The following is a 249,473-nucleotide window of genomic DNA, read 5'->3' on the forward strand; positions in this document are numbered from 1 at the left end:
TTAATTCAATCATAGAAAGTCCGTTCCCTTTAATTTTATACCGATAAAATCATAATACCAGGCATCATGTTCATTTTTAACTCACCCTCTGTTGAAACACTGCAACATGCAAGTTTTTGAAGCCCTAATAATTTGGGCTGTCAGTTGTATCATACAAGCTGCAATAACCATTGTGAATTATGCTCAAAATTTTGTGTTGTTTGTCTGTAACATACTGGAAAGTGATGAACCTTCAGTTCAGCTACAAAACACACATCACTGCTGTTTCAAAGGATACCCACAGCACACTGAGTGCATTCAAGTCTGTTCAGAAGTGATTCATTAATTGCTCGTGTCCCACCACAGACCCACACTGACCAATCACATTGTCCTGTTTCTCACTGTATTTTGGTTATTTATGATGATTGTCAAAACATTATAATAATATAAAAACATTTCAGAGTAAATACAGAAAAATGTTTTTCCATTTGATTTATTTTCATAATAAACCAATTAAAAATACAAAAGAAGGACCCAAGGTTCAATGGGCTCCATCATTTAAAAATTTGTCTTTAAATACAAAGTCACTCTGTAATATGAATACATATAACATTAGACCTCTAAACGTAACGATCTTATTGATCTTATTTGCATCTATCAAAAATTTGTATGGAAAAAAATTAGCTGAAAAAACTTCCCTGCAACATTGAATATACAGTATTTACAATCAAAAACAAGAACTCTTAGCAGTATTAATCTCCAAAAACCTGCATAAATTGTATATATTTAATTTCCCTCCCCCCTTACAAAATAATCTGAAGTAGAAAGCAAGATTGTTAAGCTTCATAGTTGCAAAATGGCATGAAACATTTGCACCTGTAGTGATGCCGTTAGCTTCTGTAATTAAATATATCTGATGTTTTCATATAAAATATAGACATGGCATTGTCCATTACTGGAATATATGTTTCGAGTACTCTCAATAGGAGTGTATATTCAATTTTGCACACACAAGAGCTTGTGCTGCAAAAAATGCAAGAGGATACCTGGTTATCAAAGTCTAAAACTGATGTCATTGGCTGGTATGAAACAGATACTCGATCATGAAAATTCAAACACATGGAATGAAACTGTCTTACTAGAACTAACTGCTGCTTGCAGAGTTGATACACATACAGATTAAACAGAAAAGGTTACAATAACATTACTGCAATGTAAATCAGCAACAGACTGACAACATAAGAAAGAAGTTTGAAACTTTGGCCAACAACCTCAGGAGAAAGTCTTCATAGCATAATAAGCATGTTCCTTCATGCCTGTATTTTGAAAAATGAGTAATATATAATTTTATTTATATGATAACATTTAGCAATTAACAGAAAATCAAAATCCATCCTAAAGCATGAATTCTAATAATTAACTGCGGAAATTAAGTAGCTTTGCAACATCATGCTTCAGAATCAAATCATATATACATAACTGAAAAGGTCCCATCACATTTATGAAAATAATCATCCACAGGGTCTTTTTTTTTCTTTTTTAATTATTTAATTATCAATACAAATTGGGTTCCAAGGGCTCATTTTCTTGCTTCACTTGCACGTTAGATGGGAAATTATCCGAACTAGACACTACCATCACAAATGGTTGCTGCTGGAATCTCTGCTCCGACTGCTCAGTGTCTTCTGCTTTGTCACTCTCTTCCTTTTCCGGTTCTTGAGGGTCAACCTGCTTCGTGTCTGGTGCTTTAATGACAGAAGTGATCACCGTGCCCGATGGGTGAGACATCACCTGTGAGCTGCTGGGTGAGAATGTCACCACGGGGGTAGTGGCACTGAAGGATGGAGACGAAGCCATGTTGACTGTTCCATTGCAAATTGTCTGCACGCTGCTGGTGAGCACCTGCTGAACTTGTGCTGGGCTCAGCACGATCGAAGAAGGAGGCGAGACTGGCTTCTGAGACTGTAGCATGACGTTTTCTTTAAGAACCGTCATGGGCTGGGAAGTAGGAATGGCTTGTAAAATGAACTTCTGTGCTGCTGAGGCTGGATCTGTGCTGGCTATCACTGTAGTAAGAGGCACTGTCTGGAGTGTTACAGTATGCAGCTGCTGATTTCCAGGAGAAACAACCACTGGAACTTGGGCTGGAGTCTGTAAAGTCCTGCTAAGATTAGAAAAGATTATAGGGTCAGAACACTTCTATGCTGAATTTTGAAAAAATAATTATACATTTACTATAGAAAAAACATTTGGCATCATAAACATTTAATTCACCCAACATTTCCAAAAGAAGTAGAATCTCTCCTAATAAAACAGGAACTGGACCTGACCCCTGAATTCAGCAAGATGGTTTCCAAAGTAAAGGAAGGTACCCCACACAAACCATAGTGCCATCACCAAGCTGCATAGCCTGCCTTTGAGACATTCAGTGGTTCATCAGAAAACCTGGGAATCATTCCTAAGACCTCCATCTCAAGCACTGACCAACATCACAAGCTTGACCCGTTAGACATCTGCCATCAGTTTCAAAAATTACCCCAAGTAATTAATAAATCAGGAGCCTAAATAATTCCTAAGTCAGGCCTCAATTGTCCTGACACCATTTAACTCTATTCCAAAGTATCCACTTATAGCAGTGTCTGGGCATGACCTTCTCATACTCCCAGGACACTGAGTTCTCTGTCTGCCAGCCTCACACACACCTTCTTGTAAAACAACTGATCAGAACCTGCTCCCAAAACATCACTTTAAATTAGGAGTGATTCCAACAGTTGCAGGCTCACAGACTTGGGTACTGTCAATAGATGTAGAACTGTGGGGGCAACACTAGAGGACTAAGAGCTGTGTTGCTGGAGTACACAGCTACTGCAGTACACAGTGGTGACTTTAATGTTGAAACATGCTCCAGTCATGCGAATTAAAACAAAACAAAACCCCCAGAAAACATAAATGGTTACCAGAGGAGGGAGAGAGGAAAGGAAGGGTAACTGCTTTGACACCCTCCCACAGCTTGTTCCAGCCCTCCCTGCCACACTGTTTCTGGAAATCTTTCTTTCCTTCTGTTTGTCATGCAGAGTTCTCTCCAACCTTCCTGCTTCTCATTAGTGTTTTCACCTACCTGCCCTGCTCCCCATTTTTAGTCTTAAGCTCTCTCTTGTGTTTTCTAAAAAATAAAAATTAAAACAAACAAACAAACAAACAAAAATCCCAAAAACAAACAAACAAACAAAAAAACCCTATCCCCACCTCCTAGCTTATTTCTACTCCTGCTGAATCACTTTAGATGGAAAGCAATTTACTGTCAACATTTGTACTTTCAAGTCCATGCACAGTACTGCCTGCTCTTTTTTCTGAAGACTGGACCTCAGATATGCTGTAAAGGTTGCCTTCTATACCATGCCTATTATTCCATCTACCATGGAATGTCCTCCATTCTATAGTCCTTCTGCCCATATAGGATCTATTTTTCACAGCTCTGTGAAATTCTGCTTGTCAGCATTTAGTCACTGACCAGTCAGATCCAATTCAGCATATTCAAAACTTCAATTTAAAACCATACTCTGGCTACCACAGTTGCAACAAAAAGCTTACCAAAGCAGGACTTACATGGTACTGAAGATATGGGACAATGTGGATGCAAATGCTGCTGCTGGCCATAGTCCAACCACACAGGAAGCTGCACTCCCCCTTTCTTAGTGCAGCAGCAGAGACAAGTGAAGGAATATATGTAGAAGATTTCTCATGTCTGACGCAGCTAAGTCCTCTGGGAAAGGCCTCTGGCCAAACTCCAAAGACTGCTCCAGCAAGAGCAGCCCCAGTAACCCTGCTGGTATCAGGCTCAGAGCACTTGGGTGCTTCCCTGAGCATCCTCCAGCTGCCAGTTCCTACTGCAGGCAATCTTTTCCCCAGCTCCCATATGGCTTGGTAATACAAGGAACAAAATTTCCATCTGTAGCTTTCTCTTCCTCCCATGAAAAAAGGCTGCAGTACCCAGCAATGCTGCTATAGCAAAACAAATCCAAATCCTTGCCAACAAGGATCCCACACAAGTCTCGTCACAGGGACCATCATAACCGTGACACAAAATTTGATGCAACTGACACCAGAGTCAATCCTGAGCTCCTTCTTCACACAGCTGAAGACATCCCAAGGAAGAAGCTCATGGAAATGAGGCTGGTTGAAGGTGAAGCACCAGCAAGAGTGATTGCTTCTTTCTTTCAAACTTCTGGAGAACTTGGTGCTGGCACAGCAAGTATCAACAACCAAGCCTAAAGTGCAAGGCTCAGAATGACAGTACCAAGGCTCAGACCTAGTATCCTAAGGATTATCAGGGTTAACAATTTTTTTTCCCCCAGCAATTTCCCTGGGACTTTGATAGGAAATTCACTAATGTCTGTGTCAGAAAGAGTAACAGGATGAGGGCATCCACTAGGTTCTTTAAAAATTAAAAAAAGTAAACTACCAACAGTTAAACAAACTTGTAGTTAGATCAAAATGTCAGATAGGTACAGCTCAACCCAGGACAGTCTACAAAGACCAGCAATGTAAATGGAACAGCTATGAAGGAACAGTAACTGACACTTGCCATTATAAAAGCATCAAAAGTATCAAAATAGATACCAAGCCAGTTGTTTAATCCATGAAGAAACTTACCTGAGTTTAAAAGATTAAGAATAACGCAATAACTGCGATTTTGAAAGCAGCAGCTGAAGCTGCTGGCCTGTGCTGGTATGCCTTCCAAGTATTACCTTGAAGCTACTTCTTTGTTCTGTAGTTGTTTTGTAAATATAAAAGCTTCTAGCTGCCAAGTGACTTTGCAGGATAACCTCAAAATGTGTGAACTGCATCTAATCAATGCCGAAGGTATTTGCAAAGCAGTAGGAGCAACAGCTCCAAGAGACAAAACCAGACCATTTGTCTCAGCACACTGTAATTAGTATCTGCATATTAATCTTCAGCCATTTTATTTCTCTTGAAAGTCAGTCCCATACTTGAGGTTTACTCCAGATGCTTTGTGTTCTCCATCAGCCAAGGTACAGATGTATGATACACACATACATAAACTTGTACATATATATATATATGCTTACACACACAATGTGAACTTGCTACAAGGGAAACATGCAGCAGCTGTCTGTACAAGCACACCATAAATATTTGTTTATGCTAATGGTGGCCAAGCAAGACATTTGCCTTAATTGTTAAACCTGTCTGCTAACTAAAAAAATCTATCTGCTGAAACTATTTGCCTTGAATATAATTGAAAAAAAATACAGCTTGGTTAGTAGTTTTGTCTGTTTTATAAAAAAAAGTACAGAATAATTAAGGTGATTTATTAACACTGGTCTACACAATTTTAGGTGCTTTTAAGTCTATATTTTGCTATGCTTCTGAAATGCACTGTCATTTTGCTAACACCCTTTCTTCTCTAAGGTACAAATCTTTTGGGTGATTATTTTAAAAGTTGCTGCTGAGGTTTCAAAAAGAACAAGAACATTGAGCAACAGTGATGGAAAGGAAACGCTGCCATAAATCAATCTGATTACAACTGAGAAAAGAATGACAAAAATTCTGAAGTCATTTTAGCTTGACAGAAAATGATCTTCTGTTTCTGGGGCCACTTTTTACTGTTAATGGCCTAGAATTGTGCAATATCTTATTAGCTCATCAAGAAGTAACTAGTGACAGGCAAGAAAAACAAGTTTATTCATGGTAATTTATGTAAAATTTATGATACGTAGAAGATACCAAAAATATTGAAGCTACAAGCCAAGGTAAACAAAGTATTTCACAGCACAGTAATAAAATGAAACAAACCAATATTAATAAATACATAGAGAGAGGTAAGAGAGGACAGAAGCAGACAACTCAACTCTCAAGGTGTCCTTTTTACTGAACCACAAAGTCTAACAGTCTTCTTTCCAGAATTTTTGAAAACTGCACAGCCACCTGAATTAAAATTCAGGAACTTTGTTACTACAGAGACCTGCAGAACCTCCACCTCTTTCAACAATGCCAAAGACATGGAAAGAGAGCTCCTGTGTATAGCTTCTTATTGTGCAGAAACAAAACTAATCTGACTAGATGATACTGCAGTCCTTTCTGTCAATAAGCAGCCACCCTCTTGCATACCACAGATATCAAATCAGAAGTGGGCTTAAGAAAAAGTCTTCTTCAGCTGCAGGAAAATAAAAATGTTTGGTTGTAACCAAAGTCTTTGCTGTAATAAAAGTTGTTCATATTGTAAATGCATTCTGAGAAACGCACCTTTTTGTAAGCTAAGTGACAGTTTCTTGTAGAAGCCCACTGAGATGACATCAGCCTATTTCTGACCGGCACCTCCCTCAGGAAGGACATTTTTCTCACCAACCTGAAACCTGGATTGCAGTCAAGCCTTCACTTTCAAGAGATTACAGAGATGAGCTCTTTGCAACCGTCCTGTTTCCCTTCCTTTGGGGAAGGCTATGGCAACAGTGAGCCAGATCCAACAATATTTACTAGTCTGAGTGCTGGAGAGCTTCTGAAACTGCAGGTTTGCCTTTGGAGCACTGACAGAAGATAACTGTGTAACTACAAACAGAAGCAAAGCATGTGCACTAATGGTGGCCAATCAAAGGAAGACCTTCAGAAGTTGCTTCTAATTATCTGGAAGTCCTCAGCTGGCATCATCCTCTTTTGCCCATGTTTCCCCATCAAGTCCCAGGGAGACCTAGCAAGCTCCTTACCAAGACTTACCCCTGTGATGACTTTTATTCAGGAGACCTATAGAAATGGCAGAGGACTGATGAGCTACAACATTAGCTGAGATCATGCAGATGTAACTCTTGCTCTTAGTCAAGAAAAAGGGACTGGAAGCAGATGGTCAATACAAAGTCTCAGCAGGACAGTGCCAGGCTGGTTCCCTGTGTCTGTGGGGTTATGTGAGCTCGAGCAAAGCCAATACAGATAGGGTGTGAAGGATGATTACAGAAAATAATGGTGACATTCACCGTGCAACTTACACAAGCCAATGTCTATATAAGGCAAGAGATGAAGACACTTCATTTGAAATAGCAGCTGTAATCACATTTTCAGAGCTGATAAACTCCTGATAGACAAATCTATCTTTTTTTCAACATCAGCATTGCTGGAGTCAGGCCACCAAAGCATCACAGCCTGGACACAGAAACAGATTATGGAAAAGAAAGCATGTGTTTTCTTGGGGTAGATATGACTTTCAAAGGAAAATGCCTCTGCTTATTGGGACCAATACACATTGTCAGCAAATTCTTGGCTTCATCACTGCTCTTACACAGAATTCTCATGCCCTGAAAAAACATGATTCATGTTCAGCTACATCCTCCTCCTCTTGAATCAGGATCCTGCCTCTGCAATCCATGCTTGTGTCACCTTCAGAAATAATTTTCTTCCTTGAAAGTTACAAAAAGTTCAAGATGAAAACTGTGGCTGATTCATCCTGTCAAGGTTCTCCCATTCAGAAGTGAACACAGAAAGCATATCCCATCGGTCTCTCAGTGGTCTGTATTAGCTTTCCCCCAACTACAGAACTGAGTCAGGATTCTGGTCTTCTAACATGCTCTGTCCAAGCTATCACAATGACAACTTGCAAGTACAAAAAAGAAACAGTAAACTGAATTTTGACAAAAGCAGCTAAAAATCTGAAATGTGATAAAGCATTGCACAGGATCTGTCAGCAGTCAGCTAATTGCAAGTTTCTTGGTATACAGAGCTGCCAGCTAGAAGATTCAGCCATGTGCCATACAGTCTTTATCAGAGACAGACATATAACTTAAAATCACTTCCTATATGATATTCTCTGAACTGTAGGTAACACAAGAATCTCTTTTCACTCAATCTTAAATCACTACTACTCTAGATTAAAGGTAAATGAAAATGTATCTCTCTTTATCTGCAGTCCTCATAATTTAAAGGGAGAAATTTTATTATCCAAATAAATGCACCTTCCAGCCCTGTAGGATGCCCTAGACCAGGTTAGCCTTACAGGAGAGGTGCACTTTCTGGAGCAACAGAAAGGATGCCCTTTAATGTTCAGAATGACCCAATGAACATAAAGCTGAATCCCAGGCCAGTGCCTCCTAATTCCAAGGTGAAGCAAAATTACTCCAATAATCCATGTATTCTGGTTAACCTGTGTCAGTTATTCTGGTTTAAGCAGAATAATTTTACAAGTGCTAAATTCAAAGAAACTTCTTCTTCCTTATAAAAGCTGACTCATTGGAAAAAATAAGCAATAAAATGCTCATTCAGAGAGGCATTTTTGGTTTTGTCTTATCAGTGGAAACATGTGGTGCCAAACTCAGCTCCCAGTTACACGACTGGAGACTGTAGCAACAGTGGCTGCATCCACCAAGCCACAACAGTTAGATCTGCAGAACAGCAGTGCATTTACAATTCCAAATATTCCCACTGGAGATACTAGATGTTTTCCTCAGTCAGCAAAACCCACTTTGCTTGACCTGACCCTGCTCCTGCCCTGTTTCCCAAGCTTCAGTTAACACATCACAGCCTTTCTGTTTAAGCACTGGGGCTGAAGAAGTGGCATTTATCTTTTGTAACACTTCTCCTTGTCTCCCTTTCATAGAGCAACACCAGAATTTGTCCAAAAAGCACATCAAAAGCCATCCAAAAGCCAAGACCTTTCCACTTCAGAGTAAGATACAAGCTTTGTGCAGCTATAAATGAAGTCACTGCCTGTCTCATATCAAGAGCCAACACAGATTTACACTGGCATGCCCATTCCTTTGAGAAATGCCAAGAGGCCTTGGGGAACTTGGGCCTTGGGCTGCAACAGTCCCAGTGATGCTCTGGGAGTGGTCTGTAGCATGCAGTGCTGTCTAGGGCAGGTCAGGGATGGTGACACAAGCACTTCACAACAATATTCAAATATGATTCTTTTACCAAATCCCTTAGCAGAGAAGATGCACGTTCAGACACTCTCTGAAGGCTGTGGCTAAGTGTAATAAACTAATTGTTTTGACCTCAAAAACGTACAATATTTTCTCTATTTTTTTTTCTTCTCACAACACAACAGAAGAAAATTGCTGCAGAGGGAAAAACATTTATTTCCATGAAGAAGAAGAGGAGTGAACATTTACATGAATAAAACTTTAGAAGCTAAATTGCATAAGACAAATTATATGGGTTCAAGATGCTCATGCTTCAAGGCAGAGCCCAACCACGAACCAGTATGCATCAGAAAACCTTTTGAGAATTATTACCAGACCCTGGTTGCTGTTTTGTCCAAATGACCCTGGCTATTTACATGCCCCAAAGACTGAACACAATTGGCAACCAAAGTTGCTATTTGTCCTCATGCTTCCCATACTATAAAGTGACTCCAACCACTATACCACAGAGTGTATGCATACATCACAAGGTTTGTCAACTCTTAGCCTACAATGGCAGTCATACATTCTGTACATTTTAAAATCATGCAGACCATTCATTTCCACCCTTACAGAAGCGCTACTCTAGCAGTTCAGAATGTGTACACAAACACATTCATCTGCTAAAGATTTACAGCTGTCTGAACAAACAAACTTTTGTTTCAGCCTTATTATAAAACAAGACCTAAAACATGTGCTCCAAAAAATGTTCAGTGTGTCATTCTATCTCAACCAACTATTTGAAGCTTACCCTTTGAAGCTGAACAGAAATTTATCTGTCATAAATTGTATTTTGAGAGCTTGAAATGGGTAGTGACTATTGCACAGCACTCATCAGCACCTATTTTGCAGCTTCTATCGTGGTTAAAAGCAAACCAAAGACGTCTGGATTATGGGTTTTACTTTTACTTAACTGCTCAGACCCCTTAGTATAAACTTTCTTAATCAGCAGTACTTCTATACCATTCTGAAAAGATTTGATGCTTCCTTTTTTTCTCCTTCATTTAAGACACTTTGTCATCTTGGTGAACTGCAATTAGAGACTTCGTGGAATAATGCTCTAGTTAAAAACAATGGATGTGAACCAATGTAATAAAGAGCTCTAAGGATTTAAGGCTTCTATTTCATTTGAACTTCACACATTTCTAATCTCTACATTTTCCCCCTTAGCTTATTACCCAAGGTCTGACTGTGAAATAGTGTAATGCAGTAACTGGATGCCGTCATGTCACTGAAGAGTTTTCCAAATGTTAAGCTGGACTTGTTGCCTGCCTTAAGTCTTTTGGATACTTCTGTTTATTGTTTCCATTCTTTATACCACCTACACTACTGCTACTGTTTGTGATACATAATCTAGTATAGGTCTAGCGCAGAGCTATTTAACTCTGCAAATTGCTGAACTTTCCCTCTATTCGTGTTTAGTAGTGTTATTCTCCTGACTTACAGCCTCAACTATGTCTGTACTGCCTTCTTTTCACTATACTGCCCTTGTCCATTTTTAGAAGCAAATCCTGCTACTAAGGGGTAGGTACAAAAGAGTCATGGTGCTTAACTGCTGTGTAGTGTTAGTCAGCTGACTCAAAAATTAAGCATGGAAGCGTGACTATCTCCCCAAAAAGTCTGCAAATACACAGCTCCCAAAGGATTATTCTGTTAATTGTTTCCTAAAATCAAAAGAACTTGTTCTTGTAACAGCAGCAAAATGCTAGAGCAGGTAATATGGAGCATTCCCTGGTAATTGGGGAAAATACAAAGGATTAAAAAGATGACAAAAAAATTCTTCCAAAGAAAAATTAAGAAGCAAGAAGGAAAATAATTCTGAAGGTATCATGCAAACTCACTATGTATAATTCAAAAGCAAAGACTCCAAATGGTGTAAAAGCAGACATGAAAACACAGCTTCTGCTGTGGGACAGAACTGACAATGCCAATTTTAAAGAGAAGTTGTGTATTTTTCTGTTGTAAAGGGTATGCATGAGGCCTAACACCATGGAAAAGATGAGCTTTCCTCCACCATAGGCAGCGCAGTTCTCTGTGTACATCACATTATGCTGTAGTAACTCTAAATTCCTAGGATGAGCTACAAAGACATCATTTCACTTCAACCAAACTTTGAGACTAGCATTTGTTGGAAGCAAACCAAAGAATCTAGTCTATCTAGCCGTCACCCAGTGACTTTATTATTATTCAAATATGTATTTTCTGTACATTTTCTTACCTTATATTCTGAACTGAGGAATTTAACGATTCTTCTGGAACATTACTGGTTACAGCTGCATGTCCTTCTGTGAGGGGCTGCAATGGCTGCATTACGTGAACTGTCCGAAAAAGCTGAGCGGGTTGTACTGGCTGTGGAGATTGCATTGTCCTCAAAACTTCTGAAGTCAAGCCAGGTGTCTGCTGCTGTACAACTTCTACATGCTCCTTCAGCTTAGCAGGCTTTGAGTTTCCTGTTTTTACCACTGTGGTTGATCCTCCCTTTGTTCCTGCATTTGCAGATGCTCTAGTTCTGCCTGATTGGTTTCTATTGGCCACAGCAGGCGAGAGCAGAGTTGAATCTGATGATTCGGTGCTAGGGCTCGCATCTTCATCATCAATATAGATGAGATCTTTTGGCATCTCTTTAAATTGATAGACCAGGCGCTGACCTTCTACTTTAGCGAGGATTCCTCTTTGGTAATAGTATCTGTTCAAAGCACACACACATCAAGTTACACAGGTTTTTTGCAAAAAACAAAACAAAGCAACAAAACTCCAAGAAAATACAGCAGCAGCAAGTAAACAAATTTTTAAGTGTCTAGTTTCTTCATTATAAAAAAGTAGCCAATTTAATAGTGTACTTTTTTCATCAAACAACTTTTTTTTATTGGTATTTCATGCCACCTTTTAACTCCAACCTTAGATAACTCTGAGGAGAAAGAGAAGAACTCCATGACTTGGCAGCTCTGCTATCAACTCACACTTTGTAAAAAGTTGCATGAAACTTTCAATTCTCCTTTTGACTCATACAGCTCTTTCAGTTATCTGAATTCATGTATATTTCCAGTGAGCACAGGCAGACATTTTAGCTACTACAAAGCAAAGGGAACAGGACAGGAGGGCACTATCTCTGTTATATTTACAAATTATTATGACAACTTGAAATTACACACACACCAAGGTGAGGGGAAATGAAAATAAATGCATATTGCTCATACTGATAATTGGGCAACTATCAATCAACTGAGAGGACTGAAGTTTCATGGATGTCTACTTATTTTGCACAGATTTTTATGTATGAGAAAACTCCCGGCCTGATAGGCAGTGGCACACGATTCTATGTTTTAAAAGTGTCCATAAACACAAGTTCAAAGAATTGAAACCAGAACTGAATTCTAAAACTGTATTTTCCATTGGAGACAGAATCATGTGCAACATGTCAAAATAATTTAACGAATACACAGGAAGGTAATTTTTTTTCTGAAAAGAGTTTCAAATTTTATTTAAAAGGTTTGCCCTGCTTGAAATCTTCAGTCTCTTCTTTGTCTGTGTCTGACTGTGAAGATGCAGCTTTTGCAGCAGCACTGAAAAATGTCTATTGAAACTGAAGGTGACAGACTTGGACTTGAGGTTAGCGAGGATTACTTCTAGTTAGCTTATTTATTTTGCTGAAATAATTTTTTCATTTCCCAAACTAATAGAACACTGAATTTTTCTGTTGTTATACGAATTAGATGAGGCCTTTAATGCATACAAACAATAAGGCAATAAAAACAGTGTTTGATTAAAAAGGCACATACCTGAGAGCTCTGCCCATTGTTTCATAATTCATGTCAGGTTTGTTTTTGTGTTTTCCCCACAACCTGGACACAGCCTTGGAATCTACCAGTTTGAAAATGCCCTTCTCTCTTTGAGTCCATTTGATATATTTAGGACATGTAGCTTTGTCCTGAAGCAGTGCTAGTAAGAACTCCCAGAGGTAAATTGTATTTCCTAGAATAAACGTATTTCAGACAAAAAAAAAAGTTAGCTGGCCATATTTTATTAATTATGCAAATAATCTTAAAATTAAGAAGGGCATTGGAAGAGATCCTTGTGAGTTACTATAATCTAGGTGTAAAACACCCCAGCCGCTCTGTAACTTACAGCCAGACACCAGTCAACCTACAGCCGTCCTGTTCCCACCACCAACATTAGACAGCATTAGTCACCTATCTGCCTAATCCAGTTACAGAAGCAGTCCCTATTGCTTTACCTTGAATAGGACATGTTCAGTTCTATCCCCTAAAAATGCTGGAAATTAAGCTGCTGCTTAAATGCTTTGCTGAATGGAGGTGAGTGTTATAATCCTTTAAAAGGCTAAACAAAATCCTTGCCTTTCACAATGAGATTTATGTGGGGCAATCAGTGATATGAGCTGAGGTAGGCAAACCTTCAACAACAAAGTACAGAAAAAGGTAATTTTTTTAATCCACTGAGTGCCTATGCTTGCTGGTAGACAACATTCAAATTTCATTTTACAAACAAGCGAGCACAAACACTTATATATGGAAATCCATCACATCTGTTCAGTGTTTACCACATATAAAGAAAGAATATTAAAATCACAGATTGTGAATACTTAAGACTAGTATAAAATTTGCATATTTTTTCCAAAACCACATTTAAGGAGTCTAAACTCATATAACTAATGAGACCCTTTTCCCTGCTTTTTTTTAAGGCTTTTGGTGTTTGATGTTCTTTTGGGAATCTGAAGCTGCACATAAGCTTCTTAGCTGTTAGTCTGAGAAAGCAAGAAAAAACTTCTTGTATCACCTCCCACAAGTAGCTGTGCAAAAACACAGCAAGGATAGCATGTGCTGAAGTTTCACAAAAAATTATGCCCAGCAGATCAGAAGGTGACATGATCCCTTTTCATAGCTTCAATTTAGTCCAGCAGATTTTTTTCAACCAAAATGACCACCAGTCTAAACTTTTTTCAATAAGGGATCTCTTAAAAATTGAAATTCCCATGATACAATATTATAAACTATATTTGACAAATATTCATCAAAGTCATCAGCATTGGCAATATGAAAATGTTAGCAGTTCCTTCAGCAGGTGGAAGCTTGAAAAATGAGCATTCGTAGAGAAAAAACACTGCCTTTGCAACAAATGTCTCTCAGCTTACATAAAACAGCCTCTTGGCCTTCAGATACCCCAAAGGCAAAGGCTAAGACTGCTTAGACAAGACACAATGTCAGACAGGAGTGAGAGCATTCCCAGCCATCTGCCACCTAATCCAGGGTGCTTTTGTTGCAGTCTAGACAAAAGATCATCAGATGCATCAAGGCAACCTGAAAATTTGTCACTGCTTTGACACTAAAAATCATTGTGGAGAGGACTGGCTGCAAAAAACATGTTTGCTTTACTTACAGGCAGGATATTTAACCTCCTCTGAGTCTCAGCAGAAGAAATATGTGGAAAACTCAGTTTTCTCTCTACATTGCATCATGCAATGTTGAGAGAGCTTTTTATTTTAGCATACAAGTTCCCCTTAGGGAACTGACAGGCAGTTCTCGTGATTTTCTAGCTGCTTCCCTGCCATGGCTGGTTGCATTTCTATGGTTTTCACTTCAACTCTATGTTCCTAAAAATGCCAAACAAATTGTTTTCATAACAAGCAGTGGTTTCAGGCAACACACTCCTTTTTATTCCAGTCAGAATTAGCAATTTTGTAACAATGGACAAATGTGAATTATGGAATATCCTTGCTATCATCAACAGAAACATTAGACTCTTCCATCTTTTAATTTTGTGGCTAGCTGCTTCCATATTTTCTATCATTTCATTTGAGCATCACTTGGACGTTTCTCTGATATTCCTTTCATTTTTACTTAAAAATCGGGTTTTGATTAAAAGAAGAAGTTAACAAGGCTTAAAACTGATGGCATTAACATGTTAAATATTTACTGCTTGCCAACAGGTTTTTCTTCCTGTTATTGCAGAAAATGCTTCTTCCAAAGAAAAAAGCCTGACATACTCATTTGTCTAAGCAGAGATTTTTCTGACATCAAGAGTGCAACATTCTTAAGCCACCAGTGCCCAGGATTCGCTGGGCTGCTGTCCTGGCAAGTACTGCACACATGCAAGCACATGTGTCCCCATGTGTACCAGCAGGCTCTTGTGACACAGGAGAGGCTCATTCCCAGCTCCCACTGAGCACTGCACAACTCGCTGGGGCCAGGGATCAGTCTTTCCTTCAAACACCAGCCTGGGCACAGCTGCAGGTGTTGGACCCCACAGCAAAGCAAACCAGCTGTTGACAAAACTTACAGGCACTACTGAACAATTCAGGCTGAGGAAAATGATTTATTGTATGAGTTATGTGGCATTTATTTTTATTTCTACCTTTGAAACAGAGGAGGAATGAAAGAAGTATCAACCCCCAAGTTTTCTGCCCAAGTCTTCAAGCTGTGCTATAACTTTTTTTCAAACTTCAGGGCTTGATACTTCCTGCTTCCAACTGGCAGCCTTGGTTAGCCTCATGTAGAATTACACATACACAGATGGAACACATTTTCAAGATCATCTGTCAAAATAACCACAGCCTAAGAAACATTAATACAATGCAAAGCACTCCCCAAGATTTCACTCAAAACATAGCAGACTCTACAAGGACATTGAAGAGTTTCCAAGAACACTTGCAACTAAAGTGACAAATACATTATTCTCCCAAGGAATGCAATATTTCACAAGGTAAACTCATGTGCTCATCTTTTCCTTGCCTTGAGATGTTAACCACCTCTAAATGTAAGACAGGTTTACATCACAAGTGAATTGGTGATGAACTGAATTTTTTCTTTTTATGGTTCACTCAGAAACAATGGCCTTCTGAAAACTTTGGGGACAACTCTTTGACTTACCCTTTCCATCTTTGTTTTTCTTTTTCACAGATATGTTTGGAGTTGTAGTAGGGGACTCAGAACGAGATGGTTTCGGTTTCTTCCCTGAAATAAACCACTAGTAAGTCAACTGCAGCTTAAAAAAAAAATTAAATTAAAAAGAAAATGACCTAAAAAGGGAAGAGATTTGTTTCTCCAATTCAAAAAAGATTAAATTTCTAGTAAGTCAGGAACTCAGTTCAATGCCAAACTTCTTTTTCTATGGCAGGATTGATGTCCTATGCTCTAAAAGACCACACTACACACTTTCCCAAAGTCCATGTACATTGGAAATTTCTGTGGCTATTTAGGTACTCTTAAGAGCACTTAAAACAGACAAGATGAGAAAAATAACCTATTAACTATGTGCAATGGTTTAAACAGAAAAAGCTAGATAAAATTCAGAGCACTATCAGGTTCACTCATTGCCAAAATGGAAGTTAGGGACAAAATAAACTTGTCTGCTTGTTTAATCAATTGCAAGTCTACAATGACAGCAGCAAACTAAGCTGTCATTTGAAACAAACATTTTTTAAATCCTATTGTCTTTTATATAATTTTTACAATGGCTGGAGGTAAAGGGAAGTCACTTGTTTATGAAGAGAAGAACAAGTAACAGGCTCTGAAAAAATACCAGTTTTAAAGTGGTAAGCATGGTGGCTCTCTCTGGTGTGGAAGACTGAAAGGAAGAAGTTACTTAAAACTGATTACAAAAATGAAGAGCATTCATTTGAAAATGTTGAGAAATCAACTACCAACACATAAGGGGATAAAAAAGTCATGCTGAAGTGTTTAGCAATATAAAACCAAGAACCTATTCTTTTATTAGTTCTCATTCCCTACAACAGCAGCTTTTACAGGTGATATAACTAATCTGAAACCTTCAGAACTTTCTTATGAAATAACAATTTATCCTACCAGGTTTTGCAGTGACCCCTTACTACACTGACATTACCTATATTATTACTTATGATTTTTTGAGAGGCAGAATAGACTAAGCAGACACAAGACTCAGGGAAACATATTTCCAGTTCAAATAGAATACGGTCATAGTTAAAAAGCTAAAGGAATTTATTTTTCTATTTATTTCATTTCAAAAGAGTTGATGTTCTAAAGAGGCAAGACCAAAAGGTCTGTGCAATACCATATAATCTAACTTTCCAGTTTTGGTTTTGTTTTGAGGGGCTGTTTTTCTAAGGAAACAGCTCTGCCGCAGAGTGAGAGAGGATTTTTCACAAGCTCTGGAAAAAAAAAGTGCCAGCCTGCACTATTCCCCTCATTCTAAACTTCCAGGTATCTACAGAGAAGTTATAAGAAACTTTGGCTTAAGCATTCAATTTTTGATATTAGCAGTCTTGTCCATCTTTGGACAAAATCCATCTTTGTACCTTTCTCTTTTTTTGACAGGGCATGGGGGAGGAGGGATGGCTCGTTGAGAGAGCTATAGTGAGTAAACTAATACCTGGAGCTCTCTAATTTTCTTGCTTGCATTTACACAGGATTCATGACTGAGGATGGGACACAAATGACACCCACTGTTTTGGCCAGTAATGTCTTCCTTCATTTGAAAGAAGTTGGGAGAACGAAATCCTACAACATTGTTTTTTTTCATCTGTCATGATATGAAAGGAAAAAGACAGAATTACTGGAGTACATTTTTAGCAGCTTTTCTCCACTCACCATTGTAGGATGCAGAAATGTCTGTTCTACCTAAAATGTCCTAGATGAAGTCACTCTTGCATGGATGAGCTTCTAATGCACATGAAGTCCCTCAGGATAACTTTGGCTAAGTGCTCTCCCCTGTTTGAGCTGTGGGAAGACTCTGTTGTCTTGTTTCCCCTCTTGCACAGGTGTAAATGTAGCCATTAAGGAGTAGGGAGTGTTATTTTGATGTCACTAAATTAGACATTACGTCTAAATGAGTTCAGTTCTTAAAAGAAAATAAAATGGATGAGAGCTCAATTACGCCATGACTGAACTATTCCTGGTCAGCTTCAGGAAACTTAAGTACTGATCCCATATAATTTATGCACTTCTGATTAGAGATAACCTAGGCTACTAAATGTGAATACTACTGCAAGAGCAATTCTAGGCTCTCTTTCTTCAGCCTAGACTACTTCAGGACTCTACCAGAAGCCCATCCAAAATTAGAAACCAGTGAAGAATGTGGAACTTGTTTACAGAAATGTATTGCTGTTAGTGCTGCAATATCTGGGCTAGAGATGCTTAAGAGGATAATTTTAGACTACACTGTGAGCTATAATCTCCATGTGCTGATTGATACCATCAAAAAAACAGTTAACAGAGACGCACCAGATATGTTTCCTTTGTTTAAAAGAAAGTATTTTTAAAAGCACATTTAGCACTAGCACACTTCCTCCTTTGCTTCAACAGAGCATGAATTTGTTATTTTTCAGATTACACCATTAAATTCCTTTTTAGTAGAGAATTTTACAAAGAGGAAGGATAAAAAATGTGCAAGAGCTAAGCATTAGGTGGTGCTACCATAATTTTGGATAGCTAATTGAATTTATAATTGGTATTTTCACTTTCCAATTTCCATGGCTGTAAAACACTTCAGGTTAGAAACGCACGCAACAAATTGAGGTGATATTAGGCAGTGAGATGTTCATCCTGACTAAATATTTTTTACACCACATCAGAAAACATAAAATCTATTTTCCTGCACTATTTTCAGTGAGCTTTGTTAAAAAAATAATACATGTACAAACAAAATAAATGGTATATATATAAAATTTAACATATATAACTTATGTGACCACCTGCTGCCAGATACCTTCCATAGCAAACACAAACTGAAGGTATTAATATAGCAAATTTCCAAGTCTCTTTTTCTGACATCCCTTTGTTTTTCCTGTCTTTCTGATCCATAGCTGGGCAGCTAATGCTCAGACATTCATGAATAAAAACATCATGCTGAGCACGGGTTTGGAGCTGAGCAGATGGGTGCATACAGCTCTCCTGATGCAGCAATAAGGCCAAAAGGAAAGGAAGTGAAATCACCACATTGCTTCTGGTGAACATTCTCCTGAAGGAGCTCTACTTGGCAGTGCCATTCTGGCCCAGGGACTGGCAGTGCTCTGCACTATGCACCCTCAAAGTTTAGCTAATAGTTTATATATGTTAGAGGTCTATAAAAGAAGTCTATAAAAATTATTAAAACCCTATAAAATCATGCGTGATATGGATGGGGCAAAATGATCACCACCCTTTGCCATGCCTCAAAACTGACCTAAGGAAGGGAAACAGACTGTACTTAAAAAAAACCTAAAACCCTAGAAACAAACAAAACCTCAAAAGACTCCCACCCACACACTGCACATTATCCTAAAGAGCACTGCAAATTCAATAACATTTTGCAGCAATTCTTGTACACAATACATTACAAATCCCCAGACATTTTGAAATAACACTTGTACACCACTCAGACTATATCATCCACCTCACAAAGTCTCAAGTTCACGGAAAATTAGTGCTTAATGAAACACTAAGCTGATGCATCTTTTCTAGTATATTTTTTTTCTAAAACAAAAACACACATTTTCTGTGAAGCAACTGGTTTTCTAACCTACAGCTAGCGAGGAGGAAGGAGTGGGAGTAAGCAGAAGCACAACACGAAAGACTATGAAAGCATCAAACCAAAGAGGTTAAATGTCTGGCAGACAGCAGCTCCTTGTTTTGACCCACACAGCAGTCAACATTGAGAAAGAAGAAGGAAAGAAAAGAACAAACAAAAAACCCCAGTTTAAAATCCTCTTGCAGTTGGCTATCTCACAGTAGTGTGCACAGCACAGCAGCTTCCCCAGCAGCACTTTCGGGGCAGCTGCTGGTAAAGCTCTCCCCCGCAGCAGTTTCAGTTCAGCTTTCTTAGGCGAATCAGAGACTTCCTGACCTACACCCCGTCCTTATGAGACCTTGTGACACACACGGGGCTCAGGAGGCTTCCCCAAGATCTTCACAGGCCCGTAAGTTCTCTCTCACACATAACAATTCCCAACATTTGGAATTAGCACAAAAGTAGCAGCAAAAATGCACTCCTGTTCCGCAGGGGTATGGCTGGGTAGCAGAAGCCCTGTTGTAAAACGTTATTACACAGTGGAACGTGTTAAAGTCCTCATGCTCTAGGATGAGCCCTAGGATTAGCTCCAGAAACATAATTAGTTTATTAGTTTATTTTTCTTTTTATATTAATTTGTTGCAAGAACACCTAATATCTGTGTATAGCATGATTCTCTTTTCCAGCAGACACCAGCTTCAGAGCCTCTAAAGGGGTCCACACTGAAGCAGGATGGGAAAATAGGAGCAGAATGTCTGGCTAACACCACTTCATTACTCTCTGGCACAGCACCGACTGCAATGGAATATCACTACACTATGGAAATGTAATCTATTACAAATGGGACTAACACTTACTATAGCATGTAGCTATTATTAATTAAAAAAAACCAACAACTAGTAATATTTAAGAAAAGCTAACAACCCTCCCCATTCTCATCCCATATTCTGAACCAATCAAGTATCTGATCAAATTGAAGCTACATAAGAGCTAATGAAAGTATTTCACAATTCACAGCAGCAAAAGTTCTATGGCTTGTATTGCAATTATGCTCTGAAGAAGAAACTATAAATAGGAACAAGCAGAGAATCCTGTGTCCTGTAGGATAAGTTATCATTGCTACCTCTTAGACTAAACATCATTAGTCTAAGCGCCAGTACACGTGCTCACACTACTCAGGAAGAAAATGCTTTCCTCACATTTCTGGCTGAGCCCACTCAGTTATTTTGGCCTGACACCCAGAATGTTTCCAGACACCCACAGGGAAGCAACCGTGCTACCCACTACTCTCCTGCTCCACGCTGCTGTTCCCCAGCAACATCTTACCTTTTTTCTTCTTTGGTTGTTCAAATTCTGGAGTCTCTGGTGATTCAGCATAAGGGTCTGGGGCTTGGTGAACTTCCACCACCTCAGGGATCCCATCGAGCGTGACTGACACGTGTGTGATAGGAGGCACCATTTCTTCCTCTTCGGTTGCACCAAACATAGCTGCTTACGGGAAAGGGACAAAAGGAGTATTTTCACACAGCCATGAGGACTTCAAAAAGCTGGGTTTAGAGCAAAAATTCAAACACAGAATAAAACAAAACTATGACACTTAAGTCCTTCAAGTGAGAGAAGACTAGTTCATAATTCAATATAAGTGCTGACAACATCTAACACAAGCAGAAGCACTACTAAAATAGAACAATTTAAGGACAGAAACCACCCTACAAAAAGCACAATTATCTGGTGATCACACATTCATATTCAAGGAAATCTTCAAATGCAAGTGTATATTCTTTTATCCTGACAACATAAACATCTACCAAACAAAACACTGCAATCTAAACCATCAAACTTCATTCACACCTTCCCTCTGTAATTTTTGACCCTTTCCTGTTCAACTCCAGCACAACAATGAAATCCTTTATTGCATACAACACTGGATTTCTGATATCCAAACTATGCGCATAAAGACTATATCGAAGTCATACAAAATCTTACCAATTCCATGGACCTATGCTGCAGTGAATTCCTCCTCCTTTCACAAATAAACATGGCAAATATAGATTGGATTTTCTTTCATAAAAAACTTACTCATTCTTTTTTCATCCAACATAGGATCAGGGGAGTCCATATTGAGAAGTGCTTCAGCAGCCTCAATTGTTTCCATTGTTTCATCTCCATTATGACAAGATGCTTCAACTAAAAGCAAGGGAGAAAATAAAATTTAAGAAGCTACAAACTACACTTAAAGCTTAACATTATATTTATTCCTATTTCATTTCCAGGGGGAAAAAAAAAAGGAAAGGTGATAAACATGGTCTTCTACTAGATGAGTAGTAACAGATTAGCTGGGGAGAAAATGCACACTGCAATAATTTATTTAGTGCAGCACATTTTTCAGATTGGATGTATAAAAAACCCCAAAACAAACTCAACACAAACCCTTTGTTTCTGCCTCATCTTTCTAACCCCTCTCAGTAAGACACAACATCCATGAATCTAAGAAATATCACTACCACAAGCAATATTCCAGAGAATATTATTTAAAAATGCAATATTGCTAACTTCTTATGGTGGTCTGATGTGTTATCCACAGAAAAATATGTGAATATGACACATGAGGACATGATTTAATGGTGAACATGATGGCGATTCTGGGTTGACAGTAGCACTTGATGATCTGAAAGGTCTTTTCCAACCATAACAATTCTGTGGCTCTACGAACAAATGGGAATTCTCTAAAAAAGAGATGCTCACCAAAATTATCCACTCATTTAGTCTGGAGGAGAGACAAGAAAATATTCCACAAGTTCTGTTAGAGAACATGTGATGTAAAGGTATAACTGAATCCTAAACTACTCAAATTCATGCAAATTACAGAATTGCAATCTGAGAGTGCAGGCTCCAAGAACACACTGGAAAGCAAACATGAAAAGCAATATGGAAGGCTAGAAAACGTTTCCAAAAATTTGCCTTCTAGACAATTCCTCATCAATCTCATGAGGGCAGCCATTAGATAAACCTAAAGCTCCTGAGCACTAATTATAATGCTTAAGGTACACGTTAAGGTCATCCGAGTGTACACAACAAAAAAAATCCAATAAAATATCATTTTGCAAAATAACAGCTATTCCAAGAAGATAATACTGGTTTAACTGGAAGAGTACTTTACCAGATGATTTTTTTCAAAATAACTGTAGCATGAAAAATTACATAGATGGCAGTTCTTGGTACCATAACTATTTAAAACTGCTTAACACATTCTTTTAGAAATTACTGTTTGTTGAATGGAAACGCTTGGCCTGGGCTTCCTTATCCTTTGACATTAATTTGATGCAACTTTGGGGAATTCACTTGCATCTATCAAAGTGAAAAAAAGGGCAGCATTAGTATTCCCTTGCTTAGGATACTGAGAAACCTCAGTTACTTTCACAGGCTTCACACTCCCTCTCCCTGTTAAGCTTTCAGGAATTTTGGGTGAGGCAGTCAAATTAAAAAACAAAACAAAACAAAAAATCCAAACCAAAAAAAAACCCCCGAAACCCAGACTGACTGACAGAGCAAGGAAACGTGTTAAAACACAATGCAATGAGCTTGGAATATTTCTGTGCACAAAAGCAAGAAGTTTATGTCAGAATTTCTATACTTCAACCTTAAAAACATCACAGCAACAACAAAGCACCCAGTTCAATTAGCACTAAGCAATTACGTAATTAAAAACACACCAAACAAAAAAGCCTGGTTTCATCCCAAATATTTACAGCTTCAGCAACTGTATCTTTCCGAGAGGGCAAAGATGAATGCGGACATCCATGCATCAGTCCTACCTCCTCCACCCAGCAGTGATTTACAGAAGCTTCCCCACGTTCAGGATTTTTTCCTGACCTTAGCCCCACAATGCCACAAACGTAAGAAGCTCAGGCTAAGACTGAATAAAGTAGTCCTATTTTCTACAGGACCACCTCCACCCTATATAATGCAAAGACATTCAGACAGTTAAGCATCTGCACTTTCTGGCTGATGTCTCCAAACAGTCTTAAGAAATGAGAAACACAGTGGAGGACAGTGTGATAAGGAAGTGAATATGGACTAAGGTCCTGACCTCAGAAGCCTTGGAGCAAGACAGCAGAGAAGTCACTGACAATTTTGTCAGGCAGATGAGAGGCTCAAGAGCCCAGACCCAGAGCATCTCAGCCCCAAGAGCCACACAGCATCCCTAGGGAATGCCTGGCCATCTCAGCAGGAGACAGAACATGCACAGCCCATTCAGTCTGTGGCCATGCTCACACTTGGACTGGTGCTGATGACTTGATCGCTTCTGGTTCTAAGTTTTATCTGGATGGGAACTTTCCCTATCATCTACCAGCGTTACCAAGACCTCAAGGAGTATGTCATATCATATAAATATATGCACACAGCACTGCCAAAGCAGCTGTTGTCAGTTCTGATATTGTTTGAATGGACAGGAAGGTTAGCCTGCCGCAACCCAGCTCAGCCAAAGTCATGCAGTGTTGCTGGCTTACATTGCCACAAACAATTTAAAAGCCAGCAGTGGTACTCCCAGGTTCTCAGTGCTGAAGGCAGGGACAAGAGAGCTGCTGCTGTCTGCTTTCTCCACAGAGAGCTGCAGGAGGACCAAATCCACTTGCTGGCGGATTCTTCACTCTGAATAATAGCAGGTGAGGCAGAGGCTGCCAGTTTTACATCTCTGCTACACCATGTGGCTAGAAGTTTACCATCACTATCCAAGACTAATGAAAAGAACTTACAATAGGCATATAAATAATGTAAACATAGAAATTAATGTAATTTGATGCTCACAAAATATATAAGCATGCTAAGGAAACTGCCCAGTCTGACCACTCATAAGACTCCCTGGCAATCACATCCCAAGGCCAGAGACTGTCACTGCTGGGACCAAAGCCCCTTTGCAGCAGGAGGCTCCAGTGACCAAAAGGTCCCCCTTGGCTCCCCACACACCCCACTCACACAGACCAGACTCCCTCACCAGCTCAACCCCAGGTTTCCCATTGCAGAGTCTCAGATGTCTCCTTCCATACAGCCATTTGTTCAAGGTGCAGTAACGCAGGAACAGCCCAAGCTGCTGCCCCCAAGGAGGGCCCCAACCAAGGAACCCCTGAACTTTAACAGCCTCATGATCCACGCACAGGCAAATCTCCTTCTTCCTCTTTGTGTCCATCCACCTTGATGCCACTGCTGTCACCTGTTCTGTTCTCCTTTCTTATCCAAAAGATCAGCAATTTCCAGCTCGTAATTTGTCTCTCACTGTTCATTGCCTGCCTGGCCCAGGTGCCACCCTCGTGCCTTTTATTATTCCAAAGGTTGGCAGCTCACAGCTCCCACCCAGAGCTCAATATGTATTTCTCTCCAGCTTGTGAGCAGAGCTACGTGGACCAAGTGTATTCCTCTACAAGTAGCAGCACTGTCTTTCTATCCACAGAATGGCAAAATTAAGTTTCTTGACCTCTCCAATGCTCTTGCTAACACCCTTCAAGCCTCTTTTGAGATGATGATTTCACAAAGTGGTTTAAGACAAGTTAATACTTCCCTGTTGCTGAAAAAACCAAGGGTTGTAGTTCTTCCTCCCACCTCTGTCCCTGGTTCGTGATCCAAACTTCTGTCACTTAACACATGCCAGGCTTCATGCTTTTTTTATCACACAGTGAGGCAACTGAGATCTATAAAATGTCTGAAAAGGTTTGGGAGTGTTGCTGGGTTAACAAGTCAAATTACAAGAACTCAAGAGCTAATACAAACAAGGTGTGGGGCACCTCACAGAAAAAGTGGAGGACCACTTCTTTGTCCTTCTAACAGCAAGATGCTCATTCGCATCCCTCAACATGAGACAGTGCTCAGAGATAACCAACTCAACCACCAAAGGCAAATTGGTGTCTCTAATTATAGCTTTTCTGTAATGTTGCAGAATGGTATTCCAATCCCTGGCTGATATGATAGAGTCCCAGATTTAGAAAGAACTGGAATTAAATGGCTTATTTGTTACATTTTGCCAAAGTCAGAGCTGAAAAAAATGAGGAAAGGAAAAAAAAGAAAGCAGGAAAAAAGAGGCAGGGAAGAAAAAATGGGTAAGAAAAAAGGAAAAGCGAAGAAGAAAAAGGGGAGAAAAAGAGAGGGATGGGGGAAAACCACACCTAAAAATATCTTCAGTTTTTTCCCAGGGTACTCTACAAGTTTTTGTTTATCTGAGCAAGCCACAAACCTAAGCCTCTGCATGCCAATTTCTGCCCAGTTACTGTGAATCCAGGTTCCCTATGAATCAGCGTTAGCACAAGGCTTGCCCAAACACAGCTTTCTGCTCTGAAATTATGCCTCACGTTGAAAGTTCCCCACCTCAGTTCAAAGTCCTGCTTTCCCTGCTCTTGTCTAATGTGCCTTTTCTGAAATTTTTACACCACTTTGGGCAATCCTGTCCCACTCCCATTGCTTCCTTTGTGGCTGGCAGCTCTGGAGAGTGGACAACATGAGTCCTTGTCCAGGCCAAGATAAAGGCTGTGCTAGTCACAGCTGTGTTTAAATTCACTGCTGGTTTTACTAGAGACAAAAACAGGGACTGCAGAGCCTCAAAATAATGTCAGAAGAAATCTAAAGTTTCTAAAAGAAGAAAGAGATCCATTAGACATGGATAGAGACCCCCCCTTTTGCAGAATAGCTGGCTGTTAAATTGAAATACTTGCTTTTTAGTATCCACTCTAAGCTGATTGTTATCTAACACTGGAAAACTGAGTTTAAAAACACAGGTATTTCAGGAGACCTGCAAATCACCATTTTCTTTTTCACATAAGGCTTTACAATTTGTAAAGAAAATTGTCTCATTGGGGAGGTATATAAAAAAACCCCTCTCTGGTTTTAGCCAGAGCTACAGGCAGCCGTGAATAATTTCTTTACAAAGTAACTGAAACCAAAACCAGTTTTTTTAAAACTGGCATCTCATCAACTCACAATCCTCACAGATCAACGCTGTGAAGTTCAGTTTCCACCCAACTGATCCTTTGCATTTCTTTGTAGCGCCAGAAGTGACCACCAGAGATGCTGAGTTTGTGCAGGACTGCTAGCACTCCACAAAATGTACTAGGCAAATGCTAAAAAACTTCAAAATGTTGCAAAATAACTTCTGAACTGGTTATAAAGTACTACCATTAATCTATGAAAATGCACACTTCCATGCTCCCTTATCCAGACTAGGGCACAGGGCATCTAAATGCAAATCTTCTGTCCCTGCTCTCTCATTCCCCCGAACTGTCTCAGTGCAGTCACTTCCCTGATGCCATGAAAACAATGCCAGAACAGGCGAACCACAAAATGGCAGACTTCGATTAACTGTTCTTCTTAATAAATTAAACTCACCAGAATGACAAAGTTAAGAAAAAATGTAACAAGGAAAAAAACCAACCAAACAAACAAAAAAAACCCAAAACATTTTCAGGAATTACATAATCCAATTAGTTCCTCCTTCCTGGGGACCTTATATCCATAACTAGCCACATTAATAAGATATACAAAGTGTAGCAAATTGTACCATCTGACAAGTTTGCCTAGAACTCTTCTGCATAAAACATTATCCCCCATATTTTTCAGAGAAAAAGTATTTCAAAATTCCCGTTAGAGATAAAACTTCATTCAAAGCCAAATGCTCCAATTAATTTTGTTAATCACCCTTTACTACATGATAGTTAATAATTTAAGATCCTGTAAGACTGGCAACAAACTGACCATAAAATTGCCATCACAGTTCTTCCAAGGAAAAGTGTTTTTAGAGAGGAGGGTGATAAGGTATGTCTGCCTATTCATTAAGAAAAAAATTACAGCATGAGCATTACCATAGCTAAAAAGCTGATTGCTGGCCATGTTTCAGCAGGGTTTCATGTGCAACAGATGTTGGTCTTACAGTTTTTTGCAGATTATAATTTATATGACAGGTAAGTATTTACCAATGTGCAATAGCTGTACTTTTGAAGGGCTGAAGCAACATTCACCAGATGAAAAAGTCTACCAGTGTCCACAATTCTGCAGATAGATCCCTAAAAACTAATTGCTTCAGTTTCATGAGGCCTATTGCTAATTTCTGTTAGTCTAGGAGAAAAGAGAAGCCCAGTGGACGACAGTCATAAAATAGTACTGAAAAACTAGTAACTTTAAAAAACCTAAATCCTTCATATTAAGCAGTCATCGCTCAGTAATGTTTACTCATAAATTATGGTGGCTGCAGTTTTGTTTTGTTGTGCACTTCAGTCTTATAAATATTTTAATGTGGAATTAGTACAGTCTTTATGATGTCTGATCCTCTCTCAAAGGCATAACGTGGAAGTGACTGAAAAGACTGGTACTAACTTCAAAGAGCAAAACAACACATTTCACTGTTGAGAGCAAACACACCCATGAATAAAATCAAGAAGGAAACTTCAAAGAACGGAGAAAAAAGAAGAAGGAGCTGGAAAATAGAGTAGGTGGGAAAATTCGGTTATGATTAGCCCCATTTCAGAGGCAGCCTACAGCAAGCTATGCTTGAGCTGGAGTCTCTCCCACACAGCAGTCGTGCAGTTCAAGTGGGCAGCTGTGACCACAGCCAATGCTTGTCCACAGTGGGCAGGGAGGCAACAGGGGCCTCCTTCCCCAATGTCCTCTCCTCACCTCCTGTGGGGTGCCTTCGCACCCCTGGGCCCCAAATTCTGCCCCATTAGAGTCAGGCTGGAGACTTCCTGCCAGAGACCAGGGGCTGAGCTACCAGTGCTGCCTGCCTTGTCCTGAGCAGGAGCTTTCTGGCCACATTGTTGGTCCCTGCTCAGCCTGCATTCATCCATTTTCCCTTCTAAGGAAATCGATAGCATGCACAGGATGGAGACTGCGACACAGATAATTAGTTAACATCTCCTTCACAACAATCATCTCTGCAAAGTGGCAGCTCTCAATTTCTAAGGACTTTGCCTTTAAAGAAAACCAGATTTCTTGAACTACAATGGATGATGGGAACAATACCGTACTTGTCTGCCTCCAAAGTATCCCACAAACCTTTGCACATCATCGGTTACAAGGATTAAATATTTTCAGTTTCTGGCAGCAATTTGCAAACCCTTCTCATGTGACCAACGACAAAAAAAAAAAAAGGTTAACAAGGGCATTCACAAAAGTGGAGTTTCACAATTACTCATGCAAGTAAAAATTCACACACAATATATTACAGTGAATATGGAGTCACAAAAATGATCTGCTATGAAATTCACACAGATGCATTGAGTGGTGCTTAAGTAACACACTGGGGAAATGCCAGTTGCAGTGTGAATAATTAATATGAACAGCAAGTTGGCAAGAGGTCTCAATTTGAAATACTGTTTGAGTATGTAAAACCTTCTTGAATAATAACCTAACTTATTTGTATGGTCACAGTCTGTTCACAGATAATTCACCACTATGAAAAAAAAAGGAGCCATTTTCATCAGATAAAACCATTCACTGAGAACAGCTCATGTCAATTTACTCTGTGAACTGTTCCTCAAGTCAAGTTATGTTGAGTTCTTGTTTTGCTTTTGGTAGTAAAAGATTGTATCAGAGCTGGTCTTTGGATATAATGTTAAAAGCATGAGTGAAACCAGCAAGCTGTCTCTGCCCCTGGAGACAATCCAGGTGTGGAGCCTAGTGCTGAAAGAAGACTTCTCTCTGTAAAGTACCTACCCCACCTTAGAGACTTTTCCTGCACAAGTGTTTCAAATACATGCATTCAGTGAGGGGTTGTTTTTAAAAAAGGTGACAGATCTTTGAGCTTTCCTCTTGAGAATTGTTCTTTCTTTGGGACTACCTTTTCTAACAGAATTTCCTTTTCTAACAGAATTATTGTAGGTGTTAATTATTATTAGAGATCCAAAATTAATACTATGCTGAATATACTTACACCAGTAAGTCACGCTAGCATGAACATTTTAATTTACAATTATAGACACTCAGGAAGTTAAAAGCAGTACATCTACTCAAACTGCATATTCCAGCTTTTTAGTATATATGTTTACTTAGGAATGTACCATCTATTAAGTAAAAGTAAACAAAACCTATGAAGAACAAAGAAAAATCTTGTTGGTACTCTGAGCAGGACTCTGCCTTAATCACTGTTGATGGATGAAACTCTTCACCATTATCAGCTGTGCCACTGGGATTGCAAGCCACCTGCTAACAATATTAATGTCAGTTTCCCTGTCTTGTACAGAATTAACAGCATTCAATACCACTATTCATTTTGCTCCCTGTTGTTTTTTGTCATTAAACTTTCTTCCACCATCAGTCAAAGCCATCTTGGTGCAAAGACATGGCATAGAAACGGTTTTATTGCCAACCTGTGAGGGTGATATCATCATCTTCTATGATTTGCTCTTCTGCAACATCCAGAGAGTTCTCAGTGATCATGTCACTAGGTTCATCCACACAGGTTAAGCCAGAGTAGTTATGTAGGAGTTCTGCACTAGGAACGTGCTCCACAATGACAGCAGGGAAAATAGATGGATCACCAAGCTAAGGGGTGGAGAAAAAAACAAACAACAAAACATTAGTAAGACTGCATCCAATCTAACCCCTTAATGACAAATACTTCAACAGATGTATACCACAGCACCTGGATATTACACTGACAGGAGAACAAGATGATCTTCAGCACATGAAAGCAAATAGCAGCAGTGTTCTACCAGGAGCCAGAGGCTGAATTTCACTGTAGTATCTACTGCACTGACTTTACTTCAGTACATAATACCAGACTTGCACGACACAATTTTGCAGCATTAAAGCTGACAACACAGAGGAGTGGCACAGCACAGTAAGTGCTAAACTTTGCTGGCAATAATACTGGGTGAGCCACTTGCTGCAGACACCTTGACCTTTTGCTCTTCCCATCAAGCTGAGGGTGGAGGAGTCCTGGGGCTGTGAGGACTGGACAAAGCTCCCACAGGCACCAAATTTCCCATGAGAGGCTATTTGAAGACCACTATTTTAGGGGACACTTGGTACAAAAGGAAGGGGTGTAATGGGCTGATGTAAGTGCTGTAATACGTTCCCTCTCTAATTCTTATGGCTTTAGTCATTTGACATTACTCACACCACACCCCCCTCACCACTTTCCTTCCTGAGTCTCCTCTTAGTCATCATCCTTCTGTCTTGATAGTCATTTTGCATCAGATACAGAAGAAAAGAGGCAGCTGGAAAACAGAAATCAAACTGACCAGCAATAACAATAAGATGCACACTCTCTGAAAAGGCAACCACTCAACAGGAAGAGGTTTTCAGAAAATACTATCTACTATAGACACTGTATTTTCCAAAGTGAGTCTTTTAAAATGTCATTTGCAGGAAGAAAGTCGTATTTCATGATAGCAGAACAGGTTCAAAGAAAGTCTAGTGTAACTCCAAGGTTTCCTCACTACAAATATAAAACGATATGAACATGTCAAGCTCACAAACAAGAAAACAAACTAAAAAGTTGCTAAAACATATTTCTGACAAAACCAGTATACGTACTTGGTCCCACCCTCCAGAGAAGAGCACAGATATGTACAGATCATAGAATCACAGAATGGCTTGGTTTGGAAGGAACCTTAAAGATCATCCAGTTCCAGCCCTCCTGCCATGGACAGGGACACCTTCCACTAGATTAGGTTGCTCAGAGTTCCATCCAGCCTGGCCTTAAACACTTCCAGGAATAGTGAATCCACAGCTTTTCTGGGCAGCCTGTTCCAGTACCCTTTGACCCGCACAGTAAAGAACTTTTTCCTAGTATCTGATCTAAACCTACTGTCTTTTAAGTTTGAAGTCATTCCCACATGTACTGTCACTACATGCTCTCGTAGCCTCAATCTTTCTTGTAGGCTTCCTCCAGGTACTGGAAGGAAGATCAAGTAGTTTTATTTAACCACACAAGTTAAAAACCCAAGGAAAAAAACAACTGTATGATCGTGCCCTTGTTCAGGAATAGCTCATGTCTCACTCTTGCCACTGCATACACCATCACCTATGGAAAATTATATCAGAGCTATCAGGTCAATGCAGACAACAGCTATGTGAGGAAGCCTCTCCTAGGGAAGAGTCTGGACTGTAAGTACTGAAAGTAGAAAGTGCAATTAGAAGTTTTAAAAGGCAGTAATTACCACTTTAAATTGCTCTGTGTTTTGTAAAACATGTCTCAGCAAAAACTGTGGTAAAGGGCAACAAGCAAATAAGGAAGTACTAGAAAACAAAAATAGTATTTTAACAGGCTTCTATCATGGATAGTCTCTTAAACAAAAAAAAAACCAAAAAAACAACACAACCAAAATTTAAAAAAAGACCGAAAAAATAATGACCTATTCTATCAAACATGTTTCAAAAGAGAGCAGAATGGTGGAAGATCAATAAAAATGAACAAAGGACAGACCAGTTAAAACCCTCTTGTGCAATTATATTGCCAGATGACAGGGGGATATCAAGTCAAGGAACGAGACAGCTGCTACCCTACACCTTTGTGGCCACCTCTAACCAATGCTGCATTGTGCTGGAGCTGAGAAACCAGAAACCATTGATGGCCAAGAGGTCCCTACCATTCCTCAGAAAAAGTGGGGTTCTCATTTTGCATCCTATTTGTTTACTGACCCTGACATCCTTGATCCTATTTGCTTCCAGAGAAGAATAAACAGATTTGATTGAATAAAAGCCACATCAATAAAAAAAACATAAAGCACTGTAAAGAGAGAAGAAAAATAAAAAAAATACATGGATTAAAATAAAGTTTTATTTTCAACAATACATTCCATAAGCTACAAGGATAGATAGTCCATTACAGCCTCCTTCCTGAGATACAATTATATTCTAAAAATAGTTTAAATACCTCAGTTTCAGTAATATGCCACAACACATAACCTCTGGAACTTAAGCTACAGACAGCTGTGGTTCAGGCACTTGGACATGAGCTAGGAACCCCAGGTTTCTTTCCCAACCAAGAGACAGAAATTGTATTTCCAGGGCACAATCTCCCTGCCCAGTTTTAGGCTCCTGTGCTACGATAGGATGCCATACCCTAAAAGCACCTATTTGTCTGTGTTGGCTATAAAAGGGTGGAGGTGCTGGAGTGCTCATTTCTGGTGCAGACATGTGTGTCCCCCACACTCATCAGCAAGTGGCCAGCTTCCTCCCTGCCATGTCTGTGCAGCAAGGCACTCTCCTCTCGCCTGGCTTCCGCCCTTGCACCAGCTCAATAGCTGCAGTGTCTGCAGCCACAGATCGAGTTGCCTGTGCTCAAGATAAGCCTTACATTAGCTGCTTCTGGAGAAGAAAATTACTCTGGCTCAGCACTGTCCTTCTCTAATGACTGATGCTCACACCAATGACTTGGCCTCTGAGAGGACAAGTTGTAGAAAAATGTTTCAGAATAATAAATGAAACACAGATAAAATTGATTGTCACGTTTTCAGATCAGTTTCTCAAAGCCCTATTTATATTACACCCTACTCACTTTGCTATGAAACCTAGCTACAAAAGCACAAACATCCATATGTTTCTAAAACACGCTTCATTACTGACCAAAATCTTTCTTGTGGTACTGAATTGTGCTGCTTCACACAGCTCAGCAGCATTTGGTTTGACCCATATGATCAGATCTGAACTGCTCTGCAAGACGAAGCTGTATTTTGACCATGTCTAGAAACAACCATCATACACATACTGTGTCTGTCTGCAGGCAGAGAAATCCCCATGGCAGGGCAGTATCTCTTCACCTCAACACAGTGCTGGACTATCCAAGAAACTGCTGACACACTATGCTTCCAAAAGACTGGACACAAACAGAAAAGCATTCACTCACGGTAAGACACTTTGAATGTGCTTTTCTTTAACTTAATCACAGTTTTCAACTGGAAGAATCAGAGCGAACATTGCTTCTTGTGGCCTTTCATTTTAAAACTATTGTTACACCTGCCTCCAACTCATACCCTACAGCAGTACAATGTATGGACTTTCCTTCCTGCCACGGTTATGAAAAGCAAAGGAAGAAACAAATTCTAATATGCTCCTATTCAGAAGAGCATTCACACAACTGCAAACAACTTTAATTTGAAATGCATTTTTGTGGAATTGGTCATTGCTTTTTTGTACAGTATTTGAAATTGGTTATGATTTCATTAACAAGTCTTTCATTCAGTTTTAAAAGCTAATACTAATGTACACAGACGTACATACGACTATTGAGAGGTAAAATCTCACCTTGGTATTTCTATAATGTTCTTGATTTCAGGGAAAGCACCTGAATCCCAGTTGAGAACCAAGCTAAACCTTCCTCTAGATTTGTTGTTTTGTAAGACACAAAAATAACTTTGTACACGCTTGGAACTGCAGAAGAGCCCTTTTTGACTATTGTTCCCTTTGAAGCTAGTATGTAATGAGAATTACACACAGGGAAAACATTAAATCAAGAACAACAAGGTAGTGATTCAATTAAGACAAATTAAATTACCTCTCTAATAGCAAGATCACAAAATAATTTATTTCTAATACAGACATGCTTCTATACACACTAGCAAAAAGGAAGACTGCAAACTATCACAAAGCTTTTAAAAAGTCCCAAATTAAAGCATCAGCAATGATTTTCAAGAAATCGATACAGAGATCCATAGAAGAACAATTTGTGTATTTTTATATTTCTTCTGCTGCTTCATTTTTCTCATACAAAATATAGGTAAAATATGACACCCTAGCTCCACCAAAGCTTTGACTTGGCTTCAATTTATCTCCCGTGTCTGCTGGACACATAAAGCAATTGAGCTACTGCTGAAACCTTCCCAAACCTCAGGCACTAAATCCCTCTATAAACCAGTCCTGTAGACCGACCTTTAACAATTCAGAGGAGTGCAAACTTCATACAGATGCTGAAGCCCATGGAAAGTTCCTTGAGCACATCTCTGAAAGCATTGGTTATATTCCATTATCCCCTGAAAACTGAACCCTGTGCTCCTTCGGGGACTAAAGGCAGCAATCTTCCTTCCTGCTCCCTAATTCTTCTCATGTGTTTGACATGCTGACAAGGTGTTTCTTTTTTTCTCTGAAAATTGTCTCATGAACCGTCACCAACTGACAGAAGATTAAAACACCATCCTGGCTGTGGAAATGGAAAATAAGGAAGGAGATTTCTTCTGCTTTGGAGGTACTGTCTTCTCATACTACAAATCTTTAGGAATGACAACTTGTCCCAGGAATACAGTGACTAGCTTCTAACTGGTGTGGAATAAATTTTGTGCAAGTGAGTGATGGGTGGGAAGAAATGCAAGCAAAAGATAGGAGAAGGGAAAAGCTACATGGGGAAAAAAAGAGGAGAGAGAAACCTCAGGGAAAAAACAACTGTCTTTTTAATCAAATAACAGAATTCAAACTCGCAGTACAGATAGCTATGTATTTAAAAAAAAGCAACAAACAAAACCCCCCAAAAAACCCAACAACAACAAAACCACAAAACAAAACAAACAAACAAGCAAAAAAACCCCCACCAAACAAAAAAACAGAAAACTAAACAAAACTAGGCAAAGTGACCTTAGTGACTAGAAAACAGCCTTTGGTTTTCCCTTGCTGAAGGTCCCTGTGCAGAGGCAGCCTCTTGACTTTAAAAGTGTTCCCATTGCCAGCATCTGAGAAGTGACCAAACTGCACAGAGGGATGCTGCAGGCAAACAAATGATGCTTGCTTTCCTGGGGAGACAATCTCATTACAGATTTCATATTTTCCTTAAAGACTTCATAAAATTGCAAGTGGATAATGGGGAAAAACCTTCTGCAGGATCTGGAAATAGCAAAAAAAATGCAGACCTTCATCTTCACCAGGTGGCTTAATCTTTCGGAAAGCCCATGGCAATATCAGGGAATGTGGAAGAGCAAATTTAGGCATGAGATGATGGTGCAGAAGTCATGGTTCAACCTAAGGGCTTGGACCCCTCTTCATCAGAAGAAGAGAACAGAGAAACATCCCCCAGACATACAGAAAGGTCTTCAGGCACAGGTTACTACATGCAGCAGAGCCATCTGAGAGAGCACCTCCTGGCACAGAGTAGTCATGCTGGGAACCATATTAGTAATTTAACGGTTGTAATGATTCAACTTGTCCCTGGCACCATTTAAAACTTCCTAGTAGGGATCTAGCCACTGTGGCTGCTTTTATTCACCTTTTTAAATTAGGAATGTCCTGATCAAATACCACATTAGCTGTAAGTCCACAAAGGACTAAATGAAAAGGCATTGAGAGAAGAAGCTGCAGACAGGAAGAGAAGCAGGTTTAGGCAGCAACATTGACTCAGCTGAAGCCTGTAGGAACTCCTGACCAGTTTCATGTGTGCAAGTCTCTCCCTGTCTCCCAACAACAAAAAGCCCAAACGAAACAAACAAAACAAAAACACAAAAAAGACTGGAAAAAAAAAAAAAGCACACCCTCTCTTTTAACCAGATCGCTGACATGTAGCAGAAGCCAGACAGGTTATCAGTACCCTTAGCCCAAGCCACTTGTTCCCTTCTGAAAATTACAAAGATATTTTCATTTCATTTCTTCCTCACCACAGATCTACTATGTGATAAATGAACCCTTCAAGAACAAAAAAAATTAAAAAATCATTATTTCCTAAACTGCTAAAGATAAAGCCAATAAGAGCAAGCCTTTCCCGTTCACGTGGGTCCATGTGATTGAGCCCCTCCCATTGGCATCTGCCACTGAATGTTGAATGCTTACATTTGCAAATGGACTGTTCATATTTTATGGTTGTTTAACCAAGACCTAAAAAAAAAAATTAAATAAAATAACCATGAATTATGACTTCCCTGAAATACTGAGCATAGCTGTCACTTAGACCCTGAACCTCTCCTAGCAGCTGTTCCGTGTCCAAACAGCCCTTGGCACAACAGAGCTCCAGGCAAAGTTTCGACAAGAAGAAAAGTACCAAAGATCTTACAATGCCAGCAAAAATAAAATAAATGACAGATAAGTTAAATGACACCTTTTGTACACGACAAAGATGGAAAAAAATGCTTTTGCGACACAGAGCACTTACAGAGCTAAAATTTCTGCAAAGTACAAAAATTGTGTTATCCATGTCTAAATACAGCTAATTTATCCAGAATTTTAAAACTTTAGGAGTAGCAATAGTTCCTATGTGGTAAGAAAAGATCAATCAAGTCTATGCAAGAAGCAGTTTTATTGGGCAAATGTACTATGAACCTTCAGTCAAACTAAGCCTTGCACCAGTTTGCCAGGTCTTCACCTGTGCAGGACTTCTCTTCTACAACTGAGTATTTAAGATCTACCTCCATGCAGCCTTAGCTGGCTACATGCATCTTTGTAGCATCTTTGATATCTGATCAAGTCAACCCAGTGAGTTAAAAGGAGCTTGCCATCTGACTGCAGCAATGGACTTCCTGCTATGCACCCTCCATCTTCGGCCTTTCACATCTTTGATTTCATCACCTTTAGGGTATGCTACAGGACATCTTTTCTTAAGACTTCATCTGGAGCAGAATTTAGTGGGGTTATAAGATAAACATAAAGGCTGAGATTGTTCTGAAGCTGGAGAAAGCTTTGTTTAGGACGGTTTTACTGTCCTGCTGAGCCCTCTTTAGTATTTTTAAAGTTTTTCAGGTGAGCATCTGAAAAAATGGCAAGAAGCAGAATGCATGGCTAAACTGAACAAAACCACATCTGCTCACACTACCCCTGCCAGGAACCACACTGAAGTAGCCCTCCCTGCCTCAATTCTCCCCACTCCTATTGGCTTGTAAAGTAAAGCCAGAAACGAGAGGTAATAAGTAAGGATCGTTTTCAACTTCACTTGTGCAATTCCCATATCTAAATCCCCAGGCTACCACAAGCTCTGGAAAAATACAGGGAAGGAAGTTACATTACTAATTCCACCCAAAACTGAGTTAGCACTTTAGACAGACAACACTCAATTCATTGAAATGATCGCATGACTCTGACAGCAGAAGAAGGCCAGTGACCCAGCCAGATATTAGGCCATACAGAAAAACCAGAGACAAGATAATAAAGGCAAAAGTGGGGTTTTTTTAAAGAGACGAGAATAAATGCTTTTCACATTAACAAAAAGAGGAACTGTTTGTCATGGCACTTAGCCTTTTAAGAACTGTTTCTGCACAGTACTCAGACACCTCATTTCTTGTTAAAAAATGCAAACTCTAATTTTAACCACCAGCTATAGAGAAGCCACATGATTTTTACAATAGGAAACCTACACAGAAGCTTCAGGACTCACAGGATGTGGTTTAAATAATCAACACCTAACTGAGAGACTGCTCCGGTAGAAACAGACATATTTTCCCTGCACTGTAAAAGAAACAAATTTAAATTACTCTCAAGCTTATTTCTGAATAACCAGCATGCAGTAACACAATTTAAAACCAATCTGTAAGTAACAGTGAGAAGGTACATACTGTCCCTTCCAGTCATCTGCAGGGTGACCATTACTTCTACTCAGAATTTTATTCTAGCACACCACAAAAGTTGAAACTATTATAAAGTACCAGAATTTTGGGAAGTCTATAACACACATGTGTGGATTCTACTGGCACAAATCAGCAAAACAGGAAAAACATTTTTGGAGGAGGAGGTCTCTGCAATACTGCAGAGGTTATAACATTTCAACCAATTTCTGTTCTGCCCACAAAAGTTACAGGAAGCAACAGGAAGCTTTTGAAACTGCACAAAGATCTGCTGCAACAGTAATGACCTCAATGTTTCCTTTTCGTGTTTTACACCACATTTTTTCCTTGTGTTTCACTGGTCTTAGCACCAACTTGTACAAATATGGTTTCTTACACCGTCCCATACCTGCTGCTCATCCTCCATGACGTTGCTGGCAAATTCAAACACAAGCTCATTCTGCTGTACAACTGCTGCCATAATAACGCATTCCCAGGTCTCAGCTCCACATACAAAGAAAAATGTTCTTGAATGTGAAAGAATGGAGAACTTCACTGAGGTCCAGCTGGGCAGAAAGGCAGGATCACAGAATGAATCGAGTATCAGTGTTCGTATTTCTTAGATCATCAGTGTTCCTGGGCTCTTCTCTTCTCAAAGGGAAACAAACCAAGGCAAATCTTTTCCTGAGTTGTTCTTCCCACCTTGATAGCCTTCACCACTGTGAAGGGAAAAACAAAAAAATTATCATTAAAAAATTATTACTTTAGCGATGTGAAATAGTAGTGGTGGCAATAAAGCTTTCCACGTATCATAACTGTTCTATCTACGTCCAAGGAAGTCAGACACTTTTGTGTCTCCAAAGGTATTACTTTTACTGATTAATGTATGTGAATTTTCATTCCCTGAAACAGAACTGTTTCAGGAAATAAGACATCAAAGAGTTTCATATTAAAAGCATGACACTAAAGAAAAGTTATGAAAGTTAGCAAAAAGAAAATCCATTTTTTTTTTTGATTCGGATACACAGTTTTCACATTCATTAGTACCTCTCCTCTCCACAGTTTGTTCAAAGTAAAAATACAAAACTCAGACTGACCTACTCAGCTGTAGGATATCCCAAGTATATCACATTTCTTCTTCACACACAGTTCAAATTTAGCAAAGTTGTTGTTTTGCAAGTAAAATGCTCTGGATCTTGAACCTCCGTGTCAAAATGGTAAAACCAATAAGTAAATTCTTTGTACGATCCAGAGAGTCCCCGCGTTCCTACATGAAGCAGATCCTCAGCTTCATGCTAAAAATGCGCTGTAAACGAACCCTTATCTCTACCAGCGGCTCACAAGCAGCCGGAAGGAAACAGCAATGACCACGTCATGGCAAATTAGAACCGGCAAAAAAACTGCACAGTACAAAGAAAAAAGAATTCCCTAAGTAGAGAATGTAAACAGCTTCAGTGAAGGGATGTGTGCCCACAGCTCCCATGTTGTTACTCATTGGTGCCAAAGGTAAACGTGCTTGAGGTGAGCTGACCAAGAGGCTGCTGCACCACCTCTGGGGAAAGAGACAAGCACAAAACGCACTCTTCATATCCAACTTAGGTGACCCATACTTTAATAAAAAATTCTACCATTTCAAAAGAATAACAGAAACAGGTGTCTAAAATTAAGAACCTAAGGAGTATGTTGGTGCCTAGGAATTGAAATCCATATATTTTAAAGGAAGCAAAATGTGTGGTTCCTAGCATTTTGAGCAAAATTCTTTAAACTGCCTTTGATTAAAAGCTGCTGTAACAAAAGAATAAGGGATAGAGATCTAACATGTACCCATCCAGACTGAGACCCCCAGGAAAACCTCTGGGCAACCTCAGTGCCATTGGGGAGGATGAGCATCTGCCTCTATACAGGAGGTTTAACTTTGCGTTGTTTTTGCAGTAGGCTGAAACTCGAAAAAATGAAGAGCATCTTCCTCTCCCCAGTGCCAAGCAATTTAATTAGAGAGGATCATGTCAGAGACTTGCACTCCTTCACTCTAGGAAATGTAACAGCTGTTTTTCCTATATAGATTGTGGTATTCCCAAATTCCTAAGTAGTGATGGCAGAGCATTTAGGCATTTAAGTCACTAGATCCTATCCTTCTAAGAAATCAGGAAACCCAAGATTATGCAAACAGGAGAACCTCCCCAACTTCCAAAGTGTGCTCTAATTAGCTGTCAAAAGATTTGTAAGAGTAGCCACAACCTTAACTACAGAGTATTTGCTTTAATGAGAGTTGCATGTATGAACAGAGAAGGAAGTGCTGTAGGAACCATGACAATTCAACCTCAGCACTTGCCATTTTACTGGTTGACTTGAATAGTTAACAAGGCTTTCTCCATACTTCAGCAGCATTATGGCAATGAAAGCATTACAGGCAACCACACAATGCTGGATGACCTCCTTAAATTTAATTATTTGATCTTGCCTTTTAGGAGGACACACACTGCCAGCACAGTGGGACTAAGCCCAACTTGGCCCACCCCAAACTCCTACCATCCTGTATACCAGACTGTAAATAAAATACATAACTATATAATACATAGTTTAGTATTTACTACAGACAGTGATTCAAGTGGGTCAATCTATGCCAACAGGGATATACCAGCTTTTTCAGAAGAGAAGACAGGTATGGAAATTTATTGAAATACAACTTCTATTCTGGTTACTGCTTAGGAATAAATTGTAACTGTCCAACAAGATTAAATAATATTTTATGTCACACCCTCTAAACAGTGAAGAGCAACTTCATTGTAAAGGATCACAAGGCAAACAGGGAAATACAAGAACCTCCTCAGTTGTCCAAATGGAGACTTATGTTTAAATTGGGGTTAAGCTAATTGTCCAGAGCCAGAATACTGCAAGGGCTTGTAATCATGGTCATTAAACTGACTGAGGCCATATGTATGAACAAAGACTACAAGTTCTTAAGACCCAGTAACTTTCTAAGGTCAGTAACAATTAATAGGGTCGATGTCAAATCGGGATGAATTACTACTGGAGACACAGGATACCCAGTAAGCCTATAAATATAAGGGGAACTGGAGGTGAAGCTACCGTAAAAATTTTTAGAAGTTCCCAATGTGCACTGGAAACTGACATTTTCTTCCATTAGTGCCAGGTTATTCATTATTCTGTAAAATACTAATATTTTACAGTGGATACTACAATACCAAGATGTACACTAAATGCACAAGATCCAGAAGCTGTGGCCACAAACTTACTAAAAGCCATAAAGAAATATTTCCTTTTATTTTAAAAAAGAAACAACAAAACCCTCAATGCAAAACTAATTATCATGATTTCTTAGCCTTTAAGAGACTAAAGCAGCATAATGCATTTGATCCCACAAACACTACTTAAACCAGTCACACTTTATGCTAACATGAAATTCTTAACCATCTGATACCACTGTAGAAATAGTCAGTCAAAAGCTGTCTTATGAATTCTGCACTGCAGTGATGCAGTGATGTGAGACTGTTCCTTCTCCCCTACTCCCCCTCCCCAAAACCACCGAGGGCTCCATAAATAAAGTCAAATGATACATTCTTCTTACAAAAGAAACATCTAACCACAACATTAGTACCAAAGCCAACAACAAGTGAGTGAATAGGCTTTAGCGAGCTTTTATATCGAACCTTACAAAGGAAAGGGACTCAGACTATTATTGTTTGCAGGGTATTTTTCATTACTTCTGTAGCAGTATATAGTAATAGCAAATGATCTATTGGGCAATAACAGCACAGCAAAATAATGCAAAAGTGGCTTCCTTTAACCCATATTATTTTCTCCGCCATGGAGAAAACAAGAGCAGCTTTTCACAGAAGCCAGCAGAATTCTAAACCAGCTATATTTTCCTCCACATCTATTTTTATAAACTGTGCTTTCATTATTCCAATTATCACAGGGTCCTGCTGTCTATAGGCTAACACAAACAACATAACTATTGTTTTTGCTATATAATGCCACTTAGCCCCTGCCTGATTTTACATACATCTGCAAGTAGAAAATAAGTTATTTGCAAACAGCATAAAATGTGTAAATTGTATTCACATGCACATTGTATTCACATGCACAGTAAGGTTGACTACAGACAAATAATCCTAGGAGAAAAGGAACCCAATATGTATTATCATAAAATTGGATGTAATTTTTCAGAACTAGAGAGGAAGTAAGGGTTTGCTTTCATTTTTACTAATTGTTGTATAAATATATGACAAAAAGCAGCATTAAAATACAGAAATATAAATAAACATCTTAATTTTGCTTAATCCTTGAAACTGAACCAAAAATAAATTATTTCAATCCCCCTGGAAACTCCCCTCATCCACTGATTTCAACATCTAGAAACAATCTCCACAATCAGTCTGTCAAAAAGTGCATTCAGACAATTCAAGCCTTAGTACATGCTACTCTAGTACCTCAGAAGATGCACTGTAGGATTTCGTCCTAGACATCAGCTAGACATAATAACTTTTTTCCCACCATTCTTCACCATTTATATCTATAGTTAGTCCTAGCCCTGTTGAGCCAGTTCAACAAACCTTGTCAGAAAGACCAAAGTTTTGGTCCCTATGGTGAAGCTGCAACACTGCAACTAGGCTCCATGTTGGAATCCACAAATTCTCCTTCAAATCCTGATAGTAAGAGCCAGTATTATAGGCCACACTGCCTCAGCATTCAATCACTGTAATGCAGAAGACCAAAATAAGATAATGGCACCACACTGGAGCAGGTGTAGCAGGCATGAAAGTACCAGGCAGAAACCCAAAAATTTGCTAAATGTCAGCTACGAGCTTAGAAGACTCAAGTCTTGGTAGAGAGGATCCCAGATGAGCTGAAAAATGCCTCCAGCAAGCTACTGGATCCAGTCCCATTTAGTTTTACTAAAGATGACTGTAATCATCCTGCACTGCCTTTCTCATGAAATTAATAAGATCATTCATACATTTAAAATAAGAACCAGCTTAGCTGCTCTAAGATTCAAGTACAGATCTGAATTCTGAGTTACTGATAAAACAGCTTCACTCATTCAACACAGGGACAAATAATTTAAGATTGCTATTCCCATTGTTTTCCTAAGACAGTCTATAGCATTAGCTCTAGCCTAGAAATCACAAAGACCTTCACAGAAATGCAAAGCTGAACCCCTTCTCAACAATATCTTGGATACAGGAAAAAGAGAGGAATGAATGAGAGGAAAGGGAAGATGAAAGACATCACCTGGAAATCTTGAACAGAAGGACTGAAAACCATCTCAGGTGAGGTCAGACAAACACATGGATGGTAACTACACCATTTCACTCAAAATTCTAACTCCATTCTACCAGTGGAGGTTAAGGACAGTTCTACCCAGAGTCAGTTCACCCTCTGCAGAGTCACATCCCTTTAAGATAACATACAAGTATCATTGTAGAGTCAGGTTTTCTTTAAAAAGAGGGCAAAGCTGAATGATATTGCAGTTCTCTTAATGCAGAAATTCTACACCCACAATTATCTTCATATATAGTCCACACTAAGCATAAATGTTAACAGTTTATTATTCTGTGTCATTTTCCATGGATTAATTTTTCCATTTCCCTATTTTCCTACTCCTACTTCCAAAATATTACAAATTTGCACAGGACAAGGGCTTTGTAGCATGTCCTTAGATCCAGGGCATCTGCAGCTGATGAAATGACAAAAAGAACAAATTAGTATATGTCACTTGGCACAAAAAGTTTCTGAAGGCTCAGTATTTCAACCACTCACACAAATTAAAGGAGATATAGAAAAAGAACATGGTAAGAGGGTAGCACTGAGGAAGGAAAGAAACAACATAAGGAACAGACTCAAATCTTCTGAGAGCATCCACGCTGCCCAGGGCAAACTGAGCAAACGGCAGCTGACATAATAAAAGCCAACAGAGTGACCTTTGCTGAGCTTTCATTAAGTACAAAGAAATCATCATTATCAATAAATCCCTGTTTTGCAGCCCGGCTGGAAACCAGCCTGTGTCACCACAGGCTCCCAGTGCATATACAGCAAGGAGGACAGAGTAAGAGGGTTCATCTGTTAAGTATGAACAAGCATAAAACTCCCAAATTGACACAGAATTCAGTCAATATAAAAGAAGTTAAATGAATCCACTAGACGTAGAAACAGATGCTTACTCCAAAGAGAGCAAAGAGCACAAACACAGGCAACAAGCTCTTTGCCATCACAAAAAAAATCCCTAAAATAAAATTTTCATCTTTCTTTTTGCAACTATCTCTTCTAGCCTGAATATTTAATTTGAGGCAAGATTCCTTTCCAGACTATTAGCAGTAATGGCTCCAGCACTGTTTACACACTCCCCCACCCCTGAAAACCCTTTTCTTCCAATCTCCCATGTTCCCTCATATTTTTAAGTCCCTTTTATTCAGCACATTTATGTAATGCAGCTGTTGTACACAAACCCAGCAACCTGGCAAAGCACTGCTGGGAAAGCTGAAAAAAATTACAGCATGGATGAGTCTTTTTTTCCTCTGTATCCTTTCCTGCCAGCATGCTCAATGTGTCAAGGTAGCCCCAAATCAGCATAGGTGTGTAGATGTACAACACTATAAGTAAGTGATTTATGTTGCAGCAACAAAAGACCAGCCTATCACCAACTGGCCAGACCTAAAAGATAGTGAGGCGAGACAGGCTCTCCCCAACTTTACTACTGAAGCTCCATGCAACAAGGGGATATGTGAAAGTCCTCCTTCTCTGCTTCCAGTTAGGTCATCTCCACCCATTGCTGCTCATCAGCACCCCAGTGCTGCTGGGAAAATATTGAGCTTGATCTTCCCCTCACCCACTGGAAGCCAAACAAACATGAACTGGTTCCCCCTTAAAAAGGACAGTGTCCCCCAGGCAGTGCATGGAGAGGTCACACAGTTTGCCGAGCCTGCAAGAATTCCACAGTCAGCCTAGCAGCCAGGGGAATGGAGCTGCACCAACATCTTAGCCTTGGAAAGCTAACATCTGTGCAAAGGCACTGACAAAAAGGAGAGAGGGGTGTGTGCAAGTCAGGCCTCCACCACCTGAAAAACGCTGGCCACAAGCACACACTGAGCTCCCTGGCAACCAACAGCATGACTGCTTGTCTTTCTAAGAACCTCTCTGTAGGGCTATCAAAAAGTCTCTTTGCCTAACAACCAACAGGTTTGGTCATGGGGAATGTTTCTGAAAGCATGGCCTTGTTTAGCAATGTAATATGGATCCAAGGACCAGCTGAAAACATAACAATCAGCAAAGACCTGCTTCTCCTCTTGCTACTGCATAATAGTACACATGCATATTAAATGTCCTGTAAATGCAGAGGCTGGGAAGTGTGGTTTGCTGGTCCAAAACACTTGGCAATCACTAATTTGGTCTGTCCTTCAATTCTGCCTTTTGTAGTTAATTCATCACTATTGGTAAAGACAGGAAAAAATCAGGTGATCATATTTCCCAGCTGATAAAATGAGAACAAGGAGACATTCAATTAAGTCAAGAAGCAACTAGTTTTGAAAGGATGAAAGGAAAGCAATTAAAAATGCATCAGCCTAGATGTATTTGCTCAAACTCCTTGCTACAGACATGACAGAAGTCAAAAGCTTCTGTAAAATTGTAAAATGTTTTAAAAACAGCTCAGTGTAATTAGACCAAATCAGCCACATTACATAAGGACTGCTTTTTAAACAATGGAAAAGAGCTGTCTTAACACACGACAAACCTCCAGTAATGCAGATTGCAATCACACGTCTCTTAATGTAGGATTTTGCTGTAATTTTTTTCCTGTTAAGCACTCGCTTCTGGATTCACGTATTCTCCCCCAGAAAAATAGTAATATATCAAACACTGCAAAACCAGAATAGATGGACTACAAGTTTGATATGACACTGCAAGTGTCCACTTAGTCTAGCTCATCAAGAGGTAAGTGACACCAATTACAGAGAGAAAGGAAAACAAAAGATCTCTCATTACTTCCTCTCCTACAACAATTAGCATTTGCTATTTTATCCAATAGTAAATTTGTAGAGACAGGACTGGCTTTATGTCTTGTAATAAGATAACCAAATTACCAGCATTAATAAATAACATTAGTATCAAATATATCTTACTATTTTTTACACTGCACAGAATCTCTAAAAGCTGTTTTTAAAAAAGATACGGAAAAAACAGTAAATTGATAAAATACCAAATATGGTTCAGAAGTTTCTGCAAACAAAATGAATTATCCCAGTGACACAAAATAAATGTTTTAGAAGGCACCTTTGAGTGGTTTCTGCATTTAATAGAACATTTTATGGAGCATTAAGACCACAAGCCTATAAGCATCTGTAACAACAGAGCTGCAGATAAGTCAAATCTCACTGATTTCCAAGTGAAAGATCTCAATACAGAAAGAGTTGAAGGGCTGAACTCCAGGACAGCTAAAACAGGATATGAGGGAACTCGTAAAAGAGGGGTGGAGTGGGGAAGAACTGTTTGACCCTGAAAGGTTTTTTCTCTTTTGATTAATACATACATACAGGAGAATGAAGTAGTGGCAGTGGGAGGAAGAAAGATCAGAGAAACTAAATATAATTGCTTTGGCAGGGTGTCAAACTTCACAAATTACCAGTTCCCGGTCTGTACCCAATACTGACATAAAACTGTCAATCGTTCTCTTAAAACTACCTTGCCCATAAATTAGTAAGACAGTCATCATTTTTAAATCACCTGCAGGTAAAAGTTAAGTTTGCCAAAGAAAAATGGACAGCCAAAAACAGTAACTTTTTTTTTAGCTGCACTGTAAATGAACACAAAATACATATATTAAAGGGGAAAACAAAAAAAGGACGCCAGCAGAGATCAAGTTCAAGGTAAAAGTTTTTTATTCCAGGCAACCTCTTCCAGCCAAGTGTCAGTAATTCTAGATCAGGGAGTTAAACTCCCACAGGACTTTTTCAGCATTCGGCAGAAGTTGCTACAGGACCCAGCCCTGTAAAAGCCCCATTACAACTTCTGCAACACAGATTTTTAGCATTCCGTGGATTTCCTTTTGCAATTAATTTTCTAAAAAACTTTTCTAACTGGACTGTCAAGCACAACAAACAAAATATTTAAACAAGTTCAAAATTACTCTCTGATGTAGCCATAGAAATGCTGTGTGTTTTGCATTTCTATGTATGAGTACTTGAGCAGTTTCAGAAATCTGAATTTAACTGATGTGCACCAGCTAGAAAGGGGCACCAACTAATCCACACAGAACCTGCTGAAGCCTCCCCTTTCCCAAATTCACAGACCTGGACTCCAAGCCCCAGTTTGGCACTTTGCTCTTGTCGGCGATGTGTATGTTTAAGGTTGCATTCGGCAACTGCAAGGTTGAGAAACGTAAAGCGTCTTACCTTCGCAGTGTCTTTAAAAAATCTGTATGAACACAGAGCAGATTAGGCCATGATTCTGTTTGCCTCTCATTTGCTGTCAGCTGTCAGCAAAATGAACAGTCAAAAGTCTCTGGAGCAGGCTGGTATTAGTCAGCTAGACTTGAATTTCCAGTTCTTTTACATTGCTGTCTATTTTCCTCCATTAGGTTAGCCTGTCCTACCCTGGTATCAGATTACACGGAGCCAACATTTATAGCACCTTGCAAAACAGTCGAACATATCACATACCTAAGTCTGCCTATACCTGTTGCCCTCAATGCTTAACCCTTTCTGCCAACAGGACAAACGTTTCTTCTAGAATGTATCACCTACAAAACATTTACAGCAGAGGAGTCGTTTTTCCTTCTCCCCTCACAGCTACAGGATGGCATGAGCTTTCATTTTAGGAACTGCAGAACACAGGCAGACTACACCAAGGATGGAGGCTCTGAGATGCCCACCAGACAAACCTGCACACGCTACCTCCAACGAGAACCCTGGTCTGGAAGCACTTGCCACTTATTTTGGCAGATCTGAGAAACCCCAATCCGCATTCTGGGTTCAAGATGATGTAATTACACTAATTCCTTGCCTCTCCTCAACCCCTGCTGCTACAGCAGGAGGCAGGCAGCCTCGTTCTCAGCACGTGACCGGCATGGCGCAAGGCGATGGCGTTTCCAGCCCGCGGCTCTCCCAGCCCCACTGGCTTTGTTCTGCCCAGCTGGCATGTGGTGCTGTCCTGCACTTGGCTCTTCCACCATCCCCTGATGGCTTTTAGCCCAACTTCCCTTTCTGGAAGACGTCCTGCTAACCCTATTTCCACAGACTAGGGCCTACAATTTAGACAGTGGCAAGTCAAACCCTGCAATGCTGAAGAAAAAGGAGCAGTGATTTCCCTCTTTGCACAAGATGCACAGCCATCCCACAGCCATCAGCTGTGACAGTGGTGCTTCAGAGGACTACACAAGGTATTTCACCTCCTCTTGTGTGACAGGTACCTTAGCTTTCTTACATGCTCATCATGCATCTTGGACTTAAATAGAGTTTTAACAAATAAATATGTATATTCTGACAATTCATCCAGGGTTGCTCAGGCATCCTTCTTGGGACCAGTGGTGCATTTTGCTAAAGCTGAGAATATAAGGTGATACATTACACTCTTACAAGCAAGATAACTCAGAAAGCAGAGATGAAACACACAAGAAGAACTTCATTTGCATGCTGCTTTGACCTAAATCTTGAGTAACTTTTAGTCCTTTAGACAAGAATCACAGACCAAATCAAACCAAAGCAAAAAATTAATGGATAAGAGGGCCTGTAATGAGAAACAGTACAGCCCATACCACAAAGCACTGCAGCTAAGACTTATCTATAAGCTGTTCTAACTTGGCACTAAACAAGCGTTTTGGTCTTTGAGAGATTCTAATTTATAAGAAGACTTTTATTTATATTTAAGTTAACACTGTGTTTAACAATGATACATGGGTGAAACATAGATATCAGATTTTCAGTCTTATTTATAAAGCTTATCAGTTAAAAAATGTTTTTGCAAACCATGCCTTAATCTATTTGCCACAAAGAGCCTCATTTGACTTTACCCATAAACATAAGAAATTAGGTACTCAGTCACACATTTCCAGTGGTTATACCACAGGAATTAATCAGTGAGAACTTTTGCACCAGGCAAGAAGTGACCTGTTTTCTCCAAACTGTAACCAGTCACAGCACCTATACAGTGCCCCAACAACACACCTTCCCTAAAAATCCCCAAAGGTCCCTTTTGTCACCCACTCAGTCACAACAATTGAGATTATTTCTTTTTAGAAGTTCTTTCTGAAATAGTTTGATGAGTGAACTAAAGCAAGTAGTACTGTGATTTTTTTGTTTTTAAGGGCTTGGAGAGTCCAACACTATTCCTAGCTCAGGCAGGGATTTAGTCATGAGGTTGGGACAGGAGAGACACATCTCCATCAGCAAATCTCTTGGAAAAATGAAGGCACATCTCCTATTGTCAAAATCACGAAGCTGATATTTGCACTAAGCTTTCACACAGATTAAAAAAAAACCAAAAAAAACCAAAAAAGCCCAACCCAAGAATGAGTGACAACACCTCCTAACATCTCATAAGCAGAATTACTTGATTCAAAAGTCTGTAGCAACAGGAATGAAAGGTAATTTAAGAAGAGGTGCAAAGTACCAAACCATACCTACAATCAGGAAGGCTGATAGGGAACAGTTGCATACAGGGAAGTCAGAGCTGTCACTCAGACTTCTGAATTCCCTCCCGCTAACCTCCAAGTCTGATGAGTCTGGAGTGGTTTTTTTCACTGTTTGTCTTTTCTAACATAACTGTCTGGAGTTTTTTAACACAAGAGCATTCAACTTAATTTTTGTCTTAAAAAGGATTTTCACAGTAGCTCAGACAGCCTTCATGTAGGCCAGGATAGACCTGGTCTCCGAAACAAGACACCAAAACAAGCTCCACATCTTTAAGACAGACTCCCAAGACAAGAGGTTTGTGACTCCTTTCTGAGGTGAAATCTTCTGTCTGATTTCCAGTGTATCATAATTTACAGATCACTGTATCTGCAACTCACATGCCATCTAAAGCCTAACCAAAGCCAAAAAGTTATTGAAAATTATAGGCTGAGGGACATAAGCTTTTAAACGTGCAGGCAGAAGGGCGAAGGCTAATTTGGGTTGGAAGGTTGTAAATATATATTTTCCCTCAGCACGAGTCATGGCTCTGAGCTGGTATGTGCTTTCTGCATGGGCAATTCGTACCAGCGTCACAGCTCACCAAAGAGAAAGGCAAGAAGGAACAAAATATTCCACATATTCTCAAGTAAAAACACTAAGTTAGGTCTCCTGCACCATGCAGGAAAGGGAGCAAAGTCACCTGCTGACCAGTTTTCTTTGAACTTAAGAAATACTTTCAAACCATTAGCTTAAAACTGAACTTGAGATTGGATACAACTTTAAGAAAGTACCAACACACACAGAGCACTGAGACATGGAGGGAGGGACATGGTCTTGGTTAGAAGATGTGAGTATTATATAGCCAGAGGGACTTCAAAAAGCAAAACAAAGAAAGAAAAAAAAATTAAAAACAAAAACCCCAAACCAACAAAACCCAGACCTCAGGCTCTCGCTGTAACTTGTTTGGTACACAAACCACCTTGTTACTAGACAGCCAACTGCTTATGGGTGTGGAGCACATAGCACAAAGAGTTCTATGTGCAGGTTATCCCACTAATCTCATCCAAAGTAGACACACTGAGTATCTCCCCATTGTACACAAGAAAAGGAACAGAATTCCCTTGTCTCCAAGCCTTCCAGTGATGGCTCCTTCATCCCTGCAGAAAAACTGCCGGTTTGAGCTTTCTATCTACAATCTTGGTCATCACCTTTCCTTCTTTCTCCCTTTTAGCATCTTCAGCATTACTCACTTGATATGGTTTAATAATAACATTTTGAGAGGCAAATGCTTCTACACTGTTCTTATTTCCCTCTTGCATATGTTTGTCTTATTTCAGCCAACTTTTCAAAAGGTAATCATTATTGTTCAAGTTCCTAGTCAGAAACTCACTGAACTGAGCTGTTTTCACAGAATCACAGAACAGTGGGGTCCCAGGAAAGCATAGCTGAGGGGCAGAATCATGTCCCTCACCCTGCTGGCCACGCTACTTTTGATGCAGCCCAGGATGCAATTGGCTTTTGGGGCTGCAAGCACACATTGCTGGGTCATGTCCAGCTTTACATCCACCAGTCCTTGGACTTGGAGTACAATGGTGTCTTTGCTTTTTAATCCCGCACAGCAAGAGTCCTGAACCAAATGCCATTTTTAAAACAACGCCCTCCACCTATTTGTTCAGTATTGCCCTTCCCCAAAAGCCACTGCTGGGTTAAATCAATGAGGTGCTGAAGGCTGCCTGAGTGGGAGAAGCAGCATTAACAGTATGAAGAGTACAGATATTTCTGCTGTATTGAACATCTATCCAGGACATAACGTGTTACAGACCAACACCATTTAAATGTCTGCAGAAAAAAAAATCATAGTTAAAGAACCAGAGAATATCTAAATTCATGCCTTTATAACATCTGCAAGGAGAGAGACTGCTCACATGGTATAGGTTGAGGAAGAACATTCACTCAAGACATAATTAAAAGTTGGTAACACTTTTCAAGCTCCCAATTTTAATGCACCCTGAAATGCAATGTATTCATTCAGGTTATTCTGCAAATGCATACGCTTCATGACGTTTAGCATAATTACAGTAATAAATTGCACATTAATTTGCAGCTATGCAGAATAAGACAGAAACTAATATTTCCATGCCATTTGTACATTTTTCTTTTTACAGATCAGTGTAGCTTAAATTCATGTTCTAAAGTATTTGCATGGGGTGGGATTAAGAAGGGAGACTATTAGTCTGGGGAATTTCAAATTATTGAATTTGGCTTTTAAGAGAATATAAATTATCTTCTGATTTGTTGCCAGGCTAACAATTCCCACCATGGGGTTTCAGTGACAAAGCACAACTTAAAGACCAACAAGACTAAAATAAAAAAGAAAAAAGATTTTTCTTTAGAGTGTTATGGAAAAGGAGCAGGGGCTGCAAAGATCCCTCCAGGGAAGGCAGTGTCTGGACAGGCCAGTATTTCTCATTTCGTAATGTCTGGGGAAGTGAACACTGAAGCCTAAGTCACTCATATGAGCACACACCTGCTCCTGGGAGACACGGGAATTCACTGCTAATGAAATGAACTTGACACAGAATTTATGAGTGTTGCATGAAAACACCTACAGAATCAGGGTGTTCTGGAAACTTTCAGAGCTTCCACAAATCAGGTGTAGAGAATTTCAAATGTCACCTCTTCCTCATTTCATCATTTAAGTTCCTGTGTCTTTTGCAGAACTAAATGAGGCATCAGAGGTGGCTGCTGCACATGTGCCTTTGCTATTCAGCTGTATCCCCTACCACAGGGCTCTGTGAGCCAGCCTGACTTCTGAGCTCTGCGGGGAAGCAAGGCAGCACACAGGGCTGGGGGGAAACCAAATCACCTGAGGAAGACATAAAATCGCCCCATCACCCTGTGCTGAGTTGTGTGCCCAACTTGGTCTCATTCTGCAAAAGGAAACTGCACAACCTCACCGCAGCCACTGGCTCACAAACCTGGAGATCTCTTTCTACCTCCTCTCGGCTCCGCAGAGAGAGTAATATAGAAGTTTCAGCATGAACTCAGCCCCTCTCTCAGGCACCTCCTGAATGGGGCTGTTGCACAAGTCCATTTATGCTTCCCAAAGCAGAAACCCTGACAGTGTCATACAGAGAGATGAGGAGACATCACCCACACTGCTTCTTTCACCAAGAAATAATTTTCGCCTACAGCTTTTCCCCGCTTTGACCCACAAGAGTAAGATCGTTCCGCTTTGACCCACAAAGAGTAAGATCGTTGCTACCTTTCTTTCATTCTAAGAACCTCAAACACTTCCATAAGAAAGGACTGAGATTGCTCTAAGTTTTCCGTATAATGAATGGGAGCAAAGGTAGGCTGCATTTCCTAAGGATGAAAGGTTCTTCCTTAGATCACTTACGTGACTTGGCTAAATTATCAGGTGTTGATGCAGGCCCCAATGCAGAGAATCAGAAAATGGTTTGGATTCGAAAGAACCTCTAAAGACCATCCAAGTCCAACCCCACTGCCATGAGCAGGGACATCTGTCACTAGATCACATTACTCACGGCAGCATCCAAGCTGAGCTTGAACACTTCCAGGGATAGTGCACCTCCAATTTCTCTGAGCAACCTACGACACTGCCTCTCCACCCTCACAGACAAAAATGTCTTCCTTACGTCCAGTCTAAATCTATGCTCTTTCAGTCAAAAAACAGTGCCCTTTTCCTGGCACTACAGGACTCAGTAAAACATCTCTATCCTTCCTAGCAGTTTCATCTATACACTGAAAGGCTGAAACAAGGTCTCTCTGGAGTCCTCTCTTTTCCAGCCTGAACAAGCCCGACTCTCTTACTACTTTCTTCACAGGCTAGGTGTTCCAGCCCTCTGACAATTTTCATTTACGTCTCTTGGAAAACAAACATTCCAGCTTTTCTTGCAGCACCACAGCCTCAGCACACAAGAAGCTCCTCAGCAGACATCACCTCTGTTATGAAAACGTGCAAATTATCATAGGAATCAGAGACAGAATGTTTTTTATCTATCACTTCTAACCTACCCTTTCCTCTCCCAGCACAACATTCAACCCACACAGAAACAAGAGGGGAAAAAAGAGAGAAAAAGAAAGAAAAAAAAGAAAAATAAAGAAAAAAAACCCCAACCACCCACTGTACACCACAAAACAAACAAAACCCAAACAAACAAAAAGGCAAAAGCAAAAAAACCCATAACCAAACAAATAAAAAACTCTAAAAAAACCCCACAATGAAGAACTAAAAATACAAACAAAGCAAAAAAACACCAAAAAAAGGCAAAATAAGAAAACACAAGGGAAAGCTGAGAGGTAGATGGAAGATCAACTAGTACAATAAACAAGGTAATGCAGACACACGCTGCTTTACATAGCTTCTAATCCATCCTTTATCCTCCACCCTCCTTTCATTTTTTAATTTCTGTTGTCTAACATTTCATCTGCTTCTGTGAAGTCTCAGTTGTTTACTGTGACCATAGATACAATGAATTAATATCAGAATTGTGTGGGGGTGAATCTATGCCTGTTTTTAAGATGCCATACACTTCAAGCAGTTTTGTGAAGCTTTTATTATGTGCTCCCATCAGGGGTTGTTTCTCTGGCTGTTTGTATCTCTCCTTCCTCAAACAAGACAGCAAAGAGAACAACAGTGCTCAAGACTGAAAGGGAAAAAGGCCAGCAAAACCACCCTGTCACCGTGAAAGGCTTCCAGCGCAGCTATGTTAGAAATGTGAGAGCTGGTGCCTTTCACAGAGGCAAAACGCTGAGTTTTGCCCTTGTGGTGCTGGCTACTGGCCCTGCAGAAACCCAAGGGACCAGGAGCTCAGAGCTGTGCCTGCCTGTGTCGAGAGCACCTCTTCTATGCATGCAAAACCTCTAACGCAGGCTGCAATGCACAGTGCCTCATTGCCCAACACACAGCAGGAGAAAAAAACCCAAACAAACAGCAACAAAAAAACCCTTACCCATCCCATCTCACTGTCCCAACAACCTTTCTGTTCTTCCCCATCCTGTGGGAATGTGCTACTCTGGCTGAGACCCTGTATTTTAAAGAGTATATAGTACAGAAACATTTTATCACATAGCAAAGACATCCCTACTCAATGCTGGCTAGTCAACAAATACACAGTTTAAGAAAAAAAACCAACATTCTAGAAGCTATGCTGCCACATGAGGAAGAAAAGATCACCAAATGAGACAAAGAGGCTGAAATGTAATGCACAGTTTCAGTTCTAAAATAATTTTGATGTGGAGAGTACTTGGTTCTCTAAAGTCTGATGCTGGGGGAGATACTACTGGAGTTCCAGTTTCAATAAATTAATTATGTTGCAATAACTTGCATATCTTCAGAAATCACGCAATGCACATTAAAAAATTGCACCTTTTACAACAGAAGGTTTTATATGCTTTTTGTGTGCACTCCTAAAAAGCTGTTTAACTGAAAGCCAGACTTGTCTCAAAACCATAAGTGTATTGAGATGAAAAAATTAAAAGGAAACACTTCAAAGATCACAGTTTTACAATAAAAACTGGCCAGGTAATGTGGCAATTACCTGTCCAGAAAGATATCTGTGAAATTGCATGACTTGCGGCCCAACCTGCCCATTTCTCACATGAATTTAAAAACTCCCACACTGCTAGCCGCGGAGAACAAAACGCTGGACCTCAGCTCTCACTGTGTTAGGATAACTCCCATGGTTACTCTTTTACAATGCACGCTTCAGGAGCTCAAGTCCTGCTTTCTGTTGAGCTAATCAAACCGTGATCTTTACTCCCAGGTGTCTAAAGAAGGGGCTCAGAGGGACAGCAAGGCCCCGAGCGCAGGAGCACAGAGTGCTGCTGAGAAGACAGTTGGTTACACAATGGCTGCCTGGGGTGGCAGCAGCATTGTCACCTCTGGGCGCATCTGCTCCCTGCTCGTGGTTTAACCGACAGGAAGCTCAGCCCGAGAGACCCAGTTGGGCTCAGCCGCCAGTGTTTCCTGCCCCTCGCAGCCAGCCCTGCCCCACGCACCATGGGCCCCTGCACGGGCCATGGCTGCCCATGGGGAGCAGAGACTCTGGGACACCCTCTAAAGAAACAAGAAAAAAATAAAGTGAATTAAGCCCATGCGCACAAAGCCAGCCAGATGGATGGATAAAGAACTAAACAGGTCAAGCGTATTGAAATGTGGCCCCAGAAGGCCACCAAAGCAGGGTACAAAATACTGGTGGCACGTTCTCATCTAACAGGGCCCAGGACAACAGGCAGGACAGCTCTGGAGGTTTTTGAGTCTGGTCTTCCTCAAACAGGCTTGTACATCAACAAGAAACCAAGTTACTTTACTTAACAGACAAAATCTTTTAAGATTTCTCTCTGAATTCTTCAGAAATTAACCGCAACCAGTGGTAAAAAAACCACTGTGAGATACAGTACCAGCTTTTTCTATGACCAGCCTGTCCTACAAATGGGAACAGATTAATGATCTACAGGGCTTTTCCAACACTTATACCTAGAGTAACACACCTATTAGTCTACTGCAAAATTGAAAAACTGAAGAAGCATTTGTAAGCATACCTACATGGTAAGCACAAAAAGCATACCTACATGGTAAGCACATGGTAAGCACAACTGCCAGACAAAGCAGAATTTCAGTGAAAAGCAGAAACTCCAGCACAGCTACAATTTCTATGATATCTATTAGTGAAGCAATATGCTGTACTCAGCCCTTCTGTAAGCTGTCTTCTGCTCAGTCTTAGATTTCCCCATAATATCATCTGTCAGAAAACATAATCTCTTTAGTGAGTCAAAAAACTATATTTTCAAGTAGGATGAGAAGTTATTAAGATGGCCTCATATCCTTCCTTCACCAATGGCCAACTATGGCGGTATATACCAAATGGTATAACACTGAGGAAAACCAGTTCTGAGCTGTTATCTGCAGGATTGCAAATTAAAGCAACAGAAGACATGTCAGTCATTTAATTAAGTTGGGAAATATATCAAACAGCAGATATTTAGTTGATTTGACACTATCATGTACTGCTGTAGCCTAGGAGGATTTTCTGTATATACTTGAAAGCAGTCCAAGTCTTCACTGGACTTCAAGGAGCTTCTGGCACATTTTACCCTTCATGGAACCAAGGTGCTCCATCCTACCACAGTCTCCATTCCCTCCCAAAATGGTTCAGAATAAAAATGCCTACATTTGGTGACTGGCACTGTAACTAGAACAGCCATCTCAAACTCAGAGGTTTGCAATTCCCTGAAAAAGAGCAGGCTCCAAATTCTGCTCATTTCTAACTTAGAAACACATTCTTCAGCTAGGTTCCTCTGATAGAGCATGTTTTGTCCCCGGCTTTCATGGGGTCCCATGTGAGTTCTGTGACCACCTGGGTTATTCCACAAAACCCCAGCTGTCCCCTGCCTCAAAAAACAAGACTACATCCCTCCATGTCACTGAATGCTTGACCCCTTCATGTCTTGGAAATCAGAATAAAAGCCCTAAACTAGGACCCATCAGACACTAAGAGAAAGTTTGCTTCAGCAGCTTTTCTGACATCCCCTTAAGGCACATGTCCCACCCTTGACAAGTACTCAAGTAATCCCAAGCAGCCAACAAATTTTTTAAAAAAGATACAAAAAGTAATCATTGCTATAAAGTCTTTCTGAACAAAAAGCCTTGCAGCATGAACTGAACCTTACTAAATTTTGCTGGATTGGCAAAAGGAGAACCAAAAAAGAAAAAAAAAGTATTTTCCATCTCAGATTCCAACAATACTATGTAGCCAACAGCATTTTGCAGATTTGCTTCTTAGTTCGTAAGTCACGTTGGTCATATCTTGCAACGTGTACTGGCAGGATTCAATGTTTTCCTAAGAAAACTGGGGTGGCAGATGCTGACACTGGTCCAGAAATGGTTTGTTCTCAAGCTGAATGTTCTTTTTAACCCTGAAAGTTCATCAGTGTCCTGCTACAGAATGACAGATTTTATTACAGCAAACATTTCAACATTCTCATACATATTTATTTTCATGGTGTATTACTTTGGTACTAGCACTAAGCATAACAAACACAAAAAGCAATATTTACATGCTTAGTCATATCTAGTATGCAAATTATAGATTATTAACTTAGAAATTTAATGTAACAAGCATAGGGCTAATATAAGGGATGGGGGCTGTTCTTTTATAAATTATTTTGAGGCACCTTAAAATCATCTAAGCTTCCAAGCTCTGTATAGTTTAAGCAAAAATGCCAAGGTAAATGTTGTGGCATGTATATTTATAAAAGCAAAACCAAAATCAGGATGACTTCAATTCTTAAAAAATTGAAAATTTATTCCTCAAGACTGCTGTTGCACGGCATCCGCAAGGCACCCATAGGCTCCAAACAGCATGTCCCTGCATTTGTTCTTCTGACTCAGTTATAGCTAACACTGGAGGAGTGGTCTCCACAGCACTGCTTTTCCAGCAGAACAGCTATGACTCAACTTGCCTCATGTCTCTGCAACTAACAGCCCAAGTGCCTCGCTCCAGTGTGCTTTTTGGGGAAGTAGGAGGGACCACACCTCACCAAAGCACCGTGAAAAGAGAGGAGCAAAAGTGAAACCGAGCTGACCAACAGCCTCTGACCAAGCTCCCCACACAGAAAGAAAGAAACTGCCTTCATGGATTTCTACTGCTGATTTTAACCAGCTGATTTTAACCAGCTTCAACAGAGGCGAACATGCTTTTTAATTCTACCATATCCCTTTAATAAACACCCCAAAGAAGACATTTTCCAGATAACTGAGGAATTTTTTACAGTGTTGACTTACCAAGCAGAGCACAATAACCAGCTATTCTGTTTGCACTACGAGGCAGTACAGTGCAATGAGTTAATAATTTATCACAGCATTGCTCTTGGCAACTGACCATAATCAACTTCTGAAATTCTTCCTCATTCTTACATTTTTCGTCTCAACAAGAATATGGCACCCTTAGAACCTCAGCCCTACCAGAACACTTCCCAGCTGAGGTAAGAGGTTTAACCTTCCCAAACACCTGCTTTCCTTCTGGATTGTTTCAGGCTCAGAGCAAAGGTCATAATTTCATTTCAATAACCTGATTTAGCAGACAGGAATAACTAGAATATTTTTAAACAAAGCAAGACGTTAACATTATTTCAAAACTGCAGCAGTGCAGTTCTCATCCCTATGTTTCCTTCCCCTTCTTCTCCCAGAAGGAAAAAGAACAAAAAAGCCCAAGCTTCTGCCCTTCACCGAAAGCTTTTATTTGCACATGATCCCAAACTAACAAGCAAACACATTTTCCTCCCATTTTACATCAATGAGACTTATGCCACTATATAACATGGGGCAATACTTAATTTATTAATTAACACACTCTTAATACTTAATTTATTAATTAACACACTCTTCTTCTCAATCAGCAGCATCTAGCTGTGGTGATCAGATAACTCACTAGAAAACAAGTTTCTAAGAGAGTTTTAATGTGACGTGTAGAAGAGAGTTAGTCAGCCATCCTAAGTATCGCTTTGCTGAAGCACTGGCCCTGAAAAATGGTCCTTTTCCAAGGACAACTGTGCTACTTTGTCCTTCCCCTTACTGCTCAACCCCAGCTCTTACAAACTCCACAGCTCCACCACTCTGAAATCAATCCCTAACCTGGTTCAGTCAACCAGCCCAGCAACTTCCGTGGCATGGACATCTGACTTGCCAACTTAGCTCATCTTGGCTGAACCAGATAAGGAAAGGGTTGCTCCTGCAAACAGCTTGGACTGCAGATAGGCGGGGAAGACAATAAAGCACTAGGAAGCAACCTATGCTGTCAGCAAGAAAAAAATGAGGATGGCAGTCCTCAAGCAGCTGGATGAGTGCTCCTGCCAAGGAAACATCCAGAAATGACCATGTCCACCTGACTGTTTCACTAAAGGCACATTTTAAACTAAATTAGTCTGGTGTAAGTTCCCATATTCTGTCTAGAGTTTAAACTGCACCTTTACCTCAATTAATACAGCTTTGCTGTTGAATCTTACCTAAGGACAAGCTAAGGGCCTGGGCAGATGCCAAATGAGCTGTTTAAAGATTTACAACCCATCATCTTCAGGATGGTTAAATATCAGAGCAAAACTTGCTTAGCCCAAACCTCCCTTCTGTGCTCCAGGGCACATCTACGTAAGCCACTGCTGCGTGAGTTTAATGGGATGTGCCACCAAGCCAGCAGGGAGGTAACACACACTGCCTTCACTTATGAGTAAAAAGTAGCTGGTGTGAGGCTGAAGCACCTTCAGTGGGAAACTAAGCTCTGTAAGCGTAGTGTGTGAAAATACCAGAGCCAGCATAAAGGCACCAGCATTATTCTCCCATCTAGTTAATAAATATCAGGCTTGTTTACGACAGACAGTAAGACGTTCTCCCAAGACAGTCTCTGTCAGAAAGAAACCGTTCTCTCCACACAGTAGAGGTTTCACTCCACCTACAGATCCTCATGTAAGGCAGCAAAAATGAGCCCACCAAACTTCCCACTGATTTTTTTATTATTTCCTTTTTTGACTGCCATGTTGCATCTGTGCAGCATGCATGCATGCATCAGTGGTTCTGGGTTTTCTCTCTCGGGGCAATGGGATTTTTACCCAGATAGCTATTTGCAAGTACTAACTGCTACCATCTCTCCCCTCAAATGCACAGATTTCATGTTATTGTATATCAATAAATGTCATCACAGCTTTTCTGTTTATGAACTGTGCAAGTACAAATTAACAAAATATTTCCTAAGTCCACCTGAACATGGGGCACCTGTAAGAGAAGCTTTAAACATTACAAACACCAGAATCTAGACACAAAATATACTTTTCTAGCTACTTGGCATCAAAGGTATTAAGCCTTTTCTGCAAATATCCCTGTTATTTAAAAAAAAACATTTGCAAGTCCAAACTCTTATCTTGTAGTTTGGCAAGAGTTTTCCAGCATCTCTTACTGTTGAGAATTATTTCTAGTCCAGTACCACTGAGACAACATGTAACACATGTCATTTGAATGACTATACTAAAAGACAATTAGCTTTTTAAAAGCAAATGGTAGAACATTGCATTACATCAAGCATTCATAATCAGATATATCTATTTCAGAAGCACATAAATAGGAAAACATTCTACCAAAAGTAACTTTCTTGCTCTTTTTTTTCTCCAGAAATCCCTTCACAGTCCATTTTTAAGTAGTCTAAATTAATGGTTTCTGTGTAAGAATCATAGAATAGTTTCTTTTGGAAGGGACCTTTAAAGGTCATCTAGTCCACCCTCCCTACAGTGAGCAGGGACAGCCTCAGCTAGATCAGGTTGCTCAGATTACAGCCCCTTCAGACCAATTAAAACTGTGTTTCACTTAGTTGCTTCAAAAGCAACTTATTTCATTGTTGCTTTTAACTGATACTTAAAGAAACACACTTTTTTCACGGAAGAGTACCAGCACTTTTGAAAATGCTGCAAGCCGTCCTCGGCAAACTTTAGACTGTTTTTCAACACAGAAAGTTTCATTTTCATTCATATGTCTAAACAACCTTTCTTTCGTAAAGAAAAAAAGTCCCCAAATAGACACTTCCTCTCTACAGTTCCTTATTTTCTCTTTTTGAAATAAACATAAGTTGGTCTCTTAAAAAAAAAAAACTCAAACGAACAAGATGGTCTCTCAACAGCTCCCACCAAGAGTACCTGGAGCACTTTACTGGGCTCACATAGCTCTCAACACGCCGGTTCGGAGGCACCACAAGACAGAAGTGAATTCTTGCAATGTGTGCAGTTTGCCATCTTTTGCCCTCCACAGCACATAAGCTTCATAATTATTTTCTTGATAGCCAATGCTCTCGTTTGCATGCCTAATTTACAGGCATTGGGACAAAGCTTGAATAGCTTCAGAGAGTAAATAGTTTACAGAGGCTCTGGAGACAGGGGAATGACAGCACAAAACAGAAAACACATCAAGAGGATGTGAGTGGATAATGTAACCACCACCTCCGAGGACAATGCCAGGCAAATTCTGTCATCAGCAGACAATGTGCAAGCCCTGGTGCCTTCAAGACACAGTTTTCATGAAAGCTCTTCCTAAGAGGGTCATCTTCTGGTTGGTAAGACAGCCTCCACTAAAAACAAACCATGTCATCACATCCTTGGGAAACTATTCATGTTAGCTCCAAAATTATGTAGGGCAGCACATGTAGCAGGCACAAAGAGGGGGAAACTGACATTGCCCTTGTGAACTTGCTTTTAACTTGAAATTGAGTCTGGTTGGAAGGGCAAGTTAAACATTAATTTTCTGACAGCGGTCACTGGGTATCACAAATTGTAACTGTAGTTTCACAATCATATTTTGCTGCTTCTTTCCCTATCTGCAACTTAAAACTAAATAAACACCGAAATAGCTGAAAACTGGAGAACAGCAGAAATTTCTTGATACAAAGCTCAGAAAAGTGAGGTATTTTTCTTCTAACCTGTCAGCTTTATTCACTCTGTCAAAGGATCTCATGAAAAACACAAGAAACTCTGGAGGAACATCCAGCATGACAAAACAGTATATGAAGCCACAATATATAAAAATGTTTCTTTCTCTCAAGAGCAGACAACAATTTGAATCACCTAAGTTCACCCCTTTCTTCCAACTCAGAAACGCAAGTGTTGTGTGGGATGACATTTATACTGAGCCCACCTCAGAAGTCAAACCACTACCATGCAAGAAGGTGAAGGAAATGCGGAAGGAGCTCACAAGTGAAGCGATGAGACCGTTAGTATACTAACGGCAACATTCAAGAAGTGCAGAACACTCTCCTCAAAACAAAAAATGTATTTGGTATATTCACATAGAAATGTTGACGATGAGTTAAATATAGGGTGTTCTAGGAATAGACTAAAATGTCTAATTATAGAAGAAGACAGTGACATTCAATCCATCCCAAAGCAACTCTTTCCCACAGTTTTCAACCTATGTACTCAGCATTCCTATTCCTAACAAATTATCCTAACCATAATATCTTTTCCTCCAATACAGAGAGAAATACTTTGAACATGCAAATTTAGGAATTGGAGGTTCTCTCCATGCTAACAAAACTACTCTCAGTTTCACATTGAAGCATGCTTGAACCTAGTACAAACTCACACATGACACAAGAGGAATGATCTCTTTAAGGACAAATAAATAACCTGAGCTCCAGCCCTCTGATTCAACACTGAAGGTGGCTGGCAGGTAAGGCCTAAAGCACATCAAGGTAAGAATGCATAAACTTTGGTCTCTATCCAATGGGATCCTCTCAGCACAAACACTGACACAGTGGGAAGCTTTGCCGCAGGACAGGCTCACATTGAAGAATGAATTGTTTTTACCTCTACACAGATTAGCCAGGTCAGGTCAGGAAAGTGAAAACGTCTAGAGCCTTTCACATGGCTGCTGCAGACTTTTGATAAGCAAAAGACTTAAAATTCCAGTATATATAGTCTCTGTCAACTACTTTATCTGTGAAGAAACCCTTAGGTAAGATTTAAGAAAGCAAATAATCTCTAAAACACATCAGTGACATTAAAATTATAAGCACCATAAATCACTGGCATATGTAGCAAAGTTTCAGGGCTTATGGTGCAGATCGTAACCAAGGCTGGAAAGGTGAACTCCACCTCCTGCCACTCCTGTGCTGAATCACCGTGGTGGGGGAAAGTCCTTGCTCCTTCTCACACACCCAACAAAACTCCAGCCTGTTACCAAAACTGTCAGTGAAAACAACAAAATCTGCAAGCAAAAGCTGAGAAATTTTTGCTAACACCTACAAGAAGAGAAAGCTGCTTTGGAGATCAAAGCTTCTCCTCTAACACAGAGGAAATCCTCCATTTTTCTTTCTTTTCTCTCAGCTCACTTAGCACAGTCCTGCCACGGTTCCCTCCCTTGAATACGGCTGTGCTGAAATACACCTGATCCATTCGGATTTTTTCATACATGAAGTGTCCAAAAAGTAACACACACAATTGAAGTATGAATTTGCAGCAATCCTGAAACATGAGGCTACACAAGGTCAACAACATTCTTCAAATCTGGATGTCTACCTCTTTTCTTCTTCTCATTTGAGGACCAAGATCATGGACTTGACAATTCTAATATTCAACAGATGAGAAAAGAGCACATTAGAAAACCGACACTTCTGTAAAAGCATGGATCTGGAAATAATGTTCAAGCTAACTGGCATCTAATGACACTACTCCTATGGCTCATCTCTCAACAACCACAAACTCAATCCAAACTAAAAGATCCCTGCCTTGTGGGGTGAGGAGGGGGACTTTTTTTTTTTTGAGATAAACATAGGCTTCAGCTATACAGATCAACAAAAACTAACACCATTTCTCTGTACCTTCTAATCCACTTCGTTGCCTTCTAGATCTGTCCAAGCTGTCATCTGTAAGTCTTGGGAGGACTTTCAAATCACTTTTTCCAAGCAACACTACTGTATCACAGATGCGTCCGCAGCCCTGGCAAAGTTCTTGTACAGCAGCAAGACAGACTGAACATGGCAGCTTTTGCCTTCAAAGAGGAACTGCTCCTCCGTGAAGCCCTGATCAAGAAAAAGCAGCAACCATTTACCCCTTAGTACACAAAAAGCCTTCTTCCCAACATAAGCAGCTGCAGCTTGGGAGATGACTTAAAAAGAAAAACTTAAAACCTGAGGTTTTTAAGGCTGGACGCCTCAAGAGAGTCTGGTGCAAAAGCAAGGAGGGGAGAAAAGAGACAAGGAAAGGGAGGGTCGTTTTCTGCCAGCCCCAAGCAGAGAGCCCTATGATCTGAAAATAAAAGTCATGATGATAAAAAGAAAGATGCAAATACATTTAAGAATTTTTCAGGAAAAAAATTTCTAATACTAACTGAAAACAATTTTTTCCGAGTGGTTCCTCTGTAATTTCATCATTTTCTCTGTTGTTTTTCAACATGTAACAATGCACCGAATAAAACTCCCAAACCCTTGCAAAACGTGTTGCTTTTAGAAAGAAAAAAAGGCAAAATTTAAATTGAAAAGATAGTGGAAACACATCATACTGTAAGATGGAGAAGGAAGGTCTGGGTGAACATTGGGAAGGCTGAAGACAAGAGAGAGCCTCACCCAAAACACGACCATTTACTTAATGGTTGCCTCCCTCTCTCCCTCCTCTGCAACTGAGCACATTACTAAGCAAGACTCCATTATACTTCTCAGATACAGGCTCCATCCAGTAAATGAACTTCGAAAGTATTCCCCTGTGCACAACAGCTCAAATACCCTGTCATTTAATTTTCAGTAAGAAGATATCAAATTTGATTTCTCAAGTGAAAGACTGAAATATAGGATCCAAAGTTATATATGCAGACAAAACTTCTAAAGACTATTTTTGTTCAAAAAAGGTGGAAACACTGAATCTTTTTCAAAATACTGTGCTAGAGTTCAGAAGTACATAATTAGGAGAATCAAGGTGGTTTTCATCCACTGAAAGTTTATGAAGCAATTTGATGCACCACAATTACCTCCAAGATTTTCTTCTCCCATTACAACTACCATTAAGCTCATTTCGTAATTGGTCTGCCGTGTACACCATCACCATAACTTCCATTTCTTAATCATTTTCAGGAAAAGGTGAGTACCAGCCCACATAACAACTTAACTCCTATTTTAAAACGACACCGTGGCGGCTACCGTCGAATGGCTCTGCTTCGGCAGAAAGGGAACTTCAATTTAAGGTCGCCGGCGCAGAAAATTATCTATCTTTGAAATTATATTTTAAATCTGCCATTTTAAAGTCGCCACGGACCACATCGGGCGAACAGCAGTGGAGCGAAGGTGCTCAAAGCCGCAGCGCTGATAGCCAACACTTTGCCCGAACCGCTCAGGACCGTGCTCTGCTCCATGCTAGCCGAGTCCAGGTACACGCACCTTCAGAATAAATAAATTTGGTGTATTTTACAGTCCACTGAGCGGCGGCTGGAGGGCTCAGACCGGCAGCCTCCCTGGCACCCCCGCACGCTGAAAAGGCGACCAAAGTATAAACCGCAGCAGAACTACAAGCCAGCTGTCACACTTGTGCAGCGCGCTGCTCAGAGGAGCACGGCCGGGGTGCCCTTTGCCCGCAGCAACAGGCTCAGCTTCGGGCACCTCAACGCGCTGCTGCCCCGAAACGTCCCTTTACTCACGGCCCAATTTATATTTTGGTTTTTCCCTGGCGCTGCGCTTTTCCAGAAGTTCCCTCCTCCCCGCAGTTTGTCCCGACGGATGCGGAGCGCTGCCCCGGGCGCGGCCGCACGTCGAGGCAGGGCCAGCCGCCGCCCGCAGCCCCGGGCGCCGCGTCCCCCCCGCTCGCCCGCCCGCCCGCCCGGCTCTCGCTGCCCGGGCAGCACGTACCGCCCGGCCGCGGGGCCCGCGGCGCCGCCCCGGCCTCCCCGCAGCGTCGTGCAGCTAAAATGGCTCCTGTCGAGAGGGGGAAGTGGTGCCCGGGCCCCGGACGGTGACTCACCGCGGGGCCGGGCGGCTCGGCTCGGAACGACACGACACGCCCCGGGGCGGCGGCCGGCGCTCGGCCGGGCCCGGCCCGCAGGTGGCGGCGGGGTGCGGGGGGTACAGGCCGGCGGCAGCCTCGCGACCCGCCCGGGCTCGGCTCGGCTCGGCTCGGCTCGTCTCCTCGTGTGCGGAGCGCGCCCCTGCCCGGCCCGCGCCGTCCCGCCCGGCGCCCGCTCCCGCACCCGCACCCGCCCGGCTCCCCGCCGCTGCCCGAGACGGCGCGCCCACGCCTCCCATCCTTACGAAACATCCCACCCCGCTCCCCTCCGTGAGTAATAATTCACAGAGTCAATTAGGTTGGAAAAGTCCTCTGAGATCATCGTGTCTGACCCATGACCAAACACCCCGTCAACTAGACCGTGGCACCAAGTGCCACGTCCAGGGACGGTGACTGCCGCCTCCCTAGGCAGCCCATTCCAGTGTGGAACCATCCCTTCTGTGATTAAATTCTTCCTAATGTCCAACCTAAACCTCCCCTGACACAGCTTAAGACTATGTTCTCTCATCCTAAATTAAATGAACAAACATGTTTCTGTGGAACATGTCATGTTTTCAAACAATATCATCTTGTTCACACCAAAGTGGTTAACCCCTGAAAAAAAGCAAAACTTTGGAGGGCCCAAAATGCTTGGGGAAATTTTGCAGCATCCAATGGAGCATGGACAGGCAGCCAGTGCCAGAACCAGGGTTCCCGGGATTACTGGTAAATTTCTGATATGCTGTTCATATTCTTTAAACAAACCCTTGTGCCTAATAACACGCTGGAAGCCGTCTAGCCCACAGCAGTGTTGGTGCTTGGGATGGGCTCTGTGATTGCATAGGGCACTCTGAAAGGCCTGACAGAAGTGCAGTCTTAAAAACGTGGCACAGAGGGTGAGGACAGAGTTACTTTCACCTTCTTTCAGTGGGACGGGTATGCATATGCTCTGTTTGCAGGCTGGCACGTGCACTGGTTTTCCACCAATTCCCAAAAAGGCAGAGTCCAAAGCAGCACAGCTGTCATTAATGCTCCCAGTAACAATTAAACAGTAGTCTCACAAGTTTGCGCTGAGCAAAACTCAGAGTTTTATGGACATTCGTATCTCCAACTATTGGTTATGTTTAATTACCAAGAAGAAAATTTTGGTATTACTTCCAAGTGTTTGAGTCCTTTATGACACCTGCATGGCACTTAAAAGCAAAACTGGGTCCCAGTTTATTGTTTAAAGGGCAGTTAATCATCCCAATGTATGATTTTATTAGATATACTTTTCATCCTATTTTTGCAGCCTGCTTTAGTGGAAGATCTGAAAAAAGAAGCAGCAGTACATTTTTTATGACTTACTGATTAAATGCATCAATTAAGTCACTACTAAAGTATTTTCACTACAGTTCTTTATCAAAATATGTCTTTATTTGTATTTCTCAGTTGAAAAAAGTCTGTGAGAAGAAAACACTGTGTTGTTATTTTAGTCACTATGTATTTTCCACCTCTCACAACAGATGTATGTATATTCCTTCTCTCCAACAATTTAAGTCTAATCCAACCTTACATCTAAAAGCATTTGTTTCTTGTGCTGCATAACCCTTTGCAAATCATGGGGCATGGAGGCAAGAAATCTGACCCAGGTGCACAGCAGTTACAAGGAACTGTAGCATTGGCACAGGGAGAGCACCATTTTAATAATTAAAGAAAATCTTACAGTTATGTTTTCGAGGGGAAAGAAACAACACAGTCTTATCCAGGCAATCAACTAAATTGAAAAATAATTTTGTAGTGATGCATTAGCACAAGCTATGCAAACATTTTGCTGTTTCTAAGCTAAATCTGGAAGCAGTATTTTTTTAAAAAGCATATGTAAAATGTAAACATATTTAGCAAGAGAGAATGCAGGTGGATGTTCATCCCTGAACAGTATCAAGTTTCTTGCTAATTATAATTTTGGCTTGAAGAAGTAGTGACCTTGCCCATTGCTGGGATGAATACTTCCATGAAACTTAGATCACCATTTGCCCAAAAGACATAGCTAGACACTGACCAACAGCATAGCTTAAGCCAATTTAAACAGCTTTACCCCTACACTGCATCCCAGCTTATATTCCTCACACGGAGCTACTCCCCCCACTGTTTCCCAGAGCAAATATTTGTGCAGCCGCACAGCGTGGCCGAGGGTGGAGCCCAACAGCAGAAAAGTTAAGGCTGCACAAATAAATAAATAAATAATGCATAATACAATTTTCACATTGCTGTTGGCCCCAGCTCGCAGAGAAACACATGCCAAAGCATGTGCTCCAAGGGTAGCAGTGCAGCTAAGCGGGCTTGGCATGGGAGAGACCTGGATGTGGCTCTCACTTCTGCTGGCCTCAAGCACGACTCCGTGCAAGCCCTTCTCTTTTCATACCCTGCTTTGGTAATTGCCACCGTCCTTCACAACTGGCTTGGAAAGCTACTGGTCTGCAAGGGCAGGATGGAATGGGCTGCCAGGAGGCACAGGAGCAGACCAAAGCAGCACTCCTGCACAAGGGACAGCATGAAACTGAAGCCATGCAAGGACAGACCAGAATGATGTGCTCTGGAGGTGTACTGCCCCACCTGAAAGGCATACCTTTTAGTCTCACAAATACAAGCCAAAAGGAAGGTTCGTGATTGTGTTCAGCTTTCATTTTTGGATGGAGGTTGGGGAGGAAAAAATAGTGTTTTCTTGAAGGAAAGGGAACAGCAACCTTAGACCTAAAAGCTCTTAGGTTTTTATTTTTCTGCTATATTATACACAAGTTCACCACATGAGAAGCCCTAGCAAGCCCTCATTTACATGATACCCTGTGGTACCATTCCTAAAGCAGCTCAAGTTGCTGTAACTCCTTTCCACTCTTGCAAGAGGAGATCCCATCACCCTGCTCATGCTCATACAATCACCTCATACAGACTCGGGGTTTCATCAAACTCTGCCTCAAGACTAAATAAAAATCTGATTTAAGAAACTTCTGGTTTGTATTTGTTTTTGTAGGAGCCCAGTACCTCAAGCTTTGCCAAATATTTCATCTCAGGTGTCCCTGGAAGGGGAATAAAAATTCTAACAATCCCATTCCCAATTATGGCCCGAAGGAACACTTGAGCAATGGATACGCAAGATCGCACTGTGTATGGAAGGACACCAGTTGAACCAGCTTTCACCCAACTCTTAACATCCAAACTCCTCCACCTTCTTTTCTCTTTGTGTACAACACCAGGAAACACTAGTAGTAAATATGATATACATCTATCACAGTGTTACTGTCCTGATACTTTGGGTTTGTGGACTGACACCTCCCACAGGGGTAGATGCCACATAAAACACAGACTGACACTGCTATGGGTTTCTAATGCTGCTAGATGCATAATGACCTAAATATTTATGCATGGAGAAATTGCATCAGGAGATTATAAAGTAACTTACTCCTATGCCCAGAGGAAGCCTCTGCTAGGATTTTAGGTATAGAAAAATTCTTACCATTGTTTTATTTAACAACTTAATCGCAAATTCAGACAATGCACTTGTAATATTTTAAAGACAACCGTTTGCCATCTACAAACTTGCATTTTCAGAGATTTCAATAAAAAAGCATCTCAGAGAAGAAATGTGGATGACACCTGGAGTGCAGCCCATGGAGCTATCTTAATTGCAATTTAAAGGTATGGTTCAGTGATATTTTAGTGCATCCTGGGAAAGTAGAGCACAATGAATTTAATAAAAAACAGTCTACTTTCACACTGTGCTGGTCTTCTGAACTTTAGCTGAATTGTAGAAAAGGAAAGGCGGTAGTAAACAAAGTGCATATAAAAAGGCCACCATACTTTTCAGAAGTTGAGAGGGAAGGTATCCTGGCCATCCTACCCTTAATCAGAATCTTTCAGATAGTAAATGTCACCTTTCAAAACACATGAGGGAGTGTTTCTCAAGTCTATGGTCACATAAGTGTCCAGAAATGATGCCTTGGTAGCAGAAGGACAAGAGAGGTGTCTGAAACTAAGTGGATTCAAAACCAAGCACCAGGCAGCTTTAACATCATCCATTTTATGCTTCCAGCTTTGCCTCCAGTGTTTCCTACTGAAGGCAGATTTGGTAAAGATGCTGCCTTTGCCAGCAGCACAGCAACATCCCACACAGCTACAAACCCCTGACCTTGTAAAGCCTTGCACAAATTCTTTTTGGATCACCTCTAGGGTATTCCTAGGTCACATCCCAGCAATGCCAAGCCTCTAGGAAAATCTACTTATATAGTCACTCCTTCTCACTTTTTCAAGTTCCTTCCTTCCTCCTTTTGTTATAGGTTTGCCTCTGCTAAGAAGTAATACATCTCAATATTTCTGAGAATGGTTTAAAATCTGGGTGTATTCTCCTTTCTACTGACAAGCAGGCTGTGGAGGAAAAGACTGCAAAAATCCAGGTAGCAGATACAGCTCTGACACAGGATAATCTCTGATTCACTCTCAGCCAGAAACTACAGGCTCCAGTTTCTCCCTGGCACTTCTTCACCAACCCAGACCACACTTTTCCCTTCCCATTCTCTCCTTGCACTGGTTCTGGTCCATGTGGTACCTGGTAAGCCTTCCACAATCCTATTAAATGCATTACTGTGGCAGAAAGCTGACTGAGGTGGACAGGGAACACTGGCTGCTCTTGAACCAGCTCAGACTGTGATGAGCACTGCCAATAAAGGACATCAGACCTCCCTCTGTGGATGGTAACTACACTGGGCCAGAACTCAGGTAAATTTTCACCCTAAGGCTCACATGATTGCACAACACTCACCAAAAAAAAAAAAAAAAAAAAAAAATCAATTTTCTGGGGAATGCTACAGGCAGAGCTGAGGGACTTTCTGACCTGAGCTAGCTCTTGGTCTGCCCTCCCTCTGTAGAGTTTGTTTCGGAAAGCACACTGGAAGTTATTTAACATTCTATAAATACCCCTGCCAGTAGGTGTGACAGAACTCACACTTGTAAACTCACAGCTCAAAGGCAAGTCACGCAAAGAAATGAAAATAAAGACAGGGCAAAGTTATACGCCGTACTTCTTCTCTCAGTGAGCTTTAGACTCCACAAAAACCATGAAACAAAAAGAGTTAAACCATGATCTGTAAGTATTTGCAAAATACATGTAATGTTACCAAGTTTTCCTAGGTGAAAAATAAGAAATCATTGTGCCTCACCTAATGTTATCACTCTTAGCATACTCAGACAGACAGTTAAAGCTCCTGCATCCTAAAATCCAACTCACTTATAATTTGGTAATTACCAGTTCTTCATTCAGAGTCACTAAACTGATCCAAAAAGGCCAACTTTCCTTACATCTTTGAATACCATCTCCAGACACTGTTCCAGCACACACCCTACAACAAATAAGGCAACTATTCAGAAGAAAATGGAGAGAGGAATGCATTTTATACCAACAAATAGGTAATTCTATCTGGATTTACTTTTTTTTTTAAATCTAGAAGAGCTTACTGTTTGAAAAGGCACAACCTGTTTCTGAAACAAGGCAGAAAATAGTATAGCTCTAATTAAGGCCCAAGCACAGCCTTGCATTGTAAAGGCAACACTATTTTATATCTGGAACACCTCACTACAACATACTTGTAACAAACAAAGCCAAAATGAACTCATTTTTGTACGGTAATAATTACTGGATATCCCAAGAGAACCAGCAAGGGCACAGCAATATAATGTTTTTATTCCAAATGCTCACACAGTATGTGCACCGGCCCAGAAAATTCCTTAAAATATACTTTAATAACATACAAATCTATACAATCCCGACTGCAGTAAGATTATGCTAGGTCCTTAACTTTACAAAGGAAATGATCACTTGTGTGTACAGCTGGTTTGAAAGACAAGTATGAGGTTGCCTATCTGTCTCTACAGATTTGCACTCAAAGCTTTTAAGCAAATACGGATTTCCCACTATTGTGCAAGAAAGATACAAAGGTGAGGGGGTACAAGGCATGAAGCAAAATTGATAAATACTGCTAAAATTCAAAAACATATGAATGAAAGAAAAGTTTAGATTATTCCAAGAACATGAGACAATTTTTCCAGAAAGAAAGTCAGTTTTGATTCTTGAAGTAGAACAGCACCCAACATCATCCCACAAGCTTCAGATCCCCTACTATTACACTCCATCAGAGAGCTATGCTGCATTAACAGGATGGTTGTATTTGCTTTGGAAGCTTTGCAAGGATATTTTTTCAAGACTACAAGTTCAATCTGAAACCACTAGAAATGTTACTACACCAGTAGTGGTAAACTAAGCCTTTGCTCTTTTCCTTTCTTACACACACAAACACAAAATACAGAACCATTTGTAAACATGTTGTTCTGTTGTTTTTCCTTTTCATGTCAGAATGTTGTAATGCCTTATACAAGAAAGAAAAAAAAAATCAGATATATGAATGAACAGAAATATATACCAAGTGAAACTATGTTGTAAATACATCCAGAAGGAACATAAAACTGAGGACTGGGTGAATTTTATATAGTCAAACAGTGGTTTCTTAACTGGGACACTTTGTAGTTGGCTGAGGAATCCTCATTAAGAAGCTATAACTGTATTTTTTTCCTCTTCTCATTCTGTGAGTCACTCGTAACATTTCTGGATGTTGCAACACATTCATGAATAATAAACACATACTGGGAAGAAGAAAAAACCCCAAAACAGTGTTTACAGAGGATTTTTTAATGTCTGTATTTATCAGTATAAAATCAAGAATGAAGCTGAGATTTTTAGAAGTTTCTATGCATGGCATGCTATTAATCACAGACGAAGTATTTGATACACGCAGAGCCCAGCGCACAGATACATGAGGAAGTTACAGCACGGCGGTGTCACTGTTGCTGTTATTGTTTGGCCTTTATACAGGGCGGGAGGAGAGGGGAAGGCATCATCATGTTCCCCATCAAACCCTCTCCTCAGGGAGAACAGCCAGGCACCGCCCTTAGCTAGACAGCTCTGGACCCAAAGCTGCACTTCTGCAGCTGCCTCTTTCTTTCTTTTTCCTTTTTTTAATTAGTTTTCTTTTAAAGACCAGAGAGTTAGGTTGCAGAAGCCATGAGGTTCCAGAAAGCCATCCATGCTACAGGAAATTACTGTTGATATCTCAAAGAAGTACCAGGGAATTATTTATCCATATTTGTGTTTTAGACAATAACACAAAGAGCATCCAACATATGCACATGTCAGGGTGGTTGCTGCAAGTTTTTCTATTGCTCCAATCAGATGAAAAATTGTTTACTTCTATTCCAATTTCTTTTACCCTTTCAATCCCACTGCCTTATGCAGGCCACATTGTCTACCTCACACACTTGTGCTGACTCCCTGCATGGATGCACACCAAATTCATGGAATTAAAGGAAATCCAGATCAACATCATTTTTAGAAAAATGTTGAGCTAAAGTTCCACGAATATTTTAGATGCTTACAAGAATGCAACAGGGTATTTCTGCACTGCTCAGGATGTGAACACAAAGGAAAGGAAAGTGTGTTTATTACTGTTCTTCCAGCTGCTCTAATTAATGGAGAAAGATAAAAGTGGTAACTTGGAGAGGCAGAAGATAGAAAATAAATTGTGAAAAAGAGTAAGCTCATATGAATGAATCAATTTTCCATCACGACTCGCTCAGTTAGAGACCTGCCTATTAAAGGACAGTTAGCTAGAAACGTAACCTGGTTACTTGCTTGTTCAGGAAATAATACTTTTAGTAGCAGGCTTACCTATCCAAATACATGCTACATTAACCAATTGGTGAACACATAAATCATGGAGAAGAGAAGAAAAAAAGTAAAGACTGTAGGTCATAAAAAGGAGGGGTGTCGAGGAGCTCAGCACTGCTGGGAAGGGGAATTGGCTGCTGGAAGACAAACATTTTTATCTGTCAGCTACATTTCAAGTCACACAAACAACAGATTCTATCTCTTTGCTCATCTTGAGCCAGGCAAGCAGTCTTATCAGCAAATCCTGTGGGATTGAGATCCTATGGAAGAAACCAAACCATCACCTCTGCTATTGTCACTTCCCCATAAAACAGGTACAGCAGCCATAAAAAAGGTACAACAGCTGGACATATCCTAAACAGGCATGCAGGTTTGGTTCCAAAAAGAATTGCTGCTATTATGATGTGTTTTCTAAAAGCCTCCCAGGAAACATCTTTCTTCATTCTTGGTCTAGGGAGCCCAAAAATCACAACTGGGAACCAAAAGCTTAGAGAACAAGAAGACATTATGGCAGGCACGGTTTCACACATGATTTTCATCCTGCTTTCTACTAACAGAGGTCATTCTGTTATTAATGGAAGCAGCTCAATATTCTCCCCAAACAACCGATCATAAAGACTTAGTATTCTCAATGCTACATTCAAAGTACTATATATGCACTTATGTTTATTATTTCAGTCTAATATTGTCTCTTTAGCATTTTAATATATATGTTTAACTTTATAATCCATTTTGTCCTGCATTTATTGAGGGCCCATCAGCTTTAAAGATATGTGTGCTCTGAAAAACACCCCATCAGAACTGAGTGATTTCAACTCCCTCCACCATCAAGAAACAGATACCTAAGTTGAGGGAGTCCTCACATTCTAGGATGGTAGCTTAAATTCAGAGTGTTTCATCCATTGCTTCTCTGTAACTAATTTTATTTCTTGAACTTTTCCTTTTAATGCTCCCCATTTTTAGCAAGACTCATTAGAAATGTTTTCCAGCTTTGCGTAACAGACAAAAATATACCACTTGTGACTGAGACCACAGAAATCTTCCTGTGTGAGTAATTGAAGAGTAACATCAAATTAATTCAATTTTAATATTCAGAGTAACAGCAATTAAAACAACCTTTTTTTAAGACAGTGGTCAATGATCTTTCTGAGGAAGGAGAAAGAGTAAGAAAATTACTTTTTTGTTTTTATTTTTTTTCATAAATTGCCCTCATCCTCAGGCCTGTTGTTTTTCTTATATGATCCCTTGCTGCTTTGCATAAGCTAGAAGCAGCTTACTCCCTGCTACTCTCTCTTATGAGAAAATGAACTCCCCTATCCTAAACAAGCATACTTTAATTCTTTTATTCTAATCCTTACTTGCATACAGCAGGCTGCTGCTTCCCCAGAAGATCCTAAATAATCTAGGTGCTGTGGCTCCAGGTGATTGTAACAGTGTTAGGTACATTGTTTCTACTCACTTTCTGAAAATATACTAATTTTCCTTAATATACTAAAATATACTAATTTTCCCCTTTCTAGGCAAGTATATGACATTATCCACTTAATGTTTTCAAAGCTACCCAAGTATATTATTTTTGCACCATTCTGGCAGAAGTCAGATCTAGAGGTACACGATTTATGGAACAAAATTATACAATACATGGAAAATTCACCACATAGCAAACAGGAAAAATGCTACCTGCATCATCAGAAAATTCAGATTTGCACTTTTGTGTTGAAATGCCAGCTGGATACCATATAGGGAGAAAATGGAGGAGAGAGCACCCTGCTTTGGGTACAAATCAACAGGTAAAATGCCCAGGGAACAATTTGTGTTTATAGGCAGAACGGAACAAGCTGAAGATCGGATCTGGGGATCTGCAGGTCAGAGTTAATGCAGCAAAAAGCTGTTAATCTACATAGACAAAACAAAACAGAGGAATGGAGAAAACAGCATATAATCATTTAGCAGTTGTGTTGGCCCATTTTCAGTTTAAAGCCATGGCCTCTTGTCACTATCTGACAGTATAAAAAGACTCTCTCCCTCCTTTCTCTAAGTCACTATAAGGTCTCCTTGGAGCCTTCTCTTTTCCAGGTTCTCTCAGCCTGACTTTGTAGGAGAGGAGCTCCAGCCATCTGATCATCTTCATGGCCCTCCTCTGCAGCTGCTCCTCATCGGTCATTGTCCTTTTTTTGCTGAGAACCCCAGAGCTGGATACAGTACTCCAGCTGGGATCTCCCAGAGGGGGAGAATCACCTCTCTCAACCTGCTGGCCATGCTGTTTTTGCTGCAGCCCAGGATGTGATCAGCCTTCTGGGCTGCAAGCACAAACTTGTTGGCTCATGTCCAGCTTTTCATCCACAAGAACCCCCAAGTCCTTCTCCACTGGACCACTGTCCTCTTGTTTTGTTAAAAAGCTCCTCTCTGACATGCCATCAACATCAGAGAATGATAGAATAGTTTGAGTTGGAAGGGACCTTCAAAGATCATCTAGTCCACCCTCTTCACCATGGATAGTGGTATCTTGCACTAGATCAGGTCACTCAAAGCCCCACCCAACCTCACCTTGAACACCTGTTCATCCACACCATCTCTCTGACTCTGAGCAGAGCAGAAATATGCTTCTGCTAGCTGTGCAAGAAAAGACCCAAAAAAATAGCTCCCTGTCATCCCTTTACTTTCACTTTTATTAAACACTGAAAGTAAAAAGAGTTGAAATCCTCTGGGAAAAAAAAGAACTAACGTCACTACTGAGATAAAACAGAGCTGGTAGCAGGCTGCTAATTCATATAACCTTTTTCTCCACATCTCTGATGGGGCCTTATTGCCTCATTTTCCCCATTACTTTCCACTTGGGTCTAATGACTGGCACCAAACCCAAGCTAACAAGCACTCCTGACTCTCCACAGATTTGCTCAGGGCTTTCTGTACCTTCCTCCTAATTTGTAAAGCACAGCAAAGTAAGTCCAGACTGTCTAAAAGGAACTGGAAGATCTTCAGATTGAACCCTTGGTCATATCCAGCTGGTGCTTCACTGATGGCTACCATTCACTTAGAAAATCTGATAATTAATTAGGTAAAAAAGCTGCTTGTCCACACTTTATGCTCTTAATCTCCTCAGAACTACATCACACTAACACAATGTTCGGGAGACAAGGGGAAAGAAATTTGTGATGTAATTACAAATGACTGGTCTTCAATGTTATTTGATAGCAATGTTCAGATTTGAGTCTGTTTTTCTTAAATTTAGCAAAAGGTAACATTTGTTCTTAAAAAGGACACAAAAATATCCTTCAGTAAACAAATTTACACACACTAAACTGGATGAGAGAGACATAAATTTCTCACTATGGGTAATGAATTAAACTCAACATTCTTCTGCAAGGGCTGATCTAGCTCCCACTTATTAAATAGGAGATTAAATAATTGCAATTTTACCAGTGGGACTACTCAATTTCTTCTGTGTCTCATTTTCCTGGCTCATATCCTTACAGTTAAAAGGACAAAGCTAGTTTGGATTGCCTTTTTCTACTCCCTTCCCATTCTAATTTGTTTTATCATTTTTTCTTTCATTCCCAGCTCTATCCTCTATTCTTCAGGCATATAAATGAACATTCAAGATACATTTTGTAATAAAGACAGGAAAATTTGATTGTGGTGGCTCTCCAGAGCAAAAGCATGGAGACATCTGGTTTTAAGCCACCCAGGCTCTGATCATGTTCCAGTCAGAATCCACATACAATTGTCATTTCCTCCCTGCTTATCTGGAGATGGCAAGTAATATTTTTCTGGCAGATGAAACAAGTAACCCCAAAAAAGGGATTCTTCTCCAGAATGGTGAAAAAAAAACAACAACAACAAAAAAACCAAAACAAAAACCATCAGTATTTTTATTTCTACTTGCCTCCAGTTCAGTAACAAACTGAAAGTCATGATTTAAAAATGTAACTGCGTAAGAAAGAGGGAGCACAAAAAAAAAAATGAAGTACCAGTGACAGAGTTCATAATGCCACCTTCTCATATCCATCCTCCAAATTTTTTAACACAGTATCCAAATTCAGTGGTTTCCCCAATACTTCCCACTTAGGATAGGTTTCTCTCCTAAAAAAGCAGTTTTCCTGCAAACATGATCACAGTGCTATGCAAAAGAACCACAGTTTTCTCCCTTAAACCACACCTGCACAAATACTCCTGCCTATTGAAACACCCATAGCAAGACTACTTCTCAGTCTGATAGTAACATATACAGAATGGAACCTTGTATCTGAACAAAGATGTTCCTACTCCAAAAAAAGGGAAGACTTGCTATGGTTGTCCACCACATAAGCCAAAAACTCCAACAAACTACACAGCATCTACCTACATTTAACATTACTACATCTTGATGTCAGTCTAAAGCAAGGAAAGTGCAAATGCATGAGACTTAGAGGATTAAAGAATTCAAAAAAATAAGTAACCTTCTTGACAGGCGCTGAGGCAAAGACATAAGACCTGAAACTTAGTTGGAGTCTTAAAGTACGTGAAGTACATCACATTTTGCAGTAATTCTCCATGGAAAAGGCAATTCTCTCTATATTTCTTTTTTTATTCCCTTTGGGGAAACATGAAATTAGTAGTTTTCTTTGACTAATGTGTATTGATTTGGGAAAAGAAGAAACAATCCCACCTACCTGGTAAACACAATGAGAGGGCTTGTACAGTAACAGCCTCATGTATCACTTGACCTTTCAGCTGCTAGTCACACAGCAACCATAAAACAGAGACTACAAATCCCCATCTCTGATGCAGCTTTTATTTCAGAGGGACAAAACACAACATCTACAAAGGTTACCATAATGGTTGTCTCACAGAAAACACATGTTTATGCCAACACCATCTTGAAACCATGCCGTCCTGAAAATCTGTTTTGTCTGACCTCTGCTTTAGACTGCCTCAAAATGTACATCTAGAGGCAAAGCAACATCAGACTTTAGGTAAGGCACATGCAATAATTCACCCCACATAAGATATGCAATGATGCAATCATCTCCCCTCCCCTCCCCTCCCAAAAGAGTACAATAATAATAAAAGTGTATCAGTAAACTTAAGGACATGAAAACAATTTAACATCAATAGAATTGTCCTGGAAAATTTTCACAAACGATCATTTGCAAAGAATATAAAAGTGTATTTCTGTCTCTCACCATCATAGTGAGAGTATATTCATGGTCACAAACTAGTTCATTCGTTCATTGAAATATTACACCTGTAATAGTTGCCAAGTTTTGCTACATGATAATATTAACATTTGAAAAGTGAATTTGAAAAATTCTTAGTAATATTTTTACAAATCCTAAAGACCAAATCTTTTAACTTACAAAATTAGGCCAACTAGGAAAACCTGGAAAAAAACCCTAAAGGTTTGTTTTGGATGGCTTAAGATGAAGGTTTCACTTGAAAAGGCATCTAGTGAAAGACAGCTGCACAGAGCACATGGAAATCCAAATACATAAGAAAAGAGCTCAGCTCTACCTCAGTGGAGGTAAGCAGGTGCTGGGGGATCTATTCTCTGCACAAAACTACATGTGGGTATAATTCCCCTCAACCACAGGGAAATTTAAATGCTGGCACAGGTCTGCCAGCACAAGGCTGGAGAAAGGTTTACAGTTTTAGATACTGCAGACACATCTCATTTCCAGTATCTCCACTAACACACCACTAATTTCCTTAACCCTTACCCCAGCAGTTTCTCAGCACAGTTACCAGATCCTGCCTCAGCTTTGCTACCTAAGCCCCCCAGTCCATTTTGAATGAAATAAATCTACTGTTTTAACCAGGTTAAGTTAAGCAAAATAATTTTGGCAGAAACAGCATTCCTGTGTTCAGCTGGCAGGTCAGAGGCAGTAAATGCAAGCAGAAGATGAGTGACTATCTGCTGGGGGGATGACTGGTGGAGAAGACAAGCAGACATCATAGCTATGGACTATGCTCTAGAGATTTATTGTTCATTAGACAACACATTATTATCACAACATACCTGGCTGTTGGATTCAACAATGAAGTTGGATCAGTCAGTGCTCCTATGGAAGTACCTGAACACTTAGTACTGTCACCATCTATTTTTCTGACTAGTCTTGCTGTCCCTCTTACCCACAGTACCACTTCCCTTGACATTTATCTTAAAAAAATGCCAAATCCCATGACACAGGATGGCACAACCTCTTCAGTAAACTGGTGACAAAGTCCACCCTCAGTTTCCCTTAAAACAAACACATCTGCTGTAATTCTCTTGATTAACAGTGGACCTTAAAAACAACAGACCTTGCAATTTCTCCTTGAACTTCACCTCTTAGCAGAATGGAAGAACAAATACCAGAATGCTGTTCAATACCCCCTTGCCTAGAAAAAGGTCTTTGGAGGTCTGCAGCAAGTTGCAGAATCCTACTGCTTTTCTACCAACAGTTCCAGTGCTCCACCACCAGCTCATGCCCCCTCCCTGAGGAGCCCAAACACACCCCAGAATTATCCAACACAGGCTAACGTGCAAGCTGCTGGAAATGGCACAGTGGCAGTGCCTCTCTGGGCAGCAGCAGATAACTGTGTAACCAACCTTCTGCCAGGACCTCAAGAGTGCTTGGCTTCCTACCTGAATATATGACACACAAATGAGTCACAGAAAAAGGTGAAGCAAGCTGAAACACTTCACTGAATTTTGTTGATGCCTGCATCACCAGGAACTCCAGACAATGTAACTGCTTAATGTCACTATTGTATTAATGGAGGAAAAAAGACCAGGATATCCACTGCCTAGAATACAAAAGTGGGTTTTAGTAGTAGACTTTAACAAGAAAAAAAGATTTCTGTACACCCATACAAATAAAAGAAGAAAGTTAAATTCTGGAGAGTGGGCAAAATTGTATCTTCACTGGCCACAGGTGTGCTGGATTAGAGACCAAATGGGAAGTTTGAATAGCAGGTACAGAGTAATGCATTCTATAGAAACACCTAACTCTTGACTATTCTGATTATAGTAACATTTGGCAGTGGTGAGGGCGAAGATCAAACCTGACAGAAAACAGAGTCCTACTACTATTTCTAGTATTTGTTAATTCCATTGTCTGGGTGCATAATTATCCTACACACATAAATTTGTCCTGTGAAGTGTACAGTCAGCTATATAGCGGAACTATTTAACAGTATCATCTTCAAATTTGATATGCCCCTGAGATGGACACTTCACAACTCTGACAATTTTAATCTCAGCCTCAAACATTGTTTCACCTTACAACCAGGAAGGGAATGAAACTCACTACATATTACAAACACAGTAAGATGTCACAAAGTGGCAAACTACAACCCATGAGTGCACTTTCAAAACAGACACAATGTGGCAATACTAATATCGCATATTAACCCAGGCTTTATGCAGGTTCTGGAACATCAAAATAAAATTCCAAATTTATCATTCCTTCTCTGATTCTGCCACTTTTTGAGATGAAATTTATTAAATAGGCTAACTAGAGCTCTTTTAAACTGAAAACATCCAATCTGATTTTTACTTCTGTTATTAAGTTTGATCTTGTATGTCCTAGAAACCAATAGTGCATTACTATTAACTCCAATGAACATAGCAACAGGCATATGGGCCAAACCCTAGAAGGCTGTACTGTCACTATTTTCTCAAACATGAACATCTCAATAGGGCAGATGAGGCAAGCATATTTAACAATCATGTTTGAGAGGAGTGCTCAAGTATTTCCAAGTCAGTGGAAACACTAATATATACATGCTTTCAACTCTAAAAATAGTGACTTACAAGAACTTGGTCTTCTCAAGTTTCAGTTGTTCTCAACAAGAAAACTTCCAGTAAACTCATCCTATACGGAAAATGTTTTATTATCTTAAAACATCCATAGTATATCTTAAAGTGTGAATGAAAAACCCAAACCAAAACCACTGTGTGAAAGATTGAACATCAGACTTGTGATACTATATACACTAGAGTACATGCAATAAAGTAAGTTTTCTACAGAGAGAAATAGTTCAACACTTTAGAGTATATTTGTTCTAGCCAGGCTGCCAGAGGAAAAAACTGTGTCTGTTATATAAAAAGAATGGACTATGGAATTATAAAGCATTGTCTCATAGCTATCTAGGCTCAAGTTCAATTCCCAGGCCAAATTAAACCTTCAGGTTTATTGTTAAGTTGCCTGAAAAGAAGCATTGCAGGTAATGCTTCAACTTGATTCAGGCAGTCAGTCATGTTCCAGGTTACAAATGATTTCACCAACATAACCTCTGCTGTTTTAGTGATTGCCGGGGGTGCTCTGCTGCCAGGCCATGTGCACATTCCCTGCCTCTGTCTGCTTGCAGCAGATGTGGCTGCAGGAGAGGAATGCCTGAAGGACAGAGGGATGGTTAACGGAAGAGCACTGAGCAGCTGGCTTCTGAACTGTGAGCAATGTCCTTGCCTATCTAAAGGCAGGAAATTTTTTTTCAGCCCTGAATATAAGTGACAGTATCCTGAACAAAGAAAGACAATACACCAACCTGGAAAAAGGAGAGGACTCTGTAAAATGAGGACCCAATATCCTGTCACCAGCTGCCGCCAGATGTTGATGCTCTAGAGGAAAGAACACAATAATTAATCACAATCACAGAAGTCAAACTAGGCACCAAGAAAAAATGGTCCTCCTGACCCAAGCAAAAACCAGCCAAGTTCTGCAGTACGGCATTTTATTGTAATGTTGTCAAGGTAGCAACATGTGCTACAATACATGGAAAGCACTGCAAGTAATCTTTTTTTCCCAGTCCAGGGAATAATGCAGGTGAATGGAGTACAGTCCTTCCCCCTTCTGCACACACTGGAAACATCCTCCACCAAAACAAGTGAAAGCATGACAGGCAATGGGCCATCAGAGACCCACCGTGTGACTCATGGACTTATCTCATCCCATTGTGGGATGCTCTGCCCAGGAGGGAGGAACCAGGTGTTCCAACCTGGATATAACCTGGCCTTGGAACTGCCTGAGCTAGCCCTGTCTACTGGGTTCCCAGAGGACGAGAGCTACACTGGATCTTCAGCTGGAGACTAGACCTTCACAGGATCACCACTTCAACTGGACTACTTCAGTTGGACTGCTACTACCACCCTAACAGGGTGTTAGGTTGTATCTGATTTTGTCAGTGCTTTTCCTTGTATTATTTCACTTATTTTTAATTTCAATCTTGACTTGTGATCTCCCATTGGTTTGTTTTCAAACCAAGACATATTTTGGCGCCCAACGTGGGGCTCGACCTGGGGAAACTCAGAAAATCATATCACCATGATGATCAGCCTGTCTATGTGGGTAATGTATCTTACCCTTTATATTTTCCCTCAAATGGGAAACTATCTACCCGTTGCATTGCTCCTGTTGCGACCAGGGAATGGCATGAGAATTGCTGTATTGGTTTATTATGCCTATTGCATGGTAACGTGTGAGGCGATGAATACCATTCGGAATATATACTCAACTTTGTCTGCCTGGCCTAACCTGAGCTGCTTCGTCTGGGACCTCCTCAGCAATCGCACCCACCCTCTGGGGCTAGGAGGAGAGAGTGGTTTCTTCCAGCATTTCAGGCCAGGCACAACCGTCTTTGACAACATTGAGTTCTCTCTGGATGCTAAGGATGGCATAATCTTCCTGTTAGTTCTGTTTTCTTTCTTCTCTGCGACCAGCACAGTGTACCTCATGCTGAGAAACAGAACAATACCTGGTGTTGTACAGCGTATTCTCAAAGAGGAGGAGAAAAGAAACAAGTCAGCAGGCAAGAGGAAAAGAACCAAAGGAGCAGTCAATGTCTCAACACAGACCATTGCCGAATCAGAACAGCCAAAGCCAGTAGCGGTTGCCCCCGTCCAGAAAAAGAAATCCAAGAGCAAATCAGTCCGCACAGCGACTGATGAGGATGCGGCAGGACCATCTCACCCAGCAGAAGACACAGAGCCGGAGATCATCACTCGCTCTCTATCCCTGGGGGAGCTGCGGGACCTACGGAGGGAATTCACCCGGCAGGCGAATGAGTCCATCTTGACCTGGCTGCTCCGTATCTGGGACGCCGCAGCTAATGACACTATTCTGGATGGAAGTGAGGCCAGACAACTGGGATCCCTGTCTCAGGATGTGGTCATTGACCAGGGGATTGGGAAAACCCAGGAAACTCTCAGCCTCTGGCGGCGATTGCTGCTGAGTGTACGGGACAGATACCTGTGCAAAGAAGACCTCCAGATGCACCAAAGGAAATGGAACACAATAGAACAAGGTATCCAATGCCTGAGGGAATTGGCCGTGCTAGAGATCATTTTCTCAGACAACGAGAGATTCCCCAAGAGCCCAGATAATGTCCGGTGCACTTCACAAAGGTGGCTAAGATTCGCACGGCTCGGACCAGAGATATACTCTCGTTACCTGGCAACACTGCAGTGGAGGGAAGGCGAAGACCAGGTGGGCGTGTTAACAAACAAACTGAGAATTTATGAGGACACTGTCACCGCTCCACTACGCACCCAGGTCTCATCGGTAGAAACAAACCTGGCCGAGCAAGTCCGGAGTTTGATTGAAGAGAGCCTCCAGAAACTAAGGAAAGAGTTCAAAGAAGGATTTTTCCATGTCACACCGAAACCAACCCGAGTCTCTGCCATCAGGAGCAGACGTACTCCAGTCAGGGAAAGAAAACAAACTCCACGACGTGACCTCTGGTTTTTCCTTCAAGAGCACGGGGAAGACATGAGGAAGTGGGATAGGAAACCCACCTCCACCTTAGCAGCCCGGGTACGTGAATTGAAAACAGAAACATCCACCTCAAGAAGCTCATCTAGGTACAACACTGCCCCAGTCTCTTGTGGACAGACCCCCCGACAGAATGGAAGTGATAATATGACTGATCCTCTTGAAGGGACCTCAGGAACACATTTACAGGAGAAGAACATCGTCCACCAAAAACAGGATTAGAGGAGCCCTGCCTCTAGCCAGGTAGAGGAAAGGGATAATCGGATCTATTGGACTGTGTGGATCCGATGGCCTGGCACGTCTGACCCACAAAGATACACGGCTTTGGTTGATACCGGCGCTCAGTGCACCCTGATGCCATCCAGGTATGTGGGGACTGAATCCATTTCTATTTCTGGGGTGACAGGAGGATCCCAGCAGCTGACTGTACTGGAAGCTGAAGTGAGTTTAACTGGGAATGAGTGGCAGAAACACCCCATCGTGACTGGTCCAGACGCCCCATGCATCCTCGGCATAGATTATCTCAGGAGTGGATATTTCAAAGACCCGAAGGGACATCGCTGGGCTTTTGGGATAGCAGCCGTAGAGACGGAAGACATAAGACAACTGAATAGCCTGCCTGGTCTCTCAGATAACCCGTCTGCTGTAGGACTACTGAGAATTGAAGAACAGCGGGTACCAATTGCTACAGCAACAGTGCACCGTCGGCAATACCGCACTGACAGAGACTCTGTGGCCCCCATCCATAAAATGATTCGGGATCTGGAGAGCCAAGGGGTGGTCAGCAAGGCTCACTCACCCTTTAACAGCCCTATATGGCCGGTGCGTAAGTCCAGTGAAGAATGGAGACTGACGGTGGATTACCGTGGCCTGAATGAAGTCACACCACCACTGAGTGCTGCTGTCCCGGACATGTTGGAACTTCAGTATGAGCTGGAATCCAAAGCAGCAAAGTGGTATGCGACCATTGATATTGCCAATGCCTTTTTCTCCATTCCTCTGGCAGCAGAGTGCAGGCCCCAGTTTGCTTTCAGCTGGAGAGGTGTGCAGTACACGTGGAACCGACTGCCCCAGGGGTGGAAGCACAGTCCCACCATCTGCCATGGACTGATCCAGGCTGCACTGGAAAAGGGTGAGGCTCCAGAACATCTGCAGTATATTGATGACATCATTGTGTGTGGGGACACAGCAACGGAAGTATTTGGGAAAGGAGAGAAAATCATCAGAATTCTCCTGGAAGCCGGTTTTGCCATCAAGAAGAGTAAAGTCAAGGGACCTGCCCGAGAGATCCAGTTCCTGGGAGTAAAGTGGCAAGATGGACGGCGTCAGATTCCTTCTGAGGTCATCAATAAGATCATCGCGATGTCTCCACCAACCAACAAGAAGGAGACGCAAGCCTTCCTAGGCGCCATAGGCTTTTGGAGAATGCACATCCCTGAGTATAGCCAGATCGTGAGTCCTCTCTACCTCATAACCCGCAAGAAGAACGATTTCCACTGGGGCCCTGAACAGCAGCAAGCCTTCACCCAGATCAAACAGGAGATCGCTCATGCGGTAGCCCTTGGCCCAGTCAGGACAGGACCAGAGGTAAAGAATGTGCTTTACTCTGCAGCCGGGAGCCATGGTCTGTCCTGGAGCCTTTGGCAGAAGGTGCCTGGCGAGACCCGAGGCCGACCACTGGGATTCTGGAGTCGAAGTTACAGAGGGTCTGAAGTCAACTACACTCCCACCGAGAAAGAAATCTTGGCAGCTTACGAAGGAGTCCAAGCTGCCTCAGAGGTGATCGGCACAGAAACACAACTTCTCCTTGCACCCCGACTGCCAGTACTGGGGTGGATGTTCAAGGGAAGGGTTCCCTCTACCCACCATGCCACTGATGCTACGTGGAGCAAATGGATTGCCCTCATCACACAGCGCGCCCGTATTGGAAACCCGAATCGCCCTGGGATTCTGGAAATTATAACAAACTGGCCTGAAGGTGAGACTTTTAAATTATCTTCAGAAGATGCAGAGGAGCAAGTAGCACGTGCCGAGGAAGCACCCCCATATAATGAGCTGCCGGAGAGTGAAAGACACTATGCCCTCTTCACCGATGGTTCCTGCCGAATTGTAGGCGCAGATCGGAAATGGAAAGCTGCAGTATGGAGCCCCACACGACAAGCTGTTCAGGCTACCGAGGGACAAGGTGGATCGAGTCAGGTCGCAGAGCTTAAAGCCATCCAACTGGCTTTGGATATTGCCGAACGAGAGAAATGGCCAAGGCTTTATCTCTACACCGACTCTTGGATGGTAGCCAATGCACTGTGGGGATGGTTAGATCGCTGGAGAAAGGCTAACTGGCAGCGCAGAGGAAAACCCATCTGGGCCGCTGAGATTTGGCAGGACATCGCCGCCCGGGCAGAAAAGCTGACCGTGAAAGTTCGACACGTGGATGCACATGTACCCAAGAGTCGGGCTAATGAAGAGCATCGTAACAACGAGCAGGTGGACCGAGCTGCCAAGGTGGAAGTGTCACAGGTGGATCTGGACTGGCAGCACAAAGGAGAATTATTTCTAGCTTGTTGGGCCCATGATGCCTCTGGTCATCAAGGGAGAGATGCGACATACAGGTGGGCTCGTGACCGAGGGGTGGACTTGACCATGGACAACATCTCACAGGTCATCCACAGCTGTGAGACTTGCGCTGCAATCAAACAGGCCAAGCGGGTGAAGCCTCTGTGGTATGGTGGACGATGGTCAAAGTACAGGTATGGGCAAGTATGGCAAGTTGACTACATCACACTTCCCCAAACCCGCCAAGGAAAGCGCTACGTGTTGACCATGGTGGAAGCAACCACAGGATGGTTAGAGACCGACCCTGTGCCTCATGCTACTGCCCGGAACACCATCTTGGGTCTGGAAAAGCAAGTCCTGTGGAGACATGGTACCCCTGAGAGAATCGAGTCTGACAATGGAACCCATTTCAAGAATGGCCTCATACGCACCTGGGCTAGAGAACACGGAATTGAATGGATATACCACATCCCCTATCATGCACCAGCTGCTGGGAAAGTTGAACGGTGCAACGGAATACTTAAGACAACTTTGAAGGCACTTGGCGGGGGAACCTTCAAAAATTGGGAACTGAACTTAGCAAAGGCCACCTGGATGGTTAACACAAGGGGTTCTATCAATCGAGCCGGTCCTGCCGAGTCCGAACCTTTGCACACAGTGGATGGAGATAAAGTCCCTGTGGTACATGTAAGAGGTTTTTTAGGAAAGACTGTTTGGATTAGTCCCACCTCAGGCAAAGGCAAACCCATCCGTGGAGTGGTTTTTGCCCAAGGACCTGGTTATACTTGGTGGGTGATGAAGGCAGATGGGGAAACCTGTTGTGTACCACAAGGAGACCTTATCTTGAGTGAGAACTGTGTAGATGGTAATAGAATAAGGGGTGGATAATGTCCTAGGTTGCAATATTGATGTAGTTAAGTATTCTATTACCACCAGCTGTGGGCCGTTAGCTGCTATCACCCACTCTGGATGACAGGCAATGAGCCATCCGTTAGCTATTATCACTTGCTAACGACCCACCCCGCATGACAGGCAATGGGCCATCAGGGACCCACCGTGTGACTCATGGACTTATCTCATCCCATTGTGGGATGCTCTGCCCAGGAGGGAGGAACCAGGTGTTCCCACGTGGATATAACCTGGCCTTGGAACTGCCTGAGCTGGCCCTGTCTACTGGGTTCCCAGAGGACGAGAGCTACTACTGGATCTTCAGCTGGAGACTAGACCTTCACAGGATCACCGCTCCAACTGGACTACTTCAGTTGGACTGCTACTACCACCCTAACAGGGTGTTAGGTTGTATCTGACTTTGTCAGTGCTTTTCCTTGTATTATTTCACTTATTTTTAATTTCAATCTTGACTTGTGATCTCCCATTGGTTTGTTTTCAAACCAAGACAGCACATCTTCAAGAAGAAAGTCCCATCTCACTTTAAACACTCCAGCAACTGTAAACCCACTGCAATGTTTTATTGCCCTCATCGCTACTTATTATTTCAAGGTACAATGTACCAAACTTCACCTCTCAGACACTGGATGGTCAACCAATATCAGGTATTTTCCTTACACATGTGTATGATATATACAGGCATCATTTCCTCTCTCAGATGTACAATTGTGACACCTGGTCTCCAAACCCTGGATCACTTTCGTCACTGTGCTCTAATTAATATTTCACATCCTTTCTCACGTGTGAGCAGCAAAACCAGACATGGAATTCCTGTGATCTTACTAATGCCACGTACTTTCCTACTTCTATGCAATATTTATATTGCTACACAGCCAAAGACCACACTTCAGTGGCAGTATTGCAATGAAAACTCCTGTTGAGATGATTCTCTGCACAAATTCTTAAGCCTTCTTTCAGTAAATTCAGTTTCAATAAATTACCAGTTTGAAGACAGTCTCCTATCCGGCTGGTGTAACCACAATCCTGGCTCCTTTGTATGTCACTACACGAAAAATGCCTTCTGATGGATGCTGATCATATTAAAAAAATTATTTGGAGTATGGTGTACGAGTAACTTGTTCCACACATGCACAAACCTGCATGTAATATACTGGTAACGATGCGATATCATCACAAAAGCTGTGAATATATTAACCAGCCTTACACCAAGATCCAGCCCCCGGGGAACCTCACAAGTAACAGCTGCACTCCCATAGAAGAAAGGCACGCCTAAGTTCCTCTCTAAACTAAGAAAGATTTATGAAGCAACTTTGCCAATGTTTGTGGTATTTATTCCACAGTGACTCCATGGCACAATTGTTTTAAACTCACACTTCACTGCAGACTTAATAGATATATCAGGGACACAATATAGGGTGAGTCTGCTACAATAGAGCAGTTGATGAATAGCTTAGGAATTTGGGAGATGTGGGTTTTTTACAATTCAAAACGCTGGGAAGCAATTTGCTTTAGTTCTACTGTAAACTGGTCTTTAACAATTCTTAAGTTATTTTGAAGGATTCAGAACAAGTAAGCCCTGGCTTGTCATTTATTTCAGAGGCTCCAATTTAAAGTTTTCAATTTTTCAGCCAGGAAAACAACAATGAATCATGTGAGTAAGGAAAATCATTCATAGCGTTAACCAAAGATGTTTAGGTTTCATTCTCTAGTTTAAAAAAAAAAAAAACAGAATCAATTGGCTGCCAGTTCATAGACCAGGTAACCAATCAAATAATAATAATGTAAATGTAATTGAGCAGCATATTTCCATGTACATAAACATATACACAGGATTGATGAAGCTTGTAGCATTGCCTATTAGGCAGCTGCTGAACACTTCCAATGCAATATGCTGCTTCCAGCTGCTTGTAACGTGGCCAGACTTTGACTGCTTGGGTTGAAATTTTCCAAGTTGAATGTCTGCCTCAGGCTAAATTTTGTTCCATATGCTTTAGAAGTTACCTCGGAGTGAGGGGTGCAGAAAGAGGCAGACTGTGATTAGAAGAACTCAGCCAAAATACTTTAGCAGTTTTCAGAACAAAACAGGGAAAATACTGTCTCCCAATGGCAACAGGTATCTGGCAAACTTGAAAGGCTACAATGCCCTTCCACCTCCCCATTGTGATAGACATGAAATCTGGCATGATGAGTGAAGCCCATATATTGGAGGTCTCCCTTTTGCTGTCCCCACAAAAAGTCCACCTGCATTTGGTCAAATGTTCAAAACCAAACTGCACTGTGTGCATTTTCAGTAGGTGTTTTGGTGTTTTCTAGGCCACATCTGTATTCTTCTCAACTCCTCATGGTGATCAAACAGAGGCCTCCCCGCAGCAATAAGTAACTTCTCCTCCAGGGCCAGTGCAGGATAGGGCAGCAGCAGCTCAAATGGCCAAATGTTCCAACCTAGGAAATGGCAGGAAGCTCCAGACTTTCTACATCAGGGCTGGCAGAGGCCACGACAGCAGCGGGTACTCAGAATACGAGCAAGAACAGCAGCACAGACCACAGCCATGACCTACCACCGCTGGTTACCCTCAACAGGGGGCTCTGACAGCAGAGTCCCAGGTGTTACATCAGGAATCCCGCTGATGAAAACTGGTGACACACATAAGCTACCCGAGGCTGCCTATCTGCTTTTTAGCACTTTTCCTCAGGGAAAGAAAACCTAGGAAATTACTCACAAAATGCAGTATTAAAAACATGATAAGCAGGGCAGAATTGAGGAATTATTAGAAATAAGTGGTCTACAGTAACTAAGAATGTCTCCTAGTGCTAATACGCATCAATCTCTAATTAGATCAATCTGTATTTGCAACTGACCTGGTCACATTTTTTTCCCACTGAAGCTTTGCTATAATTAACACACAAATTCCTCTTTTTGCCCTTGCTCTCTAGAGCATCACCACACTTTCAAATCACAGAAGAAATTATTTCTTTTCTCTTAGGTTCTTTTATGGTTCTCATCAGTGCAGTCATCTGTAAGAATAAAGGATACAGTTATCCACATTTTTTTTAGTACTGGAAACTAAGATAGATTAAAGCAAAAAGCTATGACCTCTGAGTGAGCAGTTCTGACACTCAAGGCTTGTATTTCTAACATGCTTAGACCTGCAAAACATATTCTGTACATGGAGGGCAAACAGACTCTCACTTATGTTCCAGATGGTTAAGTTCAGCATAACTGTGAGGCAGATTCCGGGGACTCAGGCCAGGCTCCCAGAAAACTCAACCGACTACGGGCGAAAAACCTTTATGTTTATGTGGAAATCAACAGCAAAGGCCAGGGCGGCAAAATCCAATTCTCCAGCAGTCTCAGCTATGAAGCTGCCTCTCCCTCTGCATACAATTGTTTGCTTCATTCATGTTACCTCTTCTCAGTGCTGCCCAGCCAGAGAGCTGCTACACCTTGGGGGATGCACCTCTGGTCCCGAGCTGGCTGGGAAGGACAGGGGCACATTCTGTCACAACCAACACCATCCTCGGGCACATCCTGCGGCAGACAGATGGGCCTGGCACCCTGAGCGCTTGGCTTTGCAAACTTACGGACGGGGCAGGGCTGGGCACAGGGGAGAGGCGGTGAACGCATAGAATATATAGAAATCAGCGACATCCACTGGGTGGCAGGCATGTTTCACGGGATCCAGATAAATGCATAAACAGAGGTATCCAAAACGAAACCTCCTAAATACTGGGCTTGTTCCCTTTCTCAGAAGCAGCAATTGAACGGACACGGTGAAAAAGGAAAAATAAATTAAATCCCACTGAGTGAAGCTAACGTCTTCTGCCTTAATTTTAACACCAGCTTCTTGTCCACAGTGCTGAGGCACCTGAACTGCCCTGGCACTCGGGGGTCAGAGCTGTGTGGACACACAGTGTCCCACATCCCTTCTGTAGGTTGGTGCCCTCATTCGAGGTAGCAGGGACCTTGTCAAAGCCTTCAGAGTCTCTGCTGCACTAATTAAAAACCAATGTCTTCAGAGGCCAAGCCTTTCAACTCTTCCCCAATTTAACAAACTCGGGGCGGGGGGGGGAAGAAATTTTTTTTTTATTAACAGCTGTAAATGTGTCCATGTGTGTAAGCAGCTAAACTTTTAAAGTTGAAAGAAACATAAAAAGCCAGCATTTTCCATGGATTTCCACTCAGCATCTAAGTAGGATCATTTCAAAATTTGCACAGACGGAGAAGAGGCCATCAACCAAATTTCAACCCGGGGCATATATTTATAGCCAAGTTGCAAACTACATAAAAAGTACACTTATAAAGGAACTGCTGACAAATGCAAAACTCCTGCAGCTAGCTATGACAGTCTGACCACAAGCCCTCCTTGTGAGAGGAAAAGGCAACCTCCCCACCTCCTGTCTCAGACAGCCGGACAGCAAGCTGGGGCGGGGGTGCCAAGAACAGGTACCACCGCCTTGCCCTTGTAGGACGGATCGCGGCAACTCCTACTCCCCGTATTTCCCACATGTTGAATGAGCCACCCCCCTGTTTTTGCCATAAACAACCGGAGGGCCTCTTACAGCCATGACTCACTCCGCAGGCTTCTCCTCCACCCCTGTGCGTGACTGTAGCAAACAGGCTGCCAGCTGCAGCCGGTGAATTAACACGACTTTTTTCGCAGAACCGTGGGGAGATCAGCCACACAGGGCTGGGCGGGGAGGGGTGAGGGTGAGCTGTGGAACACCAGCCCGGCGTGAGTTTTACTAGCGGGGGAAGCAGCGGAGAAGGCGATCCGGAGCCGCTGTGCCGGGGACGCCCGAGTGGGACCGTGTCGTCCCCGTCCCCCGCCGCCCCGGGACGGCGCCGGCCCTTGCCCCCCCTCTCCTCCCTCTCCCCGGCCCCTCTGCCGCCGCCGCTGCCCCACCACGGCGGGAGCGACAGGCGGCCCGGAGGGAGGCAGGCAGGGAGAGAGGGAGGGCAGGGCGGTGCCGGGGGCAGCGGGGAGAAGGAGGAGGTGAAGCCGGCACCAGCGGGAGCCCTCCCGACACACGCGCCGCCCGAACTCCCAGAAAGTTGGCAGCGGAGTCCGGCGGGACGGGGCTCTGCTGGCCGCCGCCCCAGGGCGCGCAGCGCCGCCCGGCCGGGGCCCGCCGCCTCCCCAGCCCCTTCGCACCCCGGCACCACCCTTCTCCCCACACCTTCCATCTCCCACGGGCGCGGCGGGGCAGGGACTGCCCGGCACGGGGCGCTGCCGGCGGCGGGGCTCGAACCCGGGGTCCCCGGTGGCTCTCCCCGCCGCAGGGGAGCGGGCTGAGCCTCCCGGTGCCCCCGAGCGCGGGACTCGGGCGGCGGGCGGCACTCACCGAGCGGCCGCGACTCCTTCTCCCTCTCCGGGCGGCTCCCGCTGAGCGCTCTCCTCCTCAGGGGCGAGGGAGGAGGAGCGGGCGACGGCTAGAGGTGGAGAAGGGCGGGGAGGAGAGCGCCGGTTGAGCCCTCCCGGCTCCCGTCGCCGCGCTCCCTCCCTCTCCCGGCACCGCCCCATCCCGCCCCGGCGGCGCGGCGAGCGGAGGGGAGCGCAGGGCAGCGGAGCGGAGCGGCGGCGCTGCTGCCGGGGGAGCGGCGATGTGAGTGCCGGGGGCCGGGAGGGAGCGGGCACAGCCCCCGCCCTGCGAGCCGGGCTCGGGCAGGGCTGGCGGCGTGCGGAGCGGAGCGGGGCCGGGCCGGGCCGTGGGGAGCTCGGGGCAGTGGGGCTGCGGCCGTGTCCCAGCTGCGGCCGGCGACCCCCGCCCCGCTCAGAGAGTGTTTCACTGTCGCTCCGGTCCCTCTGTTCCCGTGCGTCCTGCCCCTCTCTGCGGCTTGTTTGTTTCGGCTGCGCTTCCGTGCCCTTATCGCCCCAACACACGCCGGGCAGCTTCTCCTCCCGCCGGCAGGGCACTCGGCGTCCCTCGGCGGGGCGGGGAGGGGAGGGCTGCGGGGGATGGGGCCCGCGGCCCCTCGCCTTCAGCCCCTCTCTGTCCCCTGTCCCACTCTCCCTCCCCCCCCCTCTCTCCTGCGCTCCCCCGCACTCCCTCTGCCCGTCTCTCCGTCCACCTGTCCTCCCTCCCTCCCTCCCTCCTTCCCTCCCTCCTTCCCTCCTTCCCTCTCCCAGGTCCCCCTACCTTGCGGCCTCCTATGGCGCCTTTGGTTCTGGGCGAAGCGTGAAGGAAAGCGTCTGCGCCTTGGTTTTACCTGGCTATCACTATTTTCTTTAAGTCTTTAATTAGGAAATTTAAATTTGTGTTAGTATCTGACCACGTTTGGGAGAGGTGGGTGTGTGAAACTACAGGCTGGGGCCTTTATTAGGTGAGAGTGGCATATAGAATGGTATTTCTATTTGCTTGTTTCTGTTACTTTTCAAGATATCCTAACTTAGCTGCTGGGAAAAGAAAATCTTAACCTGGTCAAAAATTTCTTCAGAGGTCTGTGTGTGGGGCAGTACTTGATGGTTAGCTGTGTGAGCCTGTCTTGCAGGCTGGTGCTATGTACAGCAGCGTTCTTAATTTTAGTTATTGCTAAAATTATATCTGAACAGATTCCTGACCCAATTTATGTTGTTGGTTTTTTCCTCCCTTCTAATTCTTATCACATTCTTCCTGACGTAGCCCATATCCTCCTTCTGCATCTACAGCAGCAGACCTCTGCTCTCCAGAGATATCCCTGACTTCAGATATTTAACTTTTGAAGGCTGACTCAGGCAGTTTGCTTTAAGTTCCCTGTATAAAGATGAAACAAGCATCTAAGGAGTTCAAATGTGCTTCTCAAGTGTCTCCTTAGGATGCAAAGAGTGGTGTTTTGGAGATGACAGTTTCCATCTATTGACAGGGAGAACGGAGATGACTCTATCTCACTGTTTAGACAACTGAAGTTAGAGGAGATGACCTAGAGAATTGGAGCTCCATACATGCAGAAGGCTGCCTTCCCTGATATCTTTGTGCATTCTTATATATTAAAAGTGTTTGTGGCATTGGAACTGGTTGAGTCACCATCCCTGGAGGTATTTAAAAGACATGTAGATATGTCCCTTGGGGACATGGTTTAGTGGTGGATTTGGCAGTGCTGGGCTAAGGGTTGGACTCAATGATTTTAAAGGTCTTTGCCAGCCTAAATGATTCTGTGATTTACAATTTAGAAAAGAGGTCTGGCAAAGCAGGTTCATGCAAATGACCTTCAACAGTACGGGTCAGGCTGAGCAGCTTCTGCAAACTCTGTTCTCCATGGGATTTTGTAGTTTGTATGTAGTTCACAGGGGCCTAACATAATAATAACAAGAAATAGATACTTGGGTTCTAAATTAGAATTTACAGACGGATTGCAAAAAATATAATCAACTTGAAAGCCAGAAGAACAAGGCCCTTCAGAGAACTGCCATGTTTCATGTGGGTGAAACTCCCATCCAGTTCTACTCTGTAGGAGCCCACATATGGACATATATTTTGTGATCTATTAGAAAGCAAACAAGCTGGGATTAGGCAGAAGAACAGTCCCATGTACTTGCAGTGTCAGGGATGCTCTTTTCTGTAGGACTTACTTTTAAATACCATTTTAAAAAAATGTTAAGGGTATTTATTGAAGAAGAGTTTTTAGGGTACAGTTCGTGCACTATGAATGAACAGAGTTGCTGTGAATTATTTGGGAGTGTGAGTCATTAAGGGCCATGGCACTGGGACTGACTGCGCAGTAAAAGAAAACATTTTTGACCTTCTTTTCTGCCAATGTTAGCATTGCAGTTTTAGGTCTCACCAATACTGGGATATTTGAATTGGAATTAGCTGTTCTGGAACAGCTTCCCATGTGGAGGAGGTTCTGTTGTGAAATAAGTGGGATTTTTTTTTCTATTGTTTTTTTTCTACTTTCTGTTTCAGAAGTATTACTTTTGTTTTTACACAGTAATCCCAAATAGTGTTCAGAAATAGTATCAGAGTCTGTCCTTTTGAGTGGCTGCTGTGGAGCAGCCACAATATCTACTCTGAATTAATTTGCTTGTGTAGTCAAGAACTTGAATCCTACTTCACAAATGTGTATTCAAGGTGATGATGCACGTAGCAGCTCTTTAGTGCTCAAACTTGCAGAAAGCTAAAGTATGTTAAATTCTTGAAAAGTTTTTGGAGGTTGTAGATACTCAAACCAAAGACTGCTGTGCCTCTGTATGCAGTTTTTTTATCCCTGAGGGCTTATAATTTGGACAGATACATCTCTGATATAAACCCCCTGCATCACTGCCAGATTTCAAGTCAGATATTTTAGAACACAACTATTCAAAGCAAGTATTTCCAGATTTTTTTTGTACAGCCAAATTCTTTATTATGTTCAGAACCAGCTAAACCAATTGTTTGTCCTCCCCCCTTAATTTCAGTACATGGTAGGAACAAAATCCTCCAGCCCAACCTCCAAGTAAAGTTTGGCAAAGCTGTCTCAGCTCAAGATAGCTACTTTACGAGGGTTTTTAAGCTCCCTTATATGAGGAAAGCTGTTTGCACCACCTGTTGAAATATTAATAGTAAAGTAACTTGTGAGGAGAAGCATCTTGCAGGTTGAGGGTTCAGGGCCCTGGACTCCAGTACTTGAGTTACTCTGCAGGTTATTTCCTGAACATTTGACAGATCCTGTCCCCTTTACATGCTCCCAAACACGTGCTTTCTGTGCTGGGATGTGTCACTGCAATGTAGGCTGCATGATTCTCCTGGCTCAAGAAATGAGTTGTGCAGAGTATAAATACCTGAGTCTCAGCGCTTTCTCTCTGAGTTTCTTCATTTTCATATCTTTTGGAAGAGCAGATGGAGCAGGCACTCTTGCAGAGTTGTTGCTTGTCCTTTCTTGTCTTCTTGTTCAGGCTGATGTTTTAAATTAATTTGAGAAATCTAAAACATTGTTTTAACATTGATACAATTTGCACTCTGCTGTTTGCAGCACTTTATTTCATTAGTTTCAAAAGCACAGTTTGACGTTAATTTCCTCTTTTTCCCTCCTTTCCCCTTAGCCCCCTAAACTGTTGAACATTTTGCTTCTGAGTTATGTGACCAGTAAAAGTTGAAAGAAAACCACTGTTCTTGAGGAGACATAACTTTGTTGCAAGTTAGTGTGGGATTTCCAACTCTGGATGAGTCTACAGCAGTTTGTCCAGAAGTTGCCCACTACACATCTGTATCAGTGCTGCCCCATTCCCTGGTAGCAGGCTGCCAAGTTGACTTGCTCAGCCAGCTCTGGCAAGTTGGGCTCCAAAGAGACTTGGTCAGAGCCCTTCCCAGGAGTTAGAGCTTCACAGTAAAACTGGCACACAGCTATGGGTCCCATGTCACCAGTCCCCCTTTTGGGAGCCACACGTGGGGAAATGTGGCAGTGCTGCGAATCTGGGCAAGGGAGATGTGATCTACTCTAGACTGTCTCTTGGTTTTCGTGAAAGGAAGAAAGGTAGATGGACTGCACTGGCTAGCTGGCCAGCTTTCTGGTGCTCAGGAGGCTGGCCCAGCTGTAGAGCTGAAGACAAGAATCAGCCTTAACTTTACTTCTGGCAGAAGACAAGGAGTCTTAAAAGCTGTGTCATTTTGACTGCAATGACTTTGTAAAATAACTGTGCTTCCCGTGACTTGTGCAGTTATTCAAGTATTAAAAAACCTCTGTACCACTTTAAGAGCATCTACTCTCAAGCCTGTATTTGTCAGATTGATAAAACAATCATAGACTTAAAAAATTGTCATGGATCTGGATTGTGACTGGAGCCCATGAAGCACTTGTAGCATCTCAATAAAGTGGGGGCTCACTTCAGTTGCTGCTCCTTTCCACATATTCCACTTTGGTTTGCTCTCATTACAGCACCACTGGGGCTTTGCAGGATCTGCTGTTGTTACAATGCAGATGTTACTCGATGGATATTTCAGCTGACCTCACTTTTTTTTTTCCAGTGGTGTGAACTCAAGTAGAAAATCTTTAAGAGAATTATTTGGTGTATAAGATTCTTCATGCTCATAAGTCACAGAATTGAAATCATAAGTTGCACAATTAGTTTCATTAATCATGAAACACAGGACTTAAGATTCCTAGAATATCTGCACACAGTACCATTTACATTTATTTTATGTGTAACAATAGAGAACTAGCTCCAGTTTTTATCAAAACCAGTAGGAGATGAAGCTTAAAGACTTTATCAAGATGTGTGGATTTGTACTGAAGCCACAGGTGTGCCCTCAGGTTCTCCAGAGTGATTACTCTGTATAGCTACAGTGGTTTGCAAACACATGTGGTGTTCAGTAGCATTTAGGAAAGAAACTGGTGAAAAATAGAGCTGTGAAAATACAGCTTGTCAAATTATCAGGTCTTGACTTGTGGTGGGTGCAGCTGTACAGTCTTAATTTTAGCACTTTGATTCTGTTGAAGAGAAAGGAGCCTCCTGTGTAGGTTAAACTTGGAAGAAAACAGAGGTTCTTGTACATCCAAAACATGCAGTGAGGCTTTTTTCTAGTTTGTTTTGTCAAAATTGGTCCATTGCCTTAGGAAGGTTAACTCTGCATTTAGCTGGGAATTTATTGTAGATGATGTCAAAGGACTTAGAGGCAATTTATAGCTCAAGTAGGAAAAAGGATGTTGAGGTATTTCTGAGCTTCGAATTTCTCCCTCCCACTCAGCTGGTTTTCCAGCCAGAGCATTTGATTTCTCAGGCTTTGTCCCTAGTATGTTTTGTTATAAGTCTCAAAAAAACCCTTTTAATTAAAGGTTACTTGTGTGACTAAGTAATCATAGTTTTAAAGTACACCGTTTAGGGATGAGTGGATTTCTGTTTAAATCGGGGAAAGCCCAGCTGCTTCTTTCTAGATTTCCAGGAAATTGCTCGAAAAGCTGTGCATTGCTAACACACTGTTGCTTATAGGGTGATACATTTTTGCAGAATACATCCTTTATACTTGCACTTTTAAATAATCTTTTGGTAATTGTATTTTTATGTGAAGCTCTGGTAGGAGAGTATATTTTGATACCTGCTTAAATTTTAGGAGTTGAGTTGATCAGGTCTGTTTCTGTAATTAAAGATATGGTCACAGGTATCATAAGGATCGAGGGTGCTATTATTGTGAATGGAAGAAGTTTGGTTTTATTGAATAAGAATGTCAGGAAGTGTTTTCCTTGAACTTTGTACTTTGGTTTTCAGACAAAAGGCCAAGATTCAAGTTTTCTGATGTTCTCAGTGTAATCTTGAATATTTTTAAAAATTTTTTTTGTCCCTCATTCTTTCTCATTTTAACTTAAAAACATAGAAGTCTGTTGCTCAAATGTGTTCTGTTGAACCAAAGCATTGTGTCTGTTGCTGCAAGCCAATGAGAGATAGAATTGCTTCTATGCAAGTCTCACCTGGCATTAGAAAGTGGTTTTTGATGAAGAAGGATCCGTTGGAGAATGCTGGTGTTGTTTTTAAATACTGTAATATACTAACTTGTGAGCTCTGAAGAGTTTCCTCACTTATCTAATTACATGGTTCAGAAGTGCTTACATTTTTACTCTGAAACATCCAAACAATTTACTGCCATGTCTGTGACCCCACAGAATCTGGTCTAGGATTCATTCCCCACAGTAGCTCAGCATTGTCCAGAGCTGCACCTTTTGTGTTGCTGAGTTCACTGTGCACAATATCCAACACTTTAATGAAAAACAGTGCAAATTGCACTTTTCTGACCATTCTGTGTTTAGATGGGGTATCTAGAGCTGCTTGTTTATCTTTAGCTTGCTTTGTCTTGTATTTCTGGTTCTTACAGCACCACCTCAGTTGTAAAAATTTTGCAGCTTTTGGAGGTCAGATGGTCAAAATCCCAATACTGAACTGTGCTTTATGAGACACAGTTGTTAATACAGCTACTCTTACTGGCTCCTCAGACTTTCTTTAGAAAAAAAAAGAAAACCAAACTCTTAGTATTTAATCATCCAAAGGAGACTAAATTTAGTTTCTGAAGATACATATAAATATATATGAAAACCTGTGGCTTTGGTTATTGTTTCAGATTATATATCTTTGTTTTTCTTTCCCCAGGGCCGATTACTGGAAATCTCAGCCTAAAAAATTCTGCGATTACTGCAAGTGCTGGATAGCAGACAACAGACCTGTACGATGGTCTACCATACTATGTCCATTATTTGAAATACTAGGAATTTGAATTACAAGCTTTTAACATCACTTTTTGATACTAGTCTGTTGATGAATGAAATTTGTTTTATAAAAATGCCTTTGTAATGCCTGTGATGCTTAAAATATATTATATCAGAGCCAGATACCACATACAAGATGGGATGTGCTGTTCTACTTGGCAGTACAGATAAGGACTAAATATCTGACCCTACTTATTCTTCAAGTTCTGCATCTTAACATTTGGTCTGTCTTGAAACTTTGTCTGTGCCTCTCCCTTGCTTTCATGTGCAAGTAGAAAGCAAAACCTGGCATCTGCACTGTTTGTATGTGGTAGGCACAGTACAGCCAGGGCTCTGAGCTCTTAAAGCTGGTTTCTTTCATTTCACACAGCCCACAGAAACATGACTGGGTTACAGAAAGGTGTTTCTGACTTGCAGATGCCTTTTGCAGACTACTAGACACCTTGGTGTCTTCCTTAGAAACATGTTTTGCATTCCTGACTGGATGCCAGGGGTACTCCTACAGCTGAGCTTCCTCTGGCTTACAGTAAGATACCTAATTAGCTCACATGAACTGCAGGTATCTTCTTGGATTGGAGTATCTTATAAAGTCTGTCTCTAAATGAGATGAGTCATCCTGGGATGTGCATCCTCTGCACATCAGCTGGTGCTAGGAAATTCTAGGGATACCAGGTCAGGCTTAGGCATCTAACATCTGAACACCTAAATGAGCACAGATGGTTTTTTGTGAGAACCACATGAGGACTTCCACTGGTGTACCTGTTGGGAGTTTCTGAACTCTTTCCAGCTCCTACTGGCTTCAGTCTTACTGGCAGCTTTTTGGCTTGCAGACTGTTCTGTTATTCTTAGTTATCCAACTCTCCCACTTTGCCTTTTCCTCTTTCTCTCCCTCTTTTTCAGATTTTTGGACCCACAGACTAGGTTAAGCTCATGAGATATTTGTGAAATGTAGCATAATCTAATTAAAGGCAGTAGCTACTCTTTGGTGCACTAAATAACCCATATGGTTTTTAAAAGTTTGCATGTGAAGAGGAAGAAAAATCATGATGATACGTGGAAGGGATAGCATGAAGAGGGAACCCAGATTCCCTGTTACTTGTCTCTAACATGTGAACAGTATTATTTGAAAAAAGTTAAATCTTATAAATACTCTATGAGAATTTATGACACCACTTTGGAGTGTCACTGATTTTTCATAATTTCTCTGTTGCATGTTTCTCAGTGTTCCTGTATTCCTATAGCCATTTTATAGCTGTAGTGTTTGCTGTAAGTGTTCTCAGAACAGGTTACGTTTAGACTTGTTCAACTAGAATTAGTCTAACTAAATTTTAAGTGACTAAAATTAACTGGTTTTAATAATTCATATTATTTTTCTTGGTTTTTTTCTTACTTTGAAGAGCATTGAGTTTCATGAAAGAGGAAAGAATCATAAAGAAAATGTGGCAAAAAGAATTAGTGAGGTAACTCAAATATCTTAATTGCACAAATGCTTATTTTTACTCTTTTCTATTATCAGATTGGTTTAATTTATTCTCTTGGGGGTTTTTTGTTTTGTTTTAGATTAGAAAGAAAAGCTTGGAAAAGGCTAAAGAAGAAGAAAACATGTCAAAAGAATTTGCAGCAATGGAGGAGGCTGCAATGAAAGCGTATCAAGAGGATATGAAAAGGCTTGGAATTAAGCCAGGTAGTTCATATAGCTGCCAGAAGATTAAAGACAGAATCGAAAGAATATTGAATAGGATAGTTTTGTCTTAAATTAGGTTTAGGAATGAGAGATGAGGTCTCCAGGACTGCTGCTCATTAAAAAAAAAAAAAAAAGAGTCTGCAAATTCAAATTGCCAGTAGTAGAAGTTGCAGTACAGTGTATTTATAGCTATGGTGTCCTCTGATCCATGGAACAATCGAATTTGAGGTAAAAAAATTAAACAGTGCTTTAACAGAAAATAGGCTGTATTTGGTGCTTTGAATCAGCAGTGCAGCTTCCTTTGATGAGTTTTATGTTCCACTTTTGCCAATTGGAGGCAGAAGTTCGTATGAGTAGGAGAGGCTGGGTTCCCACTGGTGTCAAACAGTGGAGATGAGAATCTCCTAGTCAGCTTGCAGCTCAGCAAGTACCTTTGATCTGTACATTGAAGACATACCATCCTTTAAAAGCAAGTTTGTAGTTCAGACTCCTGTAGAAGCTGACTTTTTCGTAACTCTTTCAGTTTCTCTTTTGTTGTTTAGCTAGAGCTCATTGGTCCTTATGATTTTTCGCTTTGTTACTCATCGTGTAAATTTGGACTTTGTTACGATGCTATAGGAGCACTGCAATGCAATATTCTTTTCATACAGTCTTTTAAGTGCACCTGCTGTGAGTATAATACTGATGATTTTCACTCATTATTGAAAATACTTATAAGGACAACATTTCCTATATTCTGTTGTGTAAAGTGACTAATATTTCAGTTCAAAATAGGACTCATTTTTAAAGGGTATTATTTTCTTTAAGATGACGTAGGTTCCAGTTCGACCCTGAGTAAAACGCTGAGTAATACAGTGGAAACTAAAGAAAAGAAAGAAAAGAAAGAGAAGAAGGAAAAGAAAGAAAAGAAAAAAAAGATGCCTCAGGACGCCTCAATGCTACCAAAAATGGAAACGAAGGAGTGGGTGCAAGGATTATCTCCCGAAGGCTATACATACTACTACAACACAAAAACTGGAGGTAAAAGCTACTGAGGAGCAAGTGCAGATGTAATTATTGGATATAAATGAGAAAAGACTGTCTGCATTTCTTTACTCCTCTGCTCTTTCAGTAGAAAGCTGATTATTGTGAACAATTAGATGAAATTTTGGTATTTAACATTCTAGACTTGGGCATCCAGAATTTCAGACTGGTTTTGCTGTTGATTATTAATGGAAGAATGCAGTAATTCCAGAATTTCTGGAAATGTTTAGCCTGCCGGGGGTTAAGTATACAAAGATAGCTGTGTTCTTCCTGAAGTAGCTTTGTGATCAGGAATGTGAAATAAACTGATTATCTTTCCACATTTACAGGATTTATCTAACTCACTTTTCTTGAGGAGCTGTGTGTTGTGATCTACTCTAGAACATAAAAGCAACCCTCTTTCATGATTAATGAGAGCGTTACAAACTGTTCCTTATGAATGTAAGGAATTGACATTAGTATTTACTGCAGTCTTTTGTAATTTCTTTTTTTTTTTTTAACCAAAAATCCTGTATCTCTCTATCAGGTGTAGTGATAGAGTCTGGAGGGCTGTTAGCTCCAGTAAAGCCAGCTGCAATTATGATACTTTGGTTTATTGTTCATACCATGGTTTGTCCAAGAATTATTCATACCCCAGTGAGGTGTATTTATATGTATTATTTGTTTATATGTGTGCACACATCTATGTCATATCCTTTAGATCTGTTTTTAGTAAAGATTATTAAATATAAACCAGATTGAATGATGGTAAAATATGCTTTTGTTTTTTTTCAGAATCTCAGTGGGAGAAACCTAAAGGATTCCAAGGCAACTCTCAAAACTCGCAAACGGTAATCAAATTATTCATATTTTTCTTTGTCCTTGTAAACACTTGAAAGGAATAATCTAAGTGATTTGCAAATCTTCTGATTGCAGAGGATAATTTTTTTGCCCTTTGTAAACTTAGGAAAACGTAATTTGAATATGTTGAATCTTTATGATAAACTGCAGTTTTACTATAGAAATCCTATTTGGCTAATTTGTCTGTCAAGGGAACAGAAGTAATTAGTGGTGGTTGGGTTCCTGCAGAATATACTACTTTTATGCTTCAGCCCATAAAATTGAAAGCCTTTGGGAAATTAAAAATAAATTCTGTTAAGCCTTTTTTGAGTGAAGTGTAATTATGAAAACATTACTACACAATTGAAATAGTTGAGCCTCCTTTTATCTAAGGCAACATCGAGATTGCATTGTCAGGTAGTTGGAAAAAAGGAATGCCTATTTTTTGTGATTGCCTTACGATGCAATTACATAATAAATTGTGGTTTTCCTGGGTTTCTTATGATCATGGAACCTATTTGCAAGCAATTACTCAGCAAAATTAGTAATTTAGTATGTTACTTAATTTTTCTTGTTTGAGGTACAGAAAAGCTTGCAGAATAGTCCAAAGGCAGAAAGATTTATTATTAATGGGTTTTCCTATGATACCACTCCAGGATTTTTTGTGCTTTGCAGCATTAAAAACAGGATTTTTCCAACACTCCTGTGATGTTATATTTTCCTGTTTTCAAGATAGGTGTCATATGTACACTATAATTTGATGTCAATTTTGTTTGGTTTGCCAGTGTTGGATTTTACACTAGAGTTCAAAAAAACCTGGTGTTTTCAGAGTGTTTGACATTCTGTAGCTCTGTATCATCACATCACGTGCTACGCTGGCTTTCTGATTCCCTTGTCCTGTGGGTTTGCACAACTTGTTAATCAGCACTCCAACTTTATCTTTTCAGTCAAGGCGTAGCATTGCAATATTTAAAGCCAGCATTACTGTAGCCTTCCACTGAAAGAGGTGTTCCTGAAAATAATCTTGTACGGTCCTTGATACATATTTGCCCTGACAGTGAACTAGTTCAGGCAGTGAAGGCATCAGAGTTTAGGTTAGTGCTTTGGAGAGTTACCTCCTTGCTATCAGCGTTCTGAATAATCAGAAAAAAATGTCAATGTGGGGAGAGAAGATTGGGGGCGAGAAGGCACTCCCTTCTTGGCAACATTTTGAAGTTAGCTCATCTTAGCCTTATCAGAAGCACACACCTTCAGCCTCCAGTATCTCTAACACCACACAGCTGTACTTTGCCATTCCTCCCTCACCCTACTCAGTGACTTCACTCTGTCTGGAGTTATTCTCACTATAGCTAAAAACAAGCAGTTGATTGCTCCCTTATTTAGTCTGAGCTAAGGATATTGGGAGCATTCCAGATTTTTAACAAGGACCTACTGCCCAGAAATCAAAGGGCATGCTTGCAATATATTGTGAGATTGAGATTCAGGGGCTTTTCTGGTTTTACAGCACATTGGGTTGCTGCTCAGACTTTGTAAGAGGTGGGGAGGTCAGAGTAATGAAGGGGCATATTGGAGTACCTGTGACCAGTTAGACAGACAGTGTGCTTGTTAGTATTTATGACATGGGATACTCAGTGTGCCTAGTGTCAGATGTTTATTGAAAACCTCTGACCAACAGGTCTACAATGCTCAGGATCTAATTGTTTAAAAAACAAAAAGATAGGTTTTACTTAAGACTGGGGTTTTTTATCTTCTTTCTATTTAAAATAAACTTTGCTTTTGCTTCTTTTGTCAAAACTAGCACACTGAAACTTCTGAGGGCAAAACCTTGAGGAAACTTGATTCTGAAAGCTTTCTTGCCTTTGCCTGCTCTGAATCCACCAGTACATTTTTTTTTTTGTGTTTGCAGAGTGGGTGCAAAAACTTTAACTTTGGATTTTATTGTGTTTTTATTTTAAAAAAACCCCAAAGTTTTAATAAGAGTATTAAGCAAATGTATAGATATGCAAAAGCCTGTCTATATATCTCTGTATATATACACACATTCATTAATGCCAAAATAACATTTGGTGAAGTTGCCAACATGGAGCTGGCAGTACTGGTACATAAAAAACAGGGAAGTAGTAGTGTGTAAGTGGGATAAAACCCAATTTCCTAAGGAAGATGTTAGATCGTGGGTAATTACTGATTATATAGCTGTAGCTGATTTAAAAAAAAAAATTACATATTCACAAAGATATACAAGGAAGTCCTGCCACATTTCATGTTTATTTATTAATCAGTAGGGAAAAACAGTGCATTGTTGAAATTGGTGCTCTACTAAAGAAGCAAAATTGTTGGCATGCAAAGTTTGGTTCTATAATTATTTGTTGTAATGTTTTATTTTGGGACAAATTTGTATTTGTGTAGAACTTATTTTGTTTGTAGAATTTATTAGTATTGGTTTTCTGTAGCCCTCACGAAGACCTGAGTCTCTCAGAGAATTTTTTCAGTACTCTCCTGTAAAGACAATGACACACATAGGAAATTACAGCCTCAGGGGTGAATACTTTGAAAAAACCCCAAACATGTAAAATCATGGCCTATATAGTAATTCAAATGGTATAGCAACATTTAATATACAACCTCATACTAATTATCCATTATTTGAAAAACAATTGTGTATGTGCATTTGCAGTATCTCAGGTTATAGAATTCCATCTCATTTGAGTCAAAGGGAATACTTTCTAACAATGTTACGGGTTCAAGCTTTAAACCAGTAAGATGATCACAGAAAAAAAGTACTTAAGGGTTGAATAGTCTTTTAAGTGATGCTTTGCCTGATCCTGAAAACTTTTCTTCATGACCTCCTGTATCTTTTTCCTAGGGAGCAGAGTGGGTAGAAGGTGTCACTGAAGATGGTCATACCTATTACTATAACACCCAAACTGGAGGTAAGGAGAGCTTTCTTTCCAGTTAAGCTCTGTTTCAGGAGAGAGGGTTTTCAGAAAAGTTTTTTTGGTTCGCAAATAACTGCATTTTTTACTAAGTTTTTTACTAAGTTTTTGTGGTTTTGCTGTCTTAGTTGAAATAACATAGTTGTTTAAGTCAGCACTGGCCTTAGAGCTGCATTGTCAGTGTGTATACATTTGTGCTTCAGAGGTTCTTCTGGACATTCAACTTGTAATTGTAAACTGGGCATTCTTCTTTACTACATATCTATTGTAAGTAGAATTTGGAAACTAGAAGGGGACAGGATTTTGTTTTGATGGGCACATAGAACTGAGTAAGAATCTCCTAAACTCTTCCTCTTGCTGACATAGCATTGATAAAAAAGTCCAGAATCTTACCTCCTACTTCTTTTCTCCTTTTTTCCTTACGTGGGGAACTTTGTGGTAACTCCCTCAGAATAGCAGCTGTTTTCTAAATCTGTTTGAATAATTTTAAGGTCAGTGATGCCTCTCTGGAGAGCAAGTGATTTTTATGCTGGTTCTGAGTTTTCCTTCTGCCATTGGGTATGAAGCAGCATTGCTAATGATGCCAAGAATAAGAAAAAAAAGAAACCAACCAAAACCCAATCCAAAATCCTTCAGTTTTTCAATGGGCCACTCCCCTGCCCAAATGATTTGCAGTGTCTTCTTTTGAAAGGGAGAGGAGATGTTAGTTATTTTTAAACACTGCCTTCCAAGTTCAGATATATTTTATGCCAATGTTTGCTGTTCTTTTAAGTACCTCATGGACATACAACACTTGTGAAGAATGTGTTTCTAATCATCCCATTTGTCAGAATTTTGGCTTTTGAAGATTTTAAACTGATCCCTCACATTTAAATAGCTGTGTGTGTCTTAGAAATGCTTGAAGATTCCTTATCTGTTCTGTTAACACTAATCCCATCCTCTGAAGACAAAACAAATTTTTAACTGATACAAATAGTCATAAGTGCCTCATGTCAGACATGAAACTTAGGGGACTGATGGCTCCTGGCTTGGTGCTGTGAGTGTTGCTTTGGGAGGCTGCACCTAATCCGCTGGCTGTATGGGGCACCTGGGAAAGTGAACTTGCTCAGTTACTAATCTAAAGCCAGGTGACAGCAATACCCATAAGAGACTGTGCTGTTCATGCAAAGTCATTCATTGCCAGCTTCTTACATCTTTACTTCTTTGAGATACATCTAGGCACTTAGCTGTTGTGTTGTTTGCAGTTACAAAAAAGAGTAGGGTTTTTTACATCTGAAAGCTTATATAAAATTATAGACTGAAAGCTGGTTTACTTTGACATTATTCTTACTAAAACCAGTTTTAAGACCAGAGTCAACTTTTATTTAAATATTTCTTCTCAGTATATTTAGTGGAATACTACTTTTTAATTGAGAATGACAATATAGGTGTATGTACGTATCCTGTACGTACTTTAATATATTTTCAGATTGATGTTTGTATTTCCTTGTTTGCTTGAGAGCTCTTTTAATTAGAGACCTAACATTGCCAAGAAAAGTAGCACACAGAAGGGGTTTATCTGCCTGGAGACCTGAGGCTTGCAGTTACCATTCTTTACTTTATCCTTCTTTGCAATCAATGAACAGCTCAAATCAAATAGGCACATCTAGAGGGCAATTAATTTTTATTTCTGTGCTGTGTAAGGATGAGAGGGACCACAGTCTTGTGGGTCATGGTTCACTGTGTGTGGTGTTTTTTGTAAGAGCTAATTAAAACAAGTTTTATCAACACTGAACTTGGCTGTCATGACTGTGTCTCTGCTGGGAAGAAATGTTATCTTTCTGATTATGGTTATTAAAACAAATGTACCAAACAAAGGCAAAAGCCTTTTGCTAAATTATTTGCTGTATTTTTGCATAAGGCAGCACTGCTTTTTAAAGGTAATGTTGTTGAAGCAATAACAGATCAAAATGAGAAGCATGAGTAATGCAGTTGTTCAAATGTCTTGGACAGTATCCACATGGGAGAAACCGGATGGTTTTGTTTCATCTTCAAATGAGAAGGGTCAACGTGACAAGCCTGCAGAAACAGCGTCTGAATCAGACTCAGAAGATAGTGAGAATGAAGCAGAGAGTTCAGAAACAAACCTCAAGGCAAGTTTTCTTCAGATTTATTTTACATACATGATCTTATATTGGAAAATTATAATTGTATCTTTTATGTTTCATGGTAGGCTGCACTCACTGAAACAAGATTAAAAGGTGTGAGTGAAAGTAAAATTTTGCACTTCTTAATAAAATGAATCTTTAATTATTTGGCTCATTAGTGGCACTGTTGCAGAATAGAAAGCATGATCTTTCCTTCAACTCACCAGAAGTACCTTGAATTCTACAAGGAATGTGATGTTCTCTGAGAAAGGTCACTGTCATCTCTCTGAAATAATCCACAAAATGGTTTGGATTTCAGTGTGAGGTTGACTTCAGTCTTTCATTGGTAAATGTGTCTGTCAATAGACCTTAACAGAATTCTTTGGACTGAAAATGGCATCGTTGTAGTTTCCTTATTAATTTGAGAAAAAACATTGACAGCAATGTCAGTACAAAATCTGTTCCAATTATATGTTTAAAACAAAAATTTGAAACTTAAGATATAGAGTGTGATAATGTCTCTGGTTGAGTCAGATGGTTTTTCTGGAGCTAGTTATTCAGAACAGAGAGAGTTTAAATACAAAATGTATTCCTAGATAGATATTAATTGTACACAATACATGTTTTTGTGTCACTGTGCATCATTATAAACTGCTACCAGTATTAGTAATAAAGTGTGTTCATGTGCATGTACAGAAAGTTGTATGTGAATTTTTTCCTCCTTATTTTAAAATATGCTAAGCTTTATTTTCAAGTCTGTTTGTCAGTTTGCTAACTTTAGCCTTGGTAGATGGGATTCTCTAACTTTAATTTTTTGTAACAGTAAAGATTTTTTTTCATCTACATGATGAATACTCAAGAAGAAAAATTCATAGATTATGTCACAATATGAATTTATTGTTTCAAGTTATTCTTGGTTGAAAAGCATGCATAGTAGATAATAAGTAGATAATAATAATAGTAGCAAATAAAAGATGTAAAATAAAGCTACATTATGTTTTTATTTAGGCATTTTTGCTTAAGATGGGTTTTTTCCTCTTTAGAGGAAAGGAGATAACAATGAAGAATCAGAGGAAGGGAAAAAATCTCCTAAAGCTAAAAAGTTAAGCCCTTATGGGAAATGGCGAGAAGTTAAGTCAGAAGAAACCGTGGATAAAGAGGAGAGTACATCAGCTTCCCAAGAAACCTCTAGCGATGGCTCTGACAAGGCCAATCCTTATGGAAAATGGAAAGCACTTAAGGAAGTAGGGGAAGAACAAGAAGAAGCAGGGTGAGCATCTTTTTAACATCATTATTTTCTTAATGTTGTTTTCAAGAACTGAAACTTTTTCTTCTGAATTCTGGTGGAATTAACACAGCTGTGATTGGAAATGTTGCCCAAATACAATTCTTTTCACGGTGATTATTTTAGGTAATAGCTCTCCATTGCAGACAGAGGTGGTGTTTTGGTTTTTGTGTAGAAGTTTACCGTGAGTACAAAGTAAATTGAAGTGAATCATAGTCATGCATTGTTTTTTCAGAGGCTGCGTATCAAATATTTAAATGTTGTTACTCTAAGCTTAACATCATCTCCTTCCACAATCTGGTTCAGCTGCCCCAGGAGCTCCTATGATCTCTCTATCTCTCTCTCTCCCATGTCAGACCAATGAACTGCAGATGGCTTCATGAAGTGCATCTGATCAGAAGGGTTGTTTTGTTTTTCTGAATAATGCCTGAGGTGGATCTTTTTTTTTTTTTTTTTTTTCCCCTTGAGAAATATGCTCTTTTTTTGTCAGCTTCATGTTGTGGGTCCCTCAAGGAGTCTGGTGAAAATAGGTTTAGGAGAATAAGTCTTCTTCCTTATGCTACTCCATTCTCTAACATATTAGTTCTAAATTCTTAAGCAGATAGGCCTTCGACATTGTTCATACTAAATTAAGCACTGATGCACTTCCTTGGAGACAATAATGTTCATGTAACACCTCCTGTATGGTACCAGCTAAACTACTCCTTGACTCCTGAGCTGAGAACTTCTTTTGGGTTTTTGGACAAAAACCACAAGCACTCTGTAGTAAAGAGTGCTCTCAGCTACTGAACCTGATAGGTCAGTCTGTACATTAATAGACAGGCTTGAGATGAACACACCTGTCAATGAGACAACTGCAGTTGTTCATTATTTACTGTAAATTCAGTCTAGGCACAGCACCAACCACTTCCAGGAGGTTACATTTTTGGGATACTGCAACAATTGCATTTTCTTGACTTGCCATCATTCTTATGGCTCCCGTTTGGGTGCTGGAGCAGATCCATGTCTTCTAGAAGCATGGCACCTCAAACTGGGTATAGTACACGAGCTGACATCAGACTAACACTTGGTAATGGCAAAAGTATTCTTGTGTGGATTGGCCAATATCTCTGCAGCAGTGTTGTGCTGGTGTGACTCCTGATGGACATGTGATTTAGGTAACCTTCTGCAGACTTTTCAGTTCTTCTCTGTCCTACATGTGTGCCCCAGGTAACCCTTGTGGAGCGCAGTGTTTCGCTGCTGACCCCATAAAACTGACAGGTCATTTTTAGTTGATGTCTTTGGTTTGTTTGGATCAGTATTAGCTGTGATCCTGCCCTCCAAAGCCACCTTTCCTGGCTTGGGGTCACTGGCTGATTTGCTGAGCTGGGTCTCTTCTGTCATGCAGTCCCTTCAGGATGGACACTTGAGGAAAATGACTTGGTGTTTTGGCAGTGAACCACTGCTATTACTCACTGTCTACTGTCTTGAAATATTCCTAAATTTACAGACATGAAGCCCTGTTATCTCTTGCAGGACTGTTTACATGGTAAGTGCTTGGGCCATGCTATGAGTTCTGTACAGAATGACGTGTTAGTTACTTTTTATGGCAGCTGACACAGAGAAAAACAAAGAACATGGGGTTTTTCCTTCATGCCTGTCATGATGATGACCAGAAGACTGCATCTAGCTCACAGCTGCTTTGTCAAATAAAAATAGCTGTTGCTGTCTGCAGTACACCATGTTGTTCTGTCCATGTAGATTAAACCTTTTACATTCTCCTCTCTTCTCCCAGTGAAACAGTGGACCTGGAGCTTCCAAATACAGAGAGTGACAATGTAGCAACCCCAGTGCTAGAGGTTCCAGAAGAGGAAACAGTGGTATTTAAAGAGAAGACAGTCACCTCCCTTGGAGACCTGACAGAAGGGGTGCCAACATTTAAGAAGAGGAAATTTGAAAATGGAAAATCTAGAAACTTGAGACAAAGACTAAGTGATCAGTAATACTTAACAAATCATTTTAGGTTCTGTTTAAGCAAGAGTGAATCTAAAGTTTAATATTTTAAACAGGCTTTTATAAAGAAAATGTTGGATAGAAGTTAAGGATTTATAGGTATTAAAAATATGTGAGTTACTATTTTTTTATTTTATTTTGATGTGATTGGTTTTGGAATGGAAGTTTGTGTTAAATTACTTATGCAATATTGTAAATACATATATTCTTTATTTTAACCATGCCATTCTATTTGCTCTGTGTATGCTGATTTAAATACATTTCATAAGGTTTTTTACTCCTTTTCTAAATATGTGAGAATGTAGTAATCCCTAATCTGACAAAAATGAAGCAGACCTTTTATTTTTAGAGAGGAACTGGATCAATAGCATATTCTAGTGAGTAAAATCATCCCCCAAGATTGTTTATGTGGTGTAGTTTCTCCACTAGTGAGTAAAATATTGTGCTTACTAACCTTTGTCTGATTGCTTGGAAAAGAGTAGGTGGTGAGACTGCCAACATTTCAAACTGATCATTTGAAAGCTCTTTTTAGAGGAGTTAGTCACATCAGTGCCACCCATTCCAAATGATGTTCTGAAAAATTATTTGCATACATGCATGATAAATGTATTAAACCTCTGCAGAAGTTTTAACCCTAATTTGTAGTAACAGCACTAGAGTCATCCCTGTTGGAGTAGACATTTCTGTGATGTCTTCTGGTTGTATTTTGCTTTATTGTCTGCTTGAATTTTTCTTTCTTTTACTTATCAAGTTTTCTTTTTTTGATCTTGCTTTCTTTTTGTCTCTTTACCAGCAATAAAACTCTTGCCTGATATTTTAATGAAAAAATATTCTAGAGACTTGGCCCTGCTACAACATACAGGACCATTTTGGCAGTGGTTCTGTTTTTTCTGTTGATAAGAAGTGTGTGTTGCATGGTTGCAGTGTTCAATAAGCTGAGAGGGCCTGAGTGTATTGAAACTTCACCATTCTCAGTACCATAGGGGAGAAAACCAAAGATCAGCAGAGCTGATGGCTGTAGAGTCCAAGAAGACTTGGATGATTTCTTAGGGATTGTAGATTTGATTTCTTCACTTTGTACAATTTGTCTGCATTTAGCATCACCAAGATTCACTGTCTCTGTCAGAATATAGCTGCACTCATTGCTTCTCCAGCCATCAAACAGTGAACCATAAAGATCCAAATAATCTGTTAAAAGCTGTGTCTCTATTCCTAAGGCTCACAATGTTTTGTTCAGGAGAGTCTCAATTAAAAAAAAAAAAAAGAGTGCAGTTAAAATAGTTGTCAGTACAGCAAAATAGAGTTGGTAAATGTCGAGTTTAAATTTGAGAAAACAACTATTAATCTGTTTGATCAGTTAAGAAAGGAGTGCAAGACAGGGAATCTGGTTTATTGTGTATTACAATGGAAGCCAGAGTCCTTTTTCCTATTCTGTGACTTTTGTTCTATGTTTAGAAGAGAATTAAGTATTGTTTTTAATCCCATGAGTTTCCTTGGCTTCCTCGGGGTTGCTGTTTTGTCTGATGTTTGTTCTGATAAATTTGAAAATTTCCTGTAGTATCTGGCTCTGGATTGTTGTTTAGAGATGCAGGATGCTTGCTAAGTCCTAGATGCAGGAATGTACAACATGTACTCCAAGGAGAGAGTTTCTTAATCAGATTTTTCAGGTTTTGAATTCTTACTTGAACATTACTCTGGCATCCAGGAGCCTGTTCTAACTTGAAGTCTCCTTGTGCTTGTGGCCAGTTTACTCTTCTTCCCAATTTACACAAGTCCTGCTGTTGAGCTAAGCAGCTTTTCTTCATCTTGAATCCATCACATCTTCTCTCTTTGAAATCACAAACAGTGTCCTTGTGTGACAGGACCTTCAGTGTTTCACCAGTGCTTCTCTTCATCCATTCCAGCCCAAGTCTGCCTGGACTACACTTGCCTAGATGGGTTTCCCTGGGCTAGTTTACCTCAGTTGAGGCCACGCATGATGTTACCAATACTTCCTTAGCATATTGGAAGTAACTCTTGATATGTCCCTAACCTTTCTTTGCCTTTCACATGACCACATCATGCTGTCTGTCATGGATACCCTTACCAGTGACTTACCACTAGATCCAGTTCTCTCTGCTCCTTTGTCAGCTGCTGAGTTACCAGCTGGTCATGCTTTCCTTTCAAGCACAATTCTTTTTGTTCTTAGACCTTTTTTGTAGTGCTGTACTCACACTACTTCTGTTACTCTAAGCCTAAGGTATATACATTTCATTATGAATTCTGAAAAGTTTTTTTTGTTTATTAGTACAGTTTTATCCAATAGTATAAAGTATTTTTGTAGGCTCCACTTTTAATATCCTCTGACGAGGATAGCTTTCCTCTTTAAGTGAGGTTCTCAAAATATTAGCATCTTACCTTTAAAATGTTTTGTCATTTTAAAGTGGCCACAGGCAGTGGTTTAAGATACCTGTAACTAAATCTCTCAAGCAGATGTTTAAACACCTCTTAAACTGAGTGTTCTAAACTTGTTTCCTTGTGGAGATGCTGTTAGTTGCAATATGAACCAAAGGTCTTTGTATTGTGTTAAATAGACAAACCAGAACATTAGGAAAAAAGATTAAAAGTTTTCTTTACTCACAGCTAGTAAAGTTAGTTTAAATACCATACGTGTGGTTTTAGCTGATGTGACTTTTAAAGCCTGCATTTCACAAAGAAATACAGCACTTTGTTCTCCTCTACCTCTGAAAGTCAGAGGCCAGTTAATTATTTGTTCTTAAGTGTAAGTTATAAAAAGGACCAGTTGAATCAATTTTGATATATCCAAAGCCATTGTTTAATTTTGCACCATGCTGTCATTCCATTTCTTTATTGTGTATCTAAACCAAATATTTTCTGCTCTACACAAAAATACTGGCTTGTGTAAGATTTTAAGGCAGACACTGCTTTTGCAGGACATCTGTTTTGTACAGATCTCTCTCCCTTCTGTCCTGTCTCCCTGCAAAATCTTCTGCTTTTAGAATTTGCTGTAGGAATCCTCTAGGTATTGCCACAGTTACACTCCTCATCTGCTAATCCTTCTTTGGGCTGCACTAGCTTTTGACAAAGGAATGTTCCTTTTACTGTTTCAGCCAAGTGTTTTCTTTTCTGACTGATCTGTTTTTGATCATGCACTGTGTTTTTATCTGCTTGCCTGCTTTTATTGCAAGCTCCTTGAGTGAGGACTACACCCTTGGTTTTATATGATGTCATAGACACTATTAGCAATGTGAGGAGAGCCAGAGAGCAGGGGGAGTCACTGCAATTTCTGATGATGATTTCTTCTGCGTGGTGTCGAGCCAGTCAATTCACTGCTCTGTATTTTTCTTTCCATGACTCATGTTTTCATCTGCCTTGTCTGTTTAGAAAGGCAGCTTCACAGTGTAAGACTTGTGTGTGTTTTTACAGCAGGGCCTGCCTGAAGCTGCTGATGCTTTTAGAAGCAAATATATTGCATATACAGAAAAAAAGAGAAATTATTTTGTTGGGCCAGGAGCTGTGCAGAGACTGCTCAATTTCACCCATGTTATAGAATAATCCTTGTTCCTAGTTAGGCTAAAATACATTTTAATCCTTCACCTGGGGATTTGTAGATTGAAATCCATACTGTCCTACCTACTAGGGTAAAGTTTTGTTAGACCCTGATAGATAAAATCAGTGCCTGCAGCATCATCCAGTCCCAATATTCAGTTTTAGAAGTGAAAGAACTGGTCATGACATGGATCTGAGTTAAATTCATTAACCTGTGCTTGTATAAAAATATTCTTTTTTTTTTCTTCCCTAGGTGTGATTTGATTTCAGTGCAAATTTTGGCATCTCAGAAAGGGAGTAAAAAACTATTTCATGCTGCTTGGTTTCTTTGATTTGTTTTTTGAGTAGTCTCCCCTTTTTGTCTTATTATTGCTGTCTTCCTCGAATAGTCTTCCTCCAGCATTCCCAGATATGCAACTCTCTGTATCACCACTGTGCTGTTTCTGGTGTTCACCTCCCCTGCTCTGCTGAGATTTCCAGAAAGCTTTGTGTTCTGTATCTACCATGTGTCCAGATCCCAGCTCCCACCGAGCTCTTCTGCTGCCTGTTTGCACCATGCCCTGAAGAACCCTGTCTGTTTTCCAGCAACACACAAGCTATTTCAAGACCTGACTCCATGTGCTCTTTTGATTTCCTTGATAATTCCTTTTCCCCGAGACAGATCCCATTCCATTCCTCGTGCGGCGTTTGCATCCCTTAATCCTTTTGCTTGTTGGTACAAAAGCTGTCTGTATACCTCCTGCTGTCAGTTGTGGCAACCCTTGGGTTCTGTTTTGTCAGCCAGACCTCTTCAGGCTCTCTTCTATCTACCTCTTGAGTCCCCCTACATTCTACCTGCTAAATTATTTAACTTAGGAATTGTGTTAACCATTTGTGTGATTAACATGTTTAGCTTTGTGAAATGTTTCAGGATAGAACTTTTATTCAAGTTTCTCTACAAAGCAAAAAGTGTTGCAAATAATAATCTCAAAAATGCTAAATTTGCCCACAAAGATTCCCAAAGAGCCAGATTTCAGAGATTCCTAGAGAATTTTGGGAATTCCCAGGACTCCCAAAAGCAGGTTTGATTTTACCTGTAAAACCAGAAATAGCCTATGTTAAAAACCAGCAGACAGCATTGTGCAGACCATGGGCTGGAGACAGTGGATTTTAATGGCTTGCTTGGGGTGATTGAAAAACGTTTGTTTTAGTTTATAAGTAATGTCTGCAAAGTTAAACAGCTGGTTTCTCTTGAGCTGCTTCTCAGTTGCAATTACAAAATATTGCAAGCTCTTGGAATTTATATGAAGATACTGAATAAAGCTTTCATTTGAACAATCTACGTTACCATTGTGCATCTGTTCTGTTTTCCTGCTACTGATTTAGGGGTGCATATTCTGTTAAAAATGGGGCCTGGCGTAAATAAAAACTAAAATAGGTCTGTAAATATGGAAATGCTTCTTAAAAGAAATACTTTTATTTTGTGGCTACCAAGAGAGCGTCTGTGTGCCTTCCAGTAGAGCCTTAAGCAGTTACTGGAAATTGGTTTATTCTGTGCATCAGTTATGAGTAACAAAACCCCTTGGTTAAGATTTTTAATTTAAAAATTTTTAACTGAATTCAGGTAAGGTTTGTTGCAGCTACTGTTAGTAACATTCGGAATAAAGCCAAATAGATGAGCTTTTTGATTGTAACCAATTGTGATTCAGTGTTATATATTTGCTGGCCTTAGGAAGGATGAGCAGGGCCCTGGGAGTCAAATACACACTTGGTGACTCAATGAAAGCAATCGAGGTGAGGTACCCGGGCTGCCCTCCTTCTGCAGGGTAAACATCCATCTAATCCACTGCCATGGAAGGGCTACTTCCAGGCAAACGCAGCTCTTGTCTGGCTTCCCTCCTGGCTGGTATGACGCTGCTGCGTGAGACCTCAGCAGAGAAATGAAGGAGATCCAAGAACTACATTTCACAGCAATCAGCAGGATCTGCAGAGCAGTGAAGTTGGTGCCTTGCACAAGCTGTAACGTGACGTCTGTGGGTAAGGTCTCAGTTCCCCAGACGGTGCTGAGGGGAAGCCAGGCAGAGGGGTGGTAGTTTATGTTTGTTCTAACACTGTTTGACAAGGAAAGCTGCAGGAGAAGGCTGTTTTTAGCAGAGAAACCTCCTCTTGCTCTGCTGTGCTGTCCCCCGGGGCTGTTTGTTTCTCCCTGAGAAGCTGTTTTCCCTTTTCCTCCCTGTGCTTTGGTACTGTACGATTTCTTGCTACTGATTTCATTGCTGAAAGTCCTGATTGCTTGTAGGAGCCAAAAAGCCCAAGCTGAGGTATTCCATCCTGAAAACATCTCAGAAATAGCAGTATTATACCCCACATCCCATCCTCAAGGACAAGTGCCAGCCCACAGTCAAACCCCATCACAATCTTTTAGCTCTTACATCCCACAGAAAGACTGGGCTGGAAGAACTTAGAATAAAATATGGCTTCAAGTATTTTTAAAGTATGGGCAAAACATTTTCAAATAATGTGTTCTTAATGAGGAGAGGCAAATACACGTGACTTAGTAAAGCAGAGCACTGCAGGCAATGACCTCCTGTAGAAGTATTTCTGCTCTATCCCAAACTCTATTTTAGCCGTATTTTGCTGACACACATACATACACATGATTGCAGGAAAAGCTTAGGACAAAGACTCTTCAGGATCTCCAGGGCCAGGCTGGCAGAAGGAACTCAGCTGCTCAATTTCAATGCTTACATTTGGGACATGCTAAACTTAGTACAAAAGAGTAGCTGCTGTCTGCTTTCCCTTTTCTCATCACTGCACAAAACCAACCACAAAAAGGGCTACAGAAAATTCATCAATCATAAATATCCCTAAGGTCCTGCAGAAATATTACTCTCTTACTAGTCCTGGAAGTGGAATCTTACTATTTAAAATGTGTACTTCTTAAGAAGCTTCTAAGACTGTTTGAGAGATATAATTAATAAAATAAATTGGTTAATTTAATTGCATAATCAAAGTGAGCATGGTAATTGGATAACCATTTTAGCTGGATATTCTACTACAGCTGATCATAATAGTTACTGCCAGTCTGTCAGCACTGCAAGAAGTACAAGCTCAGTTGCAGATCTTCCTGGAGGGTTTTTTTTCCTGAATTGCATACTGAGAGAAGTCAAAGTTCAAATGAATCCTGAATTGAATGGTAATAAGTTTCCTGACTGGCTTACAGAGCTTCCAATTAAAAAAGAAACCCAACCCAACTGAAGCCCCAAAGCTTTTGTAATTTAAGCATTGGAAGCAAGTCAGAAATTGTCAGACAAAGCTTGCTGATAGGAACACACAAAAGAATTGAAAAATAATTCCGGAACTGAGGAACTAAGTATAGTTTTCCTGCTTTTTCCTGGTACAAATTCTATATTTCTTCATATAACTGAATAATGTTACAATTGTTGTTACATATACAGTAGTAAAAACTACACCCTTTACAAGAACTCAGTATTGAAATAATTATTTTTCTTAAATTACCTGACATTTCCTCACACTGCATCATTCATGATTAGCAAATAAGAATGCAAATATTAACCAACCACAAGGCATAATTTAAATCATAACAATGAACTGGCTGTTCACATGCAGAAGATAGTGCAGAGCAGCTTTACAGCAGAACCTGGGATAGGCAGGATGAAAAGGAAACGCCGTGATCTCGCAAGTGAACCCAGCTGAGCAGAGCACCCATTTTTGTGTCACTGAGCACAGAGCATTCCTGAGTCAGGCATACAATGACTGCCTGCCTGTGCTCAGTGCTCTGTGCTCAGTGCCCAGCACTACACATGTATGGGGTAAAACATGAGCATGAGTCCTGTCAAAGCTGAGTGTGCCCTGCAGACACAGGATCGCCCTCAGGACAGGCAAAGGCAGACATTCCCACGGACAGGAGCCAAATTCCAGAGCTACCTGGTTTGCTAAAATGCATCTGCAGTATGAACTCGTTTTCTCTGCCAGGAGGCAAGGAGCTGCCTGTTACCTCATAAACTTAATTTAAAACTGGAGCACATACTTCTACACACCACTGCAGCACGTGGGCCAGTCCCACCACAAGCTGACCCAAGAATTCCTGGAAGAAAGCTAATGGGCTTCTCTTTTAACACCCTGGCCTCTTCACTCCCTTTGCTTTTGTATATTTACTGTAAAAAAATAAAGCATCATAACACACACAAAGTTATTTCCAAGGAATTTCATTTAGGAAGCTCACACAATAAGTGTGTAAAAATAAGTAGTATTCAGGAGGCCAGGTTCTAGACCATGTTAGGGGAGCTCAGTCTCTTTCACGTGGAGAGGAAGAACTCCCACCACGACACAAAAAGTGCACTATGGGGTATTTATTCTGCTCCACCATCACAATTCTGCATCTCTTCACCTGCGTTATGGTCAAGAGAAGGATCAGCTTAACAAAGCCCATCTGCCAAGACAGGAGGAGTGTGCACACAGTACTCCAAGCTGGCTCTTTTCTGCCAGGGCTGCTGTAATAAATGCAACTTACTTGTATCAAAATATAAAAAGAGTAGTATCACACACTGAAAAACAGAGGAATAGATTTATTCAGTGTATCATCCAACAAACACATCTGTTTTATTCTGCTAACAAACACAACAATTCTGTTTTAACCTTACTCAAAGTCTTCAGCAGCCTCCTCCTTCTAAGGCCTGCAAATTTTCCAGATGCTGGGTGACAGCCTCTATCTCAGCAAACTCCAGCAGTCTGTTGATTAGCTTATCCAGTGCTTCTTTCCCACTTAGAATTTCCTATTAAAAAAAGCCGACAAAAGCATTACCAACCGACCTTCAGCATTATTCTGAAACACCAACTACTCAAACCCCTGAAATGCACTTTTCCTGCAGGTCTCCACTTGCTCACCCTTGCAGGTCCCTACTGTGTGAAAGCAGCAGTGGTGGACAGCAGCAGGACATCAGCTGCCTACCCGTGCAAGGTACATTGATTCTGGCAGCAACAAGAGCAGCTAGTGCCACACTTCCATGTAACCCATGCACTTACCTGAAAATCCCCTGCAAAAACAATCAAGGATTGAAGAACCTCACTCAAATACTGTTGTTTGTGACAAGAGAGGGGCTGTTTTGCAAGCAAAGCTCATCAAACCTTTGTTAGCAGTTTATGGTTCAGTTTCACTCAAGAAATATCCAAACACTAAGCAACTGGCTAACAAAAGCCACTTTAACGCAATCATGAAAGTATTTCCTCTGCCACATTATTCTGCACTCCATTAAATATGAACCATTCCATATCCAGTATGGAAAAATTTGAACCATATTCAGTATGCCCTGTGTTCTCTGGAGTCACCCAGAACACCTGTAGGTACAGTTTGAAAAGTGTTGCTCCTTATGCAACTGCACTTACAGCACACTGGACACCTAAGCCAAAATGTTGAGGGATCACCCTAAACTTTCTTTTTCATAAATTTAATACAAAAAAACCATTATTAGGAGGTTTTTTCCACCAAAAAAACCCCCAACAAATAAAATCATAGAATAGCCTGGGTTGGAAGGGACCTTACAGATCAAGTTTCAACCCCCTGCCATGGGCAAGGACACTTTTCACTAGACCAAGTTGCTCAGAGCCCCATCCAGCCTGGCCTTGAACACTGCCAGGGATGAGGCATCCACAGCTTCTCTGGGCAACCTGGTCCAGTGACTCACCACCCTCACAGTAAAGAATTTTTTCCCCATATTTAATCTAAATATAACCCATTTATTTTGAACACATTCTCCTTTGTCCTGTCACTACATGCTCTTGTAAAAATCTCTCTTCCTCTTTCTTGTAGGCTCCCTTTGGTTACTGGAAGGCTGCAATTAGGTCACCTCAAAGCCTTCTCTTTTCCAGGTTGAACAATCAGTAAGATTCAAGCCATATGTAGATATTTACTCAGAAACAAGATCTCAGATAATACTAAAATGAAAACATTGTTTCAGTTTCTTTTACTGTGGCCTGTGATGCAAACATAAAAGCTTTTCTCATTCTTCACTCCAGCATTACAAGAAGGAAAGAATGGCCTAACAAAAATAAAAAGTCCTTCATGTCAGGTTTCTCGTTTGGATGTACTATGCTGCAAGAATCTGAAATATCACTTGCCCAGTTTGGCCAAGGGACTCATGGATCTCATTGACGACTACATGCTTGGTCATTTTCCACTCATATAGTAGGAGAAAAATACACAGAGAAGTAGGCCAGTGAGCTATAGCCTATGGCAGTAATCTCTAAGACTACAACAAGGCAGGAAAGAAACTTTAGGCTTTCTAAAACTACCATGTCCTGTCAGAGCACAACTGGCTACTTACATATATATATATATATATATATATATGGCAAATATAAGTATCTAAATACTCTTATAAGCAACCCTTACCTTGATGTTGCGTGCATCATATGAGATCCTGTGGTCAGTGACTCTGTTCTGGGTGAAGTTGTAAGTACGAATTCTCTCTGACTGGGCTCTTGTTCCCAACTGCAGCAAAGCAGGAAAAACCAAAATCTGTTAAGTTGCGTTTTAAAACAATCAAATACTCCTCTAAAACATGATACTTAAAATAAACTGTAATGGATCAACCTGTTCCAACTACAAATCTAGTGGTCACTGCCTTGGCACATAGGGTTTTTTAAAATCTTGTGGCGCTACTGAACTGTATTGTTTGTGATTCTGTATCACAGACCAAGTTTTTATATCCTCCAGTACATTTCTGTTCCAGCTCTGTAGCTGGAAGAACCACATAACTCTCAAAGGTCACGTGAGGTAAGAGAGCCTTCACTTAAAAAAATACACGAGTGAGTTTTTTTGGAGGGGGGGTGGTTTGTAGCCCCCACAAAAATAATTAAAGTTAGTAAGGGAAGCAGCAGAGTCAACGCGAGGCTGTCGGAAATCAGCACCGAGACTCAGATTAAGAAATTAAGTTGCCCTCTAGTGGTGAAATGAGAGAGTGCAAACAGCAATTCTGACTTTTAAAGCAGAAACACGAATGCTGCACTGCTGTGGTTAAACACTTCACTAAACACTGTGGTCTTCACTAAGATGGAGAATTAAACGCTAAAAAATGCTCAGAGAAATAAACGTGGAATTTCTAAATGCGGAATTTCTTGAATAAATTCTGAAACATTAGGAAAGGTAATTTATTTTTGCCTGATTTTTCATACTCTTCATATAAATGTACATGTAAGTCCCTTATGCAGCTTTGAAGGCTCTCAAACTGAAATTAGTAGCAAAAAATAAACGGCTTACTGCTTACAACAGTGGGGTTAATAATCTGCAGGGACAATACACTTAAATGCAACCTGAAATAAGTCATTAAATAGCCAAGCTGGACAGTATGGAGTTCTGAATAGTTCTCTAATTCTGAAGTATTTTTATTTCAATAGATCACAGTTGAAGTTTGTACCACAAATGGGAAAATACTCGAAGAATGGGAAAAGAATGATAGGACATTTTGAGATGAAAATGCACTTTGCAGCATAATGTGAGCTAACTGTTACCAAAGCTGTTTCTTCCTCAAAAGGTTACCTAAACTGAATCAAATAAACTGCTACCTAATTGCATAGTGGCAGGATTATTTATTTACTTGTTTCTCTCAAAAGCTCTGTATGGTCTTAAAACACTCTCCTTTAGGAACTTCTGATCCTAGTTTTCATGGAATATTAACTTTTTACCAATGCTTAATTTGTGTAACTCTGGCCTTAACAGGGGCATTCAATACAGGATGTTGAGTTTTGCCTTTTGAATAATTTCAGCTAGTCTTTTGATTTTTCCTTTCCAGCCACAGTTGATGTCTCTTTTCATTGCCTGAGAAGTCTACAATTGAACTGGGGTAAGTAAAGGCAGATTTACCATTTTAAACTGCAGATCCTTCTCCCTTGTAAGCACCCCTGGTTAGACACAACCTTTCACTTGCTCTGTCCCCATCACCCAAAGAGATCAGAAACAAATCCACAACACAACATCCTCTCCAAATCTCACCACTTGTCCTCACCTGCAGTTTCCTGGCGCTCTGCTCTTGACTGAGCTGTTTTTCAATGATCTGCTGGTACAGCTTAGCTCTCAGTGTGCGCAGAGCTATTTCCTTGTTCAGCTGCTGTGAGCGCTCCTGCTGGCACTCAACTGACAGTCCTTTACAGAGGGATCCAAGAGCCCATTATAACAAAGAACAAACAAGCTAAATTAATTCTAACACATTAGGCAAATTAAACCTACTGGAGTGCTGGTTTGTAGGGCCTTTCAGCTGTAGGATAAAAAGTCATTTTAACGCACTGGCCGGAACCATTAGGGCATTTTTAAACTTGTCACAGCTGCACCAGGGGGCTTTGTTCTGTGCTACAGAAAAGTCAGGGATATTTTAAAATTTCATGAAGCACAGAAGTTTCTGACATTGCCTCTAGAAAACGGGATCACTCCAATTAGCTGTCATATGTTAAAAATGCAATTTGAACAGTCTACAGGAGCATGTTTAAAAGAGTGTAACACAAGTTTTTCAAATCTTAGTCCAGATAAGCTCTTGGAGACTGGAAAATTCATTATTCCAGTAGAAATGGATGTCTAATCAACACCAGTGAGTCTTGAACTTAATAATGAAAAATGAGATAAAGCAAAATAAAGGCCTTTAAAAGAAATTTAGTACTTCCCATTTGATTTCTGAAAGAAAAAGGCACATAGGGAACAGCTGTTTTCAGGTCACTACTGGAATTTCCTGTGCCTAAAGTGATTCTGCATCTGTATGGAGAGAAGCTCACTAAATTTCAATAAAAACAAAGCCAAAAAAAGATAGAGTTGCCCAGTCTACACACCACCTTCCCATCAATACAAATTTTCCTTTCTATCCACCATATGATAGCATTATCTAGTACTGAATGAAAATCTTCAAGCCTTCTTTTTAATCAGTCGTGTAACTACACAGACTGCAGCTGGGCAAAGCACGCCCTTGCTTGCCAGTGGCCATTATTGCTAAAGGTACAGAGCACACAGTGCAAATTATTTACATCTTCTACCTCATCCCTGTCACTCTCCATTTGTTCTTTCATCCTTCAAAGACAGTGTATTCATTAAACACTGCCTCTAAACACAAAACTGGCATAATCACTGTGCCCCTGGTACACAGCCCCTTTCTCACACTGCCTTGCTACAGGAGTGACAGAATCAGAAGGAGCCACTTCCTTTTTCTCATAAAAGGCCCAACCCTGCAAGAGACAACCTGCAGCATCACAAGCTGTCTTTTCAGGACACAGATTTAGTGTGATTAAAAAAGTACAGCCAGACTTACCTGTGGGAAGGTGCACAATTCTTACAGCACTATCAGTTTTGTTAACATGTTGCCCTCCTGCTCCTCTGGCTCTGAATGTATCTATACGCAAATCTTTGGGATCCACTTTAACATCAACCTAAAATCAAAGAAAATTACTACTTCCTGCTCATTCTGAAAATATTTGGATGTCAGTGATACTCAGCATTAACAAGAAATCACTTCTCAAAAATTTGCTCCTGTACAACTGTACCTAAGTAGCAGTTATAATCGTTATAATTTTAAAAATGCAGTGTAAAATATCTCTTAAAAGCATTAAACATTTCACATGTTTTTTCAAACTCTTACTCCAGGTCCTTCACAAAACAAAGTATGTGTGTGTGTGTGAATGTGAAACAAAACTAAATCACACTGTTTTGTAAAACCACTAGCCCTAGCAGAGAGACTAAGAAGTAAGCAAATATTTAAAAACCGCTTCTTAACAGCAGTGCAAGGATCTTGTTCATGAGTCAAGCCTGAATGATTCTTGCAACAGTACTTAAAATCATCTAACTGAGGAAAAAATAGGTGTATCCAGATCCATCCAAGTAAGGATTGCCACACTGGAAATAGGAGTCCATGATGACCTAGACCATAGTCTGATCTCAGTGGATGGGAAAGGAACATTAAGATCTGATCAATGTTGCAAGGAAAGTATTACAAAGAAGTAGGAGAAGGTGCAGGGAAAGCCCACAGGATCTGTTTTTGTTTATTTTGTGTGTAAATTGCTGGTCTAAGTGAGACCTGTTGGTACCAATGAGACGTCAGACAGACTAGCCAACACACTCATTCACATTCAAAGGAGACCGTCCTTGATTTAACAGAGAAGGACACAAATAATTTAAATGAAACAAACAAAAAAAAAGGATGTGCAGAATCACATTACTATGCAACACTGAGTATTTTCTTGGATATATTCCGTGTCTTAATGCATGATGTAATTTAAAATTGGCTTACTCATAGCAGTGAGCCTTGTCAGTGTTAGGGCTGGAACACTTAATGAAATGATCACACATTTACATGCCCTTTCAGGCAACAGCAAATCTCTGCAAAGTTGCTTCTGATGATCCATTTATACATATAAGGAACAGAGCCAAGGACTATCACCTTCCAGAGTCACAGCACTAGTGGTTCATTTGCTGGGACTTGCACAAAGCACTTGGTTACCAATGAAATCCCCAAAACAGTAACGTGGTTTCAAATAACACCTATTTGCCGAAATGAGTGAGCAGTGGTACAGCACCCCCTCACCACCACAATTAACAGTTTACCTCCTCTGGCTGAGGGAGGACAATGACTGACATTGTTCCAGTGTGAATACGCTGCATTCTTGATGACATGCCCGTCTCAGGGATTCGCTGGACTCGGTGAGTCCCTCCTTCATATTTCAGATGCCTGTAGACATTCTCTCCTGAAATATGAGCAGCAGCATGATGCAACCCTCCTGGAGAGACAAACAGTGTGTGACAAATACAGCAGAGAAACACAGCTTTTAATTTCATTGTCTTGGTGGAATCTCTGAAGAGCTGCTGTACCTATCTCAGCCGGCGTGTAGTTCACAATGTCAAAGGTCCAACGTTTGTAGTCGGCATAGTTCTGGTACATCTCAAACATTTCTTTAGTGAACTGTTGGCAGATGTCCCCTAAAAATAAAAAGGCATTACCACATAAACAGCAGTCACCAGTTTTTAGATTTAGCTGCAACTCTAACCCCAGTCATTAGGCAGATTAATGGTCATCTTTAGAAAGTATTACTTTATGCCAATAAAGTACAAAAAAAGCATTAAGAATAACCCATAAGAGGTTTAATAGATCTGGATGGAGGTTTGAAGTAATCTTCACTGCAGGGGCTTTGCTGACCTCCAGTTGTTCTGCCAGCTGTCACTTCTAATATGACAGGACTTCCGTCATATTTTTCCTTTGGCACTAGAAGCTGGAAAAGCTGAAAAAAAAAAAAAGAATGCCATTATCTCCTTCATGACCCTGAATCTTCTCTTAATCAAATTTACAGCCAGCCTTCCCAATTGCCACAGCCTGAGCAGACTCAGCCAGGCTTTCCTTTGGCAAACTAGTTAAGTAGGACTAAAAACTGTCCAATGACCACTGCAACTCAGTGCAGTCAGTGTGGAAATGGGACATGCTGGTACATCCACACGAAAGCTAGCTGAAAATCCAGTCCTGCGAAGTCAGGTGCCAGGTCACCCACCCCAGCCCCAACTACATATGAAGACAAAGTTAATAGCTAACCCAGCCAATCTTTACATTAATCTTATATTTCAGAAAGTCCCATTTCATATAATTTCAGTCTGAATATAGAAATGAGCCCAAACACAGAGGTATCCACTGAATCATTTTAACTTCTTTGCTGATATTTTACCCACTCAGGGAGTGCTGTCAGCTGAAGAGAAAGTGAAAGACTGCAAGTTCCAATCAGAAATCTTTCAGGAGTGGACGTTCCACTGCTACAGTTCCTAGGATTACTAGGATGTCAGCTCTCACCAGCACAGACTCACCACTTTTTTAATCCCCTTCAGCATTTGCAGACAGACAAGCAAGCAAGAGAAATGACTCAATTAATCAGCTTCTAAGACATAACTGTCACTAAGAAGCTTACTAATAATTAATGTTGCCACTTCTTTTCAGGGAGAATACAGAAGCTGGACTTCTGTTTCATTACACTCAAGTGTCAGAATCTATTGGTAAGATCATAAAGGAACGTTTTTCTGACACCGTTATTTACAAAGCTGTAAAATTTTACCTCAGGCTCACCTTTCTGCACAACGTGTTCATTTGTTTATCCAGGGTTTCCTTCTCTTCTAAGGCAAGTTCTAGAAGTTGTTTCTCATCTCTGCTGTCTAGCTCTAAATTCCAACAATAGGAATAGATGTTAGCCAATCTCACCTAGAGCAAATTATAACTCAGCTATCCAAAGACATGCACTGCAGCATAGAAAAGCTTGCAGCCTTTTGCCAGCATAAAATAATCAAGTAAGGGCAGCCCAAGCCAGGATGCACATTGTTAACTCAATGATCTTACTTTCCAGGTGTGCTGGAAGGAGTAGCAGGTATCTTACTTGTGATTAGACTTCGACTTTCCACATTTTGGAGCTTACTAACAAACTACGAAACAATCTCAGGTAAAGGTCACAGAAGCTCCAAGTCTTTTCTGCTATGGAGGCTCCAACTTACAGTAACTAAAAATGCTGATCAGTGAGCAATAGATAATACACTAAGCAGAAACTTGGAAGACAATTGGAGCCAAGTGGAAAACCCCTATTTAGGGGGCTAAAACAGGAAGCCCCCTCTGCTTCTCATCTTTCTTCCCACTTTTCTACCAGCTTTTTTACCACTTTTTCACTTATCAGAAAATGAAACAAGTTCACTCACTGAAATTAAAAAAGAAAGTCTGGTTGAATAAATGTATGTTTTTACCATGCCAAGATGAACTAGATTTAAATTACAACTGGACAATTACCAACACAAATGAGGAAATGGTTGAAGCCAGCTTTGAGTAGCTGGGAGTGATGGAACAAAGCAATAAAGAGAAGGTGAAAACCTTTTGCCTTGTGGCCAGCATGGAAACCACAGGCTTGTCTCAGCTGCAGCATAAAACTGGACTATCAGTCACTTCTAGCTGGTCCAAAAAGTATGTTTATTGATCAGTCAGATAAACAGTATGAAATTCACTCTGTCAAAAGAGGTGAGAGATGGTCTGGAGGTGACCAATGAGCTTAAGGTTCAAAGGATTGGTATCCCATTCCTACCTCCCTGCAAAACAGAATTCACTTAACCTACTGCGTGACTCACATCACCAGAGGGAAACTGGGAAGTATTTTTCTGCTTCACTGAGTGTTGCAAATATAAAATCCTACATCAATTTTCAGGAATTCAGGTACTAGAGAGAAGAGGGTCAGTTAGGGAGCTAAGAGGAAAACAATGAGCAGCCAAATGTAGGGGACATCTGTGTTTTAACTTGGCCACAGGATAAACGGTATGGACAGAATAATTTGGTTCCATTTAATTAACTTATTGGCTGTAATTTTCTACCATTCTTTTCCCTTCTTTCAACTAGAACTCACTCCATCCATATCACAACTTACGGAATTGGAAAAATTCTTCATTATATTCATTTGATCCAAAGATAGCCTAAGTTGAAATATGAATTTTCCAGAGTTTACTTAATACTTTTTAATTCTTTCAAGAACATTTCCTTTTCAGCATTAAATTTTTGTACCTTGTCCCCTTCACTCTTTCTCCTCTTTTCTCCAGTGAAGAAAATTAAAGAGGGTTGAGCATTAAAATATTTTAAACAACTAATTTTTTTTTCCCAAAAGCACAAACATCTATTTATTTTTAAAACTAAAGAATACAAATGTTTTCTACTTGTCCAAATAAGCTACAGTTACATCTCTATTTCTGTATGGCTCTTGCTATTTTGTCAACACCCCTTGGCCCTCTCTCTGAAAAGCACCATGAACTTTTGTCCTCCTCCATTTACACTGCTGGGTACTGATTTCTCCTGTCCTTTGATTTTTCCCTTCCTTCCCTGCTTTAATGTAAGCCCCATTCCCCCCAGGTCAAGGATTCTCTCGCTTGGCTTAATACTTACCACTGTATCAGAATGGATGCCTACTGTGTGCACCTCCTCACAGCAATGTTGCAGGTTTTTTCCCAAATGTTGCACCATTACTTATTTTGTAAATTCTTTTATTCTCCTTGTACTTTTTAGTCTCAAATGGTACAAAAAACAGCAACAATTTTTACTTCTTTTTTACCCCAACTTCTACTGTAGCAGACTATTGAAAAGCAAGTTTCCCAGACAACCATCACTTTTAATTCCTTAAAGGACTGCCCAAATATTTTCAAAGAAATATTAGCTTTTGCCATTTAAATTTGAAACTGACAACTCAGGGTCTAATGAAAGTTCATGTCATTTGCTCAATAAATATCACTGAACTGGCCAGATGGAATCCCATTTTAAATAACACGGCTGAGGTCTGCATCTATCAAAGGTTTTAGGCTCACTAATTTTTTTTCTTCAGTTCAAACTGCTCCCAGTTCTACCAAAAACTAACATCAAAACAAACACTCCCCAACTATTTCTGTTAGATGGGTATCCCTGAGGTTCCAGAAGATCCCTTCTCTCCCAAAATGACCATATTAAGACCTCAAACTAAAGTGAGGTGAGATGAAAAATGGAAGGATGTGGCTGGATGCAGAAAGTCCTTGCAGCATGCAAGCTCCCAGGAGCAGGGAGGACCAGGGAGTGTTCCAGTGCTCACTGATCAAAGGCTGGGCAATGAGATTTATCACAAGCACAGCTGCTGTTCTGAAGCAAGCAAATAGATGTGTTTTCCTGTACCTGTGCACATCGCTTCTAACTCCTGAAGTTCTCTTTCAGCCTCTTTGATTTCTTGAAATGCAACTGCAATGGGGGACAGATCAGCGCATCTTCTCCTCAGGGTTCTTTGCTCAAAGTCATTTAATGAGTCTGCACTTAACAGATGACTAACCTGCTGGTATTCCTTGCTTAGAGTCTCCAGATACTTCTGCACAGCCTCATGCCTCCACAAAGCTTGAGAACCCTGATGGTTTTTCCTGTGCCAATTGTTAAAAGACAGAGTGAATCTAGCTGTGTCCAATAAAGGCTTTGGCCTCCAAGATCCATGGTTGTGCAGTCCCACCACACAGCTTATCTTCTTTGCAACAGGAGGAAGAAGACAGCTGTCAAGTTGGCTGTGACAGTAGCAATTGGCAAGCAGGCTCTTGAAAAGACAGACCTTTTGGAAAGATTTCATTTTGTTTCTTATTTTTCCACCACCTGAAATTAAAAGTAGACAGTACATGGGCCAGTGTTATTATGTAGAAAAAGAAATCATTCTATTAAAAAAACCCACAACAACAAACAAACACAAGGACTGTACCAAGCCAATATCCTGGTTTGATTACAGAGACACAAAAGCAACTGTAATGGACAAAACTATTCCTGTTTTAGTCCCAGAAGTTCTTATCACCACTGTACTGACTGAGGGTTGGAAAAGTATTTTTTCTCACCTCCTCAAACAATTTATTTATACTATGGAAAAGCTCCTAGAGATGACGCCTTACAGACAACAGCTTCATTTTGCCATGTGTGTCGTAGGAAAAATCCAACCATTTAATGCCTTACTGGTGAAAGAAAAATGTTGCTGAGAAGACAAATCATACTAGAGGTAAAGAATTCTATACAGAGAATGTATGAAGTGTCCAGAATTATGTACCAAATTAGTGTATGCACTACCATAAAAGGAGGACATTAGTAAATGACCACACAACAGATCAGTCAATAGGACTGCAATACACTTGCATAGAATCACTCATGCATATGTGTAGAAGACATGGGAACAGTGCTTTATGTTCCCTGTATACTCCTTACCATGATATATTTACAATTAAGCAACATAATATTTTCCATCCAAAAAGTGAGTAAGAAGCAGATAATCTGAAATACAGCTCCTGTATTTTTCTGAGACACTTGGCCTACAGTTTTATAGGGCCAACTGTTGTTTGGCTAAGTGCTAACCATCATCAACTCAGTTAAAAATATTAATGTTACATTTTATTTTAATTAATTCATTAAACATATTAATTGTAACAATCTAACTGATTTTTACTGCTGAAGTTAAGAAGCAACATACTCAAACAATAATTGCTTTGCCTGGACTCTCGGAAATAAAATTCTTGGGTTTTAACGCCTAAAAAAAGTGAATAATGACATGACAGAGACCTTCAAGGAAGTCAAAAGTTTCAAAGTAATTTCGCTTTTAAATAAAAAAGGTATCTCCTTCTCAGAGAGGTGTTGCCACACGACATTTGTGCAAAAATAAGCACATACAAAACTTTTACAGAGCTATGAGCATTAGATGACCTATTAAACGATCTCCAAACCAGATTCTAATAACTTTTTAATGTGATAAAATTACCTCGTGCACATCACAAATCACAACCAGTAGGCGAAAGTGACAACCGTAATTGTCCTACTAAAATAATAATTACAAAAAATAATTTCAAGACACGGAAGTTCTCAACCTCGCGAACACCTTCAGAGGTTATAAAAACCAAAGATGCTACCGGCTCCGTGCAGCAGCACTCAGGCACATACGGATCTGCAGGCACACGGCAGGAGGCTGTACTTCAGTGCACACGGGCTGGATGGGGAACACCTCCCACCCACCGCGGCTCCCCCGAGCAAAGCCCCCGACAGCCGCGCGGGAAGCGCGGGAAGGGAAAGGTCGGGGAAGGCGGGAGCGGGCTGGAGGAGGCAGGAAGAGGCAGGAGCGGGCTGGAGGAGGCAGGAAGAGGCAGGAGCGGGCTGGAGGAGGCAGGAAGAGGCAGGAGCGGGCTGGAGGAGGCAGGAAGAGGCAGGATGAGCGGCGGGGCAGGGGGCGGCAGCGCGGGCTCTGCTCTCCCCGGTACCCGCGGAGCAGCTCCGGCACTCACCGTCCGCAGCCCCGGGCGCCGCACGGATCCCGCCGCGAGTGGCGGGGCCATGGCAGACGGGAAGTGCGGCGGGAGAACTCCCGGTCCCAGCATGCCTGCGGATAAACGCGGTTCCCGTCTCGCCGCCGCTGCCCGCGCCGCGCGTCAGCGGCATCGCCCGAGCCACGCCGGCGGCAAAGGCAGCCTCTGCCTTCCAAATCTGGTTAGTAAAGGATTAATTTCAGAGGAGTCTGAATAAAATAACATTAAGGTCCACTTTGGGTCAAAGCTCACTATTCAATTCTATTTAAAATGAATTATTACTATGCTACTAAAGGCAAACAAAATATTAATAAACATTACCATTCTGATTATCACTATGCTAGTAAGCTGCTGCTTCCTTAAAAAGTATGTTTCACAACAAACAAGGTAAAACTTTGGCTTCCCCGGGCCTGAGCACACAGTGATGTGCCATGAGAGATGCCATCTGCCAGGCACCACTCCCACTGTACCTCACTCTTCTTCCACTATGACTTTTGGGGCTCAGTGAAATGAAGAATTAAAATTATATTTGCATTGGTATTCTAAATATGAAATTTGATACTTAAAAGTCTTGGGAAGGTAATCTCTGGGAGGACAACCAAGAACCTAATAAGGACATGAAACTGCAAGTAGACCGTGTGCTCTGAAATTGGTTTTAAAAGAGGGCAGGCCAAGGAAAATCAAATCAGCTTCTATTCCAGCCACAAATGGTTCTTGCATTAAATCCTCTGATTAAACGTGATCATAGTTCAGTTTTTATTATGCCTTGTGGATGAATGTTTTAACTTAAGTGTGAAAACAGAATTGCAACAAAGTCCTGCTCCCTCCCTACCAGCCTGCAGGGGCCACACAGCCAAGACCAGGGCTGGACGCTGTACAGTCAGCAGGGTTGCCAGGGACCATCCACCACAGGACCTAGTCCATGCATCTCATATTCAAAACATGTAAAATACACTCTTTCCCAAAGTTTACTGCGTGCTTTTAGACTGTAATACAGGAACTGAGTATGAGGGATGTAAAATCCCATTTCTGTCTGTGCTTCCACCCCTCTTACAGTTTGTTTCGATGCCTTAAAACCTGCATGGCTGAAGCAGCAGCTGCTGATGGAGCTGCTGAGGACCAGGGGTTATGGGGCACAGGCTATTTGGGGCAGGGTGCCACCACCTTCCTCAGCTACCACAGCAGCCCACAGTGACACTGGGTGCAGAAGGGAAGAGGGACAGCAGAAAGACAGCTGGGCTCTCAGGCTTCGGGATAGACATGGTGGTCCTGTACTTTAAAACCTGGCACTCCTAACCTGCCAGTTAGCTTTAGTAACTGGAGGCAAAGGAATTGCTCATCAGACAGAGCAGGCTCCAGGCCTTACAACGTGCTTGGCTTGAAGGCAGCTCCATGCCCACGCAGAGGCTCTTTTTCACCCAGGGGGCCCTAACTGGGTTTAGTGGTGTGCAAGCATCTCACCACAACTTCCACAGGTCAGGGAATAAAGTGACACACACTGCAAAAGCAGCAAGCTTGTTACAATGTATGTAACACTTTCATATTGCTCCCCTCTTTCAGCCCAAACAGTTCAGACTTCCGAATTCTTCCTGTTTGAAGAAAAAATTGTGACAGAATCATACGCATCTTGAATACAGTCCTGTTTATTAACAAAGCCTGTAGAGAGAGCTTTGTTTTGCCCAGCACAGTGGGATAAAATGACAAGAAGTTTTCTTGACTGCTCTCCCAAACCTCACTTTCAGTTGGAGCTCTGCCTTCCCACAAAGCTCATTTCTTTGTTTATTCTCTCTCAGCTAGCCTACAAATGTTTCTTTTATTGCCTCCCTGCTTTCCTTTTCTTGCTGCTTTTAACACAGACTTTTAATATGGACACATCTAGATGCAAATTGAACCCCTGCCTCTTATTTGCAATTTGCCTGTTTTCAGACAGCATTCATTCCCGTGTTTGGAGTTGCAGGGGAAACAGAGACCTTTAGCTGTCAGGAACAGCCTTATTGCTTCAGACCAAAGGTCCATCTAGCACAATATTTGCCTGACCCATCTCCATGATGCATCTGTTTATCATTCAACCCAACCAGAGGCATAACACGTCTTTTGCTAAGACAGAAACTAGGGTTCATGGAGTCAAAGCTTCAGCTAGTTGTAGAAAGTGCTGAAGACATGCCGTGGTACACATAGGCTCTGAAAGTAATGCTGCAGGCCAAAGCCAAGGCTGCCATCCCTGTCAATAATAGTCCTGCTTTGTAAAAATCAGATACCCAATACAGCACTACTGCAGCATACAGTAGGAAGAACAGTGAATTGGGTCCTGTGTTTGGAAAACACACATACTGTCATCAGTGACCCAGCTGACTGACATCATTAGAAGCATGCCAGAACAAAAAAGTGAGAAATATAAACACGAGACATATTCCTTATTACAGACCATACATCTAGAGAGATTAACAAAACACTACAGAAACCAATAACCATTCACAAAAAAGCATCTGCAAGCTGGTGGCTCAGCTAAAAAGAGCTATAGGAAAACTTTATGTTCTCCTCACCTTTGCTATTTTCATCTCAGGAAGCTTCCTAAACATGCCCTTTTTTTTTTTTTTCTTCTTTTTTCTAATTGGTAGTCCTCAAGTTAGGCAGACATCCTGGTTACTCTCTTCCAAGAAATTTTCTGCTCTGTTGTTCTCTCTGTTAGCCAGAAAGGAAAGCAGCTATCATGTCATCAACTTCAGCAAGGCTTGTGTCAAGTCAAGGACATGCTGCTTGGGATCTTCAGTCTCACAGCCATCTACTTATAATAATAAATAAAATAAAATATACAATAGAATCTACAAATAAAATATATTAAGTACCGAGATTTTCTAATTGGTTCTGCTGAGTTACTGTTTCTCGCAAATCTGCTTTATTGCAGGGTATCTATCATGTTCATAATCTGTGACTCCAGGTGGGTAACCATAATATTACAGAACTAAGGTACTTTGAAATAAATACCAAAATATAATTTATTTAAACGTTAATTTCGTAAACAGAGATTTCAATTGAAATCTCCTAGTTTATTTTCCCTGTAAGATGGTCTTTTTAATTGGTTGTAACCTTGACAGTTTAACCAGTTTTCCTCTTAAGTAATGCCCCGGGCCATGTAGTTTTAGTGTTCCGGGTTGTTGGTGGTTTTGGTTCTGTTTTGTTTTGAAGAACGATTTTTGGGAATGACAAGAAAAAAAAAAAAAAAGACCTTAGCCCTCCTTCGGTGAAGGAGCCAAGCGATGAATAAACGCCGTTGTTCTATGGGCGCACGACGGCGTCGGCAAGTTTTACATAACCAACTGCTGAAAATGCCTTAATGCGACGGGGGCCGTCCCCGCTCGCTCGCAGCCTGGCTGCCAAGTTTGCTGTTGTTTCCTTAAATACCAGCCAGGGCAGAAAGCCCGCAGAGCCTCCCGAGCCCCGCCGCCGGCAGAGGCTGCGCTCCGTGCCAACGCCGCCTCCCCGCTAGGCTTGCGGGCAGCCCGGCTCTCCTCGGCGGCCGTGTGAGCGCCGAGAGCGGAGCGCTCCAGCCGGCGCTGCGGGAACCGCGCCGGGAACCACCGAGGGAAGCCTCGCTGCGTGCCCGGGCCGGGCGGGCGGAGGGGTGGCCGTGAGGGGAGCGGCGCTGCGCCTGCGCCGAGGAGACCCCGGCGGCCATTTTGCAGCGTCAGGCGGGCGGCGAGGCCGCCCCGGCAGCTGCGCAGAGGGGCCCGGGGGAGCCGGCGGGGAGGGCGGGCGGCGCAGGGCTATGAGTTAAAGAGCCGCCGCCGCCGCCCCGCCGAGTTCGGGCTTTTTCTCCCCGGCGTTCCCCCTCCTCCGCTCCCTCGTCCCGACTGCCGCCCCTCCCGGGCCGCCCCCACCCCCGCCAGCCGTGCCTGTCCCGGGGCCGCCCGCGCCATGCCGTCCGTGCCGCTGCCGCCCAAGGAGAGCAACCTCTTCAAGCGGATCCTGGTGAGCCACCGGCCCCGCTCCTCTCTCCTCCTCCCGCCGCCGATTCTCCCTCCTCTTCCCTCTCGCACGCCGGCCTCGCTCGGTGCCCTCCGGGTCACTTCGCCCGCCGCCGGAGTTGGCCCCGGCTGAGCGCACACGGATGCGGCGGCCGCGCTCGCCCGGGGGGAGCCGGGCTGCCGTCGCCTCCTCGCCCCGGTTCGTCCTCGCTTCCTTCCTTCCTTTGTCTGGGGCCCGCCGAGCAGGCCGGGCGAGCCGCCCCTGCTCGTGTCTGCGGCCGGGAAGGGCTGGTGTGGCCCCCGGCCGGGCGAGGGCGGGAAGGAGGGACGGAGCCGGGCAGCTCCCCGGGTGGCCGAGCTCCTTGCTCCCGCCCGCCGCGGGCACTGCGGGGCGAGCCGGGCTGCGCCGCCGCTCCCCTCCCCGCCGGAGGAAGGAGAAGAGCTCCAGGCACGGTGCGAGCGTAGCAGGGGTTGCTTGGCTGATTCCCATCGGCGCTTCATTTCCAGCGAGAGCGTCGGTTTTGTTGTAGAGACCGGGTTAAAAGTAGTTCGCTCGCTCAGCGGTTTTGAGTGTAGTTGAAGACGTCTGGTGGATTGGAGTATCCTGCTTCTGTGCGTCCTTTGGAGGACTTGTCTCAACTTCTTTGAGCTGGGCTACTTCAGCTCTGTGAGGCTTGGTGGTGCAAAAGACATTTGGTGTTTGTGAGATAACTTTGAAGAAGGAGTTCACTTTAGCTGTGAGTTTCTAACTCAATCACTGTATTCTTTATGATGCGAACACTTTATGGAAAGAAAAAGCCCCCTCTCCGCCCACCCCAGGCAAAAAAAAACACCACAGACAAGAAAGCACCGCACTATCCTTTTCATGAACTTGTCAGTGTAATAGTAATGGAGTTCCAGCCTCAATAAAATTTAGGTGGTTTGTGTCAGTTTACTAGTCTGCAGGCAGAGGACGTCTATGCAGCACACTAAGTAATCCTGCTGGCAGGCACAAATTTCTTTACTTATCTCTGAATTGGTTAGCTCGTTTCAATACTTTGTGGTTCAGATGTGGGCATTTTGGCTTCAGGAAGCTGAGCTCAAGCAGTGTGTGTAAGCCCATGTACTCGAGCTGGTGTGTTTCAGCAGGTGCTTCAGAGCTGTTTTGTTTTGCCTGCTTTGGGTAGTATGCAGGTTTTAAAAAACTTAATAGTTCTTAATGGTGATTTGTTGCTTACTGCATGCTTATGGTATGCATCTTAGTAAGTCATTCTAGCACTCCTCTTTCTCTCTGCTAAAAATAAGTGACTAATATTAGAACAGTTAAGTGATTATTCTTACTAGCAGCAGACAAGTTCACAGTAGCAGCCACTTCTAAAGTTTTTTGGATTGAATTATAGAATGGCTTTTCTGGAGATCATATTTTAGACAGTTTCTTTTTGTTTAAACGGTGGATAAAACTGTTGGGAATTAGTGCTTAGGCAAGAAGAAGAGAGATACATAAAATTTAATTGAAGTTCATACAGAAATTTACTTGCTTTCTAAAATTTTCAGAAGCCTTTAACTGGTGCTGTGTAGTGGCCAGTTGCAGTTCCTAAAGTGTTGATCACAAAATTATGGGCTTGTCTCTTCATATATTGTCACTTCTTGAAACTTAATTTCTTATTACTTTTTTCTAGCTAGCTCTGACTCTTTCATGATTCACTTCTGGAATACTAATGTCAGCATAGTGCAAATGGAACCCTTTGGTTGCTTGACATATCTCAGAGTATTTTTGTGTGGTAATATAGCTTGTGGTGCTAAAGACTCTTTAAATCAACCAGCTTTTGCTTAGTTTGGCACTGCCAGAATACTCAAAATGCCCATTGGATCCCTAGTAATTTCAAAAATTGGGGGCAGGGATTATGTGGGAGGCTGCATAATAAGACCTTACAAGCATGTAGTGATTTAATCAGTTGGAACAGATGCAAGGAAACTGTACTCATATATTAAGACTTAAGTATTTTTATGAACGCTCTGCAGAGAATAGCAGTCATGAAATGGGAAGCTCATTTGGAGATCATGAGAAATCCTTTGCAGTGACTTGGTGTGTGTATGTAATATGTGAGACAGGTCATCAACATTCTGAACAAGGTGTCCACTTAACAGCAAAGCTGTCAGAGCTGCCCTGACTAGTGTGGCCTCCTGGAGTTCAATGGAAGCTGGGAAGTCTGCTCGAGAAGCTGAATAAATAGTCTTTAAGCCACATCAGTTTGTGTGCATGCATGCTTGGCAGTGCTTGAACAAGCTGACTTAAAACTAGCAATTAGGTGATGAGGGAAGTAATAGCAATTGTAGCATAGGTAGTAGTTCTAGTTGATCAGGGCTACTGTAAGGTAGTGCTAGAGCTCCTTTCCTGCTCTGTTCTGTCTTCCAGTTCTCTTTTGTTTGTTAGGCCATACTTCCACTCTTCTGCAGAGATTTTTTTCTCAGTCTGGTTGCTCATCCCCTGCAAGGTCTGTTGGTCTCTACAGGTGTGTTCTTTGTGAGGAAGGGGCTGAACGGCTTCAAGCTCTTGTCTTGTACTTTTCAGCCTCACAGAAGGCATGGATGAAGTATTTGAATCTGTTCCCTCTTCATGGAAGGAGAAAAGCATAATAAATAAGAACTAATACAGGAGTGCTGGTATGCTTCTTCTTAAAGTCAGTCTTCAGCTCGGGTGACTTTTTAAGTGAATGGGGCAGATGCAATCTAAAACACATGCTCGTCGTACTTAGAAATGCTTCTTGTTAAGGTTGAAGTTCAGTAATGTGTATTTGGTGTTTACTTCTAGTCAGCTTAGCCAGATCTTCTATTTTCTGTATTTGAGTTGTAAGCTTACCTTCAGAGTATGTTGCAGTTTAAGCAGCTTTGATTCTTTTTTCCCTTCACCCAAGAATCCATATTATAAACTGTTTCAGAGTTGGTCTTAAACATTGGATTTATAGAATCAAATCAGCTCTGTCTGGACATGGCACAGCAGTAGTCTTTGTAAGTGCTGTAGGGGAAAGCCTTGGGGTTCTTGTCATGCTTTCATGGCTCACTTGCTAAATTGTTTTTGGTTTTAAGAAATGCTTCCTGTATTCTAATAAGTATTGGTGTCAGCCCAGGATCATGCAGTATAAGGTATGTTCTGATGTTTGTTTCACGCCTAATACATGGATAGTATCATGCCTGTAAATGACTAATCCTTTGATTTTTTTTTTTAGTGAATTCTACATATTGTTATTGCATAAAATAAGGTTTGCTGCTTTAGTTGCAGCTTACTTCAGGTAATAAAACACAATAAATCTACAAGTATATACCTTTGCAGCAGTGACTTGTTGCAGCTCAGTTCATTCAGGCATGTATTTTCCATTTTTGAGGGTGAGGAAACATTAGAAATTTTTGAAAGTGCCCTGTCTGAGGACTTGTTCAACTTTTGTGTAATGTCCTTTTTGTTCTCCAACTTCTTCAACAATATTAAGAGATTTTATTCTTTGATAAAATAGGAATGTACAAGTGTTTGTAGGATTTAATTAAATTCATTCGTATGCATAGAATTCTAAAAATTTATTTTAAATTTTATTTAATGAAATAACAGTGGTTTATAAACATGCAACTAGTCAGTCTCCTAGGAATTACCTGGAGGAGTTACTGAGCTATTAAACTCAACAATTGGGAAGGTATGTTGTTGTACTAATGAGGGCCTCCCAAATGAGATAAATACCATAGCTGAGGTAGCCATTATAATCCACCACTGGAGCAATGGAAGTTGGAAGTCTCTAAGATTAAAGATCCTTTCCTTTCAAAGACAGGAGTTTGGAGCAGCAAGTTAAAATCTTCTGGTGTAATTGAAGACTGATTCTTGGTGTGGTTGTTACTTGTGCTGCTAAGGACAGGCAGCCTAGGAAGAGTGTAGGCGGTTTCCTTGATACGGACTTTCAAACGAGGTGGTGAGGATGGCTGGCCAGCTGCAAACTACTAAAATGACAGAATTGTGGAGGATAGATACCAGGCTAATGGTGACAGTCAGTAAGACTTTCATAAGGGAAAAATCACACTTCACATTTGCCAGTGATTTGAGGGAGTCTCATTTGGAGAAGTCTTTATCCCAAACAGATATTCTTGGTTTAATTTTTCAGGAGGAATTTGTGAAGGTCATCATGCAAGGCTCAGAAAGCAGGCTTCTGTGGAATGCTGTGGGTTGTTTCTTCACTCTGGACTTTTATTCATACAGGAACTTTTCCTTAAAAAATGGTAACTTTTCAGAGTTAAGTCTCTTTGTCTTTTATGCTGGAATTTTTTCTGATTTGGCTGCTTATGTGGAACAGAACAAACACTGAATAGGAAGAGGAGTTCAGTTCTAAACTGTTTGTGGCACAAAAAGCCAAGGCCACCTGAAAACTTCCTTGTTTCTGGAGTAAGTTGAGTCATAATAAGTGAAATTGGCTGTCGATAAACTTGGAAATCTGAATTTAGTATAGACCTACTATGGGCTGTGGTAGTATATCTCTCCATGGGAGATGGATTGCTCCTAAGATTTGTGATTTTTACGGGTATTTGAGGTGCTGTTAAAACAGTTTCCCTGTACACTGAAAACTGGTGAATCCAGGAAAGAGGATCCTGTTATGCCACTGCTCAAGTACACTGCAAGTCTACATTTGCGGTGCTGTGTGCTTTGCTCCTTCACCTGGTCCTACCTCCAAGCCTCCTCAGAAGGATGCAAGTATGAAATTACCTTCTGGAGAGAGAAAGAACTTAACAGAAGATTCAGAAGTTGAGCCATTTGGAGAAGTTAAGTAGGGACTTACCTATTTTCAACCTATTGTGCTTCATTTGGATTTTGGTAGGAATGGTGGCTGCAAAATAGCAGGCTCCAAACAAAAAGTTGTTAATGAAAAGGTAGTTATAGTGTAGAACCCTTTGCTGCATGATGTATTAGCTATACAAAAAGGTTTGGACGCTTTTAGGGGGTCCTTCTTAGATGCATGGCGGGGAGCCTCTTTTTTTGTGTGCTTGGGGAGTTGGTGAGGCACAAACTGGAGGCTGAGAACATTCTGGTGAGAGCTGCAGTAGTGCTTGTCTTACTCATAAGCCTCTGTCTCTGCATCCAGTGCTTGTATCTTACCTCTAGAGGCCTGGACCAGGTGTGTCTGATCTCTGCTCTGATCTGTTGTGATTCATGCAACTTTTTGGCTGAATCACTGTGTTGAGTATGTTGAGATTAATTTAATGTTGAAGGTGGGCATTGGTAATTGTCTTGAACTTGCTTGAAGATGCCTAAAGAATTGTAACTTTTAAAGCCTGATATTTATTTTAGTATGTATTGTGTCAGATCCCACAAAACAGTGCTGATGTTCATAGTTTGATTTACTTAACTGCTCTCAGATGCAGTTCCACTAGGCTGTAGAGCCACCTGCTTAGTCTTGTTCTTGCTAAGCAAATTGCAATTCATCCCAGGAGGTGTGGCAGATTGGTGTCTTCAGTACTTCTGCACAAAGTGCAGATTGAAAGCGAGTGGAAAATGTCTGACGAGGCTATGACTTTGTCTCCTTTCTAGTGCTGCTGTTATGATTTCTGCTTTGCAGGGGCACACACGTTTTCATAAACAGGAGAGAACTGTATTAAGTCAAGCAGTGTGAAAGTTACAAATGCTGAGTACTTGTCAGCAAGAGCTCTTTCTACTCTGCTTTCTTGTTTCTGCCCTTTTGAAGCAAAGGATATTCTAGGAATTCAAATAGTATTGAGTGTGTGTGCACAGCACAAAATTACCCAAGGTTTTTATTGAAGGCAAGCTTATTGATAGTAGCTTCTCCTTTTAAAAGAGGTGTAGTTTATAGGGCTGTTAAAAATGTCTATGACAATAAAGGGTGAAGAAACATTCTCTTATACATGTTCTTTCCTGTAATAAATACAATATCAATTTTATTCTGCCAATAATAATACAAACAGCAGTGATTACAACTGTTACTACCAGCTGCATTATGTACAATGTTTTGTGTCTTCTGATGATTTGAACTTGAATAATTGTGAAAATCCAGTTAAAGGAAAAAATGTTTTATACAGAGTATCATGACAGTGAAAGCTTTGATATTACTGTGACATTAATACATTGATCAAAATGTTACCACCATGTGGTGCTGGCTGCTCGTTCTGACTAAGCACTGTTCTGCATTGCTAAGTCCCTAGGTCTGGGAAAGAATGATGTGGCCTGTCCATTTTGACAATCGAAGCAAGCAAGGATGTATCTAGGTTGTCTTCCTCTTTTTATTTCAGATGATGGGGTTAACTGCTCTCACCAGCAGAGTAAGAGCAGTCATGGGATGGCCATGCATATATAAAATCCCAGTAGGGTGTGGAGAATGTGTAGAAGAACATGTTGATACTCTGGAATGGTTGCTCTGGGACTAGAAATTAAAGATCCTTGAGACAGGGCTTTCCTGGCCTCCATGACCTGAAGCCTCTTCCAGCTGATATTTCTTTTTCATTCTGTAAAACATCGGTGAACTGAAATCAGTGTAGAGAGAGGGATGCTGTTTGGAAAACCTCATGGAGAAGTTTCTGGTCTGTCTGAACTTGAATGGTGTCATGATGCTTTCTTTTTGTATATCAATACCGCAACTATCCATCTATTTTGTAATACAAGGAGCATTTCCAGCACAGATGCTCAACTCCTTCAAACAAGATGGTCAGACCTTGCTATCAAGCTGGTGAATAATTTAGTAATTATTTATTAGCTTAGAAGCAGTAGCTACTGAGTGTTGCCTAAAATCTAAGGTAATTAGACAACTAATTTTATCATCTGCTGTATGAAATAGATTGTCTGTTACATGCTGATGACATTGTTTTATAGATGTGCAGTAAAACAAGGAAGGCTTTTTAAAAGGTCCAAGTGTTAAATGCCAATTAAGAATACTGACAGTGTGCTGATGTTCCTGTATTGATTGTGCCTGGTCAGTAATGTGTATCAGTAATTTGATCAGTCCCAAAGTACTTGTCAGATAGCTCCCAGGAAAAGGTGCTGATCAGAATCAGTGTCACTGATAATTTTGAGGGGTTTTATTACTGAACTTGATCACCATTGAGAGAGATTTCCAGCATAAATGAGTTCCAGCATTCTTCCGTAAGGCTTGATGTGTAAGCCTTGTCCTTTTTCCCTAGACTCTGATGTTCTGCATTGTCCTTGATTTCCTTCTTTAGCACTTCAGTCAGTGTTACACTGCATTGCAAACATGAGTAATTTTTTTAATGAATCCTAGGAGTTGTCAAACACCCTCCGAGTTCTACACCACAACAGGAGCAAAGACACTACCTGGCAAGAAGAATGTTGAAACTGTTGAGTGCTGAGAGGTCTGCAGGAAGGATTGTATGGAAGTACAATAGCAGGGAAGACTAAAACAGGCAATGCCTTACGAGGAGTGTCTGAGGGAGCTGTGGTTGTTTAGCCTGGAGAGAAGCAGGTTCAGAGGAGACCTTACCACTTGCTACAACCATCTGAAAGGAAGTGGTAGTGAGATGGAAATCAGTGTCTTCTCCCAGGTAACAACTGACTGGACAAGAAGAAATGACCTCAAGTTGCATCAAGGGACGTTTAGATCAGATATGAGGAAAAATTTCCACATGGAAAGGGTGGTTAAGCACTGGAACATGCTGCCCTGGGAACTGGTTGAGTCACCAACCCTGGGAGTATTTGCAAGGCATGTAAATATGGCGCTTCGGGACATGGTTTAGTGAGAATGTGGCAGCTGGACCTCACAATTTTAGAGGTCTTTTCCAATCTAATGATTCTATCACTTGTTCTTCTAATAAAACTTGAAGCTGTATTTATTCAGCTGTGTTAAAATTGTTCAGTTGGTTTGAAATGCTTATTTTTCTTATTGGTGCTTCTGATGCTCCATCATGTTTCTGGCAAGGGAGCCTATTGGTGTGCAAGACCTGTATTAACAGAACATGGGCTGTACAGATAGGATCGGAGAATAATGTTAGAATGTTGTAATAGTTTGGATTTTGTGTTTAGTACATTCTTGTCAAGAGACAGCAAAACCAATTTTTAAATTGCAGTATTGTTAAAGAAATTGCACATAGAATCACAGAGTGGCTTGGGTTGGAAGGGACCTTTAAAGGCTATCTAGTCCAACCCCCCCTGCCATGAGGAGTGACATCTTCAACTGATTGCTATGTTTAACACAGCTATTTGGTTTGATGCAATAGCTGTCCTCACTCTTTGAATGTGATGCTACTCTTTATCTAGCCTTCATTAAAACACTTTATGAAATAGTACATCTCTTGAATACCTTCAGAGGCACTGGGGCTGTGGCATGAGGAAGGGAATTGGTTGCTGCAGCTGCAGTCTCTCTGAGTCGCCAGTTGAGATTATTTTTTGTTAAGATGACTTGGAAGTGACTGTTAATGTCTGAGATAATGGGATGTTCTTCAACCATAAAATTGCCAAACTGTGTATTAAACTATGTATGTGAAAAATTTAACTGTTCTCTCAATGCAGGGCCTTTTTCAAAGTAGCAGATGCTATGTCTAGGGAGATGTAGTTTGTGAAAGCATCCCTGTAATAACCTGATGTTGTAAATAGTTAAACATAATTTAGATGTAAATGACATGATTAAGTAGTGATATGTGAAGTTCTTCTGTTTCATAAGTAAGGCTAGTGATTGAGATCCTTGATCCTCTTTATATTTAGAGGTAGTAGTGGAAGGGGTTTTTGTCTTGTTTAAAGGGTGGAAGGCATTTTGGGTCTTTAAAAAAAAAGACACAATACAAAAAAAATTATGAACTTAGCATTTTGCTAAGTAGATGCAGCAAAGCATTGTAATACAGAAGTCGTCTTTTCTTGTTTTTCATTTTTGTGTCCTTGTTAATAGCATTTTTTTCCTTTACAATTATAATTACTTCTTAGATGCAGTGCCAATTTGACATCTGTCTAGAGGCACTTGATACTTACCTGAAAGTGTTGAAAAAGGGAAAAAACTAGATTTTTGCCAGATCAGGTAGCATTCTTCCAGAAACATCTGTTAGCAAAAGTTCTGGATAACATTTGGGCCTTGCCACAATTTCCCTTTGAGGTTTCAAGTGTATAAACATTCATGATTTTGCTTTAGTTCTAGGAGGAAATGATTGCCATTGGGGTGATAGGAAGCATCACATTAAGCACAACAGATAAGGCAGTTAAAAAAAAAAACTCAGCATATTAAGTTGAGCTTTTAATGTACCAAAGACTTAATGCAGTGGGACAGATACTAATGAATGCATTTCAGCTACATTTGTCCTGATAAATAAACTTAAACACGTTTGGAGACATCAGACTTCCCAACTATGAAATGTCCATCTGTGCTACAGAATGAGATGGTATCAAACGCTATCAAACTCTGGTCCCCTATAAACAAAATACAGGTGGAGCATAATGTGCTCATCTACAGTTTTTGGACAGACTGAAGTTTGAAAGTAGTCTGTTCAAAAAGTTTGAATGCTTTAAAAGCCTCGGGCTTGTCCGTGTTACTGAATCTGTAGACCTTTCAATGTGTGTGCATATATATGTGTGTGTGTGTGTGTGTATGATGAGAGACAAATAATTTGTGTTGCTGACCTAAGCCCTTTTTTCTTCTGTTGGTATACATTTAAGCTAATTGGTTATTGGTATAAATACAAAACTCATTTACAAATGCACGTTCACATATGTGTTTGGAGGAAATGGGGCTGGGAAGTCACTCTTTGATTAACAAGCAAGATTTGATCCATGAGTGGGGAATTGTATAAAGTTGCATTTTGTACTGATTTGTTATGTTTCTGAAGTCAGACCCTCTTTTGTCTATTAACAAGAAGGTGGTCAAATGCTTTGTCTGGTTTTGAGCTGAAGTGTTTACTGACAAGTATTACAAGTATAGTCTTACGAACAAGTGGCTGAGGGAACTGTGATTATTTAGCCTGGAAAAAAGGAGGCTACAACTACCTGAAAGGAGGCTGTAGCAGCGTGGGGGTTGGTCTTTTCTCCCAGAAGCTTCAGGGCAAGAGGAAATGGCCTCAAGTTTCACCAGGGGAGGTTTAAATTTGCTGTGAGGAAAAATTTCTTTGCTTGAAAGAGTTGTCCAGCATTGGAAGAGGCTGCCCAGGGAAGTGGTTGGATCACCAGCCCTCAAGATACTTAAAAGATATTTAGCTGTGGCACTCTGGGACATGGCTTAGTGGTAGACTTGGCAGTACTGGATTAAAGTTTGGACTTGAGGCTGTAAGAGGTCTTCTCTTAACCTAAGATAAGGATGCTGGTTGTCTTATCAGCAAGCCAAAAAACTGTGAATATTGAACTTATGCTTCCTCTCAGTGTGGAGTGCATTAATTTCTCTCTTCCATTCATCTGTTGGGCTTTAGAAAATGTGATCTTGACTGTCCTCCAAAAATCACATTTGTCTCTAATTATCTTTGATTCAGTTCTTATTCTAGGCCTGAGACTGAACTCTATAGGATAAAAATGTCAAAACAAGGATAATGGATCTGATTTCTCCAGTAGTTAATCTATTTTAAGTGCACACTTGACTCAAATAGCTTCTGGTTAAGTACTGCTGTATATTTGGGGTTTCACTCAACATTGCTAGAGTTGTAGAACCGTGGATGAATGTTCACTGTTGTTACTTTTTTAGGCATACTTGAATAAGTTTAGAAAGCGTACTTAGCACATTATTGGTATTTTCCTATGATTCTTTAAACATATTGAGCAACTTAGGTTAACAAAGAAAGTGGATGCATGGGAGAATTTTGCCTTCCCATAGAGGGGACTCCAAGTTTTGCTCAACCTAGGTTATTTCTGGTAAAAGATGTTGAAACTAGTTCTCAGTTAAAAAAAAAACCACCAAAAACTCTGTTGCTCTAAATGTTAATTCCCATAGTGTAACGATTTGCTTTTCATGGGAGCTCTGGCCATCCTGCCAGAAGTCTGTCAGGCAGATCAACCTGATCTAACATCAAGGTTAGCTGTCTTTTGTTTTGAGAGTTGATTTTGGTGACCTCCGAGGGTTCCTGCTGACCTAAATGGTTCTATGATTTAATCTCCACTTAGTCATGGTTAACTGCAAGTGTCTTGAGTTTCAGGCAACAAGAACCTAAAAACTGTCTGCAGTTAAGCCCTTCCCCACAGAGTGGGGGAGGATCCTTGTTTTGCTGCCTTAGCCAATTACCCCAAAGTGAGCATAGGTATGTTTCTGTATTGCTTTTACCCTGTGAAGTAATGCAATGATCTGTCCTGATTGCCAAGGTGTTACTATACTCCATATTAATTTAACACAGATTTTGCCTTTGTCCTGGAAGATTGATGGAGTGGGAATGATCTATGAGAGACTGTTAAAGCACTCAAGCGCACAACTGAAATGACATAGGTTCTCCTGAGAATAGCTGTCTAAATTACAGCAGGACAATACTCCTTATTAACTGAAAATTATGCCAAGTAAAGCCTGGTTTGGTGGTTTTTCTACAGTTAAAAAGCTTAAGTGACCTTTACTGTTAAAAAGCTTAAGTATGCCTTTAACTGGTTTAAATAGATTTATTTTAGTGGTCTCCTGTAGTTATCAGTAGTTGATTGAAATTACTAAAACCTTACTGACTTAGGCAGTATCTTCCTAAGGAAGGGAACCTGCATTCCCTCTTTGTTTCTTCCATATATGTTCCCACTGTTAAACGACATTGTTTGCCAGTTTACCTAGTAATTAGGTAAATGGTGTTCTAAATAAATTTATAAGCAGTCCTTAGCTGTACTATTCAGGTAGAAATTAGGTATTTTACTTTTTTATTACCCAGTTAAATTCTCCCACCCTGATATCTCTGTATTGATTTCTGAGGTTATAATAAGTCTGTCCTCCTTCCCAGTTTCTCTCATCTTTCCAAAAGTCTATATGGGCAACTAGGAAAGTCTTTTGCCTTGAGATCTTGCTCTAGGAAGTCACTAGGCCAGGGAAGTGGGATTTTGAAAGGAATGTCTAGACCCTTTGAGACCAATTTTCCTCAAAAGTTTCCTAACTGTGTTATCTATTTTAAGAATTTCTGAATTGAAGTAGGCATTGCTACTTCGCTTTCCTATTTCTTTTGAAAAGGAATTAGTTTTTATAAAAAAGTAGACCATGAGGTAGAGTATTGGCTGCATGTTCTGAATGCTGAGAAAAGGCAATTAAATGAATAGCTGTATTTGCCTAGAGCTTGTTAGTGATCTGATCACCATACCTTGCTGGATGAATGACTGCGTTAGTAATAGTATGTTAAGCTACGGTGGTTTTAAATGCATTTCAGTGATTGTATTTCGCCTCTTTTACAGAAATGTTATGAACAAAAACAGTACAAAAATGGACTCAAGTTCTGCAAGATGATCCTCTCTAACCCAAAATTTGCTGAACATGGAGGTAACTGCAGACTCAAGATTTTGGTTTTTGTCTCCTGTCGTGAGCTTAAATGCATTATCAGTCTGTATTATACTATTGAGAAAGAAAGGAGCCTGTTGGGGAGTATAATTCTGTTGTTATAACTGAATAATTACTCTGGATTTTCGGTCTTTGGGCATTCAGACCAAGTTTCCACTCTAGCTTGAACACTCCTGTGCAGTGGGATGTTGAAGATGAAAATATATGGTGGAAGCAACACTTCAGTGGAGCTTCCAACTTGCCTTTCTAGGTTTCTGGGTCAGAATGCTAGTGTGGGTTTTTCTTACATTCCTATTTAAAGTAAGCCCAGCCTTTTTTTGAATATTACATGAATGTGTTCTGCCAATAAATTAAAAATCTGGAGGGTTTTTTTATCAAGTTCATACTCTTAAATTTTCTGAACTGCATATGAAGTTGCTACCTAAAGGGAGCAAAGTTAAGTGTAATAGTATTGCTGTTAAAACTTGAAGCTGAAGATAGAATCTGGTGATGCTTTTCTGATAAATATTGTAGGAAACAGGGCAGCAAAATATTGCTTCTATTTACATCTGTTAAATTCTATTTACATCCTTGATAAGATACTCTAGTCTTATTGTATTACAGGTTTCTGTTACATTGTTCAGATAGTCTTTGCTTCTGATACTGTGAAGTTTTCTTGGCTTTTTGCTGTTGAAGCAACCTAACACTGAGTGTGCATGTACTGTGTCAGTAAATTATTTTCCTATTTGATGTTGTCAAATCTTGGCAAAATACTTGACTAATCCTTTTCATGCTTCTATCCATGTCTGCTGTTTCTTTGTTGTCTTCATTACTTCCCTAGAGATAAAAGTAGCTTTTTTGTTGCTTCAAAGCTGGAGTGGTTTGTCCAGCTCTGACCTAATGCATTTGTCTCTACTAGCACTTCTGTTTTTATAACATCTGAGTATACAGATCTGTCTTTTCTGCTCTTGCTGCCTCTTAAACTTTTCCAGGACAGCTAGCTGCCTTGGCAAACCACATACTACTTGGGCTTTGAGCCACTAATGGCTTTGAAGCTTGAGAGTAAAGCCTGGAATGAACAGCTGAAGCAGAACTAAGCCAGTGAAGTGATCTGATGGAAAGCTGCACTATTGTCACATTTAGCTTCAGAGAAAAGGAGTTTCAAAGTTTAGTGAGAAGATGGCAAATGGATTGGTGTGGCTGAGTGGTTATCACCCTGATGTGGGAAGGCAGGAGTAGCTTGCTCTTGTTTCCACAGTGGGGATATTCTTTTACAAAGTTCTTGATATTATTTAGAAATTATCATTCTGGCTCTCTCTGTTCTTACAGTGTGGATGTAGGACAACTTAAAAACAACAAAAAAACCCCTTGACTCCTTTTGGGTCATCATTGACTTATAAGTGTACTGTACAGGAAAACAGTGTTAAATGGGTCTATCAATACAGCTTCAAACTGCTGTTACAGCTGACCTTGAGATCATAGGCTGTTGCCACTAATACTGGAGAAAAGGTTGTAGTTGGAGGAAAATCAGAGTATTATGATGAAAAAGTGACTAATCTTCTGGCAGGGACCAAAACAAGTGGCCTCTTACTTAAAAAAAAAAAAAGCCCTGAAATACGAATCTTGAACAGCTTTCAGGCATAGTGCATGCATTGCATGCAATTTGCTTGCCTACTGTGTGCCTTGAAGAATGGGGGAAGAGGGAGAGCAATAGTCACACCAATAAAATCTTGTGCCTCTCAGAATGTTGATTAAAATATGGCATAGAGAAGGTCTTTTACACTCCAAATATGGTAGCAGGAAATGTGCTTCCCTTAATTAATGCTCTGTAAGAAGTCTGTAACAGGGGAAGTGTGACAGATTTGTTTCTTATGATATGACACCAGTCTCTTTTTCTTTGGTCTTCCTATCTGGAGCTTTAATACAGGTCGAGGAGCTCTCTAAATTTGCTTTAGTTTATTGTTAATTCCCTTGAAGCCAGTTAAGTGTATTTTTTAATTAATAAAAGTTTGTGTTGCCTGTGTTCACCATATCTGTGTGATGCTCTGCAAGTGGTCTTTTCAAGACAGGAAATGCTTCCATGTGACAGTCTTCAGCTATGCGAGGCTGCTATCCTGATGTAAATGTATATTTTAATGGGGGACTTCACTGTGTAACAACTTCAAAGGATATCTGCACTGTGAAGCTGGCATATGGGAAGTCAGAAACATAAGTGTCTGATACTTCTTACAGAGACACTTGCAATGAAAGGACTGACCTTGAACTGCTTAGGGAAGAAGGAAGAAGCATATGAATTTGTTCGTAAAGGACTTCGGAATGATGTGAAGAGTCATGTCTGTATCCTTTGTTGTACAAAACCTGATGTTTTTGCTATGGCACATTATTGATGGAAATCTAAGACGCTGAGATTGTGACAGACTTCTGATCTACAAAATGCTAAGCTTCCCTTTTGTCAATGAATCAAGAGGAGCCTTGTGTTTATTCCTTACTGTAAAATCTGGAGTCTAATTGAGGTTACAGATAGGCAAGAGAGGAAAATTTGTAACAACTTGTACACAAATTACATTGTTAGAGTAGAACTTCTATGAGTAAGAATTCCTACTGTAATTATGGTAGCATGTTTTAAACAATAAATCTCTGGGAATAACTTCTACAGTTTTGTGGAGTTTGGATAATTTAATTTGTATAACAATGCTCAGGGGGTTCTGAATGTGACTTAAGCAGTAAAGTCTCATAAAAAAATATTTTGAAGCACTGAATAATTTACAGTGTGTCAGTAGAGTCTGGCTTCAGTAATCCATCTTCATTTATAAGGGCACTGATCCTCAAGGAAGATGTCAATTTGTTTTGTGTGTAACACAAGTGCACTGCAGTTACTTTGGGAAAATCATAAATGTATCTTCCTAAACATGCATTAGGTTGGCATGTCTATGGTCTTCTGCAGCGCTCAGATAAGAAATATGATGAAGCCATCAAGTGTTACCGGAATGCACTCAAACTGGATAAAGATAACCTACAGATCTTGAGAGATCTCTCTCTGCTGCAGATCCAGATGAGGGATTTAGAAGGCTATAGAGTAAGTATTCTCTTTGAATTCCCACTTACTGCTGTTAGCTTTCTCTTGTTGTTCTGTTTCACTGTGAAGCCTTTTATTGGTAGTATTTCTGTTGCTACTTTTTTTTGTTTCAAAAATGTTTTAAGCGATTGTTTTGGAAAGCAGGAAAAGATACTGTGGTAGAGCTCTACATAGGGTTGAGAACAGAACTAGAAGTCTTTCTATGCAATTGGATTCACCAATCACCTTGTAAAAAATAGTTCTTAACTCATTTTTCATTAAAATAGTAAGCAAAAAGGGACAATACTGGTATTAGCAAGTAGAAGTACTTACCATGCTATTGTGAACACTACAGACAGTGGTTTGGGTGCAAATGTTGAAGGTGTTTTTGGTAAGAAATACATTGTCACGTTTCTTGTGAATATGTGGTTAACTTGCCTCATGATGACTGATTCCGGAAACTACGTGATGGTTATTATTATAAATAAAATCTTTAAATTTGTCTGACAGCAGTGAGTAGTTTCAAAATGGCTGAACTGATTTGTCTGTTTCATGTGAAGTAGAGGGTTGCACTGTGGGCTTGGTATTAGTTGGTCTTCTTACTAAGGATGTTAATTCCCATGAATTTGCTAATGCAAAGGGAAAACAGAGTAACTCACTTGAGTATATGACTTGACTTGGAAAGAAGTTCTGAAAAGTGTTGCAGTGGTGTGTGAAGACTTTGTCCCTAGGCATGAGGAGAGTGAATGGCACTCTGTCAGTGGCAGTGAGCTTGTCCTTTCTAGTGGAAAGTGCTTTCTGAGATATCAAAGCTCTATCTTTGGAAATAATTCAGGCCCTTAAGAGGTGCTCTTGAAAATGACATCTTCTGTGTCTCAACAAATAGAATTTATACTTTGTGCCATGACTCGTGTATTTACAATGTAGCCTCCGGATTTATCAAACAGAAATATGCTGCTTTTCCCCATGCTTTTAGAATTTCAGATTGCCTAGGGCTTTTAAACATTATTTTAAAATATTAGCTGTCTTGGTGTTAAATCATGATGAATGTGTAATAACTCTGGTTAAAAATTATTCTTTTAAAATTGCCTTTCTTTTACTGAAGGAGACAAGATACCAGCTGCTTCAACTGCGCCCCACACAACGTGCTTCCTGGATTGGATATGCCATTGCATACCACTTACTAAAAGACTATGATATGGCCTTAAAATTACTTGAAGAGTTTAGGAAAACCCAGCAGGTAAGGTTTCCTGGTGTGGAAAGAGGACACTTTTTGTATGAGGGATAGAATCTGAGGAATTAGTTCTTTGTAAATAGAAATAAATTATGAATTAGGAATAAAATTTGTAGTCAGAGAAGTCCTGTGATGATCCTGCCCCTTTACAGTAGGTGAAACTACAGAAAGTAGTTTAATAGTTTGGATGTGCTCATTTGCCCTTTCTCCTGCCATAATCTGGATGCATTACATCTCTACTAAGAATGAAATACTTTCAATGGTTTGTATGCATCTGTATATAATACACTCAATGTCAGTGCTTGGTTTCAGAGTAACGTGAAAGTGCAGCTGAAAATTCTTTGATAAGACTTGGTATTGTTGAGACCAGACTAAAGTAAATGGTACAAAGCTAAAATCACTGAGTATAACCTTCTTTGAGAGAGAGACTATTCCCATGTTCTGTTACTGGTAATGCAGAACTATGAAGTCTAGATTAGCAGAACAGAGTGGATGTGTTGATTATTCTGTAACATGGAAAGAAAAAACCCATGTTTGTAGATCCATTCAGCTGGGAAGGCCTCTTAGAAGTGCTGTGTGAAAATACTAAGATACTACCTGACCTATAGATTGTGTGTTTTTAAAACAAAAGTCTCATATCCTTTCTGACTTGTTGTATATGGGATTAAGTGTAAGAAAGGAAATAAATTGCGAGGGGAGACCGGTGTTTGTCTTGATCACATGTCGCAGTCAAAAAAAGGATGTTGCAAGCCAAGTATATATAGCTTGATATTTCAAAAGAGCTATAACTTCTGCACTGAGTAAAAACTGAAAACAGTAAGTTTATATCAAAATTGGGTCATCTTCTGTGAGTGTTTGACAACCAAAAAGTTGTCATTCTCAAATGAGTCAGCGGAGCCCAGTCTGACTTTGGTGTCAAAATGACTGTTTGAGTTGGAAAGAAAGAATATATAATAGAAAACCAGCAAATGTATCATAAGAAACTGAGGCTCTTTCAAGGACTAAAAGAGCTTACTAGTGGTATTGGCCCCTTGGAGAGAATGGAGGTGATGCTGTTAGTGGTGGTGTCTTTTAGAAAAGGTTGTGTGTAAATATGGCTGTTTGAGGGCAGTCATGATGCACTGTTCAGTCTAGTGACAAAGCCAGATTTAAATACTGTAGATGAATTATTAAATCAGTTGAGTCTGCTTTGCAAGATACCACCATCTCAAATTTCACCCTAAAACAAAGGTGATCCTAAGATGAGCGCAAGCACTGATGCCATTTTCTGATAAAACTGGAGATATTTTGGAAATTCCCACAAATAGGAAGATTGCTTGTACTTGCAGGGAGCTGGTTTAACTGTTGATTAGCATCATGTCAGGCAAAGGCAAGTGGTGGAAAAGCTGCTTAAGCATTGAAGGAGAGAAATATGCTACAGATGTGGGACCACATAGTTTTATAGGAAATTAGTCTTGTCAAGCCTGTCCTGCTTTTGAGATTGTTAGAGACTGTTAAGTGGTATGTTGTCTTTGGTCCTCCAAAACACTAAAAATATGTAATAACACATTAGTTCCACTTCTCTTGAAAATAGTCTTGTGCTATGTTGTGCCAGCTCCCTGATGAGTGCAGGCCCAGGTAGAACCGCAAATGCTGGAGGGGATTGGGATCCAGAACAGTCAGAAAAGTCCAGGCAAACCCACAGCTCTGTTTCGCCATGCACTGGCTCTTCCACAATACTCTCCAAATGTACTGGTTTTGAGGTGTCTGGATTTTTCAGTCCCTTGGTTAAAATAATTAAGTTCAGGACATTCTGTGGATCTTTAAAGAGGTCTTTTGCTTACTTTCCTTCCCAAATCTCCCCTCTTGCCCTGTACTTTGTATGCACTCAACTTGATAGGTGAACTTCTGTATCTTACTTCTGAGAAAATTGCATGTGACTGCAATAGAAGGGTGGTAGTTTAAAAACAGGGTTTAAAAAAAGGGCTGAAAGACAGAAGTGTATCCAAATGACTCGTGAGCGTGACTCTTCAACAAGCTGATGTTTTTGAGGAGTTGTATGGCAATCTGTATTAGGCCTGATTACCATGCATGTTAATGAATAGAGATGGAAATGTAACATGTTACATAAAATGCTGCGGTCATAATAATTGAGAAGTAATAGTAATGTAGGATGATACTTACTTACTTGAATTACTCAGGCAGCTCAGTCCATTCAGATGTGAATGCAAACAGCCAAAACCAATCAGTAAAACTAAGAAAAAGATCAAGGAACTGTCATTTTAGTGATTGCAGGTGAATATCTGAAGATGCAGTATTACAAAATAATGGAGCTAATCTAGCTACAAGCTGTTGCCAAAACCAGCAATCTGACTTCTTCCTGTGTGCTCACACCACTTCCTTGTGCAGCACTGGCTGACTTGTGGAGGGTTGGTTCAGGAAGCCAAAGTGACAGAAAAATAATCACTGTTTGGAAGGATTGATTGGCTGAACTGAACAATTGTGAGGTGACAGGGCAAAGAGGAAAGGGAATAATAGAGGGAAGTGAGCTGCCTTTGTTGATCCAGGCTGCAGTTACACTGACTTAGTTTATTGTAAAACTGTCCCTCAGGGCAAGCTTGTGGGTAAAAAGTAAAATACACACTTTTTTCTGAGAAGCAGGGATTTTATCCATAAAGCCGTGATTGCTGATAGATCAAGACTTACTCATAAGCCTGTCGTCAAAGTTAGAAAACTAAAAGAGCAATATGGCAAGATAAGAGGACTAGAGAAAAAGCTGTCTGGAGAGTATTTTTGTTTACTGTAAACAGGAAAAAAGCCTAGGTGATTTTAGTACAAATTGAACGCTGGGTTTGGAAAGAGTAACAGTTAGGAAGCTTGCTTATTAGGGAAAGTAAAGGAAGGAGTAGTGTCAGGAAGCTGATCAACAAATTGAAGTGATAAATTGCTTTTTGTCATTGACAGTTTTATTCTAGTGGCTACATTATCACTGGAAATGGTGAATTTTCTGCCTCTTAGTGTATTAAGATCAATGTTACCTGTCATCTGAAAGCTATAAATTGGCCAGATGCACAATATTTCAGTCAAAAACAGGGTATGAGGTTAAATGTAGATATCAATGCAGAAAATGTAACAGCTTGTGCTGTCCCAAGTTAAGTCAAATTATGTAAGAGTCAGTTCAGAAATTAAATTTTGGCAACCAAGGTGTAAAACAACTATGCAATTTGTTTTACTGTTATATGTCCCATTTTTCCTTTCTTCTTTTCCAGAACAATTTTTATTCTTAATTTTTATTTTATTCCTAATTTTCGCATCAGGCCCACAAATACAGATATGGACAGAAAACCTCTGGAGTTTTGGGGGTCTGCTCTTAGGTATGTTTTGGCTGCATCTTGTCACATTCTTTCAGTGACAGTTGTTAGGGCATCTGCAGTTGTAAAGCTGATCCTTCTTTGGTCCAGGAGGAGAGGAAGAAATTTATTCTGAAGCAGCAGAATTGAGTTCAGGAAAAGGTTGGGCATCTCTTGTGCAAGAGTCATAACTCTTCTTGGGGGAGGGAGGAGTAAAGATGTATTGAGCAGCAGTAACAATGGTGTGGACATTCTCTTTATAGAGCATCTTTATAAGACAATCTGATTATTCAGGTTAAGTATTGGGATTATTAACTGCTTGCTTTCTGATTAATTACATACTTAAATCATTAAATTGGTGAAGTTTCAAAATTTTGTTGAAAATGGACTTTTCTTAAAATTACTTTTAAAATAGGTTTTTAAATGGAGTGATAGTAAGTGCAATATCTTTCAGGTGGATTTGCTCTATTTGTAAGAATAATTTAATTTGATTTTTTTACATATGTTTTTGTTATCCTACTGAGCCAAAACAGCTATGAGGAGGTCAGTTGGTATCTGTTTATTGTATATATATATTTTACAGTTTTTTGGGTAACCTGTGTTTTGAAGGCCTAAAACCAATTCATTATGTGCCAAAAAGCTATGCTGCTTGTGGAATTTGGAATTGAGATGTGTATTGTGTTGGAGCAAAGGATGTTTTTAGGAGGAGGTGAAGGAGAAAGAATTAAATTGGTGCTCTCCAGTTTTGTTCCATGGCATTGCAGTAAGGATAAACAGGAAGACATGCTTAATGCTTAACCCCTGTTCATGAGTCTGTTCCGTGAAACAGTTAAAAATGCGTTCTTGGTAACAACGTTTTTATTAGTGGTTTCTAGTGGGTAATACAGACTAAAAATTGAGCAAAGGTGGAAATGGAAGTGGAGCTGTAGATAAGACATATACTTTGAGAAGTGGGTAGAATTTTGTGCTAGCTGCTGGACTAGTATGTGCAAGATATTAGTCTTCTTCCATCGCTATACTGTATTAGCTACTAAAAAAAGTACTTGACTGATGTTATTTTCATAGTAATGTTCTTTGTCAGATATACACATCTTTGTAGTATTTTATTTAGTTATGCTATCTTTCAGAACACTTATATGTAAAAGCAAATATTTCTAAAAATGCCCAGCAGTACTGTAAAAGTTGCTTCTCAAAATTTGAAGGGCATGTTATCAGGAATGTTAAGTCCTATAAAATCAAATTGGGCTTACAGAAGGGCCGGAAGAAATAGTTTAGGACAGTATTCTTAATAAGAATGTTACTTTCAGCCAGTTTAATGTTTTGGCTTTTTGTGGTTTTTTATTAAATTATTTGTCTCTTTAAAGACTGAGGAAAAGCTTTTTTCAGGGAAAAAGGAAGTAATAGTAAACTGTTTAGTGACCAATGTGACATTAAAGTGTTGGTTGCTCAGGAAGAAACAAAGTATGGAGTGTCACAGGAAAGAACATCATCAACATTTGCCAAACTCAACTGTTTTTCATCTTTTATTATGTAAAAAATCAGATTATAAGTCTCTCCTACAATTTCTATTGGGACAGCATATTTCATAGAGCAGACTGTTTTATTGATCTGCTGGGCATTGTCTGGAGATTGCATTTGCTCTCTAACATTCTTGCAGTTGGAGTAGCTTTTGTGTATATTAGTGAAGAGCATTTAGCATGAAAAGGATTACTACAGCTCTGGCAAGACCTTTCATTGCCTAAATCCACTTTAGGGAGTTATCTCTGAGAGGAATAATTTTGCATGTTGCCCTGCTTCATTGGCTGTTGTAGCACTGCGAGGTGGATGAGCCACTAGCTGTACTGTAGCCTGTAGAAAGGCCTAGGTGTGCGAATGGAAGCAGACCTAAAAATAATTCTGTTACTTGCAAACACTCTGTATGCTCGTGCACTACATTTTCTGGGGGATTGAAGTTTAGTGCGGAGAACACTTGGTTAGAGAGAAATAGTGTAAGTTGCCTATCTGAAAAATTACAGTTGTCAAGCTATGGATGGGTCATTGCTCTTGGAAATAGCTTGATCCAGAGTTCTGGTATGCTGAAAATGATAGTGTGAGACCCCAGCCACCTGCTGTAGAACTTACGTTAAAATTGTATATTGCATAAGTCCTTCAGAAAGAAAATATATTAAGATCTTTGCTTTCTCTCATATAATTCAGTTTTTAATTAGCTTGCCACAGTGATAGAAAAAAGAGAAATAAAGGACTTCTTCTAAAATATTCTCTAACAAAGGGTATCCTTAAATTAATCTGATTTGATTGTGAATAATGGGAGTTTTGCATTTTGAATGTTTAAATGGGTATATAAATAGATCTGATTATATTCCATTGCTTAAATCTTGTGTTCTGTAATACTGCATACGTTTGAGGTACATGTTAACTAATACATTGTTTTTTTTCCCCCCAGGTTCCTCCTAATAAAATAGATTATGAATATAGTGAACTGATTTTATATCAAAATCAAGTGATGAGAGAGGCAGATCTTTTTCAGGAGTCTTTAGAACATATAGAGACGTATGAAAAGCAAATATGTGATAAATTAATAGTAGAAGAAATCAAAGGTAAGTCATAAATATTCTTCCCTTAGCCAATTTTGTTAGAAATTTTTGCTAATGGCTTTCAGAGATGATAAAGCAGTAAAAGGGAAAAAACCCCAGCATCTTTATTTGTAACAATTATTATAGAAAACCGGTAACAACAGATGTACTGTTTTGTGCAGTATTTCCTACCAAAGTGGGTAGTGGATACAGGTAGTTTAACTTGGGCTGACATAGAAATAGAGGAAATCTCAGATTTCCTATTTTATGGTACTTACTAGGGTAGTTTTCCGTGACTCAGAACTATTATAACCCAGTTTTAATCTTATGTAAAAGAAATTCCTAAAGAATACTGTTTGAAGTACAAAGACAATTTTTCTACTTTTTTGACTGAAGTATCAAATTCTTGTTTCCTTTTCAAGCTTTCTAATGCACTTACTTATCCAAGTGAATACTGAAGTTGACTTTTTTGGTTAAAAATAACTCACAGTTGTTTAGTGGATTTGATGTGCTAATATGGATTTCTGAATATGTGGAGTAATGGCATGTATTCTTCAGCTGCCCCTTGCTTGCACAATTGTGGTGGGCTGACCCTGGCCAGTGGGTAAGCCCCACACAGCTGCCCACTCATTTCACCCAGTCTCACTTGTCAAATCAGAACAGAGAATAGGGAGGACAAAAGCAAGGGAGCTTGTGCATTGAGATGAAGATAGCTGAAGTGGTGCAAAGAGGATAGAAAATCAAACCCAGATCCTCAACTGATGCGGTCACGGCACACTTCCCACAAACAGGCTAGCTCAGCTAGTCTCTGGGCTTTCTGCCCCAACACTCCTTATCAATTTTTATTACCTAACAAAACTATATAGCATAAAATATCTCTTGGGCCAGTTTGGATCAGCTGTCCAGGTTGTGTGCAGTCTGACCTCATTTTGCACCCTGGTTTACTTGCTGGGGATCAGAGTGGGGGTAAAAAGACAAAGCCTTGATGGTCTACAACCACTGCTTAGCAGTGGTGGAAATGTTGGTGTGTTTATCAACATTTGTCTCAAATCCCAAAACACAGCCCAGAATGAGCTGCTGTGAAGAAGATTAATTCCATGCAAGCTAGCTATGGTAGAACCATTTACTTAGTAGCAAAACAGTGTGATTTAACTGGTTAAAAACTGGTTAGTTGATGTGAAAAATGTGCTTAAGTAAACAGCCTGATAAAAACTCACCTAGTTGTGTGTTGGAGTCCTGGAAGGAGGAGTTGGTTGTTTGTTTCATAATCCCAACAGCTGTTCTAAATACTCAGATGCAGACATTCAGGTAATCTGTTTTCACAGGTGCTCATTGTTCTAAGCTCTATGTGTGGTAGCTTCAAGTAGCATTTGTAATACACAGCAAATGCCTCTGGGAAAATAAAGCCTCTTTTTAAGAACCTGTGAATGCTTAAGCCCGATTTTATATATCTGGTATTGTAAACTTTATTCACAAATGTTTTCTCATGTCATTCATAGTTCTGTACTATGTTGTTTCTAGGAGAGATGTTACTCAAGTTAGGAAGACTGAAAGAAGCTGGTGAAGTATACAAAGAGTTAATTGAGCGTAATGCAGAAAACTGGTATTATTATGAAGGCTTGGAAAAGGCCCTGCAACCCAGTAAGTTAAGCTACATGGATACAGTGAAAATATGTATGATATGGGTTACACTTAGAGCTCCTGTTTGATGTGGTACTGCTTTAGATTAGAAAGTTCTACTTTGCATAAAATTATGTACCTTCTGATCTTGAATATCATATAGTGTGTTCATTCATTTTTAAAATGTTCACTGGAAAACTTGTGTGCATTAGAATATCGACAGTGAGTATTTCTCGGAATTAAGGGTGGCATTTGCTAAGATGCTTACATGAAGAACATTCTCTTGCCACATGTGAACTTGGAAACCGAATGGCAATTAATTCCTGTCTAGTCATTGATTGTCAGACTGCTATCATATGCCACAACATAAAATTGTAATTTTGGAACTTGATTAGCTGGTACCTCTTTCTAAGGGCATGTAGAGAAATACTCATACCTATTTCAGATGGCCTTTTAGGATAGACTATCTGAAAAAAACACCTTTTTTTTTTTTTAAGTTGGCATTTTGAAGGTAAAGGTGATAAATGTGTTAAAACCTTTGTTACTCCAATGCCAGCTCACATTTCTGCTACTGTGTTTTTCCAGGAAAAACAGCTCATTTTAAAAAACTATAATATTGCGACTATTTATGCTGTATTAAGTGTTTTGCAGTGATAACTTTCCAGAGTGTTTACATTTACACAGGAATGCTTTCTTTGTATTTAGTTTTTGGCTAATCAGTGAAAGTTTATTGGAGTTGTTCTGATGACATCATAAATCATAAGCCAACAATTATATTATTTGTGAATGTTATAGCTGCATTACATTTCTCAACCAGCTTTCTTCTAGAAAGTTTTACAGTTAGGTCTCATGAGGTCTGGGGATATGGCTAGTGATTGGGTAATGGAAATTATTTCATTTGTTACATATATGCAGAGTGTAGTGTTGCCCTTTGAGTGGTTTTCCTGGTGTATCCATAGAGTTGAATCACATGGTTATTGTCTCAGAAATTAAATTACCCAGGAACTCAGTTATTCTCTCTGATATAACAAATGCTGATGAAAGCATGTCATTTTTAACAAAGAATCAGTCCAGTCGGTTTTGACCTATTAAAATCCTATGTAGACTAAAACTGTACTAATTCTATAAAACTAATAATGCTACTTTATTTTTTAGGTGGTCTTAGGACTATTTCCTCCCCCATGGTAAGTTCTGGAGCTCCAACTTGTGATTTCAATTAGGGCTTTTATGTGCTTTAGTTCCAGTCCAAACAATATTTTAGTATAACTTTAATTAACTCTACATCTCTTGGAGACACTGGGTAATAGATTCCCCCCCCTTCCCCAACATCTGAGCTCAGTGACAAGATAAACTGTTTTTCTTATGAAAGGAAAGCAAATATATTTATATTTATAAAATATACATGTATTGTAGTCTTGATATGTGCATTCAGTTTTAAATTGTTTGAGTTTAATATTTAAGCAAAATTGATTTTAATTATATAAAAATGGCATTTTAAAGCAAAAGATTAGTGTTATTTAACTTCTAACCACATTGGAGCTCCAAAGCATATTATGGGGGAAAGGGGAGGAGTGGGCAGAAAATCTTCAAGTAGCTTTATTTTTGTTAAACATAAAGGTGTAAAGACTTCTGGCGCTCAGCACTTAACACTGGCCACGTGGTACCCTGGTTTTGCTGTCACCAGAGGACCTATAATAGAGGCATGCTTGTGTAGGATGCTGTTTGTATACCTATGGTTTAGAAATGCAACATATTTCTCTGAATGCTTTAAATGTGTCTGAAATGGATGCGTAGTGAAAAAACATTAATTGAAGCTATGAATGTTGTACACTGTGTGAATGGGTCTGCACAGCATGTAACTGAAAGAAACCAAACTCCAGCTCTGTGTGATTGAATGTGCAAGGTAATGGACCTTTTTAATTTTAGTTTATCTGTAGAGTGATTAATGCTAGTAGTTGCATATTGTATGTACAGTGTGTTCTCAGTACAATTTTACAAAGTAATGTTTATGATTAACTGGAAAAAATAACATGAAATGTTTAAATTGTTCCAAATCCACATAAGGAATCTAGCTCAATTAATTCTTGACACTTAAATTCTCATAATTTAAAGACATTTAAAAGAATAGGTTTTTGTCTGTCACTTACATCTATTATATTTGCTGATAATAGGCACTTTAGAAGAGAGGCTTCAGATTTATGAAGAAGTTAGTAAAAGACATCCCAGAGCAGTTTCACCTAGAAGATTACCTTTAAACTTTGTTTCAGGTAACAAGTTGCATATCTGTTCTGTAATAGTTTTTTTCTTATTTTTTTCTGTAGTTTTCATCAGGCTGTTTAATGTGCATTTAATATCTACTTGTGCATTTAATACCTAATTGAACATGCAGACAAATCAGATGTATGCATTTCTCTTGGGTTAGACAAAATTCTTTTATGTTTTAGGAGTTGATAGAAAAGCTTCATACACTCAACTGTGATGATATATGTAATATTTGTGTTGATAAAACTACAGTACAGAATGGTATGTAGATTGTAGGAATTCCTGTACATAATTTTTCTGCTTCATACAAGTTAAGAATCATGAGTTAAAATGTAGGGTATAGTACACTTTAATTCAATGTATGAGTGTGTGTATATGCATACCCCCTCCTGGATCTTTAATACACATACTTCTGCTGTAAAAATGTACACCTACTGTACACCATACTTTATTGTAGAACCATTAGAACTTAATTTGACAAGAAAAAACTACCTTTGTGCTGCTAGTTTAATAAGAAAAGGAACAAAAAGGTCTGCAGTATTATGTAGCATTTCATTTTATATCCAAGTTCTTGTCTTTTCCCTTTCAAAATTTGTTTTGAAATGCAGTGTACAAATACCCTTAGCTTTGGAAGGAAAATGTATATACTCCTGAAAATAGAAAGCTATGTTCCTTCAAAGTAGAAGGAAGGAGGCTGACTGAAATGGTAAATACCATAAAAATACATACTTAGTGTGTAGCTGTCTAACTGCTGAAAGTCTAGTAGAAGACTTGTAGAAAGTATGTAAGCTAGATATCAAGTGTCAAGAAACTTGAGGTCAGCTGCAAATTCCCAACATACCTGCTTATGCTTTTCAATTTATAAGGTTAGTTTTTAGCTTAGCTCATTTACTGAGCACCACATTTGTGCCTTTAAATGTTCTAGAGCATAGTTAGTATACTTCCCTATTGTTGCTTGTGTGTCTGGATGTGCATACACATTTGTTGTGTAAAATCAAAAGATTTTAATAACTTCGTAAGAAGTTGCCACTTGTGCCTTTTCTCATCCTATGTATTTCCATTTCTTTGAAGATACAGGGGCAAATTTAAAGGCATTTCAGCTAAATTTGAAAAGCTGGGTGATGAGTAATTGTTTTTTTTTTTCTGTAATAAGATTATGGTAGCACAGCAAACAAGGAAATAACCTGCAAAATGCTTTCCTATATCTTTATTAATACTGTGTTTTGCTATTGACTTCATTTCACTGTGTATTTTGCTCTAGGTTGCCTTATATATGACAGTGTAGTTTCACATCTTATGTTCATTTAAGGAGAGGTATGTCTAGTAACAAGGATTAGTTGCTCATGCTATAACAGTAGGATAAATTAAAGCAAAATTCATTATTAGATTGGTCAAGAAAAATCTCTTGGCTACTTTCTGTAGTATTTTACACAACAAATAAGAATTTTTTCAAAATTAAAACTTGTTTCTGTTAACCTATTTATTAAGCTTATGAACATGTAAGATTGTTTTTGATCCCATAGAGATTAATCTGTTTATTAAATGATTTTCTATGCTTGCAAGTACAGGAGACAAGAATTTCTGTAGGTCAGATTTAGTAGCAAAAATGAGAAGGTGTAGAAAGAAACATCTTTGCAGAAAAATACTTGCAAATTTCAAGAGGATAGAATTTCTGGTTAAATACAGTTACTGTTCCAGTGTGGCTACTGATCAGTTACAGCTGTTTGATTTGGAATTAAATTACTCTTAATAATTAAAATACTCTAAAATGCAGGCTTATATTAACAGTGCTTGTCCAGACTTTGCCATGCATTGCATCCTAACCCTGTATTAGATAAAAATAGCTCCTAGATCAAGCTGGAATCCACCTTTTTGGAGGAAGGCTGTTACAATCAATTTTCCTGATCAATTGTGTGTGTGGCCATCCAGTTTTAGATATGTTTATGCTCCTGTGGTCAGGTTTGTGCCTCAGACATTAAATTGTAACTTGGCTTCTTGTGTTAGGTAGGTGCCCAGCTGTGTGCTTTTTTTTTTCAGACTTTGTTTTAAAACTGTTCTGCTTTCTATAAACAAATAGGTATTTCATGGAAATTTAAGTTTTGCTTTCCTAAATTCTGAATTACGATTTTTCCAGCAAGAAAATTAATTAGAAGAATTCAACAGGAAAAACTGAAATGGAATTTTTATTTATGTAGGGGAGTTTCTATAGTGCAAGACAAGACATTTTAATTAATTCATTTGTAATAAAGCATATGCTGGCAGTCCAGTTATGGATCCCCACCCACAGGTAGTAGGGGTTTCTATATACAGCAGTTTGGTTTAGTATAGCAAGGTGAGAGTTACTTTCATTAGTCTCAGTGTCTATTAGCAACAGCGCTGATAACAGTAAGCATAGGACTGTTGAGAATTGATAGAAGTAAATTAAAACATTGTATACAAAGCAGTAGTGTCTTCATTTTCTGAATATCTAAAAACAATCCGTTAATCAAATTTTAAATGTGTTCTTATTGAAGTTTATCTCATCAGTTTTGTCAGTTTTATGTGTGAACCTTAGTATTATGTGAAGCATGCTACTTCCTTGTTAAAAAAGTTAGAGAAGGCCACAACAGAGAGGAACTGAAGTTCATCCCTATGCAAAGCAAACAAAGTCAACAAAAATAATAGAAAAAACCCAACCAAACAAACCCACCCAACCAAACAAACTCACCCCATTCCCCACCTCCCCCCCAACTGAAAACAGTCACTTTCTTCATAGGAATAAAAACACAAAAACCAGCTGTTTTCCTGTCTGGGTATCTTTTCTTTGAAATCCTGCTTTTTCTTTTTTTTTAAACAGCATTTCTCAGAAAGGTAGCACTTACTGCAAGTATTGTAATTTTTAACTGAAAATATAATTAGGTCAGATTTTTAGCTTTCTGCAGTATACTTTGATAGAGATGATCCTGGTATGGATCTCACATTTCTGAAACAAAGAAGTCTAGTTTCTAATTCAAGAACCAATCTTATCACAAGTAATAAAAACCTATCACTTCTCAGAAAAACAGGGCTAGAAGGGGGGCAAAAGGTTCATTTCATCCATCCTTCTTCCTCAAATCAGGATACTTTATATCTGCACTACTCCTAACACATATATGTCTAACTTACTCAGAAAACCTCCATTGATGGAGCTTTTGAAGATCTCCATTGTATTCTTATTATTATAGGGTGTTTTCAGTGTTTGTTTACGTAGCATTTCCTACATCCTCTATAGTCAGCACTTCAAATTTTCTCTTTTTAATAGACTTTGCAGGTTTCAGGACTGTTACCATGTCTGCCAGCAATCTCCTGAAGACTAGCAACTAAAGCATTTCAGTCTGAGTTGTTTTTTTTTTTTTTAAAAAGAAACTGGAGCATATTTGTGTCGTATTAAAAACAGGAAAGATAAAAACCCTTAAGTGCAATTTCTCAGTTCCTCTGTTACCCAGAGTTGCACAGCAGTTAGTGCGTATATTTTTGTAACACTTGCAATCACTGACATATAACCAAACACACTTTTGTTCCTAGGTGAAAAATTTAGAGAACTAACGGATAAGTTCCTGAGGGTTAACTTCAGTAAAGGCTGCCCACCCTTGTTTACCACTTTGAAATCTTTATATTACAATCCAGAAAAGGTAAAATTTAGTATTTATTTGGTTTTAATGAAGTCTTTTGTATTGAATTTCTAATAGACTATCTAAGAGTTTTTATGTAGCTTTTCCTGTAACCTACCAATTACAGTTGTTGAACAATTTTTTCCCTAATGTGCTATTTTGTCATATGTGAATGATCACTTGATGTCAAAATGCTTTAAGTCAGATTGGTGCAGAGTGCACTGAGGTTCTTGAAAAATCAAAGATAATTAACTCTGTGTACTTTGAGTGCAAGTGTTAGAGGATTCTTCAAACTTATGGTTTATGATGTCACCAGAAGTAATGCTTTTAAGATAACAGAGGTGGCTATTGTTCTGTGTACATTTCTGAATTGCATTAATACATTAGTATTTATCACAAAGGCTTGTTTCCTATTTCAATCTTTAGCTGAAACTTCAGTGCATTAATTTTGTACTTCTAACCTCACAGTTTTGGTGTAATTATTAGAATTATTAGAATAATTATTAGTCACATTAGAACTATTGTTTCAAATGTAGTTTTTCCTTCCAAACTTGACAGTAAGATATAGTGAAAATAAATTTTGAAATTAAAGCATATTACCAAAATGTGCAGAAAACAGAATAATTAAGATCAGTCCCTTCAGATATTATTTTTGCTACAAACACTATGGGTATTCTAATCTGTTCATGACTAGTTCAGAAGATAATTTTGTATCTGGAAAACCCTAAATACATGATGCAGCTTTTCAACCAGCAGTGAATACTCCTTTATTTAAACTAACATTCTTCTTTCTAAGAGTTTCTTTGTGAGTTATTCAAACATGAAATTTTCAGTACACTTCTGTAGTCTCTACTTTTGCCATGGTTGATATAATTTTGGTGAATTCTGGTGTTGTGGTGGTGTGGTTTAACCTCAACTGTCAGCTCAAGTACTGTGCAGCTGCTTGCTTACTCCAACCCTGCGTGGTGGGGAGTAGAAGCTTGGGATTTGTTTGTGCTGCTAACGTCTGCAAAAGTGTTTTTGTTGTATTTCACGTGCTTTCTTTGCCAGGGCAGGCTGTCTTTTACATTCCACTTGGTTGGGTTTGCCTATAGCTATAGTGTAACAGAAGAATGTTTGAAACTAACAGTAACTTTAATTTTAGTCCCTGACACCTAATTTTAGAATTTGTAAAATTTAGGGGTTGAGGGCAGAACATTGCAGCAAGCTAATGTATCTTTCAGGAAAATACTGTATTTGGATATCTAATTTGTCTAAGTTAGAGCTCAGTACTAGCTTTTCACATAAATTACTGGTATATTTTGACTGAAAGAGGATTGTAGTCACTATTGTGTTATGTCTACTAGAAGATACCTAGCAAATTTCTGATTTCTCTACCAGTTGGGAAGAATGCTCCCCATGTTTCTTTGGAAACAAATGTAGTTTGGTGTAGTCAACTGCAGTTCAATTTTGGAGTGGCATAGGTGTGAGGATTTGATGAACAAGTTAGTATTTAAGCCTACAAAGTTCCTTCTTTCTAGAGTTCCAGGTGGGTCTGTGATCTTTCATGAACAGCATGGAAAAAAGAGTGGTTGTAGAGAAGGAAAACATTTGTCAGATATGTTCAGGAAAATGTTTTCTAATTGCAGTAAGTTGGTACCTCAGCCTTTTGGCTGTGCTAGGTAGGTTCCTTCCCCAAGTATCTATTACATGAGTACTTTCTATCTATGAAACTAACATTAAGGAAGCTTTCCCAGCTGCTTCCAGAAAGAATTAATGAATGTTCCACCAAAATTAAAACTCAAATCACTGCAGTGCCAGCTGGGTGCATGGGATGTTGTTTTTTCAGCTACTGAATTGGAATTTGTTTACGTACTTGTGTGAGTATTAGTGTGATGAAGAGAGTGGAGTACAACTTCTTCATCATTTCATAAAAGAATAAGGCTTACTTTGGTTAAGTAGGAATGGTGTTTTTCATCCTCCTTCACAGTGTAAGTAGAAGTGTTTGTGATCCTTTGGGTGAAATCTTGGAAGGGTGCCATAAGTGGGAAATGTTAAACTGTTTCATTAGAAAAGTAATCTTAAGGTTATTGCTGGGAGAAACTTTCTTTGAGTAACCAAAGACATGAGAATCTGAAATCTGTTCAATAAAGGAAGATTGCCAAAAAACAACAAAGCTCCATGTGTACTGGAAGACTTGTTTTGAGGTAAAACATTCCTTAATAAATAAGTTTCTAATCAAATATACTTCATATTGCATTATGCAATCTGTCTTGCCTATAATCCTGAAGCAGAAAAAAAATGTATGTGTATTGGCCTTGCCTTCAGTTTGTGATGTGCAGAGGTTTATATTTGACTCCACAATTGGGTTGAAAGGAACCTGTTCAAGATTTGGTAACTGTGAAACTTGGGTGCTTGAGAAAGTAAGAGATGGTGTGGTGAAATCCATCACTGCTTGTCCCAGGTTTCATCACTCGCAGCAATACTGTTGCCTTCTAGAAGGGAATTGTTAACCTATGGATAATTATGTTAAAGCAGACTTTAAAAGAACTGCAGAACCTGATGGGGAGAAAGGGTTAAGCAGGCTTTGCTGTAAATTTCTGTGCATGCTTCTGCAGCGTGATCCAGTTTCAGGCTTTGTGGTCCATTACTGCTTGCAAGTCGGTGATCTAATTTGTTTTTCTCCATAGTTTTAGAAGGAAGTTATACAAGACGTGGCTTAATCCTTTAAAGCTCTTCAAATGAGGTTGTGATTTCTTCAGTTTTTGTGCTGTTATGCTACTGTGATAAAGTAGCATGTGAACTGGTTTATTTTTTGCTGTTTCTTCTTTGTGAAGCCACCTAGACTGAAGGAGACATAAGTAGTTCAAGCTGAAGGGTGAGAAGCCCTAAGAAATGAAGCTAACAATTGTCTTTTGCCTAGAAACTGTACTGTCATTTTAACTTGATCAATGTATTGTGCTGTGCATAGAACTTTTGATTATGAAATACTGCATACTTAAAAAAATAATGCCAGATGTTCAGTATCCTGAATGCATTTCTATACCATACTGTAGCATAAAGTTAGTCTAATATTGAAGTAAGGAGAGGGGCATTGAATTGCAGGATGAACTGTTGGACAAAGGCCAGCTGAGTCGATGTCTGTTTACTTTTTATAATATTGGCAACTGATTTCCTACAGGTTATGTGCATGAATGAGGTGTAAAAGGAGTTAGGATGTAGAGTTCAAGTTATTTCTCAAGTGATAATAGTTACTGTGCTCCTGGTTAGCAGATACCAAAGGCATGCACTAATCACTTCCTAACTTGCTACTTTGGTACACAGCCAGATTCTATGTCTTTCCAATTGAAGACAAGGTCAATTGGAGGGTGATAGAGACTGCCAGACTCAGTCTTACACTATTTTTCAGAGTGTCTTGTTAAAAGGAAGTTTATAACATCATATAGACTGTGTTCAGTGGTACATCACTGCTGATACTCAGTCACAGATCACTTTTTATCTACAAAATATTAGAGAAACCATTTGATGGAACACTGTCGTAATGGCTTTGTTTGTATTTTAAAAAAATACTTTAAGTATGATGTTCGCTGCCTGTGTCAGATAATTCTTGAAGTAACCACTGTATGTTGTGAAGAAATTGTCCATGCTTTCCTTCTATTCATTATATGGCAGCTTGAGGCTTTTTAAATGTGAAAACCCTTGGTCATAATGAAGTAGGGTCAATGAGTGTGGTTATGTAAAGGCAAAGTTCACAAATGTAAAAAGCATCGCACCAGGTTCTACTCACCTTGAGGTTTGGAGAAAAGAAAGGAAACGGCTAATCTGAACAAGAGCTGAGAGCTTCCTCTACAGATTACTAGAGTTAAGGGACTTTTGCATTCTGAGTTGGATATTAATTTTTCTGAACTAATCTTGAGTTCAGTCACCTTCTCAAATGGCAGCCTTTGCCTGTTAGTACAATTCCTCTTGAAACATATTCTTGGTTCTGGCTATTGTTTAAGACATCCTGAGGGAACCCTGTGCATGTCTTACTGCTCTGCAAAACTCTCGTAAGTTCATTCTGTGTTTGTTTCTCAGACCTTTTTCCCTCATGTTAACTTTATTTGGATAATTTCTGTCACAAAATGAAAGCCCTCTGGGGTAAGAGGAGGAAAGGCACTTTCTGTGAAGGAAAGGCACTCTGTCCTAAACAACATCATGGTGGTGGTGACAGTAAATCTACAGTTTAAACTCTACTCTTCATGCACTGAGTCTATGGCTTTAATTGGCAGATACAGCACGTGCTTTGTCTTCCTGAGAGGAAGACATGTCCCAGGCAGGTACTTAAATTTCTTTTAGCTTCTCAACCTGCATCTTCTCCTATCTGCTAGCATCAAGGCAAACATTGGATATGGTGATATTTGTCTTTTGATCTTCTAGAAATCTTTTGCTCCTCTGCTAGGATGCTTCTTAAGTCAGAAGGAGACTCAATTAAGGCACCTGCATATATTCTCTAATTGTGACTGCATGCAACAGAACAGCAGGGGATTGCTCAACTGATGCCTAGTTGGTGCCTGTAGTGCTCTCTTGATGATACATGTCCAAGAGTGGATTCCTGTTATGTAGCATGGAGAAGCAGAAGATACCAATTGTCAGTGATTTCATAGACAACTTTTGCTGTTATGCTGAAAAATAAAGCAAATGTGAAAATGTGACTCCACACTTCTTCACGATACAGAATCCAGTAAAATTCAAAGCGCTTTCCATGATACTGTTTTTTGTCATCTTTCCTAACAAGATTCTCATTTCAAGCTCAACACTTGTGGTGAGTCTTCTGGTAGTCTTCTAAGAGTTGCTGGTCAAGTATCAAGTTTGGTATATCAAGGCAACAGAGAATGTACACCACTTTTGTGATTTTTTGAGGGTATGTGGGTGTCACTTCAATTGCTTTCTTAAATGCATGCATCTTGGTAGTGGAGGATCAAGTTATTGAATGTCTAAACATACTGGATGTGCTCATTGAACCTTGATTGGGATGCATCTCCTACTCTTAGTGGAGCTAGATAATGTCACTGCACTGCCATTCAGTCTTTGAAAGATGATCACGATGGATGGGGTTTGCTGAGGTCAGGGGAGAGTGAATGTCTCCCTCGTTTTTAAGATGTACAAAAAGGAGGATCTGAGGAACTATGGGCCAGTCAGATTGATCACAATCTTTGTGAAGCTGGAAAGGCAGATAATCCTGGAAACGATTACCAAACACACAAAGCCCAGTAGGTAGGATGGATTTATGAAGGGGAATTCATGCCTGATTAACTTAATAGCCTTCTCTAACAAAATTACTCTCTTAGCATACAAGGGGACAGCCGTTGATCCCATTTATTAGCAAGCCTTTTGACACCATCCGTGATAACGTAGACAACATCTTGAAGCACACCTTACTAGACAGTAATTTGTACTGAAAACTGGCTGAGCTGCCAGGCTCAGTGTTGTCATCAGCTGCATGAAGTCTAGCTGGGTTCCCCAGGTAGGTAACACTGGGGCCAGCAGTGGGAAGCATCTTTGTTAATGACTTAGTTGATGGGGCAGTGTATCCCTCAAGAACCTTGCATATGATACAAAACTAGGAGTGGCTGATCCCTGAGAGGATTGTGCTGGCATTCAGAGTCCTTGATGGGCTAGAGAATGAGTTTGACTAGGAGTTTAACGAAGGGAGATAGTCAGGTCCTGCACCTCAGGAGGACTAAGCCCATGCTCTAGCCTAGGCTGGGACCTGACTAGCTGGAAAGCAGCTTTGTGGAAAAGGCCTTGAGGGTTCTGGTAGCAAACTGAGCATAAACCTTCAATGTAGCCTGTTGCAAAGAAGGTCCATGGCATCCTGCGCTGTATTAGTAAAAGCACCACAAGCGCTACGGTGAGGTTGAAGGAGGTGATCCTCTTTCTTTCAGCCCTCACCACCTGGTGTGGTGAGTCTAGTTCAGGGCTCCCCAATACCCAGGCTGTACATACTGGAAAGAGCCCAGAGAAAGGCTGTACAGTTGATGAAGGGACTGGAGTGTCTGGCATACAAAGAGTTTGAGAATTAGGATTGTTCAGCCTGGAGAAGAGAAGGCTCAGATGGGATCTTGTGTATGTAACTAACTGAAGGGGAGAGTGAAAAAGGCAGATGCTTCTCATTGGTGCCCAGAGACAAGGTATTATATGCACGAGTTAAAGTACTTGAGCAAAAGAAAAGACACTTTTGTCGTAGAGGTTGTCAAACATGGGAACAGGTTGTTCAAAGAGGTAGTGCAGTTGCCTTCTTGGTGATGGTCAAAATGTGACTGGACATGGACAGGAATAATCTGCTTCAGCTGACCCCTGTTCTGCAACAAGGGGTTGGGCTAGGCATTCTCTAGAGGTCTCTTCGAACCTTCATTATTCTTGATCTTTTTACTATGTTTCACCTTCAAATCCAGGACCAGCTGGTAGTCATTTACTTGCTAGCTGGCAAGCTCGTCTAAACTACTGCAGTGCCAGGGCACACATACATTTTATACAAGTCTAGCAGCACTAAGACACTGTAGCAAACTGTTCAGAGAGCCACAGTAGAGACTGCAATGTTGATATACATGAATGCCTGTATACAGAAGCACTGAGATCCCTAATCCAGATACTGTAATTTGGAATCTTCAGCTGGGATTTTTATATCCATTTGCCAGCGGAGCTCTCCTAATCACTTCCTAGAATTTCTTGCTTCAGGCTATTCACAAAGGGAAGAACTTGTCACAGAATCTGCCTTTCAGAAATGAATTAACTTCAAAACATAGTTGAAGAACTGCAGTCTCACTTTAGGATTAGGTTAAATGCGAGTAAACGCATGGTTCACCACATGTCATGTGAAGCATATGAAACTGATGCTCTTTTGGTACTTGGCCAAAAACCAGGTTGTTTATTCAAGAGTGCAGTAGGGTTAGGCTAAGGATGTGATCTACGGATCACATATGGTTGTTTCTGTACAGTCCTTCATCAGTCTTGATTTTTGAGCTCTCAAAGTGGCACATATGGCATCCATCTTTATTTCTGCAAAATTTCACAGTGCAAATTCTAATAGACAGTGTTGTGCATTTGGTGTTTTGTCAGTGATCATCTGCTTATAGTCTCAATTAGAGAAAAAGAGTTGCATAAAGAATACATCAGTCTTAGGAATCAGTAATTGTTTGGCCAGGCTGTTGATGTAGATGCTCCCTGAAGATGAGTTTGCCCCCATCTATATGGTGAAGGAAAAGTGGAGGACAAAATACTGATAAAATTCTAGTAATCGTAATTGCATCTAGACTAACTTCTCAGGTGTGATAGCTCATTTTCAGTTTGAGTAATTTTCTGCTGATGGAGCCAGTTTGTTCTAGCAAACCTGCTGGTGTTAGTAACATTATGCAGCAGGGACTATTGATGTGACAATGGTGGGGGTTAATGTGCTTTTGCCCCTATCCTTGATGTGCTGTGTAAATGCACAGCTGTTGGGAGGTGCTCAGTGGCACGGTTGTCTAAGGCTTGTCAGATGCCATATGTGAGATTATAAATGAGGTGCTGTGCTTTGGAGATCAGGACTTCAATTTTTAACAACTGTTACTTATATCTGCTCTTCCCGATACCTGGTGCCTTACTGTGATCTGCAGTGACAATTACAATGGCATATATTTAAAGAGAAGATGGCCTTTTACCCAAAAATAGCTTGCTTTATGGGAGCTGATAACACAAGTCCCATGAGCTGTCATCCTCATCTTGGAGTTTTAAGATGTAGAACTTCTGCACCTGAAAAGTTCTTGCTCTTTCTGTGCTGTGTATGTTAAAGGTGAAGATAAAAGACATGGAAGTTATAGGATGCCAGCAGATGATGTTCTTAGGGAACTGATTTATGAGTCTCTCATGCAATTCAGAATGGATTATCTAAGAGCCCTGACTTGTGGACAGAGTGGTTCACATTCCCAGTTGTACGTTCTGCCCTGTCTTTCCACTCTGCCATTTTTGCTGAAAGAAAAAGTACGGTGTGCAAGTGTTTGAGTACCAATTTCTGAGTCTGTACAATTTTAAATCTGGGGGTTTTTGTCATATGTTGTGGTCTTAAGCTACAAGTGGAGCTGCTCAACAAACCATTTCTGCAATGCCAAACTTGAAAAGATGGATGGATTAAATGTGGGGAAAAAAAAATACTGGCTGTCCTCATTTGGAAAGTCCACAGATGTGACTTTAAAAAAAATCACATGCTATGAAAGGTGCTTATGTGTAGTAGTGCCAAAGATGATAGTGTGTTTTGAAGAACTATAGTTATTTCTGAAAAAAAAAGTAGTGTCTTAAGAACATTTAAAACATGTAGTTCTCATCTTGCCTTTGAAAATTTATTCACTTGATATTCTTGATCTTGCCATAAAATAGGGAGGTTTTGCATCATCAATTCATAAACATACTTGGAGGTAACTTGTATTTTAAAGTGAATTTCTGGTCTTTGTGACTTTTAAGCAAGGACTGTGTACTAAGAATTGTAGGTGACTAACTACAGTGAATTAATTCCAAGCAAGTGAGATATATAGAAGGATAGCAGGGAGGCTGTAATCAAAAACTTCATCCAACATAAACAAACTTCTGTGGTTGTGTTTTGGGGGTTTTATTAACAAGATAATGTACTTTCCTCTACAACTTTGAAATGTTACTTTAAACACAGCTTAAAATAGATAAATATAGTAAATTTTTTTACTTATGGTTGCTATTTCTGTAATAGTACAAATAATGTGATTTTCATGATTTGCGGAGACTTTTTGGAATAATCACTTGAACTACTACTATGTAAATGAAAAGTTTTGAAATGTGACTGCATATATGGGGGGTTTATGTACTGAGAAACATGGAGCATTTACAAGGAAAATGTCTCAACACAATATAGTCTGTGTGTAAATTTAAGTGCTGTGATATGGGTGTCTTAGTCTCCTGTGTAGGGAAAGAGATTAACTGTCTAGCTGCTGGGCTTTTCTTCTATGCTACAAGTGTTTTCATAGCTTTTATGCTTTGCTTAGTACTTTCGTATCTAAAGTTTGTTATTACCGAAATATCAGTATCAGCAACTTATGCCATTTTCCTTGAGTTTGCTGGACTTATGAAAAACCATTAATTTAAAAAGCCTACTGTATAATATGGAGGGTTATTAAATAATTTTACCAGTTTTTTTTAGTTTCTGATTAGCAAGAGTACTTGACTATTTATATTTATCATGCTGATACCTTTATGCTTGAATAAAATTTGCACAGTTGGTATAACTTTTATGTCAAGGAGAAGCTGTAGGCTTTTTTGTATGTTTGGGAAGCAAAAACTAGCATTTAGGAGTGTCACTTTATTATTACAAGTTTATGCAAAGTTACTGTCCAGAGTGAATGTAACTGTGGCTCTTGGCAGAATGTCTTTGCTGGAAGCGAAAAATCTCAAGTATATGCAATTATATGGGGTATATTTATTTTCACCTTCTATAAGCTACAGTCCAGATGTATTAGAAATATCTGTGAACTGCCTTATTTGTTACTCTTCCTCACAAGAAATGGATCTTGGAGTGCTGCCTTCACCTCCTCCACAGAAAATTCTCTTTGTACTTGATCAGTGCTCTGAAATCCTCTTTGGTTCCCCATACATGCTGGTCTCTGTATCCATGAGATAAAAAATCCAAAGAGTGAAGATCTTCAATTAGTCAACATCAAGGTTTACGTCGATTGTGTTGCAGGTGCATTGGTTGATTCCATTGAAGCTCGACATTAGTGCACATGTGCCCTTTTTCTGAGTATCTAAAATCATGGAGACTGTGAGGAAATACTGGATGAGAGAAAATGTCTGGCTGGAAGAAACGTCAGAAACAACAGTCTCAAAAAAAGGTGTAAGACTATCTACACAGGAAGGTAGGCTGTCTTCAGTGAAGATCTTTCTTTAACCTTTCTGGAAAGAAGGCATATTTCTGCCTTAATGTGGGAAGCTAAAGGAATATAAAGCAAGTTGCCACTGATGGTTTTTTGTTGGTTTTCTTTCTTTTTTTTCTTTAGTTAGATGTCCTCTGCAAATTATTGATGGATTACGTAAGGAAGTAAAAAACATTAGTTCTGTTAGGAAACCCTGCATTTTTAGAAGAAATAGCTCTGTAAGATTAACTAAGGACAGCCTTTTGTTCATACTGACTCCATTACTTCAAGTGTTAGGAAGTAGTGCCTTTAAGTCAAATTCCAGGATGGGTGATCGGTAAGTGGATTTACCCAGGACCTGGCTAACAACTGGTACAGCTGTACTGTGCAGCTGGATCATAAGGAGTAAGGAAATTTAAAAATAAGTAGAGGAAGGAGAAGGATGAGAAACATTATTGTAGGTACAGCAAGGATAGGATGCTTCCACTGTGCAGTGAGAATGGGGAGTGTAAAACATGCTGATGCTGACAGTTTGGGTCTGTGAGATAACATGCAAGCCAAAGCTGACAGGTGTAGCAGCTGATTTATGAACTACTTTATCAAGAGAGCTTTTTTAGTTTGAGTGATCTATATTGGGATTAACTGCTCCAAATAACCCATTTGGAGACCCACAAGAAATTATCTAAATATCTCTGCTCATAGTTGCTCCTACTGATGTTTTGCTCATGTGAAATGATTTGCTTTCTTTAGTGCAGTCCCCAAATTTGTCCGAAAGCCTTCAGAAAACCAGTTTCTCATTAAATTGGTCATGTGATGACCAGAGAGTCGTCTTAGAATATTGGTTTGCTCTGAATTTGTATTGTACTACAGCTGCTATAAACTTTCCAATTGATTATACTTGTACATAGCATTATTTTTAAGGGCATGTTGCTTCAGCAGAGCAAGTATACGGAATAGATGTTACAAGCTACTTTTTGAATGACAAATGCAAACTAGACTCAGATAAATGGAGGAAGTTTTTTTCTTCTGGAGTTTGGTGTTTCAGATAGCTTATGTGTTCATTTTGACACTAGAAGTTTCACTTCTTTTATTTCAGGATTAGATGTTAGCAGTGCTAGCAGCAATGGACAGCAGTGGTTTCAAATACAGTAGTCCAAAATTATTGCTTTGCGATTAGTCAGTCCTTATAAGCTGGTAGCTCTGTGGTGAAATTCCTGAGACTAAATGTCTGCTTAGCTACCACACACTGAGAAATGCTAAAGTTGGTGACTAACCATGATAGCATAAGGATGTGTGTTTTAGTGCAGGTTACAGATTTTTGTCTTTCCCTGTCAACATGAGCATAGACACACATTTAAAAATGGTTTTCTCAGGGAAGCAGAAGTGCGTATTGATGGCTTAGTTGAGTAAATTTAAAAAATGGACATGTACCTACATGTGAATTGCTGTTAAGTTTTAAAGCAATGCTTTCATTGTGTATTACACAAAACAGTAAAGCTGCATCCTTGACATCTGCATATGTCACAGATGAATAAGTAAGGTGACTTGTGTTAAGTAAATGGTTGGTTGTCCTGTTTTTCTGGTTTTATTTTCATGGTGTGAGGTGGTAAAATAGTTTTTATTTGTGATTTCTTTATTGCATTCAGATATTAGCCATATACTCAAGTGTAAGCAATGGAAGTTGTCCACGTGAGGCTAAATAGGGCTTTTACAATTGGAGTGATTTATTTAAATATTCTCTGCAGGCTTGTTCATACTTCGTTGGGTGAGGGAAATCTCTCTCAGCTATGTAAAAAGTTGTGGAACAAAAACTTATTAAGTGAGACAAAGTAGTTGCAAGTAAGCTAGTGTATGGCTGCCATGACTAAAAATGGAAATATTCAGTCATTTGCATAACCTACACATTTTCCTTTTCACACTGATAAATCTTACGTTTCAAAGTAGTTGGTTTTGGGACATTTTTAAAATAATGGAGAAATGTTGCTTTAAAAAAAATCAAAATCAAGCAGTCTGAGTCTTGCTGCAGAATTTTTTTGGTTCTTCTCTGAACTGTCTGAGCTTATAGATGCTGTGATCTTAGATATTAATTTGTATAAAATTATAGTAAGTAATAGAAAATGCAACTTTTTTGGTGGCTGCCCATGAACATCTTCCTGTGTGGATTACACTGGAAGAGCTTGAACTCAGACCTTTTGTGCAGTGCAAGTGTGCCAGCTGGCTCATGTGTTTGGCATGTTTTGTTCTTAGCCTGGATGAAAAGCAGATCTCAGTTCATGCCAATCACCTCTTGGCTACAGATGAAGATGCTTCTTGTCTTCATTAGGCTGTAGTAAAACACTTTTTCTAATGTGTAGCTGCTCTTTCCTCCTGCCCTTTTCTCCCCATGTGGTTAATTGAATTTAGGATGTTTTTTTCTTCTTTTTGAAAAGGGAAAAATATTGGCAGCTTCTTTATTTGAAACTTCCTTCCTTTTTCCATCCAGAAAGGTATGGACAAAATGCCTTGGACTGAAATACCATTAATCATGTGACAGGGCCTTGCTGGATACCAGAGGTTATCAGAAGTGTGTCTCTGCTACTTTCAGGCCTTCTGCAGGCCTGAAAGTTCACATCTAAGCATCAGCATTTGTAAGGATGGGAACTTCAGACTGCAGATTTACCACATGGGCAGAACTTAGCTGGGTCTGAACCCAAAATTCTCCATCACAGTGTCTCTAGAGACCCTTCTCAAGAAGGGAGTACAAGTTCCTTGCCAAGCTATATCCAACTCATTCATCACGAGCAATCAAGTAACCCTTTTCAGGGAGACTATGGAAGTGTCTCTGTGAGCAACAGGAGACATTCTTGTTTGTGCTGTCATTGTGTCAGAGCTTTTTCAAGTGCTAAATTGTTTCTGGGGAAGGTTCTGTTTAGAATGGTGTGGAGAGTGTGGAATCAAAAGAAAAACAAGGAACTAGCTTATTATAGTGGGAATCATCATTGTTTTGTGGGTTCAGCTTTCAGCTCTGTTGTGTTGGCTGGCTTTGTGTGTATGTGTGAATGATTACCACTGTCTCAGAAATGGACTGGTACTGGAGACAACTCAAGAAAGGCTTGGTTTGGTGTTGTTAACTGTGTACCACAGATGAGCTGCAAACCCTGTTTAAAAAGTTGTCATCAAAGGTCTTCTCCAGAACTCTGAGCCAACAACTGCATTATGTTTTTTCAGTCTTATTCTGTTTGGTACTAAGCTCATAAATATTTTTCAGGGTCTATTGATACCACTTCTTCATGTTGTGAGCACCTTCTAATCCCTTTCTTAGATAACATCTTGTTATAGCAAAGATTTCAAGTATTGACATAGTACTCTTGTGGACTGTTTTTATTGTTGCTTCTCCATTTCCCGTGAGGCATTTAGAGTATTGCTTCAGGGTATGTACTGTCTGTTTCTTTGCGTTGTGAAAGATATTCCTGTTTTGGTCACAAGGACTTTCTGTTAATATCAACATGGTTTTCTGGCACAGGGACAGCACTGTCAACTGCTGTTAAAGGGCTATTTGTCATTCAGTCTCTAGGTATCCTATTTTTTCTAGATGATGAGGGCTGACTGTTTTGAAGTTGCACAACAGTGCTTTCCCTTGAGTACTATGTAGCAAAACCACTTGCAAATGGTTTCTAGATATCTCAATCTGTTGATATGGAGATATCCAGATATATAATCTAGATATAGGGGGTTAGATATTTTCAAAGTACAGCTATTTTTCAGTTTCTCCAGTAGACATAAGGGTGACCAAGTCTAGTGGATGCTGCTTCTGCTGTACTGGAAAAGTGGTGTCACAATCTGAACTAAATGAATAAAGAATACTATTTGAATGAATTTGAAGTGCATAAACAATACTCTTCTTACTCTGGGAACCAGAAAGCTTTGTTCAGTACGATGACTTGCAAAGCTGGTGATGGGAGATACTGTCAAAGTTCAGTTGTACTATGAGATGAATATCAAGGAATTGATTTATTCATATTTATTCATATTCATATGTGAGACATACTTTTCTGCTATTAAAGTAGAATTTTTGCATCTTTAGGAGTTGGTTTTTCAAATAAGTACTCGTCCAATTCAGAGATGTTTGATTTGCTGATGACAAAATAAGTGGTGCTTTGGAATCAGTTTCTGTGACCAGCAGGGCCAGTGTTGTCAGCACCATGCGTTATATGCAAGAAACAAGTTTTCTATAGGAAAGGTACCTCTGTGGAGAATCCTGTATTTAAGGAGAAAGGTGGTTCAATGCAAAGTTTCAAGGACAGGTGATGTAATCTTTCTTTGAAGGGCAAGAACACATGTTCCTTTTTCCCCTGTATACATAATTTTGTCTGAAGTGAAAGTGTAATATGCAGAAATACTGCCTTTTCAGGTTGGTTTCTGCAGTCTTCCTCCCACTCTAGAGCTTCAGAACCAGCTGAGAAATCCAGCTTCCCAGTGGTGAAGACCACACGCTTTGAATCATAAGGAGCTGCCTGACATCTGAGTCAGGTTGTCAGATTCCAGATTTGAGAACATCTGTCTTAGGAATCATCCTGTTTCTTTTCTAGCACAGAAGACCTTCATCCTGTGGAAGATGAGTAGGTTCATGAAGGGTATCCCCTTCTGTTACCTTCTGTTATCTGTATATCCCCTATCCTGGCTGTTTTCCGTCTCTTTTTCCAGCTCCTCTGCACTAGGTGTCCTTGTGCTAGAAAAGTAGAAGTGCTTTATCAGTGTAAGATGTTCCTGTGAAATTACACCCTTATTTTGAAGGAGGGAGACAAGTTTGACAGCATCCCATTGCCCTCCTGAGGAAGGGCTACAGTTGTCTTTAAAATTGTCTGCATATAGAAGGTTAGGAAGGTAATGCTCCATGTAACACTGCCTTTGAAATGAAGGCCCTGCCCAGAGAAAATATATCTGATTCTTGTGCCAAAACATTTGAGCTTTCAGGCAGCTAACTGTTTGGAAGGCACCTGCTTGGTAATACCAAGGCAGCTTTGATTACTGAATTGTACATGTCTTTTTCCCTTAACTGAAGGTTTTATGTACTTCAGGATTGGATGTCTCAAATGAGGTCTGTTGTGTAGGTGAATAAGAAGCACCCAGACTTTTCATTTTTTCCCGGCTGATACTAGATGGCTTTTGAATATAGAATGATTCTTCTATGTCATTCTTCTCTTATGTCTTTGTTCAGGAGCTTTCTGAGACAGATGAATCTGAGTAGGTGAGACTCTTTTGATATTTCTATTTTTTTAGTATCTATCTGCTCTCATTATTGCCAAATAAATACCCAGAAGTTTCTTAAGAGAAGCCTCATTAGGTCACCTACTGAAAACTGTTGTCTAGTTTTCCTCCTCTATCCCTTTGTGGGAGGTTATGAAAAGGACTAGCCAAAGTTTTCCTGTGTGGAAGAGTCTCCAGCTCATGGGGGTTTGAAACTTGTAGGATCCATTGAATTCCATTTGAAGAACAAAGTACAATATGTACAATATGAGACACTGATATTTCAGAAGCTTGTAGACTTGACACTAAGGTGAGGCTATTTTCTGAGCAGCAGTATCTTCTTAAAGGCATTGGTTTCTGTTTAGGAGTAGGCTGCAAGGAACTGTACTTGAAAGAGAGTAAAATTACTTTCATTAAAGTAACTGAACAATTGAAACTACTCTGGATGCAGTACAGAACTGTGAATAGCTGGTCTTTATAAAGTGTCAGTTCTCTTAAATCCCAAAACAGCCCATAACACACAAATGTTTAGCTTTTAGTATGTATGTTTATTAGGTGTTCCATAAGGAGGAAGCATTCAAAGTGGTTTTCTAAAGCATCAGTCTCCTACTGTGTGGTTATACCCAGAAGTGATGGATTGAGGCATGATGATGGACCATTTCAGTGTTTTAAATGTCACTCACTGTTTTGTGTTCTTATCCCTGCTGCTGGTGTGTCGCTGTTGAGCAGCTAGCAGAGTAATGAATGCATCAGTTCTCAGTGGCAAGAAGGAATGACCTTTATTGTTTTGATTTCATCACATATATAGAGTTCTCAAAAGTCACCCAGATTGGTCAGTCAGAAGCCTTCCCCCAGGCCTGATTGGCCAGGCCTGCACTGTCCAAGTTCTGGGACACTGTTCCAACAGCATCCAAACTTTATCTTTATTTACAAAACACAAGAAAACTTCTCATGGGAAAAACCTGTGCTAGCCACACTGGTGGACAAGGCACCATAGTGTAAAATACCCCTTGCCTGAATCAGTATTTAATTACATATGAATTTTGTAACAGTGAAATCTTTTTATGAAAGCACATACTGGAACACAGATCTGAAAGTGTTTCTGGGATTTGCCTGAAGATTTACCTGTACTAATGCATAACTAATTTTTCTTTGCTTAAGACCACTGTTGCATCTGTATCTACTGATCAGTAGCATGTTTTCTTGTTTGGGCAGCTTTATAGGTGCACCTTGAAACTGTACATTTCAGTAGCAGTATTCAAAGTTTCTCCTTTGGTCATTTGGCTTTGAGAATAGAGCAGATAATACTTAATGAGTCCTCAGGAAATCAAAAAGCAGGGACTCAAACCTGTGCCAAATGTCAACATATGGATTGCTTCTCAAACTGCCTGTTATACAGTAGCTTTTAAGTTGTTTGCACTGGAAGTGCTGGTAACTCCTTACTGAACTCTAATAGAAGCAAATGAAACAAAAATATTTAAATGTAGCATTTGTAACTAATAAATTAACTTTCTGAAGTCTTTAAAGAAAAAAGGCTATTGACACAGCTTTAGTCTAACCCCTTTATAGTACATTACAATAATTCAGTTCCTTTTCTTGCAGTTGTTTCATTGAAGTAAATACTGTATTGGTGTTTGGAAGGTTGTCATTGAAACTGAAGTCTATTATAAAATATTTTACACAACTGATGTAGTAATAGGATATGGAATCAATGTAGTAATTTAGTGTCCATAAATCAGAAAATTTAAGCCTTTTACTTGAAAAATTTGCGTCCTTGCTTTGTGGTAGTGGGCTGTTGAGTTCGTCTTCCATGATGTATTTCACCTCAATTTATTTATTGATATTTCTTAACCTTTTTGTATTGCTGTTCTCCTTACTCTTATTCCTTTGTCATTTCATACAACTTACTACTACATGGAATATAGGAAAAAAAAACAAACTAAAATTTAGGCTACTGTAGCCCTAACATTGCATTTTGGAGCCCCATACCATTGTTCTTACCTTTGATAGGCCTTTTTTTGTCTAAAGACAAATTTCTGTAGCAGAGTCACTTGGTATATGGCATAGCATGCAACACAGATTTCCATTCCATGGTGGGCCCATAGGTAACACTCTGATAGCTTCAAAAGACAATAGAAGAATTCTAGTCATCAGCCTTTTACCTGGAAAACAATCACTTTCCCTTTAGGCCGTCTTTTACAAAAGAGGACACAAAATTTATCTTGGTGTAATCAAATTACACAGATAAATTCAAACTAGTGCTCACAGAAGAAAAGTAATTCAGAGTTGGAGTTCAAGTGAATTGCATTCTTGTTACTTCGAATTCAAAAAGAAATTAACATGTATGTGCATTATATTTATTCCAGTCTATTTGTATTTCTCAGCTACTCATTTTAAAGCATTTACTCCAAGTTTACTTACAAAACTGTCCTTTCCAATGGAAGTAAGTTGCAGAGGAATGGAATAGCATTACGGTCTTTGTGGAGTCTTTGCTTCAAGTAGTACCAAGTGTGCAAGATGTTTTTTTAGCTTTCAGAATTGCTACACTTGACAAGAATATATAATGGTGTGTGAGCATGCACGATTTTAATCTTTAGGGTATAGGAGGAAAAATGAGCACTTCACTTGTTCATGCAAATAAGGCTAAAGCCCATTTCCTCCTTCTTGGATTCTTGCTGCTTAGCTCATTGTTCTTCCATACTAAAACGAAAGGTGTAGGTAGTGACCTATGAAAAGGTTTGAAGTTTAAATTCTGATCAACTGAAAGGCTTCTGAAACTGGTGACCCCAGAAATTAATTCAGTCTTTTTGTAATGAAATTAGAGATTTTTTGATTACTTCAGTTACACTTCTGTGATAACCTTAAGCTTTTTCAACTCAATGGCAAGAGAATAAACACACCATTTTCCTAAAATAATTCTGTTTGAAATTAGTATGTGGTCAATATAATGCTATTTCCAGATACCTCAGGTCAGTTTTTAGAAATTATAAAATTATGAAGAGTGCTGTACCTTTTAGAAATAGTAAAATACTATTGCCTTTAAGGTGGCAATGATGATTCTAGAATACAGATAATAGCAAATTCAAGAGACAGATTTTGCAACTAAATTTGCAGTTGATGTGGACACAGAAATTAGGGTTCATATTTCCATATCATTTGCTCCACCCTGAAGCAGCACACAAACCTGGAATTATTTTCCTAAATTACTAGCAAGAGACTGAAGCATGAGCATAAAAAGTAAGGGAAAAGATACTGTCATTTTCATTAAGTATGTCTGCAATAATCCAGCCATTTCATTTGCATTTTCTTAGCTGTTCCTTTCACTGAACACTTGTTTCCAATTGTATTGTTCTTAATGGCTTCCAGAATGACAATTATAGTGCATTTTCTTGAACTGCAAAAGCCAAAGCCACTGCAGACTTCTGAATTTGGAAGAACTTGACATCTTTTACAACAGATTACAGCTTGGTATTCTCCATCGTTTTAAGATTAAGAGTATTTGATTCCATTGTTAATGTCAGCTGATTGAAGACCTTTGTACAAGGATGTCCCACATCTGTCCACTGCCAGTGCCCACTGATGATGGAATCAGCACTGAATTGGGCATCAGTACACCAAGGTAGAACAGGGAGGAAATCACTTGTAACCCTGGATATAGTCACTAGCACTCAACCAAAGTAGGGACCAGGCACATGTGGCTCAGGGATGGTGATGCTGTTCTTTTTGGTGGTAGCATGCTCTTTGTCCAGATGTGAAGCCATACTCCTGAGTGTGCAGTAATGGATACATGTATATGTAGAGTTTGGTGTTGGGGTGTTCTTATTCAAGAAATGAAACAGTCTTTCTCCCTTTACACATAGTTCACTGATTATGAGGTTACTAGCAGCCAGATGGGGATAACTTTGGGAATACTTGGAAATTACAGTGAAAAGCGGCAGCAAGGAAATAACATTGCAACCCTGCTACCTGAAGCAGATGCTTCTGCTTTTAAACTTTTTTTTTTTTTTTGAGAGGAGAATCTTCAAATATTTTCTGAGGGTATTGATTTCTTTCAGCGAGCGGATGTCTGAGGCAGGCCAGAGAACAACTTCATGCATTTGTTTGCCTTTCTCCATTTACTTATGACTTCTTAACATTCCTTTATCACTTTGTAGTTATTTCAAGTCTAGGAACATTTTATTATATTTTATGAGATTTTGCTACTAAAACTCATTTCTTACAGGATTTGCACAGAGCTTTCCATAATGTGTGTGTTTATACATTTTATTACACTTTTGGGGTATTTACAGTGGCTACAATGTGAGTTGGGTGTGTCGCTTTCTCTGCTCTCTTTGAAACATTTTTTGCCTATTGTGCTGAATTAGGTTGAAGTGGTATCCTTCAAGTTGTATCTTTGATCTTCTAGAACAAGGTTTATTCCCTTCTCCCTTCTCTTCCAAAGTATATCTTGAAATATTTTGCCATCTCCCTACAACTCTGTTTTACTCTTGCAACCAGCTTTTTAAATGTAGGATCATCTTATTTTAACTATTGAAGTTTTGGGTTTTTACCATCTAGAGATTTCACCTAATGGGGAGTGTAGCCATTGTCCTGCCATGCTTACAGTCAGATCTTACTAAGTCCTTTCTGTGGTTTGGGTGTATATACATAGATCGTATTTCTTACTGTAATATTGTTCTTGTTACCTTAGGAGGCTGGTTGTTTACTTGCTGGATATGGAAGGCATATTTAGAATGAAGCTGCAAAACACGTTGAGCATTTCATAAAATGTTTAGAAATACTAAGTGGTATTTGGGAGCCATAGACCTGGAATTGGAATTGTTGTGATGAAATGTACAGGTCCTAATGTTTGTACTTACTGTAAATATCAGACTTGTATAGTGTGAGTTTAAAACTGTATGGGTGAATTTTGAGTCTTAAACCTTGGAATGGAAAACAGTATTGTTGACAAAGTCTGATTTCAGAAAGTATTAGCCTTCTGTTAGTCAACGTATAGTCTTTTTCTTTTTTCCAGAAGAAGCAACCTGCATTCTAGGCAACAATACCTCTTAAACAAAACAGAAATAATTAATAATACAGTTCCACCTGCCAAAAAACGACAGAAGTCTCTGCTGTTTCTCCATTGTTGTGGGAAGTTAATGAAGTCTTTTTCAAAGTACCTACTTAATTGGCTTGGTTTCGATGCTTAAAAAAATAACAGCATAAATTAAGTTCTGTTATGGAATTTTTACTTAAGAAGATACTTATCATATGTACTTGAATACCTTCTGCCATAAGCTGCCTGAGATTAACTTGTTTTCTTGCTACATCACTAGTTAAAGTGGGTGATCAAAAATATCTTGTGAAAGGTGAAGTAAACTATGTGAAGATACATCCATTTTTTTCCCAAATTAAGTAGTTATTTTTGTGTTGTTTCTCTAATTTGCCTGAGTATTCTTTTCAGTGTGTTATTTTCTGTTAAAATTATAGTAAAGCATAACTTAAGCACATACTTTTTTATACATAGGTTTCTACAATCCAGGAACTTGTTACTGGTTATGAAGCCTCTTTGAAAACTTGTGACCTTTTTAGTACATGTGGTAAGTTTCTGTGGTCTTATATTCATTACCCTGTAATTACTAATACTGTTTATGGAAGTTATCAAAAACTGTTGAAGTGCTAATACTTTTTGCAAAGAAGTAGTTACTATACTTTCTAGTAAATGAATTCTTTACAAGAAATATTTGCTGAATTTGCCAAGGTTTTTTTTGTCTTCATTTTTTCAAATGCAGTCTTCATCCTTACTGGTGATTGTAACCTTTCCCATTTTGTTGCAGAAAATGGAGAGAAAGAGCCCCCAACAACACTGCTTTGGGTTCGGTATTTCCTGGCACAGCACTTTGACAAACTTGGCCAGTGTTCTTTGGCCTTGGATTACATTAATGCTGCAATTGCAAGCACTCCAACATTAATAGAACTATTCTATTTAAAAGCAAAAATTTACAAGGTAAAAAGGGAATTTGGACATGTGGTGTACCTAGTTTATAAAAAAAAAACAACCCGTCAAACTGGTGTGAATGTGTGGGTAGTATTTCAGCAGTGGTTATGGGCATCAGTTTTCATGTGGGTTTCTTTTTGGCACTGTTTTGTCAGGAAGAAAATGAAAACCCTTTTATTTGGGTTTTGCATAGCCAGTCACAACTTACAGCAAATAGTAATGCTGAAAAAAACTCTGGGAGTGGGGGGAGTGAGAATAACACTGGCTTTTAGTTCTGATGGAGAAATATCAGTAACAAATACAGATTTCAGGAGCTGGTCAATAGCAGGTTTCTACTGAAAGTTAACTATTTAATTTCTCCCTAACAGCATGTAGGTAACATCAAGGAAGCTGCCAAATGGATGGATGAAGCACAGTCTTTGGATACTGCAGACAGATTTATCAATTCTAAATGTGCTAAATACATGCTGCGAGCAAATATGGTGAAGGATGCAGAGGAGATGTGCTCTAAATTCACAAGGGCAAGTGTATTGCTTTAATTAAAAGATGGTTTGGTTGCCTTTGGTTTGTTTTTAACCCATAACTTTTGGTCAAATATCTTTTAATATCCATTTTTATTATAATGCTCTTATACTTGGTGGTAAGGAAGTATGTAGAATCGTAGACAGGTTTGTATTGGAAAGGGCCTTTTAAATATGGAGTAGTTGAATGCCACTGCCATGGGTATGAGCATCTTTGGCTAAATCCGGTTGCTCAAAGCTATATCCAACCCAGTCTTGAGCACTTCCAGGGACAGGGCACCCACAGCTTTCCCGGGTAACTGTAATCCAGCGTATTGTCACATCCTCACAGTAAAGATTTTTTTTTTTTTTTTTTTCTTACATCCGGTCTAAAACTGCCCTCTGTTAGTTTAAAACTTTTGCTCCTTTTGGTGTTACTGCTGACCCTGGTGAGAAGTCCTTTCCTGTCTGCCTTATCAACTTCCTGTATATATTGGCAGGCTGCTGTAAGGTCTCCTTGGAGGCTGCCTGCTCTTCTCTAGGATGAACCCCAATTCTCTCAACATTTTGTCACAGGACAGCTGTTCCAGCCTTTGGATTTTTCACAGGCTTTCTCTGAATCTGCACTAACAGGCCCGTGTCCCTCTTGTGCTGGGGACCCCAGAGACAAGATGCAGTATTCCTGCTGTGTAGATCCAGTAAATACTGGAAAAAATGGTTGTTCAAAGGTAGTTGTCTAGGAGTATTTTTATTTCCATACTTCCAAATGTCTTTTGAAATTCATCTGATGGATACCTTATTTCCCTTTAGTACTATGTGAGCTAGCTGTACAGGAGTATGTACTGTATTCATTATGATTTAGCATTAAGATTAATTTAGACTTGGACATTTCATTCCTTTAAGCTAGTATTTCACACAGAAATTTTGTTAAAGAAAAGTCTATCCTTAAAAGATGGGATAAGCACTTAAATTCTATATTTCTGACACTGAACAAAATTTGGATTAATAGATACCAGATTTTCATATAATTTATGTAATTAAACATGAAGACAGCTACTTGGTGGCATATCCTGGAGCACATAAACAAATTAGGCTCCTTTATTATTTTTAATTTTAGGTGTGATAACACTTGAAATTGGATTCAAGCTTTCTAGATATTTCTAGGAATGATTGAAAATTTGATTACTAAAACTCATCATAATTGCTTATCAGAAGTGTTAAAGCAAGAGAGACAGAACTTTATCATAGTTATCTGGAAAGACAGGATAAATCTCATCCTCAGTAATTAAATGCTGTGAGTGTAACTGGGTCTTTTTTGTGCTATAAAGACTGTTCTGAAAACCTGATGACTAATACTAATGATATGTGGAATGTTTTTTCTAGTTTGCTTTCTCTCTGTCTAGAGCATTAAAACTATTAAGTCTCAATCCTAGGATGTTTTTTCTTGTCAAAATATCAAGTATAAATCTAATTTCACTTATTTAGACAAACAAGTTGTAAGAAACACATAATTACTCATACTACATGATAAAGCAATGAATTTTTAGACTGGTGGATGCCACTTACTTGATGTGGAGAAAAACAGCTAAAATTGTTTGCTGAACTTAAGGAATTATTTTATATAGTCCTGTTTCCGGGGGGCACCCTGAGTGTCGAAGTGAGGCTGTGTGTACAAGCATGAGTTAATTTTAAAAACCTGTTGAGACAGTAATATTCAGATAATTGGGGTTTTTTTATCATTTCAATCTATTCCTTTCTATCTGGGAGAGCATAGAATATCACAAGTATTATTCTCAGTCACCGGGTGTTTGTCATTTCCTGTTGTATTCCAAGTAGTTGAAGGTTTGATTGTTTTCTCCAGCCATAGTTGAAAGACACAGCTGGTAAATTACAATAGCAAAACCTGATAATGACACTTATTTCAGGAAGGCACTTCTGCTATGGAGAACCTTAATGAGATGCAGTGTATGTGGTTCCAGACTGAATGTGCTGCAGCTTATCAAAGGCTAGGAAAGTACGGTGATGCCTTGAAAAAATGTCATGAAGTAGAAAGGGTAAGTAGGTGCAAACACCATCCATTGCTTCCCCAGTATTTCTCATGCACCAGTGAAGATATTTGTTGATGTGATCACCACAGTTTTGTATGCTGGAAGCATATAAAGCTTCTAATATAATGACTTTTAAAAGCAGGTTAATACTTGATGCTTTATTGTGATAGGTAAGATGTCTTCTCTAGCTATTATGTGAAAGACTATTATTGAAGAGAAAAGGATTCAATATAACACACCATGTCTCCTTACTATGCAGCTATTTATACATTAACTTTTGATAATTGTGTTTTAATCAGAACAGTCACATTTCAGTTGGCTTTTAGAGTGCCTAAGTCTTTGAATAATCACATTATAGGCTTTGTTAACTGAGATTTTTCCCTAGCAATAGGTTCTCCTGAACAGTCAGTATTATAAGGATATTTCTATACCTGTTAAATATTGCTTGTAAATAGTATCAGTTGTAACTTTGTTCACCTCTATCTAATAAAAAATAGACTAAGTAAAGGATGATTATCTGAGTATGTTCATCTTTTTTTCTTGAAGCATTTTTTTGAGATAACAGATGATCAATTTGACTTCCACACGTACTGCATGAGAAAGATGACTCTTCGTGCCTATGTAGACCTTTTGAGATTAGAAGATGTGCTCAGGAAACATGCCTTCTACTTCAAGGCTGCTCGGTCAGCAATTGAAATCTACTTGAAGCTCCATGATAATCCTCTTACCAATGAAAGCAAAGAACAAGAAGTGAATTCAGGTAGTTACACTTTAATGAAGGCTCATATGCCTATGACATGTTTAAAAGCTTATTAAGTTAGTTATGTGTTATGGAGTATATAGAACACAAGTTTTTCTCTTTTCTGTCACAATAACTGAAAAGAGATCACAGATAACATGTTAGAGTTCTCTCTGTTCATGCTTCATCACTCTGTAGAACTAGAACATGAATGAATCTAGCTGTAATGGGAGTACCTGGGGAAGAGTGGCATTTCAGAACATTTAAATCAGATTCAGTTCAGCCATTAGATAAATATTAACTACTGAATTATGAAGCAATGGATAGATTTTGTGGAAAGGCAGTCTGAATTGTAAGAATTTCATTTTTGATCTAGTGTTATTTAATTTATTACATCATAATGCTAGTTACTACTGCATTGAGTTTAATCACTTTTCATATAACTTGAGGACCAAAGAATACATGGGTAAATGTATTAGCAATATTAATACATTTAGAAAATTATTTTAAACTCACATTAAATGGAAAACAGACTTTCTTAGCAAGCCAGTGCTATGTGGTTTGGAAGTCAGAGGATTCAGTGGCAAATTATTTAAGAATTTTTTAAATTTTAAAATAAATAGTTGCTTCTCCTTTAGTGGAATTGCAGCTACTGTCAGCACTGCAGTGGCTGTTGACTAAAGCAGTGAATTTAATGTCTGGCTCTTTGCAAAGAGAAGAATATTTGACATGGGGAGAAAGGGAAGATAAAACAAAAATGCCACTTAATATTGTAAATACAATATTACCTTTATTCAGAGGCGAATAGTAAGTTTTTCTATACCTGCCTATGAATAATGAAGTACATATAAAAAGAGGCATATTTGAACAGTTGAACTTGCAATTTTTTTCCCTCCAACTTCAATTTTTTTCTGTATATAACATAAGATCAGTGTGTGACAGAGGATAGCAATATATCATAGCTATAAAGGTGGGTGGCATTCAAGAAGTCATGTTAGTTCATTTGCCTGCTCTTCATTGGGATTCAGGAGGCTGATCTGTGGGAGAAGGCAGCACTGTGTGGATGGGTAAAAAGAGCACTTGCTTCCCACTGTCAGAATGGTGGATGGCCTGAGCAGAGAGGTCATAGTGCCACAGCCACAAAGAAGATGTGTTAGTCCCTTGGGAGCCCATTTTTCTGTCCCTTGCCACATTTAGCAAAAATCATATTCTCACTGAAACACCACAGTAAGCAGAGTGGATGCTGCAGTATTTATTACGGCTAAACTGATCGTTTCCATTTAGTTATCCCATGGCATGTGCATGAAATTAATGCAATTATCATGGCTGTATATTGGCAGACACTTTAATGAAAAACAGCACGTTTAGAGTCTTTTCAGATGGAATGTAAATCCATCTGGATGTTTCTAGATAGCATTCGAAGCAAGCTGAGCTACATTCGGTATGAGAGCTTAGTATTGACGTTCATTTTCTAAGGTAAAACCTGTGACAGGTGTAACAACTTTATGTAGCTAACTGTTGAAATCATTGAGGTTTCTGTAACAGCCATGTAAGAGTAACTGTGCAAGATAAGTGTTGTGTTAGGCTGTAAATAGTAATCCAGCAGCAATGTTGGCCTGTGTAGTGTTGGTAGTTATGGGAATGAATGTAAAAGTTGTCATTTTGAGGTGGGGAGAAGCATAATAACGTCTGAGTTGTTTGAGAGAAACAAGGTTTTGAATTAAATACTTTGTTAATATGTTGTCTGTTACCTTAATCTGTAGAAAATCTCTCAGCCAAAGAATTGAAGAAAATGCTTAGTAAGCAGAGAAGAGCACAGAAAAAAGCAAAACTAGAAGAAGAAAGAAAGCATGCAGAAAGAGAACGACAGCAAAAAAATCAAAAGAAAAAGCGAGATGAAGAGGAGGAGGAAACGAGTGGACCTAGGGAAGAGCTGGTTCCTGAAAAACTGGAAAGGGTTAGCATAGTCTTTCATGTTCAACTAGTGTGATTATAATAAAAAGCCTATAAGATGGGTTTGCTATCGGATTCTCCTAAAAGAATCTAGGTGTTTTTATAAAATAGTTTTTGCATGCAGAGGTATCTTTTTGTAGTCTACCTATTTTTACACTAAAGAAAAGTATTTTCCCTCAGTAAATCCAAGTTCTACATTAATATTGTTACTTTCCTTAAATTTCAGGCATTTTTTCCCAAACAGTAGGCCATACTTGATTAAAATAGGTACTGAACAAAAATATGTGTTTTGCCTGAAGAAATCTGGTTTTCATACAGTGAATAGGAAAAAGTAACAGAAATTATTGCAGTTTACAAAGTTAGAGGACATGAGCTAGTATTTCTCTAAGCACAAAGAACTACCTGCTTTGTCACAGTAACTTCAAGCTTGTTGTCTAAGGTGCTTGTATTTAGTTGCTTCCTAAATGCTAAATTACAATACTGAGTACTCAAGCAGTGCCAGAGTTAGCAATGATGCTGTCTTTGTCAACATGAAATGATGAGTAAGCACTTCTCAAAATCTTGCTGTTAAAATAAAAATGTTGTGGTTCAGTTTAATTCAGAGAGCTAGCTTCAGTTCACTTTTGACCTCTGATTATTTAAATGCTCTGAATAACAGAAACTATCATTGGTGGGTTTTATTTGATGTTTATTTTAAGCTGTAAATTTCACTGTTCTTTTATTAAAACAGGTAGAAAATCCATTAGAAGAAGCCATTAAGTTCCTTATACCACTTAAGAATCTTATTGGAGATGATATAGAAACACATTTATTAGCATTTGAAATATACTTTAGAAAAGGTAAAGTACTGCTTAATTTTATTTTTGCTCTACAAAACTTTAATCCTTCAGTGCAGCCTGTGTTATCCAAGTGTAGTGGAAAATTATCTGGAATAAATATCTGACTGAAACTAAGGTTTGCATCATATCTAGTAATAACAGGGGAAATAGTGGTCTTGTTTAGCCACCCTTAAACAAAAAAAAGCCCTGAGAGCAGAGTATGTTATAGTATATACTCATAAATACTGTGGAAAGGTATTTGTGGTGTGATCTTTAATTATGTAGAGGAAACCAAAGGTAAAGAGATAACATCTGTGCAGTGTTGCCAGAGTTTGAGCAGCAAGAACCTCTGTTTTATTAAGCAATTTGAATAGAAAAATAAACTTCCCTTCTAATTCTGTGTAGAAACTGATATTTCTAATATTTGTACTAGATTTACTAAAAAAACAGTAGTTGATAATGAAGACAAAAAATTCTGTTTTCGTAATCTTGGTTTCCTAATACTTGTTTTTTTTCTTCTTCCCTCAGGAAAGTTTCTCTTAATGTTACAGTCTGTCAAAAGAGCTTTTGCTATCAACAGTAATAACCCATGGCTACATGAGTGCTTGATTAAATTCTCTAAAGCTGGTATGTGTGTAGGAAGTATGCAATTATAAAGATACAAGAAGTTACATTCTACAAGGAAATAATGATATATTTTTTGTGATGTATACTCCAGAAACACAAACTGATACTAAGCAAAATAAAAACAAATGGGTTTTCTTCCTTGGCAATACCAAAGAAAGCACAGGCTGTGCTACCCAGTGTACTGTTTATGTATTATATTATATTCCTTCCTCCATTAATCCACCAGGTGGACCCAACAACTCGCTTTGTCTAGAGTTCACAGCAATGTGAGTGTTCTAAGGATCCTGGAGAACCTTAAGTTTTAAGAAAATAAGTGGCAGATACATCAGAGAGATTCTGACTGAAACAATATATGTGGTGAACTTGTAATAGAAAGTTTACACAACAGAGCACCCTTTAGGAATTTTTCATCTGTAAATGCATCAGCAATATTTGTGTTGACGTGTTTTGATCTGAGTTTCGTGTTTCTGTGCACACATTTTAAAACTGGGACTTTTAGCTGTCATGTCTGTGGTTTCAGTGTTTTCTACAGTTGTTTAAATGGCCTTTTTTGCTTCTCTCCCTCTTGCCTTCCCTCTCCTAGTATCTGACCATAGTAACCTCCCAGAAATTGTAAGCAAGGTCCTAACTCAAGAAATGCAGAAAATCTTTGTTAATAAAAACTTGGAGAGTTTTAATGAAGAATTTCTCAAACACAATGCTACCTCCATTCAGCACCAACTGTCAGGTTTGTTTAACTTTTTCATGCTCTTCAAAAGGAGATGATTTAAGTGATGTAAATAGAGAATCTTTATATGCAGTCTGCAAGGCCAGGTTGGATGGGGCTTTGGGCAACCTGGTCCAGTGAAAGGTGTCCCTGCCAGTGGCAGGGCATGTGGAACTAGATGATTTTTAAGTTTCTTTCCAATCCAGACCATTCTGTGACTTCATACATAAATTCCAATGAGCCAGAAAGTCACATGTTTATTTTGGGGTGGGAGGGCATTTCTGTCTGCCTTTATCATTTTTTTTAATGTACTTCACTTTTTTATTAGATGCATAAGGAACTTGCTCCTTCCCTTCAAAAAATGCAATCAAATCACCACAGTTATTCAAGTATTGAAGCACTGTCATCCTTCCCATTGCAGCTTCTACTTTTTGAAGTATTAGAAAATATGAGACAAAATCCTGTATCTATTAGCAAGTGCTTTTCCCTGTTTTCTTTTCTGCTGGAATGTCTCTGTTCCTACTCATAACTTTGTCACATAGCAACAGCATCAATAAAAGTACCATGATGAATTTGTTATGCAGCTTTTGCTTTTCTGCTTCATGGTCAGTGGTGAAAATGTTGCAATATGACACTCAGATACTATTTATATAGAAGAGCCACAAGTAGCTGCTGGAGCTAAGTCAAAGGAAGTTGGAGTTGAATGACTACAGACAGTTTTGGAATAAAAATTGATGTCACTTGATAAGCTGGTAGAGAAAACAAAATGCATTTCCAGCAGTTAAGAAACAAAAGCAAGTGTAGTTTTATCAGGCACTTAAAGTCCTTAGTGCTAACCTCACCTGGTCTTTAAAAGTTACCCAGGGTCTCTCCAGAATAACTGGAAAAAGTTAGCTTCAGAGGATTGTTCATCTCTCCTAAAGAAAGGTTAGCTAGAATACCACAAAATTCCATTGGCTTCTATAAGGTCTGTGTTTCAGCGCAACATTTTGAGACAAATAATTGCACCCCTTTCCTGCAAGCAGGCTCAAGATTTGAGAAGTACAGATATCTCAGCAGTCAATTGCTCCCAGATCTTACAGATGTGTTCTTCCACTCTTGTCATTGTTGAGCATCTCACTGGCTAATTTACAGGTCTTATTTTTTGGACCTCCAGTATTATGGAAAACAGTACAGTCACTGGAGGGGTTCTTGGTAGCTTTAGGACTTCAGCTGTGTGCCAGCCTTCTGTTTATGCTGGAGCAGGTTTGAGATAATTGACTTACCTACTGTACAATTCTTAAGTTCCTTGAACAATTCTGTTTAATTAAAGTTTGCAAATGTGAAGGTCTGAAAGACCTAAATTTTAAGTCTGAGAGCACAAATGAGTGTTTTCTTGGCTTAAAATTTCTAGTATAAAACTATAAGCTGACTTTGAACCTCTTTCCAATTTCTGTACCATAGTCTCCCTAACTTTAAGCAAATGCAACTAGGCTAATACAAGTGTTTGGGGCAATAAAGGCTCTACATTGAGTCTAGCAATTTATTTTCTGAAACCTATGAGAAGCAGTAAGAACTAGAAAAAGTTATTTAATTGGGAAAACTAATAATTGGGGAAATTAGTTGAGCAAAAACAAAAGACATCTGGAATGTGGGGTTTTAACTTTTCTCACAAAATGATTGAGCTTTTTGGGTTTTGCAGTAGATTGTGTAGTGGGGTGGGTCTGGACTTTGTATTTGGGCAAAGGAAAGTACATGAAATGCCTACATGTTCATTAAGATGAGATTTTAAGTTAAGGCAGCTGTGACAGGAGGAGCAGAATTTTGTAGAGATACCCAGGCCAATTTTGATAAACTGTTGGTGGTGCAAGAAGCTGTATAGTTACATAGTGCACTGTTTTCCTTTCCACAGATGTAGTCCAGGTGAACTTGCACTGAACTTGCACTGCACTTTCCTTGTACCTAAGCTGTGTCCTTAGCTCAGGGTTAGCAGCCATGGCCCTGCAATCTGCCATATGGCCTGGCCTGAGCTTTTACTGGGCCATGTTCCACAATTGTTTAGTAGCTATTGTTCACTTACCTCCAGTATTTCTGAAAAGAATTCAGTGTGTCTTTGAGAATTACTCACTTGTACATTTGTTGGATGTATTCCATTTAGCCTGCTGATTTGAAGGGTTTGTAATGGATGTACTCAGTGATATTTTTCTTCACTGAAGACCTGTCAGTCAAGTAAGGCATGTCACTTCTGCAGGAACAGGTCTCCTGTATTATTTAATCCTTATGCTTCTAATAAATTTCAAAATGGCTTTAGTTTCATTAGTGTTCAGGTACAAATAAGGGAGGAAGATACAGTTTATAAAAACTTGTAAGAAGTCTAATTCATGTTTATGTATAAGTTTAAAGGTTCTGTGTGTCCATATATGCAGTATGGCATTTAGGAAAACTAAACATTGTGTGTTTTGTCTTGTGATAAGGTGCAAAGATGATGTATTTCCTGGACAAATCAAGACAAGAAAAAGCAATTGCTGTTGCAACTAGATTGGATAAAAACATGAGAGACAAAAATGTGAAGGTAAAAGATACAGTATATAAAGCTCCCAAATGTGTGGGATCTTAAATAGTGTATAATTTAATGCAGGATAATGTGCATGCTTCACTTATCATGATAAATTAATATTTGAAAGAACAAGTTTTCAAATTTTTCCTGTCAGTAAAAGATCTGTGAATACCAACAGAGAAACCTGTTTGCTCAGACTAATATTGTTTAACAGTATGTGCTTTTAGTAATAAAACAATTGTGAATTGCATTTATTAACTCTTACTTTTGTTTCTTTAGACATTAACAAAGGTTTTTGAGGCATTGCTTGATGGCAGTTTTGGAAGCTGCCATGCTCAGTGTGAAGAATATCAAGCAGCGTGTCATAAACTGTTTCCTTTTACATCTGCCTTCATGCCTGCCACAAATGAGGACAACAGCAGCATTGCATCTGTGAATCACACAGCCATTAACCATGATTTGCTGTCCAATGAAATCTGAAGTAGGGTGTGCAAGCCCCCATGTGTGTGTATACCTACATGCACACATCTATGAAACTCTGACTCTCATTACATGCTGGCTGGATACAGATCAGGGTTACTTTTCCAGGTTGTATTTTAATATCTTTAACAGGTGTCTAAAACAAAATATTTGGATAGATAAATGGAGTATGCTATTAGGGTTTTTTTTTCCTCCCAATGAAAACTGCCAATATTTATGTAAACATCTTTAATCAGCATTTTTCATGTTTATACTTGTACAGGTTTAAGTCTTTTAAAAACTCATCAGCCCTCCCTCACAATAATATGGATATTAAAGACTGCTTTCACTTAAGTGTTGTTACATATACAGATATATGTGAACATATCTTGTTAATAAATTATCATTTGAGAGTTTTTAGCAGATTAAGACTGAAGTGCTGCTTGAATTGCCCTCTTTGTCTTTACTGTTCTTTAGGGTTTTTTCTGGGTTGTTTTGGTTGGATTTCTTTTTTTTTTTTTTTTAATCTTTGGTCAGTTTGGTTTCTTTTGAAGCACAGCAACAATGAAAGCATTGGGGGGTTGCATGTTTTTGTCAGGTGTGTGTCTTATATGGAACCAGTGTTGACAGATATGAAGATTAGGTTTGTGTAAAAAAAACAAAACAACAAATATCTAAGGCTTTTTAAAAACTGTTCCATCTACCTTGTGTTCCATAGCTATTGTTTCCTTAATTTTATTGTCAGTTTAACATTTTAAAGTTTTATTACCCTGAAGCAATTCCCTGAGAAGACATAATGAATTTGAATACTGTTGTCTGTCCTTTGTTCCATCTCCCCCTTCTTCATCTTTCTGGTTTCTCCCCGTCTGTTCATCTATTGACACTTAGGTTGAAAAAAGCTGCTCCAGTTTTGGGCAAATGCAGGAGGTACAGTAATGGGGAATACAGTTTTTTCTCAACATCATAAAAACACCCTACTGGATATGCTGTATTACCTCCATTAAAAGTCTTAGTTGTCTACTTTTGGCCAATATTCCAGAACTTCTCCTGCCTAAATACTATTGCTGTAGGTGCTGCAAGGCAAAACAGTGTGTGAGAAGTGTGTTTTACATTTTAAAACTATTTAAGGGAGCACAAAGAGGCTGACTACAAATCATAATGAACTTTTTTCTTACTTTGTATTCTGGTTCATTAACTATTAAATATACAACACATCAAAACGGAAGTTTAAATCTAATATACCTATTTAAAGCATAGCATTGCTAGACAAAATGGCTACATATCACATGACAGCTTTACATTCTATAAGAACTGCTATCAAAACATAATTATACTGTGGCTTGTACAGAAAAACTGTTTTCTGGAAACTGTAATGGAATCATTCAATCTCGGTTTGTTTTTATTTCACTGCAATGTAAATAATTTCAGTAATATTAACTAGCCCCTCAAAGGCAAATACCAGTTCACGAAGAGGGGATTTTATTAAGACAAATAAACTGTTCTAATTAAAATTCTCCTTTGTGTGTCATCTGTTTAGATTAAAAAATTGTTGAATGGAAAATTCACTGTAAAATATTGCCAACATATGTTATGCTGTAATAAATTATTTTGTACACACTTGCCTTTGGTTTGGAATTTTTGCATATTTATGGACATCAAACTTTAGCCCATCATTCTCATTAGGGTTTTTGTTTCTGTTGAGTTGCAACATTCACTGGTTTAATGTTAACTCTGTAAGTTGTTAAGGAGAAAATAGTGACTATTTAGCAGATTGAGGTGTTTATCTATAAATAGCAATGGCTTCAGACTGCAATCAAGTAGATTTAGATCAGATAACAGGAAGAAATTCTTTACTGTGAGGGTGGTGAGCTACTTAAACAGATTGCCCAGAGAAGCTGTGGGTGCCCCAGCTGCAAGTGTTCAAGACCAGGCTGGATGGGGCTTTGAGCAGCGTGGTCTAGTGGAAGGTATCCATGCCCATGACAGGGGGTTGGAACTGGATGGTCTTTAAGGTCCCTTCTAGCCCAAACCGTTGTGATTCTATGATGGTAGCACACTGCCCTGAGAAATGGTGATGTGTTTTTGTCTTAGGTATTCACCATGTGGTGTTTGCTTGCTCAAAGATGTATCAGGCAAGGAAAGGCAGTGGACCATATTTGGATTGTTTAGGCTCAGCAGCACCTGAAAACCACTTTATCAGCTGCATGCAGTGAAGACACAAAGTGTTACCGTGTCTTCTGTCTTTTTTTAGTGATAATACTTTTGTTGCTAGAGATTTAATTCAGGCCTTCAAAAGAAGGCTGTGGCACTCTAGATAGGACTGGTCATCCAGTCCTGTACTGTTTAGCTAAAACACCCAGGGTAGCCTTTCAGTGGTGGATTCCTTGAGAATGTAGATTAATAGGCTTGATATCTGGACTAAGGAGTGTAGGAACTTAGGAGAATTCTGAAAATTGAGTCTTCTGTCACTCAGTCTGTGGTTTGGTTTTCCTTTAGAACTACTGGAGGCATGCAGTTTGCTGAGTTTTCCTCGCGGCTGTTGTTGCAGTTGTGAACTTCTTGGGGTAGCAGATGTTTGGCAGTCCAGTCTCCAAATTTCATCTTCATTGCAGGTGTGCCGGGTGCGCTGTGCAACACCAACAACCTGCTGGTACCTTAAGGTGTCCAGGCAGAAGGAAAATACGCAAATGCAACACAAAGCTGTAGGCAGAATGCAGGACCTCGTTTATCTCAACAAGCCTTGCAGCATTCGATTGTTCAGAGAGAAGAGCTAAATTCGGTTTGTTGAGCTGATAGAAATTACTATGTTTTGACTGCTCTGATTTCTGGTGGTTAATGAGTTCATCAGACAATGGCCAGAGCTAGTGCAGGGGAAGCATGGCAGCAGTGATCTGAGGCAGGGCAGCTCCTCTTCCATTGCAGTACAGGCATTGCTGCTGCTTGGGACACTGTGTCAGCACTGTGAGCTATCATGGCTCAGGATTTATCCACGCTGACTAGCAGGGCATCAAAAACGCTGCACTTCTGGTGCTAGAAGCTGCCTGTCTTGGCATTTCAGTCTGGATCCACTGTGGCCCTCCCTCAAGGTCTATGAAATCATCTTATGAGGAGCTCAGAATGATGGTAAGTAGCAGCAGTGCTTCCTAAATATGTAATGAATGTAGGATTTACACACTGGGATATGTGTGCAGCAACAAGGCTTGGGCAGAATTCTGCCGTGGTCTTAGGTTTGCTGCATCCCCCCAGGAGATACTCTGCAGCTTTTGCATTCATGTAGCACCCCTGTGATTGTGTGAAATACTCTGCTTTGTAACTTGCTCTATAAGTTAATGAGGCTTCATTTGCTCTTTACCGGTTTTAGTGACACCTTCAAAATTCCATCATAGCCTGGATGTGAAGCTATGGATGCATTCATTTTTATTGCTATTAATTGCAGTACATTTATTTACTCACCTGTCTTGTTTTCAGGATCTTTGAAAACCTTTTGTTTTGAACTGGTTTGTTGTCGCTTTTCTAAAATCCCTATCACTAATCCCTGCACAAACCAGCTGTTTTAACAGCATAAATGTCAAGAGAACTCATTGACCCAGCATTTGATCTCATGTAGGGTACTGCCATCTCGTTACGAGTACCCCCTCTTTCCTTCTCTTGTTTCCACAGGTGGGCAGGCAGGTGTACCCCAAGGCTGAAAAACTTCTCATCATAAGGAATAAGCTTGTTCCAAAACCCAGGCCCTAATGGAAAAACCTGACCTGATACATGTGTGGATAGCAAAAGTTTAGTCCTGAATTAGCAGCTAGGGTGAAAGGGGCAGTTTCTCACATCTCTTCAGCTGTAGCATCTCAGAACAGGTCAAGCATTAAGTGGGACACAGAAAGTTCAAGCATAATCATGTTGTCATGTGTGAATGCACTCGGCACTTACTGTTTCAACAGCAACATCCTATGTACTTTTGGTATTTATTTTTCCATGGCTTAACTGCAGTTCCTAATGAAAAGTTTGTGGATTTTCCACTAGAGGGAAGCCTTGCATCCAGAATATTTTCATAGTAACAAAAGGCTGAAGTCTTGTCAGGTGGTGTTTTGTCGTCAGAGCATAGGAGAGTGTTTATCTTTGTTCTTCCTTTCAGGCATTGGAGAGAGGTCTTTGTTTTGTGTGTGCTGTGTCTGAATCAGACTCGTGTTTGTATAACCCAGCTGTCTGTAGGCATTGATGTGGGGCTCTGAAGTTGAGAACACAGTTGGTTGGACTTACTTCATACCATCTGAGAACAGATGCACTGGGAAAAGGTGTCTGAGCCCACAGATGATCATATTGGCCTTTTGGGAAATCCCATGTCCTGTACAAAACCCTGTTCCTGCTTTCAGGCTGTTGAAGAGAGGCAGAAGGTGTTGGCCTTGAAGATTGGCCTTCACTCCAGTTAAATTATCATGAACTAAATATGTTGTCTCTTCCCCCTTGGACTTTGCTGCTTAAACATATTTCAAGTCTAGACAAAGTATTTGAGAATGTGCTGTGAGCACTGAAGAGGAGGCTCAGGTTTTGAGAGGTTTCTAGATGTATTTTAGGTATGCAGTACGATGGAAGAAGGAAATACATGGTATTTCTAGGACTGATTTCATATGATAGATGGTCACATTTAAATCAAACCAGAAGGGAGGAAGTGAGGACCAGAGCAGGAACAGTCTTCCTGTTCCTCATACAGTGCCTAGCACAGGGAACTCCTAGTTTGAGACGAAGGCTTATTCCACAGGTAATAAATGCTCATAAAACCGATCTGTAAATGTAAGCAAACTATACCTGCTTGAGGCCAGGCTCTGTAAACAGTACTGCAAGAGACATCCAGGAATCCACAAAAGGCATCAAGCACCAAAGGAGTCTCTTAACTGTAATTGGAGATGTTTAATCAAATTTTAGCTAGTCCATGCATTTGATTTTATTTTAAATGAACTCTGAGAGTTCCTGAAGGTAGAGTATCTTTTCTTCTATTAGTAACACACTCCCTGCATGTCTAAATACATGTCCAGGGAAATTCATACCATGGGATGAAGCCGTTTGGTTTGTCATGGATATGTTTTTTTGGGATCCGTAAGAGACAGCATGATTCATTTGCTCAGGGGTTGTAGAGCTAATCCAGGTTGTAAACTGTGCACAGGTGATTGGCTCTGGCACTGGAGAGTATCCATCCCCAAAGTGGTGCAGAAATGTCAGTGAGTCCCTTGCTGTTCTGCACTGCTCAGGACCACAGCACTCAGCTGTGTCATTTGTGAACACTGAAGGACCCATCAGGTCTCCAGGGGACAGGCAATGAGAAACAAACAGCCCTGCAGTCATAACAATAGGTTTCAATCTTCTCTTTGGGAGCCTATGCCTTCACTGAAGATTTTCTGTTTTAGTAGGCAATGAATTCTTGAAAAATCAGAAGGCTGGACAGCCCTGCTGTATTTAGGGGCACCCCTATATTCAGTGCAAAGCTGTGGGCACCTCAGGGTGCCAGACATCTAAAAATAATTCTTGCAGTACTGAGATCTGCAAGGCTGATTTTCTTTTTGCTTCTGATGTGCGACCTAGACTATAACACATTGAGCTGAAAGATGTGTATCCATGTGATTTCCTGAGCTTATCTGACAATGTGTTGCTAAAATCTTTTTATCTTCTCCCCACTGTATTTGTCCAGCCTCTTTCCACTTCAGGCACTGGCATTTGCTGTTTGCTTCTGTGAACAGATTCAAAACAGCAGTTTAGCATGAACCTTACCTGGCAAAAGTACGTTGGTTGTCAACCAATTACAGACGGATAGACAATGAAAAGACAGCAATGTCTAATCAAATATTTCATGAGCAGTCCCCACATCGGTGGAATATTGAATATTTTGTACATGGCCTTCCATTCAAGAAGGGTACAAATTCCTCTCAATTGCTTCCTATGGCAGAAAGTATGTTTTTTCTGGAAGAAACTGTGATCCTTCTGGGATTGCTATGATCATGTCTTGCTCTTCCTACCACATTTCCCAGGCAATCTCACAATCCTGGTCATCTCTGAGGAGCCAGGGCTGGGCAGCAGGGGCATTGTGGAGCTGGCAGCAACAAATAACTGATCACAAGAAAATTGTCTCTACATTTGGCTCTTTATTATTAGACACCTCCCCATGAACACTGACCATGTTGACAGAAGCCCTGGCCTTCCTGAGGAGTGAGGACCACTGTGGGCAGTGGCCGTGCTGGTCTGGACAGGTACATGGCCTGCCATGATATCAGTTGGCTGCAGAGATCCTCCAGAAAACATGAGCTATTTCTGTCTCTGGTGACCACCTCTTTTCCTCTGTTGCATCCTCCTACTCGCTGAGGGCTTGCAATCTTGCTCTAACAGGAAACTCACATCTGTGTCAAGTGCCAAGCCTGGCACCCTGCTGTATGAGTGCTGAGTAGGTGTGTGCTCCTTGAAGTGTGCTTTCAGGAAGACCTATGGCCCAAGAAACCCTGGATATAGTGGCATAACACAAATGTTTTTCAGTGCCATGGCAGGATAAATCTGGATGCCCAGAGCTGTGGTTTTTATGGGTCTACAGTGGCAAAGCCTGCATTTTTCAATGGCATTTCATGTTCTTTTATTTTTTTAAACTGCTTCCCTCTTGTGTAAATGCTCTGGCTCTAGTTTTGGATGCAAGTCCTCTGCTGTTGACATGCAACTAATAAAGCTGGGCAGTATGGAGTGAGCAATTCTGAAAGCCTGTTATTTATGAAATAAGAGTTGAAAATAGAAAATGAGCATATGGAAGAAGTTGCTGTCACAGATCCTCCCTCTGGCTGGGAGAATTAGAGCATGGTTTACTTAACTTTCATTTGTGACGAAGACAGGATGCTGCTATGGCGTGTCACAAAAATTATTTGAAGCTGAGAAAAATGGGGAAAAAACCCAGGGCTCAATAACTATTCCTAAAATGAAGTGCAGTTGCCTCACTCAGAGGAAAGGGCTGGGTGCAGTACATGGTCAGTGGCTATAACACTGATTCTTTTCTTCCCATCTACACAATCCCCTGTGCACTCGGAACAGGAGAGGCTCCAATGGGCTAAAACATGGTTATTTCCCAACCATAAATATGCAAATCCCCATCCCTTAAAGAGGGGTGAATTACTGGGTAACCAAAGCTCAAGGATTACCGCTTTTGTTCCACGTTTGTATGGTGACTGACTCAATGGGGTCCTGGTCCATGACTGGCACTACTGCAACACAAATAATTGAAGAGCTCCTCTCCTGTTCTGACCTCTGTAGCCACATGCCTTCAGCAAACAAGCAGTCTTGACTTCTCCCTTTGCCTCCTACTGCCTTACAGCCAACAGAGCATTGGAGGGAAAGTAAGGCTTGATTTTGTCAGCCTTATTTTGTTTTGGTAGTTTGCTTCAGTGGGATGGATGGGAAGAACACCCAGTGCCCTCTGCCATTCCTGACTTCCCCATTCTTGTGGCTATACTGGTCTAAGTTTCCTTGAGATTAATGCAATACACCACGGAAAAACCAAAATATTGGTTTAGTCACAGAAGGACAAGTAGGAACAACAAGATGGAAACCCATGTACATTTTTAAAAACAAACCAAGACATCACCACAAAACGCAGAGGGTATTCAGTGTTCCCAGGAAAATCTAATTAGAATTCTTGGGCAAGGAATATTTTTATTCCTTTAGATGTGGTTAGTATCTTTTTGGCCAGGTATTTTGGCCACAAGTATTTTTTATTATCATTGTATCATTATTTTGTTATCATTATTAATGACATCCATTTAGAAACTCTATTTCCTGGCCAGATTTAAGGCTTTGGAAACACACAGTCCTCAAACAGCGTTGGACAAGAAGTACAAGATGATGGAGCCAAACAGGCTCTGTGTATGTGAGTGTGTGAAATACAATAGGAAAATACAGAATATGCCATTTTTAGTCACAGCAAATAACATTGCTGTGAAATATATCTGCCAGGAAAATTCACTACCTTTACTAATGGAGGAGATAAATTAGGAGAGATAACTTATTATTTTAATACATAAGAGCTCCCTTATATGTTTGACTTCACAAGACTTTAAATTTGCTTCCAATGTTGCTTGTGTGTCAGATATTTTTCATTAAATACAAGACTCTCAAGCCTTAAATTTCCATTTTTCTTTCTTGTATGTAATCACAAACTCTTGAGTCAACATTCCTTCTCCTTTGGACAAAATTAACATTTTTTTCTAAAGTAGCACAGTATCCAGCGTTCCTAACTCCTCAATTTATCAACAATTCAGTGCCAAAGTAGGTGGAAAACAACAACTGTTTTTCATTTTCATTTGAAATAGTACAATTTTCTTGATGGAGGGGTATTCATGAAAGGTTTTGAAGCACTGGCAGAAAAGTGAAGAATTCAGCTTCTCGAATTCCTGATCCAGCACATTAATTTACATGGACCCTGGTATGGTGCCAGCAACATCAGGTAGAGATAGAAATAGTGGTTTGCCCTGAGCCAGAGCCCACAGCCTAACACAGGAAACAAATTTCTCACATTGCATTCATATGTATGCTTTTTCCTTTTTTTTTCCACATTACACTTTAAAACTGATGTTTACTGCTACTCAGTCATTTGGATGACTTCAGCTGAGGTAGTACGTAATGGAAGAAGAGCAAAGTCTTTCCTCCATTCAGCCTTAAGCAGAGTCTCATGTGCAATCTCCCCATGCAAAGGATACATGCACAGCCTTGTTTTCCTGAACACAGAGCCAGAATAGAGGCAATTTCTTCACCTCTAATTGCCACACAGCACTCCAAATGCCAGGCTCTCTCCCCCTCCTGGCTCACTGCCATGGTCCCTTTGCTCACATTTTCTTGGCTTTTTGTCTACTTCTCTCTGCTTGTTCTCTGGTTGCTCCTTTGCACTGCAGGGGAAAGACTACCAGATAACACCCAATCCCTTGCATTGAGATCCAGGAATGCTAGTAGAGCTTTCAAGCAGTGTTTTGATGGGTTTCTCCTACATCTGAAGGGATCTCACTCTGAAAAGGAGCTTCTTACCTCTCTCCATTGCCACTATTAGGTTATCTACTCCCTATATACAGTCAGAGCATGCTCTGTCCAGTTGGATTTTGAGGATTTTCTGAGGGGCATGAAGTTTTACGGTGACTTTTAGTGAACTCAAGATTGAACTTTCCCTCAAACCTGGCTGTAATATCTATTACAGCCCAGTAACTCTTGTAGCTCTAATTTTATAAAGCAATCCATTCAGTTTGCTTTGCTCCTACACATTCTATTCTTAGGATGTAGCTTATGTTTTGCACTAGCTAAACAAATAGAGGCATCATTGGAAAAAAATTGGTGACCAATGAGGAAAAGTGGAAAAGAGGAAAAGGTCTTGTCTCATAGCTCAATATAAAAGGTGTTTCTGCAAATGTGACCAGGAATTAAGTTGTTAGCAGTTGTCTCTTATGACCAAACAGTTAAAAGTTAGCTTTAAGTTACACTAATGAAAAGAAGAACATGCATTCAGGGAGTACTTTCCTGAGTACAGAAGAAAAAAAATTAATGTTTGCAGGTCCAAGACTTTGGTTGGAACCTACAAGTCACATGTAAAGCTGGGGTACATTTGGGCTGATCTTTCAGTTCAGTTTACTCCAAAAGAAGCCAGCTCAAGCACAAGTAAAACGCCTAGAAACTGAAATCACCAGAAGTCAGCTGGAGATGAAATTCCTATGGTCCCAAGTAAAATTTGTATTATGAACATATTTTTCATTAAGTGACACTAATCCTTTAATTTTCTCTCAAAAATGCAGCAAGCAGTTATTTTGAGACTTCTTTATCTCTTCTTTATTCACTACCATCCCTCTCCTTATCTGAACTTCTCTCCCTTTCCCATGCAGTGCTCAGCCAAAGTCCCTTGACCGAGAACATTCAGTCTTTAGTGGTTTTGCATATCTCTTCACTGTGGACAGAAGCTCAACACTCAACTCTACATTCCAGTGATGTCAATATAGGTTACAATTCTACTTTATCACTTTAAATTACTTTTAATCCAACTGCAACAATAGTGATTAAATCCATAAATATGTTTCAGTGTCAATAATTTATTTAGACACATCCATTCAAAACTTCAAGAGAAATTTGGAGACTCTGCCTCTAGTTACTGAAAGACAGAGCAAGAGACACAGGCTATATTGTGTGCACATTTAGGAGGTTAATTTGACATGCAGAAAATTTAGAAGGAAAATGGCCCAGAGAAAGTGAGTTTAGGTTTTGGCAGAATTCAGCAGGAAGGTGTATGGTTTACTCACAAGGCCACAGCTGTGAGTGGCTGTGAGGAGGTCCATGAGTTGAGTTTGCATCCACTGTGCATCAACCAAGGGCAGAGAGAAAACCAAAAGGAACTGCATCAGTCTGTAATAACTCCAGGTTTCAGTATAAGGTCTACAGAGCACATCAGGAGAAGAGGAAGTAAAGTCCTGTGAAAGACCTCTGACAAAAGATTGTTTCATTTGACAATATTTCAAGATTAATATATGACTGTAAGTCGCTCACTCTTCCCACTAGTGTTGTGGATTGAGCTACAGGTCATAAGCTTTTATTTAGCCCAGCCAGCAGCAAACATAGCAAAACACCTTGGATGGTAGTTAGGCATGTAAAATGCATGGCTCATCTCTGACAGGATTGAGTTAGGGTTACAGCTAGGGTTAGGGTTGAGAGATCTAAAGAGCCTCGAGCTCCAGGCACACTGGTACTGGAAAGAGCCTGCCAAGACAAATGCAGCAAGGCCCTGACATTGCTGCTCCTCCACCTTTCTGAGCTGGAGAACCCAGGTACAAAACAAGTTTAGCAATTAACTCACATAGGCAATTCCACCTAGAAAGATAAAATAGTCTGGAGTGTCACCCTTTGTGTCCCTTCAAACGAGCATCCTGAGGGCAGAGTCATGATGTGCTGCACAGTGAGACAAGTTATGCTGATGATGTTTGCTCTATTCCTGTTCTGCAGCCCAAGGAGTTGGGTTTCCCTGTGTGTCACTCTGACTGGCACCTGTGCTTTTTCATCCTCCGGCACTTTTCAGTTTTCTCTTTGACAGCTGTCTAAATTTTGGGTTCCCTTGTTTCCTTCAGTTAGAAGTTTGGCGATGATGGGCTGTTGTTTGTCATTGCCAGGTTTTAAATTATCTACTTTAATGACTTGGTATTGTTACTTATGTAAAGAATTATAATTTTCATAGACTAATAAATATTAAAAGACTTGTGAAAATTAAATATTCAAAACCCCAGGCTGCTTCCATGGGCAGGGATATGGCACTCTGGCTTTTGTCTAGTATCAATACCAGTGAGAAGGCAGGTGTGGGTTTCACAAAACATCTGCTTTTAACTGTGGGAACATGGTGTTTACTCAACAGGACTGATATTTTGGGATATTCTTGATCTTCAAAGTGGTGAAAAGAAATTATTCGTTAGACAAAAACCTTTCAGTCATTTCAGATTTGCAGATTCCCCCTTCTGCAGTTCCAGTTTCTGTGTATGTGCATGTGGTGCTGCACATGTACCGTGAATTTTAACCTATTTCCCGTAAATTTCTTTTTCTGGGTTTTTTTTTCCTGTTTTATATGAATGTCTCAAAAGTTGTTCATGGATCTGTAGGCATCTCTGGGCCATGCTTTGGAAGCAACTAGATTATTCAACCTGCAGCACCAATGCCTTTGTAAACCCATCCAAGGAGCCTCTTTGGTGTAGCAACACAATGTGTTGTGTCCCAAATTACCCCGTGTTTTGTTTAGAAAACTAATACTTCACAAGCCTTGCAGCTTGGCTATATCAAAGTGTCTGTTTAAAAAGCCTTTCCCTGAAGCACATTTACAGGCAGGATTTGTTGATTTAAATAGCTATGTGGCTCACAAGTTTGTGAGGTTAAAAATGCAGTAGGAAACCACTGTAAACATCGCGTCACCAGCTGAGGAGGATCTGGAGACACTGTGTCGAATGGTCAAGAAGAAATTCACTTTAAATACAGCTTGGACGGCTGCCCAGAAAATGGGAGGGATTCAGTAGCTGAAGTTTACATTAGGAGTTGTGTTGGATGTTTCTCCCCATAAACATGAGCAGCCAGGCGTGTCAGCCTGCAGCGTTTCAGGGCACTGCACTTAAAAGTGACTTCTTCGTTTTGCCAGATGTGGGCTGCTCGTGTTGGCAGCAGTGGCAAAAGTGCAGCTGGTGCAGCTGGAGCATGTTGGGGCCTTTCAAGAATATTTACAGATGTGCATGGTTACATGGTCTTTGACATAGAACCGATAGCATAAAAGTCAACCTTTGCTTCCTCTTGTATAAGCTAATGGTTTATGTGGAAAATTAAAATTCACCAGCTGAGTATCAGATGTGTTCAGCAGAATCAAGGCTGCTTAGGAGAAAACATGAGTATTTACTGAAAGAAATTTTAAGAGATTAGTCTGTGGAGCAGTAAAGACAAGCAGGGATTTTTAAGCCCAGGTTGTTTTAAGAAAAGAAGACTTCCCAAACACATGGCTGTAAAGAAGGGAACTTTATGGAATAATTTCTTCAACATGCCTAGAAATTATTCTGAAAATGGTGAATTTGAGTGTAAAATAATAATTTAAAGAGAATGCCAGGGAAAAGTTCTTACATCCCTACATGGAAACAGTAATTTCCCCCCCCCCCCCCACCTATCCACACCCTCCTTTTATTAGCTCCCTGAGCTGAGGCCATGCAACTCAGTTCAACAGAAAATCACTCTCTTGCTGGATTAGTTTTCTGCTGTTCTAACATTGAATTGGCTCAGCAGAAGATGAGAAAAACCTGCTCAAAAGACATGCAGAAGGTGTAGGCTGGGAGAATAAGAAGGGAGAAGTAGGCAGGTGATTCCCCTTTTTGTGGCAGCAAAGCCCCAAGCAACTCGAGCCTTCTTGTACAGCTTCATCCCCCTTTGTGCTCTTTCTTTGCGATGTGACCTCAGACCCTGTCCCAAAAGGCTGTGAGATTGCTTGACCACCTTTACAAGAAATAGCAGGAAGGGCACAGGAAAATTTCAGCCTTTGGTTGTTTTATCTGATTCTTCAGAAAATGGGCAGATTCAAGCCTGACCTCAAACATATTTTGCCCCTAAGTAGCCAGGCTGTGCTCTAGACCAAGCAGCAGTGCTCGGTGAGGATGTGTGTGGTACAGGTAGGGTTGATCATATGTGATTGAGCAAAAGAGATTTGACTTCAGCTGCAGGGCCAGGTCCTTGTCTTTTTGGGCTGTGAGCTGTACCCAGTCACGTCCTTGACAGTTCCCTTTCTGCCTTGCATCCATTGTTTTTCATCCTGCTTGTGTTACTGACGTCATGCCCTTGTATCTCCCTGTCCCCTGGTTTTAACCCTGCTTTCCATCTGTGTCACTATGGTCTTTAAAAAGGATTGTTTGGAGACACTTTTCTTAGCAGAAAGAAAAACGGAGGACGACCACATAGAGGAGGAAGTCATGAAATAAATAACAATTGAACTTCACCATGAGAACTTCTTTTGATTCATTGCAAAAATAAATAAATGCCTCCATATCAGCCAGTAAGGAGAGGTGAACAAATCTGTTCTATTGTCTAGAATATTGTTTTGCTCATTTTGTATCTTGCAGGAGCAATGACAGCATGTCTGAAAATGTTGAAAATTTTCAGAGATGTTTTTCCTTACCTCTCCCTGACTCTTCTTATTCTAAATATTTTCATCAGCACCCAAACAAAATCATAGCTCCTGACGCGTTCTCATGGAATAGCACCTGATGTCTGTTTTCAGTATTTCTGGCTGTAACTCAACATGACAGTCGTCTCCATTGAGTAGTTAACAGAATGGGTATTTTAGCTGCTCAGACAGCTCACATTTAAAACGAGCAAGAGGCAGAACAAGAGCAATGCTCGGTAGCTACGGCATGTGTAAACATCAGGTTAACGTGACTTCGGGACAAGTGCTTGTATCTTCCTCCTAAAAACACGGAAAGCTCTCCACTGGAGAACATCCTGGCTGATGCACCTGGGGCCATGGCCCCCTATGCCTGAGTACTCCCTGCATGTCCCCTGCCACCTGCTCTTCTCCTCGGGTCATCCTTTGGGATTAACTGTCCCACTTGCCCCCTGACCGTGTCCACTGCTCACGGAGCAGGACAATAAGCACGGACAGATGCCAGCACAATGCCACGAGGATGGGGAAGGAGGGGGATCCCGGGGGTGAGCGAGCAGCAGTGCTGTCGCATCCAAAGCCACAGGCTCACTCCAAGCGAGCTGCTGCCTCCCCATCCTGCTGTGTGTCCTGGTGCTGCTGGCAGTGGCGGGGCTGGGTGAGGCTGACCCAGTGCTGCCTTCCCGTGACAGTCCCTCCTCGCAGCCCCTCTGAGCCCGCTGTATCCTCCCTCGGCAGCAGCCCTGCACACAGCCGCTGCTGGGGTCAGCGCCCCGCGCTCATCCCCAAGGAGCCGCGATCCCGGTGGCGAGTGGAGGGCGACAGGCGACATTCCGGCTGGCGGCGGCGCTGTTGCTGGCGGGGCTGCGGCGTCAGGACAGGCGGCCAGGGCACCTACACCGCCCGGGGGCAGGGCAGCCCAGCCCAGCCCCGCCCAGCCCCGCCCCGGCCCGGCCCGGCCCGGCCCGCCGCGCTATAAGAGGGCGGCGGCGCTGCCGGGCGCTCAGGCTGGCGGCGGGAGGCTGCAGCGGCGCTGGGGCATCTCCGCCCGCCGCCATGAAGTCTCCTGCAGCCCAGCGCCCGGCGGGGCAAGGTGGGAGCGGCGGGCTGAGCGGGCGGGAGGGAGCGAGGGACCCCTTCCTTCCCTCCTCTTCCCTCCCTTTCCCTCTGCCGGGGCGGGCGGGGGTCGGGGTCGGGCAGCGCCGGGCCAGTCCTGTCCTGTTCTGACGCCGCTGCCCCGCAGTGCCGGGAGAGGACGGCGGAGGCCTGGCCGAGGCGCTGGGCGAGTTCGACGCGGTGCTGGCAGAGTTCTCCTGCCCCGCCGGCCGGCGCCGCTTCTTCTACGGAGAGCACCTGGAGCGCATGAAGCGGCGGAGCAGCGCCAGCGTCAGCGACAGTGGCCTCAGCGACTCGGAGAGTGAGTGTCCGGCTGTGCCGGGGCGAGCAGCGGGCGGGCAGCGACCTCAGAGCAGGTGTTGAGCCAGAACATCGCCCTCTTTGAGAGGGGCAGGGAGCCGGGAGAGGGAACCCGCCTGTTTCTATAAAAGCCCTGCCTGGGCGTTTGCAGTCTGGGTTAGAAGTCGCAGGGATGCGCAGTCTGGCCCCGCTGGTTGTGCTCTCTGGTGTCGAACGGAGGGGAGCCTGAAAAGCTCCCTCCGGGCGCAGGTCGGGCTGCCAGCCGGCTGCGGGACAGCGGCACGTCCCCATCTCTGCAGGGAGAGGTGGCTCTTGGTTCACGGCGAGCGTCCGCTGTGTCTGGGCAACCGGAATTACCTGCAGAGAGAGAACGAGCCAGAATGCGCTTTCCACAGCAGGTGGAAACTCACCCAGATTTCCTGTTATAAGAATGGTCATCCATCCATCCATCCAGCTGGATGGAGGACAGTGTTAGCACTGTTTCAGAGGTGCTAATTTTAAGCTACTTTGTGCCCAAGTACACTAGATGTGTATGAATGCTGTGTGCAAGGCATGGAACAGGAGGGGTGGAAAGCTGCTTGGAGCAAGAAAATACAGAACTAAATTTTTTCGAACTTGGAAAAAAGTTCAACCTCTCTTACGGGCTTTACTAATCAGGGAGAGAAAGTATCTTTCTTGTTCCGGACAGAGAGGCTGGAAACTGCTGTTCTCTTTGGTTGCAGTAGATACTTTCTCAGAAGTTCTGCTTTAAGCAAACTATAACCAATTTTGGTTTGGTTTTTGGGGTGGTTTTTTTTTTTTTGGTTTTCATTTTGTTCTTTTGTTGTTGAGATTCCTAACTGTATGGGGAGCTTGATGAAACTTACCTGTTTTGCGGCTATTTATAATAAAGCTGCTTCTCTAATTTCTGTCCTGCCTCTTTATCAGTTCAGGGCCTCAAGGTGCAGTTCTGTTGACTTACTGCTAAAACACTAATGCTATCTCCTGAGTACTTAAGCTGTGAGAGCATTGCTTCTCCAGATTATCAGAGCCCTTTATTTCATCAACTTGGATATTATTCACTTCGTTGACAGGTATTGTTTTACCTGCCCTGAACTTGGATACCTTGCCTAGCGCTGCCTTTGGGTCTTTTCTGTAGTCAGTGGAAGTACATGGATCAAGATGCTCTTTTGCTGTTTCATAATGTATTGGGTATAGTACTCCTTCTAAGTATCTCTCTACCTCCAAGATAGATTTAAAAACGTGTGCCTAATTTAGACTGGACATTTGTCTTTTGGATGGCTGAGGGTGTGCAAGGTGAAACCTGCCCTAACTGAGTCAAACTGGCAGCCCTAGTGTTACTGTTTCTTGTTCAGTCTTCATTGCTGTGATGTGTTAACCTCTCACAAATACTTAGTGTCTCACAATGGAGACACTTGTAATGATAGAGTGAAATAAACTACTGCTGGGAAAAATTATAAAACCCCCAACCCAGTATCAAGAAGTTATTCTTGTATGGAGAAATGCTAACTACAGATAGCTATCTGCTGTGGTTCACAAAACTTAAATCTTGAAAACTGCTTAAAATCGCTCTATTTGAATTGACAAGATGGATCTTTGGAGGAAGGTGATGGTGTTCTCTGGCAAGGCAGAAGGCCTGGTGAGAAAACAGCATGCTTATGTAGACAGGCAGATCAGATCTTCAGGAAGATCTGCAAAATCAAAATCTGTGTGGCAAATCTGCACTGATTTAGGCTGAAGATAGTTGTGGGTTAATAGGATAGACAGGATTTGATGGCTCTGTGCAAAGTCTTCAAAGATCTTATATGAGGAGCTTGTCAAATTTCCAAATGCCATCCTATGCTTGAGTTCCTCCCTTGGTGATGCATCTTGTGAAAGGTGGCTCTGGAGAAATCAAAATCACTGTCTCCTGGACACTGACATATGTGGGACCAGGAGGGTGCACCAGAGACTGTGAGGATATGTTTAAGGGAAGGGAAACAAAAACACCGTGCTCTGCCCATGGCTCAGGAAAGGTCTGGTAAAACACTTCTTCCTAAAAGAGTCATTCAGTGCAATCAAATTTTTATTTTGAAGTTAGAGTAGGATTGAAGAGGAATTGCAGATTTATAAAGAGCCCCTTTTATAAAACAGGCTCTAGTGTCTGATGTAATCCAGCTACACTCCCTACATCTATTTTAAGAATAAATGCAGGGAGTTGCCTACTTACCCAGGTTCTTTCTGTTCAGACTCAAGTATTTTCTTTTCCTCCAGGTTTGTTTTCCCTTTGATGTCATTTGGTGTTAGCCAGTGTAGTGCTGAATTCATGACCTTGTTCTTCCCATGGTAGGGCTTAGGTTAAAATACCACTGCAGAATCAAGGGGTGACTGGGCTGAAAGAGCAAGTTCTGATAACACAAATCTGTAGCAACTGTATTATCTGCAGATAGTTTGAATGATCTTCTCGTTCATGAAGGCTCTTTACATCTTTGTAAAATACTGTTATCCAGCACCATGGCTATTGCAAATACACTTTATCATGTGTGTATAGAACACTTCAGACTATTGTGTTTTAGTGCTATCTGTCGTTTGTTTAATCTAATCCTCTAACTGATGTGGTGTGGCTCAAGGTTAGGCACATGTATCCCTTGGCCACCCCTGCAGTGATACCTTTCCAGTCAGGGATTGAACTGCAAGGGGAGGAAACATTTTGAATTTACCACTGTTTTTTTTCAGTGCCCCTGAATAAGCCTTAAATTCAGCCTTATGAGAAGCTACCAATAGATGCCAAGCAGTAATACTTGAAAAATACTGTTTAGTAGAGTAAGGAAAGCCTTTCTTCTCCTGGAGTTTCTGCCATGAGGATGAGCCCATTTAATTTAACAGAAAAATTTACAAAAGATCTCTGTCAATGTAGTTAATTCTACAAATATTCCTTTATCCTTAACATTTCCTGAGGGAGCTAGCTCCAAAAATACTAATTTAAATTATCGTATTACATATTTCAGGCTCTTAAGAAAAAGTTGGGTTTTGAAGACTCTATTTGGAAAATGGGTGTGATAGTACTTTGTTCTCCCACATCTTGTCCTGTCATTTGACTGAAAGGTCTTTGGCCAAGGTCTGGCTTGGCTGGGGTGAAGCTTTGCCTGTAGCACAATGGACTCTAGACCCTGCAGTAACAGAGAGGCTCCTGTGTGCAGCTGTGTGTGATGATCTTGGCCCATGGGTATTACATTAACCACCACAGCTGACTGGGTCAGTGCTGGAAATCATGATGCAACTGCTGAGTTACTCCAGCATTGCAGAGCTGCTGGGCTGTGAGTGAGTACCAGTTATGTTTCAACCTGATGTATTCAAATGAATTTAAGCATAGCAGCTTTGTTCATTAGGTTATTAATCATGCTGGGACTTCTAAGTTGAGGAATACTTTATAACTCTTGCTATTTACAGCATATTTTGGCTGTGATAAAATAGGATTTGTGCTGGAGAGTGCTGTGCTGGCAGAAGCATCCAGTGTAGCTGCAGCTGTGTTAATGAACTTATGGATGGCATTGTCTTCTTGTGCTGGAATAAGCTTGCAAAGGAAAGTGCAGGCTTGCCTGGGTGATTTGCATGCCCAGTCAGTGTCCTGTGCCAGTACAGTATATGGCAGTGTCAGGACAGTCTTCCAAGTTTAGGCTTTGGATAATGAATGGAAAGCTGAACTTTATGAGAGGTTGAGAAGGGAAGTGCTTTAGTGTTTCTTGGGCCAAAGTTGCAATAACACTGAAAACCTAAATCATAATCTGTTGTTTTGCTCTCAGAAATGTTTGACACTTGTAGCTCCATGTTTTCTTGAGAATTCTTCTTCAGCTTCCAGCCTCTCTGTTAAAAGCATTGCAAAACAAATGCATCTATTCAACTCTTGCCCTCATACAGCCTGCAGTGTTTCTTTTAGTTAGTTTTTAGGGATAGATAAATTATTTCTGAGCAATGCCTTCTGGCTTTTAAACACAACAAAGAAATCCTGAGTGCATCTAGAACTCCTAATTTTAAGATTTTTAAAGTCAAGTAGGTGCAGGGGGTGAGCAGGATCTGTTAACACTCAGTGCCTGGTGCACTGCCAGCACTTGTGGTTATATGGCTGTGGCTGTGGATGTCTCCTTGTGCTAATGCCTAGGCTGTCCAGAGATGAAGCATCAGCCACTGTTAGTACTGCACCATTCACCCTGAAAAACCTTTTTACATTGACAGTCTTGTAATATGTGACTGAAAAGAAGGTGAAGAAAAAGGCAGCAGAAATGATTGAAGATGTAAAATAGTTTCCAAATGCTTAAATAGACTGGGACACTAGGCTAACAAAAAAAAAAAAAAGATGTTTAGGGTGGGGACAAGACAGTCTTCCAGAAAATCCTAAGTGACTCTAGGAAAGGATTGCTACCTCACCAGTATGCAGAAATCAAATTAAATTAGGATGTTTCAAAGAACTGAGGTGTTATTTCTTTCATGAACAGTTAAACTGTTAAAGATATTGCTTTAAGGTCTCATGACATTAAAATTTTACATACTCAAAAATAACTCGATAAAATCCTGGCTGGAGGGATGGGGCCATTGAGGACTGCTTGGGCTGATGCCACTGCTGTCTCAGAAAAGACACTTATATGTGCATGGTGAGAACTTGGTAGAGTTTACCTTGAAACAATCACTGTGTGGCTGCACCACTCTTAGGCTCTTCTACAGGCATCTGCTGTGAGTTGTGAGATGAGCCTTTGGTATTTGCAGCAAATGCCAGTCTTGTAACATGAAAAGGAGGTAGGTTGTGTCTGTGATCTTCCAACAGCCTGTCTCAAACAAGAGGGCAATACAATATTTATAATGAAAAAAAAATTGAGACTCTTCTGGAGAAATACCCTTTTATTTAGTGATCTGAGAAATAAAGTTTTATTGTATTACTGATGTGTTCAAAGGGAAGAAAGACTGGAAGTTTCAAGTGCATAGCCTTCTCTACAGGTATTTCAGTGTGCTAGGAAATGCACATTTTAGTAAGATTTCCCATTCTTGCCACTCCAGCACACCCATTTCTTTTACTCCTTAGAAAGGCAGATTAGTAATGGGAAAGATGGAGTTGGAAACTGCCCTGTAGATTGTAAGCATGGGGGGAGTGGAAAGGTAAGTTTTGTATGTAATCAGAAAACATGCTTGTACATCTGGATTTTAGGCTTCCTGGATCACGTTCTTGTAGCTATGTGATTTGAAATCCTTTAAATAATGATGCTTAGATGTGTCAATAGCAAAAAGGTGTTATTTTTTTGTCAGTCTTGGAACAGATGTTTGTTCGCTAGGCAAATCCCCACAAAAATAAATGCAGCCAAGTGTAACTGTGATGTTGATGATAAAAATAAACATTGTCCTTGAGGGCTGAAACATGTGTTGTGAAACAAGCTTTTTGTGTCATGAATATTTCTCACTTCTATCAGTGACATTAAAATTTCCAAATTTTTTTTTTTTTGCAAGTAGGCTGTGTTCTGTTAGGAAATAGTTGTGCAGTCTGCTCATTAAATGCTGAGTTACTGTTTTATAATAAATTCATTGTTTGTAGACACCTGAGTGGATTTGTAAAGCTTCTTTCAAAGCTTTAGGGATGTGGTTTAATTTTTTCCCCAAAAACTTTTCTCACTGAAAACTCCAGTAAAAATGTTACAATTTTGAAGAGCACTGGAGTTGGTATCTTGAACTATACTACTAGAAACAGCATGATATTAAAGAAGCTATACAGATGAACTTTTCCAGTGTCTGCTTTAAAATGAAAAGTTTGAGGTATTTCTCCTGTAGTTAATGACTGCTGAGAACCTTTCAATTGCTCATTTTGTGGGGACATTCTATATTTACATGGTATTGCCCTGGTTTCTTCTGTGGTTTAACCATATACAGGAACAGCAAAGTTATACTAACTACAGATTACTTTGCCAAAGTAAAATGCACCCATATTTAATCCTACCCCCTAATTTTGCAGTGTAGCTTGACTGATGTAAATCAACTCACTAACAAAACTCTCAGATTTTAAGGCTTTTTTTTTTTTTATAAGAGGCAAAAAAAAAGGTCTGGGTTTTGTTGTTTCTTGAACAGCTGAAGTGGCATAGTTTATATATAAACACAGGGACAAGAATCAATGTACAAAGTGAAAAATAAGTAATGAATTATAAACGTGCAGTGGGAGAGAAGGGGCTGGATGAGGAAGGACAGCAGCAATGAGATCCCTGGCATCAGCCTCTGGTTACTGGGTTGCAGAGGATGTTGTATTTGTCTGGCAGTGGAACTCTTCCAAGGGCCATTATTGGAGGTGAATGAGCAAATCTTGGCTGTGGCAGCTGGTAGGGAGCAGAGACTGAAGTGTCCTTTTCCCAGAGCTTTCTGCCCTACAGCCACACTTTGCCAAAGAGGATATTTTTCTGGATGGATGTCACAAGTATTTTTTAACAGTACATTGTTTTCAGCAGTTATGATGACCTTGCTGGTGGAGTCAATGCATTCCTCCTTACATCACCAGAATTTCTGATGCTGGGTGGCATGAATAAGCCACAGTCAGTAGCTAAAGTATATTTTTGCCTTGAGAAAGATAAATGTTGATATTCTCCTGAAACTATTACAACCCATCAGAAGATAACACTTGTTATGTGAAAACATTTCCCCTTTTGAGATTGGAAGAAAAACATTCAGATCTTTAAACAGTTTGTCATATTTTATCTTTACCCAGTTCCCAGCATAAAGTTTGAGGAAGCCAGTATGAAATAACATTTTCTGGTGTAAATACATTGCAAAGTAAGCAGTTAGTACTTTCAACTGCTTATAGAAGGATGATGAAGAGAAAAACACAGAAAGAATCAAAGGTGTCTGCTAGCTTCGATGTGCACATGGATATACAGAAAGAGTTATGTGAATAGTTTGTAGCCAATTTTAATGGTTTACTAAAGCTTTTGCAATTTGAGTTGTCCTCACAAGCACAAAAAGAGTGTTTTAATCAATCTGTAAATAAGAATAACTGGAGCTTTGGATTTTGCATATGAGAAGGATTGGTTGGCAATGTAAATTCCCAGCCTTGCTACATTTGGTGTCTGGATGCTAGTAGCACAGTTTTCACATTAGATGTATACTCAGATTTATAACCATACTTCTCTGTATTTTTTTATTAATTCAGTGAGCTGTAAAACCTTTAAAAGATGAATTAATTTGGAAATTCTTGTTCTCCTCTTTTCAGATAAATAGCCTGGAAAGTGTTTTATCTTTGGTCTGTTCTGTCAGTGTTTCAGTGAATTGCAGTCTTGGCTACAGCACTGTTTGTGTGAGCTACTACAAGTTACTTGGCTTTTTGGTGATGGTAGGAGTTTTGTCCTGAGCAGCTAGAATTTTCCATTCTGTGTTTCTTGGTCACTGAGGTTTGCATCTTGGCTGAAAACAATGTGTCCTTAGTAGGAAAAAATGTTTTGTAAGCTGATTTCAGGAGGAAATTTGCCGTTCCTTTAATGGAGAGAAAGTATCAATTAACATATGGGATTCATGTGGTGTAGTACAGCACTGGTGGTACACATCATTGCAGGGCACTGTCAGATTTCTCTCACCCTGAGGTTACATTTTTCCCACTGTTTTTAGGAGCTCCTTTTAAAATTGCTTATCTTTTCCCCCTATTTTTCTATCTAAAATTATCTCAGTTCTGCATTGTATTCATTAAGCCTTTCTTGTATTTGAAGTTTCAAGTAGATTGGTTTTGATCTGCTCAAGTTTAGAGAGAGCAGGCACTTCTTAAGAGTGAAGATGATAAAAAAAATTGCAATTAGAGGGTAGCCTGAAGAAACATACCCATCTCTATAAACAAGAAACACTGAGTGATGGCTGACAGATATCAGTCACATCATCCCTCATGTTTGCTGGTGCTGTGGGTAATGTGTTTGCTGGACCAGGATCCAAGCTGGTGGCAGAGCAAGCTGAAAGATACAGCACAAGGCTGGGCCAAAATGCACAGGAAAGAGGAAAATATTCCAGGTTGAAGCTTTTCCCCCAAGCTTTTTCAGTGTGTATTGTAACAGAGGTAAGCTTGGAAGGCAGCACAGAACAAACAAATCAGCTTTTATGGCTGAGGAAAGATCTGCGAGGCTTCCTAGGTGCAGTTGTCTGGTCTGACTTGTCACTGTAGCAGTGTGCTCCTGTGGAAGGAGCTTTTGTGCTGGAAAGGACAGAGGGCTAGAGGAGATGGGGTGTGGACACACACCCTTCTTCCCAAAGACACCTAAACTTGAGGCAAAGGAGTAGTCTGCAAGAGGATGGACTCTGTCTGCTGCCTGGAGGCATCGTGGCAATGTTCAGTGGAGGTGTTGATGTGCAGATCTTGGCAAGGCAAGCTGTGCTCCTGCCCTCTTTGGCCAATTCATCCAGACACCCTTAATTTAACTGAGGCAGTCCTCTCTTGGCACAGCAAATGGAACAGGCATCCAAGGAAGTGTGAGAGTTCTCTCTTGGGTGGACTTGGTGCTGCAGTGTAGCCACTGAGAGGCTGTGGGGACAAATGCTGTGTGCTGCAGGCAGCAGAACTGCTGGCCTCAAGGGCAAGCAGTGTAGTCACCACCCCGCAGAGTGAGACATACATTTCTGTCCTAGGCAATGTGCCAGATAAAGGGAGACCATTGACATGTTTGTATCACAATGGTTTCTTTCTGTAGAACTGCAGTTTTCAGGTCACTGCCTCGAAACTCCAGGACCAGCAGTTTCAGTGTCTCTGGCACAATGACAATGCCTCTTTCCAGTGGAGCCAGGACTAGTACTTGGGGTGCCCTTGGGGTACATCGTGTAATTTCTTGTGTGAAAAAAGATGGGATAAAGATACTTTTTGATACTTTCAGAGTGTAAGGCCTCCTTTACATTTCAAGAACATTAAAATTATATTGGAACCTTTTCTGTTCCTTTCTAGGGCACATAAGGCTTTCTTTGAAAGATCACCTGAAATAAGATTGCAGGGTATCTTGTGTATCAATGTATTTCTTCGTGACCTCCAAAGAGTCACAGAATAAAAGAGAATTAAAAATGCCATACTAGAATACAAGACTTAAAGCAACAGAGTAATATATGGAGAAAGTGGTGTGTTTGCTTTGTAAAAAATTAAGTAACAGAATTTCCCAGAATATTGTGAATTAGGCAGGTCTTACCAGGTCTAATTTAGTTGATGTGGACTACCTGTGATTTCTGTATAATTTTTCAAATGATGCTGACTTCAGGGAAAGCTAACACTTTCCTTACTGGGGATAAGGATTGATCCTAGGGCTGCTTTCTTTTTAACAGTACAGTGGGAGCAAAAATAAGAATGGGAGTAACATCCTTCACACAATACAGGGTTTATTTATTATTTGTTCACCTGGTTTTGAAGTCTGTAAGCGTGAGTTCTACAGACTTTGAAGTCTATAGAGGAAAGGCTGCATTGGGATTATATTGCAAAAATGCATCAGGTGTTAAGTTTATTTTATAATGTTGCTTTTTTTACAGGTGCAGATTCACTCTACAGAAATAGTTTCAGTCTCAGTGATGAAAAGCTCAACTCTTCAACTGCATCTACTCCAAGCTTGCCATCCCCTTCAGTAACTCCTTGTAAAGGTAGGCTTAATTTTAACTGTTGACATCTCTTCCTAATCCTTCACTATATGGGGAGCCACAATTCACATGCTTGCATGGACTTCTCTTTTCTTTTGGTGGTTTTGTTTGCTTGGTTTGTTTTTTTTGGCTTGGGTTTCTTTTTTTGGGGTGGGTTTTTTTTTGTTTGTTTGCTTTGGGGTTTTGTGTGTGTGGTTTTTTTGGGTTTTTTTTTGTTTGTTTGGGTTTTTTTTAATGACAACAAAACTGTGAATTACTGTTGAGCACACTACAGATCCAAGTATTGTCTTGATTATAAATAGCAATAGCATGCTGTGTCTGCATTTTGCAGGTGGCCTGGCAACTCTTTTGGTTTTGAAACACTGAGCCAAAAAATCCCCATAGTTTTCTGGCTGATAAGGATTAATTATTAACTTGTCTTACTTCTTTACTGAAGAAACAAAGTGGCTTAAGTGTCCCATCTCTCTACAAAAATACTTAGCCTGAATGCAGGGGTAGAGGGACTCCTCTGAAGCCATATGCTGCCATTTAAGTCAAGATAATTGCTTAGATCCATATAGACCTTAGACAGTGCTTATCCAAGCCATATATTACAAATTCCTTTGAATTGCCTCCATTGAAGCTATGCTGTTTCAAAGTGGCTTCTGTCTTGCAGCTGATCTGACTTGCCAGGACAGTGTTTCATTCAGATTAACTTGGGTTAATGCTGGAGCAGACATGTCAATAAATGATCACTCACATATATGTACTATGTGGTGCTTTTGTTACATCTGCTCCCCTCAGGTGCATGTTCAATAGCCCTTCATGCTTTCATATCTTTTCCACAGTAGCCAGTCACAAAAACCCAAGTTAAATGCTTTCTTTTCAATTAGTGTGATATTAGGGACAAATTATGAGTAATAGTTTCTATGAAGTAGCAAAAAAGAGTTCAGATAAACTCCAGCAAATATTTGGGAAGGAATTACACTGAAGGTTAAGATGCTTGTCCTGATGAGCAGACAGAGGTGGAACTGGGCTGGAACAGACCACAGAAATGAGATAAGGAAGCAACTTGCAGTAAAACTAGATTGAATGGAACCAGTGGTGTTGCCAAGAGTGGAAACTTAGGTGGATATTTGGCTCCAAATTTACAGTGTATGGACCAAGGTGAAAGGGTATGGCAGCACAGCAAACCAGGGATGCTGACATGCTTTTAAAAGGCTGAGATTTGAGTAGGACTGGGAGCTCAATGGGTAGGATTGATTAGGGCCATGCCTGCCCTAATCCAAATAGATGAAACAAGAAAGACAGTAGCCACAGTAGCAAGGACATGGATTAGTTGATACGTATCTTTTATTCTTTACTCCAACCACTTCTTTTTATGGAGGCTAAATAAAGTATTGGTTTGTGTTGATAGAAAACTATAAAAGCTAGAATTTCAACTCAGTCTTCCATGTTCTCTAAGTGCTTTTGGACATTGCAGCAGCCCTGTTGAACTTTGCTGACAATAATCCACAGCATGTTTGGTATCACTGAAAATGATTTGGAGGATTGTGTGTTCCTAATGTTTCTTCTAGCCAGAGAAATATGTCATGTCTAAGCAGTACTGACCCTTATTTTGCAGCAAAGCTTGGAGACACAAAAGAATTGGAGGACTTCATTGCTGATCTTGACAGAACATTAGCAAGTAAGTAGATTTTTGTTAGTAGCTTGCATCTCACTTGGTACAAAGAGTGTTGAAAACTAATGCGTGTGGAGAGAGGGAAGGGAAAAATAGAAGTAGTTTATATAATGTGGTTTCCTTTTAGTGTGCTAGTCCTGTGGATGGTTATGTGGATAACAAGGTAAAACAGACTAAATTCTGGTCTTTGCCTGAATGTTCAAGGCATGCAGTTTAGCCTGTGTGACAAAGGCTGAACTCAATGAATCCCTGTTCCCACCTCTGAGTCAACTGCAATTCATCCCTCCTTGACAGTGATGGATAAATAAACATCAGTTTGTTAAATACTCAAAACTCAGCTTAAAAAGGGGTGATCTATTTCTTCATGATAAAGCTAAGTAACTGGAGGATTATCTACAGGTAAGGAAAATCTTTTTGTTCTAGACTTTGCTTTATGAAAGAATTAAGGAGCAGCTATCTATATCTGTTGACTTAAACTAGTGTCAAGATCCTGTTTGTGCTTGTCTTTACCAGGAATGGAATTCAGATCACTTTTTCTGCCACTATCTAGAAATGGTATCTTTCAGCTACAGTAATGAATTCTTCATTATGATTTTTAAAGACAAACAACAAAACCAAAAAACTGGCTGCCTATTGCCAGCCTTATACTCTGCCTATTCCTTTTCCTTCTTCCTCTGCTGTTGCGGATGTAACACCATTTCTTGTGTTTCAGCTTTTTTTTTTTTTTTTTTTTGTGTGTGTAACTAGGCTAGAAAGACCAAACCACAAAGCTGTAGGACTAGATCTAAATAGCAGCATAAACAAAGCTCTCTCAAACTATGAATTGAGAGTTTCGTGTATTCATTAAGTATTTTCCCTTCCCTGTATTTCTTGAAAATGTGGACTTAATTCAAGACAGCTGCCCTTATGAGCTTCCTGCTTCCTTGCTGTCTTAATCCTGGTTTTACTTCTCATACTTAAAATATATTTTCTGGTTTCCTGTCTTCTGTCATGTATGTATGCTTGAGCTAACTCCATCTTTACCACTGAAATGTAATTGACCACTCTTCTGAAAAAAAATCTGAGTTTTGGAAGGTTTGTGTAGGACAATGAAAGCCCAAACTGGAAAATATTTACATTGCTGTATCTTGCACAGCAATGTTGCAGCTAACTCTAAAGGAGCTGCCTATAGTATATAGGTTTCATTTTTCCCTTGAAAGGTATGTCAAAGGTGAAGGCAGAAACTGCCACCTGCTCTAGCGGTTTTGCACCTTTTGTTTTTTTTAATTTGAACTATACAAATCTCCAGTGATCTAAGCAGTCTCATTTGTAGAGTGTCATTGTACAGTGAGGAAGAAGTCCAACTTCCTTTTGGTGTTTATCATCACATTTTTGAGGAGTTGTATTTATATGCTTGAGGTTACACAGAACTTTGTACAGATACCTTTCCAAGTCTGATGCACTTGTTAGAACAGTACTTGCCTTGTTTTTTTTGCACACTAGCACTTCAGCTTTCATATTGACTTAAAAAAGACATAATTTGCCTTGTCAGGCAGTCTAGCAAGCTGGGCGTAGGCAAGTGTCTGATATGTCAACATGCAATTTTATTTAATAGAGAATTTAATGATCTTTCTTGTTCTTTGTTTTCAGGTATGTGAAATGAATTTTCAGCATTGTGCTTGCATGAGTGTCCTCTAAAGGATAAGTGACACCAATCAGTGAGAACTGCTGCCCTTGACTGATAACTTCGCTCCTCAAGATACCCTCTGAACATAACCTTTGTGAACTCCTACAAGTATTTAACTGGCAACATTGTGGGTTTTTGTTGTTTTTTTACTTTGCAGCAGATGGAATAAGATAACTTAAGTGTTAGAGCTGTATTTTGCTTTAAAATATAGCTTGAATTTTAATTTTAATTTAAAGTTGCTTTTATGCAAATATATTTGTAATTTTATATAGTTGAAAACTTTAATGCTTTTTTCCATTATAATATATTTTTGTATGCAAATAAATCCTGAACTGGAATTCAGATGTCTGGAAGCTTCCTATGAACATGTGAAGACTGAAACATAAGTACAAATTAAATTCTTATTAAAAACAACATGTTTTAAAACATCTTGATAACAGTGTATTTCCTCTTAAGCAAAATTTGTTATGCTGGTTTAATGTGATTGCTTACATAAGAGAACTTTGTACTATGTAAAATTAATACAATCAGGAAAATAATAAATTTGGTCAAACTTACTCCAGATTTGTGCTAATACAAATGAAATAACACTGACTTCTTAGAGATTTGAACAGAGATTTGAGAGTAGAATTACATCTACTTAAAACCCTGTGTAAAAAAGCTGGTTTTAACCTCTCAGACCATTTGATATGAAGCACTCAGTAGTTGGCAGGTCAGACATTTTGGCCCCTTGGTTTAAAGGTACTGAGAAAATACTTGTGCAGCACCGAGAAAATACTTGTGTCTGGATGTTTCTGATACGAGGCCCTTGGGTCTGGAGCAGTCAACCACTCTGAAAAGACTTCCTGGCCATCAGTGTGGTGCTGAAAGAGGGCAGGTGAACCTGTATTTTACAAGGAACCTGATTCTTTCCATATGCAGGAGGCACTGGGAATGTCATTATGTGAGCTCTGCTGCAGCTGCTGCAGGCATTACACCTGGCTCTGCTGCCTGAGCTCTGCTCCCCACTCTCTTCAGACAGAGGGAGCCAAGGCTGGGCTGCTTTGAACTCCTGCTTGGTTTTGACCAAGGCTGTTTCATGAGCAGTTGCTTGAGTGGCTTGTTGTGCCCCTTGGTCTGTTATCTTTGAGTGTGCCTGGAATGTGTGTGTGCCTGTGGCACAGCTATCAGCCCCTGCCCTGCTTAGGGGACCTCCAAGGATGGATTTGGACCTACCTTCTGCAGCCTGGGGAAAACCTACTGTGTATTTTCTAATGGGAACACCATAAGGGTGGTGCAGATCTATCTCCCTGATTTTTAGATTTCCTAAAAATTGACCAAAACATTTTGGGTCTTATTAAACACACATGCTTGTTTTTTTTTTTTTTTTTTCCAGTTTTATTCATTGACAAGAAAAGGAAAGGTAGTAGGTTAACTTGCAGATCTGTGAAGGAAATAGTTATGATTCAGATTTGAGACAGTGATGAGCTTCTCCTTGCTCTGGGACCTTCTCAGAGGCTCCTGCATCACAGGCACCCCATTATTAGCAGTGTAAAATTCACTGCTACTACACTGTAAACATGCAGGAGCAATTATTCCTTTTTGTTGCCTCTGTGGAGCTGAGAGGGGAGTGTGCCCCTCCTCCTCAGTCCCAGCTGTGAAGGGATGTATTGCTGTGCAAAGGGGATACCTTTGGCTGGTGTAGGACTTCTGTTAAATGCAGAGACTCTGTGCCTTTCAGCAGGAGCTGAGGGAAGGGGAGCCAGGAGAGGAGAGACAAGCTTATGCTTCCCTTTTAAGAAAGATCATTAGCCTAAGGCATGTTTTTAAACCTGCTGGAAGAGTAGCATCAGTTTGGCTGTTTTTCTATATTTTAGTGCTAGCTGATAGTGTGAGCAATCACCTATTGTTGATTGAAGGGTGGGTGGCCACTTCAAGTGGTCATAAGGTGGAGGGAGATGGATAACAATTTGCTCCTTTGTTCCTCAGGTTGGATTGTTTGAGGCATGAGTTTTCCACTTTACTTCTGCATGTTCAGTTGTTGCTTGATCCTGTTGAATACTCTGTGCCTATAATCAGTATTTAAAGTTGGATGTCTCCCTTATAGAGTGAAATCACCACATTAGAGCAGTACTTTGGAATGGCAATACTTTGTCCTTACAGACACCCAATTTTGCAGATTATTCCAATATAAGCAAAGGTTTTAAGCAAGGCGTGTTCCTCATTTTGTCTAGTGTCAGTGGTGATGGGGATTGTCACCATCTGTTTGGGTTTTTTAATCTTGTTTATGCATGAACAGGTGGAGACTTCTTGCTTATACAGCAGATCTGGAGATCATCAGCTGCACAATCTGGGAGTATCTTCTGTGGAGCTGTTTATCTGAATTCCTGCCAGCTTATGTTTAATTCTGAATGTGTCAGAAGGAAGGTACTAATGTACATGTCATTTCTCTGGAGGATGCTTCTGACTTAAGTTCATCATCTGATTACATATGGCATTGAAAAATGCATTGCTGGAAAAAGTTCTGTCATACTTTAACCCCCAGTGAACATTGCTGGAGACTGCACTGTCCTTATGGGCCTGGCTGACTTTTTAATCCTTGTTTTGACCTCCCTCTCATGCTGCAATGCTAAATTTGAATCCAGAAGAGTCTCAGCACTGTTGTGCTAACACCATACATCCAGAAATGGAAAAGAGCAGCTTAGACTAAGCAGGTGTATTGCCATGGCTTAACCTGTATAAGGTGAGGTGAAACAATTACTTGCACGTGTGCTCTTTACCTACTGCAAATTCAAGGTTAAATGGATTAGTTTGAACCTCCATCACCGAGGTTTGAGCTGATGTATCTTATCTTGGGTTTGCTGTTGACTCTGTGTGCCCTTGGTGCACTGCCCAGACTCAGCTGATATGAGGTAACTCATTATGCTTGGTAACCTTAAAAGGGAGAGAGACCAGGCAGAGGAGGGCTTTATGTTTTTTTCCCTGATGTGCTGACAGCCAGGTGAGTTTTTGGGAGGGAGGAAAACAGTTGCATTGGCAGGGATGGATCTTGGTTATAGGGAGGGGCTCAACCCCTGCTGGCTCCCACAGCCCTTGTCCAGGTGCCTTCTCCCCTTCTTTGTCACTGTTACAGGCTTTTTGGTACATGCTGGGTGTGGAATAGATTTTCAGCGGGATTGCCTAATCTGAAGGGTCAAAGAGAGCAGGAGAATCCATGTTCAGAGCTTCACAGATTCATGTGAGCCTTGGTTTCAGTAGTGGATGCTGGCAAAGAAAACCCACACAGAAATTTTCTGCCTGCTGGGAAACATTTGGAATTCACCAGTGGGAAAGGTCCAACCTGCATGGGTCTCTATAGAGGAACTCTGGAGCTCATCTCAGATGGCTCAGGTGGACCCAGCTGACCATATGAGTGGTATTTGTACTACACTGGAGCCCATCACAGGAGATTTAATTTATCTGAAGGTGCTAGACGTGACATCTGCTAGACTGTTGGAGAGAAACTTCCAACGTTGCAATGTTTGGAAGCAAAGCCAGTATGACTGCAGCAGTTCTTGAATGAAATCCAGCTCTGCATACTGACAGCATGAACTCCATATTCTCAGTGGGGAAATCTCCTGTTTTCTATGTTACTTCTACATTACTGATTTCATTGCAGCCTGGCCAACAGCTCTAGCTCTCTAAATAACTGCACAATAATGTAAGATGATCCTGACTGCTATATCTCATCAGTTCAGATTCTAAACTGTAAATCAGATCTGTAAACCAGATCTTGTCATGGTTCTTTTATTTCTTACAGGTTAAAAGAGCTATCAGTTAAAGGCTGTAGATTGACCTGTGGGGTTAAAATAGGTCAGTCTTTATAAAAGTCACCGCAGTACTTTGGTTGCTTTTGCTCTTTCACACCTATGTTTTGAAAGCTAACATATTTATTAGTTTAGCTTTTCAAAGCTACAGACTGGAGGCCTCTGCCTCCATTCTCCCAAGACATCAGAGCTCACCATCTTCTCTGGGAGAACTGAAGGTGCTTAAATGGGCTTCAGACTGGAGGTGAATGTTGCTTTCTCCATAGCTCATGACTGTAACACCGATACCCACCCTTCAGTTCTGTGATAATATATTCCAGATCACTAGTTTTAATTAAAACTGTTGCCCTCGCCCTTGTCTCAAAAAGCCCCAATTAAAATATTACAGTATGTATGCAGTCTTCGTGCTTCAAAAAAAAAATCTTGATACTGTATCAAATCAGGTCAGGACCAATTTAGACTGAATTAGGCATTTACATAAAGCACTGAGGTTAGAATATTGCCTCTGGCTCCTTCAATAGCAATTAAAGGAAGGAGAGGGATGCTGGATTATCCCCTAATGATGGTCCCTTGCTATGGCAAATATTGTAAAGGACTACAGTTAAGCAGGTTTTTCATTTGGTCTTTTTAATCCACTGACTAAAGAAAAGCATATGTGTCAAAATAAACCTGCCTATCAGTGGCCTCAGTGTAACAGCTGGTGGGGCTGGAAAGCAGGGGCTAAACTACCCAGCTGGGCAGGATTCCTGTGTCTGGGACTCTGCATCACATTGTGCAAGCACAGCACCTTGCTTCAGCCCTGGGATTTGGGGCATGGCACTGCTGGGACCACAGCCTGGGCACTAAGCCATGTGAAGGGTCACAGGATGAACCCACAGCAACTCTGTGCTGTGGAGCAGTGTTGCCAGAACAAGCTGGTGGAGAAGTGCACTCCTCATCCTCAGTGCTGCCAGCACACTGCCTGCTCACTCCATTTTGCTGAAAAAATTCCATTTTTAATAAAAACAAGCATTCTAGGACAATGCCAGTGGCCATCCCAGCTGCAGACAATTTCTAGGTTAATTATCCACAATGTGAGGCTTAATGGCTGAGGACTGAATGGATGCCATTGAAGCCCATGGTAAAATTTGCAGGTGGACTGGGATTAAAGTCTGTGTCAGTGTGTAGCTGGGCTGATGTGGTACCCTCAGTGCTCCAGAAAGTCTACAAATGTGGGGTGTGTCAGCTTTCTTGTGCAACACAGATAGGAGTTTCTGAACACTAAAACATCTCAGGAGACCTTTAGCCTAATATCTTGGTTAAAATTGAGTGAATGCTTGTGTTGTCTCCCTGGGTTTTTCTCCATCTCTCTAAGAAGCAGAGTGGTCCTTGAGAGTGGATGTGACTTGTTGCTGTTCCTCCCATGGGATTTGGCAACAGGGTGGTGCTAAGAGCTTATACCCACAAATATTTTGTGTTTTCAAGCTGTGACTTCAGTGGCCTCTCATGCAGCATTAAAATCTGATAGTGGCAATCTGTCTGCATAGGCTGTTTCTCAAGGCTGTGTATGGTTTAGTAGTTTCATGCTCTTGGAAAACTGATTTATGATCAGTAGCTTTATGTTTGTTTATGTGTAGAGTTTATGATGTGAAACAAAATACATGTTTTTTCTCAGAGGCCAAACAGAACAGCTCAGCTCTCAGTCTCCAAATAGCATCCCAGATAATTAATTTTGTTGACAGCTGGTACAATGTGCTGCTAATACAACAGTAGTTACTACACATTAGCAGCCACACATCGGCTGCCTCAAAGCACTTTGGCATGCTCTAATAAATAAATTCCACTCTAAAGCTTGGGGCAGATCTCTCCAGCATGCAGCAGCCCCAGTTTGGAGGGAGAGGTGAAAGTTTGGTGCTTGGCCAGAGGAGGCTGGTCGTGTCCATCAGTGATCCGAAGCCTGCATTGATGCTGAGATTAGGATCAGGGCTTCTTGCTCACAGCACTTCACCTTGAAATAGCCTGGCAAGAAATGTCTTGCCATAGCAAGTGTTTCTGACATTTCTGAGCCCTTGTTGAACAAAATTAAGAGAACCAACTTGGTGGGTTTTTCCTGAGCTTGCTAATGGGTAACACGGGGTAACTCCAGCCCAGATGATTGCACAGAAAAGCTACAGAGTTTCCAGAAACTTGTCAGAAATCCATTATTATTCTCATTTACTGTTTTCAGTAATGCATTTCATCAGGAACTGTGTGTTTTTTAACACCTCCACTAAACATGAAGGTTTAAAGAAACACGTGGTCCCTGATGAACTGCATTACTGAAATGCACCTCCACCAGCTGTGAAGGTACCCCTTAACACAAAATACTTCCCATGAACTGTTCTCTTCCCTCTACATTTTTTTGTCCTTGGCAAAACCCCTTCTTACAGTACTCTCTTCTCAAATTGGACCAAAGATGGGCATCACAGCCTGCCTGACAGCTGGTCCATCCACAGAAAGGCAAAAGGAAAAAAGAGACACAGTAAGAGATTGTAGATTTCTTCCTTCATCTTTTGTGGTTCAAAATTCACATGATCTTCTCTGGGAAAGAATTGTGAGAGAAGTTCTCTCAGGCCTTCCCCAGCATCTTCAGTGCCTTGTTGTGCATTGAGGGGCATCAGCTCCCTCATCACATCCCTTCTCGGTGGCCAAGGGGACTGTGGGGTGATTCTGCTCCTGTGCCCTGCTGGCCTGCCTGGCTCAGCTGCAGCCTTGCACATGCCTTGGCTGTGCTAGAGCAGCAGCAAGCACCAAAACACAATTTATTGGAATGTGACTCCCTCTCCCTCTCCCTCTCCCTCTCCCTCTCCCTCTCCCTCTCCCTCTCCCTCTCCCTCTCCTTCTCCCTCTCCCTCTTCCTCTCCTCTCCTCCAGAGGATGTGCCCTGGTGTACGTTAATTTATTTATCCCTATCAGGGATAGGGATGCAGGGGAAGGAACGAGCACCCAAAAAAAATGGGTAATCTCGACAGAAAAACATTTAAATGTTTGAAATGTCAGATCTGTTTTAATGTTTCTTTACTATCACACATCCACAACAGCTCACATTAATTTCCAGAGTCTATGGACTCATGTTTAAGACTAAAACAAGCTCTTCTCACAGTGATGGCTAGACCATCTGCCACTCTTCCCTAGTCCTCATGACTGAGTGGTTAAATAAGAAGCAGCCATTCAGCATCTGCCAATTGTGCTTTTCCAGTGACGTTTCAAAAAACTAGCTTCTTTTTGACTAAAAATAAGTTATACATTACCAAGCAAATGAGCCAGACTTCCCTATGTATTTTGAATAAAATTTTTGTTTTGAAATGTCTCTTGGCTCTCATGTAACAAAAGCCTCACATTAAAAAAAAGGTGGTTTAAATTGGTTCTGATTATTGGCTGATATTCAAAATACAATAAAACAGTTGAGCTTCTGTGCTATCTTGTGACATGGCATCATTAGCACCTCATGAAATGAAGGGAATGGAGAATAAAAACACCCAAACATTTCTGGAAACATTCTTTGACCTATTTTTTTTTTTTTAGTTCAGGAATTTTTCCTTTCAGAGCGTCTCTGTTTCAGACTATTTCCCTGTAATGACGTGTCTAGACCTTGATGGAAAAATTTTCAGGCAGCTCTTATTTCTCAGTCTTCTCTCTTTCCATCCAGGGGTGAGCAGTCAGTGTGGTGATGACGTTGTCCAAAATGGGAAACAGATTCTGAACTGAGGCAGTTCCTCGAGGAAAGCCTTTCCTTTTGGGGTTTGCCATGCACAGAAATGCACATACATAAAAGCCTGGCCTGAAGTAGGATGGTATAGGTCCTTAAAAGAAGAGCTCAGTAGCAGAGGTGAAGTTGCAGAAGCAGGGAAAAGGCAAGGTAGGATTCTGAGGGTGCCAGGCTGTGATGATTTGCTTTCTCAGTTTCTGGCATACAGCAGAGCTCTCTGAAGAGCTTTCAGAGGCAGAGTTACACAAGATGGTGTGTCTGCATGCAGTACCATCCTAACAGACTGGGAACTGGGATCCCAAAAGTGTGATTCCTGCTTTGTATCTGCACATAAAAATGCATTCACAGTATGTGTCTGTTAAACCACTGATACAATTTCAGATGTTTCCTCTACAATTTACAGACCATTTCTTAAAGCCAACCCAGTTCTGTTGTATTTCTGGAAAGTTACAAACACCTTCAAGATAAATAAATTTTCCTGGCTTTTGTGAGAACCAGATGGCAGGATGGCAGACCTGCCAGCCTTGCAAATGTAGATTTTTTATCAAGAAGCAACACTACTACATGGTAGCCATGTGTGTTTTCAAACTGACTGTGCTAGAGGGAGAAGGCAGGGAAACTGACCTCAGCTTTGCTCAGAGAAGGGCTCAGCCTCTAATTTTGCCTATTCTTTGGCTTTTCTCCAATTCCTGTGCTACTGAACTTTTATTTTCCCCCCATAATCAGACTGATATCATGGGGATTTGCATGGAAACTGATGCCCTCAGCTCATCTCAGTGCCAGAATTACAACAGTCTCTTGTTCCTAATGGAAAAAAAAGATGTAAAATCTCCAGAGAGCCCCAGTTCATGTGGTGAGTGATTTTCTAGCCTATATGCAGAGCCCAGTGTGATGCCTCTGTCTTACTTCATGAAACCAGAGGAGAAAGAGAAAAAAAGTGTGTGGTAATATGGTATGTGCATATGCAAGTGTTAACCAGGTCAGTGTTTCTCTGCTGCCCCGTGAGGCCTTGTCTCTGTCACCTTGGCTGTGTGAAGAAAAGACCCCAAGATGCTGGGTTTTCCCCGAAGGGAGCAAAACCACTGTTGTTTTGGGGCCCTACAGCAACCCTCTGCTGTGTCAAGCTCCCTGCAGACACCAGCAAACATCAGTTTTGGTTTCCAAGTTTTGCTGAAGTTGTTTGGCACAGTACCCAGTCCTTCTGGGGATTAACTTGCTGGTATAAAGGAAGGTTGACCCCAAATTCTACCATCTGAAGTGAACAATTCCTCCTCCATCGAGCAGCAGGTGAAGGGAGGTTCAGGAGATGGTAGGACTGAAAACCCCCTAAAATCCTCTTACCCTCTGGCTTGGGTACCCTCATTTGGAACCATCAAAGGAGGGCTGACAGAAATGGATCCTGAATCATGATCAGATATGCCAGACAGATGGATTTTAGTGTTAATGTCATTCATCCAGAGGGAAGAAGCTGATGGATAGGCCATGTGTGTCTTGGCCCTTTTAGCATATTTACGTCCTGCCAAAGCTTTGAGGAAAATAAACTGCTTTTAATGGAAGCTTGCCCAAACAACACCCAAACACTGACACAAGTCTCTGCGTGGCAAGTTTGAATCTACCTGGCTTGTTGGCTCATTGCTTCAGAAAACAAGCTGCAGTCCAAGCTGTGAACAGGTCATACTATGATGCTCCCACCTGATGCAATGCGAAGCAGCCAATGCAGGAATGTGCACCAGAGAGCCAGCTCAGTAGAAATCAAGACCTACTTTAGCATCAAATTATGTATTCTCAGCTTTTAGAGGCTTGGCTTCAGGCCGTTTTTTCATATTTAGCTCACTGTATGCTTTAACTGGAGCTGAGAAAGCTGCTGACTCTGTCTTGTGAAACCTCAGCTGCCTGGACGAGGGGCTAACCTGACTCCCTGCCAGCACCATGAAATGCTCAGACCTGCAGCCTGCTCTAAAGACACAGAGCTCCTGTGCCTGACCCCGTGTCAGAGCCTCTGCCCCTCTGCATGCCAATTAACCCAAGTCCCTACCAGTTCTAGGAAAATTATGTTGGCTTGAAATAACTGGCTCGAGATGTGTCCTTTTCCTGGGCACCCAAGCTTGAGTGGATGCTTTTCCCTCCTACATGAACACAGGTATTCTCTCTTTGGAAAACACACAGAAACAGTAGATTCCATTTATGGGGTTTTGTTAAGCTTCCAGCCTTGAGGGGTACAAGTTGCTTCAGTGAAAGGAAAGAGTTTTGAGGTGTGCGTGGGCAGGAATCCTGCCTTGTCCTTGGGGATGCTAAGGTTGCCCAATATCTGAGGCTTTTTGGCTGTTGGGTGTGCAGGAGCAGTGGGAAGGAGTGGTGGGTGGATGTCTGCAGGTCTCTCCTTGCCTCCATCCTGATGTGAAGGGAGTCACTGAGGAGTGTGTGCTCCTCTTGCAGCTGCTGAGATCCACCCCCAGCTCCATCAGCATGCACAGCAAAAAGGTCTATTTTCATGTGTCAAAATTAGGGACAGGAATACAGAATTTATTTACATACTGTGTGTAGGTGATTTCTGGTTTTCTTTGGAGACATTCTCTCTTCCCCCAATTCATTTTCTCCTCTCCTGCCTCCCATGCTCCCCACTTGCTGCCCCCAGCACTGCCCCTGATGGGTTACTCCTGCTGCTCCCAGGAATCAGGGCTGGCAGGATCTTCTGTGGCTGGAGGGATTGGCCTTGGCAGCTGCACAAGAGCTGGGGTGGTGCAATTTGGGTGCTCTCCAGGCCCCTGACTCACTGCAGGGGGGCAACCACATCCCTCCTGGGCAGCTGAGCTGATCCACTTTGAACTCCAGGCCTCTTTCCACCTCTTTCCCATCCACTTGTGGGTTTTAGGATTCAGAGAGGAGGAAGGGCTCTCTGAAAAGGACCAGGGCTGCAGATGGACATTGTCACTCCCCTGCACGGCATTTGTCACCTGCTCTGCTTGGGAAAGGCAATGTGGATATTTTTCCCCTTCTGGTCATCTGAGTGGTGTTGCTGTAGCATGACTCAGGAGTGACTGACTTTGCCCAAAATAAAGATTCCTTGCAAGCATGAATCCCTCTTACAGAAGAATGTGACTCATGGGAAGTTTGCCTCCTCCCTTTTCAGTGCAGTCCACTGCTGTGATCCTCTTTGGAGCCTTTTTTGGGTTTCTTTCACCCCAAAACACAGGCTGATTTTGAGAAGTGGATTTCTGCATCCATGGGAGCATCCAAATTCTGCTCCCATGCAGTGTATGTGGGCCAAGTTGCTCAGATCCCTGCAGGCCACACCCAAATTCTCCATTTTTTGTTGAGTTTACAGGTCAGATGGGGGTTAAAAGGCATTGTCTGGGCATTTACTCTGATTTTCTGTGCTTAGCATACACCCCAGAGCTTCCTCCAGTGCTCTGCTCCAAGCCCTCAGTCTGTGGCTGGTTGGGGACACAGGTCTGTATCCAAGAGCTGAGGTGGAGACCTGTCTCTGTGACTGAATATTGGCAGCAGCAGATCAGAAAAGTGGGCTGAAAGGCTTCCAAGGGGACTCCAGCTGACTCCACCTGGTCATGTCCAATGCACCACATATAGGGGATCTAAAACTGCAGCTTATTTTGCAATTTCTGTTTCTGCACTCTTGTTTTACTTTAAGTAATTGCATCTCATTTAATTGTGTTTTTCTGGATAGTTGATCTGATTAATTAAGTAAATTTAATTTAATTTGCTGAGCTTTTCATGCTGTGTTCCCTCATTGTTATCTTCTGATGCTCACTCTCCAAGGACCTGTCCTTCTGCCTGAATGACACACTAACCTTGGACACCAAATGTTTGTTCTTTTACCCCAAGGTCCCAAATCACCTCTGGCAAAAGCTGACATTGACTTAAAACCTCTGAGTCCAATATAAATGATGTTCTGGACTTGGAAACATGAGGCTGCCTGCAGATTTGGCCCCAGGCTTCTCCTCTATCCCATTTGTGACCGGAAATGCTCTACTACCTTTTCCAGCCTCCTCATCAGCTGTCTTGGACTTCAGTGCATCACAAAGGGAGGAAAAAAGCTCTTCAGACCATCCCAGCATCCCAGCTGTAAAATGTTCCAGCCAGATCTGGTTTGTTAATTTAGCAAGACTTTTGAAAGGCTTAGAAACTGGTGGTGCAAGGTTTGCCCCTCTGTGGTAAGGAGACTCATGCAACTAGGAGCCTTTGAGGATGTGCCCAATGAAGAAGGTGCAAACACTTGATGGTGTTAATATGAAATCTGGAGAGTATTTGAAAAGGACATTTAAATATTTAGTAATGACAAAGTGGCTCAAAGAATGGCCTGGCGAACAGCTCCCAGTCTTACTGCTGAACTGCTGTTTGTTAAAAAGGGTCAAACAGTGAACTGCTGAGGACACACACACTGTGCCAAAAGTCATGTTCTCTCTCAGGACGGTGTATCTGATCTGCTCAGGTCAAACAGTCATCCATGCTTTTGTCTGCCTTGCTTAGACAAGAACATTTTAGGAAGCTAAAGCTAAAGCTATGACAAGTATTCAAAACACATCAAGGAGACTCCAAACTGTCTCAAACCTGATTTCAGGGCAGACAACAGAAATTGTTATGGTATTTTAATCCTTTGCTTGACTTGTGTCATATTTCTTAAACTTTTCCTGAAACCAGAAGGGTTGGAAGCTCTGCTTAAAAAGAAGGGAGAAATTTTACTCAATGTGATCTCAAAGCAGACCTCAATAAAAATGAGGGCTCCAAAACCAGTAAGTTTGATTAATAAATTAATGTCAGAAGTGGGGGGAAAAAAAAGTTTCTTCAGTTATAACCAAGTTAGGTATGGTGGCTCTGACTTTTCCAGGTGTTCTGTGCTCTTTGTTGGTGTTCACTATCTAGACTGCTTTCTTTGTGAAATGCTGTTAAATCAGGTAGGAACTTCTCAGTTTGCTCTTCTTTAGCCTGACATTTAAGGAACTGGACAGTAAGTCATTCTGGACTTTGATTTTGCCTTAGGCTTCTCAAGCAGATGTTGTGACAGGTGTGTAGGTCCATGGTAAGCAAGGACAGTCATACATAAATATTTTTAGCTATTTTTGTAGTCCCTTAGTTGCTCTTCCACAGCATGATGAGCTAGTTCTCACCTTCCCCTCAAATATTCCCCAATGATAAGACACTAATTCTGGATTCATGATTTAGATCAGGTAACAGGAAGAAATTCTTCACTATGAGAGTGGTGAGGCACTGGAAAAAGTTGCCCATAGAAGCTGTGAATGCCCCATTCCTGGCAGTGTTCAAGGCCAGGTTGGATGGGGCTTTGAACAACTTGGTCTAGTGGCACATGTCCCTGCCCATGGCAGGGGGTTGGTCTCTACCAACCCAAAATCTGTGGTCCTATGCTGCAAATCCCACACAGTCCCTTCTTGCATTCACCATAAATACAAACCAAGGCCTCTCACAAGCTTCCCAGAAGGTCAGGAGCTGTACTCTCATCTCACATGAGCCCCCAGATATATCAATCTGTTAATGAAGCTTCACAGATTTTTCCAAGCCAGAAATGTAAAATGTCTTTCTGTGAGTCCTGCCCTGTGCATTCCTTTGTTGTGTTTCCATTGCCTCGATGCAGTGACTTGCCAGAGGCCAGGTACTTGTCCACCTGCAAAGGCAGAAGCTGAAAAAGCTCTTGGTTGGAGAGAGTATTGGGGAAGGGGTGGGAAAAAGTCTGGTGAAGGAAGACTTGGTGGTAAAATTATTATTTTTTTTTTACAGGCAGAAGCAGCTGACAAATCCATCCCGTCTGTGCTTTTTTTGTGCAGCATTACAAAATTAGAAAGTTGTTTTTCAATGAACATGAAACTGCTGAAGAACAGAAACTGAAGTGCTGTAAATAGTGCTGGGCTCTTTGAAGCCACAAAGAGGAGACTGTTCTGCTGGGAGATGCCAGGCCTGGGAACACGGGTTTCCTTTGTCCGTGCGTCATTATGCAGCAGCTGGCGTGCGCTGAGCGCGACTCCCAGACTTGCTTGTGCTGCTAACTCAGGACAAAGAAGAGACAGTGGCTGCCTGGGAGGCTTGGCCAAGAGAGTTCCAAGTCCTTCAACCCACCTGGCTCAATGGGGCAATGGTCTTCTGTGGATACACATGGTAGGGTAAAGAACCAGCCTGCAAGTAAAATTTACTGAAATTATTTGAGAGAATTGTTTCTGTTTTGTCTTAGGAGGGATAAAGAAATCCCAGTGCTTTCTTTTAGGAAATACAGCTTAATCTCCAGTGTCCTTGTCACCAAAGCCAGAGGGTTTTGCTTTGGGGATGGTGGCAGCTGACATGAGCACTCCCCACGGATTGTCCATGACTCCTGAAAACAGATTCCAGTGCCCTGTTTGAGCTGTTTTGCTTAAAATGCAGCTGAGGAAGCAACAGGCACTGATGGGGTTAGTCCTGAACCTGGCTGAAACCTCTCCATGGACATACCCCAAGGGCAAATCACAGGGTTCTTTCGCTGGACACAATTCCCCAAAATGTCACCTAATGAGAGATGGTTGAACTCGGCCCAAACACACAAGACAGCTGTGGAAGCCCATTATGTTTTGTCTGGTACAAATGCATGTCTTTGGGGAATTTAGACTCCATCCTACATCTCTCTCTGATTTCCGGATCAGTGGTATCTCAAAACATGGAGCTGTTTTCTTCCACCAGTTGTCCATGGCTGTGCCTCAGCTTTGAGCAGCCTCTGCTCAGCTTTTGGTATTGAAAGTAAGGATGGTCATTAAATCCCACTGACCTTCAAAAGAGCCCCAGATGAAACCCTAACAGTTTTTAATAAAGGTGCTGGCTCTGAAGGGTTTTGTCTCATGTGCCTCATGCCAGATAATGGCACAAGAGATGCTTGTAAATGGGAACTTCATTAAACTTTATTAAAGGAGTCACAGGAGCAAGGGCTGCACCTTTCAGCCTTGCCATGGCAGAACCACTGCAATAAAGCTTAGTTTTTAAATTAAGCTGTGGAAAGCAGGTTTAAACACTGTCAGTGATTTTATTACATCTGTATGCATGGAAGCACTTTCTTAGCTAATGAACACATGGTGAAGTCGTTAATTGATTGTAGGTGCCTGAAAGCCTCTGTGCATTGCACTGATTAATTGCCTGCTCAGCTTTTAGTCTGTGAAGGGGTGCAGGAATGAATGCCCTGTGGAGTCAAGCTTGAGGACAGACAACCACAAAACAAGAGGCTTAGGCACAGTTTCACCAAGGAACAGTAGCCAAGATCTGGGGGAAAAACCTGCCAAGATCATCAGCTGAAGTAAGTAACTCAAGAAGGAGCTGGGCAGGGTTCCAGAGCTGCAGAGTATGAGGTAAAGCCATTAACGGGATTTTTGGTTTTAAGATAATGAGAGATTGGTTAGTGATTGGGATTTCCTGGACTCCCGAGGCTTAGGAAATACTAGAAACACGGATGTGGAAGGCTGGCCTTGGGGAAGTGGGCTCAGGGGCTGCCCTGTGCCAACAACCAGCCTCCCCTGGCCCAGTGCCCTGCAGAAAGAGGTGCCTGGCAGGATCTGTGTCACCCTGGTGCTCCCACAGCAAAGAGGGGTGAGCTCCCTCTTTTGGCCTGGCACTTGGCAGCTGTGGGGCAGCAGCTGGTGGTCTACACTCAGAGGAGGATGGAGTTACCTCCAAGGCAGGGGGTCTTTCAGCTATTTTTATTATATTCCCTGTTTTTCCAGTTGCTTGGAAAAAGGAGCTTGTTCTGTTCAGGGACAAAACTCACAAAACCCAGACAGTGACCACAAGAGCACAATGGGGTGTCTGCTTACAAATTGAATCTTCTGGAGGTTTAATGCCAAACTCTGTCCTTGCATTTGGAGAAGCTGTAGAGAATTTTTTTTCATTGTAAGGGTTTTCCAACAGTGTTATGGTGAAGAGAATGATTGCATGAAAGCAAATTGACCACTGACTGTGGGTTCTAAGTCCCAGCAGAAATGGTGAGTGTGTGCTGGCACCCTGCTGAACAGCCAGCAGGAGCTTGGATGATGATGGATTAGCCATTTTATTGAGCTTCTTATTTGTCTGTGCCCTTGGGTTCCTCCTGTGTGTATCTGCAAGCTGGGGGCTGGAGCTGATCCTCTGATTCCCCCAGAGGTCTTCCCTCCTGCTGCCCTTTGGAGCCTGGTGGCCCCCAAGTCTGGGAGCCAACATGTTTGCCATGCCCACTGGGAGAGGGAAGATAGCCCCCAAAATCCTCTGATTGCTGTCTTCGTGTTCTTTGTTTTTTCTTTTCTTTAATATGCATAAGATACAAATAGCATAAATTAAAAAAACCCATCAGCCTAAATGAAGAGAGTAATCTCCAGGGGGGCCTGCAAGAAGGAGCTGGACTTGTCCTAAAGCACTTTGTTGCTATTAGATTATGTCAAACCTGGTACAAACATGTACCATTGCTTCTGGCTATGCAAGGGTTAATGTGATTCACAGGGTGTCTCATGGCTTTAAGTTTTTTCCAGAAGCAAATGGTCATTGCAAATCTCTTGGCATGATTTGCAGTAATCACCAACAGATCAAATAAATATGAACAAAATAACCAGCATTTCAGTAAAGGGTTAAACCACACTACCAGCTGTGTCTTCACAAACAGCACAGTGTCTGAGATGAAAAAGTAAGGTTCAAACCCTAACTGTGTGTAATGGAACAAATTACTTTTATGCTTATGCATAGAATTTCTTTGTCTCCCTGAGGAGTTTGCTTCATCTAGGCATTTTTCAGTGTTAACCAAGGCTCCATGACTGATGGATACTTGGGAGTTTCAGTTACTAGAAAGGGATACTCAAATACTTAAATATTTGTATGCATTAGCCCTTGTTGAATTAAAACTGTTTTAATCATGGGTTTGTTGCAAGAATCTTAATTCCTCTCTTGACCTAATGTAATCCTGTACCATAATACTTTAATGCTGATAAAGCCTCTGCCTGTTCCATTTTCCCCCACCTTTCCTGTAGGAGACATGCCTGCCTTATGGGGGCTTGGGAGCACACTGGCATATCCTCCTTGGTGTGGACAAGGCTGCCTGATTAGCACCTACATGAAAATATCCCAAACAATAAGGTTAAAACCAGCAAATTCTTCCCACCTGCAGTGACCCTGCTGAAGCTGGAGATGAGAAATGGGAAGGAATTGTGTGGAGCTGTGGGAGTGGAGGACATTAGTGGGTACATCACTCATTAGGTACAGCAGCAGTGAGCATTGCTGCCTGGAGGGGAGTGGAGATTCAGGCCTGGAGACAGATCCTTTATGGTTTTGGTCCAGATCCACCCAAAACTCCGGAGCTTAAAAAAAATGTAAGGACAGAACAAAGGACACATACCTAGTTTTGGACAGAGTGTGAAACTTGAGCCATTCAAAGGGGGTTGGTTAGGTTTTTTTTAAAGCCATGAAGTATCGAATTCCTCTTTTGAGGAAAAATGAGTAAACTTTGACCTTCATTGCCTTGCCAGTCCGAGTTTGCTGCATGCACACACATGCTTTTCCTAGAAGAAGTCATCCAGAGGAACAACATGCCTTTTGTTAGGAGCAGCCAGCTGAGTTAAATAGTGCTGCTTTCAGACCCTTCCACGGCACGGAAAGGGCTCAGTGCCCTTTTGGGTTGCTGTCTCCCATTATCTCAAGCTGGGCTGGGCCCTGCAGGCTGTGAGCTGACAGGATGCCTGCAGCCCTCTGAAGAGGTGTGCTTGTTTTCTGAAGCGTGCACTGGGCAGGTCTCGGCTTAAAGCCCAGGAGATGCTGCCCTGCACAGCCTGGGCCTCCAATGGGAAGAGCTGCTGGGTGGGATGGAGACATCAAGTCTGGAGTCTGAGACCCACTCAGAGCCACTCTCCACAGCACTTGAGAGGAACAAGGATAGAAAAGAGCTCTTTTTGGGGTCTCTTCTATCTTAATCTGTGCCTGGGAACACTTACTCTTGGCTATTTGCTTTTGTTTGACTTGTTCAAGTCAAAGTCAAAGTCAAAGCTTGGCTTTGACTTGTTCCCTTGCCTCTTTCTAGCCAGCCCTCTTGCATCTATTTTTGTTCTCATGTATTTTAGAAAGATAACTTGTCTCCTGGTTTCCCTCTTCCTTCTTCATCATTTTTGGTGGTGGTGGTGGTAAAAGGAAGGATCATTTCATATTTTTTGTTTTTACAGAGAATCACTGCTGCTTCCTTTTTTTTTCCTCACCCTGCAAATGAGGCACACTAATGAGGGTGCACACCAGTGCTCGAGAAGAAGGAAGCTTTTAAAACCCACACGCTGGCTCCAATTTGTGTAACGGATTTTACAGCAGGTGTGCTGTGTGGAGGATGCAAACAGAGCCTCAAAAGGCCCACGTGACAGCTCTCTGCAAGGCTCATGCTCAGGTGCTAATGCAGAGACTTGCTGCAGATGCTTAGTGTACATCACAATGTCTTGATTTTGCAAATCACTGGTGCAATCTTTTAGCCAAACCATCTGGATGAGGCTGACAAAGGAGTGCAGAGTCTCATGGAGGGGATTGCAATGCTAGTGACTGAGATTTAACTTGTGACTGTCACTTGTGATTTAAGTGACTGTCCATCTGCCTGCCAATCCTGAGACACCCCTTAGGAGCTGCACTAAAGAGGAAGGATGATTAAAAAAAGGCTAACAGGCTGTGAGCTGCTATTGACCAAGCACCAGGATCTTTCAGCTGCTTTGTAAAGAGTTCAGATGCATTTGTGGAAATGTTTTGCTTATATTTTGTGATTCCAAGGATTGGATTCACACTGTAAGATGCTAATTTTAAATTATATTTTGGCCTTTGTCAGTGTCTAGCTCTAACTGAATGATTTATCTGTCAGATGCATGTGGATAAAAACTCACAGTTGATGAACTAAAAAGCAGAGGAGAAAGGACACTTTGTGTTTCCATTGCATTATAAACTCATTAGTGACTTCAGAGCTTTAATACAAAGTGATTAAAGCCTTAATAAAAGAATTCACACTTCTCTGCAACCAGTGCACAAGCAGAATTAACGCTGGCCCATGTTTGGGTATGGATGTTGCAGTTCAGGGTTTGGCTCCTGAATTTTGGGATGTGAGGCTTCTGCTGTGTTAATCCAGTTCTGGCATATTTTAATTTCTGTTCCAACCTGTCCTGCCTGCAAAAGACCAGACCTTCCAGAGGCTCCTTGCTCTGATGGTACTATTTGCAGCAGACAGTGATTTGAGGGGATGAGGTTTTTTTCTGAGCTGGCACTGAAGGAGAGGAAAGCTTTGAGTTCTTAAATGCACTGCAACAAAGAGGGAAACCTGCTGTTTTGTGGGCATGGAGACCTTCTTGAGTGCAATGGCAGAGTGAGGGGACTTAAACATGTGAGAATGAGGGAGAATAAGGTGACTTCTTATAAAACTGTTTCGGTGGCACTTGCAGTGAGTGCCCCACTTCACTGCTGCATCAGTCCGTGCCTGTTCAGTGCTCAGCTACAGCCTTTGCCATGAATTTTTGAAATCACAGCAGGGGCAGGAAACAACCTCAGTCCTCTTCAAATGAGAAGATAACAGCAGAGGAGAAGTCAGTGATGCCACAGGGAGCAGCTGCAGTGTGGCAGACCCATGTGTACCAGGTCAGCATGGCCCTGGGCAAGCATGAGCTCCACTGTTTGCTCTTCCTAATAAGATTGCTGCCCTCACATATCAAGCTCACAGCCAGTTTAGCACATCTCCTCACTAAGGGCTTGCTTGCTAGTCTGTGCCTGCCTGCTCAGCCCTTGTACCATGAAATCTGTGCTTAAACAGAAATAAGGTCCTTCAGCCAGGGTCTTAATATTAATGTACTGACAAATGTGAGGTCCCTTTCCTCCTTGCATCTGACTGTCTCTCTGGGAACTGTGCCACACTGAAAGTGGGTCATGTCAGAAAACTGAGGGAGTGAGGAGGAGTATGGCAGCTGTATCACGATTCTGATTTTGCATATTTTGGTCACATTATGTGACTTCTTTCTAAAGGGACGCAGTGAGGTACTCAGTCCTCAGCACAGCAGAGGAGGATGGAGTTCCCTGTTCACTCTCCTGAAGGAATGCCAAGGGGGTGGGGGACAGCAGGGTGTGGGGGAGACCTACAGGGCAGCTTCATGTAATTCTGATGGAAAAAAATATACGGTCATTTTGGTGCATCAAAATTCTGCCACACCTGCTGCTGCTGAATGCAGCACTCACAGGGGAGCATCCTTGCTTCTAACAAAATGCATTTCTTTAAAAAGCTCAAACTTATTTATAATTATCAGTTTGGAAACTAAAGTAGGTGACCTTGCAGATGTTGAACCAATCCAAGCTGTAATGCAGATGTTGGTGCAGATGTCATGGAGCATGATTTAGTCATGACGACAGCAAAAATATGTGGGACACCATTCCTCGTATCACTCTTCAATATAACACATTTTCCTAACCATGAATGTTATTTGTGGACTTTTTCCAGACCACAGTCTGCATATAATATTGTCATCTTACTCAGCCTGGCCAGAGAAGTTCATATAAAATACTCATTTAATGATTTGAACTGAAAAGGCTGTTGCTAAGAATGGGCTTTGTATCAAGTCCTGGTATAAAAAGAACTTTTTTTCTTCATCTTCGTGAGATGTGTTTAGTTTATAGGTGCTCAGTGAATGTTTCCACCCTCAGTAAGAGGTTCCAGGGACTAGTAAATTTTGGCTTGTGCTAGAAAGAACTTGTATGTATTTAAAAAGAAAGAAAGCTCATGAAATTTGTATGCAGGGAACACAGATGTTGTATTCTGGTCCCCATGCCACTGTTCCATGAGGTTAACTAGCCTCAATTCATTCTGAGCACGTGTCTGGGAAGTTTATTTGATGCCTGTTGCTGATGAGGAGCCTTAAGCACAAGAGCTGAAGGGCTGAAGCCTGAGGTTCAGCCATCATGACTCTGATGTGATGCTGACTTTGGCAGCTGAGATTCATCCCTGCGCCTGCCCGACCTGAGCCAGGGTGGGTTTGTGCTGCTTGGTCCCCACAGAGGGTCTCAGCCATGACATGGCAGCATGTCACTCCTGCTCTGTGAGCTGACTGTGCCTCCTCTGATGACTCTGTCCTGGCTTCAGATTGGGGTTTTCACTGTGGGTAATTTTACTGCTGTGGCTGTGCCTGGTAGATCTTTCTGGCTACTTCATTTGCTTTTCTCACCTCTCTCCTGATCGTGTCTGTATTGGTGCTCAAGTCAAGCCAGTTCAGAAAGCTGAGCAGGTTGAAAATGGGGAAATTGTCCTGTTTCCCCCCCCCGCTTGCTCTCTTTCCTTGTGTATCTTTTGGAACTGGGGGAACTCTGATGCCAGATTACACCCAGCTGGTAGGGATCCACATCCTCAGGCGACCAGGGTCTGGGTCTGGTTTCCAGCCCTACCTGGATTTGAACAGCTCAGGCTGTCCAAAGAAAAACTGTATGTGATGGCTGGAAAAAACAGGGTCAAAATCTAAGATTTTTTTTTTTTTTACATTTCCAATTCTCAGTATATTTTCTGCAATGAGTTTTTTCTTGACTAGGATGATGTTATAAATGTAGCATAGAAGACACAGAATTTTTCTGCATGCAATCATGCCAGATGTTCAGACTAAGGGTGTTGTGAGTAATGTTAAAGGTATCTCTTTGGTTTTTTAAAGAAGATTTTCATAATCTTATTTATCCTGTCAAAAGGTGGAGAATAGATAGTCACGAAAATGAAGTTAGTAAAATTTTATAATTCTGTCCATGTCTTTGAAAAAGACCCACCATAACCTTCACCCTGAAGAATGCTGAATCTCTTCTGCTATCTTCCCACATACACTTATTTCCCAGAAAATGTAGTTGACGTTAAGACATTTTATTCAGTGACCATGTTGCTCATACTGACATGGCAATCTCAAAACCAAAACCACTTCTGAATTAGGCAATTTGTTACCTGTTTATTTTGATGGTGTAAAGCCTGTCTCCTAGAAGAGGAAATCCTTCAGCTGAATGGTTTGCTTTGCAAGCTGTTTTTTTGTAGAGGAATTTGTCTGCTACAAATTGTTGTAAACAATCACACATGCTTGAGTATGAGATCACCTGCATTTGCTCTCATTGACATCTCATCTGCCTGGACTTTCTTGTTTCTTTTGGGTTTGGGCTTTTTTTGGGTTTTTTCATCTAAGTTAAATAATAATCCTAAATGACTGTGCACTATTACTAACTGGCTAGTGGGTATGAACACATTACAAGCAGAAACAGAATTAGACCAAAATCTGCATTACAAGAGGTAATTAAAATCACTACTGCTGATGTGACTAATGCTATTAAAGCATTAGTGATAGGTCAGGCCCTGCTCCAACTGGCAGCTCTATTCATTCACTGAAACAGGGCCTTTCCATAAAAACTGATGAGTGCTAAAGTGTGAGAAGAGATGAAAAATACCTTAACACACTTTCAGAGGGGATGAGTGACACACAAAGCTGGTGCCTGCATTGCAATGAGAGCAGCCACCGGTGCTGCTGTTAGCCAGACAAAACCACATTACTCTTCAGCATTCCACTAATTAAAAATAAATGCATATTAAAAAGCTCTGCAAATCCCAGGAACATGAAAGAGGAGTGTTTGCTGAATTTTTGAGCAGTGAAATAACACTGCAAGTCCTGGTGAGACAGGGAAAAGCACAGTAGCTGCGTTGATTTCCTTGGGGTAGCAATGGGTATTAAAGCAGGTGAGAGATGTACGGCCTGGGGAAAATTTTGCCCTGAATTTTTATAATTTAGAGAGACGCTGTCTGGTCAAATATGCTCTGCAATGAAATGTTATTAAAGCCAAAACTCAAAACCTTTCCTTCTGAACCGAAAATTTTAAAAAAGGTTCAGTCATTTCTTCTCCCTTTCTCTCAAAATCTACTGAAGTACCTCTGCCCCTCTACTCCACTCTTGACAGACCCCACCTGCAGTGCTGCATCCAGCTCTGGGCCCCAGCACAGTAAGGACATGGAACTGTGGGAGTGTGTCCAGAGGAGAGACACAAATATGGTCAGAGGGCTGGAACACCTCTCCTAGGAAGACAGGCTGAGAGAGCTGGGGCTGCTCAGCCTGCAGAAGAGAAGGCTCGAGGGAGACCTTACAGCACCTTCAAGTACCTAAAGGAGGCTACAGGAGAGCTGGAGAGGGACCTTTTACAAGGGCATGTAGCAATAGGAAAAGGGGGAATGTCTTCAAACTGAAAGAGGGCAGGTTTAGAACTTCCACCCACCCCAGACATGGCTGTACCCTATGGGCCATCAAACACAAACTGAAACACAACAGAAAAAAAGAATAAAACCAAACACTACAGAAAGGTAACTGCAAATAGCATGACATGAAATATAATTTACATGCATAATCAAACAGAAGACTAAAAACTGGATTTGGCATCGTTTTCCCCTTAAATAGCACTATCTTTTTAATATGACAAAGCGAAAAGTATTTTACTGCATGCAAGTCTGAAATGAAGAAGTTTATCCACTCAAGTCATGTAGAAAGCATACAGTGCACTTGCTAATCAACTGTAAGGAACAGCTTTTTCTTTAAGGACTGCTGGCAATAAAATCAGACATGCTGAAGGAATTTCTATGTAAACACACATTTAGTAAGAGCCGTATTAATATGTCAATTCTTTATTGCATTTAGTATCTCATCATATGTTTACAGGACAAAGATAGTTTTATTTTGAAGCACACTTCCCCTTAGTAGCAGCATCTGTGTGTATGTGCATACACATGCATTTGTCCCAACCAGGGATAACCTTCTCAACCTTCTCCTCCCAATTCCCTTCTCTCCAAACAGGAATTGCATCTTCAGTCTCTTTGTTTTCACATATATAGTTATCATAACAATGCTAACAAGACTTTGAAAAATGTCTTCCGTCCCTTCTTGTCATAAAGAGTTCGAAAGCTGACCAGACTTCAAAACTCATCCTAAATAGGGGACATTTTTGATGTTCTGCTAAAGATTTTTGCTGCAGGACTGATGGAGTAGAGAATGACCACCATAAGCTGGCCCCTTAAATACACCAATGGTTGTATTTAACAAGATCAAATTAATCTGCCTTCTCCCTTCCAAATATACTGCTGAAGGTGCAGCTTGAGCAACTCCAGGACTAAGGGAAATATTACAAGAACTGCAATTCCTCCTTGAGATTTTCATAAGTACTCTTCCTGAATGTTCTTCTATTCAGTTAGTCTCTAATTAATATCAGCAGAGTATCAGTGATGATGCACATCCC

General features: G+C 40.5%; 5 protein-coding genes across 19 annotated transcripts; 3 read left to right on the forward strand and 2 right to left on the reverse strand.

Annotated features, from left to right (window-relative positions):
• Nucleotides 1–456: 456 nt before the first annotated feature.
• Nucleotides 457–93,363, reverse strand: ELF1 (E74 like ETS transcription factor 1). Of its 10 annotated transcripts, XM_085058967.1 has the most exons (11): nucleotides 93,232–93,363; nucleotides 82,205–82,277; nucleotides 38,205–38,514; nucleotides 29,711–29,885; nucleotides 21,444–21,551; nucleotides 20,691–20,855; nucleotides 15,770–15,853; nucleotides 12,665–12,857; nucleotides 11,104–11,571; nucleotides 3,098–3,142; nucleotides 457–2,143 (listed from the first exon to the last, which is right to left on the reverse strand). In XM_085058967.1, the coding sequence occupies exons 3-11, from the start codon at nucleotides 38,274–38,276 to the stop codon at nucleotides 1,534–1,536; spliced, it is 1,920 nt and encodes a 639-aa protein (XP_084915093.1). In that variant the 5' UTR covers nucleotides 38,277–38,514; nucleotides 82,205–82,277; nucleotides 93,232–93,363; the 3' UTR covers nucleotides 457–1,533. The 10 variants fall into 10 exon arrangements, with proteins under 10 accessions (XP_084915093.1, XP_084915109.1, XP_084915118.1 ...); XM_085058983.1 differs by lacking the exons at nucleotides 82,205–82,277; nucleotides 93,232–93,363 and adding an exon at nucleotides 81,471–81,508; XM_085058992.1 differs by lacking the exons at nucleotides 82,205–82,277; nucleotides 93,232–93,363 and adding an exon at nucleotides 65,923–66,066.
• A 676-nt stretch (nucleotides 93,364–94,039) lies between these two features.
• On the forward strand, nucleotides 94,040–116,761 carry WBP4 (WW domain binding protein 4). The gene is made up of 11 exons (XM_085049549.1): nucleotides 94,040–94,051; nucleotides 94,152–94,210; nucleotides 99,918–99,990; nucleotides 101,431–101,493; nucleotides 101,594–101,717; nucleotides 102,525–102,737; nucleotides 103,515–103,570; nucleotides 106,423–106,489; nucleotides 108,485–108,624; nucleotides 109,662–109,888; nucleotides 111,678–116,761. Exons 1-11 carry the CDS (start codon nucleotides 94,040–94,042, stop codon nucleotides 111,883–111,885), a joined length of 1,242 nt encoding a protein of 413 aa, XP_084905675.1. The 3' UTR covers nucleotides 111,886–116,761.
• A 3,231-nt stretch (nucleotides 116,762–119,992) lies between these two features.
• MTRF1 (mitochondrial translation release factor 1) lies at nucleotides 119,993–136,315 on the reverse strand. Of its 6 annotated transcripts, none has more exons than XM_085059112.1 (10): nucleotides 136,200–136,315; nucleotides 130,111–130,569; nucleotides 127,519–127,610; nucleotides 126,610–126,691; nucleotides 126,285–126,392; nucleotides 126,021–126,193; nucleotides 124,732–124,849; nucleotides 123,448–123,584; nucleotides 121,836–121,934; nucleotides 119,993–120,219 (listed from the first exon to the last, which is right to left on the reverse strand). In XM_085059112.1, the coding sequence occupies exons 2-10, from the start codon at nucleotides 130,544–130,546 to the stop codon at nucleotides 120,097–120,099; spliced, it is 1,368 nt and encodes a 455-aa protein (XP_084915238.1). In that variant the 5' UTR covers nucleotides 130,547–130,569; nucleotides 136,200–136,315; the 3' UTR covers nucleotides 119,993–120,096. The 6 variants fall into 6 exon arrangements, with proteins under 6 accessions (XP_084915238.1, XP_084915190.1, XP_084915209.1 ...); XM_085059064.1 differs by having other exon boundaries at nucleotides 136,142–136,257; XM_085059083.1 differs by lacking the exon at nucleotides 136,200–136,315 and adding an exon at nucleotides 133,615–133,818.
• NAA16 (N-alpha-acetyltransferase 16, NatA auxiliary subunit) lies at nucleotides 135,682–199,361 on the forward strand. The gene is made up of 20 exons (XM_085059052.1): nucleotides 135,682–136,217; nucleotides 148,500–148,584; nucleotides 150,814–150,918; nucleotides 151,500–151,657; nucleotides 152,742–152,876; nucleotides 158,643–158,796; nucleotides 160,294–160,413; nucleotides 162,564–162,659; nucleotides 166,198–166,304; nucleotides 186,888–186,960; nucleotides 187,198–187,367; nucleotides 187,727–187,883; nucleotides 189,788–189,912; nucleotides 190,453–190,666; nucleotides 192,409–192,602; nucleotides 193,329–193,437; nucleotides 193,945–194,043; nucleotides 194,627–194,770; nucleotides 197,203–197,300; nucleotides 197,565–199,361. The coding sequence occupies exons 1-20, from the start codon at nucleotides 136,164–136,166 to the stop codon at nucleotides 197,763–197,765; spliced, it is 2,598 nt and encodes an 865-aa protein (XP_084915178.1). The 5' UTR covers nucleotides 135,682–136,163; the 3' UTR covers nucleotides 197,766–199,361.
• Nucleotides 199,362–212,357: 12,996 nt separating this feature from the next.
• Nucleotides 212,358–226,285, forward strand: RGCC (regulator of cell cycle). The gene is made up of 5 exons (XM_085059125.1): nucleotides 212,358–212,488; nucleotides 212,639–212,812; nucleotides 222,298–222,405; nucleotides 224,006–224,068; nucleotides 225,692–226,285. The coding sequence occupies exons 1-5, from the start codon at nucleotides 212,452–212,454 to the stop codon at nucleotides 225,697–225,699; spliced, it is 390 nt and encodes a 129-aa protein (XP_084915251.1). The 5' UTR covers nucleotides 212,358–212,451; the 3' UTR covers nucleotides 225,700–226,285.
• Nucleotides 226,286–249,473: the final 23,188 nt, after the last annotated feature.

The sequence above is a fragment of the Lichenostomus cassidix genome, chromosome 1, assembly GCF_008360975.1.
Source record: "Lichenostomus cassidix isolate B80296 chromosome 1, HeHo_3.0, whole genome shotgun sequence".
NCBI classification, from domain to species: Eukaryota; Metazoa; Chordata; class Aves; order Passeriformes; family Meliphagidae; genus Lichenostomus; species Lichenostomus cassidix.

Bases quoted from the DNA above. Each gene is read 5' to 3' on its own strand.
- MTRF1 (XM_085059072.1), bottom strand. From the start codon at position 132,381: ATGCCGCTGACGCGCGGCGCGGGCAGCGGCGGCGAGACGGGAACCGCG. The intron at 124,850-126,020 runs GTAAACTGTTAA...CTTTGATTTTAG, and splicing joins TCCTCCCTCAGCCAGAGGAG to GTTGATGTTAAAGTGGATCC. The intron at 120,220-121,835 runs GTAAGGGTTGCT...TTTTTTTAATAG, and splicing joins ATGATGCACGCAACATCAAG to GAAATTCTAAGTGGGAAAGA.
- NAA16 (XM_085059052.1), top strand. From the start codon at position 136,164: ATGCCGTCCGTGCCGCTGCCGCCCAAGGAGAGCAACCTCTTCAAGCGG. The intron at 160,414-162,563 runs GTAAGTTAAGCT...TGCTGATAATAG, and splicing joins GGAAAAGGCCCTGCAACCCA to GCACTTTAGAAGAGAGGCTT. The intron at 194,044-194,626 runs GTATGTGTGTAG...TCCCTCTCCTAG, and splicing joins GATTAAATTCTCTAAAGCTG to TATCTGACCATAGTAACCTC.
- WBP4 (XM_085049549.1), top strand. The intron at 108,625-109,661 runs GCAAGTTTTCTT...TTTCCTCTTTAG, and splicing joins GTTCAGAAACAAACCTCAAG to AGGAAAGGAGATAACAATGA. The intron at 109,889-111,677 runs GTGAGCATCTTT...CTCTTCTCCCAG, and splicing joins GAAGAACAAGAAGAAGCAGG to TGAAACAGTGGACCTGGAGC.
- ELF1 (XM_085058967.1), bottom strand. From the start codon at position 38,276: ATGGCAGCAGTTGTACAGCAGAATGAGCTTGTGTTTGAATTTGCCAGC. The intron at 12,858-15,769 runs GTAAGTCAAAGA...CGTTTATTCTAG, and splicing joins GAAAAACAAAGATGGAAAGG to GAAATACAATTTACCTCTGG. The intron at 3,143-11,103 runs GTAAGAAAATGT...TTTATTTTTTAG, and splicing joins TCCTCAGTTCAGAATATAAG to AAAACACAAGAGAGAGCTTA.
- RGCC (XM_085059125.1), top strand. From the start codon at position 212,452: ATGAAGTCTCCTGCAGCCCAGCGCCCGGCGGGGCAAG. The intron at 212,489-212,638 runs GTGGGAGCGGCG...GCTGCCCCGCAG, and splicing joins CCAGCGCCCGGCGGGGCAAG to TGCCGGGAGAGGACGGCGGA. The intron at 212,813-222,297 runs GTGAGTGTCCGG...CTTTTTTTACAG, and splicing joins TGGCCTCAGCGACTCGGAGA to GTGCAGATTCACTCTACAGA.